Genomic DNA, 288,358 nt, shown 5'->3' on the forward strand with positions numbered 1-288,358 from the left:
AGTAATTCCCAAGCAGTCTGCTTACCATACCCTGAAAATATGAAATGTTCTTTAGAGGGTTTTGGGTGTGGATTGAGAGACACATTTTCATAATATTCAGTATGTCATCATCAAGTAATGTTTATAAACCCCAACACTCTGGGGATGTGTGCGGGCTTTAGCAAGCAGATGTTAGCAGTCAAGGAAAAATTATGACTGCTGCCTGAAAATATTCCCTCTTGCCTATCAGTTACATACAAGATTGTCAAAATCTCTTCTTATTGGTGTGGACAATGTGCCTGGTCTATAGGACAGCTAATCCACAAACAAATTTGAAAATTGTAGAAAGAAATCCTCTATAAATGATCATCCAAGAACCTCATTTATTTTTATGAGGTGAGTTTTTTTTTCCATTGAAAAAAGCATCTAACTGTAAGCACTCTGACAATGCTATTTAAAATGATTATCTTAAACTCAGTTTCCCAAAATGCTTTTTAAAAGTCCAAACTCTTTATCCTGCTCTCCCCTACCCAACCCCCCACTTCTCTGAGTGCTAAGTTACTGAAAACACTACTTGTATCACTTCACAACTCACTTTACCCTTAGGGTTAAGTCCAAGTGAGCGTGTGCTGAACTGTGCATCTCCTCCCTCTTTTATTCCCACTCTTATTTTTAACAGAGATCAATTTTCAGTTGGATTTAAACTCCTAAGAATAATTGTGTTAGTTCAGTTGATGAACTCAAAAGGCTTCCATAGCCTTGGCAGCTCATGACAAGAGCCTCAGGTGATTACTAACGTCATAAATAAGAGTGTCAATTGTTAGATCAACAATGGGAGTCACTGTGCGCCTGCTCCCCATGTAGGACCTCTGCCCTTAATGTGTTGTACTACGAGAATTAATGGTAAACCTACTACTCAAACAGTACTCTATACTTTGTGTGTCTTTGTGGGTGCAGTCTGTTGAAATCTTTAGTTAATATATACTAAGTTGATCTTCTGTATATAAAGAAAATTGAAAATCAATCATGATGAAGAATGGGATGGGAGAGGAAGTGGAAGATGGGATGGTTGTGGGTGGGAGGGAGGCTATGAGGGGGAAAGCTGCTATAATTCAAAAGTTGTACTTTGGAAATTTATATTTATTAAATAAAAGTTGAAAAAAAGAATAATTGTGTGTTAATTAAAGAGTCCAACCAATAGTATTAAGTAGAACAAAAAATAATAAAAGGAATAAAATGGTAAGCTGTTCCTCGACAGTCAGGTCAAGGGCTGATCAAGTCATTGTTTCTCATAGTGTCCATTTAACTTCTACAGGTTTCCTTTTAGGTGCTCAGTTAGTTGTCACAGATCAGGGAGAACACATGATATTTGTCCCTTTAGGACTGCTTATTTCACTCAGCCTGATGTTTTCCAGATTCTTCCATTTTGTTGAAAATGACCAGATCTCATTTTTTTTTAATCGCTGTATAGTATTCTATAGAGTATATATCTCAAAATTTCTTTATCCAGTCTTCTGTAGATGGGCATTTAGGTTGATTCCATGTCTTAGCTACTGTGAATTGAGCTACAATAAATATTGAGGTACAGACAGCTCTTTCATTTGCCAATTTAATTTCCTTTGGGTAAATTCTGAGGAGTGGGATGGCTGGGTCATGTGGTAGGGCTATATTCAGGTTTCTGAGGGACCTTCAAACTGTCTTCCATAGTGGCTTTACCATTTTCATTCCCACCAACAGTGGGTTAGTGTCCCTTTTTCCCCACATCCTCGCCAGCATCTGTTGTTGGTAGATTTCTTTATGTAAGACATTCTAACCGGGGTGAGGTGAAACCTCATTGTGATTTTGATTTGCATTTCCCTGATTGCTAGTGATCCTGAACATTTTTTTCATGTTTCTGTTGGCCGTTTGGATATCCTGTTTTGAAAAATGTCTATTTAGTGGGCTGGCGCTGTGGTGCAGTGGGTCAACGCCTTGGCCTGAAGTGCCGGCATCCCATATGGGTGCAGGTTCGAGACCTGGCTGCTGCACTTCCTGTCCAGCTCTCTGCTATGGCCCGGGAAAGCAGTAGAAGATGGCTCAAGTCCTTGGTCCCCTGTACCCACGTGGCAGACCGGGAAGAAGCTCCTGGCTCCTGGCTCCAGATCGGCACAGCTCTGGCCATTGCGGCCATCTTGGGAGTGAACCATTGGATGGAAGACCTCTCTCTCTCTCTCTCTGTGTAACTCTGACTTTCAAATAAATAAATAAATCTTTAAAAAAAAAATGTCTGTTTAGGTCCTTGGCCCATCTTAAGTGAGATGTTTGTTTTGTTGTAGAGTTTCTTGATCTCTTTGTAGATTCTGGTTATTAATCCTTTGTCAGTTGCATAATTTGCAAATATTTTCTCCCATTCTGTTGGTTACTTCTTCACTTTCCTGACTGCTTCTTTTGCAGTACAGAAACTTCTCAATTTAATGTAATCCCAACTGTTAATTTTGGCTTTGACTGCCTATGCCTTTGGGGTCTTTTGCAGGAAGTCTTTCCCTGTGCCTATATCTAAATTCACCATTTCTCTAAGGAATTCTGAACACTGGAGTGGAAAAGAGTACATGGAGATGCGAGAGGCATTCATTGCTATTGTATTATCACTCTTTAGGACTTTCAAGTGTCTGGAGTAAAGAAACACATATTTTTAAGAAAAAAAAAAACCCTACATATGTTCATAGAGGTATTTCAGATTCAAGTAGACATCACGAGGTTTATACTTCAAAAGGTTTTATTTTCTATTCATATTTATAATGAATGATGTTGACTTATTCACTCATTCACTTAACCATACATATCAATGTTATTACTGAAAATAGGACCACTAGATGCAGTTCTGTACTTTTTTTCAAAGGTTTATTTATAAGAAGAGGCAGAGAAAGGGAGAGGAAGAGGGAAAGGGAGAGGGAGAGGGAGAGGAAGAGGGAGAGGGAGAGGGAGAGAGAGAGAGAGGTCTTCCCCATTTGGCTGCAATGGCCAGAGCTGTGCCGATCTGAAGCTAGGAGTCAGGAGCTTCTTCTGAATCTCCCACGAAGGTGCAGGGTTCTAAGGACTTGAGCCATCTTCCACTGCTTTCCCAGTCCATAGCAGAAAGCTTGATTGGAAATAGAGCAGCTAGGACTTGAACTGGCACCCACATCGAATGCTGGAACTGCAGGCAGCGGCTTTATCTGCTATAATACAGCACCAGCCCCAAGATGCAATTCTTTTTGTCCATGAATATATCCTGTTGAAGATGGATGTAATTTAAAGGCACTTCAAATATTTATCTTTATGCTTATTTCACCAACTTGACATGGGAGTTGTTTGTTTCTTTTCTTTGTGTATTTATTGAAATTGCACTTTTCTTTTTGTTTAGTTTCACTAAGTATTTATGTAATTTCAAAGTGGAAACTCTAAGACCTTACATTTCATCATATTACTGTAAGACTACACATCCAGAGACATCCAAAACCCCAATTTATTCCTTCCCTTTAAATAACCATTTTTATTACTCTTTGGTTTATCCTTGAATTGTTTCTTTCTCAAAGCACATATATTTGTATGCCATTTGTCTTCAAAGTAAGAGAAATAGAAATGTGGGAGACCTGGAAGAAGATCCTGGCTCCTGACTTTGAATCGGCTCAGCTCCAGCTGTTGCGGCCATTTGGAGAGTGATCCAGTGGATGGAGGACCCTTTTCTCTCCATCTCTTCTTCTCTCCCTATGTAACTCTGCCTTTCAAATAAATAAAATATATCTGTTTAAAAAAATGAGTATGACTATCAGATATTCTGTACCTTCTGATGTAATACAATAGGAAATGAACAATACCAATAAAATTGGATGCACATCTGATTAAGTCACTGGATCTAATTACTAGTTTACAGGAGGTAGAGGAGATATGGGAACATATTAAATGACTCAAGGGCACAGTCAGATGGAATCCTACAAAATGTGGGAAATCCTAGAGGACCAACAGTCTTTCCCTTTAAAGGAGGAAAAGAAAAAAAAGAATTGCATTGTGAAAGTACATTTGAATAGAAACTAGGCCTGAAGGATCCCCAAGCAAATAAACCCAGTTAGGCCTCATAAATGGCCTTAATCTTGCTTGATATGCAGACATAAACTAAATATATCTTAAGCGATTTATTGCAAATATCTGAAGAAAAACAAAATTTAAGGCTAAGCAATCAGAAGCTACCAACTAAAGGATTACCAGCAGCTCCTAATCCAACATAATAGATCAAATAAGGCAACTGTGTAACAGTAACCAATCATTTTTTTTGCTTTACTCCTGGGGTTGCCCCTTAAAAGCCTTTCCATTGTGTCCTTTCCTAGGAACTCCCAAACCATGCCTGGATAGGAGCTGTCCAATTCACGAATTGCTGTTTGCTCAAATGTACTCTTTAACTTTTTTCTTGTGCCTCAGTTTATCCATTAATAGCATGGACAATGTAAAGGAAGGTAAAAATATGAGGTGACTTCAGTTTGTGGACTATGTCTAGGTGTTTAGTAGCATTGTTGATAATGGGGGGTGTGGAATATGCTTTTATTTTTTAAAAAGATTATTTATTTGAAAGTCAGAGTTACAGGGGAGGGGAGAGAGAGAGAGAGAGAGAGAGAGAGAGAGAATGAATATGAATATCTTCCATTCGCTGGTTCACTCCCTAGATGGCCACAAGGACCAAGGCTGGGTCAGGCCAAAGCCAGGAGCCAGGAGCTTCATTCGGGTCTCCATGTGGGTACAGGGGCCCACGTTCTTGGACCACCCTCTGCTGCCTTTCCAGACTATTATCAGGTAGTTGAATTGGAAGTAGAGCAGCTAAGACTCGAAGCAGCGCCCATATGGGATGCCGGTGTTGCAGGTGGCAGCTTCACCTGCTACACCAAAACACCAGCTCCTGTTATGTAGTCTTACTGATAATAATAATAACACTGTTCATTGAACCAAGAAAAGAAATTGTCACTGAAATATTGATACTCTTGTTTGTTCTCCAAGGGTCCATGAGTTGCAGGCTTGGTCTTGAGTTGGCATTAAACTGGTGTGGACCCATAGGAGGTGAGGCCTAGTGGGAGACCCAGGGATCATTGGGAAGGAACTAAGGCAGTTATTGTGCCATGCCTTGGTAATTCTCATGAAAGAATGGTTGTAAAAGCCTGAGTCTAGTTGCACTGAATCTCTCTCTGGTTTCCTGCTTGAGATGTGCTCCCTTGATTCCACATGTACCACGTAGCAATGGCATCTCTTCTTATACCCTCATTAGAAACAAAATCAGGGCTGAAACTGTGGTATAGCAGGTAAAGCTGCTGCCTGCAGCACCAGCATCCCATACTGCTCCACTTTGGATCTAGCTCCCTGTCCCTGAGAGGGCAGCAGATGATGACCCAAGTGCTTAGACCCCTGAACCCATGTGGGAGACCCAGAGGAAGCTCCTGGCTCCTGGATTCAGATTAGTCCAGCTCCAACCATTTTGGCCATTTGAGGAGTGAACCAGCAGATGGAGAATCTCTGTCTCTCCCCACTCCGTTCCTGTAACTCTGTGTTTCAAATAAATAAATAAATCTTAAACATAAAAAAGAAAAGAAACGAAACAAATGAGACTGTCCAATCTTGGATTTGACCACCCATAATCTATAAGCTAAATAAATCTTTCTTAATGAGTTATCTTGGAATAAATATTTCATTATAATGATGAAAAGTTGCCCAATACAATGAGGTGTTACTTCCTTCTAAAATACAGATTTTTTATTTATGTATTTATTTATTTATATATTTTGTTCAAGAAATGCAACTTCAAGGGCCAGCGCCGTGGCTCACTTGGATAATCCTCCGCCTGCAGTGCCAGCATCCCATATGGGTGCCGGATTCTAGTCCTGGCTGCTCCTCTTCCAGTCCAGCTTTCTGCTGTGGCCCGGGAAGGCAGTGGAGGATGGCCTAAGTGCTTGGGCTCCTACACCCACATGGGAGACCAGGAAGAAGCACCTGGCCCTTGGCTTTGGATTGGCCCAGCGCCGGCCTTAACAGCCATTTGGGGAGTGAACCAATGGAAGGAGGACCTTCTCTCTGTCTCTCTTTCTCACTGTCTCTAACTCTACCCGTCAAATAAATAATTAAAAAAAAGAAATACAACTTCATGCATTTAATCTATAGATTTGGAAACATGATGCTTCTTCCCCTCTACCTCCCTCCCATCCATACTCCCACCTTCCTTCCTCCTCTCTCTTCCTTTCTCATTCTTAATTTTTACAGAGATCAATTTTCAGTTAATTTTTATACTCATAAGATTAACCCTACTAATTGATGAGAGTTCATCAATTAGTATGAAGAAAAAAAGGAACAAAAACAAATAAAGAAACAAGAAAAACATTGTTTCATGACAGTCAAGGCAAGGGCTGTTCAAAATAATCAATCTCAAAGTGTCAGTTTCACTTCTATAGATTACATTTTGAGTACTCTACATTTTGACCATTTTGTTGCAAATGACAATATTTCATGTTTTTTTTTCACCACTGTGTAGTATTCCATTGTGTATGCATACCATAATTTCTTTATCCAGTTTTCAGTTGATGGACATCTGGGTTAATTCCATATCTTAGTTATTGTAAATTGAGCTGAAAGAGACATGGGGATACAGATAACTCTTTCATATGCTGATTTCATTTCCTTTGGATAAATTCCCAGGAGTTGGATGGCTATGTCATATGGCTAATATTTTCAAATTTTTAAAAGATTTATTTATTTATTTGGGAGGCAGAGTTACAGAGAGTGAGATGGATAGATAGAGGTCTTCCATCCTCTGGTTTACTCCCCAAATGGTCACAGTGGCTGGAGCTGGGACAGGTGCCAAAGTCAGGAGCCACAAGCTTCTCCTGGGTCTCCCTCGTGGATACAAGGGCCCAAGCACTTGGACTACCTACCACTGCCATGTGAGTGCAGGGGCCCAAGCATGTGGGCCATCTTCCACTGCTTTCCCAGGCCATTTGCAGGGAGCTGGATAGGAAGTAGGGCAGCTGCTACTTGAACCGGCACCCATATGGGATGCCAGCACTTCAGGAAGAAGTTTGACTTACCATGCCGTGGCGCTGGCCCCTAAAATACAGCTTTAAGAGTTCAATATATCTTACCTTTGGTAACAACTTAATTTAAGCCTAAATTTTTTATAAGTGTGTTTCTTTGACCGTATGACTCCCACCAGATTCTATTTTGATGCATTGAGAGTAATGGATTTAATTGAATGCAAAGTAGTAGATGGAAGTGCCCATTAAATACATTCTTTGCAAGTAAAGAACCAATGGTTAGATAGAATGTTTTCCCTTTCAGGTTCTTGGAGAAACATGATATGCATGAAGGTAAATAATCACATTTTGTGGGAGAGTATTTGGAATTTGAAACCTTTTCAGAATTGAAATTGGTAAAGAAGACAAATATTTTCCTTTGAGATCCAAAATAACTGGATTTCAAAAGTAAAATGATTCTGATGGGCAGGGTAAATATCAAAAAATATGATCATGTGTCCATTGATGCCCAAGCTCTGATGTCGAATTCATCCTGATATGGAGATACATCAGCCAGGAGACCGTTCCTGTCTGTGGCTTGTGAAAGAATCGTGCATCTCTGATTTGTGTAAAGACGTCATGTATCTATGCATTGCCTGCCCTCAGAGTGGGCCAGTCACTGCTCTTTGATCACCAACAATTCTCAGCAGCTTGCTGGACTGACAGCAGGCAGAGGACATCGTTACCTTTCAGCAGAACACCTGGGAACCTTGACCGTTTTGCTATGCTGTGCGAATAGGAGGCACAATTCAGGCTTTACGGGGCTATGAAGGGCTGCTGTGTGACAAATTTTCTTTATATATGTTAGCTTATGTTCATCTGCTAAGAGGTGGGATAAATAAATTGGCCTGGCCTATATTTTCAGCTAACTAATGTAAAAGAAGCTTTCATTAGAAAATAGGAGTGGGATGGGGTCAAAGGCAAAGTACTGCTGGATGTGAACAAGTTCTGAGATTCCACACACATGCTTTTTACATCAATGCGAGTTCCAGATAGCCAGGTGGAAACTCGTTTGAATGGCATTGTGGTGGGCACAGAAGTCTTACAGCCATAACCCTTGTTTATCTGATTTTGGCCTTTTTTTCCTTCCCCTTTGCTGTAACTGGTGGGGGACTTTTTTACCTGTGCTCAATCCTACATTTCCCTCTGCTTGGCATGCAGGTGGAAATCCAATTAAAAATTCGTTTGTTGGAACAAATGGCTTTATAGCTGAAAATGGAAAAGAACCGTAAATGGAAGGCAAGTAGGCTTCTAGGGAGTTAGTTTAGCCCTGCTTAAATGTACATTGGAAAATAGAACATCCAGGATTATTCCAGGAAAAACCTTTAAGACAGTTTTTAAAGTGGACTGTGGGTGAGAGGATTGATTTCTGGTTAATCATTTTACAGGTTATTCCTAGGTCCCATGGACACACTGAACATTATCTTCAAAAATAATTTAAATGCCAGACTGGCACAATAGGAATCTTGATGGCTAACCTAAACTTCCTCTGTCTTTGAGAGAACAGTTAATGTAATCGTCATGACTTAGGAGTAGCTGAGGCCTCAAATATTTCCATTCAATATGGCAACCTTGTTTTAAAAGTTATCTTGAGTTATTTCAATAAGAAAGTTCACCAAGACCAGTCTCAGGAATACACACAATCAACCAGTAACTAATAATGCCATCTAATTCTAGAGTTGTCCAAAAGGAATTTAATTGATTGCTGCTGCTTTCTGATCATTTTCTGATTCCTAAAGACTCATCATCTAAGCTTCACCCTCTGCACTTGCAACTTTTCAAATAACCATGGAAACGCCAACACGTATAGCATGCCTACTCCTGTCTCTCAAATGAAGGGCCACAGAGTCATGGAACTTCCCATGAGTGCAAGGGATCTTCAAAAAGTTCATGGAAATGTGTATTATAAAAATTGTGCATGGATTTCAAATTTTTTTGCATTAAAACTTTTTTATCCCATTTCCCGTGAGCTTTTTGATGTATCCTCATATTTATCATATAACTTCATATTCTTTTCTCCACAATAGTGCAATAGTATATTATTTTATCGATTATAAAGAAAAACTTTGCATTGATAATTTGCAATTTCTTGGGCAATGAGTGAGACCTTTTAAAGAGCATTCTTCTGTGTTTCAGGCTTAGAAACACGGAACTGCTTGCCAGTTTAAATGGATGGTCTGCTGGAAGGTTTTATTAGGAGGAAAATGAAGGTCCCAGAGAGAAGACCAATGGTGCAAAGAAGGTGAGGACAGTGTAGACAAATGTCCATTCTCTGAGTGTTGCACACGGGAAAGCTTGCTGAGATAGTACAAGGCTCTGTGTTTGCTGCTGATGCTAACAACAAATGGAAAGTTAAGCTAAGAGTGAAACTAGGAATAAGGTAGTACAAAGGGTGGGGATGAAGCTAGGAGTGGAGCCATCATTGGAGGCTTGGAATCAGATCCTCAGCCTTGTCTTTCAGCAAGCGTTTCTCTTGGGATTTCTACTTAGCCAGCTGAGGGAACACAGAGCCAAGAAAATGTGAAAGTAAATCATGAGAGGTTGTATCACTTGTCCAAGATCACACAAGAAAGGACAGTAATAGCAGAACCAACACAGAGTTTTCCTGGCTTCCTCTTTGCAAGTTTGGCCTCAGATGCTTCATTGTCCCCAGTTCTGTCTCAGGAATGCACTCCCTGACCCAGGCTCATGTGGTCAGTCCTAAAAGGAAAGGTTTCACACCTTTCAAGGTCTTTCTATCTGCCTTCCTCTTCCTTGGGGAATTAGATGGCTCTTGTTTTCATTTATTTTTCTTTTATTTATTTATTTTTATTTTTTTAACATTTATTTAATGAATATAAATTTCCAAAGTACAGCTTATGGGTTACAATGGCTTCCCCCTCCCATAACTTCCCTCCCACCCACAACCCTCCCCTCTCCCGCTCCCTCTCCCCTTCCATTCACATCAAGATTCATTTTCAATTCTCTTTATATACAGAAGATCAATTTAGTATATATTAAGTAAAGATTTCAACAGTTTGCACCCACATAGGAACACAAAGTGAAACATACTGTTTGAGTACTAGTTATAGCATTAAATCAAAATGGACAGCACATTAAGGACAGAGATCCCACATGAGGAGCAAGTGCACAGTGGCTCCTGTTGTTGACCCAACAAATTGACACTCTAGTTTATGGCGCCAGGAACCACCCTAGGCTCTCGTCATGAGTTGCCAAGGCTATGGAAGCCTTCCAAGTTTGCCGACTCTGATCATATTTAGACAAGGTCATAAAAGACAGAGTGAGGATAGTAACCAATGATCCTAAGAGTGGCATTTACCAGGTTTGAACAATTATACAGCATTAAGTGGGGAAGAGGACCATCAGTACACACAGGTTGGGAGTAGAGCCATTGGAGGTAGAGTAGAGGTTATGATTACAAAGGAATGAGGCCCAAGTGCGCTAGACAGGGTCTAGAACAAAGGACAGAGTCATTATTAGAGGAGCTAAGAAAGGTGCTGTCTAAGCTACAATTAAGTTTTCTGATTGAGAGGCAAACAGAACCTGACAAAAGGGCTTGATGATAATCTGTTGGGCTTTAGGCCTTGTAAGTTAAGAGGCCCAGACCTATCTATCTCTTCACATGGGGTACATGCTAAGGGAGGTGTGAACCTCCTAGGGGAAGGCACTCTGTTGACTTTCATTACTTAGCTGGTCTGGGAGGAGAGCTGGCCAGGTAAAGGCAGGTGGCATCTCTAACAAGAAATTTACAGTTCTGCCTGCAATGTTGCTGACCCTGCTTGGCCGTCCCCTCAGCTGCAGTGGTCACTTTGGAAGTTGGGCTGAGTGAAGGGCTTTTCAGCTTAGAGCCAATAAGATCTGTGGCTCTGACCTGGGCATCCTTCGACTCCAGGGCAGGTCCATTTCCAATGATCCAACTCTTGGCAGAGCTGCCAGGGCTCTTCACAAGCTGACTTCTGCTGAAGCCCAGGCTTACCACATTGAAAGCCACTGCAGTGGACTGGCCTGTTGGGTCTCCTTGAGGGCAGATCACTGTACAGATCAGCCATTAATAGGCCTGCCACCCATTGCTTCTGATGTCTAGCTTTCTTTTCCTCCTGGTTTGTGTTAAAGCAGACCAGGGGATGCAAGTCAAGGGAGTCCCAAGTCCCATCTCTAATCTGCGGTGGCCTGAACTACAAGTCTATAGTCACAGGCATGTTCTGTAGTAGTTTTTCTAAGGTAGACAATGCCCATGAGGAAAATTATATTCTCACTTAAAAACTTTCTTTCCCTTTGGTCTGAAAGGGAGGATTTTCTGCTTACTGTTTACTTCGCTGATGGCAATGTAAATCTAGCTATGAGATTATAATTTAAGCTCTTATTTTGGCTATGCTATTACAGAAAAATGTTAGCCATCTCTTTTATAAGGTCTAAAGATTAAATTGTGCGTCCTACAGTTTCCTTCATAATAGAATTAGTTTCCTACCTTGGGGAGAATAGAGAAATGAAAGAACAAGTTGGGCTTAGAATAGAGAAATGAGGGAGCAAGTCCTAGATCGCTTGCTGACAATAGCAATATTACATGGATACTTAGCAAACCGTTTCAACCATTAGATAACAACTTAAGTAAACATTTACCAGAAGATCCGATGCCTTTTATAAATTTTAAGAATCATGTATTTGGAAACACTTCTTAAATATCTAACATGGTGTAGTTTGTTTAACCAGTAAACTTAAGCACAACCATATAAAATGTTTTTAGTTTCTTTCTACCAACAAGTATAAAACATATGATGCAGAGATTCAGGTCACACGAATTAAAATGTATCTTTGATTAATTTTAGCAGCTTAAATTTATGGACAATCTTATTTATAAGCCAATCAAAATAAATTCTTAATAAAATTTTCCCATGTGAGCCGGCGCCGCGGCTCACTAGGCTAATCCTCCACCTTGCGGCACCGGCACACCGGGTTCTAGTCCCGGTTGGGGCACCGGATTCTGTCCCGGTTGCCCCTCTTCCAGGCCAGCTCTCTGCTGTGGCCAGGGAGTGCAGTGGAGGATGGCCCAAATGCTTGGGTCCTGCACCCCATGGGAGACCAGGACAAGCCCCTGGCTCCTGCCATCGGATCAGCGTTGTGCGCCGGCCGCCGCGCGCCAGCCGCGGCGGCCATTGGAGGGTGAACCAATGGCAAAAGGAAGACCTTTCTCTCTGTCTCTCTCTCTCACTGTCCACTCTGCCTGTCAAAAAAAAAAAATTTTCCCATGTGGACATACAATATGTACACACATATAACATAACATAATAGACCAATATATCAAATTTAATAACACCTTTTACAATCTTTAACTCTTTTTGTAGATTGCCAATTGATTTGAATTGCTTTTTGTTTTTAGTAACCTCAGTTAACCATATTTTCTCTCAGTTGGTACTGTTAATACATTATTGGCTTCATCTGTTTACAGAGCCATCCCAAAGTACTGAATACAATAGAAGTGGCTGGAAAAAGTCCATAGGAACCTATAGGAGGTATATCATTTGCCTGCTAACTACCTCCAATTCTGTTCAGCTGTGAGGAATTACTTCCCTTTTGAATTAAAAAGAAAGAAAGAAAGAGAGATTTACCACGCCTAACCTCGGAGTGTCACCTTTGGCACACCCTCAACCCTGAGGAACCAAACACAGCTCTCAGGCCACACTCATCTCAAGCCTCTAAGGCTCCATCAAAAGCCTTAATCTAGAGTCATAGTATAACAAGAAAAAACACCACAGTGAAGAAACCAAATATCTCCAACATGCCAAGCAATAATCGCAAAAACCGAGGTAACAAGAACAAGGAAGACATTATGACACCCCCAAATGAAAAAGACACCCCAATTCAAGATTATGAAGATGATGAGATCGAAGAAATGCAAGAAGTGGATCTCAAAAAATTGATAAGAACATTAAGAAGTTCTCAAAAACAAATTCTTGAACTACAGAAATCCTTAATGGACAAGATAGACAATCTCTCTCATGAAAATGAAATGCTAAGGAGGAATCAAAATGAAATGAAACAACTAGTAGAACAAGAAACTGTGATAGTGATGAGAAATCATAATGAAATAAAGAATTCAATAGATCAAATGACAAACACATTAGAGAGCCTTAAAAACAGAATGGGTGAAGCAAAGAGAGAATATCGGACTTAGAAGACAGAGAACAGGAAAGGAAACAGTCAAACCAAAGAAAAGAAGAGGAAATTAGAAACCTAAAAAATATTGTCAGGAATCTACAGGACACTATTAAAAAACCTAACATTCGGATTCTAGGAGTTCCTGAAGGCATGGAGAGAGAGAAAGGATTAGAAGGCATTTTCAGTGAGATACTAGCAGAAAATTTCCTAGGTTGGGAGGACAGAGACACCTTAATACAGGAAGCTTATAGAACCCCTAATAAACATGACCAAAAGAGATCCTCACCACGACACATCGTAATCAAACTCACCACAGTGAAACATAAAGAAAAGATTCTAAAAGGTGCAAGAGAGAAATGTCAGATTACTCTTAGAGGATCTCCAATTAGACTCACAGCAGACTTCTCATCAGCAACCCTACAAGCTAGAAGGGAATGGCGAGACATAGCCCAGGGACTAAGAGAGAAAAACTGCCAGCCCAGAATATTATATCCTGCAAAGCTCTCATTTGTGAATGAAGGTGAAATTAAGACTTTTCATAGCAAACAGAAATTGAAAGAATTTGTTGCCACTCGTCCTGCCCTGCAAAAGATGCTTAAAGATGTGTTACACACAGAAACACAGAAACATGGTCATCAATATGAAAGAAGGTAAAGGAAGGAAACCTCACAGCAAAAGATCACAGGAAGCTCAATTTCTCTTTGACATAGAATTAAACTCTGATGCTCTGTTAAAGCAATGTGTTAAAGTAATCTATTATGTTCTCTTGATGTCTGTTAAATTCTAATTGTTCAAAAACAGCTGCATTTTTATTAAGAGCTATGGGTTATTTAAATATGTGCTTATTTTCAAAGATTTGAATAATCACCTTGTAACAATGATCAAATTTGGTCTATGTTATGTCATGATTTTAAGGAATCTTATTTCAACCAGGTATTTTGGATTTTGAGCCTTCTTGGCATTCTTGACAGGCATTCAAAAAATCAAAGTTTCAAACAATCTGGACTCTAAAATTTCCAGTAAATCTTGAACTTTGGTTTTTCCTGTTTGGGCCCAACTGAAAAAATCGAAGGACCTATGTCTCTCATCTTATAGAGACACCAACTAATCAGGCTATTTGGATTATATTAGAAGTACTGTCAAGATGTGATGTGGTAGTAAATTTTAAGTTTCTATATGAAAAATGCTATTAATACAAATGTTTGAGAATTAAAAAGTCTAATGATCTTGTGTTACTAGACATGATAGTTATCTTAATGAGAAAGCCCCAGAGGCCTAAAGGGTTAAATACTTGTAAAATCCTACAGGTGCTTTCAAAAATACTGTGAAGTAAGCAAGTGCCTCTTGTTGGTTGATGAGTTTATAATTTTAAACATGGCAACTTAAAGTCTTTTGTCATCCACAGTCATATATGATTTGCTGCTCATAAAACTAAATCGTTGTTGGTTCTGTGTTTGGCTGTCCTCCTATAGGTTCATTTATTTTTCTTACTAAGGGTAGTTGTGTTGGATAGGACGCCTTTGTCTTCAGCCTGTCCATGAGAATATAAATTAACTTGGATGTGGCAGGATTCACCCATTCCCTCTTCTTCCATCATCTGGGGGAAGCCAGCCATCAGGGAAGACCTATTCCCCATGTCCTTCTTTCCTGTCTACAGCAGTTTTTGCTTCCTATGTGCAGATGATACCTTTGCTCATCTAATGGAACACTTCTCACAATAACGTTTTTAAAGCTTAAAATAAAATATGCAGGATACATAAATCACAGAAAAACCAATTGTATTGAAATACAGTTTTAAAAACATTATGGGGCCGGCGCTGTGGCACAGTGGGTTAAAGCCCTGGCCTGAAGTGCTGTCATCCCCTATGGGCGCCGGTTCCAGTCCCGGCTGCTCCACTTCCTATCCAGCTCTCTGCTGTGGCCTGGGAAAGTGGTAGAAGATGGACCAAGCACTTAGGCCCCTGCACCCACATGGGAGACCTGGAGGAAGCTCCTGGCTCCTGGCTTAAGATCAGAAGCAGCTCCAGCCGTTGTGGCCAATTGGGGAGTGAACCAGTGGATAGAAGACCTCTCTCTCTGTCTCTACCTCTCTCTGTAACTCTGTCTTTCAAATAAATAAATCTAAAAAAAATAAAATTTCCATCAATTTTTAAATGTAGTGATAGATCCCCCTGTACTTATTTATTAATACTTATATAATAAGGCATAATGACAAGTTTAGTAACTATTATAGTTTCAAAATAGTAATGAATGTAAATGATATTTGATTCATCTGCAATTACTACCATGTAATATAAAATATCTGTGATTTCTATTACTTATGAATCTTAGCAATAGTCTCCATGATTTGCTGCTTACTTTCCTCATGAAGAAAGCGATAATTTCAGTGTGAGGTTACTGGAAATAAAGATATGTTCTTTTGGAATCCAAGTTCATAGAGCCTCTGAATTTTATCCAACAACCTTAGATTGAGAACCCCTGAGTTAAAAGATTTGTTGCTGTATTGGACCTGATAAACTTTCTTACTATCTGGTCTTAAGGACAGATGTTTACATGGAAGATTAGTTGAACTTTCAAATTCTTTCTCCTGAATTTCTCCAAATTTAAAATGTTTATATGCAAAGGTACAACTAAGCAACCTTTGATATTATGCCAGGAAACTGGCAAGATTAATTCCAGCCAGAACCTTGTTTCCTTCCATTTTCTTGATGTGTTAAACATCAGAGAGGCTGGAACTGGTGGTGTTGCTCCAGCCAAGGTAACTGAATGGCCTCTGTCTTGGGGCTGAGTCCTGCTTCCCTTAGAAACTCTTTAGGCAGGGCAGTGAATAGACCGTGCCATTGCCACAGATTTTTATATGTTCTCTTCAAAGGGCTTCTAAAACAGATGTCACTTTCCATGAGAGGAGCTTCTGAATGCTGATTGTCCACAAAGGGCAGAACATGGTGTTTTTGACTCTGTATCCAATTCTCTGATGTTGATTTTTCTGTTGGAATTGTTGGCCAGAATATACATAGGCATACTCATGTGTCTACCTAATTCCATTTTCAGTCTTCGCAAGAATGTATTTTTTGGTTGTTTTTAAAGATCTACCTTATATATTTGAAAGGGAGAGAGAGAGAGAGATTTTCCATCTGCTGATTCACTCCCCGAATGACTACAATGGCCAAGGCTGGGTCAGACTGAATTCAGGAGCCAGGAACTCCATCTGGGTCTCCCATGTGGGAGGTAGGGGTTCAAGTTCTTGGGCCATCCTCACTTCTTTCCTGAAAGTATTAATTAGGAACTAGATTGGAAGTGGAACAGCCAGTACTGAAACCTGTACTCAGATGGGATGTCAACATCACAAGCTGCACCATGACCCTGGCCCCATCAAGAATTTATTTTAAATGCATTTCCTTTATATTTCTATTCTAATGATTTCCATTAATCTAAACATTGTTTCACTTATTTACTCAGGATTTATAAAGAGAGTGCTCTTGTTAACTAGATATTGTTCTTCCTGCCACTGTGTGAGTCAGTGACAAAGGAGAAAACCTGAAGAATAGTGGCAACTGAATTCTTGAATGCAATGACTATGCAAAGTTGTTCCAAAGGAACCACAGACTTTAGAACATTTAACAAATGCAATGTATACAGTAATTATCTATCAAAAACCAAACCATCTCACCAAAATATATGTCTTGCACATAAACTGGTAGTCAATAGGGTTTAACTAAAGTACTGGTGCATTTTCAATTTAAACCTTGACCCTAACTCAGTGTTATTCTTCATGGATGTAAGTTGCTCATTGCTTACATTCAGAAATAATACGTTAACTGTTGTCCACATTACCTCAGTTGTCCAACTCTTGAGGGACTTGCCAGGGACCTGCTGGTAAACATTCAGGGGAAATAAAGACCAAATTTGTAGCATTTGCCAATTTCTGTAGTTTAAGTCCTCCTAACATGCATAACTTCAAGCTACCAAAATGACCACGCTAACAGAGAGTGGTGAAAAGATGGCAACTGGCTCCTACAAGCCAGATTCAACTCTTCCCTATGGCTAAGAGCTGTGGTTCTTTCTCTGCGTTTTTGTTTGTTTGTTTATTTGGCATTTATTTTGTTTTTGCTCTTTTTAAAAAACACTCACTCTGTATCATACCAGTGACAAGAGAGAATGAGAGGGATACATCCAGTGAAAACTATCCATGATACTCTTCACTTGAAGCTGATTTTGGTAGTGTGGCTTTGGGGACAGTCAGCATTATGTGGCCTTATTGTAGGCAAATATATGTTCTGTTATAGCAATGTCATCTCCTAAATGAGTTCATAAGCTAAATATGACATCTATTAGCAATTCAATTCTTAATACCTACATCAATACAAATTTTACTCTAGCTTTTTGTGGGCCTCATGTATTCCAGATAGCTAGGGAAGGCAAGAATATTTTCTCTTGGTGTAGGGACTATGAAATCTTTCCAGTATTCATGAAAATATTATCTCATAATTGATATCTTCAAGCAGGAAAATTTCATCTTTAAAATATTTTAATATACTAGGATCCTCTTTGCTTGAATCATCAAAATATATTATATCAACATAACTTCCCCAATCTACCAAATCTAGCAAAAAGGAAAAGGTGTTGATTTCACATGGATCCACGTTGGCTGTCATTGCTTCCACATCATTTCCAAACGTTTGTATAATCTGTGTAATTATAAAAAAATAAGTAACTAACAGCTTTTGGAATCTAATGTTTTTATCCTTTTTTTCAAAATTGGACTGTCAGGAGCCATACTGTTAAGAACCCCAATTATCCGTTTTTTTTCCCCTCAGAACCTAAGACATAAATGAAAGCTGCATATGAAGATACAATATAAATATTATACAGTTTACCTGTTTAAAGTATGAAATTCAATGATTTTTGCTATATTCACAGAATTGTGTAACCATGGGGCCAGTCCTGCAGTGTGGTAGGTTAAGCCTCCGCCTGCAGTGCTGGCATCCCATAAGGGCTCCAGTTCATGTCCTGGCTGCTCCATTTCTGATTCAGCTCCCTACTAATGGACTGGGAAAGCAGTGGAAGAAAGCTGAAGTGCTTGGGCCCCTGCACCCACATGGGAGACCCAAAAGAAGTTCCTGATTCCTGGCTTCAGATCAGCCCAGCTCCAGCCACTGTGGTCATTTCGGGGGTGAACCGGTAGATGGAAGACCTCTCTCTCTCTCTCCCTTGCTCTCTCTGTAACTCTGCCTCTGAAATAAATGAATAAATAAATAAATCTTTAAAAAATACTGAATTTGTAAAAAAGAATTGAAAATTTAAAAAAAAAGGAGTTGAAAAAATTGTGCATGGGCTGTTGTTGTGGCATACCAGGTAAAGCAGCTGCCTGCAGTGCCAGCATCCCATATGAGCATGGATTCAAGACCTGTCTGCCCCATTTCCGATCCAGCTCTCTGCTATGGCCTGGAAAAGCAGTAGAAGATGGTACAAGTCCTTGGGTCCCTGCACCGAAGTGGGAGACCTGGAAGAAGCTCCTGGCTCCTAGCTCTTGGCTTTGGATCAGTGCAGCTCTGGCCATTGTAGTCATCTGGGATGTGAACCAGTAGATGAAAGACTTCACTCTCTCTCTCTGCCTCTGCCTCTCTGTAACTCTGCCTTTCAAATAAATAAATAAATCTTTTAAAAAACTGTGTAACGGGCCGGCGCCATGGCTCACTGGCTAATCCTCCGCCTGCAGTGCCGACACCCCATATGGGCGCCGGGTTCTAGTCCCAGTTGCTCCTCTTCCAGTCCAGCTATCTCCTGTGGCCTGGGAGGGCAGTGGAGGATGGCCCAAGTGCTTGGGCCCTGCACCTGCATGGGAGACCAGGAAGAAGCACCTGGCTCCTGGCTTTGGATTGTCATAGCTCCAGCCGTAGCGGCCATTTGGGGGGTGAACCAACAGAAGGAAGACCTTTCTCTCTGTCTCTCTCTCTCTCTCTCTCACTGTCTGTAACTCTGTCAAAATTAAAACAAAACAAAACTGTGCAACCATTACCACCAGAATGTTATTCATTTTGAAAAGTTATTTATTATATTTATTTATTTATAATAATGATAGGAGACAACTCCCACCCTACCCCCCCCCCAACACACACCTACGCAGATTTTCTGTTCATTGGCTCACTCTCCAAATACCTGCAACAACAAGGGCTGGGCTATGCCAAAGCCAGGAGGCTGGAACTTTTTTTTTTTTTAGATTTATTTGAAAGTCAGTTACAGAGTTGGAGAGAGAAAGAGGTCTTCCATCTGCTTGTTCACTCCACAAAAGGCTGCAACATCTGAGGCTGGACCAGGTGGAATCCAGGAGCTTCTCCCAGGTTTCCTACATGGGTACCAGGGGCCCAAGGACTCAGGCCATCTTTCACTGCTTTCCTATCCACTTTAGCAGGGAGCTGGATTGGAATTTTTGGAGCAGCCTTGGCTTGAACTGGTGGCTATATGGGATCCCAATATCGCATGTAGCAGCTTTACTTGCTATGCTACAGCATTGGTCCCTCGAGCTTGGAACTTAATACAGACCTCTCATTTAGTTAGCAGGAACCCAAGTACCTGAGCCATCACATGCTGTCTCCATGGGTGTGCATTAGCAGGAGGTTGGTTTAGAAACAGAGCAGAATCTTGAACCCAGGCACTCTAACGTGGAATGCAGACATCCTAAGTGGCATCCTAACTGCTGAGCCAAACACCTGCCCATACTACCACAATTTTAAAGCATTTTTATCATCCATAAGAGAAGCCCTGTATCTATTCATTAGTAGTTATTTCCTATTCTTCCATGTCCATGAGTCCAAGAAACCACAAATTTACTTTCTGTCTCTCTATATTGGCCTATTCTGGATATTTCATGTAATGGAATTACACAAGATGCGATCTTCTTGTGACTGGATTCTTTCACTGAGGATTATATTTTCTTTTCTTTTCTTTTCTTTTCTTTCTTTTTTTTTTTTTTTTTGACAGGCAGAGTTAGACAGTGAGAGAGAGAGAGACAGAGAGGAAGGCCTTCCTTCCGTTAGTTCAACCCCCAAAATGATCACTACGGCCGGCGCGTTGCGCCAATCCAAAGCCAGGAGCCAGGTGCTTCCTCCTGGTCTCTCATGTGGGTGCAGGGCCCAAGCACTTGGGCCATCCTCCACTGCCTTCCCGGGCCACAGCAGTGAGCTGGACTGGAAGAGGGGCAACCGGGACAGAATCCGGCACCCCGACTGGGACTAGAACCTGGGTTGCTGGTGCCACAGGTGGAGGATTAGCCAAGTGAGCCGCAGTGCCGGCCCGAGAATTATATTTTCAACGTTCATCCATATAGGACCATGTTTCAGTACTTTTTTCTTTTATATACTTGTATGATTTGCAAAAGACTTTTCCCATTCTGAGAGCTGTCTTTTCACTTCCTTGTTTGTGTTCTTTGCAACACAAATTTTATGTAATGTTGATGATGTTTAATTTTTTAAAAAAATGTTTTCTTTCTGTGCTTGTATTTTGTATGTAAGAACTCATTGTCAAATTCAAGGCCATATTTTCTTGGAAGACTTTTATAGATTTAGCTCTTACACGTAAGCCTGTAATCCATTCTTGGCTAATTCCTTTACTTTGGTTGAGAATGAAAGCCAATGTTAATCTTTGCCATGTAGATAATCCAGTTGTCCCAACACCATTACTTGACAGAATTACTCTTCCCTAATGAATTCTCTTGGCCCTTTTGTTGAAAACAATGTGATCACAGAGATAATTCTAGGTGTCAGTAAGTGGAATACTTAAGGAACTTCAGGTCAGAGTTAGTGACTCAGCAAGAAGTCACTTTCTTGCCAGTTCTCCAGGCATCATTGAAGTTCATTGTAATTTGTACACCACAAAGCAAGGAGTTGTGCACCTGAAACAAAGTTCTTCAGGACGTTGTCCATGACCTTGTTAAGCTTGATGGTTTGAGTGGTAATGCATGCGCATTAAACTCTGATAGAATTCAAAACTTAAGAGATGTACATAAAATTAAAATTCTAAATTCTCTTCATAGGCCAGAAATCTAGATTGAAATAACCAAATGAAGGAAATCTGGGATAAATAGGAACACTTAGCTTCAAAAATTAATTATGTAAGTATTGAGTATTAGAGACTTAACTGGAGGTTTAGTTAATAGAAGTATAGTTTCTATATTTGGTGGTTGATACTCCCATGGTACTGTGCATTAGTTGCTCTGTATGTTTTGGGAGGCCTTCATGTAGGTCCTGCACTCCCCTTGATAACACTACAAAATAACTTGGCAAGAACCTTATATAGCTAATAAGTTTTTGAGTATTACTTCTGGGCAAGGTATTCTAAGGCCTAAGTTTTCCTAACAAGAAATAGGACACACAGACACACAGACATACAGACACACGCACACATACACACACACACAGAATGCATGCACACACACAGAGATTAACATAACAGAGATTTATGAGTCACATGATTTCTGAAGACAATTTGTTTAAAGATTTTTTTAAAAAGTTATGTATGTATGTAAGTATGTATTTGTAAGGTAGAAAGACATACACACCTTAGATAAAGAGAGAGACAGAGATCATTTGTCTGCTGGTTTGCTTCCCAAATGCCTGCAAAATCCAGTATTGAGCAAGGCCAAATCCAGAGGACTACAACTCAATCTGGATCTCCTATGAGGGCACCAGGGATCCAAGTGATGCCATCACTTGCTGGCTCCCAAGATGTCATTAGCAGGAATTTGGATTGGAAACAAAGCCAAGACTTGAACCTGGGCAATGTGACACAGGATGCAGGTGTCCCAAGTATAGCTGCTGAACCAAACACTTTCCACTCAAAGTTTTGCTTTTGATGGATAATTATATACCTAAAATTGTTGGTGAAGAGAATAGTTCCCCTCTATATATTTTGTTTGCTTATTCTTTTGATAAATATGTTTATTTTCTATATAGAAATTATAAATTTTAATCTATATAAGGTTGAAAAATGTTAAATAAAAGGCTATTACTATAATTTTTTATAAGCCCAAAATTTCCATTCTAGTCTCATTTTTTTTCTCTTTATTTTATTTTATTTATTTATTTATTTATTTTTTATTTTTGACAGGCAGAGTGGACAGTGAGAGAGAGAGAGACAGAGAGAAAGGTCTTCCTTTTGCCGTTGGTTCACCCTCCAATGGCCGCCGCGGTAGCGCGCTGCGGCCGGCGCACTGCGCTGTTCCGATGGCAGGAGCCAGGTGCTTATTCTGGTCTCCCATGGGGTGCAGAGCCCAAACACTTGGGCTATCCTCCACTGCACTCCCTGGCCACAGCAGAGAGCTGGCCTGGAAGAGGGGCAACCGGGACAGGATCGGTGCCCCGACCGGGACTAGAACCCGGTGTGCCGGCGCCGCAAGGCAGAGGATTAGCCTGTTGAGCCACGGTGCCGGCCCAAAATTTCCATTCTAAATAAGACTATAAAAGTAGCTAGAGCATTTTTTTAAAAATCTCTATCTAATACCTTCATCATGCCAGCATAATTGCCTTGTATCTCTTGAAGAGTCTTGGAATGAGATTTTGGTATTTCCTTTTGTCTTACAGCCTTATCACTAATCTTAAAGATCTGAAGCTATTTGAATTGTTGAAGACTATATACCTACAGACAGAAGTTACAGATTCAATGTGCTTAATTCTAATATTTTTTAAAAAGATTTTTGTTTATTTATTTGAGAGGTAGAGTGACAGACAGTGAGAGGGAGAGACAAAGAGAAAAGTTTTCCATCCGTTGGTTCACTCTCCAAATGGCCGCAATGGCCAGAGCTGCACCAATCCAGAGCCAGGAGCCAGGAGCTTTTTCCAGGTTTCCCACAAGGGTGCGGGGGCCCAAAGACTTGAACTTTTACTGCTTTCTCAAGCCATAGCTGAGAGCAGGATTGGAAGAGGAGCAGTCAAGACTAGAACCAGCACCCATATGAGATGCCGACACTGCAGGGGGAGGATTAACCTACTGCACCACAGCACCGGCCCCAACTCTAATATTAATTCTAACAGGACATGAAAGGAGAATACAACCCTGAGAAGCTCCTGCCTCTTGTGCCTTTTGGCTTAACTGGAATATAGGGTTCAGTCCCGAGTGTGGAGATGTCAGAATAATCCTAAAAATGAAGGAAAATCCAGTGAAAGGCAAAAGATACTGTGAAAGATATGAAGCACTTTAGATAAATAATGTTTGGAAAAACAGTGAGTTAGTTCAGCCTGAAGAAAAGCATAAAGAAGATGTGTAATATACACAAACATTAGAGGAATTATCATGCTTTATAGAGGAATATGTAAACTTTTGCTTCCTAGTTCTAGACATGAATACTAAGAATAAAGGACATACTGTATTTTACTCAAGCTAATGAATAACATTCTAACAGCTGCAACTATTTGAGCAAGAAAGGTCTGCCTTGTGAGGGAAGAACATGTTCTCTGATTCCTCCAAGGGAAAAATGGAATGTTTACTATTGGGGATGCTATGAAAAAGAGGAGGCAGATGAAGGACAACACCGGTTTCAAGTCTAAATGTCTGTTTTCCTCTGTACCCATTATTGCCATAAAACTATAGGCACTAGGCTGGCATCGTGGCTCACTAGGCTAATCCTCCACCTGCAGTGCTAGCACCCCAGGTTCTAGTCCCGGTTGGGGCCCTGGATTCTGTCCCGGTTGGTCCTCTTCCAGTCCAGCTCTCTGCTGTGGCCCGGGAAAGCAGTGGAGGATGGCCCAAGTGCTTGGGCCCTGCACCTGCATGGGAGACCAGGAGGAAACACCTGCCTCCTGGCTTTGGATTGGCTCAGCACGCCAGCCATAGTGGCCATTTGGGGGGTGGACCAATGGAAGAAAGACTTTTCTCTCTGTCCCCCTCTCTCTCACTGTCTAACTCTGCCTGTCCAAAAAACCAAACAAACAAAACTATAGGCACTTGTCTCTAAACATAGATTTTCTTCTTCCAAATACTTCAAGAGACACAGTGACATCATTATACTCTGATCTACCCCATGATATATGTTGAGTATTCTTTTTTTTTTAAATCCAGCCATAATTCATATTATATGTGGCCTCTCTTTACACTGGTATCAAAACTTACTCAGCCTCACCCAACTGCATTTTTAAAATTAGCAGAGCATCTTGTCTTTGGTTTTGCATTATATTTATTGGAGAAGGGCTTTCCATTTTATTCAAAAAACTGAGCATCCTTGATTTGGATTTGCATTTAGTGAAACTTGTCTCCTTTTTTTCCTTCTATGCATTTTTCCTTTTCTGTAACCACTTCCTAGAAACTCATGATCAGTTACAAGTATTAGTTTTGCCTTTGAGTCATGTGGTTAGATTCTTCACCCTTTTACCCTATAGTGGTGCAGCTGAGTGTATCTTGCGAATATAGGTCCCTACAAGGATCTGACTGCTGGCAGTTGGATACAAGTTGAGTGAGCTAAGTATGCAATTCTTCCCAGATTGTATTAATGAGTGAGAGTAAAATGTAACAGTAGACACTTATTGTTAAATTGCATCCCAATTCATCTAGACCAGCACTGCTACATCATATTTTGATATGATTAGTCTAATGAATATCTCGATTGTGAGCAGAATATAAAGAGAACACCTATACATGCTTTATTCCTGGCCCTCTGGCATCATTTAATCTTAAATAAGGAAACCCATGATCTTAGTGTTCAATTGGTTGTAACCACACAGAAACTTGTACACACCCAAATGCTTCTGACAATTCAGTAACCTCATACATTTTTTAAATATGAACATTTTATTGAAATACAGTGCATATACCAAGAAATGCATGCAAGAGTACAGATAAATGAATTTTTTTGTCCTTTGAACACACTCATAACCAATACCCAAATTAAGAACAAAACATTATCAGTACCCTCAAGAGTCCTCACAATCCCCACCCACTCCCCTGCCCATCACGTCTTTCTTCCTTCTTCTTTTTAACATGGAGAAAGAAGAGTATATTGTCATTTACATGGTATGATTCAATGAAGCAATATTTATAACCACCAAATGAGCTGACATCCACAATTTTTATATTCTCTGTAGATACTAACTACCAAAAATAAGGTAAAACATGATATTTGTCTTTCTGGGTCTGTCTTATTTCATTTAGCATAACAATCTCCAGTTGCATCCATTTTGTTGCAAATGTCATGATTTCATTTTTTTTGTGACTAATATCCCATCATGTATACCACATTTTTTCTTCATCCAATTATCCATTAGTGGACATCTATATTGATTCCATCTTTACTATTGTGAATTGAGATTCTATAAACATGTTGTGATTATTAAATTTGATATCAGATTTTACATACTGATAAATTATAACTCTTCTCATCTTTTTTCCTTCTTATACATGCTTCTCTATGTAAACGTGCTACACGAAATACTAGTTACAGATTAACAGCAGGAAAAAAGAAAACTCTATTTTTCCGTACTAGTCATCATGAAAATATAATGAAATGCACTGCATTTCTGACAACACATCAAAGCCACATATTTGTACAATTCCTTCCAATGCTTTGGTTAAAAAGGGGAATGTTAGCATTCTGCCTTCATCCTCTTTTTGACAAAAAATAAGGGAGGAAAAGGTATTTTTACATCTTTCAGCTGATACAGGAAGGAAAGTAGGCATGTCATAGGCAATTAATCTCAAGGGGCCAGTGAAAGTTTAGATAAAAGACCCAAATGATTTCCTCTTTTAATCTGAAAACAGCCTTTACAGAAATATTTATAATTCATAACACGTCAGCCTGAGAGGAGATAATACTTAAAATATGGGAGTGGAAATGCACATCATCAGTTTAATGATTCTCCTAAAAGAGGAAAATATTTTTTTATAGCTCTTGGGTAAAGCAGCAGGGTGAGGTGTAAAAGACACCTGAATTTTCATTCCATCCTGACTCTGTGATTTGGAACAGGTAACCTAAGTGCAGGGAGTCTTCAGTTTTTCATCTATAAAAACAGGCATCCTAAATGTTCCCACACTGGATAATTGAGTTTGATAAATTAATATCTGTAAAATGGTTGGCATAGTATAAAGATGCTCTAGCTATTCTCCCTTCACCTAACAAATAGATTTCTTTCATTAAAAAAGATTTATTTACTTATTTATAATTCAGACTTACAGAGATAGTGGGAGAGACAAAGAGAGAGAGAGAAGGAGAGAGAAGTCTTCCATCCACTAGTTCACTCCCTAAATGGCCGCAGTGGCTGGAGCTGGGCCAGGCTGAAGCCAGGAGCCAAGAGTATCTTCCAGGTCTCCCACATGGGTGCAGGGTTCCAAACACTTGGCCATCTTCCACTGCTTTCAAAGGCACGTTAGCAGGGAGCTGGATCAGAAGTGGAGCAGCTGGGACTAGAACAAGCTCCCATATGGGATGCCAGTGCTGCAGATGGAGGCTTAACCCACTGTGCCACAGTGCTAGCACCAGAAATAATTTCTAATAATAAAAATAAATTGTAATTCAATCTTTTGCATTTAAAATTTTTATTATTTCAATGTACCATTTTAAAAAATAGCACATGCATTTATGGTTCAAGCCAAAAATAATATTGTTTGGTTTGTGTGCATATATACTTACAAACATATTCACATACTCACACAGGCTCATACAATTCATATAAAACAGCAAACTGTTGTCACTCAGTAATTATTCAAGTCCTACCCGTGAATGTCTAATTTTCCCAAATTATCACGTCACAAATTCAGTAAGATTGGATTGTGAAGTGCAAAATTTCCTACCATAAAACCTTCTGTCCCACCGCAAGCATGGAAGGCTCACATCCTACTTCATATGGTAGACAGCTTTCTGAGGCAGCTCACTCAAAGAGGGAGCTGTTGGCACTCCCACTAAGTAGCTTGGCTTTGCTTATGGGGATCACATCTGGATGGGCTTCATTTTGTGGTGACCCCAAATGATCTCAAATCTAAAGAACTGCAGTATGAAAAAGCTGTGACTGTCGATTCGTAGAGAGAATGCTGCCACGAGGCAGAGCTGTTTTAGAAGCCGAGCAGATATGACTAGTTGTTCAGTCTTGAGGGTATTGCTTAACTTCCTTGAACTCACATTCCCTACTGTGATGACTAATTAGAGGTGTAACCTTGACTGGTGAAGGGATAGCCAGGTAGCTGCTAAAGCACTCATTCTGAGTGTGTGTGTGGTGTTGAAGAAAGACACTGGCATCTGAGCCAGTGATTTAATAAGGAATCTCTCACCCAGGGTGGATAAACCCCATCCAATTGGTTAAGGACCCAGGGAGAATACAAGGGCTGAGGAGAGATGAATTTACTTTCTCTGTGGGAGTTGGGACACCCATCTTTTGCCCTTGGACATCAGAATTTCAGATTCTTCAACCTCAGTCTTTGGGACTTGTAGTAGCAGTTCATTAAGAGCCTCCAGTCCCAGACTGTTATATCATCAGCTCCTCTGGTTCTGCAGCTTACGGATAGCTTATTACATACATCTCAATCAACATAATTGTGTGTGCTAATTCTCATAATAAATTTCTACTATCTATCTATCTAATCTAATTGGTTTTGTTTCTATAGGGAATGCTAATACTACATTAAGAAATTCCAGATTATTAGCCAAAAATAAAAATAATGCTCCATTGCTTAACATTTTTCCTTTGCAGTCTCTGCTACAATTGCACAGGTCTTCTTTAAACTTATTAAATATGCTTAGATGTTTCTAGCTCGGGACCTTTGCACATGCTTTACCATCAAGCAAGGAGGGCCTCCTACCATGTTTTATGACTAGTTCCTTGCTTTTGTATCAGCGGAAATATTACCCCTTGAAAGGGACCCTTGTTTCCTGATCTCCCCTAATGTTTTCTGTCTCATTATACTTGTCATAATTTATGATACTTTCATTTGCTTGGCTTAAGGGTAATTTGTAAGTCTATCTCCCTGAAATATGGGTTCATTGAAAGCTATCTTAGTAAATAAGACATCACCAGGGCCTGCACTGTGGCGCAGTAGGTTAATCCTCTGCCTGCGGCACCGGTATACCATGTGGGAGCCGATTCTAGTCCCGGATGCTTCTCTTCCAATCCAGCTCTCTGCTATGGCCTGGGAAAACAGCAGAAGATTACTCAAGTCCTTGGGCCCCTGTACGCATGTGGGAGACCTGGAAGAAGCTCCTGGCTCCTGGTTTTGGATCTGCACAGCTCCGACTGTTGCAGCCAACTGGGGAGTGAACCAGTAGAAGGAAGACTTTTCTCTCTGTCTCTTCCTCTCACTGTCTGTAACTCTACCTCTCAAATAAATAAATAAAATCTAAAAAAAGGACACCATTATATGCTGAATGTTCAGTACAGTGCTGGATAAGGCCCAGAAGAGAATGCTGAATGGGCAAATTCACATTTTCAGTGTTGATGTACATCTTAGATAATCTATGACAGATTATAAGTATTCAATAAAGTAAATCTTTGTAAAGATTATTTTTAGTGGGAGAATTGTAGATCAATATGCTAAAAAAAGTTGTATTTGGGTTTTTCAAGAGTATTTCAAATAGTTTATGGAAACATGGAACTAACAGATAAGTTTAAAGGTAGACATTTGGTACAGTGGTTAAGACACCACTTGGGACATATGTATCCCATATTTGATTCAAGTACTGGCTTTACATCCAATTTCAGCTTCTTACTAACGAACCCCAGAAAGCATCAGGCAATGGTTCAAGTTGTTGGCTCCCTGCCACTCGTGTGGGAAAGCTGTCTCAAATTCCTAGCCCCTGGCTTCAGGTTGGCCCAGCCCTGGCTATGGTGGACATTTAGGGAGTACACTAATGCATAGGGGATCCATGTCTTCCCTCTCTTTCACTGCTTTTCTACCTTTCACATAAATAAAAATTAAAAATAGATAGAACGTAAGTTTACTTTGGTGCAATTTACGAAATATGTGTGATTTTTCACAATACGCATTTTTCTTGAAGTTTTTGAAAACCATGGACTTCAAAACGTTTCTGCACCAAAATTTCACTTTACATAGACATTTTGAAGTATCTTGCAAAAGCAAAGTAGAGCAGGTTCATCATTTATATGGGGTCAGAAATATTCTTGGCCCACTGACAGGACAACTTACACAGGAAAATCCCCTAAATCAGAAAGCACGTCTCCCACTGGAAGATATCCACCAATTTATTTTTTTATTTATTTTTTTTATTAAACTTTTATTTAATGAATATAAATTTCCAAAATATAGCTTATGGGTTACAATGGCTTCCCCCCTCCCATAACTTCCCTCCCGCCCGCAACCCTCCCCTTTCCCACTCCCTTTCCCCTTCCATTCATGTAAAGATTCATTTTCAATTCTCTTTGTATACAGAAGATCAGTTTAGTGTATATTAGGTAAAGATTTCAACATTTTGCCCATAAAGCAACATCGAGTGAAAAAACTACCATTGGATTACTAATTATAGCATTAAATAGCAATGTACAGCACATTAAAGACAGAGATCCTACATAATTTTTTTTCAAATTAATTAATTTTCTATGCCATTTCCATTTTAACACCAGGTTTTTTTTTTTTTCATTTCCAATTCTCTTTATATACAGTAGATCAATTCAGTATATAATTAGCAAAGACCTCATCAGTCTGCGCCCTCACAGAAACGCAAAGTATAAAAATACTGTTTCAGTACCAGTCATAACATCACTTGGCTTTAGATGACATATTAGGGACAGATCCCACATGGGGTGTAAGTACACAGTGACTCCTGTTGCTGACTTAACAATTTGACACTCCTGTTCATGGCGTCAGTAATCTCCCTAGGCTCTAGTCATGAGTTGCCAGGGCTATGGAAGCCTTTAGAGTTCGCTGAATTTGATCTTATTCCGATAGGGTCATACTCAAAGTGGAGGTTCTCTCCCCCCTTCGGAGAAGGGTACCTCCTTCCTTGACGGCCCCGTTCTTTCCACTGGGATCTCACTCACAGAGATCATTCATTTAGGTCTTTTTTTTTTTTCCATGATATCTTGGCTTTCCATGCCTGCTATACTCTCATGGGCTCTTCAGCCAGATTTGAATGCCTTGAGGGCTGATTCTGAGGCCAGAGTGTTGTTTAGGACATCTGCCATCCTATGAGTCTGCTGTGTATCCCACTTCCCATGTTGGATCTTTCTCTCCCTTTTTGATTCTATCAGTTAGTATTAGCAGACACTTGTCCCGTTTGTGTGATCTCTTTGACTCTTAGACCTATCAGAGCTATCAATTGTGAGCTGAAATTGATCACTTGGACTAGTGCGATGGAATTGGTACATGCCATCTTGATGGAATTGTGTTGGAATCCCCTGGCACATTTCTAACTCCACCATTTGCGGCCAGACCGATTGAGCATGTTCCAAATTGTTCATCTCCTCCCTCTCTTTTTCCACTCTTAGATTTAACAGGGATCACTTTTCAGTTAAAATTTAAACACCCAAGAATAATTGTGTGTTAATTACTGAGTTCAACCAATAGTACTAGAACAACAACAACAACAACAAATACTAAAAAGGATAAAGTATTACATTGTACATCTAAAGTCAGGACAGGAGCTGATCAGTTCATTGTTGCTTATAGTGTCCATTTCACTTAGCAGGTTTCCCCTTTGGCGCTCAGTTGTCACCGATCAGGGAAAACAAATGATATTTTTCTCTTTGGGACTGGCTTAATTCACTCAGCATGATGTTTTCCAGATTGCTCCATCTTGTTGCAAATGACTGGGTTTCGTTGTTTCTTACTGCTGTATAGTATTCTATGGAGTACATGTCCCATAATTTCTTTATCCAGTCTACTGTTGATGGGCATTTGGGTTGGTTCCAGGTCTTAGCTATTGTGAATTGAACTGCAATAAACATTAATGTGCAGATGGCTTTTTTACTTGCCAAATTAATTTCCTTTGGGTAAATTCCAAGGAGTGGGATGGCTGGGTTGTATGGTAGGGTTATGTTCAGGTTTCTGAGGAATCTCCAGACAGACTTCCATAGTGGCTGAACCAGTTTGCATTCCCACCAACAGTGGGTTAGTGTCCCTTTTTCCCCACATCCTCTCCAGCATCTGTTGTTGGTAGATTTCTGAATGTGAGCCATTCTCACCGGGGTGAGATGGAACCTCATTGTGGTTTTAATTTGCATTTCTCTGATTGCTAGTGATCTTGAACATTTTTTCATGTGTCTGTTGGCCATTTGGATTTCCTCTTTAGAAAAATGTCTATTGAGGTCCTTGGCCCATCTCTTAAGTGGGTTGTTTGTTTTGTTGTTGTGGATTTTCTTGATTTCTTTGTAGATTCTGGTTATCAATCCTTTATCTGTAGTATAGTTTGCGAATATTTTTTCCCATTCTGTTGGTTGCCTCTTCACTTGCCTGACTGTTTCTTTTGAAGTGCAGAAACTTCTCAATTTGATGCAATCCCAAATGTTAATTTTGGTTTTGACTGCCTGTGCTGTTGGAGTATTTTCCAGGAAGTCTTTGCCTGTGCCTATATCTTGCAGGGTTTCTCCAATGCTCTCTAATAATTTGATGGTTTCAGTTCGTAGATTTAAGTTTTTAATCCATGTTGAGTGAATTTTTGTGTAAGGTGATAGGTATGGGTCTTGCTTCAAGCTTCTGCACGTGGAAATCCAATTTTCCCAGCACCATTTATTGAATAGACTGTCCTTATTCCAGGGATTAGATTTGGATCTTTGGTCAAATATAAGTTGGCTGTAGATGTTTGGATTGATTTCTGGTGTTTCTATTCTGTTCCATTGGTCTATCCATCTGTTTCTGTACCAGTACCATGCTGTTTTGATAACAACTGCCCTGTAGTATGTCCTAAAATCAGGTATTGTGATGCCTCCGGCTTTGTTTTTGTTGTACAGGATTGCTTTGGCTATTCGAGGTCTTCTGTGTCTCCATATGAATTTCAGCATCATTTTTTCTATATCTGAGAAGAAGGTCTTCGGGATCTTGATTGGTATTGCATTGAATGTATAAATTGCTTTTGGGAGAATAGACATTTTGATGATATTGATTCTTCCAATCCATGAGCATGGAAGATTTCTCCATTTTTTGGTATCCTCTTCTATTTCTTTCTGTAAGGTTTTGTAGTTTTCATCGTAGAGATCTTTAACGTCTTTGGTTAAGTTTATTCCAAGGTATTTGATTGTTTTTGTGGCTATTGTGAATGGGATTGATTTTAGAAGTTCTTCCTCCGCCGTGGCATTGCCTGTGTATACAAAGGCTGTTGATTTTTGTGCATTGATTTTATATCCTGCTACTTTGCCAAACTCTTCGATGAGTTCCAGCAGTCTCTTAGTAGAGTTCTTTGGGTCCCCTAAATAAAGAATCATATCATCTGCAAAGAGGGGATATCCACCAATTTAGAGTCACAAATATCCTATTTCCAAAGTTCCCATTTCCCAAATAGCAGCCAGGATGAGGGCCTAAGGACTTGAGTGTTCATTCAAAGGTAATGTTTTCTTTGCCCTACTCAGGTTCGGTTGTGCATCCATTACACAGATCTGTGTTTTCCTCCCATTTGTTCTTGGAGCAAAGGATATTAAATGTTTAAATGGACCTTGTCTGAATTTTAAATTAAAACTACCATAGTTTTACACCCATTGGAAAAGGGTAGTTAAGCATTGAGAGATGCTTCTACTGTATTTTTCCAGTTGATGACTCAAATTTAGGTCTATTAAGATGAACCCAAACACGCTCTAAGAGAGTAGAGAGTTCTGCAGATGCCTTATTAAAATCGGAAAAAGTCCAATGAAAACCAATGATCTAACTACAAACAACTGCCAATTCTGTGTCACTGAGTCATCTTCCGCGGGGCCGTGTTTGGATTTCATTATGCTTTTAAGAACCGCAAGCTGATTTATTTCCATTTTTATTTTCTTAGGAGGTTGTTCTGAAACTTCACATCAGTAATATGAAGAATAAAGTACCAAATAAGCTATAATTTCCTGAATGAGTGTGGTAATGATGATAATAATAATCACTGAAGGCTCTCACATTTATTTATATCAACCAAACTCCACGATAGCACAAAAATCACCCTGCAGAATACTTAATCACCTTCTCCCCACTTTGTCTTTTGATCTCCGCTTGTATTCTGATCTCTTGCAGCCTTTTTCCCTTATGATATTCAAACTGCATCCAATATCTGAGCTTATTCTCTTTCCTAACATAGTTAAAATCCTTACATACCTTTTCAGGTTTTTTTGATAAGATTTTTCTGATCATTTCTTTATTGTACAATCTCTAAGTAAATAAATATAAAAATCACAAACAGTTTTTGAAAATGGATTTGAAAAAGGTACATTGAGAAAATAAAACAAGACTGCTTCTTTCAGGACTCTGATCAAAATTTTTTAAGTACACTTGAGTTTTTGTATGTTTTTCCTAATTAGGAAAGCCATTCTTTCTCATAGGTCTTCAACTAACATGTGCTACTAATATGTGGGGCTCTAAATGCCATGCATTGATCTCAGTTCACGTCTGCTTCTCCAGTGATGAAAGATGCAAAATTAAACCATTAGATAAGTTTGTGGAGATCTCCTGTCAAGTCCTTTTACTCAATGTATAGAGACCCCAAAGGGAAGTCTGCTGTACCCAGTAATCTAAAGCCTAATTAATTACATCCTCATGTATCAATAATTGAATAATTTATATTGCTATTTTGTTTTTGTTACGCACAGCAATATTACTACAGAAGTATTCAATATGTAAATTTATGGGGCTTTCAATTAATTATCAAAAAGAGCAATCTTACTCAGATGAATGTCCAAGCAAATGTTTTCAAATATTTTAGGAAACCTATGGCACAAAGTAAGAAATACATTTTATTTAGACTCCAACACACACAAGCATACACAGCAATGTTTTGTGAAATGCTGAAACCAATGATTCATGAAACGATATGCTCACTAGATGAAAGATGTGAGTGTCCTTGTTGTGTTCAAGGTATCAAAAGGGCCAGTGTCGCTGAGGCATTGTGAAGGAAGGTGGTAGGAGATGAAGTCAGAGGTATGGATGCCCAGGCCAGGGAAGGGCTTGTAGCTCACTATAACATTTTCAGTTTCTATTATAATGTGGGTGTGATTGGAAACTTCTGAGTGGATTTTTGCTGAGGAGTGACACAGTATGACACGGTTTTCACAGGACCTTCCTGGTTTCTGTGTAATAAACATATTGTAGGGAGCCAATATGAAAGCCAGAGGACCAGTTCAGAGGCTATTATAATTAATATTTCAGGTGAGGGATGATGGAGATGGGACCAGGGTGGTAGTGAGTAGTGTGGTTAAAGCAGTCAATTTCTTGAAATACAGGGAAAGTAGAAACACCTAGAGAGACTGGATATATGATGTGAGAGAAACACATTGATGTCAAGGACTACTCTTATATCCTATATGAGCAACTTGAAAGATGAGGTGCTATTTACTGAGGTTAGGAGGATAATAAAGGAGCATATTTAGAGGAAAAGAAGAGTTTAGTAAGTTTGAACTATCCATTGGATATCCGTGCAAAGATATCTAGTTGGAAGCTGGAAATACTGGTCTGAGATTCGTTAGATAGGAGTTGGCTGGGGGTATGTATTTGACAGTTGTCAAAATATGACATTCTTTAAAGAATTTGGACTAGAAATTTCCAAATCATCAAAGGAGTAAACACTGACTAAAATAAAAAGGTTTTGCTTCCTTTCAATTCTCCTGAAAACAATTCTAAGACAAGAGCTTGAGTGAATTTAACTGTAAGGTGAAACCCCAGAAGGTACTGGTGAAGAAGGATGGAAAGTGAATCAGGGAATGAAGACCAATCAATAAAAAGAATAAAAAAGGCACTGGTAATCCTCTTATCATTGCGACTGACTGGTGTTCAATTCTACTGGGACCCTCTGAGCAACTTCAGAATTGTAGTGCCAAGAGATAAGAAACTTCAATATTTATTCTCCAACACCTGGCTTCATTACAGAAGGAATTCTCCTGAGGGCAAATCAAGGGTCCCCAGAAGCTGGAAAAAGCTCTTAGGCCAGGAAGCAGAGTGATAGACCTGGGGAAACCGGACAGGGCATCAAAAGCCTTGGCTCAAAAAATGTATTAAATTATTCTTAGAGATTCAGAACAAAGCTGAGAAGTTGCCAGTATAGTAAGAGGAACACCAGACTACTGTGGTGGACAGAATTTAAGAAAACTAATTCTAGAGAATGATGGCACTGAGACCTGGTCATTGAATTTTATATCAAGAATTTGAGAACTGCTTCATTGGAGTGGGCTGGAATGAAAGCACAGTTGGAATGGGTGTAACAAGAGACAAATCAGAAAGCAAACTCACTGGAGAAGGGTTGATGTAAAAAAGGAGCACACAATGGGAAGGAAGCTGAAGGGAGTAAGAGATATTCTTAATGTAAAATCCATAGTAGGGTGGAAAGAAAAAGAAAGTTTTGATAGATAGATGCTGGCATAATTTCAGGGGCAAATATCTATGGGCTTGGTTGTGTCATAATGAGCTTTAGAGCCTATGGCTGTCAGTTTTGCAAGCATCTCACTAATCATCTTGTGTCCTCCTAAACTTGAACATTCCCTCCTCCTAAACCCAGACATTGAATAGGACCAAAATCATATTTAACACCACTATTAGAAGATCTCTTTTCCAAAAAATTGCTATTTTAACCTGTAGCAATTCAAGAATTTGGATAACAGTGATTGTGCTTATAATAGACTTTGCACAGATTTTTTTTTGAAAACGCTAAAAGAATGCAGAGCATTTCAGCATTTCATATGGACATAAAAATAAAGAGCGTGATGTGGGCACATGTTTATATATATGTGCACATGTGAATGAATGAAATGAAAATAGCAAAAATTGTTACATAAATCCTGAAAGGTATTTGATATTAACCTTTTATTTTCTCCATCTTATGCATTGTCTCCATTTTATTCTTTATTCATGTCAGTTCATTAGTTTTACAAATTTACCCTCTCTGATGACTTTAAAGTTGTTTAATAACAATTGACATATCAGAAAGAAATTCTGCACAGATAAAGCAGCATTGACACACAGGTGCTTATGTTGCAGGAAAACTCAAAATAGTGACATTACAATCTAGCAGACTGCAACAAAAATCATTATGAGTTCCTGTAGGACTTCAAAGGAGAAAAGTTATTCATAAGAAAAGTAAAGCAAAGCTATCTTATACAAAACTTGGATTCCATGTAGTTTTTCTTTAAAATAGCAGTTCTCTTTTATAATATATTTGAATGAGGAACTTTCAAAATAAAACTTAGAAACACCCAGGTTTTTATTAAAAGCAATAGTTATAACTTAATTTCAAATAATATTCATAGTGGATTTTTGTATAAGTATAGTGATAATGTTCAACACCAACCATAATATTGCTCTGAAAAGATGATTCAGGTTCACCTTTGGAATATAAAAGGTGACAAAAGAGTTAATTTACTCCTTAGTTTGAAATATAATGCAACTAGATTTTATTGCAGAAAGATAAAACACCAGGCAGGCTCTGTGGCAAAGTGGGTTAATGCCCTGGCCTGAAGCGTCGACATCCCATATGAGCACCGGTTCTAGTCCCGGCTGCTCCTCTTCCAATCCAGCGCTCTGCTATGTCCTGGGAAAGCAGTAGAAGATGGCCCAAGTCCTTGGGCCCCTGCACCTGTGTGGGAGACCCGGAAGAAGCTCCTGGCTTCTGGCTTCAGATCAGTGCAGCTCTGGCTGTTGCGGCCATCTGGGGAGTGAACCATCAGACGGAAGACTTCTCTCTCTCTGCCTCTCCTCTCTCTGTGTAATTCTAACTTTCAAATAAATAAATAAATAAATCTTAAAAAAAGAAATATAAAACACTAAATTTCAAGTTTCGTCATATCACCAAAGAGTGCCTTCTGGCACATGTTTATATTAGAAAGTAAAACATTAGCCATTACCCAAATGCCAGACATCAATACTCTGTATGCACACACACATGTGTCTCTGTAAAACTGCTTGCACTAATAAATGATAAATAACAGCCATTTCTAGAAAATCCCTGTGAAGTGTTATAAGAAATAATGTATTAATTTAAAATTCAATTCCATGTTCTACTTCCCTTTAAAAATATTTTGGGAGCATTGAAAGTAATTTATTCCCTTGGGGAGAAGAAAAATCATTCTTTTGTTGAAAATCTGTCTGACATTTACAATCTTGTCTAGCTGTAGCTGGCTCCAGGAACAAGCTGGCAGTGCACATGTGTGAGATCAGCAGGTGCAAATGCATAAGCAGACATTAGGGAAGTAGAGCTCCTTGCTTCACACGAATGTCAAAGGTGGCAGCCACTCTAACTCCAAGTGATTTATTCCCAAGTGAATAAGGGTGTGATTTTTGCATTTTTGAGGAGAAGCACCTCTTCCCCTCTCTAGAGTTGGGTTCTCAAATGAAGTATCCTAATTTAAAATTTTTGGTTTGATATTTAAGACATTCTATAGTCTACAAAAGTCATGGGTGTAGAACAGATTTCACTCACAGGCATTCAGTTTGCAAATGCTGATCCCTTCAAGTAATACAAAAACAACACTACTTTGGGCCAGAGTTTACGTTTTACATTGCTTATGAACTGCCATAGATTCTTTGGACAGACAACATTCTTTGTCAACAGGGTTAGGAGAAAGGAGCTAGAGGCTAATATGGTAGATGCCAAAGCCTGGGGAAGGACATGAGGGAATCTTCTGGGGTTCTGGAATTTTTCCAGATTCCAGTGGTCTGGGCCATGACACAAGTACATCCACTTGTAAAAAGCCATTAAGAGGCAGTCTTAAGATTTAGCTTCTCCACACAGTTGACTGTGCACGTTATGTACTTCAAAACACATATAATCAACAAACTGTACTGACTGTAAATCATTAAAATAATTAATTGGCAGCTCCAGTGTAGGAGTGGTTAGGACAATGGGAAGCACAGCCGAAACAAAGCCAATATAAGCAAGTTTTGTGTTATATTTAGTGGAAAGAAAAACTTCATACAATCAAAAAGTAAAAACTATTCCTAACTAGTTTTTCCCAGATATTCCTGGGCCTTTCATTGCTGGTCTGCTTCTCCGTGAATCAAAGTGGAAGCTTCCCCAAGGCAGGTTTTATTCACTTTTTCTCATGAGTCACAGAGGACTACAGATATGATTGAGTTGCACCCAGGGTAAATTCCTTTAGTGCACATAAGGGAGATGTATGACCCCACACACACTTGTCTTTAAGAACTGGAGAAGAGGAGCAAGATCAAGGGAGTGGAACTTCCCAGGTCTGAGGATCTTTGGGAAGCACTGATGTTTCTGCCCTATCCAGCCATCCAGGATTCCATATGATGCATCAGGACACTTTGTCATCTTCCTTCAGGGTGCGGGTGAGAAATGGATTCTGTAACCACATGTTTGTCGCTTACCAAGGACAAGCAAGTGGCTCCAATTCTAGCACATTCTCAAATAGAGGTCTATGTTTGCAACTTCAATTTGATCAACATTCAACAGTCTTGGTAGAGCATATGAAAAGTGAGTGATCTTTACTGCTTGATGTATTAGTTTTCTAGGGTTACAATAACAAAGTAGTCCAGAAGCCCAAAATCAGGATGTTGGCAAGGCCATGTTCCCCTGAAGGTGGTAGGAAAGATCTGTTCGTGATTTCTCTTAGCTACATCTGGTTCTCCTTTGCCAGCTTAATTCCAATCTTATCTATACCCAAGTTACATTCTCTTATCTTAAGGATACCACTCACACTGGATTAGGCCCTACCCTATTCCAGTATGACATCATCTTAACCAAACTAATTGCATCTGCAATGAGCTTATTTCCAAATAAGATCATATTCTAAGGTGCTGGAGATCAAGACATTAACACACAGATTTTTTTGGAGCCACATTCAACCCATAACACTTTCCCTCCATGGCTTTATAAGACATTTATGCAGACATGCATATATAGCACTGCCGTCTGTTAAAAGTTACTAGAATGAAATCATACTAGAGTTTCTTCCCATAGCAAGAATCTTTTTTGTGTTATCTACCTACCAAACTTTAGTTTCACTTTTTGTCAGCATAATAGTAAATAAAACTGGTTTATAAAAGCTTCAATATTGTCCAAATATTTCAACTATGACAAAAAGTTGAATAACTACACTATTATAAAGAACTTTGATTTTTGTACAAGGCAAAAAATAAAAAGGCTTAATAATGTATCCCATTCAAGTAAAGAAGAGGAAAATAAACGTGATATTGATGAAAGCATTGCATTTCAATTTATCACAGTCAAAACCGCAAAATTTGTAGCTATTTCACGTAAACGGTGTTTACTTGATACAGTGGACTGGGACTCTGGTGATTATCTAACTAATTTAATCAGCTTGGCCTTCCATTCAGACAATACAAATAGCAAGTAAACAAGCCAATCATTTGAAAGAATTTTCCAGAACATTTGCCAAAATATGGGTTTCAAAGAAAGGGACCTAGGAATTAAAGAGGTCAGTGAAATTGGCCCTAAGACTCTTTTTCTTGGATTTTTCAGGCTAATAATGATTATTACAAAAATACAGGCATGAGGAAATGATTTAGAAAAAAATCTAACCTTTACAATTTTAAAATCCAGATGTGGTAGAGAGGTCTTACCACAGGGATGTCAAAGGCAGGTGCCAAGCACTGAGTGTATTACTAACTTGCTCCTGTTATTGATGGCTCTCTGCTAAGATGGGGTTCAGGTCACGCATCATGTAAACATCATAGCTTTGTGTTTTTAGACCAAGGGTATTTCCTGAGGATATTGGTTGTAAATTTTCTTGTCACTTGTGCTCAAATAATAAAATGTCATACAAATGTCTGATGGGGAATGGGTGTTTAAGCTAGAAGTTAAGATCCCTGTATTCCACAACAGGGTACATGGGTTTGAATCCTAGCTCTGGATCTTCACTCCATGTTCCTGCAAAGGAAAATCCTGGGAGGATGCAGTGATAGCATAAGCCACCAGCGTGGAAGGCCTGGACTGTAATCCAGCCCAACCTCAGGTGTAGTGAGCATCTGGGGGAGTGGACCAACTGATGAGTGCTCTGTCAAATAACTAAATTTTAAAAAACAAATGTTGGGAGGGGTACTATCTCAGAGTTTGCATCCTACACAAAAGTATCAAAGGAAAGATCATTTTTAAAAAAAATTCTTTGTCAATATCAGTATTTCCCCTTAAATGTATACTTTAAAACACATGCCTGTCTGATGATGACAAGCACATGCTAAAAGCAATGACTCCCCATTGCCCTTAAAGTCAAGTGCAAACTCTGAAATATGATCTGCAGATACTTCAAGATCTCACCCCTGTTCACTTGTCGATTCATACGGTATTCTATTTTCAGTTCCTCAAATATTCAAAGTTCACTTTTGCCTCTGATTATTTGGACTTACTATTCTCTCCATTTCTGTATGTCCTCTTCTCTCTCTCTCTCTCTCTTTTTTTTTTTTTTTTTTTTTTTTGACAGGCAGAGTGGATAGTGAGAGAGAGAGAGAGAGAGAAAGGTCTTCCTTTTTTTGCCGTTGGTTCACCCTCCAATGGCCACTGCGGCCAGCGCATCTCGCTGATCTGAAGCCAGGAGCCAGGTGCTTCTCCTGGTCTCCCATGCGGGTGCAGGGCCCAAGGACTTGGGCCATCCTCCACTGCCTTCCCGGGCCATAGCAGAGAGCTGGCCTGGAAGAGGGGCAACCGGGATAGAATCCGGCACCCCAACCAGGACTAGAACCCGGTGTGCCGGCACCGCAAGGCGGAGGATTAGCCAGTTAAGCCACGGTGCCAGCCGTATGTCCTCTTCTTGTTGTGGCTAGCCCTTATTTAAATCCTCCCAGTCTCAGTCTAGATGTCACTTGTTCTGGAAGCTACCAGTGGCCCCAAGTCCATGATGTGCACCCTTTCCTCTTGACACCCAGTACTTCCTCATTTTGTACCATTTACTACACTATTCCATAAATGCCTGCTTACTTGGGTGCATTTTTCATGGACTCTAATTTTTCTTGAGGGAAGGCACTGATTCTTTCTTGCTCAGTAGCACATTCTTAATGCCTGGTGCACCACATGGGCGCAAGATAGTGCTTTGAACAAGCAAATAAATGAACGGGAAAAATACTAAATATATCATCTGTGGTATCTCTGGAAGATAAATAATTACCAATATTTCTATTTAACACTTCAAATACTCTCTTCTGTTCAAAACCAAGTATCATAACTAAGCTATCTAGTAGAGGTCAGAATAGGTATTATCTTTGGGGTAATGAAATATCCAGGGAAATAGACAAAGCTCCCTGTCTTGATTTGGCCATCAGTTTCATGAGTTTTTCATACATAAAAATTTATTGAGCTATACATTTACAATCTGTACCCTTCATTACGCTAGTTAATCTAAAAGAAAGAAAGAAAGAACAAAAACAATTTCAACTGCTTTCATCTCACTCTAATACCAGGGATTATTTTATCATTCAAGAAAGTATTTTATTCACTTAAAAAAGTCTGGGTTCTGGTTTTTAAAAATGTTGTCTTTCTGTTCAAATTGTGCATCATTTAGTAAAACTGCCCCAATCCTCCTAGCACAAGTAGAGATGGCCCATGTAAGCTCTTTCCTTCTACTCTTGCAACCTGGAGCAGAGCTGCATCAGTAATGGGGATGGGGCTAGTTTTGTCTGGGCATCCTATGGGAAGCAGTTCTTTCCAGGTCTTCAATTACTTGACATTCCTTTTACCTTGGACCTATAAGCACCAACCAGACTATACCTTCAATATCTGCTTTTAAATAAGTCTTAACAAATCCAAGAATCATGTTGATCATTAATTACCCCAATCTGCCGCCACCCTCAATACTGATGGAAGAGCTTCTCCCACCAATGATGGGATTTCTCTGTTCTCAGACTGAGCTCTTCAAGGGGAATTCCCATGAATTAAGCAGAATTCTTATGCAATGAAGCCATCTTTTCAGCATGTTGGCATTTACAATTACTTCACAAACTCCATGCTTATAGGGAAAATGTTAACTTTGACTTGTAAAACGAATTTGTGTGTTTGTTTACAGAATCCTTCTTCATGATATATCATCTAGGATTGCTTTTATTCTCACCTTCTTATTTTAATTTTATGAAAGAGAGAAAGGTTGATTTGACAGAGACAGAGACAGAGACAGAGACAGAGACAGAGGCAGACAAAGAGAGATCTTCTATCTACTGGTTCACTACCCCAATGCATTCAACAGCCAGGGTTGAGCCAGGCAGAAGCCAGGAGCTCGGAACTCAATCCAGGACTCCAAGTGGGTGGCAGGGCCTCAACTATTTGCACCATCATCACAGTCTCCCGGGGCTTGAATTAGCAGAAAGGAAGAATAGGAAGCAGAGTTGGTTCTTGAACACAGGCACTCCAATATGAGCATCCCAAGTAGCACCTTAACCATGCTCCAAAAATCCATTCTGCTTATAGAATTCTTGAGAACCTGTCATTTATAGTTGCATTTACCCCTCATACAAGGATAAATTTTTTAAAATATATACTGTACATTCTGCTAGCCTGTTTGAGATCACTTGTAATATTTCTAAATTAACTTTATTCTAACCTGTCTTTGCCATCAAGTCTATTTCTATTTGCTATATTTCAGCCTTGGAGTACCTAAAATGCTGTTTTTGCAACCATGTAGAGGGTGAAGTAGGCTATTCAAATTGACTGCAAATTGTCTTTGCATATTGAGCTAGATCATCATTCTGGCTTTGTTGCACCCTGCAGTTATTCAATATGGAATAATGGTCAAAATCAATCATACATTCATAGTTGTCTTTGAGCAATATTTATTATTGTTATTAGATGATTCACAAGTGAGTGGTCCAGTATTTATGGAGGCAGGGACAGGCTTCTGTCTACATTTTATTGTTTAGAGGGCACATAAAGTTTCAGACTTGCTTTTCAGCTTCATAAATATACATATAGATGCATAGAGTTAACACGGCTCATTCATCCTAAGTTTCTTCTGGTTCAGGCAACCATAGAACTAAATCCCATATAACCTGTATAAGTCTGTACATTTAAATCAACCGTAATGGAGAAAAAAACTGAAATGCTTGATAATTCAAAAAAGGAGAAAACTTGAATTTAACAGTACATTCAAGAAAGTTATACATACTCTGAAAGATGAGCTACAAATTTTTTAGCTTTATATATGCTAAATATGTGAAATGCTTTTTGGAAATCTCTCGTCTAATCTGAAGTCACATTAGTGAAGATTCTTACTTCCAACCTTGGAAAACCAAATCATAACAGAATACTGCACATTATTTTTGTACTATTTATTTTTATTTATTTTCATCCTCTTGAAAGGCAGAGTAACAGTGGTGAGTGGAAAGAGAGAGAGAGAGAGAGAGAGAATCTTTTTTTTTTTTTAATTTGACAGAGTTATAGACGATGAGAGAGACACTGAAAGGTCTTCCTTCTGTTGGTTCACTCCCCAAATGGCCGCCACGGCTGGCGCTGCACCCATCCGAAGCCAGGAGCCAGGTGCTACTTCCTGGTCTCCCATGTGGGTGCAGGAGCCCAAGCACTTGGGCCATCCTCTACTTCCCTCCCGGGCCACAGCAGAGAGCTGGAGTGGAAGAGGAGCAACTGGGACTAGAACCCGGGACCCAAATGGGATGCCGGCGCAGGAGGCGGAGGATTAACCAAGTGAGCCACGGCACCGGCCCCGAGAGAGAAAATCTTCCATGCACAGGTTCACTCTCTAGATGGCCAAAGAAGCCAGGGCTGGACAAGGCAGAAACCAGCAGCCCAGAACTCCATGCAGATCTCCCACATGGGGCGCAGGGACTCGAATACTAGAGCCATTATTTGTTGCTTCTCAAGGGCACTAACAGGAAGCTGTTGTAAACAAAGGTGCTTAGGACTAAAACCAGCACTGTGATATGCAATATGGGTGGCCCAAGTGGCAGCTTAACTCACTGTGCCACGATGCCTACCCCTGAACATTGTGTATTTTTATAAATACACACACACACACACACAATACAGAGTCAGTACTGAACAATGTAGATGTGTAAGGTGTGAACAAAACTTCTTCAAAGCTCAATAGCTTAAGATGACAGTGTTTATGTTGCTCATGCATCTGCAATTTGGGCAGAGCTTAGCACAAAAAAGGATAGATGGATGCTTGTGGAAACAGAAAAGATATATTATTTATATAAAATACCATGGTTACATAGCACTTTTGCAATAGTAACTGTTTCTCCTTTTTCCACCTCTGACTCCTCTTCCCCACCCAAGCATGTAGCCCAGTTCCATGTAGATAATGCCAGGGGAAGAGCAAGTGCATGACCCAGCAGGAAACAGAGATGTCCGGGGGGTCTCCTGGCTGTTGAATTTCTGACCGCTTGAACCCTTTAAGAAGCAGTGCCAGATGTTTAGACTGCAAACCTCACCAAGACAGGGATTCCTTCCAGGGGAAAACAACAAGGTTAACAGAAGTAGAATCCCTCCCCCAGGTACCAGTCTGATCCCATGAGGGAAAGTTAATCTCACTGCTATTCCAGCAGAGGGGGTTTAAGTTTGGAAATGGCCATTCCAGACTGAGAGGGCTAAAACAGCAGAAGGGTGCTATGAGGGAACTGGAGGTAGTAACAGTACGTTCCGAAGGAATCTGCTCACGGGGAGGAAAACAGAGGGAGAAGCCAGAGTTAGCAGAAGCTAGAAGCTCCAGGGCCGAGCCTCAGGGTAGAGGTGCTCAGATTTGACGTATAACCCAGCTATTGCAACCTCTTTTAAGGGAATTAGATGTGGCAGATTTTGAGAGGGTTGAAAATTGCTGGGCAGAAGCCGGATGCCAACAAGTCCTGGTAGAACACATGGCCGATGCTGGATAACACGGGTGGAGCTGGCAATGAGCAGCAAAGAAGCCATTCTCCCCACTGCTTTGCATCCTCTTCTTCCAGTAAGGACAAGCCAGAATTTCAGTCCTGAAATTGAGCTGCTAAACTGTGCCTTGGATGCCAACACTAGATACCATGAGGCAACATTCTAGCTTCCCTCCCTTAGCTTAAAGTGTCCTTGCCCTGCCTTTTAATAGCTAGTCAACCAGTTAACGAAAATTAACTCACTGGGGGCTGGTGTTATGGCATAGTGGGTGAAGCTGCCACCTGCAATGCCAGCATCCTGGTTCGATTTCTGGCTGCCTGGGAAAGTAGCAGAAGATGGCCCAAGAATTTGGGCACCTGTGCCCACGTGGGAAACCCGAATGAAGCTCCTGGCTCCTGGCTTCTGGCTTTGGCCTGACCTAGCCCTGGCCATTACGGCCAATCGGGGAGTGAACAAGTGGATGGAAGATCTCTCTGTCTCTCCCTTTCTCTCTCTAACTCTGCCTTTCATATAAATAAATACATCTTAAAAAGAAAGAAAATTAAGTTGGTGAATTGAGGGAGTGGTACAGTCAGTCCTACGTGGTTCTGAATGCCACACTGTGAGACCATTTGTTCTCCAATAGACAGCATCTTGATGTTCAGTCTTGACTCAAGGAGGTTTTTTTTTTGTTTGTTTTGTTTTTTTTCTAGGAGCCCCATTCCCTGAGCAGAATACAATTGCCACTTGGATGTAGCCTTCAGACTGACAGAAGCCCACTTTTCTATCATAAAAATTCCCTGAGGAGCACAGAATTACCAACCAATCAAAAGAAGGCCATGAGTACCACCAACCAACCAGAATCTGGGATGTATGCTGAATACTCACCTCTCAGCCTCAACTTGAATCTATAAGAACCATTATTCCTAACCCCTAAGGGCATTCAAGTATTAGCTGCCTGGCTCCTTGCTTTGTGCTTTGCAATAACAGCCTCCTTTTTAATACCACCCTGGTGCCAATGATTGGTTGGTTGTGCATCGGGCAAGTAGACCCAGGTTTGACGGTTCAATAGCAACTCTTCCTACCACTTTTGGGGGTGTTCTCTATGAGTCCCAATATCACAGAGCAGAGTGTAAAAGGGTGGATTTGGGGCTGAGAGGTAGTAGGTGGATAATTTACATGTTCTTTTACCTGGCAAGAAGGTAGCCCTGGAGTTAAGATAGAAGAAACTTGGAAGAAACTTCCAAGAGGTAGAATTAAGTAGGTCCAGGAATTTTGTCTCCTAGGCAGAGGCATAGAAACTGAAAAGAAAAAAAAATGCAAACTGGGACAAAAAGCTTCTCAGTGTATACAATTGTAAGCAATTGTACAAGGTCAGAGCGTAACCTTTCTGGGCCTATGACTACCATGATCCCAGCCCTTGTCAACTTAGACACCCAGAGGGAAGTTGTCTCAAATTGACCAAGGTTAAATTTGAGTTCCCCAGCAGAGTGTTGAGACATTTAAGACAAATTCCCCTGAGAGCTGGCATGGTCAGACTAAGAGGCACTTTGAGTTTTGGACTCTTCACCCTCTGGCTCTAAGTCTGAAGGAAGCTCAAGAACCCAAAGTCAAGCTTCTGAAAAGTTAAATAATTTGTCTTTTCTCTCTTTTAATAAGAAAGATCTTCTACGTTGTGGTGTTATGGGCTACACTGGATATAAAATACCTAACCTTTCTTTTCTGTTTCTTTCCTTTAATCATCTTTTTCTTGCAGGCCCTGTCCTCTGTGAAAGTGAGTAATGTCAAGATGGAATCAGATCAAACCAAAGGGGAGCTGGGAGGTCAGGTGGGAGGGGATCTCGTGCTTGTATGTCTGAGATAAGAACTATTACAAAGAGTCTTTGCAGGTCCTTATGCACCCAGGCCTGAGGATAAAACTATTACAAGAGCTCTGGTAGCACAAAAACTTCCCCTCCTTCTTGATTCTAGCACAAACAAGGACTTCGGAATGTAAAACTTGCATCTTTCTTTATGTTTTGTGCCTTGAAATCTATTGTAAATACCTTTTGTTTTTAGTCCAAGAGATAATCCAGAGATAGCAAGATGCTTGGAATTCCAAGTGGAAGAAGTCACATTTAAAGATGAATTCTATCAGCATCTATAAACAGGCCAACACCTGAAAGCTTATTAGGCCATCAAAGCCACAGGTGAGAAAGAATCATCACAAACTGTGATCCTGAGCACAACTGGACACCAGAGTGGAATGAATGCTGGACTGGATGCCCCTACTTGCTCTGAAGTTAGCTTGGTCATGTTTCCTGTGTTGGCCAATGGGGTATGAGTGGAGCTGTCTGTGTCTGTCTCACTGCTGGCTTATGGGAAGGTCATGACCCACTGTACAATTCCCCAGTTCTCTCCTCCTGACCTGAAACTGACATCAGCCTGTGTTCTTAAAGCTTGATGAACAAGGTAGCTACACTGACCCTTGATGGACATACAATAGGAGCAAAAGGTAACTTTGTGGTTTTTCAAATAAATAATTAATTAATTACCTTTATTATGTAATGTACTTGATTAATTAATTTATTGGTTCACTTCCCAAATGCCCAAGAGTGGGAACAAATTCTAGTCTCCCATATGAATGACGGTGACCCAAGTACTTGAGTCATCACCTGCTACCTGCTAGACTGTGCGTTAACAGGAAGTTGGATGAGAAGTGGAGCCAAGCATTCTGATATGGGACATGGATGTCTTAACACTCACCTCAATCTTTGTGCTTTAAGTTACTAAGATTTCAAGGCTGGTTGTTATTGTGACATAGCCTAGCCCACCCAAATGTTACAATATAATCCTCATCAAAGCATTTTACAATCAGTGTTTAAGTGTTCTCTACTGAGTGAGAGAGAATTGATAGACAGTATCATTTCAGTGATTCAAGACAGGGATTTAGCTATTTTGATAACTTCTCCTACAAAAATTCATAATATTGTATTATGCTTCCTTTTAGAAGGAATACTTAAGCTATGCTGAGCTTTTTAAAAAAACACTTTTACATTTTGTATTCTTACATTTTTCCCTTGCTCTCATAGTTAGTTCTTAAAATCTTTTTGATGAATGCTTAATGTTCATTCCCATGAATATAAATGATATATTTTTCATTTTCAACCATTACACTGTAAAATTTAGGTGTCTGTGTCCATGTAATAAATCTAAGCAAATTTTTCATTTTGATGGTTAGATGCTTTATCTGGCAACCAGACAATATGTAGAAAATTATACTCTTCTTCCCTTTAATAAATTCCACAATGAACAGAAGTAGTAACAGGAAATTAGTGTCTGAGAAACCAGCTATTGCATAGATATGAAAAGAAAGCCCTCTAAGGATAGGACTATTGTGGCTATGAACCAATGAGAAAATATTCATTCAGCTATTTTCTTTAAGTGAATCTTTCCTCAAAATCTTGTTAACACATTCTCTTAAGATGCTAATGACCAGCTTTATTCAAACTTGATATGTAGACTTTTTTTTTCTAAATCATTTCATGTTTCCAGGTGCTCTCACTCTCAGGGTGAATTAGAGAATTGTTCTTACTGGGTGTGGATCTTATTGAGAGAACTGGCAAACCAGGCGCCCTTGAAGCTGCTGTTTTTTCATCAGCTGGGAGCAGTAACCTAATCCCCCCACCCTGACCAGTTTGACCCATGTGAACACAGCCTTTCTCTAGCACAGGATAAGATCAGATAAGATGAAGGGGGAGAGATGGTCTGCATGCCCCCAGCTGAGAAAAGGGGAAGGATGAGAAGATAAGAGCTTTGGTTTCAAATATCCTTAATGGGAATTCACTGCAGTCATTTTTCATCTGGGCTGGGTGTTGTCAGAGCTTTGATTACTGTCTCCTATTCCCAGGAAGCCTTTTGTTTGGTCATCCTAGTGTTTAGACTTTGGCCAGGCCATTTTTTTTGGTATTCTCCAGGTATCTCTGGGTCTGTCTCAATACAGCCCTGGGGATGACTCATGGGTTTAAAACCCATAGACACTGTCTGGTTTTTTGCCATCTAACTTTTCCTTGTGTGTTCACGTCCTAAGAAGCAAGGGTAAAGTGTTTTTCTTTTCTGCTTTCCTAGCTGTTGTCCTGCTGGCTTAGAAAGTGTAAAATGCATTTAAGCCATGGCACCAGTCTTTTCATCAGGATTTTATTGGTTTGCTTGTTTTTGCTTCATTATTTGGTTATGCATACTGAAAGTCAATCAACATGTTACAAAGAGAGAGAAAGAGATCAGAAGGAAGGACACTGTTAGCGGTTTCTGATTTATGAGTCTGAAGAGCCCATCGCATTGAGCCTCGGAATGATTTTAATTAGCTGCATGACTGAAATGCCTTGTCAGTGTGGCACATTAGAGACGTAGCCCCTGATGAGTGAGCGGGCAGAAAAGAGAGAGGCTGAAGATGCAGGGAGGGGCCAGCTACACACACAAACCACACTGCTCATTTCTGCCTGCATCTCCACACTGCCAACCAACCCAAAGTAATTCACTGACACACATTTTCCAATCCTTGGTTTCTAAAACCTGCAGAGAATACAGATGCTCCTTGACCCACCGTGGGATTATATCCTGATAAACCCACTGCAAGCTGAAAATAGTGAAAGTAGAAAATGCATTCATTACACCTAACCTACTGAACACCACAGCTCAGCAACAGAGCACAGTGGAGAGCTGGGGCTGTTCCTCGTGAGCGTGATCTCAGGGCCGAGTGGGAGCCGGGCTTGCTGTGCTGTGAGGAAGGATCACACCACACACCACTAACCCAGGAAAAGACCTAAAGTCCAAATTCAAAGTCCCAAATGTGCAGCATTTCAAAGCACTGTGTAGGTGAAAAATTGCGAGTTGCACCTTGTTAATCAGGGGTCATCTGTATGAATGTTGTCCCACCCAGTTTTCACTTGTTAATAACCCAGCTCCTGAAAGGGAGAATAATGAAAAAAAAAAAAAAAGAGCCAGCTTTACAATCAACAAGGAAGAAGATTCCCTTAGGAGTTTAAAGTCATATGCTACTGGGCCTGTCACGGCAGAGCCTCAGACCAATGCACAGCATGTATTCCATTTACAGTGGCTGGGCACACTGGCCTGTGCAATGGACTGGGCAGCAGCACCGTGAGAAGTGTCTGGAACCGTTATGGAATGCGCAGAAACAAAATCTGCACAGGGGCCAAGAGTTGACTCCATTTTCAGTCCCTGCATGTCTTCAATGACAGCAAACCTCCCTGTTGGAGACTCCAATGTAACCTTGTACTATCGCCAAAAAGGCTAAGCTGTTATCAGGAAGACTACTGCAAACACTACCCAGAAGGAGCTTAGTCCTGTTCCAAATCAAGAGGTCGCGCCCTAGAAGTGCCTGGCTCCAAGGAGGGAGACATTTCAGGAATGGCCTGGAAGTGACGTATGCCCTGGGAAGCAAATCAGAAGACCAGAACTTTTCAATCTAAGGAAATGAAAGCTGAACCAGACCATGCTGCAGGACCCTAGGTGATGTCGTCTAGCACTACTGCAAGATTAGTGACTTTGCACTAGCAATTGCCAGGTGATTTTATAGGCTGTGTCTTCCACTCTTTCCAACACAAAAACATTGTCCTCAAGCCATCAGTACTGCCTTTGGGGTCAGAAAAAAGCCTTGCCTTTTCTGCGTGCAACACTCCCACTCCTGTCTTTTTTCCCCTCACTTTTATGTTTCTATTCTCTGCCTGCAAAGTGACTCTCCCACTTGCCAGAAAAGGTCCACCTTAGCCAAAGGTAGAATTCCCAGAGCCTTAAGCATCTGCCTGATGTTTGACAATCATTGACAGCCAGGAGATGTCTCTTACATCACTATTTTGATTTATTATCTAAACATTTATTACTTATTTATGTATATCCACATATATAAATAATGTTTTTTTAACTTTTATTTAATGAATATAAATTTCCAAAGTATAGCTTATGGATTACAATAGCTCTATTCAACCACTTAATTTATGCAAACCATATGCCCTGACTTTGTTTTGGATGGCTTATATCTGCTCGATATTTTAGTTAAAAAACCAGATATAAGCCAAAAACCTCAAGCAGCAGTGTTAAGAAAGAAGATTTTCTTTCCTAAGCAATAGCTGTTTGGAGGTTGGGAGGGAATGTGGGTTGATCTGAGGGCTTCATGGCCATTAAAGATAGACTCCCATGTTTCTGTTCCACTCTCCTGATGCAGAGCTTTTGCCATAATGGGGCCTTGATGAGTGTGGCAAGAAGGCTGCTCAAGGCTCTACCACCTTGTCTGCAGTCACAGCCTCAGGAAAGAGAAAGAGAGAACAGCCAGCCTCCCAGTGGAGCAGGAATCTGTTACAATTCCTTCTTGGGGGCCAACAGGATCCCTTCCCTATTTATATCTGATTGACATACTGTTGCCTTGGCAATAATGGGGTTTAGGATATCTTAGTCTTTTAGCTGGAGCCAGTGCCACCCAAATGAAACACTGATTTTGATACAACGCGAGAAAAGAAGAAAAGGTATTGGACATGGGCTAGCAGCCCCTAACACATAGTCTGGGAAGTAATTTTGGGTACTTCCAGGATACATCTGAGTAGTTTAAAATATCAAAGCACTGGAATTCTAGGATGTTGTAGTGAATTGTGAAGACGTCATGAACTGATGGTTAACAGATCACGTTTTACTTGCAGACATGTTTCATTCAGCAAACAAGATGTGTAAAGTTTTATAAAGACAGCACGTGAAGCTGGGAAAATGTATGTAAATCCCAAAGTGAAAGAAATAGATTAAACAGTCCTTCTAAGCGACCATGGTTATTCCACATAATCTTCCAAACCAGTCCGTCAATTTCTTCCTTCATCTAGGGTCCAGTTCCACAGATCCTGTGCCCAATAACCCTCTGGGAATCCACCAGGAAGCACCAGTATAGCAAGATCAGTCAGTTCTTGGGGTGCTAGAGAGATTCTTTGAGTTATTCCTCAGTGTGGAGAGAACTGTGGTCTCCAAACACCTATATCCCCCACTTCATCACCTACACCCCTGAGTAGCACTGCCCATGGCTCTGGAAGTCTTGCCTGTGTTTGTGACTTCACCCAGCCCCACATTTACAATTATCCAATTAAATTCATCAACTTTTGATCCCCATATATCCTAGCAACAAGGTAGCAGTTCAGTATAAGTTGCCAAAAAGAGCACAATGCTGTGCCCTCTTCCCAACTTTTGCTTCCCTCTCTCATCGAGACTCTGCCTCCAAACCAGTTCTTCTTTCCTTCAGGTAAAAATGAACCAGGCCCAGAAAGATCATGGAAACATGTGATCTGGGAGAGGCCACATAGGACCACTTCAGAATTCCACCTTAGCAAGCTCAGATGTCCTGTAACTCAGTAAATCCTCACCAAGTCTCTAGGAAGTATGGACAGGAGGATCTACTCTAGTAGAGAAGAATCAGAACCAGGTTGCAGTGCTTCTTAGACAGAAAGGCAGCAACAGAGATTCTGAAAGGCGGAGAGGGCTCCTCAATACTCTGCTCAGTGTGGTCTCCACTGAACCACACAGCCCTAAGTGTGTGCAAGGCATTCTCTAAAAACTCAGAAGTCAAGCATATAGAACACCTACCATGGCCATGGGGCCAAATGTGGGACACAAGATTTCTTATTTCACAAAATTGCATGTAAGCCCAAAGGGTGTTTAATTTAGTCACGCAGAAAAGATATTCTGATTTGCTGCCTCTGCTTCTTCCGACATCTGATAAGCCAGAGCTCACTTTTATGTTCAGCTCTGATAGACCAAGGCAACATCTCATGGTTGCCGTGGGATACCTTCTTAATATGTGGTCTGATGGGATTTTTCCAAATTGTTATGCAATGAAAATGTCATAGATCCTAAGTATGGAGTTCTTTCAATGACATATCCAGAAAAACATATTTCCCCCTAGGATTGTATTATATTGGGTTTGGCTATGTGTCAGTGGATTCTAGTAATAGAGAATTAAAGTCTTTATGGCTGCAGGGCATCAACAACTACAGACTGAATAATTTTGGGTTAAGAATTGGAATGATGCCAGCTTATTTTTCTTAACAGTATAAATTTGTTTTTCACTGTAAATATAAGATGTTGTCACTGCCTACAAGATAGACACAGCAGATGTGTTCATCACACTTTATACAGCCTTTGAAGGTTAAACTCCCACAACAGTGACTGTTCAGTGGTTGCCTTTTCTTCTAAACATGAGCCCCTTAGCCACACAGAGTGTGCTGTTTGTCTCAATATCCTCAACGTTGAGCACAGTGCCTGATGCACTGGAGGTCTCCTAAAAGTAGTGTTTAATGAATTAATGTACGAAACAAAGCAGTGGTCTACACAGGTCAGTGATATTTTGGGAAAGAAGTCTTGGAAGGAAGACAGTGTCCAGCAATAAAATTTGTTCCAAATAAGTCTTTGCCTTACCAATAATTTTTGCTCCAGGGAGAGAGTAACAAAGATTTCACTGAAACTCCATTTCCCCACAAACATATAGAAACCCAGAAAGTAAACAGGATTTGGAACAGCAAGGCAATATCCCAGTAATCTATTGAAGTGACTGGGCTCTCTTTTCCCCTTGAAGGTAATTGTATTTATGGTTTATAAGCTATCCTCACCACATTGTGTTTCCCCTGTAACTCCTTGTATCTATCACTTTCCTATGCTAGTCTCTTGCATTGTACAGGGTCACTCCACTGATAGTGACTTTCGTGATTATGCTACCATGAGGGAGAAATTGATTTTTAAAACAGGACATTAAGCACTGCCCATGTGAAATTTTAGGTATATACTTTAAAAATATGTTCATCATTTCTCATCTTTCTTTTACATGTCAGAGTATGTTTCCTTTGAATTCTTCTCGGCCTAGAGACGGTAAAAACTTCCTTGCACATAGATTGCTCCTTCTTATGTTCCTTTATATACTCAAATATTCTTTCCCATCTGGAGGGAAGTATACATTTCTAAACCTGTTGGTTTGATGCAATTACAGTAGAAAAGTCTGTGTAGAGTTCAAGTTTGCTTTGCTATTGTAGGGAGGAGGTTGGAAAAGTTCTGCCAAACCTTGGATCCCAGATAGGGGAATCATCTACTCTTCATTGGCTCTGTCTGAATCCATTTAGGTACTTCCTGGGCCTGGTATTCGGAACTGTGGTTGCCACAGGTTACAATTTCAGCTTTCAGAAAGTTGTGCCTCCTTACTGAGTGCCTGTGATTATGACCTACAGCCATAGCCAAAATTCCCAGCTTACCTAACAGAGGGTCACTCCAGCTATAGGCAAAAATAACTCAACCAGAGGCAGATACAGAATAAGCTAATGAACTCTATGCAATCAGGGACACCCAGGCTCAAATACTGACTATAGCTCTGTGGCTTTGAACAAGTTGCTTTCTCTCTTGGCCGTTTGGTTTCCTGCCTGAAAAATGAGAATAATATTAACTATATTAACTATATTATTATATAATATTACTATTATTATGGAATTCAGTAACATGTTATGCGCAGATGAATATGCTCTATCAACAGTGCAAATGAATTCCACTTTTGTTAACGTCCTTCTTCTCTCATGACTTACAGAAACTAAAAGATGAAAACAGTGGGGACAGTATTATTGTGGGATTACCCTATTTACTCTTTCTGTTTCACTTCTCCTGTTTGTTATTTTTCAATAAATTTTATGGTGTATATTTGAGGTTTAAACATGATGTTATGAGATACAAACAGATAGTAAAATGGTACTATAGTGGAGCAGATTAACATATCTGTCATCTCATGTGACTTTTTTTATTACAAAAACAGATAAAAATCTACTTATTTAACATTGCCCAAGTCTTTGGTCTTGATACAGGAGGTCTGAAAGTCTCAGAGCAAATGAGGGAAAATGAAGATGAAAATGTGTTCTTAAGTGAAAATGTTTAGGAGTAACAACAATACCTGGCTGAGAAACTTCTTTTTAAATACAAACTTTAAAATTATATGGGCCGGTGTTGTGGCACAGTGAGTTAAGCTCCCACTTGAGATGTCAGCATTCCATTGCAAAATGCCTGGGTTTGAGTCTCACTTCTGATTCTGGTGCAGCTTCCTACTAATTCATATGCTAGGAGGCATGAAATAATGGCTGAAGTACGTGGGTTGTTGCTCGCCTCACGTGAGACATGAATGGAGATTTTGGTTCCTGACTTTAGCCTGGCACATCCCCAGCTATTGCAGGCATTTGTGTGTGAACATTGGATGGAAGGTCTCTTTCTGTCTCTGCCTTTCAAGTAAATAAATATTAAAAGTAAGATTATAAATAATATTCGTATATTCTTATCAGTTAAATTTGATTGATGTCCAAAAAATTCTAGATAAAAGTACTAATTCCAAACTTGGAAAGTGAGTTCCTATGACCACATATGCTAAAGAAAACAGTGGTGGGGCAGAGTAGGGGAAAGGGGAGAAGTGAGTACTCTGGGTCCAAAAGTTGAGGTCCATTTTCACCTTCAAGTTGTTAACACTCACTAACCAGGTCACAGCACTTGCTCCCTCTTACCAGCCATTTGTTTGAATTCATGACATTGCATGGAAGGTGGCAGGATTTCTACAGATATGACATGATCCTTGTATCTATCATATGGTGAAAGAGAAACACAAGTAAAGTCAAATGAAATGCTTTTCAATTAGCAAATATCCAAAATTGTGTGGAGTGAGGTGCTGTGTTAGGATCTTTATTTCAGTTCCACATAAGTGGGTAAAATGTGCAGAGGAATTGTGTTTGGCTGCAGAGTCGGTTCGGTCATATACATTTTCTGGATCCAGCTGCAACTCTTAATGCTGAACTCATCTTCCTAGCTATTTATATTCTTGGCACCCAGCACTGCTGTGCATTCCCAAGCGCCAAGAGCATGAAGCACACCAGTAGCTTTCCCTAAAAGGCCTGTAAAGCCATGACTAGTTTATTCTCCAAAGATCTAGGGCAGTTGTTTAAGCACAGATCTGTTGCAAATGTCAAGGCTCTGAGTTCAATGTGCCACAATACATTCTTAGGGAGACAGAGTTCCTTTGACTGCCTCTGTACTTGTCAAAAACTACTGTAGGCTAAAGGTTAGCAGCAGTACCTGGTAGCACAAAACCAAAACTATAAAACTAAAACAAGTGAAAGGCCAATGATCCCAGCTCTTGCTACTGCTTCTTTTTCTACTCAGTCTGGGTAAATGTCACTCCAGGGTTGAAGCTGATGGATTACACTGGATGCGTGAAAACAGAGTAGTTCTTTCACTCCTGAATGGAGATGCACAAGCCTGTTTTGTAACATCTCTCAAAGAATGTTTTAGCCTTTTAAAAAACATTTGTTTCCATTTTCTATATTTTAAAAATATGGAAATAATATATGGTAGATGGCTCAGCTTAAGATATCCAAAATTTCAAGGTAAGAATTTAGCCCAGCAGTTAAGATCTCCATGTCCCATATTGGAGTGACCTAGCTCCAGATTCCTGTTAATGAGAACCCCAAGAGGCAGTGGTAATTCCTCAAGTAATGGGGTTCCTGAAATGCATGTGGAAGACCAGGGTTGAATTTCAAATTCCTGGCTTCAGCCTAGCCCAGTCCTGATCATTGTGGACATTTGAAGAGTAGACCAACAAATGAGAATTCCCTATCTGTCCTTTCTACATCTCCTTACTCCTCATAAGTAAAAACTACTTAAAAGGACACTCAAAATCTCATAGAAAGTCACAAACAAAAAATTAAGTCTAAGATTTATTGTCACTAAGAGTGCAATGGAGGGACATTAGCCAAGTTAAGAAAGGAAACAGGCCGTGGTGGCACACGGAGGCCTCTTTTGGTCCCCCAGACGTCCTAAATCATTCTATAATCTAAGTAACCAGACCAACACCATCCACATTGCCTCATAAATATTTACATTTTGAGGAGTTTATGTTGTTCCACAGTGGGTTAAGTTGCCATTTGGAACATTCACATCCCATGTAAGAGTGCCTAAGGTCAAGTCCTATCTCTGCTTCCAATCCAGCTTTCTGTTAATTTGCACCCTGGGAACTGGGAGGTGATGACTCAGGTACTTGGGTTCCTGCCACCCGAGTAGGAGACCCAGATGGAGCTCCTGACTCAAGATTGTGGCCTGGCCCAGCCCTGGCGGTTGTGGGCATTTTGGGAGTGAACTCCACTTTTACAAAAATAAATAATACATCCATTTAAAATGCATTATTTTCATTATTAGATACAGCGGACAAGGCCATGAAAAATAACTTTAAGATGAAAATCTATCTTTTAAAATGTAACACCTTTACTTTAAATCACTTCAGAGATGGATTGACTAGCAGAAAGATTTCCTGGAAGACCTAAGGCCTAAATTAAGGTTTAGAATGCAAATTGAAACACATGGGAGGATATCACTGTTATAAAGACCAGAATTCAGCTTTGATGTGAAGTGGAATGCTTCTGAGGTCCTAGCCTCTATGTGTGTTTAACACATGAGCTATCAAAGCATATAATATGGCAGAGGGCACTTGTGACATCCCTCTGACTCAGAACTAAAAAGATAAGGAAATGATTTAAAAACCAAGGCAGATCAAATGCAAGAAGAATTTGTCCTGGCCAAAAAAAAAAAAAATCTTTAAAAGATTGATAGCTTTAGGTATAGAATTTTAACTTGAAGAAATTTATCCTAAGTAAATGGTTAAGAGAACACTTATTGCAAGAATGTCCATGTCTATTTTGCTTTGTTTTTGAAACTGGAAGTCATCCATTTGTCAAATAATAACACATTATATGGAACATTCACATATGGAATACTCTACAGTCCTTAAAAGTGATTTTATAGAAGAATGATATGGAAAAATGTCAATAATACATTGTTGAGTGAAAACAAGCAGATTAAAAGAGCAATGTTCAAAGGATAAAAACCCAAAACATTTACAAATCCATAGTTGATAAAGAACTTGTACCTAAAATACATGGAAAAACTCATAAAACTCAATAAGAAAAGAACAAGTGAAAATGAATAAAAGTTATGAACAGATAGAGTGCAAAAGAAGATACACAGGAAACAAGCTTATGAAAAGATGTTCAACATCATTTGTTATTAGGAAAATACAAGTTCAAACAAGATGCTATTACACACCTATTAGAATAGCTAAAATCCAAGAAATTGATGATAGCAATTGCTCATAAATACGTTGTATGACAGGAATTCTCATTCATTGCTATGGGAATGCAAAATTATATAGTTACTTTGAAATAGAGTTTATTAGTTTACTATGAAACTAAATATAGTCCAATTCTATGATTTCATAACCAGGCTCCTTAGAATTTGCTCAGTTGATCTGAAAATATATATCCACACAAAGCCCACATGCAAATATTTGTAGCAGCTATATTAATAATTGTCTGAACTAAAATTAATCAATGTCCTCTTCAATAAGTGAATAGATCAATAAATCATGGTGTATGCCTTTAGTAGAATACTATTTAGCCATAAAAAGGACCGAGATATCAAGCCATAAAAGAACATAAATAAATTTTAATTGCATTTTGTTTAGTAAAATAACAGCCTTAAATGTCTATATCATACCATTTTTGTGACCTTCTGTAATAAAGATATAGAGACATCAAACAGATCAGCAATCGTTAGGGGCTTGAAGAATGGAGAAGCTAAATTAGTGAAACATGAGAGGTACTTTTTATGGTTGGAAAACTATTCTGATGGTAATATAATGATGGTTACAGGATACCATTCATTTGTTAAAATTTGTAGAATGCTACTGTACAAATTGTGAAGCTTAATGTATGAAAATTCTAAAAGTTATTGAGTAGATCAGCTGATCCCAGGTGAAATGCAGACAGTGACAAACAAATCTGTCTTCATTAGAAATGTATCAAATGACCTCACTCAAGAGGGTGGGGTTAAAAGTGCTGAAGAAAATAACTTTGGAAATGAGTAGAAACTAAAACTAACACTAGGTTTGTATATAAGCACATAAGTATTGGTAATGTAGTTTCCCACAAGGATAGAGGGTTAGGCATTCTGAAATCACTGCAGATTTGAGCAACTCAGTAAATGGATGACAGATGGTAGAAGCCAGGTTTCTAAGTATTAGAGTGGAAGTTTATAAACAAGCTAGGGAAGAAGTCTAGGATGATTCATGTAGTACTCACTGGATTAGAGTTGGAGACACCAGTATGAACTCATGTGTAGTTAATATAGATACAGAAGAATATACAGGGAGAAATAATCATAGATACGTGTGCATACACCAATTCTTATCCACTTGTATTTCCTTGCTCTGTTAGCTGACAGAGCCCAACAGGAATAGCATTCAAGGACCAATGAGCATGACCATCATGTGAATCTTGACTTCTAATTCGATTCTCTAACAAAAGGAACAAAAGATTTTGAAGAAATGACTGACTTTGAGGCTGGGGTGGAGAAAACACAAGATAAGCCTGAAGCATCTTAAGATACCAAAAAGTATAGAAAAGAAAATGCACAGGAAAACCCACAACAATTGGGGCAATGAATAATTGTTAAACAGGTATTTATTCAACAAACTAGAGAGATCCCCATGGCCAAAATTGCAGCTATCTGAATAGCAAGGTTAATGGTATAGCATTATATTAGAACTCAAAACATTAAATACTTATGAATCCATACTGATATAAATAAATGATTATATGAGAAAGAGAGACAGAACAGACAAATTATTCATGAAGAATATCCTAAATAATTTATGTAAATATTCCTTCTTTCAAGGAGTGGTGTACATTTCCTTACCCCGTAAGTGTGGGCTCCTGTAGGGACTTGCTTCCCAAGAGCACAGAGTGGAAACAAGGCAAGAATAGTAATCTCATTGTAGAGAAAACTTGGACATTCCCAGCCAGGTGATCAAGGTTGATGTTAACAATGGTAAGTTGTATTGACAGTAGGTATCCTTGTAATGATGTGCTCAGATGCCACTTTACATCTGTGGTTCCCTTCACCCAAATGTATAACACAAGAATGAATATGAAATAAACATCAGTCTAATCCAATTTGAGGGACATTCTACAAAACATCCAACCAATACTTCAAATTGTCAAGGTCATGCAGAACAGAAAGATCTGAAAACTTTTAGTCTGAGGAATCTATGGATGCATAACAATGAAACGGAATGGCAACCAGGACGGGATCCAAAAACATTAAATGAATATTAGGAAAAACTAAACCAATCTGATTAAAACATGACTTCAGTTAGTAATATATATCAACATTGGTTCATTAGATCTAAGTTAGTATATTTCGCATAAGAAATTATATACTATAACTTTCCTAATTTGTATATAGATACAAACACAAAAATAGGATAAAGATTATATATTAAAACATTAACATTGATTATTGATGGTGATGAGATTAGAGAGTATTGTTTTCTTATTTTGCTCATCTGTATACAGACTTTGGTATACAAAAAGAATCAAAGTATAAACTTTCATTTTGACCAGAATACTTCCATGGCATAAATACAATAACACTTATATCTAATATTGAAAGATTCTATAGATATTTACAGGCCCACAATTTGAAACAATTCTCTCAGAGGAAAAATAGAAAAAATATTTTCTCATTCACAGTTGTCCTCCCAGTATTTATTTTTTTATAGTAGTTAAGGGTAAAAATGAAGAATAATTATTTCTTGAACTAGGAATTTAACAAAATGAAGTTAAGAAAAAGACTCAAATTAACTATCAAGTGGAATTCCAATCCCCCATTTTAATCCATTCATTTCCTTCATTTTAATCGCTTATGTGGTTTCTGGAGAGATGAGTCTTAGACTCTGAAAAGGTGCTGTCAGATGTCCTTTGATTTCAATTCTAAGTACACGTGTTGGAACGGCTCTCACATAAACTAGAATATGATGGTTGTGGACAATGTCAGAGTGCTGGTGATGTTGCTACCACTTTCTCCAGTGAGAAGCAACTGGCTCCCTGAAACAGAAAAGTATTCTTTCACTCCCATGATGGCTTGCTTATTCTAGTCTAATAATATAGTGAGACCACTGTTTGCTGAGACTTCTTTGGGACATGTCACTCACATTTTTTTTACATGAGTTATTTCTTTTTTAAATTTTTTTAAAACTTTTATCTAGTAAATATAATTATCCAAAGTACAGTTTATGGATTACAATGCCTTTTCCCACTCATAACTTCTCCCCCACCCTCACCCCTCCCATCTCCCGCTCCCTCTCCCATTCCATTCACATCAAGATTCATTCTCAATTATCTTTATATACAGAAGATCGATTTAGTGTATATTAAGTAAAGATTCCATCAGTTTGCACCCACACAGAACATAAAGTGTAAAATACTGTTTCAGTACTAGTTATAGCATTAATTCAATTGGACAACACATTAAGGACAGAGATCCCACATGAGGAGTAAGTACACAGTGATTCCTGTTGTTGACTTAACAATCTGGTACCAGACAGGGATGCCCACTCTCACTACTGCTATTCAATATAGTTCTGGAAGTCTTAGCCAGAGCCATTCGGCAAGAAAAAGAAATTAAAGGGATACAAATTGGGAAGGAAGAAGTCAAACTATTCCTCTTTGCAGACGATATGATTATTTAGGGGATCCAAAGAACTCTACTAAGAGACTATTGGAACTCATAGAAGAGTTTGGCAAAGCAGCAGGATATAAAATCAATGCACAAAAATCAACAGCCTTTGTATACACAGGCAATGCCACGACTGAGAAAGAACTGCTAAGATCAATCCCATTCACAATAGCTACAAAAACAGTCAAATACCTTGGAATAAACTTAACTAAGGACGTTAAAGATCTCTACGATGAGAATTACAAAATCTTAAATAAAGAAATAGAAGAAGATACTAAAAAATGGAGAAATCTTCCATGCTCATGGATTGGAAGAATCAACATCATCAAAATGTCCATTCTCCCAAAAGCAATTTATAAATTCAATGCGATACAAATCAAGATACCAAAGACATTCTTCACAGATCTAGAAAAAATGATGCCGAAATTCATATGGAGATGCAAGAGACCTCGAATAGCTACATGAGTTACTTCATTTGCTCACATTTTATTCTATAAATATTCATTGAGACCTTATCATCTGTCAGTTACCAGGTAAATAGTTGAGAAATATGAAAGTTTAAATAATCATAAATAGCTCCTAATTTTAAGGAGACCCTGGGAGAGAGGAAGGGAGTATTTTTCTTTCTTTTCTTACATTTGCTAAAAAATCAATTTAGTGTTTAAGGGAAAAATCACAACAATATATCTGGGAACTTACATTTTTAGAAGTACAGCAATAAAATCATGTAAAGATAAGGAGGGATGTATAAATGAACTAAGAGTTGGCAAAAATTCTTTGCAAATTTTTAAAAAATAGTCTTGTTTGATAGTGTTTCCATTTTGGTGGCTGGGGTAATAACCAAGTTGATGGTATCATTCAAGAAACAGGTAACTTTGTGGCCAGGATTGTTATGGGAATAAAATGATGAGTTTACTTATGGTCTTGCCAAGTCTGAAGCAGAGTGAGACCAGAGAGGAGATTGTGTGGAGATTGATGACACAAAATTCAAAATGTAGATCTCTCCTCATAAAAATTCTAGTGCTTGTCCTCAAAAATTTATAGTCTTCATGTGACTTGTTTTCACCATATGCTGCACAATTTATTAGAAGCTTTTTAATATATCTGAGCTGTTAGCAAAAAACATATATGTAAACCATGGCAAAATGGGGGATTTGTAGACAAATGTGTCAGAGGTCATTTGTCCAGTCTCTCATCTCTGAGTAGAAGTCCAAGGCCAAAGGTTAGCAGCCTTTGAACTTCAGCCCAAAGGTCATAGCTTTGCTCTGCAGACAGGCATCCTAATTTCTACTGCTCTTCAGTTGCTACTCAAAGTTATCACTTATCCTTCCTTCTCTACATTTCTTGATGCTTTGGTGCTCTAATTCTATCATTGTGAACCCAGAAAAATGATGAGATTCCTAGCAAAAACCAAGAGTGAACTTTTCTGGTTTACCACTTCCTCTCTCTTCATCTCCTCACCCCCTGCCCCAGTCAGTTATCCAGGTGAAAGATGACCTGTGCATTTCTATGTGACAGATGTGAGTGGAGTACTTTGTCTTACGTATACCTCATCAAGTTTTTATCCCTTTAATCCTTCTTCTAACTATCTTAGATTTAGTCCCACCTTCAGCAAACGTGTAGAGCAGAGGAAGACTTTTTTGCTCTGTCCCATGCCTCACTCTTCAATACTTTCCCACATTTTGGAATCTAGCACCAAGGTGAACAGGGCCATTTCACTGCCATCTGAATGCCCGGTGTCCTCTCTCTTGCCATTCAGTTTCCACTCTCTTTTTTCTCCCTCCTTTATCTGCTCATTTATAAAACTCTGTTCCTTCCTATTCCTAACCTCAGGGTGAAGTTGGAAGAAAAATAGTCTGATGGACCTAATTCCAATAATAATGTAATTATTGGACTCAGTCTCAGACAGAACAGTTGCCTTTAAAAAAAAAAAAAAAAAAAAAGCTCTAGGCTACTCCAACAAATTTCTAAGCCCTGGGACAAAGAGAGGAAAAATTCTAGCTTTTATTTTGGTCAGTAATATGATGTGACAAAAAAGAGTTAGCACTGACTCATGTTCTTTATTTTAGTGTAGTCTCCTTTGTGAAATATTTTTTTAACATTTCAGGGTAAAATTCAAACATAAAACAAAGAAATTGTGGCCTTGCTATTTTACATATGGAGAAACTACCCAGACTAGTTTACTTATTTTCATCCTTCTCGTGTACGGCTGATTTTCTCTCTTGGGTGAAATATTGTTGATAAGCTTATGTAGGTCCACATTTTCCCCATCTGCTTCACATATTTATGCTATTTTAACAACTTGGCAGCCTTACTCCCTTTTTTCTCTGTTTGGGGCTGTTTTCACCCTATTTTCACCACTAACAAGAAATAAATAAAGCAAGTCAAAATGACTTAGTCTTTCTTCCCTATTCTGGTCTAGTATAAGATTTAAATATACATAATTGTGCAAGAGTCAAACAGAAGTAAGAGAGGTAACTTCTTATCATTGCCTTACCCTGAGAATAATTCTCCATTATCTAGATCATTTCTGATCATTAAAAATAGTCTCTACTGTTCTCAGTGTTCACTAAAATCTCTTCCACCCTGCAAAACCCAATTTCATCTTCACCCACTCCTCCCAAAATTCCAACACCAATACCCACCTTCTTTTTTTAAAAGTTAGATATATTTATAAGAATGACAGTGAGAGGGGGAGAGAGAGAGAGAGAGAGAGAATCTTCCATGCACTGTTTCACTCCCCAAATGGCTATAACCTCTAGGGCTGGGGCTGGTCCAAGCCAAAGCCAGGAGCTGGGAACTCCATGCTAGTCTTCCATGTGGGTAGCAGGGGCCCAAGCATTTGAGCTATCATCTGCTGCTTTCTCAGGCACGTTAGTAGGGAGCTGCCAATGTCCTCTTTCTAATCTCTCACAGAACTTATTTTCAATTATCTCACAGTTTATTCTCTACATCTGAGCATTCTCAACTTGCTCTGCATGTGTAAATACTGCTTCTCCAATGAGATCATGAGCTCTCAGAGATGAGAACATTATTCTATAAATTGTAACACATCATGTAGCTCAAAGCACATGATAAAAACCAAGTGGCCTGCAGGATTGAATTCTTCATCCCATCAGTAAGATCCCATGGAGAGGACTGAACACTTCTGGAGGAGCTTATAGGCTCATCTCTTTGCTTGCAGTTTCCCAGGTAGTTTTCCAAAATAGAAACCAAAAAATATCCATTGAGTACAGAGCAGGAAAAAAAATGAATGTAATATTTAAAGTGCCAAGTCCCTGGGCATAAAGACACCAATGGGATATCACTTCCCATATTGGAATCCCTGGGTTCAAGTCATAGTTCCACTCTGTAATCCAGCTTCTTGCTAATGTACACCATGGAAGGCAGCAAATGATGATTCAGGTACTTGGGCCCCTGGCATCCACCTGTGAAACCCAGGTTGAATTACAGGATTCTCGCTTCAGCCTGGCCCTGTCCTAGCTATTGCAGGCATTTAAGGAGTAAAATAGCAGGTAAGAGCTTTAAGAGCTTTCTTTCAGCCCATCTGTCCTGTCCTTGTTTCTCTCTCTCTCTCTCTCTCTCTCTCTCTCTCTCTCTCTCTCCCCCTCTCCCTCTCCCTCTCCCTCTCCCTCTCCCTCTCCCTCTCCCTCTCTCTCTCTTTCTCAGGCTGCAAACCTAGGCAATGAAGGCATTCTACATTCTTTCATTCAGCTGCTGCTTGCTTCACTTCCTGTACTAATATACACTGTGCTGGGGAAAAAAGTTGGTAGAACACATGGTTCCTGCGATCCCAGAATGTGAATAAAACATTAAAAATATAGAACCAAGTAATGACTAGACTCAAACATCTTCAAGAATGAAGGAAATGGTAAATAATAGAAAAAGAACACTAAAAGGAGCCACCTGTTTTATCTTAATCATTATGATCATCAGTTCATGTTTAATTTGGTGGCTGAAGTATGCAGAAAGATTGAATTTATCACAGTGACTTGCAGTATACACAACAGAACATAGAAAGTGCATACTTTTGTGTGTTTAAATGAAACAAGTGACAATTTAAATTATTAAACACTGAATAGCCGCATGGCACTGATGGATAAGGAAATAGAGTACTTATCCGTAGTATCATTCAAACGTCAGTATGACATGTTGAGAGGAAAAGAAATTGCATACAGCCAAGACAGTCTTCATGTCTGAAAAACACATTAAGTTGTCTTTATCTTTGAACTGATTTACTTTTCGTGTTTCTCTAAAACAGAGTCATAACAGGCCAATGGAAACAAAATAAAGCAGAGCGTGTTCTTCTGCCTCTTCTCCTCCGGGAATAAGCTCATTTCTGAACACACCGAGGAAAGCTGTCTGCCCTTGTTACTGCTGAGAATCAACCGAATGTGTTGACAGATTCAGTGATATCTGATCCCGGGCTGATGTTAGAGGTGAAGTAGGTAGCACCTATCACAAAATGTTAGGTGGAGACCCAAGGTTAGCGAGACAAATGACTGCATATTCCTTCACTTCGGTATGTCTGGTTTAATACACTCTAGCAGAGAAGAGGAAAATCCGAAAGGTACTGTCTGCATGATTTTTTAAGTCTGCATGATAAAAACATATACGGTTCTACATCGTTCCCTCCCCCAGAGGGTCTTCTTCTCCCAAATCCATCAGTTCCCATACTTCCATCACGGGTCCTCTCAATGCCATCTCTTCCAGTGGACCTCCCAAACCACCCTATCCACAAAGTCTGCTCCCATTCCTGTCACTCCTTCTTCTTACTCTGCTTCCTGTCAGAAGATCTGTGTCATGGTGCTGTACCAGCCGATCCCCAGGTCTCAGGGGTTTAAAGCAAAGCTTGTCACTGTGAAAATGCTACTGAGAGTCTGGGCTACTCTCCATGGTGGTCCTCCTTCATATGTTCCTTATTAATATAATATCATACTTTCCACAGCAAGCTCAGGTGAGGTGGAGAATCAAGGCCAGGAGATGAGTGTTACGCAGAGGTGACACAGATCTCTGCCACTGACATCTCACTGGCCAAAGCCATGCTATCCCAGAAGTGAGCAGGGAAGTGTCACCCTCTGATGTGCCTAGGTAGACAGAGAGGAATAGCTGACACATCATGTTTTATTTTTCCTTAGAATACTTTCACCTATTTTCAGATTTTTTTGGCTATTATTTGCCAATTTTCACTACAATATAAGCATGTTAGGGCAGGCATCTTGTTGATTGACTTCCTGTTGAACTGTTGGATGTTAGAACAGAGATTCTTGATGAGAATGTGTTGAATGAACAAATAAGAATGCAAGAAATGGTCTGTTTTGCACAAGCGATTACAGGTGCAGTTGTCATTAGGTAAGGAAGGAAGCAAGCCTGGTTCAGACCACAGCTGAGTGGAGAACTTTTGCCACTACCTACAGCTGCCAATGGTTACCCTGGTGAACTTTGGACCCTGGGAAGTCAGAACTTGTGATTTGCACAAGAAGTTAAAAATCTGGATTTTTAAAATAAAATTCTGATTTTTTTCATGGAGTTCAAAAGTTTTCAAGGTCAAATGCAGTTGACAGTCTAACAAGCATGGTATCTGTCTGTGATTTCTGTTTTAGGTGGAAAACAGAAAGTATATGTTTTGAGACTTGCAAAAGTCTGGTTAAGTGGAGAAAGAGAAAAGAGAAGAAAAATAGTATCTCCACCACCGCCTCTCCACCACCTCAGCTGTGATGTGCATCCCTGCCCTGCCTGTCTTCTCTTCCCTTACCTCTCTCTCTCCGGAACCTAGAAAACTCTTTTTATGTTTATAGAATTGCTTTCCCCTATTTATTTTTAATTTCGGTGACAAGTAAGGAGTCATCCTGCCTTTACTGATGCCATTGTGACTCTTACGTAACAGCATCTATCAGGGTAGGGAACAGCTGGCCCTTGGGCCATACAAGGCCCACAAAATCATTGCTTATGGTCCTGCCAAGGCAACCGCAGGCAGGACTCAAAATTCTAGAAATCATAGTAGACTACTTTTTAAGTTGATAATTTTGTATGGCCTATGAATGATGTTACAAATATCCAAATGGCCCTTAGCAGAAAAAAGATTCCCCACCCCGAATGAGAAACCATGAGGAAAGGTTTCCAAAGAGGAAATATTTACAATAAAGAATTTCTGTGAATAAAATGGCATTGGCAGTACAAAAGATCTAATATCTATTCCATATAACAGATGAAGTCCAGTCAGAAATTCTTCTCCGTAACTGATAATTTGATCTGATTACATAATGAGTGTTTCTGTTTCTTTGCCCTACAGTTGAACTTTGTATAGAGAGGGGCTGCCAAACACATTTTAGTTGTAAAGAAACGTTGTTTTTTGATTGTATCACCCAAGAGGGTTTAATTCAGATGAAAATGCTCAAAAATCAAATTTATGTATTTCTTTGGACTTAGCTTTGGATGATTTAGCAAGCAGTGTTCAGTCTACTTTTTCCTCCAGGGGGATTATCACTGAGCAAGTCAGTCAAACTTTAAGCACCATTGTTCATTTCAGTGGCCTCAAGCCCATCCTTGGGAGTTTCCCAGCTGTGGAATCAATGAAGAATGCCTTGGACTCCACCACCAGGCACGCAGAACTGGATTCTGGGCAAACCACTTTTCTAAGGAAGCACTTGAGTTAAAACAAACCCACCTCTCCTCTCTTGCTGAGAATTGTACCACCAATCACCAGGTACCCAAATAGCCCCACATGCTGGTCCCCTTACTGATTTCTGTTGGGGATGTCTATAGCACAAGAGCATTTGTTCTAGGATAATTGGGAAAGTAAGAATCTCCAGCAGACTTTTCTCTAGCCAGCCTTATTCTGGTCAAAATCCTTACAACAAATAGATGTCTGGTGAGCTTCGGACACACTTGTCATTGGCCTTCTCCCTGGTCAAGCCTGAACATCACTAAAACCAGGAGTTTGAGTATTGCCTTGAAATAAATAAGGCTGCTAACCCATGAACTTTAAAAGAAAATTACCCAGACTGCAATTGGAGATCTTTATTCTTTCAAAAGTAAATGAAAATATGAAAATCTCTGCAGATACCTTATGAGCAGAATAAAATTAGTTTCATAGAATTCTAAAAATTGTATACTTTAGAAATTCTAATATTGACTTTGTTTTGAAAAAAATCACAGTATTATCTCTCCAAAATAGTTCTTTTCAAAGTGATAACCTATTTTACAAAATAAATGTTTTAATCAATATGACATTTTAAGGTTGTAATTTATTATTCCCATTTGTATGCACAGAAATACAGCCTCCTAAGCAGAAATTGAGGCAAGTTACCCGTTACTTGGATAACTGAATCTTCAACATCTCCTAAGCTGGCTCAGGAGTAAAAGGTCCTGGATGACCACATGACAGCAAAGCACGAAATTCCTAAATAAGGAGAGGATCTTGGGTGTGGAATGAAGTGAGAGAGAATTGGAATATGAGAAAAACTCCTAAAGCAAAGTGCTCAAATACATAAAAAATTAAATAATGAGAAATACACTAAAATATCAACCTTAGGGGGTCCGCTCTGTAGCATAACGGGTAAAGCCGTCGCCTGTAGTGCCAGCATCCCATATAGGTGTTGGTTCAAGCCCCCAGCTGCTCCACTTCCCATCCAGCTCTCTGCTGTGACCTGGGAAGGCAGTGGAGGATGGCACAAGTCCTTGGGCCCCTGCACCTACATGGGAGACCTGGAAGAGGCTCCTGGCTCCTGCCTTTGGATTGGCGCAGCTCCGGCCATTGCGGCCAGTTGGGGAGTAAACCAGCGGATGGAAGACCTCTCTCTCTCTCTCTCTCTCTCTCTCTCTCCCCTTCTCCCTCTCCTTCTCCTTCTCCCTCTCCCTCTCCCTCTCCTTCTCTCTCTATCTAACTGACTTTCAAATAAAATAAATAATTCTTTAAAAAAATCAACCTCAGGGAAATTAAGTCAATCCAAGTAAGTTAGAAAAAATATAGTGAAGAGGGGTCAGTTAAGGGAAGGTGACTTAGGCCACCACTCCAGACACCTGCATCCCCTATTGGAGGGTTAGTTTCAGATTTCATCTACTCCACTTCCAATCAGTTTCCTGCTAACGTGCTCACTTGGAGGCAGTACATAAATGTCCAAATATCTAGGTTCCTGTCATATGTGTGGGAGATGGAGATGGAATTCGTGGAACCTGGTTTCAGCCTGATCCAGCTTTGGCTATTGTGAGCATTTGGGAAGTGAACCTGCAGATGGAAGATTTCTTTCTTTCTCCTTCTCTATCATTCTGCTTTTCAAATAAATAAATAACTAAATATTTTTAAACATAGTGGTTAAATGATTAAAAAAAAGACCTTCAAATGTATGTGCTTAGAGTCTTCAAAGTGAAAAATTATGGAAAAATTTTTAAAATAACAAGAAATAATGAAATTAAAACGTAAGAAATAAAATAACAGCAGGTGGGCAAGAGAAAGATCCAATTGGAAATGTTGGAAACAAGAAACATAACTTTTAAGATTTAAAGAAATTCAGCAGACTGGAAAAATCAGCCCATACACAGAAGACTTTGTGAGTTGTAAGCTTATCCTGAGGAAATCACCAGGAGTGAAACACAGGAAGAAATAAGCAGATTGTAGAAATGAAAGAGAAGTTAAACTCGTGAAGAGTCAACATGGCGATCCTTAAAATATCTGTGCTGGTTGAAATCTGCAAGACAAAGAGAACATGTTTTATGATTCCATTTATGTAATATTCCAATATGATGGGAAGCAGATCAGTGTGCATGGGATGGTAGCATAGGGTGGGGCAGGAAGGAAAGATTACAAAAGAACATGAAGCGACTTTTGAGAGGGGTGGATAGATTCAGTTGTTGAATATGTTGACAGCCTTGCAGACCAACAGATACCTAGCAAATTGTGCACTTTGGAAGTATGTAGATAATTGTATGTCAATTCTACCACTAGAAAGCCATTTTAACAGATTTCTTTCCTTAAAAAAAGGAAAGAACTACTAAAGGAAATCAACAATATATATGCAAAGGTGAGTCTTTGAGAAGTCAAATTGACTGCATACAATTCTGGCAAAGGCAATCAAGAAAAAAAACAAAGAATAAACAAGGTCAAATATTTGAATTCAAGATTTAAAAAAATCACTCTCACTGTCCACTCCGCCCGTCAAAAAAAAAAAAAGATTAAAAAAAATCACAATTATAAGACAATCATAGGAGAACATAAGTGAAAGAGCCAATTCCAAAAAAGTATAAACTATCAAATTGAGTAGAGATAAAACAGAAAGTAGGAAGAAGCTAGGATACATTTTTTATGGAATGAATTGTGTCCTCCACAAAAGATACATGGAAATCCTAATTTCCAGTATCTGAAAATGAAAATAGGGTCTTTATAGAAATAATCAAATTGAAATGAGATTATCAGAATCATCCCTAATTCTATGACTGTTGTGCTTATAAAAAGGAGAAATTTGTACACCAAGGGCAAATGTCCACAGAGTGAAGACAATGTGATGAACCAAAAGGGAGTGATGCATTTGCACACCCAGGAACAGCAAAGACTGTGGACAACTGGACTACTATCAAGGCTAGAAAGGCAAAGCAGGAGTCTCCCTCAGAGCCCTCAGGATGGGCAGGGCTCTGCTGACACCTGAGTCCAGACTCATGGCCTTGAAACTCTGAGAAAATAGATTTCTGTTGCGCTCAGGCACCAGGTTTGTTGTGCTGTATTTCGGCAGCCCTGAGAGTCTAATACACCATGAAATGAAATTAGACCAGTAATCAAAACCCTTTCCCTCAACCATATCAAAGCAAACAGGCCTAGACGGTTTTGGAGGCAAGTTTTACAAGACCTTTAATTAAGAAACAGATAATTCCTACTTTACACAAACTATTTCAGGAAATAAAAAATGAAGAAAGCAACCCAATTCATTTTATGTCTGGGTAGTCTTCATATAAAAACTCATCACAAGGGGCTGGACAAGTTAAGTCACTGTTTATGATACCAGCATCCCATATCAGACTGTTGGTTTGAGTTCCAGCTGCCCTACTTCTGATTTATCTCCCTGCAAAGGCCCCTGGGAAAGCAGTGGAGGATGGCTCAAACACTTGGGTTGCTGCCATGCACATGGAAGACCCAGATGGAGTTCCTGATTCCTGGCTTTGGCCTGGCCCAAACCTGGCTTCTGTAGCCATGTGGGAAGTGAACGAGCAGATGGAAGATCTTTCAGTCTCTGTCTTTTGTCTGTCACTCTGCTTTTCAAATAAATAAATAAATCTTTTCAAAAAACTGGTCACAAGTAGCACACACACACAACATAATTATAACAATCTCATGTATGAATATAGAACTTTTTTTGTTATATAGTTATTATTTTTTTAATTTAATAAATGTGAATTTACAAAGTGCAACTTTTGTATTGTTGTGGCTTCCCCCACGCCAACATCCCTCCCACCCGTGGCCCTCCCCTCTCCCACTCCCTTTCCCATACTGCTCTTCATCGAGTTTCATTTTCAATTACCTTCATATACTGAAGATCAACTTAGTATATACTAAGCAAGGATTTCAACAGGCTGAACTCACACAATGCACACGGTATAGGGTATTGTTCGACTAGTAGTGTTATCTTTAAGTTTCATAGTAAAATACATTAAGGACAGAGATCCTACGTGGGTAGCATGTACCCAGTGACTCCCATTGTTGATTTAACAATTGGCACTCTTATTTATGACATCAGCAATCACCAGAGACTCTTGCTATGAGCTGTCTAGGCTATGGAAGCCCCTTGAGTTCACCGACTCTGAACTTGTTTAGTCAAGGCTGTGTCACAGTGGAGGTTCCTTCCTCCCTTCAGAGAAAGACGCCTCTCTCCTTGATGGCCTGTTCCTTCTGCTGGGGTCTTGTTCACTAGGATCTTTCATTTAGATTGTTTTTTTGCCACCGTGTCATGGCTTTCCATGCCTGTGAGACTCTCATGGATCTTTTAGCCAGATCTGAATGTCCCAAGGGTTGATTCTGAGGCCGGAGTGCTGTTTTGGGGGTTTGCCATTCTATGAGTCTGCTGTGTGTCCTGCTTCCCCTGCAGGATCATTCTCTCCCTTTTAATTCTATCCTTCATTATTTGCTTACACTGGTCTTATTTGTGAAATCTCTTCGACACATACCCTATCTTTTTGATCGGTTGTGTATTTATACTTACCACTTTACCAAGTGCGCTGGCATTGAACATAGAACTTTTAAAACTGTAACTATCATGTTTGCAAAATAGTCATCAGTAAAATCTAAAACATCATGATGACAATGAGGATTTAGTTCAGAAGCAGAAAATTAATATAATATCAGGGAATTCTAGATATGAACCAACCACACTAACAGATCAGAGAGAAAAAATTCTTGAACTTGTTTGCTGATCTCTAAAATTATCATGAGAACTTCTTTAAAACCAAAATTATTTAAGGAATTTATAATTGTAATTGAATGTACCCATCTTCTTTTATAAATGTTCTTTATAACATTTGTCAAGGTTATATTTCATTAACATAGTTTTTTTAAAAAAAATGTTTTCATTTATTTGAAAGGCAGAGAGTGAGAGAAAAAGAGATCTTCCATCCACTAGTTCACTCATCAAATACTGGCAACAACCAGAGCTGGGCCAGGGAGAAGCCAAGAGCCAGAAACTCCATCAGGAGTTGAGCCATCATGTGCTGCCTCCCATGGTGTGTTAACAGAAAGCTGGATCAGAAGCACAGCAGCCAGTACTCAAAACAACACTCCAATATGGGATGTGCCACAATGTCTTCCCCAATATTTAGTTTTATTATGAGAATACACAAGTTTTAATTTTGCTTTCATCAAAATTGTCTTTCTGGGTCAATATGTCTCATTAACTTAAAGAATCTCATCTATATTTCATTGTTTCTTCAAAAGAAAAGCATTAAGGCGACCACTTAGGAGGTCTGGTCCACTCACTGAGCAATTCATTTTTTTGAGCAACTAGGTTTTGCTTTTTTCTTTTAATGTAGTCAACCTGGGAACAAAAAGAACTGTTAACTATTTATGTAGCACTTAGAATTTCTTTCAGTCCTTTGCTGAGGGAGAAAAAAAGCAATAAATTAGAATCTTTTTTGTGATATTTTCCTTCTTCTCCTGCATTACTTTATTTTCTATTACTGTATAAAATACCTGAGACAGGATAACTTTGTCAGGAAGAGACTTACTCAGCCCACAGTTTGGGAGGTTCAAGGGCATGGTGCCAGCATCAATTTGGCTCTGGTGAGGCCCTAATTGTGGATGGAGCCACAGTGATGGGAATATAAGCAAGTGAGAGAGGCACAAGGCTGATGGCCATACAGGAAGCCACATAGCCATTAAGGGCTCGGGTTCGGGCTATTCTACTATCAAGAGAATGATCTCAAGGTCTCTTCAGACTGTCTTAATCCCTTCCAAGGGTGGGCGGTCCCTATGTTCTAAGGACCTCCCATGAAGCACATCCTAAGGTTTCCACCACCTTTTATGTCATCACACTGAGAACCCATCTTTCAACATATGAATTACTGAGGGACAGACCACATCCCAACCAGAAAGCTCCTGTTGACGACCTCGTGAACAATCTTTAAAATCTGACTGCTGAATAGGAAAAAGTTATCATTCTGTCAACAACTGGGGAGGTTAGGGTTATCCTTTCTAATGGCTTTCACATTAATTGCATTTCCCAAACTGATGACATCCAGGTGATCTAAATGAGAATAAAAAAAAGTTTTAAATTCACTTCGAATTTTAATATTTCTTTGTTCATCAAAACCAAGAAAGCAAACCATCTTTGATATTATCCAATTTTCAGAAATAATTCTTTCCAATTTTCATCTTCAGTCTCAAGATTTGCTGACCTAAAAATTTCTCTCCAACCACAAAAGCATCATCTCAGGTTCTCTTGTCTGTGTCTTTCTGCTATTTCTTTTGTCTTTAGCAGAAGGTGAAAACCCAGAAAATCTTCAGGAATTGCATTGGTCTCGCAAGATTTCCTTTATTTGCTCTCCCACCATCATGTAGGTCGAGTCTTCTTTGATATCCCCATACCAATGTTTCTCTGCCATATCCTCTTTGGTTTAAATGTCTCTTTAGCAACCAGGTTAACTTTTTTTTTGTTATCCTGGCCATCATTTTAGACTAAGGAATGCCATCATGAACCAACATCAAGTCCCTTCTGTAGCTCACATGTGGTACATACTCTCCCTCTGAACCCAGTATACTGAATAGCTCTTACTTTGTTCTTTCAAATAATAGACTAAGTGGAGTAAGAGCTCTCTTGTGAGGACCAACAAATGGAGCAGAGAGTCCTTACCTTGCTACAAGTTAATTTTTTTGTTATAAAGTCAAAACATAAAATCAGAAATCTTACATTTGTACTTATGGAATTTTTAAAATACAAAGGTACTAATGTACCCATGAAATCTAAAGAAATTTAAAGTGCATGAATATGAAAGAGTCTTCAAAATGTGCATGGGAAATAAATACTAGGAAAAATTGGATGTGAACTTTTTTGCGCCAAAATACATGTTTTAATTCAATTTGCATGAACTTTTCAAGTGCCCTCATATATGTATGTAGAAAACATGAAAGCATGTGTTGTTACCAAAGACACCAATTTGCAATCTGAAATATTGTTCACAAATGGCTGATTGCTTCACATGTTTGCAATCTAAAAACATAACAAGGAAGTACTGAGTAGCACACAGCATGGGGCAGAGGAAACTATCTCTGGGTATCAGCTGCATGACCTGACCATGATTCATGTTGATTCTTCTTGAATTCTCCTATGGGCCTTCTGGGCTATGTAAAGAGCTCTGTCTGAACAGTGCTGCAGAGAATGAGAAACGCCAACTGCATGCCTCATATGATCTGTCTGTTGTGTTATCTGATAAGTTACTTGGAAACTATAAGCATTCCATAATATTAACAAGGGAATGGAACTGACCTGTGTTGAGTTCAGTGTAAACTCCACTTGACAATCCACGAAGATGATGTAATCAAAGGCAGCTCATTAATCTCATCCTAAGTCTTCAATTCCAAGTCATAGTAAATCAGAATTAAATGAGGCTCCACTGAACAAAGCTAGAGAATGATTTTTATTTTGTATAGAACATTTTGTTAGTTTGAATTTTTTGTGAAGAGCTACAATAAACTCACCCTGTATAAAAATTAATAATTCCATAAATCTTTGATTGTTATTCCATATATCACGTTTGAGTTTCAAACATAGTAAAAAGGAATTGGAACTCCCTCTAAGGAAGGTACAGGCAGCTAGTGAGCAAAAGATATTTGAAGATACTGCAGTATTCAAGAAAAAAGAAAGTCCACCTCTTAAAACTTTAGACCGATGCTGTTCAGTAGAATGTTCTGCAATAATGGGAATATTCTAATATTTATGCTCTCTAATGCAATAGTCACTAGACACATGCAGTCATTAAACTTGAAATGTATCTAGTATAACTGAGGAAATTAGTTTTTTATTTTATTTAATTTTAATGTATCATAATTCTACTTTTAATAGCTACATTGGCTCTTGGCTACCATGCAGGACAGAACTACTTGGGATCATACATTGCATGCTAACAAATAAAGTATTTCTGTTATTATTTTCTTATTAATACTAGTAATATAACGGAGAATATAAATATCATAGTAGCATTTAGAGACAATTTCACTATTACCATTAGCCTCGCCAGGATATACTCTGAGGTCAGTGGGATAAGTATCTTACTGTCTCTGTTTCATGGGAAGAAACTGATGCTTCAAGACATATGAGATGACTCAAATGACCTGTGATTCAAAGCACTTGTTCTTTCCAGCAAACTACAAGAGAAACCATGAAACAATGTCATGAACTTCATGGATTATTAGTAGAAATGGCCTGTGCTGAAATGGACGTTAACAAACTTGCAAGGAAGAGATGAGGATAGAGAAACTTGTAGGGGATAGATGAAAGAGAGAGAGAGAGAGAGTGACAGAGAGAGAGAGGCAACTATAAGCTGACACTGGACATCGTTGCAAACCAAGAACTAGGTCCAATTTTGCATAAGGATGTTCTACTGCTGCCAAAGTCAACTCAGTGAGTTTCTAACATGAATGTTGCCCAACATAATATTTTTTTCAGGGCTCTGCAAACCATAGGTTTTTGTCCCTTTTTTTTCCTGATTTTCCTTTCTCTTGCTTCCTCTGCTTTCCAAAGTTTTTATCCCTCTCTTTCTCATTATCATGTGATCACAAGTCAGAAATTTTCCTGTATTAAAATGGTAATTCTTATATAACAATCTAATAAAGCATTTGTAACAGTTACAGGTTTTCTTTGTCTTTGAAAAATGCACTAGAATTCATAATAAAAAAATCTTTTTAAAATTAGCATAATGAAATATATTAAATTGGATATGTATGTGGGTAATAGCTTAGAGGAAAATGAATTGCACATCCTTGAGTCTAGTCAGTTTGCAGACATATTAATGAAAACCCTATAAACCTACTTTTATGATAAGCTTATGCAGCAGGCACTCTGCTAGAGAGATGGGACCCATGTCACCGAGAAAGACCCTGAGCAACTTATATTTTATACATTTACATTGGAAAGGCAAACGTTTAAATTGGCCCATCTAAAACTGAAGCCCATGGTTTCACGGATTCTAGATAATTGAAAACAGAGCTTCATTGCACTAAATCCACCTCCTCTGGGCTCTTTGCCATAACAGGCTCGAATCTGAAAACACTTGTCTGAAAAGAAGGCTCTTGTACAAAGGCAGAAGGAAAAGAGAGGAAGAAAAATGATCATCAATATATTATAGACAACATTCTTGTCATTTGCCAAAATACAGTTTGGTCAAGTTGCTCCTCTGCTAAGAACATTACAGCTATCTAAATAGTAATTGAGGACCCTAATCTACCCAGCCTGCCTTTGCGAACAGTAGAGGAAGAAAACCCCCTGAGTGTGTAGGTCTGGGTCCAGTAATTGCCAATTCCCCTCCGTGAACTTCAGTTTGCAGAGGAGCCAGCTAAAGGAACTTTCCACTGCACTTCTGAAGTGACATCATCAGGCATTGTTTCTGACTTAGATGGCTGGCGTGCACCACCACTATAAAGGTTGGTAAATCTAGGGGACAGTAGTACAGCAAGTAACAGGCAGAAAGATTTTGGAAAAGAATACTTAACAGTTGTATGGGCAGAGAGTTATAACACCTTTCCTCACCAGTCATAGGGTCATGGTCTGACACTCATGTAGCAAAAGCCTGGTTAACAAGAGAAAAGTATTACAAATGTATGAATCAAAGTTTTATGTGACATAGGAGCCTTCAGAAATGAAGACCCAAAGGCTCAGGGAAAATTATTTTTATGCTTAGCTTCAATAAAGGACAGAGATTCATGCAGAAATGTGATTGGACCAAGGAGTGTGATCTGGTGGTGATAGACTGAGTGGGGAACTCTAAAAAGGTCTGGCTGTACAGATTCTTCTTGAGCTCTCCGTGTGGCAGTAATTACTCCTGGGCATGGGGCCTGGACCTCTGACATGAAGGAAAGGAATAGGGAGATTGTGACATTTCTAGATTTGGTGGCTTGCTTTGGGGAAGAGAAGTTCAAGTTTCTGTGACTCACCTTAGGGAGGAAGAATTCTACTAGCTGTGACTCACTCTGGAGGTGAGGATGGCAGAATATCAGAGAGAACTTGCGTTTGAGGCCTTTCCAAAGTACCCGGATTGTCAAAGCACCACACCTTGGGGTATCACGTTCTGAGGCTTAATACATGGAATTTACCATTTGATTGGAAATGCAGTAAAACTAAACTATATGGAATATATAAATATTATGCCTGCTGTTTTGGAAGTGAAGATAGAAACTGACTTAGAAATTGGCCAAATATTTATTTCCTTTCAATTAAAAATATTACAGCCTTTAAAATTTTAACATTCTGCAAAGTTTAATTTGGGTCTTTTTAGGAGAGAGAGAGAAAGATAAACAGAGTGCAGGTACAGTGGGAATTCTTTGCCAAACCCCTTTCCCTCTCTCCCTCCCCAGATATAATTGTTGTCATGAGCTGGTTAATATTCATTTGATATTTTTTTAAAACTAAACAAGTACATAACCACAACATAAATCAAATTATTGTGGTGTTTTAAACTTGACATCAGTTTGTAAATATCCTGCAACTTTATTTTTATTGCTTCATTTTTATGTTTGAGAAATAAATCCACCTTGATAATGTAATTTTAATTCATTTCTTCTAATTGCTGGGTAGTGTTTTATTGTACGAATGGGCCATAACTTTATGATTTATTCTCTCACTGGTAGATGTAGACTATTTTGGTTTTTGTTACTGCTACAAGTACCACAGTAAACATTCCTGCACATACACCCTTGTACACATTGAGATGATTTATCTCCTAGTGCCAAGAATAGCTGGGTTCTAGGGTTTGCACATCTACAGCTTTATTGGGTTTAGATACTGCCAATGCTATCCAAAATATTTTCTAACATTCTCTTTATTTGTCCCCTTACAGTTTTTTCTTAACAAAGTAGACATATTTACCCTATAAAAACATGTCACATATTGCTTTAGAATCTTTTAGTGCCTCCCCATAGCACTGCAAATAGCATACAAAGCCTCAACTGATCCCAGCCTACCTCTGTCCTTGTCACCTCTTTGGCCTTTCTCTTTCCTTTCTTCTCTTCCTCCTCCTCCTCCTCCAATACACCAGGCATACCAGCCCATCCCCATTTGCTCTGCCTAACAAGTGTTCTCTCAGACTCTACCTGGTAAGATCTTTCACCTTCTTCAAGTCTTTGAGGGAAATCTTACCTTAGCAATGAGACTTCCTCATGACTACCCTACTCATCCAATCACTGTTTTGTTGCTTGAATTCTTCTCATTCACAGTGCCAAAATCCTTATGATGCATTACCTTATTACTACATTTATTATCTAAATATCTCATCTTCCTTAGAACATCAGCTCCATGAGGGCAGAGATCTTTGCCTGATGTGTTCACTGATGTATCCAAAGCACCTACAAGAGAATTTGATGTATGGTAGACATTTAACTAATATGTAGGAAGATGAATGGTATGCATTTGTGATAACATATTATGCCTCACAAAATAATTTCTGAAAGAGCATATGATATTTTAATTGGTAATATGTGAGGACTATAATTTGTAAAATGACTAATGTTCTATATTTTACTCAGAATATGAGCTGCCCTGTGGGCAGGGAGTAGGTCTGTCTTTTCACTTCTCCATCCTTAGTGCCAAGACCAATGTCTGGAGCATCCAAATGCTCAATATGCACTAGTTGAGTAAATGAATGAAGATGAATGAATGAACAGAGATTTACTGAGATGTTTATTTTCTAATCTGGAAGTTAATTATATTCATAGCTAAGCTGCTTTGAAGATGTATGACTCAAACATGCTCATCAGACAAGCTGTTGGTACAACTCACTTCTAAATTTACCCTCTAGACCATAAATTGCCCTGTGGAAAGGTTTTTCTCTTAACAATTTCCCTGTAAAATCTTACTGGGGAGTGAAAGGGTAGAAATTTGTTCAATTGAGCATTCTCTAGTACAGAGTGTCTCACACTTGCTATGATAAGAATCTCTCAGGGAATCTGTTAAAAGTACAGATCTCTGGACCTACTGGATCTACTCCTTCCATCAGAATCTCTGGGAGACAATCCTAAGAATAGACCCCAGAGATTTTTATAATCAGATGAGTTGGGGAAACACAGCTTTTAGTATATAGAATGCAATAATAGAGCAAAGAACAACAGGGTACCAGAAACGGCAGCAGGAGGAAGCAGTGCCTGTTGTAAGCTGTTGTAAAATAATGTCAGAATCACTGCTAGATGGCAGAACCACTTTCTGTATTTGATTTGGGTCTCAGAGTCTCTTCTCTTGCCTATCTAACATGGTCATCAGGTGTTCAAGGAATCTGGAGGTGACTCATAACAATGTGTGAATTAGTCACTGACAACACACCCGGAAGAAGGCGGTCAACCTGTCCTCAGCTGTTCCCCAGGCACCTCTTCCTCCATCTCATGGACTGATGAAACAAAGAAAAGGTCTGGGCCACCCAATAAAAGGAGAAACAGGAGACACAAGGAGAAAAGATGGAGCTATTTGGGTTTGTGAGGAAGGATGGCCTGAGATTATTTTCTCATCTTCCCTCCTAGAAGACTATCTGTATGTGGGGATTATCTGGTAAAGGTGGCTATTTAATGTATTCTAGAAGACAGTGACATGTAGATAGCCTTGTAAGTGGTAGCTGTCACCTTTACAATGGAATCTATCTTCCAGGGGAAGAGAACCTGCGTGGTCATAGCTCACTGAAGTTGCTGGTAAAGTTGGTTAGTGGCTGCAATTTTTGTACTTCAATTTTCAAACATTTACAATCCATGTCCTCTTTCCAGAATCTTTCCAGCAGAACACATTTAATTAAAACTTAGAGTAAAGCACAAAAAGGGAATTTGGTGGGAAGAGACCTATAATTTGATCAAATGAAAACTCCATTTTTAAATTTGGCATCCATTTTACACACTCACATGTTTTGGGATCATTTTTAGTTGTTTCATGTTTTTTCTCATTTTGGCAACCAAGTTGAATTTGGTTGCTGGAATGAGAGGGAAAGCGTACATTAGAGACCCTGTGGGATTTCACAACTCTTTGCTGAAATCAGCACATATTTATTAAGGGGTGGAAATAAAGCTTCCCATCTGTCAGTTTTTACAAAGTGCAGACAAGAATATTTTGATTTCCAACTAGATGAATTTTTTTTTTAATTCTTTTCTCCATTTACTCTGACCAAAGGGCTGTCTTAGTGTTCAAAGACAGATGGAAAATGATACTTGAGTTTTCTAATTTGGTATTGTGATAGAACCGCCCAAAACTCCAGGTTTATACATATTTTCACCAGCTTGCAAAATATGTGTAAAAGCTACCCAGTACTACCTCCTTCCAGCACTGACCTTGACCTTTTGCTGTTCCTCATAGATCCCTTACGGGAGAGAAATCAGACCTCACTATTAGCAGATACTGAATTCTCTGGTAAAGGAAGAGGCATGGGAGGAATCTGTGCCCCCTTTCACATGGAAAATGCTCATCTGTACTATCAGACACGAAATATTTGAGAATTATAGAGTGGTCCAAAAAGTGATTTCATTTTTTTCCTTTTTAGGGCAACAATAGTTAGCCTTTATTATGTTTCCTCAATTTGACTCTGCTCCCCTGGACTAAGCAGACTAACCTTTTAAAAGAAGGTGCGAAACCAGGAGGAAAAGAAAGCTAGGCATCAGAAGCAATGGGTGGCAGGCCTATTAATGGCTGATCTGTACAGTGATCTGCCCTCAAGGAGACCCAACAGGCCAGTCCACTGCAGTGGCTTTCAAAGTGGTAAGCCTGGGCTTCAGCAGAAGTCAGCTTGTGAAGAGCCCTGGCAGCTCTGCCAAGAGTTGGATCATTGGAAATGGACCTGCCCTGGAATCGAAGGATGCCCAGGTCAGAGCCACAGATCTTATTGGCTCGAAGCTGAAAAGCCCTTCACTCAGCCCAACTTCCAAAGTGACCACTGCAGTTGAGGGGACAGCCAAGTAGGGTCAGCAACATTGCAGGCAGAACTGTAAATTTCTTGTTAGAGATGCCCCCTGCCTTTACCTGGCCAGCCCTCCTCCCAGGCCAGCCAAGTAATGAAAGTCAACAGAGTGCCTTCCCCTAGGAGGTTCACACCTCCCTTAGGATATACCCCATGTGAAGAGATAGATAGGTCTGGGCCTCTTAACTTACAAGGCCTAAAACCCAACAGATTATTATCAAGCCCCTTCTATCAGGTTCTATTTGCCTCTCAATCAGAAAAATTACTTGTAGCTTAGACAGCACCTTTCTTAGCTCCTCTAATAATGACTCTGTCCTTTGTTCTAGACCCTGTCTAGTCCACTTGGGCCTCATTCCTTTGTAATCATAACCTCTACTCTACCACCAATGGCTCTACTCCCAACATGTGTGTACTGATGGTCCTCTTCCCCACTTAATGCTGTATAATTGTTCAGACCTGGTTAAGGCCACTCTTAGGATCATTGATTACTATCCTCACCCTGTCTTTTATGACCTTGTCTAAATATGATCAGAGTCGGGGAACTTGGAAGGCTTCCATAGCCTTGGCAACTCATGACGACAGCCTAGGGTGGTTACTGGCGCCATAAACTAGAGTGTCAATTTGTTGGGTCAACAACAGGAGCCACTGTGCGCTTGCTCCTGATGTGGGATCTCTGTCCTTAATGTACTGTACATTTTGATTTAATGCTATAACTAGTACTCAAACAGTATGTTTCACTTTGTGTTTCTATGTGGGTGCAAACTGTTGAAGTATTTATACTAAATTGATCTTCTGTATATAAATAGAATTGAAAATGAATCTTGATGTGAATGGAAAGGGAAAGGGAGCGGGAGAGGGGAGGGTTGCGGGTGGGAGGGAAATTATGGGAAGGGGAAGCCATTGTAATCCATAAGCTGTATACTGGAAATTTATATTCATTAAATAAAAGTTAAAAAAAAAAAGAAGGTGTGAATACAACAAAGAAATCTTGAATATTTGAAGTGATGGATGCCAGTTATCCTAATTTGATCATTAAAATGTATGCATGTATCTAAATGTTATGTTGTACCCCATAAATATGTACAATTATTGTGTGTCAATAAAAAATATTCTAATAAAAAATAAATAAAGAGGGTGTGGATATTCCCTGAAGCTGGAGACACTCTACTACTAACCTGGAAGAAGCAAGCTGACATGAGTTTTAGAGCTTCAAAGAAATGCTTTCTGCCAACAACCAGGGGCTCTGCAGGAGGATCCAAAGCCTCCAATGAGACAGCAGTGCTGGCCAATGCTTTAATTGAAACCCCCTGAGGCCCTGACCAGAGGGCCCTGCTAAGCCATGCCTAGACTTCTCATCCACAGAACTCTAAGATATTAAATGGGTGTTGACTTAAGCCACTGAATTAGTGATAATTTGTGATGCAGCAACAGAAAACGAAAACAGCAGGGTCTGTGTCTCTTGCTCACTGTGCGTCCAAGGCCTACCACATCATCTGCCACTGAAAAGCACACTGAGTATTAACCAAAGAGCGAACTGGCTGACCAGAATTAATGGGCAGCTTGGAGGGATTGTGGGTTGCCAGGTGCACATCAGATTTTGAAGAGAAAATTTCATGAGAATTATATACTATGATGCTAGCTGCATGAGCCCAGCTGGTCACTTTCCAAGTTACTCCCTAGGGGTTTCCCGGCTAGAGGCCTGATGAAAGGATCAGATGTACACAGAGCTAAAGGGCCTTTAATAAACCTCCCTTGATTGTTATCTGCTCCTACAGTCTGATGGGCTTCAAATTCTTTCTCAAAGCCTTCCTGTGTTGATACAGATTTTTGAATAGCAACTTACCCCTCCCCACCACTACCACCACCACCACCCACCTGGGAGATCAGCCCTAGCAGATCACCTGTTCTGCCTCATTGGATTGAGCTGCCTGCTGCGCAAGGCCTGGGCCATGAATGCTGGGCGAGTTATCCAAGCAAAGCTCAGCAAAGTTCCAAGATGGGCTCGTGACTCAATGAGAGACAGTGTTTCTCCCTGAATCAGCCCCAGTCTGGCCACATCTGAAGGAAGGCATGGCCACAGACTCAGCCACTGCCCAGCTGCCTGTAGACACATGGATCCTTCACTGTCTCAGAGGAGAGAACACTGTCTACTGATTCACTTGCACCTGGGGTTTCCTGGCTGGACATCTAGAAAGTGGGCCTCTCTTGCTAGCTCAAGCTTTATTTACCTAAAGTGATCTTTGAAAAATCATCTTACATTTCTTCAGAGTGTCTGGACATGGCTGGGACGTGGTTTATTTTGTCCACATGCAGCAGACCCTACATTGTAAATTACTGAGAGTTTAGGTCGGCCTGAGCAGACTGGCACAAGCTTCCGCTGAGCAGCAGTGCAGTGTTGTTAGGGAAATGGGAGAAATGAAAGGGCCACGGGCACACTGCCTCGCCAGATAAAGCTCTCACTTATATGTGCACCTATCTGGAGCTATAAGTCAACACATCTGAAGGACCAACTGGAGATCCAAGTAACGGTTTAAATAGATGGTTTGACACTGATTTGCTTGAGATGATAAGAAATAAATGTGTCTGCTATGTTTAGCAGTTTATAAAAAGTTTCCTATGCAATAGGGCATCTATCCTCACAACACACTGTTGGGGGTGGGGTGACATAGGTTCATAGCCCAGTTTTGTGTATGAGAGATGAGAACCCCACCATGGTGTGGAAAGAGAACTGGGCCAGGTTTGAATGCCAGCTCTACCATGTGTTGGGAAAATTAGCCTTAATGAACTGCTACCTACTGACCTGTAAAATGCAATTAACAACTCCTTCCTAAAGATAGTAAGAATATGACAATAAAGCACTTTGGATCTTACCCATAATAAACTGCTCAATTAATTTTCTTAGAAGGCTCAGAGATGTTTAGGAATTGGTCAGGGGCACTCAACTTTTAAGGGAAGGAGCTGGGACTTGAACCAGGTCTTTGGTTCTGAATTCTTTCACTGGCTTCTAGAATTTGACTTTATAAAGAATATGGCCTAGGGGCTGGCGCCATGGTGCAGTGGGTTAAAGCCCTGGCCTGAAGCGCCGGCATCCCATATGGGCACTAGTTCTAGTCCTGGCTGCTCCTCTTCTAATCCAGCTCTCTGCTATGGCCTGGGAAAGCAGTAGAAGATGGCCCAAGTCCTTGGGCCCTTGCACCCACATGGGAGACCTGAAAGAAGCTCCTGGCTCCTGGCTTCGGATCGGTGCAGCTCCGGCCGTTGCGGCCAATTGGAGAGTGAACCAGTGGAAGGAAGACCTCTCTCTCTGTCTCTACCTCTCTCTGTAACTCTTTCAAATAAATAAAAAAAAATTTTTTTAAAGAATATGGTGTAGCCATATTCCCACTGGACTGAAGACTCTAAAGAAGCCTTTGGGTTACTATTTCTTTGTCACAGGCTTCCATTTTGCCAGTCCCTTCTCTACTGCAGCTGATCTGAAATCCCTTTTTACCAGAGACCCCTTTCCAAATGTTCAGGGTATATTGTTAAATGAAAAAAGCAGCTTCAGAAAGCCCATTTAATAGAAATTATACCATTACTATTACACACAGAAAAAAGACATGGGATATATCTGAACATATTAATAATAGTTGTGTTTGAGTGGTAGGATTAGAAGCAACTTTTATCCTACTTTTATCTTTTGAGTTTCCAAGCTATGTATGATAAACATCAATAATATGAATTGCTTTAGAAATAAGAAAAAAAATCTCCAGTCTCTCTAAATGCTTCTAAACCCTGCTTTGAACAAAGCAAACTCTTTTGTTTATGGGTTGGTATAAGTTATCAACTGATGTGTATTCTTGGATCCTGTGCTATGGCTTAGTGTGTAAAGCCCCCACCTGCAGTGCTGGCATCTCATTTGGGTGCCAGTTTAGGTCCCGGCTGCTCCACTTCTGATTCAGCTTTCTGCTATGGCCTGGGAAAGTAGTAGAAGATGGCCCAAGTGCTTGGGCCCATGCACCCACAGGGGAGACCCGGAAGAAGCTCCTGGCTCCTGGCTTCGGATCATTGGCCCAGCTCCGGTCATTGCAGCTATTTGGGGAGTGAACCAGTGGGTGGAAGACTTCTCTCTCTGCCTCTACCTCTCTGTAATTTTCCCTTTCAAATAAATAAATAAATAAATCCTTTAAAAAAATTCTATGTTTTCTCCCCCTCATAAAACCTGCTTCAGGCCAGCGCCATGGCTCAACAGGCTAATCCTCCGCCTAGCAGCGCCGGCACACCAGGTTCTAGTTCTGGTCGGGGCGTTGGATTCTGTCCCGGTTGCCCCTTTTCCAGGCCAGCTCTCTGCTGTGGCCCGGGAGTGCAGTGGAGGATGGCCCAAGTGCTTGGGCCCTGCACCCCATGGGAGACCAGGAGAAGCACCTGGCTCCTGCCTTCGGGTCAGCGCAGTGTGCCGGCCGCAGCGCGCCAGCCACGGCAGCCATTGGAGGGTGAACCAACGGCAAAAGGAAGACCTTTCTCTCTGTCTCTCTCTCTCACTGTCCACTCTGCCTGTCAAAAAAAAAAAAAAAAAAAAAAAAAAAAACCAACCTGCTTCAGTTTCATTCATGCACATTAATACATTGGCTATAAGAAACTAAAGCTTTCTAAAGATCTCAAGTTACAGAAATAGTTGCCAGTCCTTCCACTAAAATTGCTGACTCCTACTCAGAGTTGAAGCACTAATTCTGATGCTCTCCTCTGAACGCAAGAAGCCACAACATGTAGGGTACCATTCCTAACTAAGCCCCTCAGTACTTGCCAGCTGTCTTTCACAAATGTTCCACTAAAATTATCCATCATGATCCTTTCTCAGACTAGACTGAAAACTCCTTGAAGGAAGGAAAAGATATTTCTATCTTCTATAAATTTATTTCTGAGCATTTAAATGTGTTTATGAACTGTGAGTAAATTATGCTTTGGCAAATTAACAGATTAAAGTGTTGAATTTTCACATGCCTAGACTTGTAAAATTTAACCACTATTAACTTTTAATAAATGTTTTAACATTTTGCCTTTTCAAATCTTGGGGTGGTATTTCTCACTGAGAACTTTTTTTTAAGCTAAATTTAACATTTATAGCTTCAACTGGGAAGTCAGACAGCCAGACAGTCAAATGCGTTAGAAAGAAGAATTTCCCAGTTTTTTTCCCCCTCTGTGTCACGTTTATTCCCCTAAAAAGCAGTTGAAAGATGTTTCTAAGATTTTAAAAGATCATCTATCCTGCATGTAGAAACTTCACATTCTGAAAGGCGTCTACGTTAAAGAAGGAAAAGTGGAAGTTTAACATGCCTGGTTAATCCTGTATCTATCGCCTTCGCTGCTTCTGGTGATGCCTTCACTGTGAAACAATGCAGAAGGAAGAGTAAGGCTGCTGAGACATGAGGAGGGGAAAACCAGATACCCTAAGTGTCTGCAGATTTCAGTCAGCAATGGCCTCTTACCTGACTTAGCATTCGCTCATGCTTTTTGGGAAGTCTCCAAACTGTGCTCCTATCTCAGAGATCCAGTGGGCTATCCACCTACCTGCACTAAAAACACACTCAAAATCTTGTACTAGGGTCCTAGGTGAGCCAAGTGGGAGGAGGGATTGGTCTGCTTGAAGGAAAGTAGAGTAGGCAAGATTTAAGGTAACCAAGTCTCATCCACTTAGAGATCTCTGCTATGGCCTTGGCAATTTTCAACATTAATACAAATCTCTCTGATTTAAAAAACAAATAAGGGCTCAACTGGCTTTTTAGATTAGGGGCATGGAAACACACAAAGACATAATTGTCTTTGCAATCTTAGCACTGTTTATCAAATGTGTCTGTTATTCCATCACCCAGCAAGACTCTGAAACAATGCACAGAACAAATAATCTTGGATGGAAGCTGGGAGGATAGACTGCTGCCTGAGATGGAAGTGTTGGGCTCCAAAGGAGGCAGCAAACCATGAGGCGGTCTCATCAGCAGAGACAGCAAGAAAGCCTGGAAAATATGGAGCCAAGCAGACGGAAAACATTCCTGCTCAAGGGGACAGGAATGGGGCCACCAAAGACAAACCTTACCTGACCATCAGTTTTGTCTGGGTCAGCACCAGAGACAGGACACTAAAAAGAGACAACTGTGGAATGGAAGAGGAGTTGGGGTTCTTGAAAGGAATCCTAGCCCTGTGGAAAAAGTAAACTCTCCTACTCTGATCCAATTTAATCCATTCTGGGGATAGGGGGACTGTTTGTGTGTGGAGGTGAGGATGTGGCATGTCAAATGTCTATGTGACCACAGTTGGAAGCCATCCCTCTGTTTCCTCACCATGGATTCCATGTGATTATCATTTTCCCCTGGGATAGGAGGATCCTCTGCTTCCATATTTGCATTCTTAACTTTCTTCTGTATCTCTAAATTCTATGACAACGTTTGCCCTAGCATAGTCATGGGTAGATGGTCTCACGAACCGATGACCTAACCATAGTTCCAGTAAGGTACCCTTAAGCTTAGTATGATAATCTAGATAATCTAGATCTTCCAGATTATATCAGAGAGTCATCTCTGCATTACAGAGAACACTGATTTTATACAGAATTTTAATGATGTCATTTTTAAAAAATGAGTTACTGGAGCAAACATGTTGGGAAACCATTATGAAAACAGTAGATCTGAAAGCTCCATTTTGCTCACTTTTATTCAAGTGTCAGACTCCTGAAGGCATTAAGATTTGCCATCACCAATTAGCTGTGTAAACTTTGCTGACAAAATCCCCCTTAGAACAGCTTCTTTCACCAGCACCTTGCTTCAGAGACTCACAAAATGACTCATCTGAGTCTGGGTCCTCCAGCCCGAAGGGAAACGCTAAGTGAGTGACTAATATTTCACACTTGAGAGAGAACAGGAAATTACCTTCATGTTTATTATTGGAAGGAGACACTGAAGAATTGTGACAAACTACAGGAAATACTTAAGTCCCAGGAAATCTCTCCGACCTATTTTACCCAAGTATTACTATTAAGTTTGGAAGTGCCTCAGTTTCTAATTGGGGGGCTGATGATGTTATACAAAATTAACTGATTTAAGTCATTTTCATTTCAAGATTGAAATCCCTACAGTCACAAGATACTGAGTGAAAGAAGTCCAGCCTGGCTTTCATGTTGACTTACATTTTCTTTTGTATGGCTGGTCAGATAGTCAATTAACATGATTCGTTTTTTGAGTTGAACATGTAAGTCTGCCGTTGCAAACCAAGATGACAATGAAACTCCAATTTTTGTAAATTTCACTGATTTTTTTTGTGAAAAAGATTGGATGCTTTCCCTGAGGTTTATAATTCATGACACAAATAGTATTCTAGACTTTGCTGCCTTCTATAAAATTCTCATGGTAAACACTGTAGCACAGTGTTTCCAACACTCCTAACCAAAACAAACAAGTAAACAAAACTTCTCAGGGTATGGATTTCCCTTAACTCCAGCTTTTAACCAGATGATCTAGACAAAGTAGAAAGTCAAATATTATGTAGTTAAGTTTTACAGATTTTAGTAAGAAGATTGCTCTTACCAATTTCTTTTGTTCATTGGATTGTGCTAGTCTTTTCATCAAAGGACATTCATTTCCTTCTGCCTATTTGGTCTTTCCCCAGGAAACTCTTTAATGCATATTAAATAGTCTATTGACTAATGCCAACCAACCAACCCTTCATTATCTTTGCTGTCAGGGGACAGAAAACATGGTTACAGCAAATCTGCTAATCATCCCAAATTATGCTTTTGCTGAGATTTTTGGCATTTTTTCCCACCAGTTATGAAAACTTCTGAAAATGTTTTTTTAATCTTTCCTCTCTTCTTTTTCTTTCAGATTTGCTGTAGATAAGCAATGAAATGGAAAAGCTGTAATCTTTTATATTTGACCAGCAAATAAACAATGGCAGACATCATCACATTTGCATTATGTCATTAACATAATTCTATTAAACAATAACTAAGGGTTAATGTTGCTTCAGGAGGATGCTTATAAGCTAAATAATTTTCTCACTTCAGAACAAGAATTCTCTCTAGTACTGCTTTCAGTTGTAAACAGGTTTTGATCTTTCAGTGTATAGGCAAATATAGTGGTGAGAAAGTGATCACTAGTGTCTGTAGATTGAGTAAGGAGTCAAGGTGGCCTTTTCTGCCTGTTCATAATTTAGAATAAAATTGCAACCAATTTAGCAAAAACGAAATGGGTTTTTGTTTTGCTCCTTTTTTTTTTTTAAGATTCCAGATAAACTGAATTATTTAAAATTTCCATCCAGGAATTTAGTCCTGAGTGATAACAAAGTCAAGAGTGGGCTCCCAGCAGAAACTTGAGTAAATAATTATCTCTCACATATTCTACTTTCCTTCTTTCTTCTCCTTTAACCTTTTCTATCTTTCCAAAATAACAGTCAGCAAAGTGGGCCCATTGTGAGCTAACAGCTAACCCCTAAACATTCTTCAAAGCTGACCTTTCCTTCATCCCATTCTACTGGAATTCTGTTCACCAAGTCATGCAATCTGACTCACTACTCTTTCCTAGGGTCATTTGGCTTAATAAATTACTCTTCATACAGGATGTATTTACATTCCAACAGAATGCTCATTACCTTCACCAACAGTTTGCATGCTGTATTTCTGAAGAGAAAGGAAAGCATCCTGAAGTGTAAATAGGGAGTTTCTAACACATTAGCAGACTGATAATGGAAAAATGCCGAGGCTAGGAGAGTCTTGACAAAATTGGCAAAAATGTCAAACTAGCCATTTTCCTTTTACTTAAATAAGGTGTCAAAAGTCACTCAGTGAATGGGGACACATAATTGGATGTAATTCAAGACATTTCCCATTTTCACTCTTATCAAGGCTTCCTCCTCCTTAATCTTTTAATTTCTCTTTGCCTAAAGTCACTTCTATTGTCTCTTTCTCACTTTATTAACATAAGTTTCCAGAAGAAAATGAAACACTGGGAATTGGGCTTTCTTTGATGAGTTGTAGAGAAGAAGATAACCCACTGTTCCTATTGATTTAAAAGACACTGTAATTTCCAAGATTACTGTATATTTCAACTTAAGTAGTCATGCAAAGGGAGGCAAAATAAGTAACTGAAGAAGATTATAAAAGAGAAGAGCATCTCAAAGACTTCTAAAAGCTAATTTTAAAAATTCTCTCAATTAATAACATAGTTCCTAAGGGCAGTCTGACCTACTAGCAGTGGAAAGAAATGCTGATCCCACAAGACTTAAATGATAAGCAGACAAAAGCTTCTGTGAACGTGTGAAGTCATGATGGTGATATGTCTCAGTTTGCATGTAGTCCGTTTGCCAGGGATTCAAGATTTGCTGGCTCCTTTGGGAGCCGTCCTTCTAATCAACCTCAATGGCTCAGACAGGGAGATTTGGTCCAGCTTTCATAGGTGACTGTACCGTTGAGTCCCGGAAGGGAAACAGAAAGGCATTTAGTGCTACAGCAGCGGCCAGCATTCACACACAAGTGACATTATTGCAGAAGTCAGTTTTAGAAATTACAGGTGAAACTGAGAAATCCTACACTGAACAGGAAATCACTGCCAATTTCAGTAACCAGTTACTGAGAAACACATTAAAAGAGAGCGTTGCAAATGTGCTGTTCTCTCTGATAGCATTCTTGTCATAGACCTAATGGTGATGTCAGCTTATTTTATATTTTCCTTTAAAATCACATCTGGTAACTTAATCTCTGGGAATATGCAAACCCCTCTCTGATAAGTGACTTTGCAAGTTGCAGCTTTAAAAGGACATGGGAACCAAGGAAACACTCTTGTTTGCATGCCCTTAAAGTGTTTTTCCCTGAGTGTTTTTTCCTCACGCAGTTACTTCAAAGCACCAGATGCAGAGTGGTGTAAAAGAAGACCTGTTGATGTTGAAGAACTTAAACAGATCTGTGCTCCAGGCTATGAAAACTATCTTCCTTATGGTCACACCCCCAGGGAATGAAAATGTGTTCAGCACTGCTTTGGGGACTGTACGGGCACTTGATGAGACAACTGATAGATGTCCAGTGTACACCCACAGTAGGACAGCTCAATCTACTGCCTCCTAGGCTCTCTGCTTGGCATACAAATTGTCCTTATAGGAGGAAAACCAGCTGTTTTTACACACAATTGGAATCCCAGGGAGGCTTTGACTTTGGAAGAGAATGCTTGAGATGAGTCAACGACATCCTGCTGAGGACACCAAGATTTCCCGGAGGGCTCCTTTTATTTAACGATAATAAAATCTGGTCTCTGTACAATTTTTGCTTTGCAGTCAGATTATGGGCTTATGGCATAGCTGTTTTAGCACTGGTAATACACACACAAAAATAGTTTTTGGGGAAAACTACTAAAGACAATGTCTTTTTTCCTAGATTCCTCTCTAAGCAGTGGCAGTTGCTAACATAAGCAGATGACACTTCAGATTAATGCCTTAACAGGGGCAACAAAATCTGAAAGAGCATTTGTCAGAAAATGTAGAAGGGCCTACAACAAATTATTTATTGTTCCAGAACCCTGTACTAGTCAGTTACAAAAGAATAATAGGGTTCAGCCAGGAAGATGGCAGGAGTGAAAAATTAGGTAGAATTTTCTCCCCACAATTTTATACTAGCTGTTTAACATAAGGCATGAAATGATAAACTTCCTTTTCTAGGGTAGAACTGCATACGAGGTAAAGGCAAAGGTGTAGATTAGTACATCACTGAGACTTCCTGGCCTTGTATGTCTCTCTTGGTTCATCTGCTGCTCTTGCTTCTAGGGTTTGCAGAGAGGGTAGCAAGGCAAGGAGCATTCAGACAGGAGAGAAAATAGCTGTCCAAGCTGTGCACGGACACTGGATCACCATACCAGCAGTGCCTGAGAGGAGACCTGAATGAGAAGACACAGGAAGAGCTTAAAAACCATCCTTCTGAAGGAATGAGCCTCAGCATGGTTCTATTCTCTCAAGCCAGGGAAAAGTCTCTCTCTCTCACACACACACACACACACACATAAAGGGGGAGAGAGAAAGAGAGAGTGAAAGGGAGAGAGAAAGAAGAAAACATGGGTGGTTGATTTGACACAAAAGGGAGTCTCTACATGTGGATTTCCCACCTGTGTTAGCTTTTTGTTACTACAACTAAAATACCTGAGAGAAACTTCTTAGTAGGGAAAAAGTAGATGCATTTAGCTACGGTTTTGAATATTCACAGTCCAAGGTCAGATGGCCTGATGAGAGCAGAAGGCATGTGGAGGGAAGCTCACAGGGTGGCCCAGGAAACATATACAGATGGGGAGCACATTCTTCTTCTATGCAATCTTTCCTTAAAAAAATGCCATCAGGACATGGGTTCCACCCTAGTGAAAGGATGCAATCCAATCGTTTCTAACTTCCCAATTTTAGATACCATAGTTGGAATAAGATTCACCCTTAGTCTACTAATTATTACATTAATCTATTAACCTAACACTTTGGGTACAAAGCCCCCAGTACATGGGCCTGTGGGAACACACTATTATCCAAACCATAATACCAACTGAATATAGTCAGAATCTGATGGTCCCTGACTGATCTTTATAGAATGATGCTTCACTTCCAAGCCCTGGTCATTGTCACCAAAATGCAGAATTCTCACTGCCCTGTCAACAATCGAGTATTTTACTCAAATCTCCATCTCTCATTTCTGACCATCTACCCTACCCAGGAATTCTGAAGACAGGAAGCCTATCTAGATCCCTAGAAGGGCCAACTATTTCTTTAGGTCTGGGTGTTGATTTATGCGTTGGCTACGATCTGGAATGAATGGAGAATATCCCATTAACATGTTTCATGGAGCTGATGGGATACTCTATTATTTACTCTTTCTGTTCTTAGATAAAAGACTACTCTGCTTTAGTCACAAAACCTATCAAAGTCATCTTCCCCAAACCTTACTCTCTTGGTCCTTCCCCATCTCCTATTGCAAGAGGAGTTATCTCATTTCTGACATCTAGGATGGTAACCGGGTTGCATGTAAATAGCTTGAGAGAGTCTGTGCTTCAAGACCTTCAAAATCCCTCTGTTTTCTTTGTTTATTTTTATTTATTTATTTGAAAGACAGAATTACACAGAGAGAGGAGAGGCAGAGAGAGAGAGAAGTCTTCCATCCAATGGTTCACTCCCCAATTGGCTGCAACAGCTGGAGCTGCACCGATCTGAAGCCAGGAACCAGGAGCTTCTTCCATGTCTCCCACGTGGGCGCAGGGGCCCAAGGACTTGGGCCATCTTCTACTGCTTTCCCAGGCCATGGCAGAGAGCTGGATCAGAAGTGGAGCAGCCGGGACTAGAACCAGCACCCATATGGGATGCCGGCGCTCAGGCCAGGGCCTGAGCACTGTGCCACAGCACTGGCCCCAATCCCTCTGTTTTAGTTTTTTCACTTTTAGACCTTCTATGCTTGCATATCACAGCAAACCATGATGAGAAAACCAGATGGAAAATGCTTTCCAGAGCAAAATAAACGGAGCTATTACAATAAGATAAATGAGGCCAAACTCAATGGCAAAATTTGGCTTTACAGACGCTGTTATCTCTACCTTAACACTACCTATCAACACTGAAGCTCAAATCCTGGATTTAATTATTGTATAAACATGGCTACATCCAAGCACCATGGGTCAACATCTATTCTGTCTGTTGGTCCTGTGAAGGGATAACAAATCACTCTGAATTCACTCCAAGATTTCTACAGGGACTTGGGATTGATTAGCAACTGCATTTTCAATTTTACTGTGAGCTAACTTCTGCAAACAGTAAAACTTTTGTTTCCAGAAAATAGGCACTTTTGAAAGTGCTGGAAACATAAGGGGAGATTTTGAAGACTTGCCTCCCTGAGGACTCACATCGTCTGAACAAGGAATCAGTCTCTGCAACAATCGTCTGCTCAGCCATCACTTCTGAGAGCTTGGTGACAAGGGAGATATTACCAGATGAATACAGCAATATTCCACTACCCACCTTTTTGAATTATTAGCATTGAGGATGAACTGCTCACGGTAGGCCTTGCTAGGCTCTACTCTAAACTGCTGAAATCACAGAAGAGACGAATAGTCCTGACCCTAACCTCTGCCGACAACCTGACACTTTGGTCAGATCACTTAAGAGATTTTACTTATTCATTAATAAGAGGCAGAAAAAATACCCCCCATTTTCTTACTCTGTAAAAACAATAGATTTATGTAACTGCCTAAAATAATCCATTCACAAAGATGTTCCATTTAAAGATCTCAGACACTGTCAGCCCACGTTTTCCCCTTTCCATTGACTTTTCAATGCCCAACACCATGCAGTCATTCCTTGTAGTTTGAGAGTTGCCTAGTCTGACCCCTTCCCTCTCTGTCAATTGACATCAACTCTGCCCTCTTCTTCTACTTGCTAAATTCTACTTCCTCTTCACTAATCCTTCAACCATTCAAATGAGATTACTGAATTAGTCACCTAACTGAGAGCTTTTCATACTTTCATACACCAAAGAGTGATGGGAAATCTTGTTCAAGGTGATTCCTGAGCCCTACCCTTCTGAGTTTCTGATTCATAGGCATAAGTAGGGGCCTGAGAATTTGCATTTCTGACAAGCTTCCAAGCTACGCTGATGCTCCTATTCATTATGAAAAGCACTGACCCAAATCAAGAATCCACTACTATTCACAAAACTACTGGGGAAGTAGAAGGTGGAGAGAAGGGGTAATTATAAGCAAGTAGTAAATATTCAGAGCCAGGAGCTGAACAGTAGGGAAAAAAGAGGAAGTATGTTGCTCGGCTCATGGTGATGGTGATGTTCTGTGATTTTCCTGTATGAGAATACCCTTAGCATACATGTCTAAGTGTATAATTTGGGAACTACATAGCAATCTCAATCATTATTCTGTCTTTGTACCACACAGTACTGACTCCAGAATGTCCAGGAATGTCACAACTGAGTAATTTTTCCAAGCACTAGCTCCCTGAAAAAGAAATGGCCCAGAGAAGTAAAAAGAGATTCAGGAATAACAGATTGTTCTTTCAAGATGTGATTGAATTCATGATTCAGAAACAGATTTAAACAAAGGCTTTGAGTGACTGTCATACAAATACAGCAGAAGGTGAAAGACACTCATGGAAAAATGTTAAGTTCACAACAGAAAAGCAGAAACTTTAAAAAAGAAACAAGTGAAAATTTTAGCACTAACACAAAACCTCACTGGACAGGCATAATAATATTAAGAATATAATGGGGTAGTCAGTGAAATAACAGATAGATCTATATACATGATCCAATCTACTCAAATTATTCAAGAACACAGAGCATAAAAGCTTAAAAATAAACAAAGCCTAAGGAATAATTAGAAAAATATCTAACATTTGTGTCACTAGGGTATTATTCAGAAAAAAGGAAGGTATTGGAACTTAAAAAATATTCAATAATTAATTGCTAAAAACCTTCCACATGTAGTGAAAGACATACATTCACAGATTCAGGAAGCCCAGCAAACCCCAAACAAGGTAAATTCACAGAAAACTAGCACAGACACATCAAATTCAAACTTTTGAAAGCTAAAGATAAAGGAAAAAATCTGAAGGTAGCCAGAGGGAGGAAAAATGACACATTTCATATGGGGGACAAACTGGAAAAGGCAACTGATCTCTCAACAGATACCCAGGAGGTGAGAGGAGTGCAAATGCATCTCTAGAGTGCTGATAGAAAAGAAGTGTCAATGCTGAAAATATCCTCCAGGAGGGAAGGCAAAGCAGAGCTTTCTCAGATGAAGGACTATTCAGATATTTTGTAGCTGAAAGATGCTAAAGGAAGTATTTCGGGCTGGAAGGAAGTGATAACAGAGGGAAATTCCCACTTCAGGAATAGCACAAAAGCAGCAGAAATGCTAAATATCTTGGGAAATATAATCAGCTACTTTTTCTGCTCTAAGTTTCTGAAATGTGTGATTATAAAAAAAACAAAGGTTTTTAATAATTACTTGGTGGAGTTGCCGATGTATCATAGAAGTAATACATATAGAAACCATAAGAGAGTGAAGAGTTTAAAGGATGCCATGGACTTCCAGGTTTTCTACACTTTACATAAAGAGGTAAAATATTAATTCTAAGCAGATCTTGGAAAGTTAGGTATGTATGTTGTAATTTTTTGGACAGCCACTAAAATGCAATACAAAGTGATACAGTCAAAAGCCAGTTAGCAGCCGGCACTGCTGCTCAATAGGCTAATCTTCTGCCTGCAGCGCCGGCACCCCCAGGGTCCTAGTCCTGGTTGGGGGGCCGGATTCTGTCCCTGTTGCCCCTCTTCCAGGCCAGCTCTCTGCTGTGGCCCAGGAGTGCAGTGGAGGATGGCCGAGGTGCTTGGGCCCTGCACCCACATGGGAGACCAGGAGAAGCACCTGGCTCCTGGCTTTGGATCAGTGCGGTGCACCGGCTGCAGCGTGCCAGCCGCAGCGGCCATTGGAGGATAACCAAAGGCAAAAGGAAGACCTTTCTCTCTGTCTCTCTCTCACTGTCCACTCTACCTGTCAAAAAATAAAATAAAATAAAATAAAATAAATAATAAATTAAAAAAAAGCCAATTAGCAGGGGTGGGCATTTATTCTAGTTAATAGGCCACCCAAAGCCAAAATTGACAAATGGGTTTACATCAAGCTTCTGCACAGCAAATAAAACATTCAACAAAGTTAAGAGGTAACTGAGAGAACATGAGTAAATATTTACAAACCATGCAATTGATAAGGGATTAATATCCATAATCTATAAAGAAATCAAGAAACTCAACAAAAACAAAGCAAATAATCCATCCAGTTAAGAAGTGATCAAAGGACTTGAACAAGCATTTTGCAAAATAGGAAATTCAAATGACCAACAGACCATGAAAAAGTGCCCAGGATCACTAGATATCAGGGAAACTCACTAGATTTTGGTATTTTTTTAATTTTTTGATAATAGCCATTCTGATAGATGAGATGGTATTTCATTGTGGTTTAATTTACATTTACTTGATGATTAGCAGTGTTGTACATTCTTCATATTTTTGTTTTAACTCTTTTGATATATGTCGATTCATTATTTGCCAATTTTAAAATCAGATTCTATATTTTCTGTTGCCCTCAAGTTGTTTTACGATCCACACTTATTTTTTATATTAATCCCTTGTCCAATAATAGTTTACCTATATTTTCTCTTGTTCTTCTAGTTGTCCTTTCTTCTATTTGACTGTGCAGAAGCTTCTTAATTTGTTTACTTTTACTTTTGTTGTCTATGCTTTTCAGGTGTTATGCAAAAAATTTTTTCCTATGCTAATGTCTTGAATTGTTCCCCTTTATTCCTTCCAGTATTTTCATAGTTTCAAATTCTACACTTAGGTCTTTGATCCATTTTGAGTTTATTTTTTTAATGTGGTGAGATGCAAAAATTTAATTTATTCTCTTGTACATGTATATCTAAATCATGAAAATGTAATTTAAAATTTAACAGTTACAATAGTTACAAATCCTTAAACAATATTAGAAACAAGCAACAGTATTTGGGCTAGAACTATGTTAATAAGCTTACAAAACTCTATTTTAAAAACAAAAGATTTGTTAATTTGGTGATTTGAAAGAGTGACAAAGAGAAATATTTTTCATGTGCTGATTCACCCTCTCCACTGCTTACCAATACACACACACACAAAATGGCATTCTCTCTAGCCCTAAAAACTACCTTTGTGTCAAAATGGGTAAACCTGGAGGACTAAGTGAAATAAGTGAGGCACAGAAAAACAAAATGTTGAATGATGCTACTTATATAAGGAATCTATAGAAGAGGAGTACACAGAGGCAGAGAGTAGATTATAAATATAAGGAGTGGAGAGCTGGTTGGAGGGAGAATAGATGTTAGTTAAATCAGACAACAGGAACAGTTCTGGTGATCTGTTGCACAACCTTGTGACTAGGCTTGATAACTGTATTCTATACTCGAAAATTGCTCAGAGAGTATTTTTTATATATTATTACCACAAACATGATTAGTATGTGGTGTGATGAACATACTGCTTAGCTTAGATTTACTCAGTATGCAACGTACATGTTATCAAAACATCATGCTGTACACTATAAATATATGTCATTTTTATTTGTCAATTAAAATGTATTGTTAAAAAATAAAATCTATCTTTCTGGCTATTTCCACAAGTTGGTTTAAAAACATAATCAAACCTTGCTGCCAGTGTTGTGTCGTAGTGGGCTAAACCTCCACATTCAGCACCAGCATCCCATATGGGCACCAGTTCAAGTCCTGGATTCTCCTATTCTGATCCAGCTCTCTGCTATGGCCTGGGAAAGCAGTAGGATATGGGGAATGCCTCAGTGATGGAAGATCTTTCTCTCTGTCTCTCCCTCTCTGTCTGTAACTCTCTCTCTCATATAAATCATAAAATCTTAAAAAATGTAATCCTTTTTATACAGACATCACAAAAAATGAAATGATGTCAACAGTGTTTCGAGTCTGATTACTTTGATTTTGCAAAGCCCAGATAACTCAGATAGCATTTCCAGAAGCAGAAGAGACTCCCATCTTCAGCAAATCAGCCTCTCTCTCTCTCTCTCTCTCTCTCTCTCTCAATTGCATTATGCACTTAAGAGTAAGTCTTTAAAATATTGCATAATGTAACTATTATTTCTGTCGTGAGTTGTCACAATGTGGGCAATTGATTATTTTGTCATTATTAGAAATTCAGAGCAATCTAAATTTCCGAATTCACTTTCATAAAATAAAAATATTAAATATCTGGGATTATAGCATCTGGAAAATGAAAAATGCACTTCAAACTCATTAATTGAAATTCAGACCCTTTGCATTTTATGGATTGTAAATATTCAGAAAAACACTTAGAGGTTGCAATTTCTGAGAGAAGTGGCTAATGATATCTTTTAAAATACATTTCAACATAATTAAGTATATATTTTTAAATTTGACTGTTATCTTTTTTTTAAGATTTATCTATTTATTTGAAAGTCAGAGTTACACAGAGAGAGAAGCAGAGGCAGAGAAAGAGAGAGAGTTCTTCTAACTGCTGGTTCACTTCCCATTTGGCTGCAATGGCCAGAGTTGCACTGATCTGAAGCCAGGAACCAGGAGTCCGGAGCTTCTTCCAGGTCTCCCACATGGGCGCAGGGGACCAAGGACTTGGCCACCTTCCACTGCTTTCCCAGGCCATAACAGAGAACTGGATTGGAAATGGAGCAGCCAGGACTTGAACCAGTGCCCACGTGGGATGCTGGCACTGCAGGTGGTGGCTTTATCTGCTATGCCACAGTGCCGGCCCCAATTAAGTATATTTTAAGTCGGTCAAACAATTCTGTAGTAAAATAGTGCTGAAGCAAAGTAAAGATCACATCTGAATTCAGTCTAAGCAAATGTTAGTCATTCCAACAGGAACAAATCATAAAGAAAGCATAATGAGTATATCAAATTGTTTAAATGCATTCTACATTCATGGTTTACTCTCAGAAATACTGTTCACAGTTTTCTTAGAGTCTACATATTTCTTTTTAATTCTTTCTTTTTATGTTTCCCAAGTTCATAATTCACATAAAGTCTCCATTGAAGCAGACAGAAAAGTGAAACAAATTTTTCAGAGCTCTATGGGGACTCACATAGGTTTTTACACTAAAACTTTGAATGCTCAAAGAGCATGAGAATGCTAGAAACTGAACGCAGGAGTAGGGGAGCAGACTGATCCTAAAGGCATTGAGGGACACCAAACCTTGCAGAACTGATGCAGAGGATGTCTAGTTTTGGAACCTAGGCCAAACACCAAGCCAGGAAAAGGCCCAATGGCACTGGACATGGCTAGAACAGCCAGAAGAAAAATAGAAAAAAAAAACCCGTCACTTGGAAAAGATGTGCAAGGTTGTGGTTTCCTGATAAGATGACATAAGCAGTACCATAGGGCTGGCTTCATTATATTATTGTGAAATTTGGACTTAAGTAGAAGTCCAAACCCACAGTTAAAGCGTTTTTTAAGTGGCTTAATAATTGCTTTGAAAACAGAAGAGAACACCCTTTTGGTCAGCATGACTGGAACTTTGGTCATCCAACAACCAAGAAACCCAACCAGTCCAGTGTGGATGAGAAGTTGCCCGGGTTGGGGAAGCTCCGGAGTACACTGCCCCAAGAAAGACACTTTTCTTCCTTACTTATGAAACTTGGAGAATGTGTAACTTGATAGAATGCTTTTCAAAGAATCTAAAGGGAACTTGCCCCCAGCGAAGGATTTATAAAGATTATAGGAGATAACACAAAATCTTTTGGTCTCTTTCTTTAAAAAATCAAATGTATTAGTTCTTTTTTTCTACTTCCTCTTTTAGTTTCTTCATTTAAGAATCAGCTGCCAAAAAAAAAAATAACAAAACAAAACAAAAAAACCCCACCAAATCCCACCTGGGCATTCAGCCAATTGGAAGTGATTTTTCTTCTCAATTTTCATCTTGTGATTTTCTTTATAACCTGATTTCACATCAATGTACATTGCAGAGACAAGGTCGGTTGGCTACAAATCAGTATCTCTCAGAGTAGGGATGGGTGACCAAGGAAGAAGAGGATGGGAAGAGGAAGAGGAGGGAGACCACAAATAATCTTGTCTTTTCAAAAATATAGCTGGTGAATTTCCGGTGTTTAACAGCTTTTCCTTGTGTCCTTTGTACATTTTGCTCAGATGTGAGCTGATCCTATGCTTGTCCTGTGGGCCATTCCATGGACACCTTTCATATAGGTTGCAGGCCATAGGTTGAGAGCTATACTGCAGTGTCACATCACTTCAAGCGACTCCTCCGAGAGCACCTGCTGTGCTAGGTACCAGCTGTTGCTCCAAATTTCCAATCCATTTCTTCTTCCACCTTTCTAACAATTATTTACGCCACGTTTAAGTTCTTATGCCACTAACAATTTAGTATTGAAAAGGACAAAATTCCTGATTTCCTGGTGTTTACATTGTAGGAGAGACTATTCATTTTTAGAGTAGAAGAGCATCTTGTGAAATTGTCACACAGTGGGTGGAAGTGTTTCCTACCCCAAACTGGGGCCCATTTCTTGTCAAGTTCTAATAAATGCACCACAAGAAGCTGTCTTGCAAAGTAATTTATTTGCATCAAATAAGGAGATCACTGGGAATTGTTTCCAAAGCTGTGTCTCTCAAGCTGTGACTCCCCAAGTAGGGAAAATGAGTATTTTTTAATTTAGGAGAAAAAGAACACAGAAGAGGGTCATTTTGTGATCATATGTAAGGGTGGGTACAATTCCATACCGATGTAGTTTAGAAGTGTGTGCCAACATGTGGCATCTTTTGGTAATGAGACTTAAGTTCTTTCTGGGGTAGAGATCTTAGTATTAAAATGAAGCAGTGGGTGACTTTGGATACTTTAAGATCCATTTGTTCAGGTGTTGCCCTTCTAGTGGAGCCAGGGTCAGTTTAGGGGGGCTAGGTTTTGCATCTCTGGCTAAAAACCTGAAAAACAACTTTGAAGAACACCATATATCTGGGGAGCTTTAGGATCTATAAATGGGTCATGATAAAACCTTTTGAGCTTTGTTATTTTTTCTCGATAATAATTGTTATGGCAAAATTGTTCTGGCAAAGGCTGAGACCACAGAACCTATGAGTCTCTTATATTGTGAAGAGTTAATATTTATTAAGCATTTACTGTCAGCCAGGCACTGTGCAGAGTAATATATATTTGCTTCCTCATTGGGTTGGAAGCTGAGCAAGATATGTTCTAAAGGTCCTAGATTATCTGGTTGGCCACTTGAGCACATGGCAGACTCTACAAGTTTTTGCCCAGAGATCACTTAAGCTGTGACAAGGAATGGTTGCAGACTTAAGGAATCTCTTGAAATGACTCAAATTTTGGGTGGACAGGATTTCTCAAAACTCATATAGTATAATAGGAAGATCTAGCCCTGAGATCTAATCCCAATTCTTCCACTAAATATTGTGGGAGAATCTACTTAGTAAAGTAGATTAAGGTAGATTATGTCTCCCTGTGTTATTGTAAGGGTTAGATTTATTGTTTTTAACAAACATTTATGATTATGTGTAGTAGACACTGTCTTTACTGCCGAGGATGTGATAGTTACCAAGGCCTTCAAAACCACTGTCCCTGTGAGGTGCCATGGCTGCTAGCTGTTGTCTTTGCCTCCTGTTTTTGGAAAGAAGGGAGGTTATTTGAGAAAGAGTTGAATCATTTGTGGGTGAAAAACAAGACATAATTTTGTGTGAAACACTCTGGCCTTCTTTAGGTACTCCCTGACAATCTCAGAACCAACTAAGTGGACCCAGCCCTCTCTGGACTCTCTGTGGCCTGGCAGGTGGGGAACAGAGAGGATTGTTCAAAATCAAGCCAAGCCTGTTTCCTGGATTGGCAGTCATGGGAAGTTTCCAGAACCTGGTTGACCAAAACATCACATTATGTTCTAAGGACAGCCTTGAAAAATACATCCCAAATCTGTTTACAAACCTTAAATAATGTGCCTTTAGTTTAAAAATAATATTTTACAGTCAGTAGATACCCCTCTACAACTTCCCCATTCTTCTCTTTCTCAGTACAATCACAATATTGTTGTAAACACTCAAAGTTCAATATCCTAACTACCTGTAATAGAGGCTAAAGCACAGGAAACAAGTTGATGCACAAGGTGAGTTAATAAAAAAAGTTGGAGCATATAGAAAACTTGAAAAATATTAATGAATAAAACAGGTATAGCGCAGTTGCCTTTTTATATAAGAAATTTTTTCATATCGTAGTCTCTGACACCTAGATAGGAATTAATATTGTATAACATGGATTCACAATATTCAAAAGCTTCTTTAACTAGTGAATATGAGATAAGTTACTATGTGTGTATACCTATTTGTGTGTGTACACACATATTTCTCTTTCAAATTCCTTACTTACCACTCCACCCTCTCAAAGTTAGCTGTGTTTGGTGCCAAGGAATAATGACTTACTGAATCCTCCCCAAATTTTAAATATGTCTGGAAATATAACTATGTTGGCCAGCGCCACAGCTCAATAGGCTAATCCTCCGCCTTGCGGCGTCAGCACACTGGGTTCTAGTCCCGGTCGGGGCGCCGGATTCTGTCCCAGTTGCCCCTCTTCCAGGCCAGTTCTCTGCAATGGCCCAGGATTGCAGTGGAGGATGGCCCAAGTGCTTGGGCCCTGCACCCCATGGGAGACCAGGAGAAGCACCTGGCTCCTGCCTTCAGATCAGCGTGGTGCGTCGGCCGCAGCGCGCCAGCCACGGCAGCCATTGGAGGGTGAACCAATGGCAAAAGGAAGACCTTTCTCTCTGTCTCTCTCTCTCACTGTCCACTCTGCCTGTCAAAAAAAAGAAAGAAAGAAAGAAAGAAAGAAAGAAAGAAAGAAAGAAAGAAAGAAAGAAAGAAAGAAAGAAAGAAAGAAAGAAATATAACTATGTTAACAAATAAAGGGGAAAGAGAAGAGAACAGAGAGAGAGAATGGACTGGGTGACATCCTTTGTAATCCTTCAAGAAGTTAAGCTGGTGTTAACCAACTCTGAGAAAAGCGATTGCCTTCATCCTGGTATCAAGGAAATGAAAACATCTTCCTTGCTCTCCCTAAGGGAACCTACAGATGCTGTGGCAGGGAAGTGAACCAGCAATGGATAACAGACAAAGTGACTCTGTTGTGAAATGCCTGATTTGAATATAATCAAGTTGAACAGTTGTAGACAGTTTCCTGGTTTAGGCTTTTATCAGTTTTTAAAACCACACTGAAGGTAGGTGTCAGCTGGAAATCTGATGAACTTTAAATCCTATTTTTCACCTTTCAGTTTAAGAACCTAATATGACAGCTTTGGGAAGAGGACATTAGCTAGTTTCCTTTTTGATTTTATTTATTTATTTTTTTTGCTGTTGCTTTTTCTTAACGTAACTGGGAGAAAGTGAATCAACTGTGCTTTGTATTTTTCCAGTTTTCAAAATGCTGTTTCAGGAACAAGTGTCTTTATTTTACATCAAATTCTAGATTTGGGGGCTGGCACCATTGTGTAGTAGACTAAGCCTCTGTCTGCAGTGCTAATGTCCCTGGGCAGTAGTTCATGTCCTGGCTCCTCCACTTCCCATCCAGTTCTCTGCTAATGGCCTGAGAAGGCAATGGAAGGTGGCCCAAGTGCTTGGCCCCTGCTCCTGGGTGGGAGACCCAGAGGAAGCTCCTGGCTCCTAGCATTGGATAGGCCCAGCTCCAGCCTTTGTGGCCATTTGGAGAATGAACCAGCAAACAGAAGATCTTTCCCTCTGTCGCTCCCTCTCTTTGTCTCTCTGTCTATAACTCTACTCTTCTCAAATAAATAAATAATTTTTCTAAAAAATTATCGGTATTTTTCATCAGAAATGAATGACAGGGAATAGGAGAAAAGGGAGTTGGCTTTTTCAAAAGAAACAGATGAGAATGTGGTGTCAGATGCTTTTGTCCTGAGTCCCATGGTGATAATCGGAGCTGCTTTCTAGAACTCTCATGAAGTAATTACAAGATTCATTTTTGTGATGTTCAATCCCAAATCATTTCCCCACTACTCACCCACTTTTCCAACTTCTCCATCTCCATAGACATGGTTATTTGCCTCTCCCCAGCCCTGGGACCAACTATAACCACATAGAGAAACAATGGACTTAACTCAAACATCAAGTAGTCACAGCAGTGTTTCTGAAGAAGCCTACATTCCTCTGCCTCACTGTTGAATGAAGATTAGACATCGAGCCATAACCAACGGGCTTGCCTTTCCTTGTGTGGGACTTGTCCCTATGAACTAAGCTTCCCACACCACTGCTGAGTCATAATCCTGTTGGCCTCTTAGAGAGACATGATGAAAATAAAGAACTGTCCTTTCAACTTCAGGGTCTTTATTTTTCCCTATGCGTCTGAAGTTAGTAAGATCAATATGAAAATGCATTTTGATTTTATTGTAAATATCAAAAGTATTACATGTAACAATAGAAAGGAATAGTCATTTCCATATTTCATGTAGGGTTTAAGAAAAATATTTGCATTGCTTTTTAGCCTGTAGTCTAAACTATCCTTTGAACAAGTATGACTTAAATATCACCATACTAACAGCAGTCAGAAGAAGTGTAGGCTTAGGAGAAACATCAGAATATATGGCTTTGAATATTTCCACAAACTACAGTGGTTCAAAAGGCAATTTTGTCCAGCTGAGTCAATGAGTTTCAGACTTGGAAGTACAATTCAGACAAACTCTACTCTTTAAAACATCCATTTGTTTTTGAACACTTCTCAAAAACAAGGCAACAGTTCTTAATAGCCATCTATAGCAAGTTACCTAATTTCTTGTTTCTTCATTTTCCACATGTATAAAATGGTGCTAATTAAAGATGTGTTATCGGCTCACTAGGCTAATCCTCCGCCTTGTGGCGCCGGCACACCAGGTTCTAGTCCCGGTCGGGGCACCGATCCTGTCCCGGTTGCCCCTCTTCCAGGCCAGCTCTTTGCTGTGACCAGAGAGTGCAGTGGAGGATGGCCCAAGTGCTTGGGCCCTGCACCCCATGGGAGACCAGGAGAAGCACCTGGCTCCTGGCTTCGGATCAGCGCGGTGCGCCGGCCGTAGCGGCCATTGGAGGGTGAACCAACGGCAAAGGAAGACCTTTCTCTCTATCTCTCTCTCTCACTGTCCACTCTGCCTGTCAAAAAAAAAAAAAAAAAGATGTGTTATGAGAATTAAAAATATATAAAATAATTCTTTCTACACAGATACATAGCAAATAATCTATGTTAGCTATGTTATGTAACCTCTACAACCTAAAATAAAGATCCAGAGATAGTTGAAGTCCCTAAAACAGAATTCCTTTCTTTTTTTTTTTTTTTTGGTAAGTTAGTTTTTAACAGATTCAATGTGCTTTGAAGAAACAATTCTAAGAACATAATGATATCCCCTCCCCTTCCCTCCCACTCTCCTTTCTTCTCCCTTTCTTTCTTTAGTAAAACAATTTCTTAACCTCAACACCGTTGACATTTGGGGCTGAGTAACACTGAGTTGTGGGGCTGCCCGCCGCATGGTGGTATGCTTAGCAGCAGCCCTTGCCTCTGCCCACTTGAACTCCACTCCTGTTCCTGACTAGCTTAAATGTCTTCAGAAACAGCTACATGTTTTCTGGGGATCTGGGCAAAGGGATAGAGAAAAAATTTCTTCTGATGATAAAACCACTCTAGAACATAAGCACAAATCTTTAGCAGATTCTCTGTATTGACGACATTGTCCCAAACATTGCCCCAAGGTTAAAATAGCATATATTTCCTTTTTAAAGTATAATTTTAAAAAAATATTTATTTATTTGACAATGATGAGGTAGAGAAAGAATGAGAACATGCATGATCCCACTTGCTGGTTCAGCCCCTAAATGCCCACAATAAACAGGGCCAGGGCAGGCTGAAGGTGGGAGCCAGGAACTCCCAGGACTCGCACATGGGAGATAGGAACCCAATTAATTTGAGCCATCACCTGCAGAAAGCTGGAATCAGGAGCTGGTAGTTGAACCCAGGCGTTCTGACAAGGGAATGCGTATTAACTTCCAAAATACACACTTGCCCCTTAAATCTAACTTAAGCATAATTTAGTTATAATTGGGGGGGAGGTGAAGCAAGGAAACAAGAAAGTAAGAAGGGAGAGAGAGAGGAAAGGAAAGAAGGAAGGGAAGGAGGGAGGGAGGGAGGGAGGGAGGAAGTGGGGGAAGAAGGAAGACACTATTGTGGAGGAACAATTCTCTAACACTAAACTGATGATCAACACTACTCTTTCTGTAGGCTACAATAATTTCAGTCTCTTTAGTTAAAGCATAGTAGCTGAAACACAGAACCTTTCTCTTAAAATTATTTTGTTTTTTTAAAAGACAGCTAAATTTTTCACATTTTAAAACAAGATTTATTTTAAAGACAGAGCTACAGAGAGAGGTTTCCAACTGCTGGTTCACTCTGGATATGGCTACTGGAGCTGGGTTGATCTGAAGCCAAGAACCAAGAGTTTCTTCCAGGTCTCCCATGTGGGTGCAGGGGCTCAAGAACCTGGGCCATCCTCCGCTGGTTTCCCAGGCACATTAGCAGGGAGCTGGATCGAAAGTGGAGCAGCTGGGACTCGAATGGGCACATGTATAGGATGTTGGCATTGCAAGCCTGGGCTTTAACCTACTGTGCCACAGTGCTGGCCCCGAAATTATTTTTTCTTTAAAAAAGGGAAAAGGATCCCTTTAGGAGGTTAGTTGCCTGTGATATTTTGTTAGAGAGTACAGTGGGTGAACTTAAAGATCAACTGCTCTGTTGAATACTCACTGCTAAAACGGATTGTGTTGGAAGGAAAAAAAAAGGATAAGAAAGACAGGGATTTAGAATATTCATTCAGTTTATGAAGACTGATTTTAGTATTTATCTATAGGTCTTCACTAGGACATTCATTATTATAATATTCATGTATTTTTGGTGCTTTGACAAAACTCACACTTACTTCTAGTCACAACAAAATAATTTAAACCAACCTCATTAGTGTTTTGGATTGGTGTTAATATAGTAACTCAGCATTTTGTTTTTTTTTTAATTTTTTATTTATTTATATGACAGGTAGAGTTATAGACAGTGAGAGAGAGAGACAGAAAGAAAAGTCTTCCTTCCATTGATTCACTCCCCAAATGGCCACTACAGCTGGCGCTGTGCCGATCCGAAGCCAGGAGCCAGGTGCTTCTTCATGGTCTCCCATGTGGGTACAGGGGCCCAAGTACTTAGACCATCCTCCACTGCCCTTCCGGGCCACAGCAGAGAGCTGGACTGGAAGAGGAGCAATTGGGATTAGAACCCGGTGCCCATATGGCATGCCAGCACTGCAGGCAGAGGATTAACCAAGTGAGCCATAGCTCCAGCCCAGCATTTTGGTTTTTAAAGACTGATGAAGAGGCCAGTGCCACAGCTCACTAGGCTAATCCTCCGCCTGCGGGGCCGGCATCCCCGGGGTTCTAGTCCTGGCTGGGGGACCAGATTCTGTCCCGGTTGCTCCCCTTCCAGTCCAGCTCTCTGCTGTGGCCCAGGAGTGCAGTGGAGGATGGCCCAGGTGCTTGGGCCCTGCACCTGCATGGGAGACCAGGAGAAGCACCTGGCTCCTGGCTTTGGATCTTGCGGGGTGAACCAACAGGAAAAGGAAGACCTTTCTCTCTATCTCTCTCCCTCTCACTGTCTAACTCTGCCTGTCAAAAAAAAAAAAAAAAGACTGATGAAGACGAAAGAGAGTTCAAGTTTATTCTAACCAGCAAAATGTAGCTCTGGTCACCAAATATCATCAATAAGTTATTGAGGAGGCAAATATAAAACATCTGTATACATGAAAATGTATGAAATGGTCCAGACCAAACCAAGTGCCTAGCACCCAGGAGTAACTGAAAATAATATACAACTTTCCATCATTTTTCTTAAAAATGCCTGAGGGAATGCACTATACTATGCAGTAAATATTGGGTTCACAATGCACACCTTTTGTCCATTTACCCTCTTGTACCAGTACCCACATGTACTCACACTGCCCCCCAACTTCCGTCCTCTGAAAATCCTCTAGAACCCCGCCTCCAACTCAACCCTTGTACCTTTTATTGCTTTCATCCTCTCCACCTTCAAATATATTTATTTTCTTCTCATAGCTCTCTGTCTTTTCAATGTCCATTCACTATGATTCCCTAACCTCACAGCATACACTTCAGAGCCCAGCAAGTTGGAAAACACAGAATCTCTAAGATCTAGGAATGTTAGAAGCTAGGAATATTCATGTACATTAATATGTGTGTATATGTGATGGTATATTTATAATCCTTTCTGTCACAAAACAAACTGAGGGAGTGGATGAATTTATAGGAGAATGAAATATGGGACAATTCCAAGTCTTTAATACTTTGGTTAAAAATGGAAATAATTATTGCCTATGGAGCAAGTGGCTTGCCTAAAATACTTTGCTTCTAAGATTTTGAGTATCTGCACCACGATGAAGCAAGGTGGAAATATGTACCAATGCAACTGCTCTTCCTTTCAATTCAACCATTCCATTCAGTTCCAACCATCTCTGCCTTCTGTTTGCTTTGAGAGCATCAGAACGATTCTAACCTCTATTTGATTCAATTGTTGTCATAATGGCTTTCAAAAATCACTACAATGGTTAAAATAGGGAACTCAGATCAGTGTTTGATAACCATCTACCTTTAAAAATATTGTCCCATACATGTCTTGTGCTTTGAACTATCTGTCTTAAGAATGATTGCATTATATATATATATAAATAATGTTTTCTTCTTTCCAGAGTTTTGCTCATTATGAGATATCAGTCAGTAGTAGAAGCAAATTGCCTCTAGCTTTAACAATTCTGTGAATGATTTTGATGTCACTAATAAAACAGGTGGAAGAATTAAACAATACTAGTTCCATGACTTTTGTTTGCTATCAAAGTTTCAGGATTCCAGATTGACAACTAGATTCAATGACTTCTAAGTAATTTTTGAAATTGTATGATTCTTTTCTCCAGGATTCTACTCCTAGAAAATAATATCATCAATAATAACAGTAACGATAATGACAAAAACAAAAATGAAATAAAAATATTTGTAATGGGAGGAAAGCTATCTTCTTCAAAGGAGAGATCAACACTGTGTGCACTGTAGGACAACATTCTAAGATCCTTCCCTCTGAGAATGGAATAAGTTGAGATAGGTTGAGGGAAATCCTTAAGGGTTTGATGGAATATGCCAATAGTATTGACAGTTTTATTAGTGAAGATTAGATTTTGGTATATGTGATAAGAAACCTAGACTGGTGTTGTGGCGTAGCTGGTAAAGCCACTGCCTGCAATGCCAGCATTCAACATGGGCTCTGGTTCATGTCCTAGTCATTCCATTTCTGATTCAGCTCCCTGGTAATGGTCTGGGAAAGTGCTTAGGCCCCTGCCACCCACATGGGAGACCTGGAATAAGCTCACCGTTCCAGGCTTCAGCCTGGCTACGCCATGGCCACTGCAGCCACTTGGAGAGTGAACCAGCAGATGGAAGACCTCTGTGTGTATGTGCATGTGTGTGTGTATGTGTGTTGCTCTGTAACTCTTTCAAATAAATAATTTTTAAAAAAAATCAAAATGTCACTTTTATGCAGGATTCAAATTTATCTTATATGAAAGGATAGAATTGTATGTAACTCTGAGTGTAACAAACAAAGGCTTCTAACATGGGACCCTACTCTACTTCCCATTCCAAAGATCACCTCATATTCAAAATGACTGCTGGAGCTCCAGGATTAGTGCCCGCCTTCTGGCCAGAAAAGCAAACAAGAGCAAACAAGGAGCATGGTCTCCCCTTTATTATTATTATTATTATTATTGTTTTGATTTGTAATAAACTTTTTAAGATTAATCTCTTTTCAAAACTATTTTAAGGTAAACAAATTTTATTATTTCAAGACATTGGCATAGGCAAAGACTTCTTGAAAAAGACCACAGAAGCACAAGCAAATAAAGCCAAAATTGACAAATGGGATTACATCAAGCTGAGAAGCTTTTGCATTGCAAAAGAATCACTCAGCAAAGTGAAGAGGTAACCCACAAAATAGAAGAAAATATTTGCAAACTATTCAACTGATAAATGATTAATATCCAGAACCTATGAAGAGTTCAAGAAACTCAACATTTAAAAAAAAAATCCAGTAAAGAAATTGGCAAAGGACTTGTTCAGGCATCTTTCAAGAGAGGAAATTCAAATGGCCAAAATGAAATCCTGTCATTTGCAACAAAATAGAAGCAACTGGAAACCATTAAACTTATTGAAATAAGCCAGTCCCTGAAAGATAGATACCAAAGGCTTTCCCTGATCTGCAGTAACAAATGGGGTACCTAAAAGGTAATCTATAGGAGTGAAATTGATACTTTGAGATGCAATGATTTTTAACAATCCCTTGTCTAGATTACTGAGGAACAGTGTTTTTTTTTTCTTTGTATTATTTGTTGAACTCTTTAGATAGTGTATGGTTAATCTTATGACTATAAAATTAACTAAAAATAGATCTTTATAAAAACTAAGAATGAGATTAGGAGAGGGAGGAGGAAGTGTAGGGGCATGGGTGGGAGGGAGGCTAGGGTGGAAAGTAACACTGTGTTCCCAAATCTGTATATTTGAAATTAGTATACCTTAAATAAAATTTAAAATAAAATAAAAGGGGAGAAGGGCAAGTGTTTGGTCTGGCAGTTGAAGACCAGTTAGAACAACTACATCTCATATCAGAGTTCCTAGTTTCAAGTTCTGGCTCCAGCTCTCTGCTAAAATGCACATCCTGGGAGGCAGCAGATGATGGCTCAAGAAGTTGGGTCCCTGTCATTCATATGGGAGACCTGGATTGAGTTCCTGACTCCTTGCTTCAGTCTGGTTTAGCCTAGGCTGTTGTGGGCATTTGGAAAATGAATTGGAGGATTCTCATCTCTCTCTCTCTCTCCCTTTCTCTCTCTCTTTCCATCTCCCCTATTTAAATAAAAAATAATTTAAAATTTTTAAGAAATAAAAGGGGAGTGAATATGGTTTAACAACTGCAGTGCTTGCCTACTACCATTGAATGGAAATAAATGTGTCCTAATTCATAGATTCACTTGGTCTTAGGTAGAGGCTTAAAGGGTCAGCCTTCTCGACTTAAAGTCTTTTGTCATCCACAGTTATATATGATGTGCTGCTCATAAAACTAAAGCGTTGTTGGTTCTGTGTTTAGCTGTCCTCCTATAGGTTCCTATGGATTTTTTCCAGCCACTTTTATTGTATTCAGTACTTTGGGATGGCTCTGTAAACAGATGAAGCCAATAATATATTAACAGTACCAACTGAGAGAAAGTATGGTTAACTGAGGTTACTAAAAAGAAAAAGCAATTCAAATCAATTGGTAATCTACAAAAAGAGTTAAAGATTTTAAAAGCTATTATTAAAATTGCTATATTGGTCTATTGTGTTATGTTCTATGTGTGTACATATTGTATGTCCACATGGGGAAATTTTATTAAGAGTTTTATTTTAAATGGCTTATAGATAAGATTGTCCATAAATTTAAGCTGCTAAAATCAATCAAAGATACATTTTAATTTGAGTGACCTGAATCTGTGTATCATATGTTTTAAACGTGTTGGTAGAAAGAAACTAAAAACATTTTAGATGGTTGTGCTTAAGTTTACTGGCTAAACAAACTACACCATGTTAGATATTGAAGAGGTGTTTTCAAATACATGATTCTTAAAATTTATAGAAGGCATTGGACCTTCTGGTAAATGTTTTCTTAAGTTGTTATCTAGTGGTTGAAACGGTTTGCTAAGTATTCATGTGATATTGCTATTGTCAACAAGCGATCTAGGACTTGCTCCCTCATTTCTCTATTCTTTTTTTTTTTTTTTATTTTTGACAGGCAGAGTGGACAGTAAGAGAGAGACAGAGAGAAAGGTCTTCCTTTTGCCGTTGGTTCACCCTCCAATGGCTGCCGCGGTACCGCGCTGCAGCCGGCGCACCGCGTTGATCCGATGGCAGGAGCCAGGTGCTTATCCTGGTCTCCCATGGGGTGCAGGGCCCAAGTACTTGGGCCATCCTCCACTGCACTCCCTGACCACAGCAGAGAGCTGGCCTGGAAGAGGGGCAACCGGGACAGGATCGGTGCCCCGACCGGGACTAGAACCCGGTGTGCCGGCGCCGCAAGGCGGAGGATTAGCCTAGTGAGCCGCAGCGCCGGCCCATTTCTCTATTCTAAGCCCAACTTGTTCTTTCATTTCTCTATTCTCTTCAAGATAGGAAACTAATTCTGTTATGAAGGAATCTGTAGGATGCACAATTTAATCTTTAGACCTTATAAAAGAGATGGCTAACATTTTTCTGTAATAGCAGAGCCAAAATAAGAACTTAAATAATAATCTCATAGCTAGATTCACTTTGCCATCAGCGAAGTATACAGTAAGTAGAAAAAACCTCCCTTTCAGACCAAAGGGAAAGAAAGTTTTCAAGTGAGAATATAATTTTCCTCATGGGCATTGTCTACCTTAGAAAAACTACTACAGAACATGCCAGTGACTATAGACTTGTAGTTCAGGCCACCGAAGATTAGAGATGGGACACGGGCACTCCCTTGACTTGCATCCTCTGGTCTGCTTTAACACAAACCAGGAGGAAAAGAAAGCTCGGCATCAGAAGCAATGGGTGGCAGGCCTATTAATGGCTGATCTGTACAGTGATCTGCCCTCAAGGAGACCCAACAGGCCAGTCCACTGCAGTGGCTTGCAATGTGGTAAGCCTGGGCTTCAGCAGAAGTCAGCTTGTGAAGAGCCCTGGCAGCTCTGCCAAGAGTTGGATCACTGGAAATGGACCTGCCCTGGAGTCGAAGGATGCCCAGGTCAGAGCCACAGATCTTATTGGCTCTAAGCTGAAAAGCCCTTCACTCAGCCCAACTTCCAAAGTGACCACTGCAGCTGAGGGGATGGTCAAGTAGGGTCAGCAACATTGCAGGCAGAACTGTAAATTTCTTGTTAGAGATGCCCCTTGCCTTTACCTGGCCAGCTCTCCTCCCAGGCCAGCCAAGTAATGAAAGTCAACAGAGTGCCTTCCCCTAGGAGGTTCACACCTCCCTTAGGATATACCCCATGTGAAGAGATAGATAGGTCTGGGCCTCTTAACTTACAAGGCCTAAAGCCCACCAGATTATTATCAAGCCCCTTCTATCAGGTTCTATTTGCCTCTCAATCAGAAAACTTAATTGTAGCTTAGACAGCACCTTTCTTAGCTCCTCTAATAATGACTCTGTCCTTTGTTCTAGGCCCTGTCTAGTGCATTTGGGCCTCATTCCTTTGTAATCATAACCTCTCCTCTACCACCAATGGCTCTACTCCCAACCTGTGTGTACTGATGGTCCTCTTCCCCACTTAATGCTGTATAATTGTTCAAACCTGGTAAATGCCACTCTTAGGATCATTGGTTACTATCCTCACTCTGTCTTTTATGACCTTGTCTAAATATGATCAGAGTCGGCAAACTTGGAAGGCTTCCATAGCCTTGGCAACTCATGACGACAGCCTAGGATGGTTACTGGCGCCATAAACTAGAGTGTCAATTTGTTGGGTCAACAACAGGAGCCACTGTGCAGTTGCTCCTCATGCGGGATCTCTGTCCTTAATGTGCTGTACATTGTGATTTAATGCTATAACTAGTACTCAAACAGTATGTTTCACTTTGTGTTTCTATGTGGGTGCAAACTGTTGAAATCTTTATACTAAATTGATCTTCTGTATATAAATAGAATTGAAAATGAATCTTGATGCAAATGGAAGGGGAGAGGGAGCGGGAGAGGGGAGGGTTGCGGGTGGGAGGAAAGTTATGGGAGGGGGAAGCCATTGTAATCCATAAGCTGTACACTGGAAATTTATATTCATTAAATAAAAGTTTAAAAAAAAAAAGAAAAAAAAAAGGTCAGCCTTCTTTGGTAGAGTAAAGAATCAAAATCAACATATTCCATCTACACACAGGGCTGGAAATTCTTTGGACTAAATGTTGAGTGAAACTGCACAGATGCCTTCTTGCCATCTTCTGAATCATCAAATAGCTGTTGAACACAACAACGATCAGAGAGATGCACAAGTTAACCTAATTAATCAACTGAATGCTTGGACATCTATTTTTGTAGATGTGTAAATAATATTTTTTTAAAAATCTAGTTTTTAACCAAGATAATAAAATCTGAACTCACCTTTCTAATAAAGAAATAGAATATGAATTTATCTAACAACAATATCTCAATACTTCATAAAAATGAGATGATACACATGAATATTCTAAAAATCTGCATAGCACAAACTGAAATTAAGTTATTACTGTTCCTTGGCATGATAAGTAACCTTAGAGCAACATGAAATATCCAGAAGAGGTAAGCTCATACAGTTAGAAGGTAGATTAGATGTTTTCATGAGTTGAAGACAGAGGAGAATGGGGCAGGAATGGTTAATGGGTCTTGGATTTCCTTTCAAGGTGAGGAAAATATTTTGGAACTAGATGGAGGTGATGATTATACAACATTGTGAATATACAGAATGTTATTCATTGTACACTTTAATATGGTAAATTCTGTTGCATGAATTTAAATTTTTATCTAATTATTTATGTTTGTTTATTTTTATTTGTAGGGCAAAGAGGCAGACATTTAGAGAAACAAAGAGAGATCTTCCACCTGCTGATTCATTTCTCAAATGCCCACAACCACGACTGGGCCAAACTGAAGTCAGGAGCCCAAAATTCAGTCTGGATCCCCCATTTGGGTGACAGTAACCCAATAATTTGAACCATCACCTACTGCCTACTGGGGTGTGCATTAGCAGGAAGCTGGAATCTGAAGAGCAGCTGAGATTCCAACCTAGGCAGTCCAATATGGTTTGCAGCATGCTACATGGTATCTTAATGAATGCACCAAACATCTGCCCCCATTATAAAATTTAGTCTTTATTAAAAAATGAAATAGGGAACAGATATTTGAGCATAAGTAGGACTCATCCTGGATGCCTGAGTTGGAGATCTGTCTGCACTACAAATTCCAGCTTCCTGCCAATGTGCACCCTGAAAGGCAATAGGAAATGGCTCAAGTACCTGGGTTCTTCCACCCATGTAGCAGACCCGGATTGACTTCTGTATTCCCAGCTTTGGTTTGGCCCCATCATGGTTGTGGCCAGCACGGAATGAAACATTTATATCTGTTTCTCTGCTTTTAAACAAAATGAAAATTAATTAATTAATTAAAAAACAATCTAGGGCAGCATGTACCTCCTGCATTTTAGAATGCCTCTTATGTAAAATGTTTGATACAAATACACAAATATAGAAAGATAGATGCTAAAGGGCCACTTACCAAAACCACTCATTACTAAACACTTCAATTTGCCATGGTTTAACATGGCACCTTCAGACTTAAAACAAGAGAGTTTGTGAATGAGCATACAGTGTGATAGAAGTGCTCTAAGACTCAAGAGCTCAACTATCATTGAAAATTAAATCAGTACAATGTGACCTAGAGAAGGGTGATGAAGCTGACCAAACAAAACAATTAAGTATCAGGAGATGTTGCCTAATGATGAAGTCAACTGTATTCTGAAAAAAGCAGCCAAAGGAAGTTATCCAAGTCCCATAACTGGGGTCATTAAAAACAAATTTGTACAAACAAAGAAAAGATCTGGAGTGACCGATGGAAAATATTCTCTGTACACTTGCTTTCCCTGACAAGTGTGGGATGCAACGACAGAACAGGGATTTTAGTGTCTGGACCCACTCACCAATACCTCTGACTTTCTTATGGCATGTACATAAAACCTCAGATTTGTTTCAGTACTTTCTGCTAAGAAATTTATTTGGGGGAGGATTTGAAACATGGAAGATGAAAGGTGCTTTCAAAAAAAAATTCCTTGAACTCAACTGCTAAAACAAATCAAATTTATATAGCTGTCACATAGATTTTTTTAAGTCTTCGGTCTGAACATAAATAGATTCTATGCTGTACCTGTTCCTCTTGTCATTTTTAATAAAAGTCTAAATAATGATGTTGTATAGTTTGAATGACATTTCAGGTCACATAAACATATGAAGTCACCAGCTTTCTCCCCTAGAGAAGAGCAAGAAATCCTGCCTAGATAAGCACACTGAAGGCAAAGAAAGCAAAAAGCATGGAAGAATGAGTTCCCTCACCCACCTCCCACCAGCCCTCAGAAAACTTAGTGAAGAAGGTGGTTGCAAGAATGATGAAAGAGGAATTCGTATTGCTTCTTCATACAGACACTTCTTTGCTGGTTTTTGCAAATAGTCATCAATGCAGAACTGCAAAGTCCTTCTGAAATCGTCTCAAGAGATTCCTGGCACAGGAGGTAAGCTTTGCATTGACTCTGGAGAGGAAGACTGTTGCTAACAGTTGCAGCAGTAGCCAACATTTGTTGAGTACACTCTGAGACAGAAAGACATTGGTTAAATAACTCACCCAAAGTTGAATAGCTGGTAATCTGTGCCTCAGCCACTTCAGCTGAGCATCAGCCACTTAGATATGCTGCCTCCTGGAACACAATAAACACAGCGCCCAGACAAACCTAGAGCATCAGAGAAGGCTTCCTGGTAGAGGTGATGTCACCTACACACCTTGAAGGATAGGATCATATTCAATTCAATGAATGATAAAAAGGTAGAATTTTGATTCAGAATAGAGAATGATATGAACAAATAATTCCAAGCAACAGAATGCCCTTGTAAATTCAGATCTTCACAAGATGTTCTGTACTATTGGAGACAGGAAACATATGACTTTGGATTTATGAAGAGTCAGATCATAGATGATTTTGGTGTCTTTTCTGAAAGATTTATTTATTTATTTGAAAGGCAGAGCTACAGAGAGGCAGAGGTAGAGAAAAAGAGGTCTTCTGTCCACTGGTTCACTCCCCAGATGGTGGCAATGGCCGGAGATGCACCAATCTGAAGCCAGGAGCCTGGAGCTTCCTCCAGGTCTCCCACGCAAGTGCCCAAGGAGCTGGGCAATCCTCTACTGTTTTCCCAGGCCATAGCAGAGAGCTGGATCAGAAGTGAAGCTACCGGCGCCCATATGGGATGCTGGCACTGCAGGTAGTGGCTTTAACCTGCTGCGCCACAGTGCCGGCCCAGATCATAGATGATTTTCTGTCAGGCAGCAAAGCTTACATTTTATCCTAGACAGTAAGAAGTCAATGAAAAATTGTTGAGCAGAGGCAATTTGAAAGTTTTTATATGGATACTTTGATGACAGTGTGGAGCTTGAGAAGCTGGAGGGAGGCAAGATTGGAAGTAAGGTCACCTGTGGGGGACTACTGTGACAGTGCAGGTGAAAGAACACAGGAGGTGAATTATGGCACCAGAGAGTTCAGAACACATTCAAGAAACATTTGGCAAATGAATCACTGTGACTCAGTAGTAGAAGGAATGAGCAAATATAAACAATGACTGTTCAGGTTTCTGATGAGGACATGGATAATACAGTGAGAAAAGCAGCAGCTAAGGCTGATGAGTGCTGTTCAGGTAGTATGGGTTTGAGGGGTCTGTGAAATATCCAACTGCAGCTGTTCAGCAAGTTCCAAGTCTATAAGCTTACAACTCAAAGAAAAGTTTAGGATTAGAAACATGGATTTATGAGTCACCAATTCGCTCCTTGAACAAATAAGTGTTCATTGAAAAAGAAAAGAAACCATCTTAATACTTTAAGAGCAAAGAAGACCTTATAAATCATGATGGAGGAATTTCAGCTTTGCCTGAAGTTAGCAAGGAATGCACAATGAGATTAAGCAGGCAAGAATTAGCTCACAAGCATATTTTTAAAAGATCACTTTTGGGTGGTGCAGTGAGTTAAGTCACTTCTTGAGGCACCCGCATCCCATACCATAGAACAGAATTCAAGTCCTGACTACTCTGAGCTTCCATCCAACTTCCTGCTAATGCACCTGGGAAGCAGCAGAGGACAGACCAAGCAGTTGGGTTCCTGCCATCTTTATGGGAGACCTGCATGGAGTTCCTGAATTCTGGCTTTGCCTAGCCATTGCAAGTGAACAAGCAAATGGAAGATCTTTCTCTCTCTTTTTCTGTCTTCTCTCTCTCTCTCTCTCTCTCCCTCTCTCTCTCTGTCATTCTGCCTTCCAAATCAATCAATAAATATTTTTAAAAAGACAACTTTGACAAATATATATGAAAGGTAGACCACCTATGGGGAATATAGACCAGAGATTATATGTAGAATAATATGAGAAGCAACTCTGCAAGAGAACTTTAGAAATCGTCAACATCAGGTTAAAGATTGGTTAAAGGAAGGAGAGTCTACAGAAGAGTCCAAAGCCAGAAAGGCTGAGAGAAGTGATAATATCATGGACATTAAGAATAGGTACCCAGAGAAAGATGGAAGATGGTCCAATTGCTTGGGCCCCTGCTTCCATGTGGGAGACCTGGATGAAACAAGCTCCTGGCTCCTGGAGTCAGACCCAACTCTGGCCTTTGTGGCCATTTAGTGAGTGAACCAGAAGATAGAAGATTCATTCTCTCTCTCTCTCTCTCTCTCTCTCTGTTTCTTCTTCTCCTCCTTCTCCTTCTCCTCATCCTCCTTCTCTTCCTCCTCTCCCTGGAACTCTGACTTTCAAATAAATAAATCTTAATAAATAAGAATAAGTACTACAAGGATAATGCAGTTAACATACTACCTAAATGCTAGTTAGGAGTCTGGTAAGAAATTCTGAGATTTGTTCATGATGCCTAATGATGAAGATTTCCTTGGTGACTTTTCCCAAACTGCAAGGGATCAAGAAAGATAACAAGTGTTGGGGAAGATGTGAAGAAAGTGGAATTCTTGTACATTGTTGTTGGGAAGATAAATCAGTATAGCCATTGTAGAAAAAAAGTATGGAGGATCCTCAAAAAACTAAAAATAGATCAAGAAATCTATTGATCCAGTAATTCCACTTCTGGGCAGGGCATACATCTGAAGGAACTGAAATTGGTATACTGAAGAGACATCTGTATTCCCATGCTCACTGCTGCACTAATCATAATAGCCAAGATGTGTAATCAACCCAAGTGTCCATCAGTGGATAAATGGAAAAGAAAATATGATATATATATATATATATATATATACACACACACACACACACACACGCAATGGAATACTATTCTCCATTAAAAATGAAGGAAATCAAATTATTTGAAACAAAATATATAACCCTGGAGAGCACTCTGCTAAGTGAAACAAGTCAGAGAAATACTGCATGATTTCACTTACATGTGATATTTTACAAACTTGAGCTCATGAAAGTAGAGAACAAAATGATAGTTACTATAGACTGCAGTTCAGAGGTGTAATGAAGAGTTGATCAAAGGGTACAAAGTTTCAGCTCGACAGGAAGAATAAATTTTGGGATCTATTGCATGGTTGGGTAACCAAAGTCAACAGTAATATATACATTTCAAAATAAGCACAAGAATAAATTTCAAATCTCTCACTACAAAAAAATGGTAAGTATGCACTATAACAGATATGTTTTTATTAGCTTGATTTAATTATTTCACAATGTGTATATTTCAAAATATCATAGTGTATCACACTAATGTATGTGAAATATTAATAGAAATAATATTCATTAAAAATAAAAGGACGGGAGCTCTGCTGTGGCTTAGTAGGCTAAATCTTTGCGGTGCCAGCATCTCATATAGGCACCAATTCGTGTCCTGACTGGTCCTCTTCTGATCCAGCTCTCTACCTATGGCCTGGGAAAGTAGTGGAAGATGGCCCAAATGCTTGGACCCCTGCACTCATGTGGGATCTGGAAGAAGCTCCTGGCTCCTGGCTTTGGATCAGCTCAGCTCTGGCCATTGTGGTCATTTGGGGAGTGAACCAGCAAATGGAAGACCTTGCTTTCTCTCTCTCTCACTCTCTCTCTCCTTCTCTCTGTAACTCTACCTCTCAAATAAATAAGTAAAATCTTTTTTTTTAAAAAAAAGAAGAAAATTAATATAAACTACTCTTTAAAGAACTTTAATTTTGACAAAAAGAGAGAATTAAAAATGTTTTCCTTAGGATGGGAGACATTTGATCATTTTTATGGACTGAGAAGGATGCATGAAAAAATGATTAAAGGTAAAGATTAGAAGAGTGAAAGGGAAGTTGGGGAAGGGATTGACATTAATCGGGTTGATTTCTTGTCCTGAATCTTTTTTTGGCCTAAATTACACATTATCTTTCCAATATGAAAAAATGTGGATCTTTGGGGGACTGTTTGAGCTATATGGTTTTAGAATGGATATCTCCATATGATCATATCTAAGACTAGTCCTTATTTTTGACTATCAATTTTAGATATCCCTATTTATAGGTCTCCTCTGTGCTTGATAAGTAGTTGTCGGCTGCCTCCCTGGAGGACCATTTGTGGGTTGGACGTTGCACTGTTCATTTTCTGTCTCCAAATCACCCCAAATCCCAGACCTTTGCCTTGTACCGCCTGCTTCCCACGACTTGAAGCATTGTTGTTTTACATTAGTTTTTGCCGTGGTTACTCATTTATGACAAATGTGAAAAAATGCTAGTCCTTGCTGCCAGGATCATGGAAGAATTTTTATAAGAAAAGCAGTGAAGAGGGGGGACTATGGTCCCCCACATGCCACACAGCTTTCTTTGTGTGAATATTGAGTACTAAGGCCATTAGATTGGTCTCCTGCAGGTTTCACATAACTGGATGTGGTATTGGTGGAGAGATTAGAAATGGAATCTGGACAGTCACTCTTTTTTTTTTTTTGACAGGCAGAGTGGACAGTGAGAGAGAGACAGAGAGAAAGGTCTTCCTTTTGCCGTTGGTTCACCCTCCAATGGCCGCCGCGGTAGCGCGCTGCGGCCGGCGCACCGTGCTGATCCGAAGCCAGGAGCCAGGTGCTTATCCTGGTCTCCCATGGGGTGCAGAGCCCAAACACTTGGGCCATCCTCCACTGCACTCCCGGGCCACAGCAGAGAGCTGGCCTGGAAGAGGGGCAACCGGGACAGGATCGGTGCCCCGACCGGGACTAGAACCCGGTGTGCCGGCGCCGCAAGGCAGAGGATTAGCCTGTTGAGCCACGGCGCTGGCCATGGACAGTCACTCTTATTAGTGAAGTAGAAAGTCATTTTATTCATGAAGGAGAATGGAAAATGTGGGACTTAAAAGAAAAGGGATGTAGAGAAGTTGAAGGATCTTCTGAAGAGTCATTGTAGGATGTGAACTCTTAGTGGTCTTGAAGAGATGCAATTTTTCCAATATTATTTTTTTCTCTTTGCTTGCTTGACAGTATTATTATTATTTACTCATTTATTTAAGAAACAGAAAGACAAAGAACTCCCAATCCACTGGTTTGCTTAACAAATGCCTGCAATGGCCAGGGCAGGATTAGAGCCAGAAACTAGAAACTCACTCCAGTTCTTCTACATGGGTGGTAGAAACCCAATTACTTGAGCTATCACCAATACCTCCCAGAGTCTGCAGAAGCAGGAAGGTGGAGTCAGGAGCTAGAGCCAAATAGCAAACCCTAGATACCCCAGATGGCTGCTACAGCCAGAGCACTGTGCCGATCCGAAGCCAGGAGCCAGGTGCTTCCTCCTGATCTTCCATGCAAGTGCAGGGCCCAAGCACTTGGGCCATCCTCCACTGCACTCCCTGGCCATAGCAGAGAGCTGGACTAGAAAAGGAGCAACCGGGACAGAACCAGCACCCCAACAGGGACTAGAACCCGAAGTACTGGCACCGCAGGGGAAGGATTAGCCTAGTGAGCCGCAGTGCCAGCTGATGTTCATGTTTTAAACTCTGGGCTAAACATCTGTCCCAACATTATTTTGATTGTTATGTTGATCTTAATTTGACCAGGAGGAGCCTTGTGATTATTTGGATTTTACCAGGCAAAATGTATCATTTCCTTCTCTTTCAAAAAAGTATTTTAAAGGTAAATAAGCTGCACGGTGTGATGAAGTCTCAACATTAGCCATCATGGAATTTGGAACAGTAAGAAAGAAATCTCCATGCCAAGCACGATGGTCACCCCACTACAGTGTCCTGGAAATCATGGATCAATGAAAGACAATGCCAATTTTGACACAACACTTGAATTTTCCAAAGTGGTTCCATGAAGTCCATCTGGGCTAGTGCTAATCCTCAGCCAATGCATGGAGAAGATGCAACAATTTATAGCTCCAAGGTCCTGGTGAGAGTACAGAAATGAAAGGATAACCAAAAAAAAAATATAATAATCATTCAGGGAAGAGTTTTGTTTTAATAAGAGCAGAAGGAAAAGATGCAGATAAATCCATTCCCAGAGACTGGGCAGACATGCTGGTGTTTAAAAGAGAATCTTGCCATTCTGGCAGTCTGTCTCTTTATATGTATGGGTGAGAATACTTCTATATTACCAGACCTAGTTCAGATTGGCTTAGCAAATAAATGAGGACATATAAACACCAAAATGCTTATAGACCATTTCCCTCATCATCTCTGTACCCTCCTATCCATGAGTCTTGTGTCTTCATTGCCATTCAGAGTCCTATTTTGCAAACTGCACTCTGATTTGGCAACTTTCCATGCTCTGAACCTCTGCCAATGATCTCTTCTTTGCCCCAGTCAAAACACACTCTTTTTTTTTTTTTTCAAACAAAGGCCACAGCACAAAATTTGAGATTATTTACTAAATAATTTTTACACATCCAACATTACTGAAAGGAAATAATGTTATTTTTTTCAAATTAGCAAGAATCAAATTAGGGTCTTTCAAGAAACTCAGAAACTTCTTTGTGACTGTATCTTTAACAAATGGAATGATCAAACTAGCAAAGTCGGATGTATCTCAACCAACTCCAACATTCAATATTGCCAACATGTTTTTCTCCTTAAAAGCAAACAAAAAGCAAAGCCTCATAATTTAGTAATCACCATGTTTCTTGGCTTCTGGTCTCAATGCCAAAGAAAGATATCTGTTGAAAGCACCTTTACCAACAGTCTTCTTCAAAACATTAAGGTTGTTCTCACATCAGTATAAATATTTAGCCTTCCATCTGATGGATTTCCTTACTTGTGTGAATAGAAATGCTCTCAAAACCTTAGTCTTTACTCTTGTTTCATGCTATAGCTGTGTGAGCCACCAGTAAAGCCGCTCTGTATTGGGTGGACAGAAACACTGCATTAAAGAATGCAGTATTTAAAAAATTATTTTTAAAATTTTAAAAATTATTAATAATTATAATTAATTTAAACTAATAATTACTTATTAATATTAATAATTTAAAAATTATGTTAAAACTCATTATTTAAAAAGACTCATTATTGTTTCTTCCAAGAACACAAGATGACCTCAACACAAATTTTGGTAGTCAAATGCTACCAAAAGGTACTCAGGAATATTTTGCTTTCTCATGGAAAGTATGTTGAAAAAGTTATCATTAATAAGCAAATTCCCTAACACACAGATATAAATGGCCATTACAATATAAGAACATCCATTAATTTGTCCTTATTATTTCCAATGACTTCAAATGTAAACTCTAATAGGGTAAGGGAGTTTTTTCCTTGTATAAAACACGCTGGGTTTTTTTGCCCAATTACATTCTCTCAAGGTCTCACCAGAAGCCTGGCTAAGAAAAAAAGTTAAAGACTGAGCTCTCTGTGGGTTAGTCCTACCAGATATCATTGACATTTTAACAAATTCTTTGGGTGCTAAACAAAGAATATGGTGGGAACGTTTTTAGACAATGGCGATGTAAATACAATAGGTCTGAACATTTGTTTATGAAGCGTTTGTTCTCAAATGGAGCCAGGCCATCTGGTTTGCTTAAGTGTAGATTTGTTCTTCATTCCCTGGCTCTCTCTGTGTGTCTGTCTCTCTCTCTCTCCCTCTCATCCTCCCTACTTTCTCTTTTCCTCTTCCTTTCTGTTTTTTTTTCTTTCTTTCTTTCTTTTTTTTTTTGGTGAGATACATTCCCACTCAGCTATATAGAATACTGATTACTGCATATTCTTCTTTATTCCCATATAGATGATATGATCACAATTATTTGAAATGTGTAGGTCAATTCTTAATGAAGGTTTATGATATATGTTTGCTTCTTCAGGTACTAACAATTTAAGATAACTTAAAAACTTGAAATTTTAAAATCATGCATATAGTATGAATGCAAATCTAAATAAGGACTGACTATTGATTTGAATTTTCAGAAGAGACTGTTTTCATCTGTGCTTGCTACAAGTTTCATTTATTTGCCTGTTTTGTGCTTTATTGTATTATCATTATTTTCCTTTGTGTTTATTCATCCTTAAACTAAAGGTACTATTTGGGGTGAATGGTCTTATATGATCTTGTGAGGAGTTTAATTTCCAATCTGACTTCTCTCCTAATATTGTTATCGTGACTACATTCCCCACCACCAAAAACAAAACTAAAAAAACTCTGACTCATTAAAACCTGTAGAATACAAGAGATTGTCATTGCTTGACACTCAGGACTCATTACTTGTTTTGTTATTTTTTCTTAATTCTGAGAGTTCCCTGAGATGCTTGTCACCTGAGTTACATAGTTAAATTGGTTTTCAAAAGTATATAATTAGGGAGATTTTAACAAGCTTTGGAAACAGAACTAATGTTGAAGCTATAACACAGAGAAACTGGGAGAAACAAAATCGGGACCTTCTTTACAGTATTTAGATAAGACTCAGAACATAGTAACATAAAATTTAGATGCTCATGATAAAATTCAAAATTTCAAGGTCTATGGAAAATCCGTAGATCTCAATTCATGTGAAAAAAAAGCCATCAACTAACACTGATGTCAAGATGACATTGCCACTGAAATTATCTGAAAAGGCAGCTGTTATAAAAAGTTCCAATAAGTAAGGGCCAATACTCTTGAAACAAATGGAAAGATAGGAACTATCAGCAAAGAAATAGAACTGCAAAAATGAAATAACTCAGAATTCAAAAGCTGAGATTGACATTAATTTAACAACAAGACTCATGGGGCTGGCATTGTAGCATAACTGATGAAGCCACCACCTTTAATGCCTTAATCCCATATGGGTGCCCTTTCAAGTACCTGCTGTTCAACTTCAGATGCAGTTTCCTGCTAATATGCCTGAGAAAGCAGCAGAGGGCAGCACAAATGGTTGGGCCCTTGCACCCATGTGGGAGACCCAGATGAAGCTACTGGCTCCTGGCTGTAGCCTGGCCTAGTCCCCGCTGTTGCAGCCATTTGGGAAGTACACCAAAGGATGGAAGATCTCCATCTCCATCTCTGCCTCTCCCTTTCTCTTTGTAACTCTGCCTTTTGAATAAATAAAATAAATCTTTTAAAAAATAAAATAAATAAAACTCAAGAGATGGAATCTATAGCATGTTAACTTACGTTAACCAACAATAGGCATTTTGAACAAGAAATAATTTTCCAGATATCAAAATTGTAATATTATTGTAAATAATTTACAATTTGCTTGTAGATTATATGAAGTCATCATTTCCTAGATACACAATTTTGTCTATGCACATGGCTCTAAAATTATTTGGAGTGCTAAAACTACTATATATAGAAGAGGAACCATATTTCTCAAACTCTTCTCAAATACCTCAACCATAACATAGTAATAAAATGAGTAAACAGGGCCAGCATTGTGGGACAGTGGGTAGCCCCACTGCTTGCAATGCTAGTACCCAATCTTGGAGTGCCTGTTTGAGTCCCCTGTGCTCTTCTTCTGATCCAGCTTCCTGCTAATGTACTTGGGAAGTCAATGGAAGATGGCCCAACTATGTAAGCCTCTGCCACTCACATGTGAGAATAGGATAGAGTTCCCGGCTTCTGGCTTCAGCCAGGCCCAGACTTGGTAATTGCAGCCATTTGAGGATTGAATTTACAGAAAAATATGTTTCTCTCTGTCTCTCTCTCTCTTTCTCTTTCCCTCTCCATTCTCTACTTCTCTTTCAAATAAATAATTTTTTAAATAAAAGAATATCTACCTCCTAGGATTGTTGTGAAAATTAAATGAGGCAATGATTATAAAATGTGAGAACATCTGTTGTAGTAGGTGATACTATGTAATTCTTATTATTTTGTATTGAAATGGGCTTCCTATATATCTATTTTGCCAGTTAGACTGTTTTCCTTGTATTCCTAGTATTCAGCATAATACTGGACAAACAGTAAATATTCAGTAGCACTTGATTAAACTGAAATGGTGATTAGAAAAAGAAATAAGTCTCATAACTTTCTAATGATTGAAAAAATGCTTGATGCCCAGGACAAAAACAAGATCTAACTATAGAGCAATGGGAATGGAATGAGACTGGACGTAAGAAGACTCCAATTATGGTTTCCAAAATATCATTTTGATGTTTCATTCAGATCTACTTTTGGTAAGGAAAATCCTTTGTGCAAATCAAATCTTCCCCAGAAGCTTAAACAAATGAAGGTAGTTTTTAAAAGCCACATACACACACTTCTTTACCTGAAGAGACACATTGGGCCTATCCCTCTGCCACTGGAGTGGGCAACTGAGATGACTCTTGGGAATTCAGTTTGAAAAATCAAGGACAAGTCTTGCTCTACATCCTTTCCAAGTTGCAAATTTCCACAAACTAAGTCTCACAGCCTGAGAGTGCATGGGATCACGCACTTCTTTCATGACACAAAGCAAAGGCATTCCTGGAGAAGGAAAAAAAAGAGACCTCATTCAACTGAGCCACAGTCACTATATAAAATAGTCTGTGTACCACAGAAGGAAAGAAGACAACAGAAAATAAATACATTGGAATGTATATTAGAATATTTTCTACTGAAGGTAACAAGACTGAAGTAGAAGTAGGTATAGAATTGACAATTTATTATTTCATAAAATTACCAAAGATAGGGCAATGCCGAGATGATTCAGCAGCTAACTGACCTTGTCAAGAACCCAGGTTCTTTTTTTTTCTTTCTTGCTCTGCCTTCCTCATCAGGCTGGCAAGGTCTCACAGTGTTGTTGCAAAATAATCTAGTAAGTCCACATGCAAAAATGCTTACATCCAATGAAGAAGGGAAGTATTGCTTCCCATGTGACCTTTCTGGATAGGGGTAACTTCACGGAATGGGGAAGAAGGTCTATGACTTCTACCGTCTGTCATAAAAATAAAGAACCAAAGTCCAACTAAACTCTCAACCAACAATTAAATAGGGAAGTATGAATATTAAGGATACCATGAGGGGGCCGGCACCATGGCTCATTTGGCTAATCCTCAACCTGCGGCATCGGTATCCCATATAGGCACCGGGTTCTAATCCCGTTTGCCCCTCTTCAGGCCAGCTCTCTGCTGTGGCCCAGGAGTGCAGTGGAGGATGGCCCAGGTGCTTGGGCCCTGCACCCCATGGGAGACCAGGAGAAGGCACTTGGCTCCTGGCTTCAGATCGGCTCAGTGCTGGCTGTAGCTGCCATTTGGGGGGTGAACCGACGGAGGGAAGACCTTTCTGTCTGTCTCTGTCTCTCTCTCTCTCACTGTCTATAACTCTACCTGTCAAATAAAAAAAAAGCAAAAAAAAAAAAAAAAGGATACCATGATTTCTGTCTTTTAAGGTTTTGCGTTTATATGGGTTATCCATCAGGATCTCAGCAGCAAACAGATGGCATGCTCAAATTAGAATGATTTGGAAACAGTTTATTTATTAAAGGGACTATTTTAAAAGATATAGACACAGTGTTGTAAACAGAATTCAATACCCCAGGGCTTCCACAGTCCCCCCCCCCCCCGGCCCCGCAACATTAACATGCACACATTTGACTAGATGAGAGAGGAAAGGAGGTAATATTATTACAATCTGAAAAGAGAGGATCATGTAGAGCAAGGGTCAGCAAACTTTTCTGTAAAGGACCAGATAGTAAATATTATAGCTTTTGCAGACTTCATCTCTGTCCCTCTCAACAGTTCTACTTTGTCAGCACAAAAGCTGTCATAGATAATTTGGAAATTAGTGGATGTGGCTGACTTCCAGTAATACTTTATTTATAGGCACTGAAATCTGAATTTCATGTAATTTCTGTGTATCATGAAATAATATTTATTTTAAAACTTTCCAACTATTCAAAAATATACTTGGTTTACAGGCTGTAGGAAAGATGGTGGACTGGATTTGGTTCATGAGCCATGGCTTTCGCGTCCCTCATGTCAAGAGATGCTCTGGATTTTAGCCAAGGAAAGCACCTTAGTGACGCCATAGGGAAGAAACCACAGGAATAGATATCCTGTCATCATTCTCTTCTCCCCACCCTGAATTCATTACAAAATCCAACCAGAAGCCAAAGGGTAAGTAAGCCCATCAGTGTGGTCCATATAAGTTGTCCTCCTAAGGCACAGAGCTGGGTAGATAAAGCTAGAGAAATGCATCTGGAGGGATGCATAGGAGACATCTGGAACAGAAACTTTCCCAAATTGTCAGTTTACTATTCTCTGTTTTATTCCTTTGGCAGTTAACATAAGCTCATATAAGAAAACTCGGAAAATAAAATTGTTTACTGCTCTTTCCCTTCATGGGGAAACAAGGAAGAGCAATAAGAATAAGACTGTGGCCTACTCAAGTCTAGGCATGAAAATTCTAAGGGACAGATACTTATGTCAACTCTAAAGAGACGTGGAAACAAAGTAGAACCCTTGGCACCTTGAACAAAATAGAGAGATGGGAGGGGTGGCGCCGTGGCATAGCAGGTAAAGCCTCTTCCTGTAGTGCTGGCATCCCATATGGGCACCAGTTCAAGACCTGGCTGCTCCACTTCCAATCCAGGTCTCTGTTATGGCCTGAGGAAAGCAGTAGAAGATGGCCCAAGTCCTTGGGCCTCTGCACCCACGTGGGAGACCTGGAAGAAGCTCCTGGCTCCCGACTTCAGATCGACAGCTCCACCCATTGTGAATAATTGGGGAGTGAACCAGCAGATGGAAGAACTTTCATTATCTTTCTCTCTCTCTCTGCCTCTCCTTCTCTGTGTAATTCTTAATTTCAAATATATAAATAAATCTTTAAAAAAAAGAGAGAGAGTGAGATGGATCACTAGATGAGGATTGCAGATGGCTGTGGTTTTGAACAGAGGGGAAATCTGCATTTGGCTCCTGGAGAGAAGCGTCCTCAGTCATCCTCAATACCCAGGAGCCATCAACCTTTTTTTTTGGAGCTCCACAGAACTGTGAACTTACAGCAAATTTAACTATGGTTATCTGAGTACATATTTTATTTCACTATATTTGTTAGGAGGCTCTTGTTTCACCATAAAATTGACTGTGTGCTATGATTTGAATTTGATTTGCCCTTGATGTCATGTGACATTTTAACCCCAAAGTCTTAAGTTGATAGTACTAAGTGGGTTGAGGCTTGATCTAGTTATGGTGTTTAGCAGGTAGACCAGTTGGGAGGGCCATAGGTCAACTGGGTTGTGCTCCAGGAAGGTAGTTCTTGCAGGAGGGTTGGTTATAAAAGCATGAGTTGGGTCCAGCCTTTCTGTGTGCTTCCTGACTCACTGTGTGATCGTTTTCTACAAGGCACTTCTGCCCTCGTTGGAGGCCAGCTAATGGGATCTTCCTGAATTTGGATGGCAAATCTCCAAAGTCATCAGCCAAAATAAAACTACTTCCTTCATAAGTAACTTGCCTCAGGTACTTCATTGAAATAAAAAAAAAAGTGATTAATATGCTATCTCATCTGTGTTTCTATCCAAGGTTTAAAACCTGATCACGAACTTTTATACCATGTAGCCAAAATTCCCAAGCAAAGGAATCATGGCTCTAATTTGTATCAAATGTCAATTTCTGGACCAATAAATTGTGGTTGGGAGTTAGCCAAGGCCTTATTGGAGCATTCTTTATCCTAATATTATAAAAGACATGGTGAAAACAGTTACCTGTCTCGTAGGTATCCATCTGCTCCTTATCTTTCTGCATATGAGAGTTTGCGGGTAAGAGCTTTCTTATTTTATCTCCATAGGGCCTTGCACAGCGTCTTGCACATGGCACTCCATTAGTGCATTTGGAATGAAAGAATGAATTTTGGCTGTGGCTTCTTCCTTGGATCACTTGAACTTTATATGCTCTGAATAATATTTCAGAAATTCATCTTAGTTAAGATGATCTCATCATAACTGTTTCTTGTTTTTAAAACTTATAAAAAAAACTTGTTTTATGAATGCAGTTGACTATAATCATTAAAGCATAGTTTTTAAAATAAAGTAAATCTGGATAGTAAATTCTAGATAGAGCCAAGGAGCATAATGTAGACATGAAATTCAGATTACCTTCCCTGATTTTATTGCTCATGATTTCATTATCAGATGAGTCCCAATATATTTGATTGGGTTTATACCTTTCCAAATCACTTCATTTAACACAAGTAGAAATGAAATTAAGGTGATATTAAAAAATTTCAGCAAAATTTTAAATCCAAAATATTCCCTTTCTAACCATAGGCTCCCTGTTGTCTGCTTTCCTTTTTTTTTTTTTTTTTTTTTTTTTTTTTTGGCATTGGAATTGGCAAAAATTCCTCTTTGGCTTCCTCATGACTTTCAGTACCTCAATTCTGAGTTTATCTCTTCCACTGTTAGCCACAGCTGGGCCTTGATTGCTTCCTGCCAAATGGAAGCTAGGGTCCATTCTTCTGATGGAGATGTCTCATGTACAAGAATCTTTTACATCCCTTGACCTCTCATCCATAACAATTTCTCCAATACTGTTCTAAAATACTTTACCCAAGCAGCTGAGCCTCATTCGAGAAAATTATACAATTCTTGTGTACAAATGCACATGAAAGAATTTGTATTTTTTCTTTGTTAAATTTTATTTCAGTTTAGTTTTTATGCTACACGAACTTGCATACTCCGATTTTCAATCTTGTGGCTCTCCACCTCACCAAATAATCAGATTAAGAAGATTTAAGCCATTGAGTATTAACCCCTTTTCTTCCTTATTCTTAATATTAAAAGTACATTCTCAAAGAACTAAGTGTTTTATGAAAGGCTATTCTTCTATTCCCTTTCTCCTATTCTAAGTCCTTGTGTATTTGTCAGTTCACCTCAGGCTGCCACAATAAATGCATAGAATGACTTGAACAGCAGAAAGCATCTTGTACCCTGTACAGAAATCCATTATACATGCACACACATTCAAGCTTCCCCTCCCTCCCTCTTCTTTTCATCTTTCTTTGGTAATTACTAATGGATTTGTCCTAAAAACAAACTTTCTTTTGTTACTTCCCTTTGTTCACAGTATCTCCCAGCATTGAATCCCCTCCTCTTGGGTAATTTAAGGTCAGTCCTCATTTCAAATAATGATAAAATTTTACCTCCTAAACTATCCTTTTCCAATCATCTTAAATGTCAGCCATAATTCCTCTAAATTTCCATGATCTTTGCCTCTTTCGTCCCTTAAACTTTGATGATTCTTCATAATGGAGCAAGAATTTGGAATTCTTGAAACCTACTTAGGATGGAAGGAATAAGGAAGATAAAAAGGAAATGATGTGAGGTGGGAAAGTATTGCCATGCTAACAGTGCTGGCAATAAGAGTAAAGTTCCTCATGGTGGAATGGCCAAAAGGTCTTTACTAACAGTGGCTTTGATTTTAAATTGATTACACTCCTGAAAAGTAAGTGATTCTACCTCTGCAAACTTTAGTTAAGATTGCTGCATTTGGGGGTTCATCATGAATGTAAATCAAGAAAAGGGACTGAATATCATGTCTGCATTAAATCGTTTCATAGCAGAAGGAGGCAACACAATCAGCATGGTGGAATAATTTCCTAAAGAGAATACAGGCAGCCGAAGCAGAGCATTGCAACCAGGTAAGCATAAAAGCATTAGACATTCAAAGATTCACCAAAAAATGGGGAGAGCATTGTGGCACAGGCGGTTAAGCCCCACTTGGGATGCCTCCATCCTAGATCAGAGTGCCAGTTCAGGTCCTGCACCTTCTGTTTCCAATCCAGTTTCCTTCAAGCACATCCTGGGAGGCAGCAGATATTGGCTCAAGTTCTTGGGTCATTGCCACCCATGTGTGAGTCCTGGATGGAGTTCCTGGCTCCTGGCTTAGACCAGCCCTAGCTGCTGCAGGGGAGAGTGAACTAGCAGATGAAACATTCTTTCTCTCTCTGTCTCTGTTGCTCTGCCTTTCAAGTAGATGAAAATAAATAAATAAACATTTTTAAAAGAATTAACAAAAATTATGAAGAAGGGATTGGCATTTTTAAACTTTTATTATACATTTTTTTTGCAAAAACAAAAATACAGAAATGAATGCAGTGAATACCCATGTGCATGCCAGTCAGCTTAAGAAACAATTGTCAGAATACTTGAAGATCCCTGTATATATTCTGTAACATCCCCCTCCCACTCCACTCCAAAGAAAAACCCAATCTTCAGTCTGAGGTCTATTGTCCCCAAAGGCCTTGGATGTTCCACAACTAATAAAATGAAGTTCAGTTCAATTTTGTCTACATCTAAAGAGGAAAGGGTTTTCTGACATGTAGGTCATAAATATACAATCTCTTTGTGTCTCTGCCATGTAAAACAGATATGTACAAATTGGATAAATACATATGAAATTGTACACACACAGACATATATACATTTCATAAAGTATTTGTACATAAAACATCATAGTTACAAATATATTGTACATATATATCTTGATTATTTGTTCTATCTTTGGCTTATTTAACTTTATTTCATTTTAACAAATAAGCACTAATCAATATATTCATAAAAGCAGTCCTCTTATGGCTTAAAAATATTAAATATGTAATATGCCTTGCAATTTCCCTGAAAGTCATCAAAATCAATTTTCCTTTTGGCACTGGCCACCCCATTACAGCATTTAAAATGAAAAGTTCAAATTGTTTTGGGTTTTCTGCTCAGTTGCAATTAATTTTGAAACTCATGCTCCCAAGGACATGTTTTTCTCAAATATCTCAAGTATCAACTAAGCATATAAGTACCCTTAACCATTGTTTAGGGTCAACTAAGGTATAACATTTTTCTTTGAGGATGCTGAACATTTTTGTTAGCAGACATCACGTTTAGAATATTGAACTGAAGAACAGGAAACACCAACCATTCATGTTTTCCAGTGTATTAGAAGAAAAACACTCAGTTCTCTTTATTTTAAAATATGATACCACCAACCAATGAAATATAGGTTTAAATGCCAACACAGGAAATAAGGTATGTCTTATCTAAGGAAATTGTATTGCATGTATGTTGATAATCACAGTGTAGTTTCTGAAGGTAATTTTCAGAGTCAGAATTGTGCTTCCAGGCCAGCGCCGTGGCTCACTAGGCTAATCCTCCGCCTTGCGGCGCCGGCACACCGGGTTCTAGTCCTGGTGGGGGCACCGATCCTGTCCCGGTTGCCCCTCTTCCAGGCCAGCTCTCTGCTGTGGCCAGGGAGTACAGTGGAGGATGGCCCAAGTGCTTGGGCCCTGCACCCCATGGGCGACCAGGAGAAGCACCTGGCTCCTGGCTTCGGATCAGCGCGGTGCGCCAGCCGCAGCGCGCCTACCGCGGCGGCCATTGGAGGGTGAACCAACGGCAAAGGAAGACCTTTCTCTCTGTCTCTCTCTCACTGTCCACTCTGCCTGTCAAAAATTAAAAAAAAAAAAAAAAGAATTGTGCTTCCATAAGGTATCCATGCATCAAGAGGAGTCAGAGCAGCTAAGTTCCTAAAGAAAATGGAGCTTCACTCACGCTGTCTCAGCTGTAGCATGGTGGTCTTCAGAATTTAGCCCAGCTAGTAAACCACTGCATATTTGAGGAACAGTGAAATGTTCAACAGTTGTGCTAGGAATTCTTAGAGACAAAGATGTGTTAGGTAGACAGCACCTTTCCCTAAGACGCTTTCATGGCCTTTGGTGGAAACAAAACAGCTAAAGAAGAAAACCATATCAGCATTGGAATGGTCTAACAAGGCTTTGGATTTGGGGTCTGTCTTAGCCCATTCTTGCTGCTATAACAAAATATGTTAGATGTGATTATTTTAAAAGCAACAGAAATGTATTCCCCATAGTTCTGGAGGCTGGAGTGTCCAAGGTCAAGTTACCAACTCATGTGGCGTCTGGTGAGGGCTTGTTCTCTGCTTCATAGATGTTGCCTTCCTGCTCTGTCCTCATGTGGTGAAGGGATCAACAGTTTCCCTTCAGCCTCTTTCACAAAGGCACTAGCCCCATTCATGACAAAGTCATCTCCTAACGGCCTCACCTCTTAGTATTATTACACTGAGGGTTAGATTTCAGTGAATGAATTTTGGGTAAACACCGACTTCTAGACCACAGCAGGTGGCAGGTATTAAAGGAGAAAAGGAGACTCACCTGGGACTTCAGCGTGGATCACTTTTAGGTGAAGGGAGGAATCACTAAATATAAAAAGCCAAAGTTTGTTTCAGGAAGACAGTCCTGGCCTGATCGGAAAGCAGGATACTAGTGCTGTAGAGGAAAAATAGGTAAGATAAGGAGAGTAGGTTGGAGCCAAAGCATGGGGCCTTGAGGACCAACACAACAGTAAGCAGCTGGAAATCCCTTTTTCCTTCTGGTTTTGTGAGAAGACCATGATTAAAAATGAAGGCACCGTGTACAGAAAAGCTATAGTGAAATGAGAAGATGTGTCATATTTCTTTCCTTTTTATACTTTTAAAAATGTTATTTATTGGGAGGCTGACTGATTTGAAAGGTATAAAAGCAGACAGAGAGAGAACATCAATTCCCTGATTCATTTCCTACAATCATGTCACTGCCTAGTCAGAAAACAAACACTGAAACACAAAAGGTACATGGGATCTCACAGGAGGAAAGAAATATAGATTATTTAACAGTAGATGTTTTTCTGAAATTTGACCCCCTGTTTCTAGCTTTGCTTCTTTTTCATTTTAAGGTTTTGAAGGTAAGAATCTTTTGTTAAAATGTATGCTTATTTATTTTCATCTACTTGAAAGGGAGAGAGAGAGAAAGAGAGGTCATGCATCCTCCAGTCACTTCCAAATCCCACAAGAGCCAGGCTGGGCCAGGTCAAAGCCAGGAGCCTAGAACTCTATTTGGGTCTTCCACATGGGTGGCAGAGGCCCAAACACTTGAGCCATCATCTACTTTCTCTCAGGATGCATTAGTAGGATGCTAGATCAGAAGTGAAGTATCCAGAACTCAAGCTAACACTTTGATATGGGATCCTGGTGTCTCAAGTGGCTGTTTAACCTCTGCACCACAATGCCCACCCTTAACTCCATTTCTTAATACTTTTTTCTGCTTCTCTTGATATGTTCAATGCAATAGTGCCTTTCCCTACTACACTTAATGTTTTGCCATTATTTGTCATGAGCATTACATAAGGCGAAACATACAAATTGCTTATAGCTGTCCCTAGCACATACTAAGTTCTCAATAAGTATACATTTGTGCTGCTGTTATTAGTGTCTCTGGGAATTCCCCTTCCTGGTGTACCATGTGTTCTCAACTCTGCCAATTATGTGCTACTTCCCCTCATTCTGAGAAAATTCTACCTCTTCAGTAAGGCCTAGTTTCAGTATTGCCTAGTTAGACTCTCTCTTTAGTCCACCTGTTATTATTTCATGTAGCACTAAAAACATTCTACTAAATTTTGGCACCATACACACACATACACATCTGCATATACACAAACTTTCTGTGGGGCAAAATTTAGGGATCATTATGTATCTATAGGAATCTGATGCCACTATGCTTCGAATAGACAATGGGCTCATCTTTACCATGTGAGTGAGCAAGGTCCAGGTGAGAATTAGAAAAACCATACCAGAAATATTATTTCACAAGGATTAGGTTTGAAGTCAAGAAAAGAGAGCATTGCTCACTTGTAAATAGCATATAATATCCTCAGAAGGAAGCAAGCACTCTGCGGGAAAGCGTGCTTGGTGTTGCGTAATTTGTCAGGAAATTCGACGAGTCCTAATAGTCTATCTTGGTGGTGGAAAGAGTGAACAGTTTTCCTCCCCAGGAGACCTCAGTTGGAGCCAGCAAAACTGAAGTAGAGTCATCTACGCCTTAAGCCAAAACTGAAGCTTGAAGTTTTATTTATTCCTCCCTGGTGAGGAATGGGAGGGAAGGTGAAGGAAAGGATGTGGCACACAGAATCCCCATAGAAAGGCTAAGAGGGAAGAATCAGAAGCAGGGTGCATTCTAAACTTTTTGGACTGTGAGGCCCTTCTTGTGTGTGGTGCAAGGGGGCGAGTTATTCAGATAAAAATTACAATTCCCAAGCTTGATCTGCATTGCTGCACAGTATCTATTCAAACTGCGGTAAAAGAATCAGTCCTCATTTTCATTTATTTTGTGTCTGGACTGTGGAGGGACACAAGAGGACAGAACCCAGTCCCAAACCAACATACAGGGCATCTGAAAATTTGGACTGAGGTGGCCCCATGCCCATTGCATTGTGAATTTCTAAGTGTATCTATGTGCTGCTCTGGAAGAAAACCAGCTGACTTTCTGGGCTTCATCCTCTGAGAACCTTCCCTGGAAAGGGTAGGAGGAAAGGACCACTAGAGCTGGACCTTGTTATTACAATATTTGCCGTCCCTACAACCACATAGACCATGAGTTTCAGGGTCTCAGTGAATGTTCTTTGATTTGAACTGACTTTCAGAAGGCCCACTAGGAGATGAAGAGCCGTGCTGAGGTGGGATTGGCAAAGCTGGAGTTTGTTATGCACAGATTCTCTGGCATTTCCATGTACGGTGAGACCACACCAAGCCAGTATGATGAATCAGCCTTTGCCTGTAAAAGCATAGCTTTGAGCGCTGCAGTGTGACTGTTTCAGCCTTCCAGCTCATTTTCTAACTCCAGAAGGAAAAGGAATGGTCTATGGGGTTTCCTGCTAGATGAATTATAATGCCACATTCCTTTGGAATTGCCTCACTCTCTGGACACAGAGAGAATAGGAAATTCATCCAGGGGAGCAAAAACACACATCTCCTAAAACTATCATCAGGAAGTCCAAAATCCCCTTAGAATTCACTTCCAGAGTTCCCTCACACAGTGGCTAAGAGCATACACTCCCCAAATAGCCACAGTTGTCAGAGCTGAGCCGATCTGAAGCCAGGAGCCAGCAGCTTCTTCTGGGTCTCTCATGTGTATGCAGGGGCCCAAGCACTTGGGCCATCTTCCACTGCTTTCCCAGGCCATTAGCAGAGAGCTGGATCAGAAGAGGAGCAGCCGGGACACAAACTGGTGCCCATATGGGACACCAGTGCTGCAGGTAGAGCTTCAGCTTACTGCGCCACAACGCCGGCCCCGAAAGATCCTTTTTCTATCAGATTGCACCTTCTCTGAAAGCAGGAGTCACATTTCTGCCTAAGCCAGGAAAGTCTTCTGTTCTTAGCAAATACTTGATCATTTGGTTGGTGCTGCTGCGGATATTTTAAGATACTTGTCAAGCAGAGAGAGCTGTTCATGCAGTCAGGTACTTGTTTATGGGGTCTGATTTCAAAGGCCAAAGGAAAGGAAAAAAATATATTATATAATCATTCAATAATTCTCAGTTGATACAAGAGAAACTCCTTAGCCCCAAATTACCCTCCCTTTGATTCAGCCATAGGACTTAAAATACAAGCACTTTTTATTCTTTCCGTATCTGTTAAATGTAAAATGTTGGCCCTGGAAAGTTCAGACTTCCTTAAACCTCATGGAGAATAATTTCATTCCATTTTGCAAAGAAACATTTATCCCTTCTGTTCGCAAGTTTGGGAGTCAGAGGATCGGCTCCATAACTTGAGTTTTAGTCTGAAAGCTTAAGGCTTGGTGGCACAGATCCCAGCTTAGCTGCTTCGAAGCTGTGTGATTCGAGGTAGGTAGTGAGCCTCTCGGAGTCTGTCTCCTCACCTTGTGAAATGACAATGTCTAGCCCATGCACAGAACTTCCCCACACTCAGACCTTGATCGTGCTATTATTACTGTTTCTATTGTTCTGTTGCTTTTTAAACTTGTTCCCGTTAGTGCAACGACTATTGGAAAACTTTCCTGATGATGGGCGGCAAGTAACCCCTGGGTCAGATTACTTTAGCAGAGTGGCGACTCTATCACTTGTCAGGACTCTAAAGGTCAAGAGACAATTTTCAGCACTGAGGTGTGAACTAAGGAGTATGAGGGAGACTCTGGTGTTCGGGTGAAGCGTTTGCAGCCAGAAGTGTTAGAGGTCACTGAGGCAAGATCACTGTTGAGCCAGTATTGTCACCCACAGTCACTTTTCCTCCTTCACTGAGCTCCGGAGGTTTAGGGAAAGTGGTAAGAGTGGTTTTTGTCATTTCTGCCACTGTCTCCTTCTTTTTTCTTAAAGGGAATTATGTAGAAGTGCAATTTGAGGTCAGAATACATAAGCATTTAAGACATTGCTTTTCTTCAAATCCTTGAACAAATATTAACTCATTCGTCATCTCATTACCCCTGAGAGTTGGGAAAGCAGAACCCAAATAGAGGTTGGAATGTTATAATCCCATCTATAAATCACAGTGCTTGCCATATTTATTAACTGAAGGGTTTTAAGATTTTAGGAAGCTTTTCTAAATGTGATCTCTCAATTCTTATCACTGGATTTGCTCAGAATGCATTTTCTAAGGGGAAAAAAAATTTAATGTCATACTGCTGTAATAAGCCAACAGGCCATCTCCCAGATCAAAGGAGAAAGGCAAGGGTAGATGGGTGGGGAGGAAGAGGGGGAAAGAAGGGAGGAGAGAGGGGAGGGGAGGAGGAGGATGAAGGGAGAACCAAGAGGAAGAGAAGCTCCTTCTTACTTCAAAATGATATTAAACAATTAATTTACCACATTTTAAGTGGGAAAATGTCAGTTGAAGAGGTTCTTGGCCACCACAAACAGTTGAAAGTAAAGCAATCAAAAGATTCTCTCTGTGTGTGTTCAAATTGCAGCATATGCAGAAAGTTGTGCAATTGAAAGTTCTTTCAAACAACAACAAATGAGATGGGTCAGTGAGAACAGGACAAAAGTGGAAGTTCAGAAGGCTGGCTAATCCCTGTGTATGATCACAGGGATGGACCTGTACAAAGTGGTTGCTCTGCAGATTTGAGAGGAGAGGGCAACCGTTGGGAAGGCCACTGTGGGCCCCCAGGTAGGAAGCTCTTAAACAGATTCTCTGCCCCCAGAGGCTACTGCTTCCTCTCTTCCCATAGGAAAGCTGCACCTCCACATCCTTCTGCCAAATAGACGTGTGTCATGATTTCTTCATCGTCCTAGACAGCCTGGAAACAGATCAGGCCTCCAGACTTGCTACTTGCCCTTCTTGTTTTCCTTTCACAGTCCACACTCATGCTCAAAGCTTGTTCCTTTTTATTTTACTGATAATAACAGAAAAACAGGCTTATAATGACAAACATGAACAATTTGGTAGTTAACAAGAATTTTTCTTAGTGTCACTTAGGCATTGCCCTGAGTATGCAGAGAACTCTTCCTTAGGGTCCATCCCAAGCCTCCAACCTCTGCTAGAAACCACTTATGCACCTGCCCTCTGTCCTGGGGAGGCCAAAGTCTATGAGTAGTAACAGAATGAGTGATGAGAAGTTCTAATGTCTCCAACCATGTCAGTTATCCTCAGGAGCATAATTGACACATCAAGGGAACTCAAGACATATGATCTCCACATCAGTGTGCCCCTTTGGCTATTGGAGAAGTCAATTTAGTTTGAAAATGATAATGATAACAATGACTATGATAACAATGATAATGATTAAATCTAAACAAGTCCTTTCTCACTATCCCTCATTATCTGTTCTAACATCAGAAAAATCCACCCAGTTTTGTACTATTTCTCCAGGTGAGTAGGTGGACTCAAACTGAGACTTCAGCTCCTGATGACCCACAGTGATGGAGATTTCCAAAGTCCATTGGATGACCAAGGAAAAGGTTTTCCCAATACTATTTCTGAGTAGCACCTCCCCATCTGCAGTGAACAGATGACACACCAGAGTCTGTAAAGTTTTAAGCAATCAGAGAATTGTGACAAAGCCATAAATGAATCCCAATGCCACTTATGTTCTCAATGTCACAAGGAAAGAGGTCTCTGAGAGGGACCACACAATCTCCCCAAGCATCCTAACATTCCTCTCTCTGTCTCATCATATATTCTTCATCTTTAGAACCCTACTCATACAATATTCCTGATACAACCTCTTTCCTCTGGGTTCCCAGTGGCCCATGTAGCTTCCTATCTACTCCATCATGGAGAGAAATAGGATTCAAACTCAAAGGAAAGACAAGCTTTGGTTCTCTAAGTAGGAAAGAAGACACTGGGCAAGGCCCCAGGGTGGGGATGGATTCCTTCCACCAGACTTAGAAGTATCTACAGATCACCACAATGAATGCTGCCATTAACTCCATCTAAGAGATGCACATCCTTCTATCCACATGACCTTGGCTCTGTTTGGGGGACATGATCATCTTTGCCTAATTATGCTGAATCTGAATTGAATCTCACTGTGACCTGTGCTTCTCAAAAAGTCTCCTCACTCTCATGAAAAGTACAAATGGTACAAGCCCAAATATATTTCTCTAATTCAAAAAGCTTTCTCACTTGACACTAATTACCTAACACTAGTCTTAATTATGCAAACTAGTATAAAAGCACATGTGAATTATCTTGCTTCTTCCTCACAAAAACTCTACAAGGAAAGTATCCCCAAAATAACAAGGACATTATTTTTTTTATTTTTTATTTTTTTTAATTAATTAATTTATTTTTTTAGACAGGCAGAGTGGACAGTGAGAGAGAGAGAGACAGACTGAAAGGTCTTCCTTTGCCGTTGGTTCACCCTCCAATGGCCGCCGCGGCTAGCGCGCTGCGGCCAGCGCACTGCGCTGATCCGATGGCAGGAGCCAGGTGCTTCTCCTGGTCTCCCATGGGGTGCAGGACCCAAGTACTTGGGCCATCCTCCTCTGCACTCCCTGGCCACAGCAGAGAGCTGGCCTGGAAGAGGGGCAACCGGGACAGAATCCGGAGCCCCGACCGGGACTAGAACCCGGTGTGCCGGTGCCGCAAGGCGGAGGATTAGCCTGTTGAGCCACGGCGCCGGCCAGGACATTCTTAGATACAGGAAAAATGATGCTGAAATTCATATTTATTTATTTATTTATTTAGAAAATTTTTATTTGATAAATATAAATTTTAAAAGTACAACTTTTGGATTATGGTGGTTTCCCCTCATAATCACCAACCCACCCACAAACCATCCCATCTCCTACTCCCTCTCTCATCCCATTCTTCATCAAGATTCATTTTTAATTATTTTTATATGCAGAAGGTCAACTTAGTATATACTAAGTAAAAATTTCAACAGATTGCACCCACACAGACACACAAAGTATAAAGTGCTGCTTGAAGACTAGCTTTACCATTAATTCACATAGTGCAACACATTAAGGACAGAGATCCTACATGGGGAGTAAGTGCACAGTGACTCCCGTTTTTTATTTAACAATTGATAGTCTTATTTATGACATCAGTAATACCCAAGGCTCTTGTCAGGAGCTGCCAAGGCTATGGAAGCCTCTTGAGTTCACCATCTCTGATCTTATTTAGACAAGGCCATAATCAAAGTGAAGGCTCTCTCCTCCCTTCAAAGAAAGGTACCTCCTTCTTTGATGGCCTGTTCTGAAATTCATATTTAAACACAGGAGACCCCAGTAGCTAAAGCAATCTTATACAACAAAAACAAAGCCTGAAGCATCACAATACCAGATTTCAAGACATACTACAGGGCAGTGATAATCAGAACAGCTTGTTACTGGCCAAAAACAGATGGATAGACCAAGGGAACAGAATAGAAATGCCTGAAATCAATCCAAGCATCTACAACCAACTTATCTTTGACAAAGGAACTAAAATCAATCCCTGGACCAAGAACAGTCTCTTCAACAAATGGTGCTGGCAAAACTGGATTTCTACATGTAAAAGTATGAAGCAAGACCCCTACCTTATACCTTACACAAAAATTCGCTTGAGGCCGGCGCCGTGGCTCAGTAGGCTAATCCTCCGCCTTGCGGCGCCGGCACGCCGGGTTCTAGTCCCGGTCGGGGCACCGATCCTGTCCCGGTTGCCCCTCTTCCAGGCCAGCTCTCTGCTGTGGCCAGGGAGTGCAGTGGAGGATGGCCCAGGTGCTTGGGCCCTGCACCCCACGGGAGACCAGGAGAAGCACCTGGCTCCTGCCATCGGATCAGCGCGGTGCGCAGGCTGCAGCGCACTTACCGCGGCGGCCATTGGAGGGTGAACCAACGGCAAAAGGAAGACCTTTCTCTCTGTCTCTCTCTCTCACCGTCCACTCTGCCTGTCAAAAATTAAAAAAAAAAATTTGCTTGAAATGGATCAAAGACCTCAATCTACAACCTGATTCCATCAAATTATTAGAAAACATTGGGAGGACCATGCAAGACATTGGCATAGGCAAAGAGTTCTTGGACAATACCCCAGAGGCACTGGCAATCAAAGCCAAAATTGACAAATGGGATTATATCAAATTGAGAAACTTCTTCACTGCAAAAGAAATCCTCAGCAAAATGAAGAGGCAACTGGCAGGGTGGGAGAACTTATTTGCAAACTATATAACTAGTAAAGAATTAATATCCAGAATACATAAAGAGCTCAAGAAACTCAACAGCAACAAAACAAACAACCCAGTTAGAAAATGTATAAGGGGTTGGCACTGTGGCACAGCAGGTTAACGCCCGGCCTAAAGCACCAGCATCCTATGTGGGTGCCAGTTCGAGTCCCAGCTGCTCCACTTCCAATCCAGCTTTCTGTTATAGCCTGAGGAAAGCAGTAGAAGATGGCCCAAGTCCTTGGGCCCCTGCACCCACGTGGGAAACGTGGAAGAAGCTCCTGGCTCCTGGCTTTGGATAGGTGCATCTCGGGCTGTTGCAGCCAATTGGGGAGTGAACCATTGGATGGAAAGATCTCTCTCTTTCTCTCTCTCTCTCTCTCTGCTTCTCATCTCTCTGTGTAACTCTGACTTTCAAATAAATAAATAAATCTTTAAAAAAAGAGAAAATCCATAAAGGGCTTAAACAGGCATGAGAGGAAACTCAAATGATCAACAGACACAAGAAAAAATGCTCATCATCACTAGCCATCAGGGAAATGCAAATAAAAACCACAATGATGCTTCATCTCACCCCAGTTAGAATGGCTTTCATACAGAAATCAACAAATGCTGGCAAGGATGAGGGGAGAAAGGTACCCGAATCCACTGTTGGTGGGAATGTAAACTAGTAAAGCCACTATGGAAGACAGTATGACGATAACTCAGAAATCTTAATATAGACCTACCATATGACCCAGCCATCCCACTCCTGGAAATTTACCCAAGGGAGATGAAATCAGTATACAAAGAGTTATTCATACCACCATGTTTATTGTAGATCAATTCACAATAGCTAAGATATGGAATCAACCCAAATATGTGTCAACTGAAGACTGGGTAAAGAAATTATAGGATATGTATGCCATGGAATACTACACAGCCGTAAAAAATGAAACCCTGTCATTTGCAACAAAATGGATTCAACTGGAAAGCATCATACTTAGTGAAATAAGCCAATTCCAAATGGACAAATATCCTATGTTCTCCCTCATCTGTGGTAATTAATAGAGTACCTAAAAGGTAATCTATAGAAGTAAAATTGACACTTTGAGATGTGATGACTTTGAACAGCCCTTGTCTTGACTGTTGAATATCAGTTTTTTTCTTCATGCTATATGTTGAACTCTTTGCATAGTCTAGAGCTGATCTTGTGGGTATAAAGTTAATTGAAAATAGATCTTAGTAAAAAATAAGAATGGGAATAGGAGAGGGAGGAGGAAGAAAGGTAGGAGTATGGATGGAAGAGTGGTTAGGGTTGGAAGAATCAATATGTTCCTAAAGTTGTATTTATGAAATACATGAAATTTGTATACCTTAAATAAAAAGGTTTCTGGGGAAAAAAGGAAACCTCTTGTCCCAAGAGACTATGAGATTTTCAAAGAAAGAGAGAGAGAGAGAGAAAAGAAAGAAAAAGAAAGGAAGGAAGGAAGGAAGGAAGGAAGGAAGGAAGGAAGGAAGGAAGGAAGGAAAAAAGAAAGAAAAAGGAATAAAGAGAGAAAAAGATAAAGAGAGAGAGAAAGAAAGAGAGAAAGAGAAAGAGAGGAAGGAAGGAAGGAAGGAAGGAAGGAAGGAAGGAAGGAAGGAAGGAAGGAAGGAAGGAAGGAAAAGAAAAGAAAGAGAGATAAATCTCTATTTCTAGGGAAGGATGCTAAACTTGGAGAGAACAAGTTACTTGCTCAAAGTCACTTAACTTTCCAAGAGAGGATCTGATTAGAAGCCACATCGCTCTGTTCATGTTGTCTCTGTAATGTTGCACAATGACAACAGTATAGCACAAGGGCACACCTGGAACAGACATCACCAGTTGTTCATGACATTGTCTACAGAGCTAGTCTGTGTTCACCTGTAGAATCCTTCCAAACAGCTCCCCAACTGCAACTGCAGGTGGTGCAAGGTTGTTATAATGAGTTGTTAGATAGTTTGCCATCCTTGCCTTGGACCATTCCTTCACCAAATCATTTCAGCATCAGCACCACTTCTTATCTTCCAACTCAGACAGACCATTCCATCTTCCCATGAGAGTTGAAAAGGTCATAGAGCCTGAACTACCACCTCCCAGATTCGGCAGCAGAAAGTTTCTGATAAAGAGAAAGAGACAAAATTTGTAGCAGCTAGACTGTTCTTGGCCACCTTCAGCTACACACACACACACACACACACACGCACACACACTCAGTATCGCACCAACACTCATGCACACACACACTGCAATACTCGCACTTCTGCTCACATTTTGCTTATGACATTTAGAGTGGGAAGATCATGTTCCTCTTGTTAAAATCCACTCCATGCCATGCCCATCACACTTTATTAGACCTCAGTGAAGGCAGTAAATGTCAAACTTCATCATTCCCTCCTTTACTTCCCTCGTCCTGAGAGAAGGAGACTCAGAGGAGGTGTTCAATGGCACACCTCCAAATACAGAGACCACCGCAACACAGAAGGCTCCCGTTACTTGACCTGCTTCATCTGACAAAAAAAATATTATCCTAGACCATCAAGAGAAATGATTTATCTTGTTTTTTTAAGAAAATACAAAATCTTGACATTCTCTTTGCTAATTCTAGGAAACATATAAAAACTTTCCTCTTATGAATTATGAGATATCACAGAAAAGCAAATGCCAAAGTTCTAAGATTTTGCTCCTTGATTTTTAAAGTTCACGCATGATGCTAGAAAAATCAATTATATATAGTTCTGATTCGCATGCTTATTTATCTTCATTTGAAAGGCAGAGAAACAAACAAACATAGAGAGACAGAGGTTTTCCATCTGCTGTTTCACTCCCCAAATACCTACAACAGCCTGTACTGACCCAGACCAGAGCCAGGAGCCTAGAACTCAATCATGATCTCCTACGTGGTTAACAAAGACCTCACTACTTGAGCTATCACCTGCTGCCTCTCATGATGCATTATCTGGAAGCTAGAATTAGAAGTAGATCCAGGCCTTAAGCCTAAGCATTCCAATATGGGATGCAGCCATTCCAGTGTCTTAATTGTTGCACAAATGCCTGCCCAATTCATGTATTTTAATGTTTCATTTTGTGTTGTTTAACAACTACTTGATGCCCAAGGAAATTTTTTTTCTCAAGTTGCTTTTCTTTTTTGTATCATTTTTTATTATTAATTAGTATTTAACAGATTCTATGTGCTTTGTAGATACAATTTTAAGAGCATAATGATATCCCCTTCCTCCCTTCCTCCCTCTTTTCCTCCCTCCCTCTCCCTCTCTGCCTCCCACCCTCTTTCTTGGCCATTTCTTTTTTTCATTTTTGTGATAACATATTTTAAATTTACATTACAGTAAAAAGGGTTAATACTTCACTGAGTAAGACATTTAAGAAGTAAAAAGCAAAAAGACCCTAGCTTAGTGGGAATATATACAACCACTACATATAAATGCTAATTAAATGGAAAAATGACTGTTTCACCCATATACACTAAATTTTAAAGTAATTACAGAGCATTAAAACTATAGTAGCATAATATTTTTAACCATTGATTTCACAGAGCTATAAACAAAGTTTTACAAAATTATATTTGCAGTAATACTGATACAGATATTTCTTTTTTCTTTCTTTTTTTAAATTTTAGCTTCCACATAAGAGAGAACATGCAGTATTTGTCTTTCTGGCTTATTTTACTCAACATGATGTCTTCCAGTTGTGTCCACTTCGCTGCAAATGGTAGAATTGCACTCTTTTTAATAGCTGAATAATATTCTATTGTGTATATTTACCACATATTTTTTATCCATTCACCCACTGATGGACACCTTGATTGATTCCACATTTTGGTTATTGTGAACAGCGCTGCTATGAACATGGTGGTCCAGGTATCTCTTTGATACACTGTGTTCAAATCTTTTGGGTATATACTCCAGCAGTGGGATTGCTAGACCATATGGCACGCCTATTTCTATTTTTTTAAAGAAATCTCCACACTGTTTTCCACAGTGGCTGCACCAAGTTACATTCCCAACAGTGTATAAGTGCTCCCCTTTGTCCACATCCTTGCTAGCATTTATTACTCCCTGTGTTTTGAATTGTAGCCATTCTGACAAGGGTGAGATGATACCTCATTGTGGTTTTGATTTCCATTTCCCAGATGGCTAGTGATGTTGAGCATTTTTCATATATTTTTTGGCCATTTGTATTTCTTCTTTCAAGTATTGTCTATTAAAGTCCTTTGTCCATTTCTCAACTGGTTTGGTTGTTTTTTGTTGTTGAGTTTTTTAAGTTGCTGATATATTTGAGATAGTAATCCTTTGTCAGATAGGTGGCTGTAGCAGTGTCAGTGTTTCTCCTATTGTCCCATGGAATCTGCAAGTTTGTGTTGTTGTTTTTTTTCTCTCCCTGCTTCTTTGCTGAAAATTTCTGTCAGTCCAACTACTGAAAATGTAATCTTTCCTTTATTCTGTTCAAATCTCGCAGCAGCTTAAGTTAGTATGGCTGAGCTCTATTCAGCCACCTTGGATCCTCCTTAAGTAAGTTTCTGAAATAAGTTCCTCTTACAAATAGGAAGGTGGGACCAGCATTGTGGCATAGTGGATAAAGCCACAGCCTGAAGTATCTCTTTTGGACACAAGGTCAAGTCCCAACTGCTTCACTTACAATCCAGCTTTTGACTAATGGCCTGAGAAAAGCAGTGGAAGATGGCGCAAGTGATTGGGCCCCTGCTACCTACATGGGAGACTCAGAAGAAGCTCTTGGCTCCTGGCTTTGGCCTGGCCCAGCCGCGACAGTTGCGGCCATTTGGGGAATGAAGATCTCTCTGTGTGTCTCACCCTCTCCCCACTCTGTAACTCTGACTTTCAAATAAATAAATAAATCTTTACCAAAAAAAGGTGGGGGACAGCCAAGTGTGGCCAGGACTAAATCCCCTTGGATACCAAACACTGAAATAGCCTCAACCATAGATGGCGAGTAGGGTTTCAGCAGGACCAAGTTGACTCTTCCTGCTTGTGTGCCCTCTGTCATGCCACACCACCTCACCTCTGTCCATCCGCCTCCAGCTCTGAAGTGGTGCCGGACCTGGGGAGAGGCTGAGCTCGTGTGTCCACCAGGAACATTACTCATAAACACCATCGTCATTCCCAGATGCTCTCATCCTTTCTGAGGACTAATGCGCCATGTCTCTTTTGAGCCAATGTGCTAATGCTACAAAGGATACCAACTGATGCAGTGGCAAAACACTCCACAAAATGCCCTCATAAGACCAAGATGTTGGGGTCGGCACTGTAGCATAGCAGGTAAAGCCGCCGCCTGCAGTGCCAGCATCCCATATGGGCGCCGGTTCTAGTCCCAGCTGCTCCACTTCTGATCCACCTCTCCGCTATGGCCTAGGAAAGCAGTAGAGGATGGCCCAAGTCCTTGGGACCCCGCACCCACATGGGAGACCCTGAAGAAGCTCCTGGCTCCTGGCTTCGGATCAGCGCAGATCCGGCTGTTGTGGCCAATTGGGGAGTGAACAGTGGAAGGAAGACCTCTCTCTCTCTCCCTGCCTCTCCTCCCTCTCTGTGTAGCTCTGATCTTCAAACGAAATAAATAAATCTTAAAAAAAATCAAGATGTTAGGTCTAGGGGAAGTAAACAAGCCCTTGCAATGGGACACTCAACCCATCTCACACTCAGAGTCCATTCTTAGCAGAGCTCTTGGCTGACTCAGGTAGAAGACCCTTTCCTTGTCAAAAAAGCAAATTAACAAGAAGCCTTCATAACCATTGTTAATATATTAGTCAAGATCATTATCAGATGAATGGGGAAAGAACTGGCCTACATTGCCAAATCTATTCTAAAACTGGGATTCCTTTCAGTTCTGGGGCAGATAGAGTTGCACTGGAAGAGAATTTGGCTCATTGAAAATAACAGTTTTATGATGCTTTCCTGTAAGTCTAGACTAGCACATGGAGATGTTTTTTAAAAAGTCTTTGTGTTTCTACCCTGAGAGATATTCATCTACACCGTAGGATCTTTGGGACAAAGAAAGCGGTTTCCTTTTTCTACAGTTTGGCATCATCATTATTTTAAAAGATAACCACATTCTCACATTGCCAGATGACTGTTAAGTTTTGCTTTATATATTTTTAAAAGAATTTGCTTTTTGAAAAGAAAGCTAAGGGGGTTGGAATGGCAGGGTAATCCAAGTTCTCTCACCCACTCCTTTCCTGGCTGTGAGAAAGTTGCACACCAAGCTTAGTTTGTTTTCTATAATTCCCTCTAGCTTGAAACCAAAAAGGGTGTATTTCGGGAGAACAAACCGCAATGTGAGAGGGAAGGACTGAGTGGGCGGGGTATAAGAATTGGATAGGTCAGCATTTGGCTCCAGAGGAGAGGAGTTGCAGGCTGGAGGATTCCACTGCCTGTATGTTTCCTCTTTCAAGTCTCCCTTTTATTCCCTGCCATCAGGAAATGCAGTAGACATTTGTCACCAGCAGCTCTTTGGAGACCTCAGTGTTCCTTCCTCCCAGGGTCCAAAAGGGGACTTCAGACACATCAGAGTTGGATTTTGCAAACCAGCAGAATTTTTGTGCTGTGTTTATCAGACAGGCGAGAGGCTGTGTAGGCAGACTTTGGGAAATAGTTTAAACAGTTCATAAATCAGATGTAATTGAAAAGGATAGGATCTCCATTCTGAAAGCCCTGGCAACTTTTATCATCTCTTTACTAGGGCAAAATTATAATGTGTGTAGGGACCAGGGGCTTGATGAAGTCAGGTTGCCTCAGGTCATTCAATATAATTTGTTTTTTCTGGCCAAATCATGAAACAGAATCGCCTTCTGCTCCCTCTTACATTTATATGATACCATCTCTTTTGATATTGTCAAGTGTGTTGTGCCAGGGTGCATAGCATTACTGATAACAGAATTCTTTGGAAAAAATCTTTATTTATTTATTTTTTTAATACACTCTAAATAACAGCAGCTGAAATCAGCTGGAGTTCTTGGCTGGCCAGAAAGTAAAAACTCCTTTTAATATGAAATTTCTAATAAGCCCTAAAAACATACAAACATACAAAGCAGTTTCATACCCTTTGCTTTTAAACTGGTAGAATTTATTTGGCTTTTAAAATTATATTGGGTGTACTATCACAATGCAGTTTCGTATGAAGACCCTGAAAGGTTGCCTGAGAGTTTCCTTTGAACTTGATATATTATCAGTTGTCAGAGGAAAAGGAGCAGGTTGGGAGATTGATAGTATCCCTAACTGCAGAGAGAGGCTAAGAAGCCAGGAGCTCAAAGGAACAAGAGCGCAGTCCCAGGAGTTACGATCAGGCAAACACCAAAGAAAAGATCAGAGCCAAATTCTGAAGAGTAGCCATTTCCCAAATGCCAATCAGGAGAGAAACCAAGAGATTTGCTATTTCCTAGCTGCACAATCACAGGAAAAGCTGATCAAAGCTGGCATACAAGTTAAAGTGGTGTGGTAAGGTGCTCATGTTCTAGGGCCTGTGCTAAAGTTCAAACTGATTATGGCCAGTGTGTGGTCTTTTTTTTTTTTTTTTTCTCAGAAACCTTGTATTTAACTTGTATACAAAGTTGTATACAAACTTGTATACAAAGTTCATGCATTTCATAAGTACAACTTTAGGAACATAGTGATTCTTCCCACCATACTCACTCTCCCACCTTCCTTCCTCCTCCCTCTCTTACTGTCCACATTTATTCTGCAACCACATCTCTTCCCTAATGTAGCAAATTTAGGTAACTGAACCTGCTATATTCTCCAGGGAAAACGCAGGCTACGTACTATCTGACATTACCCAAGAAAGATTGAAAATGGCTCACACAGATCACAACTGTATCACAAATACATGTAAACAGGGACTCCTGGGCCATGGAGATTCGTATTCTGGTGCATTCCAGGGCAGCACACAATCATTGCTGATACAACCTGGGTTCTTCGACAACTGGTTGCTTTGGGTTTGTCTGAATAATCAAAGATGAGAGCCCATGCTTAGTACTTTTTTACAGCAACTTTGCTTCCTGGTAGGATTCAGGCGGGAAATAGGTCCTTCCTTTGTTTTGTTTTTTTTTTTTTTTTGAGTTTTTTTTAACTTTTATTTAATAAATATAAATTTCCAAAGTACAACTTTTGGATTATAGTGGCTTTTTCCCCCCATAACCTCCCTCCCACCCACAACCATCCCATCTCCCGCTCTCTCTCACATTCCATTCACATAAGATTCATTTTCAATTATCTTTACATACAGAAGACCAATTTAGTGTATACTAAGTAATGATTTCAACAGTTTTCACCCACACAGAAACACAAAGTATAAAGTACTGGTTGAGTACTAGTTATACTGTTAATTCACATAGCACAACACATTAAGGACAGAGATCCTACATGGGGAGTAAGTGCACAGTGACTCCTGTTGTTAACAATTGACACTCTTGTTTATGACGTCAGTAATCACCCGAGGCTCTTGTCATGAGCTGCAATAGCCATTCTAAGTGGACTAAGGAGATACAATGACTTCCAAAATAGTTCTCTCAAGCTTTACTCTTCCAGAGCCCACTCTCATCTTGGCTATGGCTACTTCACAATGACTTTGACCTCTGGTGTGACAAAGCGGAATTGTCTGCTCAGATTCTGTTTCAAGCCAAATTCCATGTCTCATAGCCTTGTGGTGTGATTTATTTGGCCCTTAGGGGCTCCTACTGAAAGTGCTGAAATGCCATACTGACATTTCACTTCAAACTTAAAACCACCTACCCTACAAGCAGGATTTATTTCTGACCAGAGGGTTTCTCCTATTAAAAAATCAAAACACGTGCAACACCTTCACCTGCTGAATGATTTTCTATGTCCTAACAGGGAGAATGGGAGTAGCAGAGTAGTGAGTGTTAAGAGAGAACAAAAACCTGTGTTCATACCCTTGGGGAAAGAGAAATGGCACCAGACAAGTTCAGTAGAAACTTTCTAATGAAACTATCAACTTCAGTTTAAACGTATACCCAGAGTCGTAGTTAGAAGAATGACTGCAATAGGAGAACCACACACAGGGGGGCTCAATGGTGATTTCTCTGAGACAGCAGCTGGAAGCATTTAGTAACAATTCTGGTTCTATGCCCATAGATGCTGCCACATCTACTCTTGCTTCTGATGGCAATTATTGAATGCCACAGGATTCCTATTTCTGAATGCTTCCAAGCCACGTGGAAGACCAAAAATGCTAATAAATTCAAGGCTAACCTTTGTTCTATTCACATATTTGGTGAGAGAGCAAAAGTTTACATTCCTGTCATCCCAGGAATATGAGGTTTTCACCAAGAATATACCAGTGTTAACATGGTATGAATGCACCAGAAAGACTATCACACATCCCGACACCATACCAGGCTCAAAGTTCTATTGAATCTGCAAAAGTCTCCTCTCTCTCTCTCTCTCTCTCTCTCTCTCTCTCTCTCTCTCCCTTCCTCCTCCCTCCATTTGTTGTTTTTTACTACTTTCAGCCCACACTCGAAGGGCAGGGAAGATGTCTTCCTCCTCTTCAGAACACGGTTATTCTCAAGGATTGGAAGACATTGATAAACAGACCGTGAGAGCAAGTATACATTGAAGGCATATTTCTGTTGCTTTTCCTCTAGTTTTGATTATAAATAATGAAATTGTAATAGGAAATTAATAGGTATTTTCTCTGATAGTTGTTACCTATACCTACAAAAAATGTAATGGTATCAGAGTGCAACTAACATGTTATTTGATTATTGTTTGTAGCCCTTGTCTTTGTTCCAGTGGAACAGTGGTCTTTTCACTTTTTACTTGCTAATCATTTTGGTTAGTGGTGCATTAATTCTGTAATTATAAAGTAAATTCAAAATATGTTATTGCAAAAATTAAAGGAGAAAAAGAAAGAGAAAGAAAGGAAACAAGAAAGAAAGAAAGGAAGAAGAAAAGGAAAGGAAAGAAAGGGAGAAGCATGGCCATCTTCTTAGACTTGTATCTATGCAATGCAAGAAATCTGCTCTTTTATATTAATAAAAAATTTAAAAAATTTTTAAAAAACATAACAAAGATAGTAACATCCATTCATTTTTAAAGACCTAGTAACAGACATTCTCCATTTGTAATTTTAATTGCTAAAGAAAATGATTGAACATTTTAATAGCAAAATAAATTAGCTATTAGACTTCAGCTACTAAGATAAGTGATTGATATGAAAGGAGAACTGCTAGCATTGTAAATAATGCTTCCTATAGGGATGCTAAAAACAATGATTGTTGATTTACAACTAGCTTCTTCAAATCTATAATATTTGAATGAGCTTTTTTCCTACACGATGCATTCTTGGTCAATAATAACCCAGCCTCTATCATACTTTAAAAGGAAACCCATGGAGAAACACTCTCAGAGTTCTCCTTATGCCTTACATGGCATGGTGAGTCAGAGCTGGTGCTTTCCTCCCAAAGCCTTAGAGCAGAGTCTGAGGGAAACCGTCTGTAACTTCTCACAGCATCCATGTCATCTTCTGCCAAGTCCCGAGTCGCCAGCTGGCAAGGCCTGGTCCCCCTTAGTCCAGTAAGGAACACGCAGGTGTCACTGAAGATAGACACAAGTTACTCTGTTCTCTCCTGAATCATCTGCATGAATAAACAGTGCAGTGCATCACCCTTGTGAGGGTGGCTGGTGGTATGAGCTACAAGGCAAATTACAAAGAAGGAGAAGTTTCCTTTTTGCCCATCCTCCAAGCACATGTCATCCAATGCTGCTTCCAAAGCTTGTCAGTCGTCCCACGTGTGGCCCTCACCGATTCTCCAAAGTACCTGCCACCAGCTGTCAATTTAGATCTGCTTTTTTTTTGGGACAACAACTCATGTTTCAAACCAGGAATTCAAAAATTTGATTCATTTGATTTCAGCCTTCACCATTTGTGCCCATAACATCTCTACTGTAATTTTCCAGTATCTTTCTATCATATCATAATTAAGACTCCAATGTGATGTCTCAACATTAGAAGGGAGCCATACAAATAAACCTAGTAAAATAGCATTAAAATTTAATTAGCTCTTACTACCAGCCAAAGCTCTGAGTGCAAGGCCTGTTTTGTCTTTGTTAAAAGGGAGGTTAATATTTGTTAGGAAATTGTTATAGAGGCACTAATTCCAAACCGAGACTCATTCTGATATATCAGAGAGACTGAAAGAGGATAGCAAAGGAAAATCTCTCATCTTATATGAATTTATTTTATTTTATGAAACATTGATTTTATTTAACCCAACCAAGACAGTCTTGGATACCATTTAGAATCATTTTGTAAACCCTACTCTATGGGAAACAAGATAGAGCAGCATTTCTCAAAGTGTGGTTCTTGATCAGGCTGTGTGATACCCTAGCACCAAATTCACAGGCAACTTTCCTGGCTCAGTTCATGAAGGTTTCTGGGATCCATCTTAGGAATCTGCACTTTTTACAAGCTCCCCAGGTGATGCTTACATACACAAATGCTGTGTTTGAAAACCATTAGTTGGGATTTATTTTTAAATATTTATTAACCAAGGGATCCTTTCTCCCAGTAAAATTCTTTCTAGAAACCAAGATATAAAATTGCACAACACAGTAATTGTAGTTAATGCTACTGAATTTTGTAATAGTTACAATGGTAAGCTTTATGCCATGCATTTTGCCAAAGTACAATAAAAGATATATAGACAAAATGTTCATTTCACTATTGTTTACAATAATGAGAGTGCAGAATTACTGGCCATCCAATACCAGAATCATTGTTACAGTGTGGTGTCTTTGAAAAATGCTTCTGATACACATTTAGGTGAAAAACAATCCAGGAGGTGAAACTATATAGAGTTTACCCCTAATATCCACATACCCCACATCTGCAGTTCAACCAACCATCATACCTCTGAGACCTATGAGAGCTGCATCAGTACTAAACAAGCACACTTTTTTTCCTTGTCATTATTCCCTAAACACCACAGTATAGCAACTATTCACTTAGCATTTTTATTGTATTAAGTATTTTAAGTAATCCAGAGTTGACTTAAAATGTACAGGCAGATGTGCATTGGTTATGTGCAAACACTACCTGGTTTTGTATAAGGGAATTCAACATCCATGGATTTTGGTATTCCAGGGGAATCCTGAACCAACAAGTACTGAAACTGAGGGGTGACTGTATGTAATGTTACCCAAGACTTTTCTTCAAACCTAGAATAATTTTTATGAAATGTGTCTAAATACTACCAGTAGTGGAGTCTAGAAGAGTAGTAGGACCATTAACACTGTCTCCTTTCTCTTACAGTTTATTTATTTATTTATTTATTTATTTATTTATTTTGACAGGCAGGGTTAGACAGTGAGAGAGAGAGACAGAGAGAAAGGTCTTCCTTTACCGTTGGTTCACCCCCCAAATGGCCACTACGACTGGCGCAATGTGCAGATCCGAAGCCAGGAGCCAGGTGCTTCCTCCCGGTCTCCCATGCGGGTGTAGGGCCCAAGCACTTGGGCCATCCTCCACTGTTCTCCCGGGCCACAGCAGAGAGCTGGACTGGAAGAGGAGCAACTGGGACAGAACCCGGCGCCCCAACCGGGACTAGAACCCGGGGTACCAGCGCCGCAGGCGGAGATTAGCCAAGTGAGCCGTGGCGCCAGCCTCTCTTACACTTTAGACAGTTCTTCAAAATCCTCCAAGGTTAACATACAATATTTTAATAAACAGAAAAATAGACAATTGTTAGAGAAAATAAATGACAGCCCATCTGCTAATCTCCATTAAGGTGCTACAAATTAATAAAATAGATGTTCACTTCGAATTATAGATCATCTTTTAATTACTAAATTGGCATTTATGAAAACACAAAATAATAATATATGTATGTATACTGCAAGCATTGTTTTTAGTATTCAGCATGTATTAAGTGATCATCCTCTGAGATGAGTCTATTATTTCATTTATACCTGACTTAAAGGAGGCACAGAATAGTTGAATGTTTACCCAAGATAAGACAGCAGCCTAGAAATTTATCATCCTAGTCACTACACATTAATACTCTTGAAAAAATATAGAAGGAAAAAAGGAGAGAAAGGAAAATGTGTATTAGTTTCCTATTACTGCATTAACTAACAAATTACCACAAATTTAGTGGCTAATATGAATTCATTATCTTTTAGAGCCTGAGGTCAGAGTCTGAAATGTATCGATAAGGTCACATTCTTTCCTTTTGGAGACTATTAGTGGTAAATCCGTTTCTTTGCCTTTTCAAGCTCATACAAGGGATCTTCAAAAACATCCATAGGAAATCCATATTATGAAAATACTATGCATGGATTTCAAATTTTTCTGCACCAAAATAAGCTTATCTTTTAGTTCTATTTTCTATAGCCTTTTTTAAGTATCCTCGTAGAGCCTGGCTGAAACTGTAACTCATGGCTTCTTCTGTCTTCAGAACCAGCAGCATAGCCATCTTTTCTTTTTTTCTGAGTTCAACTGGTTTCCTTACCTCCTCTATCTTAAGATTCCCCTGTCTGCTCTTAGAAGAATCTTGTGATTATCTCAAGTCTGGTGGATTATCCAGAATAATCTCCCTATCTTAAGGTCTTTGATATAATAGCATCAGCAAATTACCTTTATCCTATAAGGTAACATATTCATGGGTTCCAGGCATTAGGGCACAAGTGTGTTCAGGGCCATTTTCGTCTTACCAAAGGAAAGGAGGAAGGGATTGGAGGAGAATATGCCTCTTCCAGTTTCTATTCATGTATTACCACTGAGTTCACCTCTCAGAGAGAGGCATGGGAAAGAGGCTGAAATATCTTTAATCCATATTCTCAAAGTGTATAATTTCATCTAAGAGTGCATGATGAAAACTTCCTAAACTGGAAATGCATGGAAAGCTTCCTAAACTGTCAAATACTCAGGGCATATTCTCATGTGTTTATCTCACACTGGGTAACTACTTTGAAATCCCTCTAGAGTTCATTTTTTTTTTAAGATTTATTTATTTACTTGAAAGAAAGAGTTACAGAGTTCACTCCCCAGATGGCTACAACAGCCAGGCTGAAGCAAGGAGCCAGGAGCTTATTCTCAGTCTCTCATGTGGATGCAGGAGCCTAAGCACTTGGGCTGTCCTCCACTGCTTTCCCAGGCACATTAGTAGGGAGTTGGATCATAATTGGAGGAGCCAGCACTTGAACTGACCCCGATATTGGATATCAGTGTTGCAGGCAGTGGCTTTACCCACCACACCACAATGCAGGCCCCATTCCTCTGGTTTTACACATTATGAATCTTTCTTGGATATGTATTCCTGTAAGATTTTCCTCACCATCCTTCAACGTCAAAGTCTATGGAAATAACCATGAAGCTAAAGATTAAGTAAAACCCAGTGGTTTTTCATCTGTTCTACATAGTAGATTCTGTCCTAGATTTTACACAAATCATATTAAGGGATACCAGAGAATAAGGTCATACCCCCCTTTTCACATTGAGATACAACGAAGTTAAATTCAATTATGTTTTTACTCATCAGATATAAAATATAACCTTGGATTTCTTTATCTTCATCTAACATAAATATAGAATGTCCAAATTTTTCTTTTCTAACATGTTATTTTCTTTAATAGTCATATGTGGTACAATTTTCCTTTTTTTTCTTTTTAATTGATTCAAAGCTTTTGATTTATAAGAATCAATATTGTATGATATGCTCATGCCTTTATAAATATTTTCACCACTGCATTTTAAGAACACATACAATGATTATATAGCTCTTAATCCCATTCCTGTGATGTTTGGAGTCCAGAGTTGGTCATACTAACACCAAAGATAATGATTTAGGTTGAGAAGGTACACATACATGGGTAAATTAATTATTGGATAAATATTTATTATCTGCCTTGAATGGTAAACAGGCTGGTGCATGAGACAGACACAGTGATACACTGGCTGTCCAGAGCTGAGTCCTTCTATCCCTTCCCAACTCCAACTCAGCTACATCAAGTTAGTAGCTTGCAATTAGCCATTGTAACAGCACTTACACCATGAAAATTGGCAGGCGCTGCACATCCAAACTTAAGTGATTTCTAGTGTACCACTGAACATGAGGTGCTAAAGGTACACCTAAGAGGTGAACCCCAGAAAGTGGTTGAGCCTGGTTGGAAAAGTCAATGAAGGCTCCTGTGGATGCCACGTGCCAATTCTGTGCCCTCTGAGAGGCCTTCCAATGCAACCCAGAAGCAACCATGCTCCCAGACATGCCCCACCACGCCGTACCACTCATTTGTTTTAGAGGCATCTTCTTAGTTGATAATGATCTTACTGATTTTTGTTTGTTTGCCAGGCTCCTTGACTAGATTGCAAAGCTTTCAATGACATGGATCTCACATCTTGTAGCCATGACTGATAATAAGCTCTTGGAAAATGCTTTCTGAAAACCAAGGGTAGAATAGCAGTGGAGTCATTATGGATGAGTAGGATTTGGCTTGCTGAAGAACTGAAGGTAGAATATTCTGAGCAGAGAGGTGGGAATAGGAAGATGAGGGTAGGAGGGCTGTGGGACTTGAAGTCCAAACCAGGGAGGGGTCAGAGGCTATGGAAAGACATTTGGGCCACATGGAGTTTATAGGATATATATTGTGAACCCTAGGGACACATGAAACCCACTCACCAACAGATGAACAATGGCTTTGTTCATTCCACACTGGGACAGATTTGCTTTTAAATCAGGAACAAAGAGAAAAACCCAAATACCAAACTAGAAAGAAACTAACTAAATACCTTTCTCCTCAAGCCCTCTATATTATTGATCAGTTATTCCTTTGCCTCAAAAAAAAGAGGGATTCATCTTTTTAAAAAATTGATTTATTTATTTTTATCTGAAAGGCAAAGTTACAGAGAGGCAGAGGCAGAGAGAGTGAGTGAGGTCTTCAATCCGCTGCTTCACTCCCCAAATGGCCACAATAGCCGGATGCTGATCTGAAGCCAGGATCCAGGAGCTTCCTCCAGGTCTCCCACGAGGGTACAGGGGCCCAAGCACTTGGGCCATCCTCCACTGTTTTCCCAGGCCATAGCAGAGAGCTGCATTTGAAGTGGTGAAGCCAGGACTAGAACCAGTGCCCATATGGTATGCTGGCACTGCAGGCTGCAGCTTCACCCACTATGCCACAGTGCCAGCCCCAGGATTCATCTTTAAAAGCATCATAGGATCTGCAAATTTAGAATATTAAAAGTGTGAAACATTTGGCAATATTTAACTTGAAAGGAAAAAAAGGCAAATAAGATATGTTGGGTTCCACAACATGCATTATTAAAATCCCGCAGGTAATTCTGGTCTCTTGATGAAGCTACGTGTATTAGATATTCTGAAAAATGCATTAAAGGGGTTTTCTATTAGATGTGGAAGTAGAGGATTCACTTCCTGGGGAGATAAACTAAGTTGATTACAGATATTGAGTAGTTATTCTGCAGAGTCCACAGAGTTTTGAGCCAATGCTTCCCTTCCTCCCAGCTAGCTCAAAATCTTCACAATGGGTTGAAGGAAGCATTAGAGAGACCACATAATGGGATGGTTACTTCTGCTGGGTGAAATTTAGGATGGTCCAGGGGAAGGTAATGTTTGATTTGATCTTCGAGATGAACAGGACTACAACAGGCAGCAATGCAGGGAGGGGACAACCTCAGACAGGAAGAATACCCCGAGCCAAGCCAGAGGCCTGAAATCATGGTGTAGATGTTTAAAGGCTCGTGGGACAGTCACACATAGAGCCATTTACACAACCGAGTGGACCAACTGCCAACATGCTTTTGCAAAACATTCTAATTTTACTTGGGTTTGCATAATGACAAAGTGATTCATTAGTTCCTATTATACACTGCAATTTCAAAACAATTGAACACTGAGAGCCCTTTCTTAATTATGAAAGTTCATAAAAAGGGGAACTTAACCCAAATCCACTCTTTCTATTCAGCAAGTATGTGACCACAATAGATACTTGACCACCCTGTACAAACTCCCATTTAGTCTTGCTTGTACACGATTAATAGTAAGATAAGAACATCTCTGCCTTATACTTACAGGGGCTGCTCATATGCACAGTGACTTATTATACAGATTTACATAGATCTCAAGGCAAATTATGCCTGACGGGGCATAAACACATACTATTGTCAAGAGCAAAATTCAGGTGAAATTCAGTTGAAGAAAATGAAAAATGCAAAAATAACTGACTTTCAAAACGGTTATGTTTGAAGACAATTGTTTTGCATTGATTGCACCTGCCTTCACTCACACATTGAGTTTTAAAGTGGAACTTCGCTTACCAAATGTATTTTCACATAGGAAAACTCTTCATGTGTAAATCAGAGCAACCCAAGTGTTGCTTGGTGGCCAGAAACAGAGTTGAAAAGGGAATTCTTGTAAGAATATTGTACAGGTCACCAAAATAGAAGAGAATGTTGGAAACAGGGATCAAAAACTTCATCCCCCTTTCTCCCAAAGAGGAGTTTATTTCCTGGATATCAGGAACTGATGGAAACTACGTCTGCTGACCATTCTTCTCATGCTTCACTTGGCTTAGCTTCAGAGTTCCAGGGTGGAAGGGTTCGTTTGGGAAAGTTGCCCAGAGAAAATCAAGCACCTTGAAATACAGTCCCGTGGAGGATACACAGACTCATCTCTTATCAAAGAGGGTGGAGCAGGTGTTGAATGTCTGGGAACATCCACCAGGCCCCAGGTGGGCCTGTTAGATTCACATTTGTTGGTTAGTTGATGTTTCAATGTGATGCATTTACACACTGAACAATATACTTGCCCTATCCACACCTACCAATGTAAGTTTTATCTGGACATGAAATGTAAGTAAATAAAATAAGAGTTTTTATAACTACATTTTTCCTATATTTAATCAATAGTCATGTTATACTAATTTAAATATGTCCACAAAACACAGAAATATTTTTAGGTTGTTAAAAGTTTAAAACAGAAAACGTTAATAAAGACTTTCAGTCTTTGGTGACAAACTTTCCATTAAACATATTTTTTCATACAAATTATTCAATTACATAGTTGAGCCCTGTGAAAATATATCTCAACTCCCCTGTGAAATTTGGTAGCATCTTTATAAGGAATCTATAATACACACAATATATTGTCTTTTTCTTTAGAAAAAGTTGCACATGCAACTGGTCCAAATTAGAATGAGTTCAACTACAAATATCTAAAAATGATTCTCTCTCTCTCTCTGCTTCAGTAATAATAATAATAATATTAAAGCAAGTGAGCATTTAGTCTAACAGCTAAGACACTTGTGTCTCACACTGGAATGCCTGAGTTTGAATTCCAGCTCTGGCTCCCAGCTCCAGTTTCTGTGCCAGTGCAGACCCTGGGAGGCAGTGACAATGGCTCAAATAATTGGGTTTCTGTCACTCACATGGAAGATGTGGATTACCTTACTGGCAACTGGCTTCATCCTGGCCCCGGCCCAGTCCTGTTCATTGTAGGCATTTGGGGAGTGGACCAGCAAAGGGAAGTCTGTGTGTGTGTGTGTTTCTCTCTTTCTCTCTTTTCTCCCTTTGTTTCTCTTTCTATTCCTCCCTTCCTCTTTCTCTCCCTCCCTCTTCCCTTCCTGCCTCTCATATACAACAAAGAAATGAATAAACAAATAAATATGTTGGATAAAAAAATAAAAATAAAATTTTTTAAACTATTCAGCGGAGCACATAAGAAACAAAGAGTTATTCTGAGAATACAGAAATAAAGAGGTGCCAAAGGCATGGGGTTTAAAATCCAAGGCAGCAATGTTGCTGGGAGGGAGGTGCAGGGGCCTAGATCAGGTTGGGAATGGGCCCTACACATGTATTCAAGGACAAGACATGAGAGTTGGAGCTGTGCAAAGAGGACAGTTGCAGCTGAGACCTCTGCATAAAACTGAGACCCCCAAGGACAGGACCCCACACACTAGGGAAAGTCTACTTCCCAGCCCAGGGAAACAGCAGTGAGGCTTGTCTCAGGCCCAAGAGCAAGGCAGGGAAAGGACAGTTTCCCAGGAGAAAATGAAGCTCCAATGCCAGGCCAAACCCAGGCTTGGAGACTGAATTTATGTTTTCCTGGTGGTAGGGGATTTCCCCAGCTTGACCCTCACATGGACACTGTGCCTGGGCTCCTTTCCCAGGAGTCCTTGAAGAAGCACACGCCAAACTTCTCCAGAAGGATACTCTCCACTGGGAATGGCACAAGGATTCTCCCAGAAGAAAATATATCTGCTAAATAGCAAGTTTCAACTCAAAGTTATCTATAATATATGAAATGAGAATCTGAAAGTTCGCTCAGAATGTTTAAGAAGTAAAGCAAGTATTGCTTCCAAATAATTTTACACTATCTAAAAGATAAGAAAAGTATTTTATGTGCCTAAATAGAGATTAAAACCCATGACAGAAGAATAAAACAGTATGTCAAGAGAGCATGCACAATTTTTAAAAGAACCAAATAGAAGTCTGTAAATAAAAAAAAAAAAACCTAAAAATTCAGTGGGTTAGTAAAGCAACAGACTGGATGTTGATGAAGGGAAAATTAACTAACTGGAAGAAAAACGTAAGGAGATAATTATGAATATAGTATCTGGAATTGAAAAAAATTACACAAATCCTTACATTGAAGGAGGTACACAAAGAGGCCAGAAGAGGAAAAATACAAATAAATCAATGATTAGCTGCATAAAAAAAAAATCCTGTGAAACATCAAAAAGAGAAAAGCTTAAAATCCATGAAAAAGACATACATCCTAAAGAGGAACAATTGGACTTAAAACAGAGTTTTCAACACAACAAAAACCACAGAAGAAAATTAACCATCTTCTGGGTGAAGATAACTAAGTTTCAGTCTAGAATGCTTTACTATGCCAAACTGTCATTACCAACAAAAAATGAGAAATACCCCACACAGGTCTTTGTGGAAGGAAAGGAAACTGAATGGAAGAGAATGGCAGCAAGAGGGCTGTTAAGCAGAAAGTTGGGAAATTGTGTGTAAATCTAAATAGACATGGAGCATGAAAAGAACCCCACTTCATTTTGAGGACTTTAAAATAAGGTAAACCTAAAATGGCAGATGTGGAAATATTATTTGCATTCAAAATGTAGTAACTTTTTTTCTGGCTCCTGGGGCTTAGCTCTATAAGATATAACACAAGTTAGGTGTTAACAGTGCACTGGCAAAACAGCAAAGAGTAGAACCAGAATATAAAAGAACATGAAATTCTTAAATCAGCATAAAGGAAAAGTACAAATTTTAAAAATTAGTTAATTCAAACAAAAACAGGGAAGACAATAAAAATCTAAGATCCTTTTTTAAATCAAAGGTATAATATATCCTAGCTATATTATCCTAGTCATATCTGTACATTAGGAAATGTATTCCAGAGAAAATAAAGAGATTATAAAGTGTTGTATAGGGGCCGGTGCTATGGCACAGCGGGTTAGTGCCTTGGCCTGAAGCGCCGGCATCCCATATGGGTGCTGGGTTCTAGTCCTGGCTGCTGCTCTTCCAATCCAGCTCTCTCCTATGGCCTGGGAAAGCAGTGGAAGACGGCCCAGGTCCTTGGACCCCTACACCCACATGGGAGGCCCGGAGGAAGCTCCTTTCTCCTGGCTTCAGATCTGCACAGTCCGGCCGTTGTGACTGGTTGGGGAGTGAACCATCAGATGGAAGACCTCTCTCTCTCTGCCTCTCCTCTCTCTGTGTGTAATTCTGACTTTCAAATAAATAAATAAATCTTTAAAAATAATTGTGTAAAAATGGAGTGCACTTTGACTATGACCTTGTCTAAATAAGATCAAAGTCGGCAAACTCAAAAGGCTTCCATAGCCTTGGAAACTCATGACTAGAGCCTAAGGAGATTTGTGACACCATAAACAAGAGTGTCAAGTTGTTAAGTCAACAACAGGAGTCACTGTGTACTTACTCCTCATGTGGGATCTCTGTCCTTAATGTGTTGTCCAATGTGAATTAATGCTATAACTAGTACTGAAACAGTATTTTACACTTTATGTTCTGTGTGGGTGAAAACTGATGGAATCTTTACTTAATATATACTAAATCGATCTGTATATAAAGATAGATAATTGAAATTGAATCTTGATGTGGATGGAAGGGGAGAGGGAGCAGGAGATGGGAGGGGTGCAGGTGGGAGAGAAGTTAATGGGGCGGGGGAAGCCATTGTAATCCATAAGCTGTACTTTGGAAACTTATACTTACTAAATAAAAGTTTTTTAAAAAAATGGAGTGCAAGTAATCACCTATTTAAACAGACCCTCTATGATTGAATCAAAAATACACAGATGAAATAATCAGGTTGAGTGCTTCTGACAGGAGACACACTCAGAACATAATAAAAACAACAGGCAGAAAATAAGGAACAATAAATATCAGGCAAATGCTATAAAAGATATAGTAGAATATTGATATTCACAGTAGACAAAACATATTCCAAATGCTTTGAAGGATAACAAAGTCTTTCCTAATGTGAAAAAGAATAATTTTCCAGTAAAATAGCAATCCTAAAAAACGCACGCTTTTGCCCATCAGTATGCCTCTAAAAGATACAAACCAAAAGTTAAAATACAAGGAGCAATTGATCAAAATGACAAACATTAATGGGAGGTGGGCATTGTGGTCCAGTGGATTAATGTGCCTCTTGGGATGCTCCTGTTCCACATTGCAGGGCCTACTTCGAGTCCTGCCTCTGCTTCTGATCCAGCTTCCTGCTAGTGTGCACTGTGGGAGGCAGCAGATGGTGGCTCAAGTACTTGGGTCCCTGCCACCCATGTGAGAGCCCCAGGAACAAGCTCCTGGCTCCTGGCTTCAGTCTGGCCCCACCCATGCTGCTGCAGGTTTTTGGGGAGTGAACCAGTACCATTTATCTTCCTCAACATTAGTTTTTGTTTGTTTGTTTGTTTGTTTTGACAGGCAGAGTGGACAGTGAGAGAGACAGAGACAGAGAGAAAGGTCTTCCTTTTACCGCTGGTTCACCCTATAATGGCTGCCGAGGCTGGCACCGCTGCAGCCATCGCGCTGATCCGAAACCAGGAGCCAGGTGGTTCTCCTGGTCTCCCATGGGGTGCAGGGCCCAAGCACTTAGGCCATCCTCCACTGCCTTCCTGGGCCATAGCAGAGAGCTGGCCTGGAAGAGGGGCAACTGGGACAGAATCCGGCGCCCCAACCGGGACTAGAACCCCGGGGGTGCCGGCGCCGCAGGCAGAGGATTAGCCTGTTGAGCTGCAGCGCCAGCCTGTACTTGCTTCTACACGTTTTTTTCCCTGGGTGCTATAGACAGCAACCTAAACAAAATGCTTCTAATGTTGAAATCCCAATTCCATCTCACTAGAGGCTCCATCCTGGTCTCTGAGGTCACCTTCAGGTCTGTCAAAACTACTTATGCAGAGCTCATCATTTGAAAAGAAAGCAGAGTACAAAAATCTTCCACATGGAAGTTCATCCTGAGGGCTAGCCTTGTGGTTGGCCATATTTCTATTAAGCCCATTTAAAAATATTTTATTAAACATTTCTAGTATTAAAGCTAAATCTAAGTCCAGCTCTCTGCTGTGGCCCAGGAAGGCAGTGGAGGATGGCCCAAGTGCTTGGGCCCTGCACCCGCATTGGAGACCAGGAGGAAGCACCTGGCTCCCGGCTTCGGATCGCCGCAGCGTGCTGGCCACAGCGGCCATTTGGGTGGTGAACCAACAGAAGGAAGACCTTTCTCTCTCTCTATCTCTCTCTCACTAACTCTGCCTGTCAAAAAAATAAATTAATTAAATTTAAAAAAAGCAAAATCTACCTTTGAAACATCCTCTCTTTTAAAGTGTATATTTAAAACAGTTGTTCTGAGCTGCAGCAGTTAAGACACTGCTTGAGATACCACAAAGCATACTGAGATACCCAGATGCCTGGGTTTGAGACTCCGGCTTCCGTCTTCCTGCTAGTGTGCATTCTGGGAAGCAGCAGGTGATGGCTCAGAGTTCAGTCCCTGTTTTCCACATGGGTGATCTGGATTGAGTTCTGGGCTCCTGACTTCAGGCTGGCCCCACCCTGTTTGTTGGAGGCATTTGAGGAGTGAACAAGTAGACAGACGATATTCTCTCTCTCTCTCTCTCTCTCCCCCCCCCCTTTCAAAGGAAGGAAGGAAGGAAGGAAGGAAGGAAGGAAGGAAGGGAATAGTCATCCTAAGAAAAATTGGTAACTCCCAATTCTCTGCTAACCAAATCTTGGGAAATCCTCTGACTGTCTTTTTCACTTTTACCAGTTAAATCCTCAGTGTTTCTTCCTATCAAAATTTTACACCATCCTGTCAAATTTAAGTAATATGTGCCCTCTTCTTGGAGAAAAAAAGTATTCTCACAAGCCCCATCATGTTGACTAATTACTTTTACTAAAATATTACTTAAATACATATACATATGTAAAACTATGTATAAAGTCATTATGTCAAACAACTGTTACACCAAAACAAATTTGCCGATTATAAACAAAACTATCAAACCAACATAGTTCAAATTAACAAGTTTAATTTAATATGAGGATGTGGGTTGCTGTGTTAAAATTGTATTGCAGTTAAAAACAAGTAGCTTTCTGGGGAGTTCAGCCAGTGGAAAGCACATATTAGAGAGCTGTGAGAGAGGAGAAGTGAATGTGTATGTTACCCCCCTTTCCCGGTTCTAGCCTGGTGGTTGATTAATGTACCTAGCAGCTAGGTTAGTATACTGGCTCCTGCTGGCAGCTTCCACTGTGGTTACTGATCACATCCAGTGGACCTGGTTTCCTAATTCAGCTAACATTATCTCCTTCTTCAATTCGTCTTCGTAGTGGTTTGCTGCTTCCACTAATGCCTGCACTGCCTCTCCATCCAACATATCTTTCAAAATCATTATTTTATTAGTTACTTATATTAAATCCCATTTATTAAACTATCTGGTACAAGATCTCTGCTCCTGACTACAGTGGATACAGAGAAAGCATAAATTGGTTGAGAGAGTTAAAAATCAATGGGCAGTACTCAGATTTCTTGCTTTGCCCTCTTGTTTTGATGCCAATTAGTGTATTAATTTCCCTCTTTTGATCTACTTCAGAGTACACAAAATAAACCCAAAGAAAGAATTCCCAAAAAGGGTATGCTTCTAGTTTATATAAAAACCATTTCTCTTTCCCCCCAAACCCTGTGGCTACATCCATAATCAGAAAAGAGTCAACAGCACAAAGTTTATACCACAAACAGGAAGCACTAACATGAAGAATTTCTGTCTGCAGATTCCAGTTTGAGGAAAGTGGCCAAGAAATCCCAGATATCTCATCCCCCTAACTCCCAAAGCAACCAATAACTTAAAAGAGAAATCCAGACATTTTCTCCCTTTGGAAAATGGTGAATGAATTGAGGTAACCATATGATTCATTGGCGTTTTCCTTTTCTGAGTGTACTCCCCAGACAGAGAGAGGAGGAATTTTAGGATAGAAGATACGTCGTCAAGGAATCAAGAAGAGAGTGATTTCTGATAGAAGGACCAGTATTTCTCCTTTCTGACGCCAAGCTCCTTGCTTTCTCAACTGTAGCTTTAAAGTTATATCAGTACCACCTGCTACTTTCGTCAGTTCCAAGGGCATAGATACTCAATGTGTTGGGAGAAGAATGCTTTCTCCAAATAGACAGAAAAATAACTGGCTTATTTAATGTCTAATGTTTGGCACAGAAATGAACAGATACAGGGCATTCCTTGACCACAATCCCTTCAGCAAAATATGGAAAGTGTCAGTTTTGAGGGCACTTTTGAAAAATGCTGCTGTTGGGCAGCACTGCAGCTCAGTAGGCTAACCCTCCGCCTGTGGCGCCAGTTCTCCAGGTTCTAGTCCTGCTTAGGATGCCGGTTCTGTCCTGGTTGCTCCTCTTCCAGTCCAGCTCTCTGCTGTGGCCCAGGAGTGCAGTGGAGGATGGCCCAAGTGCTTGGCCATGTACCCGCATGGGAGACCAGGGGGAAGCACCTGGCTCTTGGCTTTGGATCGGCGCAGCGTGCCGCCCAGAGCAGCCATTTGGGGGGGGTGAACCAACGGAAGGAAGACCTTTCTCTCTGTTTCTCTCTCTCACTGTCTAACTCTGTCAAAAAAAAAAAAAAATGCTGCTGCCACACAACAATTAAACCAGAATCTCTAGTGGGAATCTCTGGGGATGAGTCTCAGGCACTAATGCTTTTAAAAATTTCTCTTTGTTGGGCCGGCGCCGTGGCTCAACAGGCTAATCCTCCGCCTAGTGGCGCCAGCACACCGGGTTCTAGTCCCAGTCGGGGCGTCGGATTCTGTCCCGGTTGCCCCTCTTCCAGGCCAGCTCTCTGCTGTGGCCCGGGAGTACAGTGGAGGATGGCCCAAGTGCTTGGGCCCTGCACCTGCATGGGAGACCAGAATAAGCACCTGGCTCCTGCCTTTGGATCAGCGCGGTGCACTGGCCGCGGAGGCCATTGGAGGGTGAACCAACAGCAAAGGAAGACCTTTCTCTCTGTCTCTCTCTCTCTCACTGTCCACTCTGCCTGTCCAAAAAAAAAAAATTCTGTTTGTTCCAACAAGTATCAAAGCCCGAGAGCCGGTGGCCTCAGCCAAGGATTAGGAATCAACAGTGTGTGACCTGCCTATCTCTGAAAATAAGCTTCCATTTACATATTTATACAAGGAAAATCAGTTATAGGTTTATTGATCTGATTTGTTAAATTCAGTTGTTCTCTCAAGTGTTTGTCCATTTTCCTCCCTTTTTTTTTTCTTAAATTACATTATTGACGTAATACTAGAGCTGAAATGAACTTGGGATATTGTTTTGCTTGCCGTTTGATGAGAGAAGTAATAGAGAAAAAGAAGTGCAATATCTTTTAGGAGCAGAAGGGATACTGATTGTGGTGACATTTGCCAGAATCCCCTAATGTGTGCCCTGTGTAACTTTCACCTCAAATGTGACTTTCACAAGACCATGTATCAGATTCACTGTCCATTGGCCATCCATGTTAGAGCTCCCCTTTCTCAATATCTGCAGACTGTTCTGACGTGATATTAAACACAACCTGTGTATCCTTGTCACATTAGGAAAAGCCTGCTGCACATTCTCCAGAGCTCAAGGCTTTTACAGGCCTGAAATCTTATCACCCGTGATAGCACAGCACATTGTATATATGCATTTTCCCATGACACTTCTGTTCTTTCCATTGCAAAGAATAGACAATGGCTTAGCCCAGGGGTGCTCTAAACATTCTTGACAGCACACCTAATAGAAGTTTAAATAGGAGTTTAATATTTTCTCCATGACCCGATGGATCATCTTGCATCCCTCCTGAGGGGCTTAACCAAACCCCAGAGACCATTGACCTCGTCTACAGTCTAACAGGCCTGGCAAAGAATTACTGCTCTTGTGATTTGCATTGCCCCTGAATACAAACACCATATCTGAATTTCTTACTGAGGGTTATTCAACATAGCACAGCAGTGAGTAGCTAATTCTTCACTATCATCCATGAGTTACTTCATGAATGATTCTAATGAAATTTGAGCTAGAACCAAATGTTTCCTATTATCAGGGTAGGCCTCAGACTTTCCTTGGTTTCAGTCTGATCTCCTGAACAATTTTGTATTGTTTTTTGATCTGCACACAAGCATTGCCATAATTGTCCCAGCGGCTACTCCGAACCAAAAAAGTCACACTCAGGCTATCTTACTCAAGTGATTCATTCTTAAGAAGAAAGCTCCAGGACAACCCTGGCCATGGTTTTAAGGCATGATTTCTCTCTATAAGCAGGTATAAAATACGACATGTTATCAGTGAGGTGTAATTTATAAAACAGACGTAAGTATAGCAAGGCCTTTGGCAAGTGTACTGATACTGACAAAAGAGACACAGAAAGATTTCATCAGGGTCATTAGGAGGGGAAATGAGCCAAAATGAGCAAGTGCAGGGATTGGAATCCTGGCAGTTAAAGACCAGGTGGGTCCATGTTGGTTTTGCAGCTGCAGAAGCTGTTCCACCCAAAGTCATGTGCCAGTTCAATGGCAGAGCTGAAAATCGGTGTGTAGACTCTTAGATCACTGTCCTGTATAGTCTATAATGCAATCGCTCCCATAATTGCTTACCTCCCATCCTCTTTTCTATTGGTCTTAGACAAGAGTCCAAGACACTTCTTCAGTTGCCTTTTGAATCATCCTTACTTCACAAAGACCCATGCCTCCCACTGGGGTGTCTCTTTTTTCCCTTCCTGTTTTCTCCCCAAAGGAGAAGGCTCTGTATTCCCAACTGCAGGGTTCCCATCTGTCTCCTTGGAGAGTCCTTTTATCATTGAAATGTGTGGGCTGCCTGTCTCTAAAAATAAAATTCCATTTATTTGTTTGGGACAAGGAAAATCAATTAGGACACAGTTCTCACTGTGGAGGTTTTCTCAGACAATATTTTAACTGATTCCCAAGTTCTATTTTGAAAGCCTCTTAACCACAAAAGCACAGAATTGTGGAGATTCATAGGACCGCTGAACTCATCCAGTGTGCTTCTTCACCATTTTACAGTCGTGAAATGCTTTGACAATCTGATGACAGCTGTCAAAACTCTCTCAAGAATAAAAGTACTCATACTAGAACATATACATACAAAATTTATGCCCTCAAAAAAATTGCATGTAATATTGTTCACTGACCAGGGGGGAGTCCCTGGATCCCTGGGTTTGATCCTCCTTTTAATTGAGTGAGGAAGAAACTAAATCCCTAAGTAAAAATAATTTTCTGGGCACAGAGTTGGTTAGTAGAAGAAATGCTACTAGAATACAGGTCTCTTTTTCTGAGACTGCAGGTTTACTATTTCATGAGAAAGGTGACCACATGATACATCACCTAACCCTGGACTTAACTGAAAGTGAAAAGGCAGGCTCTTTATAATTAAGCTAAGACTACAGGTATAAACAGGAACATCTTGGGGCAAAACAGAACATATTGTTTCTCCAGTCGTACCAACAGCAGAAAATCTTTGAATCTCCATACTTTTTCTGTACCTGAAAGCCAAAACCTCCCCAAGAAAAAAGAAAATGTGAGTTTGTTGAGGTGGACATTTGGCCAGCGCCGTGGCTCAACAGGCTAATCCTCCGCCTAGTGGCGCCAGCACACCGGGTTCTAGCCCCGGTCGGGGCGCCGGATTCTGTCCCAGTTGCCCCTCTTCCAGGCCAGCTCTCTGCAGTGGCCAGGGAGTGCAGTGGAGGATGGCCCAAGTGCTTGGGCCCTGCACCCGCATGGGAGACCAGGATAAGCACCTGGCTCCTGCCTTCGGATCAGCGCAGTGCACCGGCCGCAGTGCGCCGGCTGCAGCGGCCATTGGAGGGTGAACCAATGGCAAAGGAAGACCTTTCTGTCTGTCTCTGTCTCTCACTGTCCACTCTGTCAAAAAAAAAAAAAAAGAGGTGGACATTTGACCTGGCATTTAAGGCACTGCTTGAAACAGCCACATCCCATATCAGAGTGCCTGGGTTCAAGTCCCACTGCACCAAGGGTGATGTGTAGTTGAGTTCCTGGCTCCTGGCTTTGGCCTGGCCCAGCCACAACTATTGCAGATGTTTGGGGAGTGAATCAGCAAGTGGATTCTCTCTATATATACTTGTCCAATAAATAAAAATAATAATTTTTTAAACATCAACTTGTAATAGAGCTCCTGAATCTTTATTCTGCAGCATTTTGAAAAGACCAAGTTTCTACCCTTTTATCTGAATTTTCATTAAATGCATATCATATATCTCATGAATATGACATATAAAGAGAATTATTATAACACTTTATAGCATCAAGATTTAAGTTGAGACTTCCCAAAGGGCATCTCAATCAATTTTAGTTTTTATCAGCAACACAGTAGAGGACGTCAGAACTTTCTCTTTGTATTCTTTGTAAAGTCAGCTTTACTCCAGAGGTTTGGCCACTTCAGCCTGACTGTGAAGAAAAAGGATAAGAAAAATTGATTCCATTGCAAAGAGCCTCCCAAATCGTCTAAATATTCATACCAGCATCAACAGGCATTATCACTAGCAGTAAGTATTTTCCAAAAGACCCCAAGCTTCCAGGACTTCCTCTGCTCAAACAACGCCCATTAGTTGGTTTTCTTCTGAAGTGTCAAGCACCTGTGTACACTGGTCTCCTTATTCTTGGAATGTTAATGTCAACACTTTAGTAAAGAATCTGTTTCTCAACTTATTAACGCTTTAGTTCCCCTGGCAGGGCATCCAGTTACATTACTACAGTCTATCTTGGAGCCCCAGAGCAGTGGCCCTTACTGGCCAAATGTTAAAACAATATACAGGGCTGGCGCCGTGGCTCACTAGGCTAATCCTCCGCCTGCAGCGCTGGCACCCTGGGTCCTAGTCCCGGTTGGGGCGCCAGTTCTGTCTCGGTTGCTCCTCTTCCAGTCTAGCTCTCTGCTGTCACCCAGGAAGGCAGTGGAGGATGGCCCAAGTGCTTGGGCCCTGTACCTGCATGGGAGACCAGGAGGAAGCACCTGGTTCCTGGCTTCGGATCAGCGCAGCACACTGGCCCTGGCAGCCATTTGGTGGGGGGGGGGAGTGAACCAACGGAAAAAGGAAGACCTTTCTCTCTGTCTCTCTCTCTCTCACTGTCTAACTCTGCCCATAAAAAAAAACACACACACACACAAACAAAAAACCCAATATACAAAACATTTCAGAGGTTCCCATCCTTGAATTCCTCCCCTGGAGATTCTGATTCATGGTTGGAACTAGACATGATTGCTTTTTCCAAATCTTTTCAGGTATTTCTAATGTAAGGATTGAGAAATACAGTCTTAAAGAAAAGTGGGTGGACATTTCAGGGGCAGTGCCTAGTGGCTTCCTCCCTTTCCCTTAAAACTGGGGAAGTGCATTGGGACTTAATGCTGGCTTAAAGAGGGGATGAGCTACTAGAATGGGGAAGATGGCTTAAAAAGCTAACATGCACTCTTAGTAGCCTAGTTGTCCAGGAGGTAGGCACGCCTAGCTCATTTGTTTTGTTGTTGTTGAGTTTCTTGATCTCTTTATATATCCTGGTTTTTGATCCTTTGTCAGTTGTACACCTTGAAAATAATTTCTCCCATTCTGTCAGTTGCCTCTTCACTTTGTTGAGGATTTCTTTTGCAGTGAAGAAGCTTCTCAATTTGATGTAATCCCGTTTACCAATTGTGACTTTGCCTGTGCTTCTGGGGTCTTTTCCAAGAACTCTTTGCCTATGCTAATATCTTTCAGGGTTTCCCCAATGTTTTCTAATAATTTGATGGTGTTGGGTCATAGATTTAGGTCTCTAGTCCATTTTCAGTGGATTTTTGTGTAATGTGTAAGGTAGGGGTCTTGCTTCATACTCTTACATGTAGAAATCCAGTTTTGCCAGTACCATTTGTTGAAGAGACTGTCCTTGGTCCAGGGATTGATTTTAGTTCCTTTGTCAAAGATAAGTTGGTTATAGATGGTTGGATTGATTTCTGTCATTTCTATTTTGTTCCCCTGGTCTATCCATTAGTTTTTATACCAGTACCAGGCTATTTTGATTATAACTGCCCTGCGGTGTATGTCTTAAAATTTGGTACTGTGATGACTCCAGCTTTGTTTTTGTTGTATAAGATTGCTTTAGCTTTGGGGTCTCCTGTGCTTACACATAAATTTCAACATCATTTTTTCTATACCTGAGAAGAATGTCCTTGGTGTTTTGATTGGCATCCCATTGAACGTGTAAATTGCTTTTGGTAGTATGGACATTTTGATTATACTGATTCTTCCAATCTATGAACATGGAAATTTTTCCTTTTTTTGTATCTTCTTCTATTTCCTTCTTTAATGTTTTGTAATTCTCTCTCTCTCTCTCTCTTTCTTTTTTTTGACAGGAAGAGTGGACAGTGAGAGAGAGAGACAGAGAGAAAGGTCTTCCTTTTGCTGTTGGTTCACCTTCCAATGGCCACCGTGGCCGGCACGCTGCGGCTGGCGCATCACACTGATCCGAAGCCAGGAGCCAGGTGCTTCTCCTGGTCTCCCATGCAGGTGCAGGACCCAAGGACCTGAGCCATCCTCCACTGCACACCCGGGCCACAGCAGAGAGCTGGCCTGGAAGAGGGGCAACCGGGACAGAATCTGGTGCTCCAACCGGGACTAGAACCTGGTGTGCAGGCACCGCTAGGCTATTGAGGCATGGCGCTGGCCAATATTTTGTAATTCTCTTTGAAGAGACATTTGACATCCCTGGTTAGATTTATTCCAAGGTATTTTTTTTTTAGTAACTAAGTGAATGGGATTGATCTTAGAAGTCATTTCTCAGCCATGGCATTGTCAGTGTATAAAAAGGCTATTGATTTTTGTGTGTTGATTTTATATAATGATACTTTACCAAACTCTTCTATGAGTTGCAATAGTCTCTTAGCCCTTTGTAGCCCATATTTAGAATCATGTCATCTGCAAATAGTAATAGTTTGACTTCCTCCTTCCCAATTTGCATCCCTTTGATTTCTTTTTCTTGCCTAATGGCTCTGACTAAAACTTGCAGGACTATGTTGAATAGCAATGGTGAGAGTGGACATCCTTGACTGGTTCTGTATCTTAGTAGGAATGCTTCCAACTTTTCCACACTCAATATGATGATGGCCGTGGATTTGTCATAAATTGCCTTGATTATGTTGAGGAATGTTCCTTGCATACCCAATTTGCTTAGCGTTTTCATCATGAAAGGGTGTTGTATTTTATGAAATGCTTTCTCTGCCTCTGAGAACTTGTCCTGTGAGGCTGGCACTGTTGGGTAGAGTGGGGTGATGGTGTTCTTCAACAAGAAGCACCAGGGACAGGCTTTGGTGAAAATGTCCATTTTATTAATGACCATGTCCAGTTTTTAAAGGGCAGGAAGGGGGTGTAATTAATTCAGGGCAACACTAACAGACAGAACTGATACTGGAGCCAATATGCCTCTCCAATCAGCTTGAAGGTCACTTAGCTAGGGTAGCTTGCCAGGTGGGCCTGGGCCACAGCCAGGAGCAGTTTACTTGATTGGCAGAAGGCAGGGGTGGGGAGAAATGTGCCTGGGGCTTCTGCCACCTGCCAGAAACCAAGCTGTGGGATGACCTCCTGGAAGGCATGGTGCGCCATACCCTCTCAAGGTCCTGAATGAGCAGGGCAGTCAACCTCTAGGGATTACCCACATGCTGCTATTGAGAAAATCATGATTTTTTTCTTCAGTGTTAATGTCATGTATCATATTGATTGACTTGCAATTGTTGAACCTTTCCTGCATACCAGGGATAAATCCCACTTGGTCTGAGTGAATGATCATTCTGATGTTGTTGGATTCAATTGGCTAGTATTTTGGTGAGGATTTTTACATCTATGCTCATCACGGAAATTGGTCTGTAGTTCTCTTTCTCTGTTGTATCTTTTTCAGGTTTAAGAATTAAGGTGATGCTGGCTTCATAGAAAGAATTTGGGAGGGTTCCCTCCCTTTCAATTATTTTGAATAGCTTGAGAAGAATTGGAGTTAGTTCTTCTTTAACTATCTGGTAGAATTTAGTGGCAAAGCTGTCCAATCCTGGGCATTTCTTTGTTGAGAGGGTCTTTATTACTGATTCAATTTCAGTCTTGGTTATAGGCATGTTTAGATTTTCTATGTCTTCATGGCTCAATTTATGTAGGTTGTATATGGCCATTTCTTGTAGGTTTTTTGGCTTGTCGGCATACAACTCTTTGAAGTAATTTCTGATGATTCTTTTTATTTCTGTGGTGTCTGTTGTTACATTCCTTTTTGTCTCTAATTTTATTAATTTGGTCTTCTCTCTTTTTTTGGTTAGTTGGGCCAATGATGTTTCAATTTTGTTTATTTTTTAATAAACCAGCTTTTTGCTTTGCTGATCTTTTATAATTTTTGTTTGTTTAGATTTTGTTTATTTCTTCTCTAATTATAACTTTTTCTTTTCTCCTACTAGTTTTGGGTTTGGTTTGCTGTTGTTTTTCTAGGTCCTTGAGATGTATTGATAGCTCATTTATTTGGTGCCTTTCTAATTTATTTATGTAGGGCTCAATAGCTATAAACTTTCCTCTTAACGCTGCTTTTATTGTATCCCATAAGTTTTGATATATTTTATTGTCATCTTCATTTCTTTCCAGAAATTTTTAATTTCTCTTTTGAGTCCTTCAATGGCCCACTGTTAATTCAGGAGCATGTTGTTAAGTTTCCATGTGTTTGCCTATGTTTCAGAGATTTCTGAGTTGTTGATTTCCAACTTCATTCCATTGTGATCTAGGAGGATGCATAGTATGATTTTGATTTTTTTGAATTTGTTGAGACTTCCTTTATTGTCTAGCATATGGTCAATTCTAGAGAAAGTTCCATGCACTAGTGAGAAGAAAGTGTGTTCTACAACTGTAGGATGGCAAGTTCTGTAGATATCTGTTAGGTCCATTTGATCTATAGTGTCGATTAACTGTTGTTTCTTTGCTTATTTTCTGTCTAGTTGATCTGCTCATTGCTGAAAGTGGGGTATTGAAATCTCCCATTACTATTGTATTTCAGTGTATGTCTCCCTTTAGATCTATTAGCATTTCTATTAAATAGCTAGGTGCCCTGTAATTAGGTGCATATATGTTTATAATACTCACATCTTCTTGTTGTATTGATCCCTTAATCATTACATAGTGCACTTCTTTGTCTCTCTTTTTTTTTTTTTTTTTTTTGACAGGCAGAGTGGACAGTGAGAGAGAGAGAGAGAGAGAAAGGTCTTCCTTTTGCCGTTGGTTCACCCTCCAATGGCCGCCGTGGTAGGCGCGCTGCGGCTGACGCACCGCGCTGATCCGATGTCTCTTTTAACAATTTTTGTGTTAAAGTCTATTTTTTATGATATTGGGATGGCTGCAACAGCTCTTTTTTGGTTTCTGTTAGCATGGAATATCTTTTCACATCCTTCCACTTTCAGTCTGCGAGTATCTTTCTTGGTGAGATGTGTTTCTTGCAGGCAGCAAATAGATGAGTTTTGTTTTTCAATCCATTCAGCCAGTCTGTGTCTTTTAACTGGAGAGTAGAGGCCATTTGCAAAAGATGACTATTGCTAAGTAATGACTTTGCCTTGCCATTTTCCATAAATATCCCTATTTTTTTTACCTTAGATTTCCTTTGTTCTTTTACTTGGAAATTGTCTTCACCTTCTTTCATAGTGATGACCATATTTCTGTGTTTCTGTATATAGCACATCCTTAAGCATCTTTTGTCAGGCAGTATGGGTGGTGACAAATTTTTTTCAATTTCTGTTTGTTATGGAAGGTATTTATTTCACCTTCATTCATAAATGAGGCCTTTGCAGGGTAAAGTATTCTGGGTTGACTGTTTTTTCTCTTAAGACTTGGAATATATTTCACCATTTTCTCCTAATCTGTAGGTTTCTGATGAGATGTCCATTATGAATCTAACTGGAGATCCTTTGAAAGTAATCTGGTGTTTTTCTCTCATGCACATTTTAGAATCTTTTCTTTATGTTTTACTGTGGAGAGTTTGACTACAACGTGTCATGGCAAAGATCTTTCCTGGTCATGTCTATTAGATGTTCTATGTGATTCCTGTACTTGGATGTCCCTCTCTTTCTCCAAATTGGGGAAATTTTCTGTTGTTATTTCACTAGAAAGTCCTTCTAATCCTTTTTCTCTTTCCACACCTTCAGAAACTCCTAGGACTACTGTGTTGTGTTGTTTGATAGTATCCTGTGTTCTCCAACAGTGTTATTTAGTTATCTAATTTATTCTTCTTGTTTTTGGTCTGATGTAAAATTTTCTGTGATTTGTCTTCTAAGTTGGATTTCTTTCTCCTGCTTCACTATTTTTATGTCTTTCCACTGCATTTTTTATTTGTTCTATTGAATTCTTCATTTCCAAGATTTAATTTTTTATTTCTGTGCACGCATCTCATAAATACAACATTAGGAACACAAAGAAGAACCCAAGAATGATTCATGTTTTGTGAGCACTTAGATTTATTTATTACTTATGAGACATAAAAATATCCCACACTTAATATGCTAAAATGAAGTTATTCTTTGATATCAAGTTTTACTACAAAGTCTCATATTAAAACTGAGGACTGAGGTCCTGCATGGGAAGTTAGTTTACAGTGACTTCTGTTGTTAATTTAACAACTAACACTCTTGTGTATGATGTCAGTGATCACCCAAGGCTCTTAAGATGAGTTGCAGTACAGTGACTTCCCTAAGTCCCAGCCACACCCTGAGCCCTCCCACACATCCACAATGTTTTCCCTGTCCCAGCACACAAGCCTCCCACAGTCATGAGCACCCATCCCCCTGTCAGTTCTCCCCACTCAGACTCAAACATCTGCTCATCTGATTGCTGGGCGCAAGGACACGAGCTGGTACAGCTGTTACATATGTCCAAAATGGTGCCCATTCTCTATCAGCTTGTTACAGGATACCGGTTATAGGGTGGTCAGGGAGAGAGAAATCAGCATACCCCCTACATTTTCCTCCTCTAGTTTGACAAGCACACTGTCCTCCACAGGGCTTAAGCCAGATTCCCACCGGTCTCTTCCCACCGCTTTATCTCCAGTGACTTGGGCTGCTGCAGATTGGTCTCACTTCACTCCAGAGCAGGTGCTGAGGTTCTTGGCCCCTGGGGTCCTAAGTTGTGTGTGTTCACACCCTACAAAGTGTAGGTCCACAGTGGCCCTCTAATTTGTGTGGAGTTTCTTCTGCTGTTTTTTCCCTAACTCTTCCCTGAGAAAGCACTCTCTCCACTTTTTTAAAACTATCTTCTCTTAGACTAGAGCAGTAAGCTCCCTCCCTATTCCATCATCTTAATCAAATCCTCTTCATTTTCTAATATGCAGTTGGCTCACCCCACATTTTCCAGAATTGTTGGAGAATCCTACTTCAATCATTTCTTGCACATACATTTCTCTGCCTATACTCTTTGAACAGTATCTATATATCATAAACTTCAGGATTATGTAGCCCAAGAAAACTGAGAAAAAGCCTCTTTTCTTCCCCACCCCCCATGTTCATTCACAATGGCAAGAGCTGCCTCTTTCTGTTGCTCAGGCACTGCTATTGCAGCTGAATGGCAGGCATGCTCTTCATTGCCATCTTTGCTGATGTCTTCTGCACCAACATGAGTTGTCATTCTTTCTGCTTGGATCTTGCAAATTGTGGGGCATTGCCTTAGAAGATCCTAGTTTCAGCTTCATAACAATAAAGCCTCCTTCTTGTCTTCCTGTTTCCAACAGTAAGTACTTCACCAGAAAACTGCATCTTTTTTCCTTTCTTTCCAACCATTGCCAAAAATCTGGTGTGATTTAGCTTGACTCCTTTCCCTGGACCATCTTGGAGTTAAACTAAGTAAATCATTACATATAGACTAGACACCACTATTGATAATCTACCTAAAGAAAGAACGTGTTGACAGAAGGACAATGTCAATATAGAAGACCCCAGTGCCATCAAACTAACTTTGTAACATATGTATGTCTAGCTATGTCCAGGGAATAGATGGAGATTCTGAATCAAGGAACTGAGATATGCTTGTCTTTAAAGAGGTATGCTCAGCTCAGAAGCAGGGGTAGTCCATCCCTGCGTCACATGTTCTTGTTGAAATCTTACTCAAATGGTTTCATCATCAAGGAAGTTAATGTTTGCTCATTCAGCTTCCTAGGTACCTTGATGTGGAGAAAGTGATGATGGTGGTGGGAAGACGTGTCAGAGACTAAGATATGAATATTCTGATCTCTTAGAATGCATTTTCCCCTGTGAGTTAATAAACCAGTGTTCTGGGTTTCCATGAACTTTATGCTATGGTTTGAATATGATTTCATTTCCAAATTTATGCAAGACTTCAAGCCCCTGAATCATAAGCTAATGGTACTAACAGAGTAGAAATATAATCCAATTGTTGTGTTTAAGAGGTGAGGCCTAGAGGAAGCTACTAGGTCATTGGGGGCAAGTCTTTGAAAGGTATTTCCTTTGAAATGATTGGTTATTATAGCCAGAGTTCGGACCCTACCCCCTCCCCATGCTTTTTGGCTCATTATGGTATCCTTGCTCCATATGTGTTCCAGTCTTCCATGGGCTTCTCACCAGGGCCAAAGCCTGCAGCATTCAATTTGGACTTTGAACTGCAAAATAAGCTTTTTCTCTTTCTAAGTTATCTGCCTCAGGCATTTCACTGCAGTAATGAAAAGACTGATTAATATATCAAATGAAACCTGAATTATGCAAATCCATCCACAAGTATGATATTTTCTAATGTTTTGTTTCTGTACTTGCAATAATCAAACTAAACAATCTTATGAGAGCTTTTCATAGTGAGCCAATTTGGCATTCCCCTGGAGGTACTTCCTACCATCTTCCATGTCTTCAGGATTCAAGTTAAAACACTCTAAGCTCTGTCCACTTCTTGGAACTTATGAGCAGATGAAGAGGACATCTTGTATACCAGTAACTACCTGGAGGTGGAGCACACAGAAAACCTGTTTTCTACAGCATGGTCACTCAGAAGTCAAGACCTACCTGGCTGACTTACGTTGCAACCCAAGGACATCTCAAAATTTTGTGCATATCTTCTAGTGCCTGGGAGATGGCAGATACCAAACTGGCTGGGTGTTGTGCATGTTCTTTCCCTAATGGACATCCCAGTAGCTCAGATTTAGAAACAGCTCAGAAATATCAATGTACTATTGCAGTATCAACGGACAAACGGGCCCAAATAAAATATTCATTCACACAGATAGTGCCCTAGGCTTCCTGGCCTTTGCACTATACCAGTTGGGGCCTGAATTTACTGGCAAAGGAAATTTGGCTACAAAGCAGTATTTGGCCCATTGATAAAGAGTGCCCCAATCTTAAAGAACTGACTAAAACTCTCAGGTCTGTGACCCCTAAGTTTAGCCAAGCTCCATGAGTGACTGACTCACTGTTCTCTATCATATCTAGTTCTTCATTTTGGACTTAACTTTTACAAACAATAAAATCCTCCCAACCTGAATAACATAGAGCAAGCCATTGACTTTTTTTTTTAATATTTATTTATTTATTTGAAAGTCAGAGTTACAGAGAGAGAGAGAGAGAGAGAGAGAGAGAGGTCTTCCATCTGATGGTTCACTCCGCAACTGGCTGCAACAACTGGAGCTGGAAGCCAGGATCCAGGAGCTTCTTCCAGGTCTCCCATGTGGGTGCAGGAGCCCAAGGACTTGGGACATCTTCTACTGCTTTCCCAGGCCATAGCAGAGAGCTGGATCAGAAGTGGAACAGCTGGGTCTTGAATGGGTGCCCATACGGGATGCTGGCGCTTCAGTCCAGGGCATTAACCAACCGCACCACAGTGCTGGCCTCGGTTATTGGTTTTTCATAAGCAAATTTTCAAATCACAAAATCTTTACTTCTGGACCTGAAGGACACAATAGACGTACCGTCTGTTACTATGCTGTTGAGAAGAGCAATTCTACACATGGAAGATGAGGAAGCTTTTTAAAATTTTTCTTAATTGGTGCCTAAAAATTGTACGTATTTATGGGGTAGCACGTGATGTTTTGATGGGGATTGCGAGTGAGAAATAAAAGGGAACATTGCAAGATGGCAGATACAGAACATGCAAAAAAGTCATGCATATTTCTCTGAACTTGCCTCATTCTTTTTATAAGCATTCTTCTTTAAATGACACTGTCTAAATGCCCCAGGAAGAATTTGTTCAGCTCTGTGGACACCTCTTCCAGTAAAAGGTGGGAGATGGTAATTATAAAGCCTGTCTGGGTCTTCTCTTAAACAGAGAAAGTAGATGAAGAATCAGAAAATTCAGATATCCTCAGGCTTTTTGAGGGGAAAGAGTCACTGAATGAGGTGTGCTATTTCTCTATGGTTGAGGGAAAAATTCCCAAAACTAAACGCTTTAAGATAACATTGATTATTGCACACTTTCTGATGATCAGGAATTAACAGTTTCTCTAGGTTTGCTGCTCCAGGACCTCCCACCACTTCCAGATGAGGTATAGTCCAGGGCTGTGGTCATCTCAAGACACCACAAACAGGGGAAGGACACACCTCCCAAGTCATTCACTTGACTAAAAGCCAAATGAAGCTCCTCACAGGCTACCACATGCTGGCCATTGGCTGTAGGCTACCACAGTTCCTTGCTACCTGGGACTCTCTAAAAGGAAGCTTGCTTCACCAGAGCAAACAAGCAGGCCAGAATCAGGGAGAGGAAGAAGAAGGGTGGAAGCAACACAGAAGTCACAGAAGCCCTTAGTTGTCTGCGATGGCTAATTTTGAGGGCCAACTTACTTAGCCACTGGGTACCCAGACATTTGTTCATTTTCCTGGGTGTTTCCATGAGATTGTTTTTGGATGAGATTCACATTTAAATTGGTAGAGAGAACTAAACAGAGAAGGCCTTCTTTATGCAGATGGGCCCAGTCCTTTCTGCTAGAGGCCTGAGTAGAACAAAATGTCTGACCCTCCTGTGTGGAAGATGGGACACCCCCAGCCTGGCTGCCTTTGAACTGGTACATTGCCCTTCTCTTACTTTTGGTCTCAGACTGAAACATTGGCTCTTCATGAATCTAAGATTGTCATTTTTTTGGGTGGGAGCAACACCATTGGCTCTCCTACGTCTCCAGTTTCCAAACTCACCCTGCAGATCTAGGACTTCCCACCTCTATAATTATATGAACTAGTTACTTATAATAAATCTTTATGTACACACACCCAGAGTATATTACCCGGAAGCTGGAGCTATAAATATATATATTTGAAATTTCTTTACATACATTCTTTGGAATATACATTTTTTAGTTACAAAGATCTTTGAAATATATGCATAATTTTTTCAAAATATACATTTCCCATGAACTTATTAAAAAGATTTACTCTTTTATTTGAAATGCAGAGTGACAGAAAAGGAGAGAAAAGGAGAGGGAATGAGAGAAGGAAGAAAGAGAGAGAGATCTTTTATACACTGGTTCATGCCCCAAACGTCCACGACAGCCAGGATTTGGTCAGACTGAAGCTAGGATCCAGGAACTCCATCTGGGTTTCATATATGGGTGGCAGAAAACCAATTACTTGGGCCTTTATCTGCTGCCTCCCAGGTGCATTAACGGAAACCTGGATTGTAAGTGGAGAAACTGGAACTCAAACCAGGCACTCCAACTTGTAATGCAAGCATCACAAGCAGTGGCTTAACCTGTTGTGCCACAACACCCACCTGTCTGTGAACTTTTTTTAAAACTCTTGTATATACACCTATCCTATGGATAAATGTTAGACTTACTATGCAAGGCCTCTGTTAGACTACATTATTAAGGCCATCATAGCAGACCATATCCTTGTAGACAGGGAAGAAGATCACATCTTAAAAGAGAAGTTAGTCTAAAGATTACTCATTAGAGAAGGAGTCAGGAAAATGACATTACAAAAGCAGGCATTAGTCAAATAGGAAAGAGAATTTCAAGCGTTTCTTTGGATGTCCCTCTGAACTTTGAGTAGGCTTATTCAGCTTAGGGGCAATCCTTATCTAGGCTCACAGGGCTTGCAACACACAGACCCAGCCCTGAGCAAGACAAGAAGGCATCTAGCAAGATAACTCCAATTGAAGAACCAGCCTTAATTTCCAAAGTAGATTTCTAGCTTTGTGTTTCTCTTTCACTTGGTGTTTCTGTTAAAATTCTAGCCTTCAGTGATAATGTTTAAGGACATTTCTGTTGTGCTGGAGGGAACCAAGGCACACTCTGAGCTGATGTGGGAGAAAAGACATGTCACATGAGGCCAGCATGATCCTGCCTGCAAGATGCTTGAGATAAGTTCTTGGTCCACACCCTTGGCTTTTCCTGGGGGACTGACTCCATTCCCTGATGTGAGTCCCAGTGGCCATGTCTATTTGATGATGAGAACTAGAGCTGATTGACTCAGGGGTGAATGCCCAGATGAAGTCTGGTTAATCAGATTGTTTCCTCTGGCAGGATAGAGATTGAAACAACCACTGAGGCTCATAGTGCTGAGTCACAGAATATCCTTAGGAAAGGCTAGATACTTCTGCAGTTAAGGTTCTTACAGACTTTACTTCTTACTCTCCTGGGTCTTCATTTTAAAACTAAGCACCTTCCTTGGGCGGGTGCTCAGTGCAGAGGTTAAGACACCATTGCCATGACCATATCCCACATTGGAGTGGCTGAGTTCAAGTCCTAGCTCTGCTCCTGATTCCAGCTCCTTGTTATTGCACACCCTGGCAGGCGGCAGATGGTGACTGAAGCACTTGAGTCGTTGCCACCCACGTGGGAGATCCGGGTTGGGTTCAGGCTCCTGGCTTCAGTTTGGCCCTACCTCAGCTGTTGCTGGAACAGGGGGAGTGAATCAGCAGATGGAAGCTGTCTCTCTCAGTCTGTATATTTGTCTTCGTCTATCTCTGCCTTTCAAATAAAACGAAAAGAAGCAAACAAAAAATTTTTAAACACAATAAAACTAGCACTTTCCCAGTAAATAAATAAATATTTTTTTTAAACTGGACAAAGTCTGCTTCTCACCCTTTATGAAATGAGCCTTAATATATGGTGTCAGCACTCATTCCTTTTTGAGAGATTTCTCAAGAGCAAAGCAAATATAAAAATATGGAGTATGAGAATTAGAGCCAGTAAGCTTGAAATCTCTCCTGATACATAACTTGACCGCATAGTGATAGGTAAGAGCAATAGTAGTGTGCTTACCATGTGGACAGAGCAGGTATCACAGGTCAGAGTGTGAGGGGTTAGCCTCAGGGAGGAGAGCCATGCTGAACAAGCAGATGAGCACCAACAAGAAAACAAAACACAAAGCATTAAACAGGGCAGCTCTGACAGCTATGAACAGAGTTTATCCAAGGAGTTAAAGTTCAGAGGAATGACCTCAAGCTTAGACAAACTGAAACTCTGGCCAGGGACACAAATCCAGGATTGAAAGATAACAGCCCAGTTTGGTCACTGGTTGAAACAGAAGCTCGGTTGTCAGGACTGGAGCACCAAGGTCAGAACAGGGTAATTCATCAGTACGTGACTTGCACTGTTGGGTTCTTCCATATCCCAACAAAGGATAGGTTCAGTCTTAGAGTTTGGAGTAGGGCTGAGGTTACAAGCAGGGTTCAAGCATAAGCTCATGGGAATCTGGAGACAGGGAGTCTGGTGCTCACACGGCACCCTCCCAGCCTTCTTTTCCACAATGACACAGTCCTGGAGCTTTTGCTCTGGCCCTGATCTGCCAGGAAAGGATGAAGGAGAGGGAAGAGGGTTGCTGTGGTCAGCCTGAAACACTCATCCTACACAAAGTTCCCTGGAGGGGTGGAGAAGAAGGAGAGCTGCGTTTGTTTGTTTATTTCTTCATGGCAACTCACAAACTTAGCCAAATACAGATTTTTTTTTTAACAAATGAAATGCATGAAAAATTTCCTAACTTTGACTCATAAGTATTACTGACTATGTAGATCACACGTAGGCAAAATCCCAAGTCCCATCTAACAGTTCTCAAACACTGCTTTCCCTGTGCCCTTCCACATAGAAAGGTCTCCCAAAGATCAGCAAGATGTACTCTTTGCTCACTATTTTCTACAATGAAACAAATGTAAAACCAATATTCACTTGTTTCATGTCTACCAAGCTCAAAGGAACCAAGCACATCTGGAGATGTTTGGTCAAGATTTCTAATAGATTGATTGAACAATTATCCCTCTTGTATTTCTTTGTTACCCTCTTCCATCCCCTCCTCATTTATTCCCACGACAAATCATGAGTAGGGTTCCCAGGACCGAGGATGTTACAGTTCCTATGGGATGCACTTGTCCCATGTGATTAGGCCAAGTTTCAGCAAAGAGGGCATACCCTCCATTGTGATAGGAGGGTAGGACTGTTCATACCTTCTGAACTAGCTTTGCAAGTGTCTTCACAAGTTATCTAATTCCAGTGTACATCATCTAATGATGCTGGCTGACTTAGTAAAGAGTAAGGTAATTCTTAATTAACCCTTCTATGAAGGCCCAGGATTATATTTTTCAACATAAGTATGCCTAGATTTCAGCTATACTTGAAAAAATGCACTGGGAAGAGACATAGAGGGGATCAAGGCAGCTGTAGAACAGAAGAGATTCATATCATTCCATGGAAAGTTCAATGTAAGGCTCAAAAGAATTAGTCTACTAACTTCACAATGGATATAAAAACTTGTCCCTTATTTTAAAAAAAATAAGAAGCATTGTGGCACAGTGAAATAAGCTGTGACTTGCAACTTTTCAATCCCATATCAGAGAGCCAGTTATAGCTGGCTGCTCTACTTCCAATTCAGCTCCCTGATAATGCACCTGGGAAAGCAACAAAATATGGCCCAGGTACCTGGGTCTTTGCCACCAAGGTAGAAGACCAGGGTGTGGCTTTTGACTCCTGGCTTTGGCCTGGCCCAGATCTGACTGTTGAGGACATGTGAGGAGTAAACCAGCAGATAGAAGATGTCTCTCTCTCTCTCTTTTTCTCTATCTCTCCCTGTCTGTTCTGTGTTTCAAATAAATTAATCTTTTTTTTTTTTTTTTAATTTGGGGCTGGTGTTGTGGCATAGCAGGTAAAGCCACCACCTGCAATACTGGCATCCCATTTGGATGCTGGTTCAAGTCTTATCTGCTCCACTTCTGATCCAGCTCCCTGCTAATGTGCCTGGGAAAGAAGTAGAGGATGGCTCAAGTGTTTGGGCCCCTGCACCTATGTGGGAGACACAGAAGAAGCTCCTGTCTTCAGCCTAGCCCGGCCTCTACTGTTATGTGGCCATTTTGGGAGTGAACTCATGGATGGAATACCTCTTTGTCTCTCCCTCATTCTCTGTAACTCTGCCTTTCAAGTAAATAAATATTAAAACATTATTCATTTTGAGAGACATAAGAAGAGAACGAGAGAGAGAGAGAGAGAGAGAGAGAGAGAGAGAGAGAGAAACTCCTGTCCACTGATTCACTCCTCAAATGCCCACAATGGTCAGCACTGGTGCAGGGCCAGGACTGGGAACCAAGAACTCAATCCAGTGACTACATCTCTCTTTTTTAATCTGCCACTACTGAATGTGGACTTAATAAACTTATTTTTGGAAATATAATATGTAATGGTAAACTTGTGAGTTGCCAGAAGAAGCAGGAAAGAGAATGAAAATAAATCATGTTCCTCCATCCCTTTATCCGCTGCCTAATTGCATTTTTATCCTGAGGGACAGGTGGGAGTAGAGACAGTGAACTATCAGAGAACTTGCCCTTCCGGGAACTTCGAAGCTGCATGTGTATGGCATTCACCCTAGGCTTCTTCATTTGAAGCCCTGAGACCAGCGTCTGCCCACAGCAAATGCTGAAGAAGCATTTACTACTCGCAGTTGCATTTGTTTCTGCATTTGTACTTTTATTATTGAATTCCCTGGCCATTCATCCAGCGAACTTCAACTTTTCTCAAACTCTTGCTTTCATCACTATCCAGAGGCTCACGGACTACAGAAATTTATTCTGAATATTTTTATGAAAATAATTGTTTTTGTGGTAATGAAAGCTGTTGGAGAGAGAATTGAAGATTAAACTACTCTCAATTATTAATACCAAGAAAAAGAAAAACATGCAAGCAATTTTCACTACTGTCCCCTCCTGAATTCACGCATCTGCTGTCTTGATGGTGTTGATAAGCCCCTATATTTCACTTTTTACCTCATAGATTCACTCATTCAACAGTTTCCCTGTTGATTCATTGGTCTCAAAGTCAAGTTGTCAACATTTTGTCTTATAGATTCAGGAACACCATCAAGTAGAAAAATAAGATAAGTGCTCACTATATTGTAGGAAGAGATTTTAAAAAATGATTCATTCCTTACTGTCCTTCTGAGTGCAAGGACATGCCCAGGAATGCCATGCAGCAAGAGCAGAGGCAGCCTACGTGCAGAAAAGACACGTGTTGTGCTGTGTTGACTCGTGAGACCACAGGACTCGACTAGAGGGGCTCTATCCCATACAGGATTGTATGCTCTCAATAATCGTGGATTAAGTACAGACAACTGTGAAAGGCAGCTGTTAACAATGATGCAAATACAAAGCCAAGTGCAGTGGTATTCAGCAACAGATTTTGCACCTGAACTATCGAACTTGATTCATTCTCTATAAGTCTAGGTTTCCCTAGACTGTGAACATAAATAAGGAAGGTCATTTTCCTATTATTTACAATAACTCTAAGACTCCATTTATCAAAAGAACTGGGCTTCACTCCCCCTCCCAGGGAATCCTCAAAGGTGGTGGTATTTTATGTGCTTTCCTGAGTCGGTTGATCTCTGCTTCCACGGGCTCAGGCCATCAATCTCTACTCTGTCCACAGGCCACTTAGGCCAACTGCCAGTTGCTATTTAACTCTTATAGAACTACTGACCTGCCTCAGGCAAATGCTGCCATTTCCACATCACTCTTGGTTGGGGTGAGAAGGAAGGAGAGGAACAAGCTCTCTCCCTGCTCCTTGAATATCTGGTGTGCAAGAGATATTTTCTTTACATGACTGAGAACAGGTGGCAAATTCTGACAAGACTTAGTTTACGGTCCTGAGATAACAGGCAGGAATTGTAACCTTGCTACCCTAAACCTGACCATGTACCAGCAACTTGAGCATCACCTGAGAGTTTGAAAGCAGCTCAGAATCTCAGGCCCCATTCCATCAGTCCTCCTAAAATGTACGTCTTCAGTCTGTGTCTTAACAAGACCCTCTGATCATCTGTATTCATATGAAAGTTCAAGAAACATGAATTTCTGCACAGAGAAACTTAGATCCACATGCCAGAGATCTACCACTCTCCTCTCCAGATTCACTCTGCACCTTTATCCACCTTACTCTTTGCCCAGGGTGCTAACCTTTATTTAACCCTCTGCCTTCAGAGGATGGGGATGGGGTGGGAAATAGGGCAACACTGGCCTCAGCCTGACCATGATCCTATTGGTCACTACCTCAATGCTCAGAGCACACTCACTCCCTCGATCTAAAACTTGCTTTTTGGGATCCTATTTCCTTTTCCAGGAACTGCCTCCTTTGATGTATGAATAGTAGCACGAATGTATACTGTTTTTACCCACTTTTATGGTTTCCTTTTTAAACTCAAAAGAGCTATAACATTAAAGCACTAGTCCTACAGTAGTACATTTCCCAATATCCGGAATTTAGTCTTAGATATTCTTTAAGTCCATATAAGACATCCAAAGTCCTGCCTGGACTGATCAGTGAAAACCATTATCTTCTGCTTTTGAGTGGTCTTCCTTCCAGGGTGAGGGCTGGGCGTACATGTTCTTTCAGCCAACATAATTCAGCTTAGCCATCAACATCCTGAGTGAGAAACAGTTCAAATGAGAATAGACACTTCTCCCCTTGAACATATTATAATTTTTTAATGTTATGAAAGGACCTCCACTTTTCCCCACTTACAGTTCTTCTGTTCTTCATTCAGAACTAGTGTGCTCTTTCTAAACCGTAAATAAGATCTTATCAGTCTTCTGTGTAAAAGATTTACATGAATTCAGTTTGTATTTAAAACAAGCCGTGATATTGCCAGTCAGTTTTCCCAGGAATTAGACCCTGACTTGCGGGCTAGTACACATAAAACGTATTAGATTGTACTCTTAGGATCAACTCATCTGGAAGACATGAAGCAGGATGAGCCAGAGAGAAATTGGGCTACAACACAGTCACAACAAAAGCTGCCCCTGATCCCACAAAGCACTGGAGCTGGCCTGATTGTGCTGAGTTATTCCTAATTAAAACAAAGGGAGCCAGGCTTTTGTATCTCAAACATGGCCAGTCACTTCCTATGGGCTGCCTTGAAGATGAAGGTATGACCTTGGATTATTGGGTTATCTCCAGCTAAGGATGATCCCCAGGGGATCCCCAGTTGACATTGCTCTCAATCTTGACATCAGGGAGTATCAATGTTCCATTCCCTAAAGCAGTGGACTGGCTGTTGGATCAGAATTGCATAGCTCAGTCTAGTAACCTAGTCTGTAAAGCCCTTGGGATCAGGTCCTGCCTTTCTCTATTACTTCATCTTACGCCCTCATCACCCATTGTCTTGCAGTCACATCAACCTCCTTCCTGATTCCTCAGGGACTTTACACTTACTGTCCCCTGCCCACTCTTCTTGGATCTTTGTGTGGCCGACTCCCTTTCCTTTAGGTCTTAGGTCAGAGATCTTTCCCACAAAGACATTTTCTTTGACCACTTGTTTGGAGTAGCTCTGATACCTCTCTTGCCCCTGGCCATCATTGCTTTTTTTTTTTTTTTTTCATAGAGCTTAGTACAAAATGGCATTATTTAGGTGTTTATTTGTTCAACTACCATTCAAATATCTCTGTGGGCAGAGACTTTGTTTTTCTTCCTTCCTTTTTTCCATGTCTAGAACAATGAAACACACCAGATACTATGAATGAATGACTAAACAGTGCATTCTACATTGCAGTTGTTTTTAGACTTTCGTGCTTAACTAGGGGGCACTGTTTTTCCTCTGAACAAATTCTTATGTGGCTCAAAAGACTGTGTATGAATCATTTTCATCTGCTCCTATGACCCTCTTCCCATTCTTATCCTGTCACTCTGAGTTCTCGTGACTAGAACAATGCCTAGCACAAAGGAGGTAGCAACACCAGTATAGACACTTATTTAAGGCCAGCTATGTGACCACCTTCGCCATGTACGAGGGACACACTGTGAACAGGACAGACAACATCCTCACCTTCAGGAAATTTATATTCTGGTTGGGGGAGACATATACAAACAAAATAAATAATTAACGTGAAGCTACAATAGCAGGAAAAGGAGATTGGAACACTAGGTGGTACTGCAAACATTAAACAACATAGTCAGAAAAGAGCTCATCGAAACCTGAGGAAAGGGACTCCATGAGTATCTGGGTGAAAGGTACTCTAAGCAGAAAGGTCAGCAAGACTAGAAAGTTTGGAGTTGGAATGGCCTGGCTTCTTTGAGGAGCAGCAAGAGAGCTAATGGAATATGAGCAAAGTTGGTAAGGGAAAGAGCAGGAGACTGGAGAGGTTACAGAGAGCAGTTCTTAGGTGATCTTAAAACTCATTGCCACTGAGATGGGCAACCCTGGAGGTTCTTTTTGAGCAGAGAGTGATACAGTAAGACTTGGATTTTGACAACAGATTGTGTAGAGGCAAATGCAGGAAGAAGGAGACCTACTGGGACCACCACCTTGATTCAGATGAGAGATAACCATATCTGGGTCTTGGATGCTGACAGTGGATGTGATGAGAAGTGGTCAGTTCTAGATGTATTTTAAAGACAAAACTATCAAGATCTATTCCTTGATGGGATTCAAGATGGGCAAGAAGAGTTATATACAACTTGGTCTTTTCATCTAAGTACAGAGTCATCATTCACTGAGCTGGGTAAGATGATGGACAAACAGGTAGATGAAGGGCGGAGTAGAAATCAGGCATTTGGCATGATACATTTGTGATGACTAAAAGACATCCAAAAGAAGATGATGTGTTATTCGTAAAGCAGAAAGGTAGTCTGTTGCAGAAAAGACTTCTGTAAGAATGAGCATTCATAGCAAATAACATGGACAATCAGAGGTTTTACAAAAAGTGATAAAAGTAAAAAGGAGTCAACCACAATATTCAAATATGGATTTCATATCAACAAATTCCATGAAATACGGTTAAGTTCTAGATAATGCATGGACTTTACAAAAATTTGTCAAAATATTCATGGAAAATTAAAAGTATTTATTTTGGTTCAAAAAATTTTTGAAATTCAAGCATAGTGCTTCATAATACACATTTTTTAAAACTTCTTGAAGACCCCTGAAATGTGTGGATTTCAAAAAATACTTGCATACAAATAAACAGCTTTTAATTTCATTTCCACATATATATATATATATATATTTTTTTTTTTTGACAGGCAGAGTGGACAGTTGAGAGAGACAGAGAGAAAGGTCTTCCTTTTGCCGTTGGTTCACCCTCCAATGGCCACCGCGGCCGGAGTACTGCGGCCGGCGCATTGCGCTGATCTGAAGCCAGGAGCCAGTTGCTTATCCTGGTCTCCCATGGGGTGCAGAGCCCAAACACTTGGGCCATCCTCCACTGCACTCCCTGGCCACAGCAGAGAGCTGGCCTCGAAGAGGGGCAACCGGGACAGAATCCGGCGCCCCGACTGGGACTAGAACCCGGTGTGCCAGCGCCGCAAGGCGGAGGATTAGCCTAGTGAGCCGGCCCATTTCCATATATTTTAAAAATTTAGTTTAATTTAATTAAGAAGCAGAGAGACAGAGAGTTTCCATTTGCTGCTTTCCTCTTGAATGGCTACAATGGCTAGGGTTGGGGCTAGGCCAACACTGAAGCTGGGAACTCAATCCAAGTCTCCCACATGAGTGGCAGGAATCCAATTACTTTTTTTTTTTTTAATGTCTTTTTTTGCTTTTTGACAGGTAGAGTTAGACGGTGAGAGAAAGAGAGACAGAGAGAAAGGTCTTCCTTCCGTTGGTTCACTCCCTAAATGGCTGCCACAGCCGGTGCTGCACCGATCCGAAGCCAGGAGCCAGGTGCTTCCTCTTGGTTTCCCAGGCGGGAGCAGGGCCCAAGCACTTGGGCCATCCTCCACTGCCTTCCCAAGCCACAGCAGAAAGCTGAACTGGAAGAGGAGCAACTGGGACAGAACCTGGCGCCCCAACGGGGACTAGAACCCGGGGTACCAGCGCCGCAGGTGGAAGATTAGCCAAGTGAGCTGCGGCACCAGCTAGGAATCCAATTACGTAAGCCCTTATCACTGCCTCCCAGAGTTTGCCCTGGAAGGAAGTTGAAGTCAGGAATCAAGCTAGTAACTGAACTCAGGCCCTCCTATGTGGGAGATGAGTGTCTTATCATTTTAACTGCTGAGCTAAATGCACACTCCTCTATGAACTTTTTGAAATACTCTCCCACATTACATGATGGTTGCATTGGAAATATCTTTGTGTAGGAAAAATAAAAGAAGCCCACACTTTACAGTTTTTATTTTTTGTTCTCATCCTCTCTTTTTCTGTTTTCCTCTCTTCTTTTCCCACTTCCTTTCTGCTTTCATTTCTTTGCGTCAATTCCGTAAGTTTGCCAACTGCCACCAGAGACACTGTCTCATAAACTATTAGTCCACTAGAGACTGCTGACCTCCAATAATGTAACTTCATTAGATGCAAAACATATCTGTCCTACACATTTTTCTTCTTCCAAATTACTTATTAAATTTAGTTGCTAAGTGATAAAGTATTTATATGTTTATTGCAACTTATTTAGTGACACTTTCCATTTGCTCTGGGGAAGACCAAGAAACTGAAGAGAACCTAATGTATAAATAATATGAAGAGTTATTTTGAATGTTTGAAAGACCAGAGGCTAATGTATTTTCCTTTTTGATTTTTTTCAAAATTATTAAAGGCAGAGTTACCATCTACTGGTTCACTCCCCAAATGGCCAAAATGGCTGGAGCTAGGCCAAGCCAAAACCAGGAGCCAGAAGCTTCATCTAAGTCTCATATATGGGTAAAAGGGACCCAAATACTTGGGCTGTCTTCTGCTGCTTTCCCAGGAACACAGGCAGGGATCTGGATCAGAAGTGGAGCTGTTGGGACTCAGATAGGTTCTCATATTGGATGCCAGCCTTGCAAGCGGCTGCTTAACCCACTGTGCCACGATGCTGGCCTCAACGTTACTGCTCTTTGACAGAATTAAGAAAATGGAAATATTTGAAAGACTGTGTTATTCCTGTTTATGTTAACTGAGAAGGTAAAAATGCATTATAACTTCTAAAACTCAATGTCAATAAAATGATTTCTTTATATGTCTCTTTAATTGATAATGAATACATAGCAATTTAAGAGCATCTGGGCTTGACTTTTTTAGATTACCTCATCACTCATCAGTATCAATATCAGCTATAATCTTCTGCATTTGTACCATTTAATCCTCTGCATTTATACCATAGACTTAATGTAATTTAAGTGGAAAGTTCTGACTTCAATGAATTATAATTTGTTACTATCCTTTCTCAGGTGTTTTTTTTTTATACAAAATAGGAAAGCATTGGGTCACATTGCAATTGGCAGAATCTTTTTCTTTCTTAGTGTTACAGAAGAATTGCTGTACAATTGATACTATATTAAATTGATGAGTTACAGTATTATTTTAGGTGTATATGAAAATACACATGCACAAGGCTAAGTATGTAAGTGTGCATATAAATATGTAAATAAAATGCCATTTATATTAATATCACAAATTCTTATATTGTAGATTTTCCAAATTTGGTAGATATCTACCAAAATTATAGATATATTTATAAATGGAGCTGATATATTAACTTATTATTTCAACAAGTAGTCTTCTGGAATATGTTTGTTGAATGCATGTTAGTCGTGTGAAGTGCTAAGAATACTATGGCAAGAAAAATACACATAGTGCCTGTTCTGGGAAATTTCAGTTTGTCCAGGGATACAGGTGATAAAGAAGTAATTCAAATAAAATATTGTAAATATTGTAAAGGAGAAATTCAGGCTGCAATAAGTATACAGAATAGAGAGAGTTGAACCATTGAGTCCCTGTTGGAGGAAGTGATATTTAGACAGAATGTAAGAGATAACTAAGGTTAGCCAGGGAATGAATGTATGATGTGTATATGTGTGTGTTGGTACTGAAATTTTTTTAGAACTTTAAAAAAAATGTTTTACTGATTTGTTTTCATCTCCTTGAAAGGCAGAGCAACAGAGAAGGAGAGAGGAAGATAGAGAAATAAAGATCTCCTATCTGCTGGTTCACTCTACAAATGCTGACAACAGAGACCAAAGCCAGGAGACAGGATCTCCATATGGGTCTCCCATGAAGATGGTAGGAGCCCAAGTGCTTGAACCACCATCTGCTGCCTCTGAGGATGCATCAGTAGGAAGCTGGATTGGAAGCAGAAGTTCGGGAAACTTGAAATCAGGCACTCTGTTACGAGATGTGGGCATTCCAAGCAGCTGCTTAAACTGCTACGCCACAACGTCTGCCCCAGGATGTTTTTTAATACCATATTTACTTTGTGATTCACTGTGTCCCTTTTGGAAAATGTAAATTGTGATATATTTTTAGAAGAAGTAGGAGAAATGAAGAGTAGGAATTAATACTACCAACACCAATTTCGGTCATCTGGGGTATCCATACATTTTCCTGGAAATGAAAAGACAGAGTCTGTTCTGAGAAACCGACATCCCTCTTAGTGAGGTTAACCAAAACAGAAAAAATGAGCAGCTACCAAGTAGAATAAGCTGAATGTTAGGTGCTGCCTGATCCTTATTAGAGACAATGTAATCTAGGAGATGAGGATTTAGGTGTACTCTGTAGTTTGACAATAACGTTGATGGCCACGGTCAGTTTCATCTGAAATTATTTGGCCCAGCAAATCTAAGTGAAAGGAAACACTTTAGAGCATTACATAATGAGCACTACCTCTTCAGCAGCGAGTTGGTCCACCCATGCAGTTTGCTGGCCAACTCTACCCGCTTTTAGCCATAATAATTACATAAAGGCTCCCGAGAGGCCAGCGCTGATGAGCCCAGAGAAAATGGACAGAGAAGAGCTAGTGTGTCCATGACAGGCACGGGTGGGCCATTGGCTCAGACAGGTCCACTGGGCTTTCACATCTCAGGACCACCTGCTGTGCTTCTAAATTTCATCATTTTATCCTAATTTGCTGAGCTGCCTTGTAAAATTCATGGAAAAGTCTCAGAAGCAAATGAAAAGGTAAGAAAAAAAGAATCACAGAACATGTGTTTAATGTAGTTGAGGAATAGGTTCAATTTTTTACCATTTGTTATGAATTCTTTCCTTCAAATGCAGAGAAAATTAGTTAATATAAGCACTAATATAGACAAAAACTAATGAGAAGGAAAGTCATCTTTGAGAGTTCTAGATATACATGTCATAATGCATATAACAAAAAAAGATGAGTCTTGGCTGGCGCCGCGGCTCACTAGGCTAATCCTCCACCTTGCGGCGCTGGCACACAGGGTTCTAGTCCCGGTCGGGGCACCGATCCTGTCCCGGTTGCCCCTCTTCCAGGCCAGCTCTCTGCTGTGGCCAGGGAGTGCAGTGGAGGATGGCCCAAGTTCTTGGGCCCTGCACCCCATGGGAGACCAGGAGAAGCACCTGGCTCCTACCATCGGATCAGCGCGGAGCGGCGGCCGCAGCGCGCCAGCCGCAGCGGCCATTGGAGGGTGAACCAACGGCAAAAAGGAAGACCTTTCTCTCTGTCTCTCTCTCACTGTCCACTCTGCCTGTCAAAAAAAAAAAAAAAAAAAAAAGATGAGTCTTAACAATGTAATGATAATAAAACTGCTAATCCAAAAGGCCAAAAATCTAGGTAAAGCCACCAAAAAAATTAACCTGCTAGCAATGCTGGGCAAGATATATATGATTGGATATATAACTAGAAATATTTAAAGAGGGAAAAAATTTAGAAGAACTAATTAAGATACAGTGCCTCAAGTTTCTCTAGAACACAATTCCCTGGGTTTAATTTTCTAAATAAAGAAGACAAAGAGAAGATAATGGGAGATGGGAACTCTGTGTAAGACTTGAACTATCATGAAAGTTAAGAAACATTTATAGCAAGTAACTTATATTGAGTGACGGAGAGAAACATGAGCTATAAATGCAAAGTTGAATACAACAGACCAGTAGCAATAAAGCAGGAACAGATGGGACAATGCTTCATCCTCATGGACCAGGTAGCATTAGGCTCAGTGAAATAACGAAGATGATTGAATAAGGTAGAAGTGAGGAGCAAAGAGTCTACAGGGAAGGAAAGTCTAAGAAAATCACACAGTGGGGTAAGGTTCACATCAGAAAAAAATACTACTCAGTAATTATCACCAAGTGACAATGTGCCAAGGCATAGAAAAGAAAAAAAAAAATCTGCTTAAGAAGCCTCAGAAACAGACTTCAAATGTAAAATGGTGAGGTTTTTCCACTGTTCACAAGTGTGAGTCTGCATTCAAGTAGCGGATTTAAATCATCGGTGGCAAATGATAAACTGCAGGCGAATACTCTCTGCTAGTTTGTGCCCTATTTGTCCCACAGAGTGATTTTGCATTTGTTTTTTGTTTTGTTTTGTTTTGTTTTTGGCCTATATTGCCTTTTTTTCTTTTTTTAAATAATGGATTTCTAGACTTGAAAAATCAAAAGATCTGACAACACTGGCATCATTTGTCCAAGATGGCCCCATCAGCACTAGCACACTTAATTGATTTTCCTGATCTGCCCCGGTAGACTTTTCATCTGTGATGTCCTCATCTACACTTGTCACCAGCATCAGACGTTTTTAGATACCTAATCGAGACAGAGAGGGAAATAATACACATATAATTGAGCCTTTGACTTAATTCTCACTTGCACTGACTTACTATAACCATTTTCTAACTTTGAAAGTGTATTTAGAGAGAGAAGGCACTCATGCACTGGTTCACGCACCAAATGTCTGCAATGTCCCTGGTGGAGATGGGAGACAGTAAATCTGGGAGATAGGAACTCAATCCAGGTCTCCCACCCCGTAGGTGGAAGGAACCCAACTCCTTGGGTCATCGCAGCTACCTCCCATGGTGAGCATTAGTGGGAAACTGAAATCAGGAGCTGAAGCTGGGGGGGTGGGGAGTGGAATGTGAGCACCTTAACCATTAGGCTAAACATCTGCTCCCTTTTTAATAACTTAAAACTTGTGCCAGGTTTATTTATTTTCCTGTCTTCCTACTAAATTCAAAACTCAACCAAGTAAATAAAATAAAATAAAAAAAAACACTACCAAGTTATTACCTGTCTTATCTTTTTCAATATCTAATATAACCAGTGAATGATTGAGTGAACCGTGTAAGCCATAGACAATCCCACAATAACCAAGCACTGGGCAGGGGCTCAAATTACAAACTGGGCCAACACCCACGGAAACTGATGAGTCACTGGAACATGGTCCATCTGCTCAGTGGAAACCACTGATTCTGTCTCAGCCCACCTGCTGCATAATTTGACAACTAAGGAGCAAAATATGGGTCTGTCCACGTGGCAAGATAGTTTTAAACCAATACAGAAACTCCAGGAGAAGATAAAGAAGGTTAAAATAAGCCATACAAAGTGGAGTCAAATTTTAGTGACAGTAACACAAATGTTTGGAGGTAATGCAGGGAGTTAGGGTGGAGAAAAGACAGCTTCCTTTAATTTCTGTATTGATCTACTGCTTTCAAGTGCCCAGGCCCTTTGATTCAGAGGTACAAACTTGTTAAGAAAAAAATGTGGCAGAATTTTTTAAAACTTGAAGTTTCTTCCAATTGAAAGCAGATAAGTTTGCAACTGATCCAAACACCTTAGCAGAGCTGGTTCTCCCTCTAAGAACTCTGTCTTTCCCCTCCACCCTATCAATATGGCATCCAGATGTGACAGCAGTAATGATAGACCCTGGGCTCAGGGCTTTCTTCTGAAATACCTGGGGATGGTGTTGATGACTTCATTTAAGCGAGCTGGGCTGTTCTGGTCCTGGGTGTTCAGCATTGCCTTGAATCTATACCAGTTGCTAATCCTACAGTTCCTTTTGGTAATGAGATCATTGTGTACTACAGTCCAATTCTGATGTTAACTGGTGTTAGAGTCAGAATCCACAGATGTAAGCACACAATTCCCAGCAAGACTGCCCTCACTTTATTTTTTTTTAATTTTTTAAAGATTTTATTTATTTATTTGAAAGGCAAAGTTAGAGAGAGGAAGAGGCAGCGAGAGAGAGAGAGAGGTCTTTCATCTGCTGATTCACTCCCCAGATGGCTGCAATGGCCAGAGCTGTGTCCATCTGAAGTCAGGAACCAGAAGCTTTCTCCAGGTCTCCCATGTGGGTGTAGGGGCCCAAGGACTTGGGCCATCTTCTACTGATTTCTCAGGCCATAACAGAGAGCTGGATCAGAAATGGAGCAGCCAGGACTCGAACCAGTGCCCATATGGGATGCTGGTGCTGCAGGTGGCAGCTTTGCCTGCTATGCCACAGCAGCAACCCCAAGTGCCCTCATTTTAGATGCCAAAGTTTGGAGCTTCTCAAGTCACCAGCTCTTCTGACCAACTGGATACAAATCCAGGGAGTTCCCATGACCTCCCCCAAGCCTGATAATTTTCTAGAATCACTAACAGAATTCAGGAAAGCACTTCACTTATAATTACAGTTTCATTGTAAAGGAGACCAATCATGACAAGCCAAGTGAAGAGACAAGAAAGGGGAAATCTCGGAGGATCCCAACTATTGAGCCCCTCTACTCCTTCCAGAAAATCAATGTGCTTACCAACCAGGAAGCTGTACGGAGCTTTAGTGTCCAAAGTTTATACTGTCATAATATATGGATTTGTGTGACAAATAAAATCATAGCCACCTGATTGAACTCCCCTCTTTTCTACCCAGATATTGAGACGGCCGCTCGAAGCACCAAACTTCCTTCCCCATTCTGGGTCACCTCATCAGCACAAACTGTCTGGACCTACTGTGAATATCAGAGACATTCCCATCACTTAAGACATTCTAGGGGTTTAGAGGCTCACTCCCAGGAACCAGAGACAGAGGTCAATTTCTTCACTACACAGCACCAGGCAACCACTAAAGTCCAGGTCAATGTCCCTGCATTCTGTGTCTTCCAAGTTGAGACCTCAGGCCTCTTGCAGTCCAGCAATTCCATCCTGACTTCTATAGTGGCTCCCACTTGGGGACATGTAGTTTGCAGTTGCTATTCCATATACATCCTGCTGTGCCTGGCACGCACTGAGCCTGCCTCCAGGCACCTTCCTCCATTTTGAAATGGACACTTGATTGCCGGCACCGCGGCTCACTAGGCTAATCCTCCGCCTGTGGCGCCAGTACTCAGGGTTCTAGTCCCAGTTGGGGCACCGGAATCTGTCCCGGTTGCTCCTCTTCCAGTCCAGCTCTCTGCTGTGGCCCAAGAAGGCAGTGGAGGATGGTCCAAGTGCTTGGGCTCTGCACCCGCATGGGAGACCAGGAGGAAGCACCTGGCTCCTGGCTTCAGATTGGCGCAGTGCCAGCCATAGCGGCCATTTGAGGGGTGAACCAACGGAAAAGAAGACCTTTCTCTCTATCTCTCTCACTCACTGTCTAACTCTGCCTGTCAAAAAAAAAAAAAAAAAAAAGAAGAAGAAGAAAAAATGGAAACTTGAATTGGGGGGTTGGAGGGAGTAAAGACTGCTGGAAAGGGTACATCTGTAGGTAAATGGAAATTACTAATCACTTAAGTTTTTCAAAAGATAGATGAGTATTTAAAGCAAAAAAAAAGGACTGCAATTTTTATGTTTAAAATATAAGTGTTTGAAAACACCTAGAAAAACAGGAAATGAAACTAGTCTTATAAAGGTTTTATATAAAGTGGTCTAATATTACTTTAAAATAGGTCATGAGAAGTTAAACCATACAGAAGTTAGCTATTATATGCTTCAGAAGCAATGGTTTTTTTGTCTTAGTTAGTTCAGGCCACTGTAATAAAATACCACTGAGCACGCAGCCTATAAACAAGAAAAATCTATTTCTCACAGTTCTGGAGGCTGGCAGTTTCATGTCAGGGCGCCCACAGGGTCAGCTCTGGGTCGCAGACTTCAGGCTTCTCCTAGGCTTACAGGGTGGAAGGAGTGAGAGAACTCTCTGTAGCTCCTTTGAGGAGAGCACTAGTTTCATCATGAGGGCTCTAGTCTCATGGCTTAATTACTTCCCAAAGGGCCTGCCACTTAATAGCATCACTTTGGAGATTAAGATTTTAATATATGAATTTGAGGAGGACACAAACATTCAGCTCATCTCAAGAAAATATTTTTATTAGACAACAGAGAGTTTTTCAAACTACACTGAGCCCATGGATTCTGCTTCCCTCCCTTCCCCAACACCCACAGCCTACAATAACACCAGGTTGGAAAAGAAAGGGCTTTCAACTTTTTTTACATTTTCCCTTCTAAAATGGTCTAATTTTGGTGAAACTGGAAGATGCAACTCATTTCCTCACTAAGAAATTATTTTATAAAATCAATATACCCTAGTGACTTTCTCTGTTGAGGGAATGGGATTGGAGAGGGTAGGAGAGGGGGAACTAGAATCTTTCCTTTTTATACTCTATATAAGACATTTTCTGAGTCTGGCCAGTGGGGCTGGGAGTCTGTGGGCTCCTTCAGACATAGGTAGAATGTCCTTCACAAGCAAGCTGTCCACTGTGGCTGGAAAGCCTGTCTCCAGGCCAACCGGCATCTCCCACACTAATAGCTTCTTGTGTTGCATGTGTGACCTTGCAGCCTTAAATCACACCTTCGGGGTGGCTGCAATCTTTCATCTAGAGCTGGCAGGGGAAGGGGCTGAGCCCCTAAGGAGACATTCAGTCTCCAGGAGACCCTCCCTATCTCTTTAAGTCCCAAGCCAATCAACATACCTATGTGAAACCCTATCCAATGGACACCCCCACAGAATGACCCAATGCAAAAAACAGTAATGCCTTAAAAACCCAGGACACTTCCTCAAAGCCAGTGTCTCACTCGGGTACTCCACCTGGTCTCCTCTCTGACTAGACGCTTTCTCTATCACTTGCCAATCAAATAAAAGTTTCTGCCTCTTTGCAAATTTTTCCTGGCTTTTTATTTATACACTAAACTGAAGAGAAGAACCCACGAGACTTGCTCAGGCAACCGCCCTCCCCTCCATGACCGGTAACTTTTATTGTGTTTAAGATGTTTGGAACAAAGCAGAAAATGTACTCTTGGTCAAGGTGTATTCCTCTTCTTGTTTTCAAGCAAGATGAAGTTTCCAGAGGGGAATTCTTGGAGCAATGACAAAGCACAGAGACACCATTCTGTCGGTCCCAGACAAGTCAGCTATACTGAGACATATGACCAGGTCACCCTCATATCATAAGGTGATGTATGAAGAATGTAAGTCGGATTTTGGTGCCATAAAGAGATTGATGGGGTGATACGGTTTGATATTATCATGTTATCTATCCCTTCCCCAAATCCCCAGAACTCTCCTTTCTCTGAATAGTTTTAGTCTTTCAAAATTCTGCTACACAATTTAGCAGTCAATCGTAGTTATATAACCTCAGTTAATGTTTCAAGAGTTTGTCTACTGGCTTGAGTTCTCGGTTTCTCAGCATACATTTTCTCATAGACACTGTATTATAAATTATGGTAAAATCCTCGAAACTACCCACAAAGGGCTCTTTAAAGTTAATGTATTTGAAATATATTCTATAAATGGTACCTTATTAACTCTGCTTAACCAGCATTTATAATTCTATTTATCTGGGAAATGTATTCCATTTTGCAACTAGAGATGCCACAATTGCTTGAGAGAGGGGACAGTGGAGAGTAGCAGGGAGGGCTTTGAGTCACAGGGACACTGGGGACCTCCACACTCTGTGGATGTCAGAAGAAGCACCTGAGGTGGACATCTGTTGCCCATCATCCATTCACTCCTCATCTGGAAACAATACTGTGCATCCACTTTGGAGAATTACTCCTTCCTATCTTGGTCTATGTGGTTAGAATGGGCTTCCGTTCCCCACCCACCAACACACACCCATGACTCCAGGGTGGATGCATGACTCAGGCAGCCACAGTGAGGAGTTCAGAAATGGCTATGCTCTGCCATCCATAGATAGCAAGCAGGCAGCTCGCCTACCCTCAGAACGCCAGAGGACCCAACGCAGGGCTGAGCACTAATGGCACAGGCAGGCCAAGTAGGAAGACAGTGGGTGTGCAGCAAGCAGCAACTACATGCTAGAGCTTCTATGTGGCTTTAACTGTAAAAACAGCTTTCCCCATAATACGTGTTTCCAACAGGGGGGGAGTGGTTTCCCAGAGCTGTGGGTTAAGTTCTGGTAATAGAATCCTAGTCATTTTATTAGTTTAAAAGTGGGTTTTGAATTTTTGAGTTTTTAAATAAAGCTATAATTAGAAAAATACTCAATTTTCATGAACTCTCCTGTGAGAGTACATAGGTCATTTCTCATAAGAAATAACAATAATAGTACTTACATTTATGCTGACTCACAGGGCAAAAACTCTCTCTTAATAGTGTTAAGGATTAAAAGAGATAAATTTTGTGAATTAATCTTGCATAGCGCTATAAAAATATTTTATTATAATTTCTGTTAGGTTGTTCTTATCTTTGTCACCTCTTCTCTTTTTTAAAATATTTACTTATTTATTCATTTGAAACACAGAGTGACAGGAATAGAGGGAGAGACAGAGAAACACAGAGAGAGAGAGAGCTTTTTCATCTACTGTTTCACTCCTCAAATGCCCACAAAGCCCAGAGCGGCATCAGGCCAAAGCTAGGAGGCAGGAACTCCATCTAAATCTTCTACCTGTGTTGCAGGAACCCAAGTACTTGGGTTATCACTCGCTGCACTTGACAGGAAGTTGCGTTAGAAGCTGAGTAGCCTGGACTCAAAGCGGCTCGCCAAAAAGGGGAGTGGGCATCACAAGAGCAGCAGCCTAACCAGCTGTGCCAGGACATCCACCCAGCTACATCTTCTCTTATTCTTTCAAAAAAGTAACATGTTTGAAAAGCAGATCAGTACTGATTGAAACTGTGTCCCAACTTAAGCCTTCTCTACAATTTGAGATGAAAAGATAAATTAAACCATAATATGTATGTATACACACATGCTGCTTTCATCTGCAAAAGAACCTTAAATATAACTATTTTTAGGTATAAATAATTGTTAATTTTCCCTCTAGGGAAGTCCTGAATTCACTATAACTTGGCAACAGAACTCTACAATAGGAATTTGCATTATTGTTATTAGTTAATAGCTTTGCATTATCCCGTCAAATCAGTCACCTCTATTTCAAGCATCGCCTTCTTGCTAAAATAATCTTTCTATTCTCTTGAGTTGTACCCTGAATATTGTTTTTTTAAAATGGCTGTGATTAGTTCAGCCTTGAGTTTGTTGGACAGGAGCCTCAGTTGCAATCCATGAAAAAGCTCACTTCCCTAGCAGAATGCTATGTCTCATTATCCCTACCTAGAAACCACAGCTTGTAGTGTTTCAGACAGACACAATTCATCCTGATGCAATTGCAGGAATGCTCCCCATCTCAAAGCACAGTAAGAGCCAGCAGCAGAAAGGGAAAATAATCCAATGTCTTCTTGCCCCTACCTAGTGCCTTGGGCCATCTGGTCTAATTATCTGGGAAAGAGGGCAAGGAATTGTCCTTCCCATGGACTACACAGCAGCAGACAAAAACCTGATGGCCTGAGCCTGGCTTTGGGTGAGACTGTTTCCCTGAGATGTGTATGTGGCATTTGGGCACCTGCAAAATGAGAATGGTCAAACCATGAAGAATGTTTTCAAATCTAACACCTTGCTCCTATTTCCACTTGCCCAACAAGTAAATCAATGAATAAATAGTAAAAAATCTCTAGGTCCAGTACTCTATAGTAGGCATTTTCTAAAGTAGCTAAAGAAACCTTGCTATCATCTATCACACTGGGAATGTACATTACAATGCAGGATTAGGGCTATGCCCAGCAAAAGGTTATAAGGCTAGTGCAAAAATCCAGGAGGGAAAGTCAGAAAGGAATAAATTGCATTATAAATTCAACAGCAAATCTGGCTATAACAGATCTTAGCTTAGTTCTCACCTCTGGGAAAAGGAATATCTTATAAAGTATCTTCATTTGGAGCCAATACATCAATTCAAATTCCAGATGCACCCTTAATTAATCAAAGACCTTGAGCAAATCACTCCACCAAGTGTTGAAGACAGTATCTGCACACAGCAGACAGCTGATAAATATTGACTAAGTTTATATCCACTTCTCTGTTCCAAGGCATTCTCATGTGGAAAATGTCTAATTAATGGAATAAATAAAGTTTCTGCAATTGCAATGTATATCATTACATCATAGTTCATGGCTTAAAATTATTTTCATATTTAAAATTATTTTCATATATATTCTTTCATAACACCCACAATAGCTGTTGGATAGGGTGGGGCAAGTATTATTATTGCTTTGTTACAGATGAGTTAAGTATGTCTCAGGTCTATTAACTAGACAACAATACAGACAGTAAGTTATGTAGCTTTTTGAATCCTGGTAAGAGTTGTTAGCTAACTTTCAAGAGAATGTATCTAAAATTTCCTGGCACATAGTAAGCAGCTCATAAATAGCAGTTATATGAGTAGGCAAGAGAGAATACTAATGAAATATGGGCTTTGGGTTTGTATCCAGTCTCTATCTCTTATTGTGATGCGTCATTTCATGTGTCAACTCGACTGGGTCACATAATGACTATATATTTGACTAAATATTATTTCTGAGTATGTCCGTGAGAGTATTTTCAGATGAGATTAATTTTTAATTTGTTTATTTACTCAAAAGTCCGGATGACAGAAAAAGAGGGAAAGAGGGAGAGGTCTTTCTTTCACTGATTCACTCTCAAAATGCCCTCAACATTCAGGCTGGGCCAGACTGAGGCCAGAACCCCAGAAATCCCTGTGGGTTTCCCACACAGGTGGTAGAAACACAAATATTCCGGCCATTATTTGCTGCCCCCAACATGCATTAGCAGGAAAGCTGATCAGAAGCAGGGTAATCAGGATTCAAAGCAGAGGAGGTTGGCATCACAAGCAGCAGCTTAACCTGTTGCGCCACAATGCCTGCTCCGATTAACTTTTTTCTTTCTTTCTTTTTTAACTTTTATTTAATGAATATAAATTTCCAAAGTACAGCTTATGGATTACAATGGCTTCCCCCCCCTCCATAACTTCCCTCCCACCCGCAACCCTCCCCTTTCCCACTCCCTCTCCCCTTCCATTCACATCAAGATGCATTTTCAATTCTCTTTATATACAGAAGATCAGTTTAGTATATATTAGGTAACGATTTCAACAGTTCGCCCCCACATGGCAACACAAAGTGAAAAAATACTGTTGGAGTACTAGTTATAGCATTAAATCACAGTGTACAGCACATTAAAGACAGATCCTACATGATATTTTTTAAAATTAATTTTCTATGCAATTTCCAATTTAACACCAGGTTTTTTTTTTTTCATTTTCAATTATCTTTATATACAGAAGATCGATTCAGTATATACTAAGTAAAGATTTCATCAGTTTGCACTCACACAGAAACACAAAGTGTAAAAATACTGTTTTAGTACTAGTTATAGCATCACTTCACATTAGACAACACATTAAGGACAGATCCCACATGAGATGTAAGTACACAGTGACTCCTGTTGTTGACTTGACAATTTGACACTCAACAAGATGGAGGAATCTGGAAAACATCATGCTGAGTGAATTAAGCCAGTCCCAAAGAGACAAATATTATTTGTTTTCCCTGATCGGTGACAACTAACTGAGAACCAAAGGGGAAACCTGTTGAAGTGAAATGGACACTATGAGAAACAGTGACCTGATCAGCTCTTGTCCTGACTGTTGATGTACAATGTAATACTTTATCCTTTTTAGTATTTGTTGTTGTTGTTGTTCTAGAACTAGTGGTTGAACTCTGTAATTAACACACAATTATTCTTAGGTGTTTAAATTTTAACTGAAAAGTGATCCCTGTTAAATATAAGAGTGGGATAAAGAGAGGGAGGAGATGTACAATTTGGGACATGCTCAAGCTGACTTGCCCCAAATGGTGGAGTTAGAAATGTGCCAGGGGATTCCTACAATCCCATCAAGGTGGCATGTACCAATGCCATCTCACTAGTCCAAGTGATCAACTGCAGTTCATAATTGATCACACTGATAGGTCTAAGAGTCAAAGGGATCACACAAACAAGACTAGTGTCTGCTAATACTAACTGATAGAATCAAAAAGGGAGAGAACGATCCAACATGGGAAGTGGGATACACAGCAGACTCATAGAATGGCAGATGTCCTAAATAGCACTCTAGCCTCAGAATCAGCCATTAAGGCATTCAGATCTGACTGAAGAGCCCATGAGAGTATTGTAGGCATGGAAAGCCAAGACACCCTGGGCGGGGGGGGGGAGAAGACCTAAATGAAAGATCTCTGTGAGTGAGATCCCAGTGGAAAGAAAGGGGCCATCAAAGAAGGAGGTACCTTTCTCTGAAGGGAGGAGAGAACTTCCACTTTGACAATGACCCTATCGGAATAAGATCAAAGTTGGCGAACCCTAAAGGCTTCCATAGCCTTGGCAACTCATGACTAGAGCCTAGGGAGATTACTGACGCCATAAACAAGAGTGTCAAATTTTTTTCTTTTCTTACTTATATAAGGTGAACAAATTTCATGCATTTCATATATACAGATTTAAAGCATAGTGATACTTCCCACTTACCCTCCTCCCCTCTGCCCCAAGCTTCCACCATCCCTCCTCCTCCCTATGAGATTCATGTTTGTATCAGTAGGCTGAGTGAAAAATATTGCCCTCCCCAAATTATTGCCCTCATCCTATTATCAAAAAGCTGAAAAAGAATAAAAGGCTTAATATCTCTGTCTGCCTATCACTGAGCTGGAACATAGTTCTTGGATCTCTCCTCCCTACACAATCTCTTGAGCCAATTATACACACACACACACATATCTATATGTGTATGTGTATACATATATATACACATGCACACAAGATTTCTATATATATATATATGTATATATATATATACATATTCTGCTAGTTCTGTTCCTCTAGAGAACTGAAACAAATACGGATCTTGGTACCAAGAAGTACTGCTACTGTAACAAGGATCTAAAAATGTGGCAGTGGTTTTGGAATTGGATAACGGATAGAGGAGACTGGGAAAGTTTTGAGACATGATACAAAAAAAACCCCAAGATTTCTATGAATGGATTGGTAAAAGTAATTCTGGTGAAGACACAGAAGGTTCAGAGATCATGAGAACTTTCTCCTAGGTTTCAATGGGAGAAAAGCCATTGCCTGTGTTTTAACAGACCAGATGGTGGCCATCTGAAGGCTCGGACAGGGTCAGCCTGAGTCACAGTGGCACAGGCTCCACCTGCCAGAACTTTGGGAAGCACAACCCCAACCCAGCAAAGCTGTATAGGTGAGCCTATCACTTTAGTGAGTCCTGAAATGAGACGGTTGTTCCATTGGGTGCAGAAGGCAAAGCATCAAACCAAACAATTATTCTTGAAACTTACGACATAATGCTATTTGCCTTGCTAGATGTCAGACTTGCTAGGAATTCATGACTGCTTTCTTCCTTCCAATTTCTTTCTTTTGATATGTGAATGTCTATCATATGACATATGTCTATCTTACCATCATGGTTTGGAAACAGCTAACTTATCTGGTTTTACTGATTTACAATTGGAGAGAAATTTTGTATCATGATAAATCATTTTTGAAATCTCAGTCATACTTTATTTAGACGATGTTCAGATGACCATTTGGACTTGAGAGTTTAGAGGTCATGCTAGGATGCGTTAATATTTTGGGGGCCTGTTGGGACGGAATGAATGTATTTTATATCAAAGAAAGACATGAGTTTTAGAGGGTCAAGGGTGAAATATTATGGATTAAATATTTGTATTTCCAAAATTCATATATCGAAACTTTAGCTCTCAAAGTGGTGGAATTTGGAAGTAGAACTTTTGGGAGGTAATTAGGTTTAGATGACAAGATAAGGATGTGGAACTCATGATGGGATTATTGTCCTTAGAAGAAGAGAGACCAGTCTTCTTGTGCTTACTTGCTCTCCCTCTCTCTCTCTCCTCCTGTCCCATCAAATAAATAAAAATAAATTTGAAAACTAAAAATAAAAGAATACAATGGGGAAACAATGGCACTAGGTGTGAATGGGGAGAAAAGAAAGTTGAACACACACACACATACACACAAAAAAAAGCTTAGTTTCATAAAATGCCTTAGTCTTAGAATTTTTGTCAAAGTAATTAGAACATATATTAGGAAACTTAGCTGGAGACAAAGCCAGTAACAGAGAAATTAAAAACACAGGTAAAGAAAGGAGCAGTTTGAAAGGAACAGTGGGGGAAGGAGAAAGGTGATAAGACCTTAAAGTGTTAAGGGAAAATGATTCAGAGTAGCTAATGGCAAAGGGTCAGAAGCATGGAATTCTACCCACCATCTCCTCTTACTTTCCCAGTCACGTTCATGTTTTAAAAGTAACCTCTCATTAGCCCCAGTGTCCCATCAAGCATCTTCTACCATGAGATCCTCCTCAATGAAATCCTCTTCTCTCTCTTCCTGACAAATTTGGGGTATGTCTCATTAATTTCTGTCTAAAAGACCCTGAGCAGTCCCACCTCCCTCTCTGGCTGCAAAGTGGCAGTTGATTTTTAAGGCCTCTACCTACTTTTAGGCAAAATGACTTTGAGTGGTCATGACCGTTTTAAGAACTCACAGTTTTCCTAGTAGCATAATTAGGTTTGTTTTTCCCCAAGGCCTTTCTGACACCTTCAGAGAATATGTCATATTAATTTAATAATGATCCATCATCCGGGGAGAAACAGCAGGCTTTCTTTTTTGTGCTGTTTCAAGAATGTAAGACATATTTCTTGTACTAGCATATCAATAAAATCAGTCACTTTTTGTTAACAAATGGATTAAAAATGGCATAAATACATGTGTGTTTTCATATGCATTTTCAGAAAAAAAGAACTTGAAACAAAAATATGAAAAGTAAGACAGAGTTAATTAGTTGTGCCTCCCTGATCCAAATGTGGGTAAGGTAGCTATTTGAGCTGCACCACATCTCCTATTAGACACCACCTGATCTCAGTACTTATTAAAAGGGTCCTTACCAAATCTCCCCAGGAAGGAAGGTGCCTTAAAAGTTGCTGCCTTACAAATTTCTCTTTTTAAATTTTTTTTTATTCATTTGTTTGAAAGGCAGATAAACAGAGACCTCTCATCCGCCAGCTTACTCCTCAAATGCCCAAAACAGCCAGGGCTAAGTCAGTCCAAAATCAGAAGCCCAGAACTCAATCCAGTTCTCCCACATGCATGAATAGGATCCAACTACTCGAGCCACCACCTACTGCCTTCCAGGGTGCACATTAGCAGGGAGCTGGAATTTGGAGCAGAGCTGGGATTCAAACCGAGGCACCCTAACCTGGGATGTGAGTATCTCGAGCAGCATCTTAATCACTAAGCTAAAAATTCACCATTGACATTAATTTCGTGCCTGTGCACTGATAATCTGCTCACTTGACCATAACTACCTGAGCTAGAGTGGACCTTTCACCGAGACCAGTCCATCTCCTAAATTACTAGCAGCCTGTGAATGTAAACTACAGACACAATGGGCGATCAGTGGATCAACCAAAAGGGTAAACACCACAAGACTGAGTCACTTTAAGGATGAGCCCTAGAAACATCATGAACCACGGCTGCTGGCAAAGCCTTACGCAACCATCCTTTGAGCTCCCTTTCCATGGTTTCCATTTCTCCCATTAAGCCTAGTCATTTAATTTCTTCTGCCTACAAATGGCCTTGACACGTGGCTAAGATTCCCCATTCCTATATGTATCCTCTAACTGCCTAGGCCTATTTTCACACGGAGAAAAACCTGGTTAGGACAAGGATCCCCATGAAGAATTCTTTTCATAGTTTTTACCAGAAGGGCTCTGCAGACTGTTTCAAACCTCTGGTAAACTTCTAACAGTGAGTATCTCTGCTACTCCCTAGATGTTTACCATCAACTAGTATTGAGAGTCAGCTGTTTCATTTGCCTATGTCTCACGTCTCAAATCAGTGGTGAGTTTTTTAGAGGAGAAAGAACTCTGACATCTTCAAGAGAATTTGTGCTGAAACTCGAAGTTCATCTCTCCTTCCTCTGTGGATAAACAAATACTCTCTTCCTCCAGAGATTAAAGGACCCAAGAATGTTACTGCTCCTTCTTATTGCTAACTCCCCCTTCTAGCTTTTAAAAACCTACATTCAGAAACCATTTGTACTATCTTTGCATGTTCAATATTTTCAGAGGATGAGAAAGCTTTCTAGTTATCCTAAGGGTGTATTGAACCAGGCCTGTTACCCCATGCCTCTTAGTTATCTTACCTTATGATGTTACTGAAGATCTATATTATCTTATAGGTCTTAAATCTTAAAGAGCTATTGGGGTTTCTATATTTGAGAATCTTGGTGCAACCAGTTTTTCCCATACTCTGTGATACTCCTCAGTTTCACAGCCTCAGGACTCTGTGAAATCTTTCCGTTTCCCAGGAAAGTAGGATAAATGGAAGGAGCAGGATTGATGAGACTCCAAGCCACATCACTCCTTTTTGATCTATTTTCCATATTGGCCACAGCAAGATTTATTCTATAGCCCTACCTAAGCAAAAATGGAAACTCGCTTATATAGCACAACTTCAGGAGTCTGATTTAGCCTCCTGACCAGAAACGGTCTCTGCCCCCACTCCACCTTCCTTGGATTGAGGATTTGTGTCCAGGATTTTAAAAAGCCAGTACACTTGCATCAGCTATAAAACAGCATCTAAAAGAACTCGCATATCAAGGTCGATTTGCCTGAATGGGACAAATGAGAAAGGAAAGTTTTGATGCTGGGAGGAGAGATAGATAAAAGCCCTGGAAGTTTCGTCCTAAGAAAGTCTGACCAGCCCTCCCCAGTAGGGCAGGCAGGAACCAGTCTAAGGAACAAGGTAATAACAGGGATTCAGCAGGGTACAGTGAGATAGGTTTCATACAGTTGTCCCTAGACTTGAGAGATAAATAATAAAATTACCCTGTAAAAATCCAGTGCTTAGGGGCTGGTGCCATGGCGCAGTAAGTTAATCCTCTGCCTGCAGTGCCGGCATCCCATATGGATGCCAGTGCGGCGTCCCATATGGGTGCCAGTTCTAGTCCAGGCTGCTCCTCTTCCCATCCAGCTCTCTGCTAATGGCCTGGGAAAGCAGTAGAATATGGCCCAAGTCCTGGGGCCTCTGCACCCACATGAGAGACCCGGAAGAAGCTCCTGGCTCCTGGCTTCGGATAGGCACAGCTCTGGCCATTGTGGCCACCTGGGGAGTGAACCAGCGGATGGAAGACCTTTCTCTGTCTCTCTCTCTCACTGTCTGTAACTCTAGCTCTCAAATAAATAAATAAAATCTAAAAAGAAAATCCAGTGCTTACCAGAATTCAATATTCACATGATTGCTGACTATATCCTATTTTGAATTTTATAGGGAAAACAATTCCATTACAGATTTACTATCATTCATAGTACTTCTCCATTCCGCGATTAGTCTGTGTCAGGTTCTTTATAGTAACAGTATGCCTCCATGGAAACTATTCAGTAGATATGAGACTTTTAAAACCTATAACAATAGATTTATAAAATAAGTTGTGGGAAAGTATAGTCCAGAAATAAGGTAGTATCTACTTTTTTCTTAGAAATCACTTTAACCTTTGAACAAAATGTCCTGTTTATAGTCAGTACTGAAAATTGATTGACAGTTAAGGAAAACTAAGCCCTGATTAAAGGAAATGTAGGTATATGTAGATAGATTGTTGATTTGGGGGCAAGATTGTACATTGGTTATGAATTGAATTTTGAGATGGGTTAATTTGTTAGATACCACAAAATATTTTTTCTGCTCAATGTCACCCAGTTTCTTACCTTTGGTAGGCCTAGGGTTTGATTAGAGTCTTCACTGAATTTGGAGGATCTGTGGAAACATCAGGAGTTCCTCAAGTTATTCTTATCTCCTGGCATAGCCACTAGTATTGTCCAAGAACACATTGACCTTCTATGATGCTGAATTCCTTGGCAATTTTCCTCACTCCTTTCTTATTTTAACCTTTTTTTTCTTTCTTATCCCCACATTCAAACCTCCAACTCCATCAATTCATTCAGCAAAAATAATTTCACTTACATCTATACCATAAGAATCCTTGTGTTCTTCTTATATTTTCATTCTTTTAATGTTTAACAGGTCAAGGGTAGCTGGCCTCATTAAAAACAAAAGCCATATGTCAAAATGGTTTAACAAAGTGTCAGATCCTGACCTGAGTTTAGCTTTAGCTCCATAAACCTATCCTCAATACTAAATGTCATGCTTGATGTAGAAGCAGTGGCTGTCTTGTTTAGATGTTCCTGACAGCATTTAAATTCATTATTTCATTGGGATATTTTGCTCAATTTCTTCTTCCTTCTATGGATGAATCAACTGTGCCCAACACTGACCATTCTCACTTGACTGTAAGCCAACTATGATGACCCAGTCAACAACCCTAACGCTAAGTCCTCCTCCCTCCTGATTTATAGTTGGAAATTCAAGGATATGCACCAGCAAAATAAGAAAGGTACACTAAGGGAAAGAAGATGAGTATATTTTGCACATCACTTATACTATATGAACCATATGAAGTTGCTTCTTTACATCTGTAGTGATCAAACATCAGAGATTTTTTGTGATTCAGCCCAAAACATGAAACTGTCTCTTCACAGTTCTGCAAACTCCCTCACACACAATGATCATGCAAATGAAACACACCTTAAAAAATGGAGCACTGCTACTTATAAAGATGTGCACTTTTAGGGTTTATATCCTTGAAGGCTTATACCCTCAATGCCTTCTATTTTGAAATATTGAACAGAGTGATAGAGTTCCTGCTCCTCATCAGAGGAAATGAGAGCACCACACCCAGGCAAGCAAGACTGATGGAAAAACATGTGAATGAAGGACATTATATTATTTTGCCCATGATCCAGAGAACTGATTCAAGAGAGTGCTTCATTGCGGTTGATAATTCATCCAAACATGAACCTCAATGAGGGCACCACCCTCCCGTGGGGTACGAGATGAGGTACTGGCCCAGAGAGACATGACTAATACAAAGGTCATCATGGGGTCCACAGGCTGAACAAGTCGTGAACCTCAACCCTACCAACGTCTGGCCTTTGCTGCACTAGGAGCTGCACTTCCTCCTTCAAAGGCAACACCAAGGAATGCAAAACCGAAGACCTGCCTCACCCCAGCCAAGCCACCTTAGGAACACAGAGCCTCCTTTCAAAAGATTCAACTTTCCTCCAGAAATTCTGGCATTTGGTGAGTAATGTTAAGTCTCTCAATTTCTTTTCCTCCAAAGATTATCTTCTCCTTTGTACCCCCTCAGTGTTTTAAATGAGAGGCCTCCCTATAACATAACATACACACAAAAGCATGCACATAAGACATTTGGGCTCCATCTCAAGTATGAGAACCAAGCGTAATTTAAGGGCCAAATGTCTGCAGTGAATTAGGAGTCTGGTTAAAAAGTCATTCCAATGAATCAACCTTTATTTAGCACACCCAGAAAAAACACCACTCTATGCTTATAACTTTATGGCATAATATCAGTTTGGTCTCAATATTTCTAGACTTTTTCACCCAAAGTATGTTTTTTAAATCATAATAATATTCAAGTTCTTTGAAAAAGAAACTCAGCTTAAAAATGTTACTTATATAAACAGATACTCCACATGCATATCTGAAAGATATATACACAAGCTTTCTCCCTTAGCTGAGTACCATTCTCATAAACTTTTGAAACCATTTTCAAAAGCTTTTTCCAGGGCCATATAAAAAGAAAAAACAATGGGAATATGTGGATATAATCTAACAAAATCTCTCACCTCTAAGAAAGTGGAACAAAAAGGACAGCATCCTTAATTGAAATCCACAGGCTCCCAAACTTCAACTTGAACACGACTTTGCATACTCATTTTTGCCTTACCTTGACTAAAGCCCTTTGATAATTCTCAGGAAAGTAACACCCTATACAGAGAGAAATTACCAAACCATATGTCACCCTCCCTGTACTCTTTGATCATGAACCTCTCTTAATGTGCATCATCTTCCACCTATCACATTTAGAGAGTGAGTGATTGACAACTTGTTGTCTATTCTACTCACTTGGGAAGTTTAGAAGACAGAGACAGGGTAGAATGTGAGAAGAACATCCGGAGATGTCTGAATATAAACTGAATCCTGGGCTGTACTCTAATACAAGAATAGAATTTGGATAGGCCCAGAAAAAAAAAGGAAAAATTTTTATGCAAGAAGACATAAAATGCATCACAACTTAGAGTCACAAGTGAACATGACACATTTAGAAGTCAATGAAGAGAACAGTTTTGGTAGAGAAAAGGGATCCTATCAAGACATGGTAACTGGCCGGTGCCGTGGCTCAATAGGCTAATCCTCCACCTGCAGTGCCAGCACACCAGGTTCTAGTCCCTGTCAGGGTGCCGGATTCTGTCCTGGTTGCCCCTTTTCCAGTCCAGCTCTCTGCTGTGGCCCGGGAGTGCAGTGGAGGATGGCCCAAGCGCTTGGGCCCTGTACCCGCATGGGAGACCAGGAGAAGCACCTGGCTCCTGGCTTCGGATCAGCGCAGCACGCTGGCCGTGGCAGGTGAACCAATGGCAAAAGGAAGACCTTTCTCTCTGTTTCTCTCTCTCACTGTCCACTCTGCCTGTCAAAAAAAAAAAAAAAAGACATGGGAACTTAAAGTTATAAAGGTGGAAAGTACTATGCTAAATATTTTTTATAATTCTTGTAGCAACTCTGAAAGAGGTGTTGCTGAGATTACTTTGTAGATAAGGAAACAGAGACACGCAGAGATTAATAAATTTACCCAAAGTATCATGAATAGTCAAGTTGGGGTGTGAATCCAAATTTGTGCAATTACAATATTATTCATGACAAGGAGTCTCCATGAGATCAAATGAAAAAATGTTTTCGTAAAGACATCAAGTAAGAGTAAACTAGACCAACTTTTACAGAAGAATGAAAATCAATTGGGTAGGACTTAAAAAGCTAACATGGGTTTTTTTTTGGTTTTGCTTTTTTTAATATTAGCAAAAGTAGAGGCTTGTGAGTACAGAAGTTTCTCAGGAGGAGATTGACTGGTGTTTTAGGAAGATAACATTAACAATGGTGCTCTGAAGGGATTAAAGGCGGAAGGAAGCACACGGAGTGTGAGATGCCATCTGGAGGTTGTTTCAGTAATTCCAGCACCAGGAGATGACAAGCAGGAAGAGCATGCAGGCTGTGAAAATGAAATGGGAGGAGCCGATGGCATGAGAACAGAATCCATTCTCAAAGGGAGGATTAGTGGCACTTGGTGACTGATTGGAGATAGGTGTCAAAGGAGAGGGAACAGTCCAAAGTGATTTTCTGCTCCTTTCTTGTCCCTCTCCCCCGCAACACACATACACCCAGTGAAGGTGCAAACACTGGGCTATTGAAAGGACCCCTGAACAGAGAGCAAGCTGATCCTGGCATTTGATGGAGTCCATGATGTACCACGGAGCTGGGTAACCACAAAGGAGCCACATATGAGAGCTTTCTCAAGCAGCGACCGCCACTGTTATCTTTCAGAGGCTGAACACTTCGCTTTTATGTTAGAAGGGGGTCCTTATCTCAGACACATTTGAGATCTGCTTCTATCAGGGTCAAACACATACTGTCTAGGGTTGTAGTCTTCAGCTGAATGGCTTGAGCAAATTCCTCCAACTTTCTTTGCTCCAGTCTCTCATCTATGAAATGGAAAAGATGACTTAAGCAGTTCATTCGAGGCAATAAATTCTATAATTCTCATAATCAGCACCAAATGACAGATCTTTGGCTAAAGGTACATGTCTTGGGAATCGGTTGTTTTCTGGCCCTTCCCACCTCCCTTTTTGAGCAGAGCAGAGTTACGCATATGTGAAAACTCTTATAGTCCTTAGGCAAAAATTTGATCTTTATTCCAGGTTCCAGACCTCTAAGCCAGGTCTCAACAGCCAGGCCCCACGGAGCAACTGGGGACAATTTGACTGTGACCAACAGCTACATTTCCTTATAACACAAAGGGAGCTTTGCAAGGTTTGTCAGACATTTACTAAATGAACCAGTCTTAACAGAGAAGCCATAGCACTTTCTTCTCAAATGAATATGTGAAGGAATTGAGACCCATCTCAAGTATGCCTCTATCCCTATTATCCGTGAACATGTAGTGATAATAGTATAGGGGTACAAATTTCCTTGGAATGGTCAAATAAACATGGAAAAGCTCTGATCCAATCACCTTGAGTTATTTTTTTCTGTACTCCCTCTTTTCCTCCCTATACAACTCACAAAACCATGCTTTTTGGTTGGCTACAGACAGAACTCTCTGAGAGCTCCAATATGGAGTTAATTTCTGTGTTCAAAATCTTGCCAGCATTTTCAAACTTCCTCACCAATTTATGCTTTCAAAAGCCCATCAAATAAAAGGTGAAATGCCTGTGATCAAGAAAATTATAAAATGACTACAAAAGAGCAGAGACCTTGGCTGAGAACCCGCATGATGTGCATGGAATGAGTATTGCCAGAACTGAACATATCACTCTTGTTTCCTCACATGAGCCCAGCAAGGTGCTGCTTTGTGTCAACTGCATGAGCCAACTCCCACGGGAGTCTGCACAAATGGAAAACAGACAGTGCATGGGCCACAGTCAGCCCTGAAGTGCAGTGTTCTCTCCTTGGAAATGAGAATGGGAATTTGGCCAGGCTGGAGGTGGGCGTGAGAATCAAAGAGAGCCAATAGATTCTGCAAAAGTCAATACTATGGGGCTCCATCTGTCACAATGGAATTCATCACTAGAACTGAGTGATTCATTACTACTCAATGATGGCATTTTCTTTTCTTTTTCTTTTGACTGGAATTAGGAAAAACAGGGAAGGATCCTGGTATCTACAATTGGTTTCACCAAGAAACAGATCCCGAGATATGACTTCAATGCAAGTAGTTCAATGAAAGGAAATCCTAGGAAATACCAGGAAAAGGTAGAAAAGTAAGCAAGGGAAAAAGTCACTGCAAAGCACTTTGAAATGTGATGATTTTTTTTGACTTTTTTTTTTATTTAGTAAATATAAATTTCCGAAGTACAGTTAATGGATTAAAATGGCTCCCCCCCCCACATAATTTCCCTCCCACTCGCACCCCTCCCATCTCCCGCTCCCTCTCCCATTCCATTCACATCAAGATTCATTTTCAATTCTCTTTATATACAGAAGATCAGTTTAGTATATATTAAGTAAAGATTTCATCAGTTTGCACCCACACAGAAACACAAAGTGTAAAATACTGTTTCAGTACTAGTTATAGCATTACTTCACATTGGACAACACATTAAGGACAGATCCCACATGAGAAGTAAGTACACAGTGACTCCTGTTGTTGACTTAACAATTTGACACTCTTGCTTATGGCGTCAGTAATCTCCCTAGGCTCTTGTCATGAGTTGCCAAGGCTATGGAAGCCTTTAGGGTTCACCGACTTTGATCTTATTCCGACAGGGTCATAGTCAAAGTGGAAGTTCTCTCCTCCCTTCAGAGAAAGGTACCTCCTTCTTTGATGGCCCCATTCTTTCCACTGGGATCTCACTCACAGAGATCTTTCATTTAGGTTTGGTTTTGTTTTGTTTTGTTTTTGTTTTTGTTTTTGTTTTTTTTTGCCAGAGTATCTTGGCTTTCCATGCCTACAATAATCTCATGGGCTCTTCAGCCAGATCTGAATGCCTTAAGGGCTAATTCTGAGGTCAGAGTACTATTTAGGACATCTGCCATTCTATGAGTCTGCTGTGTATCCCACTTCCCATGTTGGATCGTTCTCTCCCTTTTTGATTCTATCAGTTAGTATTAGCAGACACTAGTCTTGTTTGTGTGATCCCTTTGACTCTTAGACCTATCAGTGTGATCAATTATGAACTGCAATTGATCACTTGGACTAGTGAGATGGCATTGGTACATGCCACCTTGATGGGATTGTATTGGAATCCCCTGGCACATTTCTAACTCCACCATTTGGGGCAAGTCAGCTTGAGCATGTCCCAAATTGTACATCTCTTCCCTCTCTTTTTCCCACTCTTATATTTAACAGGGATCACTTTTCAGTTAAAATTTAAACACCTAAGAATAATTGTGTGTTAATTACAGAGTTCAACCAATAGTACTAGAACAAAACAAAACAAAAATACTAAAATGGATATAGTACTACATTGTACATCAACAGTCAGGACAAGAGCTGATCAGGTCATTGTTTCTTATAGTGTCCATTTCACTTCAACAGGTTTCCCCTTTGGTGCTCAGGTAGTTGTTGCCAATCAGGGAGAACATATGATATTTGTCCCTTTGGGACTGGCTTAATTCACACAGCATAATGTTTTCCAGATTCCTCCATCTTGTTGCAAATGACCAGATTTCATTGCTTTTGACTGCTGTATAGTATTCTATAGGGTACATGTCCCATAATTTCTTTATCCAGTCTACTGTTGATGGGCATTTGGGTTGGTTCCAGGTCTTAGCTATTGTGAATTGAGCTGCAATAAACATTAATGTGCAGACAGCTTTTTTGTTTGCCAATTTAATTTCCTTTGGGTAAATTCCAAGGAGTGGGATGGCTGGGTTGTATGGTAGGGTTTATATTCAGGTTTCTGAGGAATCTCCAGACTGACTTCCCAGTTTGCATTCCCACCAACAGTGGGTTAGTATGCCTTTTTCCCTACATCCTCTCCAGCATCTATTGTTGGTATATTTCTGATTGTGAGCCATTCTAACCGGGGTGAGGTGAAACCTCATTGCAGTTTTGATTTGCATTTCCCTGATTGCTAGTGGAGATGTGATGATTTTTAACAGCCCTGTCTCTGCTGTTGAGAAACAGTGTGTTTTTTTCTTCAGATTTTTTGTTGAGCGCTTTACTTAGTGTAGGGTTAATCTTATGAGTATAAAGTTAACTGAAAATAGATCTTTGTAAAAAATAGGAATGGGAATAGGAGAGGAAGGAGGAAGAAGCATGGGAGTGTGGGCAGGAAGGAGAGTAGTGGGGGGGGTAGTATTGCTGTGTTCCTGAATCTGTGTATGAGAAATACATGAAATTTACATATGTTAAATAAAATTTTTAAAAATACACAGCACATATAGTATTAGGGGTCTTTAAAAAGTTAATGGAAAATGAGTAATATGAAAAAACTATTCATGGATTTCAAACATTTTTGCACCGAAATAATCTTAACTTCTTAAATTCTATTTTTTTCATGAACTTTTCGAAAGACCCTGTTACAGAGTGTAGAGACTGCAAGTGTCTGAGACTCCATCCTCTGGGCCCACCTAAGATGCAGGTTGGATCATGTACCTCAGAACCTCAGAGTTGTTCCATTAAAAGATGAGGAAAGGGGCTGAGTTGTGGCTAGTAGGTTAAGTCTCTGTCTATGGCACCAGCATCCTATATGGGCACCAGTTAGTGTACTGGCTGCTCTCTTCTGACACAGCTCTCTGCTGATGGACTGGGAAAGCAGTGGAAGATGGCCCATGTGCTTGAGTGCTTGCATCCATGTGGGAGTCGCAGAAGAAATTCCTGGCTCCTGTCTTCAGATGGACCCAGTTCCAGCCATTGTGGTCATTTAGGGAGTCAACCAGTGACTGGAAGACCTCTCTCTGTTTCTCCTTCTCTCTGTCTGTAACTCTGCCTCTAAATAAATAAAACAAATTTTAAAAAGGCAAGGAAAGCAGAGTATTTAATGTCCTACTTCCTTTCATCATTGGTGAAGCCTTCTCTAGGTATATTAACTTGCTGGCAATGCCCACTTGCCTACATGTACGCAGTGGGACACTGCTAAAAGAGCCAAGGAGATTTGAGTGTGGCTTCAACAGTATCTTCTAAAGTCTACTGAAGAAGTTATGGGCATAACTGAAAATCAAAGATAATGAGATGTTTGTAGTTTATTCAAACATCATCCAGCTCCAGTTGATAACACCTAATGAAGTGGAAGTCTTTAAAGTCTGAGGGTTGGGGACAGGACTAAAACCAATTTTTATTATGTGAAGCTATCTTCCATTCCCTCCACCACCACCACACCTGGATTACAGATGTAGCCACTCACATGCACCTGCCAGGCTGATCTTGGGGAATATTATGTTAATACAGACCATTAATACATTCAGTTAAGGACTTAATGAAATGCAATACCACCATTTTAATTCTGTAAGTCTTTTCTAAAAATTATCTACTAATCATAAAGAATCTGTTGTCACACCTTACATCATAATTTTGGTCTGAGAACCTATTGTCACAATTTTAAACAACATCCAGAATACGTTGATTAGGTTAGAGGAAAAAGATGCAGTCCAGTGTGTAATATAAGCTGTCAACTGTATAAGAAAAGTACTAGAAATTAAGAGAAGGATGGACAGGAAAATAAGTAGGCAAGTAGATACATAGAAATACACAGGACATAGACATACATCTGCCTAGGCATATTCTGTGGAAGGAGACAATGGAAAATAGATCCAGTGATTGCCTTTGGGGAAGAAAAAAGGAAAAGCAAGGTGGGAAGGAGAATTTTCACCACTTTTTATTGTACATTATTTGATCTATCATAAGCATGCTTTTATTTTTTCTTAAAATTATGTGAGATAGTCAAAATGAAAGGTAAAGGAAAAACAAATACGGCCTTATTTTCTAGTCTACCTTGTCTGCTGCAGCCAAACATTCTCCTACCTGCGCTCTATTATTCCCAGACTGTCTCCCACGCAGAGCTTTCCTTACTGCTGCTGCCTCTTCATCGCCTGCCATCTCAAGTCCCACTTACTCCAAGAAATCTCCTTCATGTAATTCTAGGCCAAGTTGACCACTAATTATCACCCCCAAATTCTACAACCTGCTTTTATTTCACAGCAAGAACGCTGGACCTGACAATATGGTCAAGGCAACTATTTGTGTCCTTGCATCACACATCTCAAGTGGGGGTGTGGAGGAGAACCAAGGCTCACTTTTGTGTGACAAGGTCTAGTGGACTTTGCCAGGAAGCTGGAGCGTTTCTTCTGTAGAGTACAAATTGTCTTACCAAAGCCTAGCAACCTCCCACTAAACTAGGGAATTAGAGAGCAGTAAGTACCCTGCTGGTGTCTTCAAAATATCAAAAGCTAACTATGGAGAGTATGCATTGCAAAGATAGGCTTGTCTTAGAAAAAGAGAGGAGTAAAATCTGGAAAGACCTGTGCAGTCTATGCAGGAAATAATCAGTGACTCAGAGAAGTGGCCCACAAGTCCTGCTCTACTGAACTTTGAAAATGGAAAGGAGGAGTGTTTTTCCATAATTGAAGGGTCTTCTGTCTCCTCTACACAGTCAAAGATGTGTACATGCCCATTTGGAATGGGATTCAATGGTTCTGGAAAAACATGAAGGCAGCCAGGAAGGGCTGGATCTGGGAGGGGGCCAGCTGCCACTCCAGGTAGAAAGCAAAAGATGCCATCAAGGCAGGAGGGGAAAAGAAACATCCCCTTGAATAGCATGACAGGAAAATGTAAACTTTTGAAAATAGGTAAGAAAAATAAAAAGTTTGTAAGCAATTTGCTCGGTGTATGTGAACTGGCAAAATCTTCAGGGAGACCTATATGACTAATCAGCACCTCTCAGGTCCCCACCTGGCTGGCCCTCTTCATTTAGGCTTTTTCCTCATCCTTCGCCTATTTCAGAGATGATGAGATTCTACTCCATTAAAAGTCTGGCTCTCAGGGATCTCAAATGCTTTGTCCCTTGTTTCACTATTAGTGAAATTATTCACTTCATTCTATAAGTAAGTTTCCTCTGTCGTGAAAATATTTGATTATTTTCCCTCTTTCATTAGGAAATGTTCTTTTTTTCCCAGCTGTTTTTACAGAATAAAACTGAAATAAACTTGACAGGGCATCTAAGTCACAAATACAAGTTTATTTCTATCAAGGTTAATACTATCCAAACGTGGCTATTTTTTTTTTCTCTTTACTTTTATAGTCTTCATTTTATCAACATGAAGTAAGTCAGTGGCTCTGAAGCTGTTTCATGCTTAATATAAAGTTTATTTTTCTCCAAGTCTAATTTTCTGGCCCTAGGACTGCATTCACAGCTCCCTTACAAAGAAAGCTATCCAACTATTTTTGGAAGAACAATGCATTCTGGTGATCTACCAGAAAAATTCCATGTTGAAGTTACTGCAGCTTTTCAGATATCCAACTGCTTACACATGATCAATTAGAGCTGAAAAGAAGGTATGCCAAACACACCTGATACACTGTCAGTGTTATAGAAATACAACACTTATTGAATGCATGTCACCCACCGATCCGTAAAATTTCTTTTGTTTTCAGTCATCTGGTAAAATTTCTTTTGTTTTCAGTCATTGTCTATCATTTTAGAACAATACCTATTGTTTTCAAAAATTGAAGCTTGATGCATGTTAGATTAAAATAAATGACTTTTGGAATCTGAACAAGAAAGATTTTTAGGGTAAAACAATAGTAAGATCACTTTTTAGTAATTTTATTCTTTGATCTGTCAGCAACATTCCCTATGATGTTGTCTTCCTTTGCTCTGTTAATTGAATAACTAGAGATCTAAGACATTTTCCCAAGTAATAAAAATAAGAGAATTATAACTTAGAGAAACAAGGAGGGGAGAAGGGTATAATTGCACATAAAATCACAGCATTTGGCCCAGCGTAAACCATCAATAGTGTTTATTGAATCTAGCAGAACAAGAAGAAGGTTGAAAAGAGCAATATGAGAAATTGAGTTGGAAAATTAAGAAATAACCACTTCTGAGCAAGAACCTAACTAAGCATGAAAGAACATCGCTTTCCTGTTATTGTGGCTCCAAAAGTCTTTTCAGCAGAAGCAAAGGTCCCAGTGCTATCCTGATGATGCCTGAACCCACTGCCCTCATAGCTGTCTGTCTTCTCTGCTGGCCAATATTGTGAGCTGGGTGCAAGGCAGAGGAAAACAGACTGGGCAAGGAAAGTCAATAACGTAGCTGTAAACAACACAGACAAAATAGGGCATGAAGAAGCTCAGAAGAAAATACTTTTGTTTTCCCTTTAAAATATACTCTAGAACCCATGGTCCCACTGGATACAGATGTCCAGTTCTCATAAGAAAAAGCAAAAATGAAATAAACACAGGGTGCCCAAATCTTTTCTTCAGATTCAGGAGGGCTCTAGATAGTCTTAAAATACCCTTGGCACCCTCCTTTCTCATCATAACAACAAAAATGCAAAAATGAAAACACATTCATTAAACACTTATTATGTGCCAGACACTATGGCAATTCCTTCCCTGGCAGGAGCTAATTGAATTCTCTACTCTGCCAAGTGTTATACATACCAGGACCTAATTTTACAGGTGGAAGGATTAAGGTTCAGAGAAGTTATTTATTTAACTTTAAATTCATATAGCTAAGAAACGGGGAAGGTGCCGGCACCGTGGCTCACTTGGTTAATCCTCCACCTGAGGCGCTGGCATTCCATATGGGCGCCGAGTTCTAGTCCCGGTTGTTCCTCTTTCAGTCCAGCTCTCTGCTGTGGCCTGGGAGGGCGGTGGAGGATGGCCCTGGTGTTTGGGCTCCTGCACCTGCATTGGAGACCAGGAGGAAGCACCTGGCTCCTGGCTTTGGATTGGCACAGCGCCAGCCGTGGCAGCCATTTAGGGAGTGAACCAACAGAAGGAAGACCTTTCTCTCTGTCTCTCTCACTGTCTATAACTCTACTTTTCAAATTAAAAAAGAAAGAAAGAAAGAAAAAGAAACGGTGAAGGCAAGATTCAAATGCAAGCTTTGGAACCTCATGATGTACTTTCCTTGTAATGGAAGTGGCCTCCCTACTATCCCAGATAGGAGTCACTTGGATTGCTCCATTTGGTCCTCTTAGGTTTCCAAGTGTACTGGGCATTGCAGGAAGGTATCCTCAGGGGCTCCCAGATAGTTTGGCTTGAGGCAGGGCTGGCATTGAAACCACCCTGACATTAAGTGGGCAGACAATGTGAGATCACTCTGATGCAGGCTCCGGAAGTTCTCAAACAGATGATGAGCAGGTCAGCTGGGGAGGATTTAGGTAATCAGTCAGTGCCCATTACTGCAGAATCTCCCCAAGGACCAAAGCACCAGTGAAGCAATCCCAGTTTGGATAACTTTCGGAAATCAGGCCTCAGTCTTGGGCAATAGGTCCTTTGATTCAGTGTCTTTTCTGCTTCTCTTGGGGTCTCTTTCCATATGCTCTTTATCCCTTAGGACTAAGTTCTCAGTGGGATCCTTTACTGGAGAGAGTTTAAGATCCTACTAGCCTATAGCCAAACCAGTGGCAATCCTTCCTCTGACACATCTAGGATGTACAGAGAGCTTAGTGTTCAGAAACACACTATCTTATCTCCCCTTTGAGGATAGTAAGGAAAAACCTTTCATCCCCAAGAGAGGGTGTGGGGAGGAGTTGTTGAAAAAGAAGAACATAAAGAAATGAGTATTCCTACTAAAAACATAACCACTGGTATCCTACCTCTGGGATACACTTCATTAAGCTGTAAATAAGCAAGATGAAAGCAAAACACCGTGTACCAAAGTCTGCACACATTTCCGTGCTCTCATAGCCTACCTGGCTGCCTCCCTCATGATGTTTTATGAGCCTGCATAGTGACTGGAGCAAAGAAGACACTCAGGAAATGTTGCAAAGTAACCAAATTAATGTGCAAATTCACTTCACAAGACATCACCCCTCAAGACATCGTAACATCGTAAAGGAAGAGCGACAAAATCTCACTTAAACTCTGACCTGTTGTCTGGAGTCATTCATTTGATTGCCATACTGCACTGTGGTATGAATCTGTGCTTTCATATGAATATTTAATCAACAAGCTATCCATCATCCATTCACACTGAATGAATTTCTTAATAGCCTATCATATGCAAGGCACTGTTTTAGGTACCAGAAAACTAAGGGCAAGTAAAAAGACGACATTCTGAGGGTATTGTAGCAAGCCTTCCCCCTATATTTTTCACAAAATTGGAAGGGAAAAGGAGAACAAAATACAGAAAGAAGTCAAATAATGAGTAGTAGCTGTCAGAGGGAGGACTAGCAAGATGCTCAAGGGAGAAAGAAATGTCTTTCAAAAGTGATTAGAAAATAAGGGCCCTGCCAATGAGGGGAAAAAAAAAAAAAAAAGCCCAAGGAAAGACATTCTGGAAGTCAGGGAGTTGTAAAATGGACCCTTAGCAGCGAGGAAAAACAAGTCTGCCAACTCATTCCTACATTGCTGAGGGCAAAGTAAAAGGGTGCCTGACTAGTCCACATCCTCCGAAGACGTCCAGCTGTTCTCTGGAAAGCAAGTGCCTGCCTCCAGAGTGGAGCTGAGCCTTGCAGACTGATTAAAAAAACATGTGCAGTCAGAGAGTAAACACAAAGCTCAGGAATGTCTTGCTGTGTGCTTCGTGGTCAGCAGAGCTCAGCTGCTTTCTCAATATAAAGCTATTATCTGTTGTTGCTGACTCACGTTCCTAAACTCTGCAAATGTCTTCCACTTTGTAACACTCCTCCAGCAGGCTCTCTATCCTTCCTAAGGGTATCAGATCTGGGGTTTGGCTGGGGGGAAACCCAAGGGGAAGACTCCCAAGAAGGGTGTCTGGAGAGTAAGTGTTCTAAGAGAACCAGCCAGAAACTGCTTGATATCTTGTGATTTAGCCTTGGAAGAAACACAGTCACTTCTGTCAGACTCTAGAGGTTGAGGTGGAGGGGTAAGTGCAGAGACCCCCAGCTCTTGAAAGTTTTGCCAATGAATGTGAGGTCATGTGTGGAAACTAGCACAATCAGCTTTTGCTTTAATAGGGGATCTGATGCCTAGAGTTGCAGCAGCCACCACGTGATTATAAAGGAAAAGTTACGAGACTCACAGAGACCCCAGCTCTGGCAATACTGAGCTATTGAACCAATTAGAAAACAGTTAACCCCAGAATGTTGCTAACAGGAGAAAAATTAGCTCCTATTTATTAAGGACATTTTTAGATTCTTTTGTTACTTTAGGTAAAAGTGTCCCTAGTCAATTTACTACCTCCAGAGATAAGTTGTGTAGACTCAGAATGTCATTAATACACCTGAACCTGTAGGAAGCATAGAAATGTAGAATTAATTAAGAATGCTATATGAAGGTGTTTTGGTCTTTCCTTTTTGCTTTTGAATTTTAACCAGCCCTGATTAAACTTCAGAAAATTTGAAAATGAGGCATATTTATAACTAACTGATGTAAATGTGGGGTATAAAACTGACATGAAAAATGCATTATCCTTAAAAATTGGTGGAGCACTTCATGACTACAAAGGATGTCCTGGTCTTCGGACCCATAACCGTAATATGTGATTTACACCCTCATTCTCATTGTTGGCAATGCTCAACAGTATATGAAATGAAGATATTTGTCTCTTCAAAGAGTCAGACCCTTAGAAATAAAATCTTGTGGAAGTATCCGGGATTGTAGAACAATGAAGAAAAGTTAAATACTTTTTTGAAATGGAGACTTGAGGAAATGCTCAAAGGCAATGGGTACCTACTTCTTCTTACAGAAAGACTTGTCCTGGTATGTAGATGAGGAAACGGAGGAATTGGGAGCCCGCATACATACTCAGTCTACTCCAAGAGTCCTTTCCAGAGATCACCAAGCTGGGTTTGCTGTAGCACCTATTTAACTCAGGGTGCTGAGTACTTTGCCTCTTCCAACATGTGCTCATTTTTTAAATAAAAGTTCAGGAGGTAAATGAGCTCACCTTTCAGAGCCAGCTATCCAGGGTCAGTCCCTCCCTGTGAATTCTGAGCTTGAGTGTCCTCACTCCAGAAGTTTCATAAAGCTCCAAGACATGCCATCTGCCTCTGGACATAGAGAACGCTTTGAACTTACTTGTCACCACCAAAGAAAATGCAGAAAAAGCTCCTGCTCCCCATCGGACAATGTGATTCATTATATCCACGGATATTGCAGCATGTGCTCAGATCTCACACCACAGGACCCTGCTGCTGAGGGTGTTCCCCAGTATTCTCTTAGAGAAAGCCAGCTTGTGGGTTGTGCCAGATCAAGGGTGAGACACAGCTCAAAGCATCTGGACTCCATTCTGCCAGCCCTCCCTTCCAATATGTAGCGCAACAGGCAGCCTGTACCTAAGAGTATTGATCTGGGGAAACCCTACTCCCTAAACCTGTAAGAGAAGGAACTCCATTCTACAACCATTATCAGCTCAAAGATACCAGCTAGGACCTTGCATTCCTCAGACTCATTGTAGGCCTTTAAAGTCTGTGGCTCAGGCTCCCAACCCTCTTCCTGTATGCAACAAAGCTTTGTAATACACTGAGGTCTATAAATCCTAGGGCTACTACCCTGAGCATTCTCAAATAAACATAGTGACGTTAATACAAAGCAAAGGTTTGTTTTTGAAAGTAAACAGGGAAACACAATTGCAGTTCTTCTAAAGCATCCAATTTTCTCAAATTTTCCATTTGGATGATATGTGTTGAGCCCATCCTTAGTGACCCCAGTAGTCATTATCATTACTAACAACAAAATACAGCAGATGTTTATTTGGATCATGGTGCTGACTCAGTAGTCTAGAGGGAAAACTCTTATGGAAAGAGGAGTGGCAGTCAACAACGTGCATGTGATCATCTACCAACCCTGCAGGAGGCAAAACTGGGATTCACTAGAAAAATTCTACCAGCTCGGAGCCAGCTTTTTGGCATAGCAGGTGAAGCCACCACCTGTGACACTGACATCCCATTTGGACACTGGCTTTTGTCTCTGTTGCTCCACTTCTGATCCAGTTCCCTGCTAATGGCCTGGGAAAAGCAGTAGAAGATGCCCCAAGTGTCTGGGCTCCTGCCACCCGTGTGGTAGACCCAGATGAAGCTCCTGGTTCCTGGCTTCAGCCTAGCCCAGCCCTGGCTGATGCAGCCATTTTGAAAGTGAACCAGCAGATGGAAGATATCTCTTTGTCTCTCTCTCTCCTTCTCTCTCTGTAACTCTAACTTTCAAATAAATAAATAAATCTTTTTCTTAAAAAATTATACCAGCTCTATCGTTGGGTGATGATAGATGTATAAGTGCATGTGTTTGTGTGTGAGTGCACATTTGCAATTTGTCTCCTTACAAGAAATAGAATCTCTCATTTTGTGAGGCATTCTATTTTGCTATTTTTTTCTAGTGATACATAAACTGTCTCATTCTAAGAAGGTCGAAGTATCTGACAGACATTACCTCAGCAGGCCATCCAAGTCTCTTACAGTCTGCATGATCAGGCATTATTGTTTCCAGAATCAATGTCTTCCTGCAATCCCTACCAGAATTTCTGAATGCTAACCAAAGCAGTCTTACCACTTCAAAGCCCACAGGTGCTTACATTAGACTCAAAGGTGAAAGTTTAAGGAAGGAGTTTCTTCATTTCTAATTTCTGCCATCTGGTCTGAATCTGACTCCAGGGAGAAGCAGGCTGGCAGGTGACAGCTTAGAGTATGGCTGGTCTTTACAAATGCCACCCAATCCTTTTCTGTGTAATTGGTACCTAGATTTGCATAAATTTACATATATTATGCATCCATCAAGATCCTTTTAGTGCCTATTTAGGATTAAAGTCATTTTGCTATTTTTAAGATGTCAGTTAGTTCTGGGCAGGTATTTTTTTTCCTGTTTTGTATGAGACTCTTACCTGCCTTTATCAAGCCATTGCTCCATTCAGATCTCACAATGATGTCTGCTGTGTCAGAAGCAGAGGTATTCACTTAATGAGTATGTGTTGAATTAATAAGTGAAGCCAAGATCTTGACTTGTTATCCAAGGGTTTCTGTGGGCTGGAGGGCAACTGAAAACTTGTCTGTGTGTGAGGAGTGGGACAAAGATAGCCACAGAGAAGTCAGAGACTCCTGTGAGATTCCATCACATGTCTGATGCCCATAGTCCAGTAGAAGGGAAACTGGCTTGAGGCTACTTGTTCATCCCCTTCTACAGTGCCCTGCATACGTTGGAGTTACTCAACAGTTTCTGTGATTGTCTCTGTCCCTCTTTCAGGACTGGGGTGGAAGAGAACAGGAAGGACAAGGGTGATAAAGACAAAGCAGAATTTGCCCCTTGGTGACAGGCTCACCCTCCCTCTGGTCCTCAGAGGGTCTTGCTGACAGTATTTCATGTTGGCTCCCTCCACTCCAACCTCTGAGAGCATGCTTGCTTCTCAGATGTCTAAAAGCTTCTAGACAAAAAGTAGTCACATATCTTCAATCCACTCCCCAACACTAAGATGCTTTTGCATTGGAAATCAGGTCTTCCTTGCTCCTTTACTAGTGTTGAGTTTGTTCACAGATCCCAGGCTTGAAGTTTTCCTGTTGTGTAATTCTCTAGTGAATGTCCATCAGCACCTCCTTGGAGAATGAGATCCACACCTGAGTCAGATGAAATAGGGATGGAGTGGATTCCAGGGATCTAATGCTAGGAGTTTAAAAGCACCTCTAGGTAATATTCGGGGGCAGTAGAACTCAAAGCCCTAGAAACTCATTGGGTTTCCAAGGAAGGACCCTTGATTCTGAGAGTTGTGAAGTAGTGGAAAGCCAAGCCTTGGGACAAGACCTCACCCCTGTTTTTCAACACATCTACATGATCTCTTTTTTCTCCGTAATAAGTTATCATCAGTATTTTCAGGGAACAAGAACAAAAAGGGGTATAACCAGGCTAGAGATTAGGAGAAATGTATGTGTGTCTTTAAGCTGGTGGCATCTGGAGTTACATAGAAAACGAGAGTTTTTTAAGGATGAGAATACTGTTGTATCACGTTTTGCTTCTACAGAATCTGAAACTAGAAACTCCTAGATGCCTGTTAAAGGATTAAACCAATTTAGTAACACATGGCCCTCTCCAACATTCATACCTTGCCCTGGCCTCCCAGCTCAGGTTTCTTATAAGTCAGAAGTGATTTTCTAGAATAGGAAATGGAAACTCCTTAATCTTAAACTTCCAATGAATTCAAATTCTGATCTTCCCAGAATTCCTCAGGGCTCTTCAGACACTTTGCTAGGGGTCATAGATTCTGAGTCCAAAAGCCATCTGGCATTGATGTCAGCCAGATAGTTCTTAGGCCCTTCTTTTGGCACCTTCTGGGATCCTGAGGCCATATTTCATTTTCCTATGACAGAGCATTAGAGCCTTTTTCTGAGACTTTTGAAATTCCCCAGAATCCAAGAAATTGTTAAAATGCAAGATTGCAATAAGAGACTCCCCATGGTTGTCCTTAACTCTGCATTTCCCAAACTGGACTTTATATCAAAGGTGCCATTCCAAAGCCCGTGCTAAACTGGAAAGGTACATCGTATTTAACAATAACCAGGGAGTCCTGACGGTACCGTGCTCTGACACACTGTCCCACACTAAGGCAAATGATGGGGGACCGTACAAACCCTTATGAATATCCACACATGACACAACACGTGGTCTCTTGTGAGCTTCCAAAGCCACTTCCCCAAAAATAGGCACTGAGCACCTATTTTTGTGGATGATGCTGCACATATATTGCTGCATTTCATCCTCTCAGAAATTTCATAAAGGAGATATCATTATCCTTTTATGAATGAAAAATTTCCCAGGTCGATCAGAAAGCAGCAGTGCCAGAATTTGAGCTCATGTTTGTCCAGCTCTGAAGCACATGCTTTTTTCACTAACTATGCAAACTTCCTCTAAAAAAGCAAGAATAGGGCCAGTTAAACATGCTCACTCTCCCCTATCTAACAGGAGTCTGCCCCAGCCTGTTATTTGAGAATAGAAGTTGAGCCTACTACCTGTGCGGATCCCCCTCCCACAATGGAACAAAAGCAGACTGTATTTCATTGATTCTGCAGAGACTTCCTGGGTTGCCCTGGGGCTAGAGGCAGCTCTGCAGAAGCAGCTTAAATGTACACATTTCCAGGAAGAACGTCCCTTAGTTAAAATCTGCTGTTTTGAATTTCCATAGCTATGTGTTTGCCTAACTTCCTGCAGCTGATGGATTTAAAGCATTCAGTGTTGCAAGGCATAGTAGCTGGAAGCAGATCTGCCTCCTGAGGAGGCTGGGCCTGCTTTTGTTGTTTTTAGGGTGTTTGGTTGTTGTGGTTGTTTCTCTGATTCAGAGAACCATGGTGAGAAAATTCACGGTCTCCCAAATAATGATTTCACCATGGTTTTGAAACATGTTCATTGTAACCAAATAATCGTGTGTCTAAGTGTTAGAAAGCATGTCTTTCAACTTTCTATAAAGGTATTTTTACTTAATACCAGCCACATGCCAGATAGATTGTGAGGCACTTGTTTTCTACTGAGTTTTCTTCTAGCCAGTTCAAAACTTCACAACCCAGTGGAGAGCTTAGAAAAGATGAAGATGAGCTCCACAAGGGTGTTGCATCAATAGGTGCCTACAAATCATCTCTTTATTTAAGAAATTATTTAGTTATTTTTGTTTGAAATGTAAAACACCCCCAGAAATAGTTGGAGGACTTACTTCAGAACCCCCAAAACTTTGTCTGTTTACCCATTGTGCAGCAAGCCAATTACTGACTCCAGGGTGGTGAAAGAAAGAGGTATTTATTGCAAATCACAAAGCAAAGAGTCAGACAGCTGTTGGTTCATTCTTAGGGTCTTCGATCGAAGTTGGGGCAAACAGTTTATTGCAAGTTCCTTGTTGGTCTGTAGGCTTTCCTTCAACTGGCTGATGATACCATGTTCTCTAGTTAATTTTCATGATGGTAAAGAGGCAATCTAGGGGCTACATGTTGGTGGGAATTACTATTTGCTTGGGGAGGAAGGAGGGAAGGAAGGAAGGAGAGAGGGAAAGAAGAAAGGAGAGAAGGAAGGAGGAGAGAGGGAATATATTCCATCCCCTGGATCACACCCCAAATGCCTGCCATAACCACTGCTGGGCCAGGCTGAAGCCAAGAGTCTGAACTCAGTATGGGTTTCCCACAGAAGTAGTGGAGATCCAAGTTATTGAATCATCATCTGCTGTCTCCCAGGGTGTGTATTGGCAGGAAGCTGGAATCAGAAGCAGAGCTGAGACTCAAACCCAGGTACTCCAATATGGGATGGCAGTGTCCCAAGCAGTGGCTTAACCACTGCATCAAACATCTGCCCCCACAACATCTGTTTCATGGAGGGCACATGGTCTGACCATCTAGGCATTGAATGATCAACATCAGCTTGCATTGCTGCACTGAGCACTTTACATGCTCCGGGTCAGTTAACCATGTATAAGAGTGTTAATTGTTAAATTAACAACAGAAGTCATTGTGCACTAACTCCCCATGCAGGGCCTCTGTCCTCAATGAGTTGTATTATGAGAGTTAAGTGTAAAACCAGTTCTCAAACAGTTTTGTGTGTGTGCATGTGTGTGTGCAAATTGTTGAAATCTTTACTTAGTATAGAGTTGGTCTTCTGTGTACAAAGTTAATTGAAAATGAATCTTAATGGAGAATGGGACTGGCAAGGGGAGAGGAAGGAGGAGGAGGGGTAGGAATGTGGGTAGGAGGGTGGGTATGGCGGGAAGAATCACTATATTCTTAAAGTTGTACATATGAAATTTGTATTCCTTAAAAAATAAATTTAAAAAATCCTATAAGCTAATGATATTTTTATTACAAATGAGGAAGTTGCTGATGAATGAGGTTAAGCCACTTGTCCCATTTTCACAGCTAGAAAGAGGTGGCATCAAACCCATGCAGTCATTCAGAGTCTTCCCATTGGTTTTTTGGACCCAGTGGCTGGGAGTGGGGGGCAGAGAGAAACTGAACCCGTGTGAATGGAATTTTGTCTTCTGGCTCATGGTCAGATTAACTGCATTACAGACCCACCCAGAAAGTCTCAGAGAAGAGAGAGATAACCCCTGAATCCTGGCTGACCTTGGGGCCTTGTGAGAACACACATCTCTGAGATCAGCAACAGAAAATCCTCAGCATTAGGCCGGCCCAAACTCTGGTCTAAGAGCTCTGCGTGGCTGATGGGTGTGAAACCAAGGTCTAATTGGCTCCTAGCCTCCCAAACCTTCCTGCTTTCTTTGGTGTTTTATCATGTCTGCTGCTCCCCTTGCAGTTAAGTTCATATTTCCTAAGGAACAAAGCTGGACAATTAACAGAAAGACCATAACAATTTTCTCTCTTCTCACAATTTGAAGCAAGACTTTACAGTAAAGTCTCTCCTTCTGGTTTAGGGAAATGGATGCTAAGACAGATTCAAATTTGAGGCTAATGCTCTCTAGGGCACAGAAGTCCCATAATAATGTCATAAATCCTTCAGTAAAACAAACCAAAATGTCAGAGCTGGCATGGTGGTGCAGCACGTTAAGCTACTACATGAGAAGCAAGCATCCCCTTTCAGAGTTCTGGTTCCAGTCCTGGCTCCTCTGCTTCTAATCCAGCTCCTTGTCAATTCACCTGGGAGGTGGTAAATGATGGTCCCAGCACTTGGGTTCCTGGCTCCTGGCTCCTAGCTCCAGCCTGGTCCATACCTGGCTGTTGTAGGGATTTAGGGAGTGAACCAATGTGTAGAACATCTCTCTCTCTCTCTCTCTCTCTCTCTCTCTCTCTCTTTCTCTATCCCCCTCCCCTCAAATTTTGTCACTCTGTACTTCAAATAAATAAATGTTTTTTAATGATCAAAATGTCACATTTCCACAAGGAATAACCTATCCTCATAACGTTCACCCTGTCCTGGACGCCATTCATCTTAAACAGAAATCATTTATTTGTTAATGCGCTGGGAGAGATTTGGGATGAAAGTGGATGGTTTACTACCCCTTATTGCTTATGAGGGCTGTTTTTATAATTAAATTCAAACATTCAGAAATGTGAGATGATTCTTGATGAAATTCCTTGTTTGGGCCGGCGCCACGGCTCACTAGGCTAATCCTCTGCCTGCAGTACCGGTACCCCGGGTTCTAGTCCCGGTTGGGGCGCTGGATTCTTTCCCTGTTGTTCCTCTTTCAGTCCAGCTCTCTGTTGTGGACCAGGAAGGCAGTGGAGGATGGCCCAAGTGCTTGGGCCCTGCACCCGCATGGGAGACCAGGAGAAGCACCTGGCTCCTGGCTTCGGATCAGCGCAGCGCGCCAGCCTTAGCAGCCATTTGGGAAGTGAACCAACAGAAGGAAGACCTTTCTCTCTGTCTCTCTCTCTCTCACTGTCTAACTCTGCCTGTCAAAAAAAAAAAAAAGAAATTCCTTGTTTGAACCCCAATTTCAAGTTTCCTGGAATACACCTTTTTCTGCACTGCTTTCCTCGTTTTTTGCACCAAAAATAGGCATTTTTCTTAGGCTAAAACCCTTTTCAGTCAAATAAGAATCACTGTTATACTGAATATATACATATATGCATACAATATATAAATATAACACATATATAGCTATACTGAATATTGATATCGATATTGATATTGGCATCAGAATTTACAGGGCAAAAAATATCTCACTGGCTGTTTCTTCTTACTCATTTAGAATTTTCTCTTATTTAAAATTCTTCATTAACATGTAACACTTGTACATTTTTACAGGGTACAGTGCAACATGTCACTGCATCAACTGATCAAGCCAGGCAACTAGCCTTTAATTTTCTCACATAGCACATGACTGTGACTAGAACCCCTGGGGCTCTGGCACACTAGATCTTGCTACTTCTTTCTGTGTTTTGGTCCCTATTACCCCATCTTTCTCAATTCCTCCCCTCTTCCAGTCTCTCAATTCCTGGAACCTTTTCCTTATCTTTCCATTTGTTCATCTGAAAATAGAGGAGTTGGGCTAGATGATGATATTTTAAAATCTGATAATTTATGAATCTATGATGTCTATATTCTCTAAAATTACAATCTTAAGTAATTTTTAATGACAGGATAAATATTTCTATAGCTGTATTAAAATAATAGAATTCATTTTTCTGTTTGTTGAAATAATGATTCAAGTAGTATTAATGATTTTCTATTTTAAAATTTACTTTATATAGTGAAGTTGAATATCTTTGCATTTAATTATTACTTATAACCCTTGCCTATTTTCCTTTTTGACTCTGGTCATTTTACTTTTTAATTATTGCACTCTTTATTTAGTAGAATGATTAAGCTTTTGACCATAATATATATGAAATATGTTATATCAAAAAATTTTAAACATAGTGAGTTAAATCTGTTGAAATTAATTTATCTTATAGGGGGAAAGTACTATGTTTTCTCACATACCACAAAATTGGTGGTTGACATTCCTGAAATGACAGATGGGTTCACAAGAAAAAAGCATTTCATATTTATTTAACCAGAATTTTATGTGATATGGGAGCCTTCAAAAATGGAGATTTGATCTCAAAAGCCAGACAAGAGGCCAACATTGTGGTACAGTGGATTAAACAGCTGCATGTAGTGCTGGCATCCCATATGAGTGCCTGTTTGAGTCTCATCTGCTCCATTCCCAATCCAACTCCCTGCTAATGTATCTGAGAAAGCAGTAGAAGATGGTCCAAGTACTTGGACACATGCCACCTGATTGGGAGACCTTGATGGAGTTCCTGCTTTCAACCTGGTCCAGTCCTGGCTGTTGTGGCCATTTGGGTAGTGAACCAGGGAATGGAAGATTCTCTCTCTCTCTCTCTCTCTCTCTCTCTCTCTCTCTCTCTCTCATCTTCTCACTCTGTAACTCTAGTTTTGAATAAATAAATATTTTTTTTTGACTGGCAGAGTTAGACAGTGAGAGAGAGAGAGAGAGACAGAGACAGAGAGAAAAGTCTTCCTTCCGTTGCTTCACCCCCTAAATGGCTGCTGCGGCCGGAACTGCGCCGATCCAAAGCCAGGAGCCAGGTGCTTCCTCCTGGTCTCCCACGCAGGTGCAGGGGCCCAAGCACTTGGGCCATCCTCCACTGCCTTCCTGGGCCACCTCAGAGAGCTGGACTGAAAGAGAAGCAGCCGAGACTAAAACTGGTGCCCAAATGGGATGCTGTAGCCGCAGGTGGAGGATTAACCAAGTGAGCCACGGCACAGGCCCTTAAGTTATTTTCTTTATGGCTTCAGAAAAGACGAGGGAAAACCATCCCACATACATATGTGCACAGTTATTCTTTGGTATCCACTGAGGATTGGTTCTGTACCCTCTACTCCCACAAAGTATATCAGCAGCTGAGTATCTCAAGTCCCTTATATAAAATGGCATGGTGTTTACCAATCACCTATGTACAACCTCCTGTATATTAAAATTATCTCTAGGTTACCTATAATACCTAATGCAATGTAAATGTTACATCAATGTCATTATCGTGTTTTGTTTAGGAAGTAATAACAATAAAAAGTCTGCATGTATGCAGTACAGATACAATTTTGGTTTTGCCCAAATAATTTCAGTCCGCCAAGCATTGTATCCACGGAGGCAGAACCCCAGACATGGAAGGCAAACTGTGCATGCTCATCTGTTCCTGCTGAACTCAAGGCTTCTCTGATTAGTAGAAATTATTACTTGGGTTTTAATTGGGCAGTAAACGAGTTCAGGGATGAGAGTTTCCCTTCACAGTGATGGTTTGACTTAGTCATAATATACCACAGAGTGTGTGTTTGCAGGAAAATCTCTACTTTCTATGTCACCAAGCAAGCCTTTGCACAGATTCTACTATAGGCCTTAAGACCCTAGAATACGTATTGTTCTGATATCACTCATTACACACCAGAGTACCCCACAGCTTATAATGCAACAGTGCAATTCCAGCAGAGCAAGGGGGACCGGGAGGTAAACAGAGCTTGTTAAAACTATAAGTTCCTGTCAGTTAGCTTGCTTAATCTATACGAAATGAGTTTATGTTTTTTTTCAATGTTTGTTTTTTTTTTAAATGAAGACTATATGTAATTGTGTATGGAGGTCAGTGTAGTCACTGACATAAGCATAGGGCTGCAAAGCCCAAGTTCAGCTTGGCTGGTTAGCATCATAGTGGATCACAACAGAGACCCTCTGTGACTAAGCTTCAAAGAACCTCCTCTAAGCCCTCTTTCCAACTAGACCTCATCCCTGAGCTTTGTCTTTCATCTGGCTAGCCCAGTTTCAGCGAAAATTCAATTTAGTGAGAGTCCTCCACTCTTGATAACTGCTTACCCTGACTTGCCTTCCGCAAGAATTCTGGTAAATTCTATTTAACAAGAACCTCCCTATCCTTGATATCTGCTCTCAGTAATTTCCCCCTACACTGACCCTCTCAGTCTAGCTATAAATCCACAGCAATCTTTGCTGTATTCACAGTTGATCCTGATCTTTCTCTTATTGCAATAGTCTTGACACCTACTACAGGAGTCTTGAACAAAGTCTTCTTTACTTTCTTAACAAATATCAAAATAATCTTTTAAACTATGGTTAAGGCATGTTATTTACACATTGTAAAACAAAGCATTTATAATTTTCTATAAATTTTATAATTTTATTTCAGCCATGAGTATTAAAATATGACCTGCTCTCTGGAGCCCCAAAACTCTGAAGTCTTTATTGCAATTATACTTAACAAACCACCCTTCCTTATTCCCATCTTTCTGAAAAAAAGCTGTGCCTTATTTAAAACTACTACTAGCATGAGAACCTTCCAGAGGAATGAAGGCGAAGGTATTGGGACATCCACTCAGGGCTTTAAGGAGGTAAGAAAGGATTCCATTTGCCAAGAAGGGGTACCTTAGGAGTGAGGTGGCATGGGCTCATTGGAATGACAAAAGAGTTAACATAAATTTTGCTGGAGGCAGGAAACAGAAGAAAGTCTGAGGAAGAATAAAGAGAAAAAGTAGTAATCAAAGAAATGAAAAGTTAGACATTGTGAATTGTGAATTGAGCTGCAATAAACATTGAGGTGCAGACAACTCTTTTATTTGCCAATTTAATTTCCTTTAGGTAAATTCCAAGGAGTGGGATGGCTGGGTTGTATGGTAGCGTTATATTCAGGTTTCTGAGGAATCTCCAAACTGAATTCCATAGTGGCTTTATCAGTTTGCATTCCCACCAACAGTGGGTTACTATCCCTTTTTCCCCACATCCTCTCCAGCATCTGTTGTTGGTAGATTTCTGTATGTAAGCTATTCTAACCGGGATGAGGTGAAACCTCATTGTGGTTTTGATTTGCATTTCCCTGATGGCTTGTGATCCTGAACATTTTTTCATGTGTCTGTTGGCCATTTGGATTTCCTTTTTGAAAAATGTCTGTTGAGGTCCTTGGCCCATCTCTTAAGTGGGTTGCTTGTTTTGTTGTTGTGGAGTTTCTTGATCTCTTTGTAGATTCTGGTTATTAATCCTTTAACAGTTGCATAGTTTACAAATATTTTTCCCATTCTGTTGGTTGCCTCTTCACTTTCCTGACTGTTTCTTTTGAAGTACAGAAACTTCTCAATTTGATGTAATGCCAATAGTTAATTTTGGCTTTGACTGTCTGTGCCTCTGGAGTCTTTTCCAAGAAGTCTTTGCCTCTGCCTATATCTTACAGGGTTTTTCTGATGTTCTCTAATAATTTGATGGTGTCAGGTCATAGATTTAGATCAACCTAAATGTCCATCAACAGAAGACTGGATAAAGAAATTATGGGACATGTACTCTATAGAATACTATACAGCAGTAAAAAAAAAAAAATGAAATCTGGTCATTTGCAACAAAATGGAGGAATCTGGAAAACATCATGCTGAGTGAAATAAGCCAGTCCCAAAGGGACAAATATCATATGTTCTCCCTGATTGGTGATGACTAACTAAGCACCTAAAAGGAAATTTGTTGACGTGAAATGGACACTATGAGAAACAATGACTTGATCAGCCCTTGTCCTGTCAAGGAACAACTTAATACTTTATTCCTTTTAGTACCTTTTTGTTCTACTTAATACCATTGGTTGAACTCTTTAATTAACACACAATTATTCTTAGGTGTTTAAATTTAACTGATAAGTGATCCCTGTTAAATATAAGAGTGGGAATAAGAGAGGGAAGAGATGTACAGTTCGGCACATGCTCACTCGGACTTACCCCTAAGGGAAGAGTTAGAAACGTGCCAGGGGGATTCCAATTCAATCCCATCAAGGTAGCATGTACCAATGCCATCTCACTAGTCAAAGTGATCAGTTTCAGTTCATAATTGATCATAATGATAGGATTAAGTGTCAAAGGGATCACATAAACAAGACTAGTGTCTGCTAATACCAAATGATAGAATTAAAAAGGAGAGAATGATCCAACATGGGAAGCAGGATACATAGCAGACTCATAGAAGGGCAGATGTCCTAAACAGCACTCTGGCCTCAGAATCAGCCCTTAAGGCATTCAGATCTGGTTAAAAAGCCCGTGGGAGTATTTCAGGCATGGAAAGCCAAGACACTGTGGCAAGAAACAAAAAAATGACCTAAATGAAGGATCTCTGTGAGATCCCAGTGGAAAGAATGGGCCATCAAAGAAGGAGGTACCTTTCTCTGAAGGGAGGAGAGAACTTCCACTTTAACTATGGCCTTGTCTAAATAAGATCGGAGTTGGCGAACTCAAAAGGCTTCCATAGCCTTGGCAGTTCATGACAAGAGCCTCAGGTGATTACTGACGTCATATATAAGAGTGTCAATTATTAAATCAACAACAGGAGTCACTGTGCATTTAACTCCTCATGTAGGATCTCTGTCCTTAATGTGTTGTACTATGTGAATTAATGCTATAACTAGTACTCAAACAGTACTTTACACTTTGTGTTTCTGTGTGGGTGCAAGCTGTTGAAATCGTTACTTAGTATATACTAAATTGATCTTCTGTATATAAAAATAATTGAAAATGAATCTTGATGAAGAATGGGATGGGAGAGGGTGTGGAAGATGGGATGGTTGGGGGGGGTGGTTATGGGGGGAAGAAGCTGCTATAATCCAAAAGCTGTACATTGGAATTTTATATTTATTAAATAAAAGTTTAAAATAAAAGAAAAGTTAGACATAACAAGGAGGGTAAGTGGGAGCATACAGTTTCAGAATAACATGTGGCAGAACTCTAAGAAATGCAGGCATGAGATTACATCGATATAGTCCTTCCACATCCTCTCTTGAAACCAGTTTACAAACTTGGGTTGCTCTCCAAGTTTGTAAAAGAAGGAACCTTAGGCCAACCTATTCACCAGCTTATATACACAAAACAATAGCACGAGTTAGCTACTGCATCTTACTTTATAGGCTGTTAGGCATTTTTGTATCACCAGTGACAGGATATTAGGTAACTCACTGCAGAATACTATTGTGTTGTCAATAAATGTAGGGAAATCATGTGCAAATTTTCTCTTCGTTCTGCCATCTGAGGGTGTATAATCTACATATTTGACATATGTTAACCTACATATTTGACAGTTGATATGAACTGCAAAACAAAAATAGATTTTCTCTCATCATTCTATAGCTTAAACAAAAAGCTACATCCCCACCAGCTTCCCAGAGCTCTGTAAGCCTTGCTAATATCTTTGCGACTACTTTCTTGGCTTGAAATGACATTGGTAGTTGTCTTTGATCTTCTCAGTGTCCTGAAGATATGGTTCCAGAGAACATGAAGTTAAGCCTCATAGTTTATTGTGAAGATGCATGGTGGGAGATGTGAGAATATACGTAGATCAATGTCACTCAGTCAATCCCTTCTTCCCAATGTTCTCTGAAGGGATTTGTGCATCAAAGCACTGAAGATTGTAGCATTGCTTCTGCAGGGAAGTCCACTGGATGGGTTTTCCCATAAGTACTACAGACTTCTCTTCACTTTACCACATTCTGCTCCCTGAGGAGGACTGCCCTTTAAGGGCCACACCACTTCAACTCACTCACTTGCTGGCTTCAACTAGGTAGACTCAATGAGAGGCATATTGCTCAGAGAAAGAGGCAATCCATAAAAATAGAGGGCTCTAAACCTCTCCTCTAAAAATCTGACTTGATTGTAAACAGTACATGGGGAAGTTCAAGGCTGCTGTGTCCTTAACAAAATGGATATTTTGGTGGTAAATTATTAAAAGGAGACTGGTAATTCTCTAGGAGCAACAAACTTCATCACAGGCCAGCAAGTTAAACAAAGATGATTGGGAAAGACAGCTAAGAAGAACATCCTTGGTGTTACAAAAAAACCTCAAAAATAAGCCTCAGAAATGAGCATTTAGCCTGGCATTTTCAGATGCTGGTCATGACACCCACATCACATCTGGGAGTATATGGGTTCAATTCCTGGCTTTGGATCCTGACTTCAGCTTCATGTTTATGCAGATCATGACAGGCAGTAGTGATAACTCAAGTAGCTGGGTTCCTGCCACCCTTATTGGAGATGGATCAAGTTGCAAGCCCCTGGTTCCAGGCTGGCCCAGACTGAGCCAGTGCAGGCATTTGAAGGGTGAAGAAAATCCAGATGGAAACCCTATATCTGTCTTTATCTCTTTGTCTCTGCCTCTGCTATCTATTCCCACTCCCTCACAAATAAATAATGAAAAAAAAATGTTTTAAAAGATTTATTTATTTATTTGAAAGGTAGCGTTACAAAGAGAGAGAGATAAACAGACAGACAGACAGACAGAGAGAGATCTTCCATCTGCTGAGTCACTCCCCAATAGTCACAATGGATAGGGCCAGACCAGACCAAAGCCAGGGGTCAGGAGCTTCTTCTGAATCTCTCACGTGGGTACAGGAGGCCTAGAAAATTGGATCACCCTCTACTGCTTTTCCTAGGCCATTAGCAGGGAGCTGGATCATAAGTGGAAAAGACGGAACTCTAACTGGCACCCACGTGGGATGCTGGCATTGCAGGCTGTGGCTTTACTGATTATGCCACAATGCTGGCCCTAAAAAAATTATTTTAAATAACCTTCAAAAATTAGTCCTACACTGTGTCAAAAAAAATGTTCTACATGAAAGATCTCGTGAGTGAGACCCCGGTGGAAAGAAGTGGCCATTGAAGAAGGATGTACTTTTCTCTAAAGGGAGGAGAAAACTTCCACTTTGATTATAGCCTTGCCTAAATACTGATGGAGTTTGTGGATTCAAGAGACTTCCATAGCCATGGCAGCTCACCACCTCGGGTGGTCACTAACATCAAATGTGAGAGTGTAAATTGTTAGATTAATAACAGGAGTTACTGTGCAATAACTCCCCATGCAGGACCTCTGTTCAATGAGTTGTATTATGGGAGTTAACTGTAAAAGTTGTTCTAAGTTTTTGTTTTGTGTGTGTGTGCATGTGTGTATGTGCAAATTGTTGAACTTCTGTGTACAAGGTTCATTGAAAATGAATCTTAATGGAGAATGGGACTGGGAAGGGGAGAGGGAGGAGAAGAAGAGTTGGGAATGGGGGTAGGAGGGTGGGTATGGTGGGGAGAATAACCATATTCCTAAAGTTGTACTTATGAAATTTGTATTCCTTAAAAAAATTAGTCCTATCAGGATTTAACTGAGTCTAATTGTGGAACAATTTGTGCACCAGGCATTATCAAAACAAGAGAATAAGCAGCTGGCAATTGATGAAATTCAACTTAGAGTAAAACTAAACACAGCAGGCAGTTTAATAGAGAATGCAGGGGAAGAGAAAGTCAACAGTAAAATGGCAGACATCCAGAAATACTAATAATGACATTCAATATGAATGGATTAAATGATCAAATAAATAAGCAGAGATTGTCAAATGGTATGTGATGGCTCAAGTAGTTGGGTCCTTGCTGTCCATGTGGGAGAGCTGGATTGTGTTCTCAGCTGCTGGTCTTCACCTGGTCCAACACTGGCCATTGCAGGAGTGAATCAATGAACTGAAGATCTCACTATTTGTCTCTCTCAGTCTGTTTATGTCTCTCTCCTGCATGTGATCTCTCTCTCTCTCTCTCTCTCAAATAATTAAATAAATAAATAAATAAATAATATCCACTACATGCTATTGATAGGAAACATACTTTAGATCCAAACATACAAAAAGGTTAAACATGAAAATACAGAAAAATATATATCATGCAAATGACAACTATAAGAAAGCCAAATTAGCTATAGGCAACAATTAAATTTAGAACAAACAAATTATATTAAAGATAATGAAAGAAATCTTAAAATGATTAAAGTATCAATCCATTTGCCAAATTTTACAATTATAGACACATAGGCATCTAAAAACAACAAACAATACAAAACAGACAGAATTGAAGACAGAAATAGATGTTCTACAATAATAGTTGGAGACTTCACTATTCTACTTTCAATATGAATAGAATAACTAGAAAAAATAGAATAACTAGAAAAGAATGAATAGAATAACTAGAAAAAAAAACAAATAAGGAAATAGCAGTCTTAAATGGTGGTATAAATGATTAGATAAGACATCCATAGAGCAATCTACAACTTCAGAACATATTTTTCCTCAAGTACACAGTCATTCTGCAGGATAGACTACATGCAAGGTCATAAAACAAGCTCTAGTAAGTCTAAAAGAATTAAAATCATACAAAGTATGCTTACCAAACATGAGAGCATAAAATTAAAAATTAAGAACAAAAATTTGGAAAAATATACAATTGCTCATATGTGGAAATTAATAATTCAATACTAAATAACCAATGACTCAAAACTGAAAACATAAGTGAAATTAGAAAATGTTCTAAGATGAATGAAAATGAAGACACAACAAACCAAAACTTACGGGATACATCTAAAGCAGTGCTTGGAAACAATTTTATAGCTGTAAATAAATCTATAAATAAAGATATTATATCAATGAATATGAAATATTCATTGATATTTCTTGATATCAATAGATCTTCAGCAAAGGTGCCAATACTTTTCGATGGAGTAAAGAATAGTCTTGGCCGGTGCCACGGCTCAATAGGCTAATCCTCCGCCTTGTGGCACCGGCACACCAGGTTCTAGTCCCGGTCGGGGCACCGGATTCCGTCCCGGTTGCCCCTCTTCCAGGCCAGCTCTATGCTATGGCCAGGGAGTGCAGTGGAGGACGGCCAGTCACAGCACGCCGGCTGAGGCGGCCATTGGAGGGTGAACCAACGGCAAAAGGAAGACCTTTCTCTCTGTCTCTCTCTCTCTCACTGTCCACTCTGCCTGTCAAAATAATAATAATAATAATAATAATAATAATAGTCTTTTAATCAATGGCTGGCACAATCAGAGAGACATATTCAAAAGATTGAAATTGCACCACTACTTCATATTACATTTTAAAAGCTAACTTAAAAGGAATCTAATGCCTATATGAAGAGCTAAAACTACAAAGCTCTTGAAGAAAACAGATGTAAGTCTTCACAATCTTGGATTTAGCAATAGTTGCTCAGCTCTAAAAATACACAAGCAAAAATAGAAAAAAATTAAAAATCAACAAATTTTAATTCTCTTCTAGAAATCTAGAACATTTAAACAAAACAATACATAAGATGGGAGAAAATATTTGCAAAGCATATATTTGATGGGGTAGTTGTATTAGAATAGATGGAGAATGATTTTAATGTAATAATAAAATGAAAATAAATCAATTGAAAATGAACAAAGTATCTGAACAGTTCTTCAAAGTAAATATACAAATGGCCAGTAAGTGCATTAATGAATATTCAATTTTATTCACTTTAAGTGGGGTACAAATGAAAATAAGCACCATAACAATACACAATTTCATACCTACTAGGTTGATTATAATATATATATGTATGTATTTTAAAGACACTGATAAGTGTTGATGAATATATGGAGAAATTAGAATTCTTATCCATTTCTGATGGGACTGTAAAATGGTGAAACTACTATGGAAAACTATTTAGTAATTCCTCTAATTTACTGTTGACTCAGTGTATGCCTAAGGGAAATGAAAATATATATTCACAGAAACAATTAATAAGTGAATGTTCATAGTAACATTATTCACCAGTAGAAACAGTGTAACCTACCAACTGATAAACAGATAAGAAATGTGTCATATGCAAACAATGCCATATTATTAGGCCATACTAGGAATAAAGTGCTGATACATGCCATAACATGTGAGGGCTTTGAAAACACTAAACAAAAGAAACAAATCACAAAAGACTACATATGGTAAATGTGATTCCTCTTACATGAAATGACCAGAATAGTCCAATCTCTTTTTTTAAAATTGTATTTAAGTTATACTAGGCAAATCTCTTGAGACAGAAAGTAGAATAGTGATTGCCTAGAACTGGAAGAGGCTGGGGACAATGAGCAGCGACTGCGAATAGTTTCTTTAGAGGGGTGTGAAAATGCTGTAAAACTGATTGGAGTGGTGGTTGCACAACTCTGTGACTATACTAAAAACCATTGCCTTGTACCCTTTGGGGAGGGAATTATGTGGTATGTGAATTATCTCCCAGTAAAGCTGCTATTTTTTAATTGCTTTTCCTGATTTAGGAAAGTAAACCAACTATAAATATAGAGCAGCCTTTCTCACCACTCACCATCACACTCCTTGATTCACTCGGACAGAATTTCTGCTGCACGGGATGTCCAGGCAACACGGTGCAAAGGCTAGGAGCCAGTTGCTGTGTGGGAACTCTGGCTTAATCACTTCCCAGATGTGGGATCTTGGGAAAGTTCCTCAACCTCTCTGTGTTTCAATCCCCTTAACAGTAAAATGAGGATAATAAAAATTTACAGCTCAAAGGATTTTAGGGGAATTAAAAATATAATACATATAAAACTCTAAGGACATCGTCTAGCACATAATAAGTGCTATATAAATATTGAGTTACTGTTAACCCATTCCCCCACTTACCACTAACCCAAATTCCCCCACCACGAGGACAGATCAATCTTTGTATCCAATCCCCTGGCCACAATGATGGATTCAGAGATTGGGACTGAGTCAGGCCATTTCAAGAGAATGAGGCAATGGGTCGAGCTGTTGCTGTTGGTGTAGCACGCTCCCTCCTTTCAGCTGGTAACAATACAAGGAAGCATTGACCTCCAGAGGTTCTGGCATTCCCAAGAGGGCCTGAGGAGACAGTCACACAGCTAACAACCTTAACATGATTTCCTCCTGGAAACTTTCCTATCATCACCACACACAGACTGGATTCAGCCCTCCCGATACACAATCACGAAGCTATTTCCAAATCTTGTAACCCTGAGGTTAGACACATCCTGGTTTTTCCAAGGAATCTCAACTTCGTGAGTTGGCCCAGCATAATGCTTAAGAACTCCCCATGCAGCCTCACAACACAGCTGGGATTTTAACCTGGACAGATCATTATCATCCCCCTTATCATTCACAAGACTTCTGTATGTGACTTGTTGAATTATCTGAATTTGTTGGATAATAAACCTTATAAAAATCAGAGACTATGGCTACACTGGCCACTGTTTATCCCCAGCATTTGACGTAGTGCTGGGATAAAGTAGGTGTTTAATAAGTATCTGTGGGTTGGGGGGCCCGCGCCATGGCTCACTTGGTTAGTCCTCTGCTTGCGGCGCTGGCACCCCAGGTTCTAGTCCCAGTTGGGTCGCCGTGTTCTAGTCCTGGTGGCTCTTCTTCCAGTCCAGCTCTCTGCTGTGGCCCGGAAGGGCAGTGGAGGATGGCCCAAGTGTTTGGGCTCCTGCACCCGCATGGGAGACCAGGAAGAAGCCCCTGGCTCCTGGCTTCGGATCAGCGCAACACCGGCCATAGCGGCCATTTGGAGAATGAACCAATGGAAGGAAGACCTGTCTCTCTCTCTCACTCTCTCTCTCTCACTGTCTATGACTCTACCTGTCAAATAAATAAATTAAATTAAATAAAAACTTTTAAAAAATTAAGTATCTGCGGGGCTGGTGCTGTGGTAAAATCACTACCTGCAGTGCTGGCATCACATATGGGTACTGGTTCGAGTCCCGGCTGCTCCACTTCTGATCCAGCTCTCTGCTGTGGCCTGGGAAAGCAAAAGAAGATGGCCCAAGTCCTTGGGCCCCTGCACCCACGTGGGAGACCCGGAAGAAGCTCCTGGTTCCTTATTTCAGATCAGCCCAGCTCCAGCCATTGCGGCCACCTGGGGAGTGAACCAACAGATGGAAGACATTTCTCTCTCTGCCTCTGCCTCTGCCTCTCTGTAACTGTGCCTTTACCAGGAGAAGCACCTGGCTCCTGCCATCGGAACAGCACGGTGCGCCGGCCGCAGCGCGCTACCGCGGCGGCCATTAGAGGGTGAACCAACGGCAAAGGAAGACCTTTCTCTCTGTCTCTCTCTCACTGTCCACTCTGCCTGTCAAAAAAATAAATAAATAAATAAATAAATATCTGCATAACAAATGAGTGAATATAAAAGAATCTCTGGATGTTGTGAGACAGTGGGTTAAGCTGCTGCTTTGGATGCCCATATTCCCTATTGGAGTGCATGGGATCAAGTTCCACCTCTATGTCAATCTAACTTCCTGCTAACACACCTGGAAGACAATCAGAATTCCTGGTTCCTGGTTTTGGCCCAGTCCCAGCAGTTTCAGGCTTTTGGGGAGTGCAACAGTAGATAGGAGACCTCTCTGTCTCTCCATCTCTGTCTGTCACTCTGCCTTTCAAATGAATAAATAAACCTTTAAAAATCCATACTTGGGCTGGCACCGTGGCTGACTTGGTTAATCCTCCATCTGCGGTGCCAGCCTTCCTTATGAGCACCAAGTTCTAGTCCCGGTTGCTCTTCTTGCAGTCCAGCTTTCTGCTGTGGCCCAGGAGGCAGTGGAGGATGGCCCAAGTGCTTGGGCCCTGCACCCGCATGGGAGACCAGGAGGAAGCACCTGGTACCTGACTTCGGATCTGCGTAGCTCCAGCCGACTATAGCGGCCATTTTGGGGGTGAACCAATGGAAGGAAGACCTTTCTCTCTCTCTCTCTCTCTCTCTCTCTCTCTCTCTCTCTCTCTCGCTTTCTCTCTCACTATGTAACTCTATCTGTCAAATAAAAAAAAATTTAAATCCATATTTAACAAAAACAAATTGTTCAAAATCATCTCCACATCTGTCCCAGCCCCAGGGTTTTCTGCTTTCAAAATCATTACTTCTTAAAACTGTCTCTAGCATTTGGTTTTTAAGCTTATTTTACAGTGAATTAAAATGTATTGGAAGGGGAAGCAGATGACAGACTGGTCCAACATTTGCTCCTCTGAGAACTAGAGAATGGGAATATCCTAGTTTCTTGCCCTCAGAAAGACACGTTATCTGAAAATCCCAGGGTACCAAGTTGAGTAAAGGTTTTTCCAGCTGAGAACTGAAACTGAAGGTAAGATTCTCAGATCCAGAAAAGTCCCTACCCAAACACCTTTTCACAAAGCTATAGCAACTGAAGCTGTACATATTTCCTGTTTTTTTATTTTTTTTATTTTTGACAGGCAGAGTGGATAGTGAGAGAGAGAGACAGAGAAAGGTCTTCCTTTGGTTCACCCTCCGGCGCATCTCGCTAGTCCGAAGCCAGGAGCCAGGTACTTCTCCTGGTCTCCCATGCGGGTGCAGGGCCCAAGCACTTGGGCCATCCTCCACTGCCTTCCCGGGCCATAGCAGAGAGCTGGCCTGGAAGAGGGGCAACCGGGATAGAATCCGGTGTCCCAACCGGGACTAGAACCCGGTGTGCCGGCACCACAAGGTGAAGGATTAGCCTGTTGAGCCATGGCGCCAGCCTATTTCCTGTTTTCTTACCTGATTTGTCAGTCTCTGTTGTACTCCTTGACATGTATCTCAGCTTAGATTCAGCACAGAAAGCCTTATCATATCCATAGGTCTTTTATATTCCCATAGCTTTTATATTTCCCATAGCTATGAGAAATAATTTGCCAAGAAGTTGAAAGAGGGTTTCCATGTTCAAGAATGGGTCGCAGCTCAAACTGCAGGGAGAATCTGAGCAAATTTGGATGCTCCTCTAGAAATTTACATATATGTTTGAATAAAAGGATTAATAGCAGGGAAAAATGGTCTTCAGAATATTTTTTGGCATATATTTAATCATATTAGCAAAGCCTCAGAGGCAAATGTGGCCAAATCGAAAAGGCTTACTGTGTGCTCTATAGTTAAATCAAGTTACTTTGAAGTCCCCAGGGCAGGGAGCCAATGTGCCGAATCCAAGGGCTGCTTCAGGGGAAAACATGAGAAAAAGAGGGAAATTGTCCAATGAAGAGAGTAAATATATTGAGTAAGGGTGGTAAAACCACATGAATATTAATTGGTCCAATTCAAACCTTGGCCCGTCAATAAAATAAGAATATTTTTTAAGTTTTAAGAGAAAATAAGTAGGCTGCTCTTCCTGAGCTATTTTGCATCTTCCTGCTTGCTACTTTTCTTTCTGCTCATTCTCAAGATTGCGAGATTGTAAAAAGACAAACTACACTTCCCAAGCTTCTTGTTTAAACACCCCAGAGAAAGAAAAACCAGAGGTCAACTGCAAAGCTGCACCGTGTGAAGAGCCGTTCTCCTCCCTAAGCACTTACTTAGGACTGGCTTTGTCATTTCCTTCCACACACTCCAGCCGTGCCTGGAAAGAGAATTTTGAACCCTGAATCTTTAGCCAGATGGAGAAGTCTTTTCTCAATCTTGTCAATATTGCTTCTCACTTAATGCTTTTCCTTCCTTTCCTGTTCTTTAATTTCCCCGTGCAGCTCCTAAAGTGATTTATGCACAAAACTATCAACTAGCTTCCTTGGCAGTGCTACACGTGGAACTACAAGATACAATTAGGGGGTGGAGAGAGGGGATTGTTGAATTAGGTGTGAAAATGTTTCTAGAGTTAGGAAGACATCTTCAGAGTTCTGGATCTTTCGTCTACACTAGATTGTACATTAAGTAGTCTTTACGTTGAAGACTTCTGCACAATGATGTCTAGGAACTGTCTTTCTGGAATAATGAAAACTTGGATTAATTCTTTTTCTTATGCCATTGCTTTCACTCTCAGAATGAAAAATGAACACTGCTTCAGGTATAGTTTGCTTTCAAAACTTGTCAACGTGTCTCATTATAAGAACTCTTCCACACAAAATGTGAACTAAGAAACCATCTATTTTAAAGCACAATTCACAATCCAAAATGATTATTCTCTTCACAAAAGAATGCATTACTGCCTTTTTAAAATACAGTAGTAAGATTTTTTTCAACAAAACTAAAATTACATGATTATATTTTAAGATTTACCCGCAAGTTCTCGGAGTTTCACATTTTAAATGCATGACAAATGTGGTGTTTTTAAGTAGATAAATTAAAACAATGTGATTTTGGCAAACATTTGGTTTAGTGGTTAGATGCTGGCTGAGGTGTCTGTGTCCCATATCAGTTCCTGGCTCTGGCTCCTGATTCCAGCTTCTTGCTAATGCAAACCCTGAGAGAAAACTGGGAATGATTCGAGTAGTTGGGTCCCTACCACCTACATGGAAGACCTGGATTGAGTTCCTGGATCTCAACTGCAGTATGGCCCATTCCTAGCCTTTAACTTTCTCTATCTGCCTCTTCAATAAAAAGCAACCCAGGTTTTTTTTTTTAATAACACTATCCATTTTTCCCCCATTGTGCTAACTCCTACCAACACGTTGTTACTGATATTTCATAGAAATAATGTACTGCTTAAAATATGGATCTAAAATGTGCTTCCTTAATTATTTACTGATTTTTAATTGAGTAATTTATGCAACTAAATATTAATTCAGTGGCCAGTGCTATTGGATAGTAGGCTAAGCCTTCACCTGTGGCACCAGCAAGCCATAAGGGCTCCAACTCATGTCCAGGTTCCTCGTCTTCCAATCTAGTTCCCTGCTAATGGCCAGGGAAAGCAGTGGAAGATGACCCAAATGCTTAGGCTCCTCACCCACGAGAGAGACCTGAAGAAGCTCCTGGCTTCTAGCTTCTGATTGGCCCAGCTCCAGCCTTTGTGGCCACTGGGGAAGTGAACCAGCAGATGGAAGACCTTTCTCTTTCTCTCCCTCTCTCTATAACTCTTAAAAATATATTAAATTATATTAAATCTTTAAAAATATGTTAGTTCAACACTGTAATGTTTGCAGTCAGTGATTGGAACAATTTATACTTCTCCTCCTGAGCTCTGGGTGACACAGGACATGCTTATTCATTTGGCTAAACTCAAACACAAGCCACAACCCTTAGTATTTTCAACAGAATCGAAATGAATACAAACACATATGAAAGGTGAACATGATAAAGTCAACATCTCAAATTACTGGAGAAAACATGGACTTTTTTTTTTTTAAAGTTTATTTATTTATTTTCATCTACTTGAAAGGTAGACAGACTGACAGAAAGAATCTTCCATCCATTGGTTCACTCCCCAAATGCCTGCAATAGCTAAGGCTAGGCCAGGCCACATTCAAGAGCCAGGGATGCCATTCATGTCTCCCAGGTGAGCATCAGGGGCCCAAGCACTGGGGCCACCATTTGCTGCCTCTAGGATACGTGAGCAGAAAGATGGATTGGACGTGGAGCAGGCAGGACTTGAACTGGCACACAGTACCAATTCTGGCAGGTCAGAGTCCCAAGTCACAGCCTAATCCACTGCACCACAGTATCTGCCCCCAGATGGACTTTAAGTGGCATTGAGATACCTTTTTAAAATTATCATTATTATTGTTATTTTATTATTATTTGAAAGGCAGAGAAACAGAGGCCAACAGACAGAGAGACCTTCCATCTGCCTACAACAGCTAACATAAGCCTGCAAAAGCCAGGCCTGAGCCAAGCTGAAATTAGGAGTTAGAACTCAGTCTAAGTCTCCCATCTCCCACATGAGTGGCAGGGGTCCAATCACTTGAGCCATCACTGGCTACTTCCTAGAGCGCACATTAGCAAAAAACTGGAATTAGTAACAGAGCTGGGACTCGGACCCAGGCACTGTGATACGGGGTGAAGGCATCCTAAGTGACATCTTAACTGCTGCACCAAATGCCGCTCTGATAGCCAGCTAGTGTTTTTTTCTTCACACTACTTGTTGCATTCTTTACTTAGTGCAAGGTTAATCATGAATATAAAGTAAACTGAAAATAGATCCTTATAAAAATTAGTAGTGGGAATAGAAGGAGGAGGAGGAAGACGTGTCAGAACACTGGCAGGAGGGAGGGTGGGATGGGAGGTATCATTATGTTCCTAATCTGTATATATAAAATACATTAAATTTGTATACCTTAAATAAAATTATAGAAAAAGAGAGGGAGAGAGAGAGATACCTTCCATCTGCTGGTTCAGTCCCTGAATGCCCACAACAGCCAAGGTTAGGCCAGGCCAAAGCCAAGGACCCCAGTACTGGAGTTATGACCTGCTGCCTCCCAGAGCATGCATTGGCAGGTAGCTGGATCAGAAGTGGAGGCAGATCTTGAACCCAGGCACTCTGATATTGGATGTGGGCATCCCATGCAGTGGCTTAACTGCTGCCTCACAACACCCACCACAGCTATCTTTATAAAAAGGATCAATATTGGGACCAGCACTATGGCGTAGCAGGTAAAGCTACTGCCTTCAGTGCCGGTATCCCATAATCCCATAGGGTCACCGGTTGAGTCCCGGTTGCCCCACTTCCTATCCAACTCTTTGCTACGGCCTGGAAAAGCAGAAGAAAATGGCTCAAGTCCTTGGGCCTCTGCTACCACATGACAGAACTGGAAGAAGCTCCAGGCTTCTGGCTTCAGACCGGCCCAGCCCCGGCCATTGTGGCCATCTGGGGAGTGATCCAGCTGATCGAAGATCTCTCTCTCTCTCTCTCTCTCTCTCTCTCTCTGCCTCTCTATAACTCTTCCTTTCAAATAAATCATTAAATCTTAAAAAAAAAAAAAAAAAGTTCCTGCCACCCACACCCACATGGGAGACCCAGATGGAGTTCCAGGCTTTAGACCTTGCTCTGGCCCAGGCCTAGCTGTGGCAGGCATTTGAGACGTGAACCAGACAATAAGAGATTTCTGTCTCTTTCAATACAAGAAAATTGAATTTTAAAAAAATTAAAAAGAGAAAATGGATTCATCTCTCATGAAATACTATAAGTCCAGATGTATCAAAAACTGAATAAAATGAAGCCACACACATACTAGATGAAACATGAAGGAATTGCCTCATTACATGAGACTGGAAGAAATTTTCCTAACCATAACTCAAAATCCAGAAGCAAAAAAACAAAGAACTGATGATATAAAAAATTAAAATGACATAAAGAAACCTGCATGTGAAAAACACCATAAGTAATATAAAAGAGGACCAATAACATATTGGGGGAAATATGTGCGACTTACATCACAAATGGCAAATATTTTTAATATTAAAGAAGCTTTTAAAATTTGAGAATTCTATTGTCAAGAGACTGAAAACCAGTTGAGGATCTAGTGTTGCGATGTAGTGCTGTATAGAGTTAAGCTTCTGCTTGGGTTATCCACATCCATATCTGGCTGTTGGTTCAAGTGCTAGCTTTGCTTCCAATCCAGCTTCTTGCTAATGCCTCTTGGGAGGCAGCAGATGATGGATCGAGTGCTTGGACATGCAATTCCGAGTTGGAATTCCAGGCTCCTGGCTTTACCCTTGCCCATCCCCAGTATTCTGGGCATTTGCAAAGTGAACCAGCAAATGGGAGATTCTTCTCTCTTTTGCTCTGCTTTTCAAGTAGATGGGAAAAGTGAAAGAAATAAATATTTTTAAAAGAATCAATTGACAGGCAAATGTAAGCATTCCACAAGAGACTCAACACCATTAAAAATAACAGAAAATTTATTTTTTTTATTTTATTTTTTTATTTTTATTTGACAGATAGAGTTAGACAGTGAGGGAGAGAGACAGAGAGAAAGGTCTTCCTTCCACTGGTTCACCCCCCAAAATGGCCGCTACTGCCAGAGCTACGCTGATCCGAAGCCAGGAGCCAGGTGCTTCTTCCTGGTTTCCTATGTGGGTGCAGGGGCCCAAGCACTTGGGCCATCCTCCACTGCCCTCCCGGGCCACAGCAGAGAGCTGGACTGGAAGAGGAGCAACCGGGACTAGAACCCAGTGCCCATATGGGATGCCGGCACCACAGGCGGAAGATTAACTAAGTGAGCCACGGCGCCAGACCTCAAAAATAAAATTTTAAACTTCACTGAGGTACCTGTTCTGATTTAACAGATTGAGAAAGATGAAAGTTCGATCACATTCAAAGTTGGCAAGACTGTGGAGAAGCAAACACTCTTGCTGTTCTGGTAAGAATGCAAAATCGTGCCTCTCTTCTAGAGCAAAATTTGCTGATACCTTGCTAGATAATTTATTTGGCAACCTTGTTTCTAGTAATATAAATCACAGGTACCCAGGCAAAAATATAAGAATTCTCTGTACTACAATGGTGACATCTTTGGATGAATCATTAAATGTTAAAAACAATAGAAGTCTTTAATATCTATGTTTTTAAAATCAGCACCTGTGAGAAAAGAATAAATTATATAGAAGAGAGAGGGGCTAAAGCAATATTTCCTTGAATATAACTTGTTTTATACACTTGAGAACAAAATTAATCAAGTGAATAAAACCATATATCACATAGATGGCAAAACCACACAGAATTCTTCCAACAAGGAGACTATTTCAAATGACTTTGAACTATTGCAAACTGATTATAGATTCCTGTTGGGATACACCTGAGGACAAAAAGAGCTGAAAATAGATTTTAAAATTATCAAATCACTGAAGCAAGTAGTAGGTATTGTTTTTCTGGGGCTGTCATGTGTACTGCAAGACTGAACAAATGAGGAAATTGTTTGGGTGCCAACAAGAGCCAACAATTTTTGAAGAGGGCATTTGGCACAGTGGGGAAGATGCCACTTGGCACACCCACATCCAGTATCAGAGTGTCTAGGTTCGAGTCCTTGATCCAAATTCCAGCTTCCTGCTGACACTTACCCTGGGAAGCAGCAGGTGATAGACCAAGTACTTGAGTCCCTGCCACCCACAGGTAAGACTCAGACTGGGTTTCAAGTTTCTGGTTTCAGCCTGTCCTGGCCCTGGCTGTCATAGACATTTGGAGACTGAACCAGCAGACGGAAGATCTCTGTCTGTCTTTATTGCTGTCTCTTTGTCTCTCTGCCTTTTATATGAATAAAAATAAATATTTCATTTTTTAAAGAGTTAGGATTTTTAGCATAAGAGAAAGGAGATAGAAATGTGGGATCTGAGAGATTGAGTTAAATATTCTATTGTTCTATATTTGAGCCAGAAGTATTGGTATGAACTCATTGTATATTTTACTTTAAAAATTCCCTAGCTCTGTCTTTTTTTTTAATTAGAAAACTTTTATTTAATAAATACAAATTTTGAAAGTACAACTTTTGGATTATAGCAGTTCTTCCTCTCATAACCACCCTCCCATCAGCAAACCCTCCCATCTCCTACTCCTTTCCCCATCCTATTCTTCATCAAGATTCATTTTTAATTATCTTTATGTACAGCAGATCAACTTAGTATATACTAAGTAAACATTTCAACAGTTTGCACCCTAACAGACACATAAAGTATAAAGTCCTATTTGTTTTACCATTAATTCTCATAGTACAACACATTAAAGACAGAGATCCTACATGGAGAGCAAGTGCACAGTGACTCCTGTTGTTGATTTAACAATTAACAGCCTTATTTATGACATCAGTAATCACCCAAGGCTCATGTCATGAGCTGCCAAGGCTATGGAAGCCTCTCGAGTTCACAAACTCCAACCTTATTTAGACAAGGCCATAAGCAAAGTGGAAGTTCTCTCCTCCCTTCAGAGAAAGGTACCTCCTTCTTTGATGGCTAGTTCTTTCCACTGGGATCTCACTCACAGAGATCTTTCATGTAGATCATTTGTTGCCACAGTATCTTGTCTTTCCATGCCTAAAATACTCTCATGGGCTTTTTAGCCAGATCTGAATGCCTTAAGGGCTGATTCTGAGACCAGCCCAATTCTGTCTTTTAAAGCAGTCCAGAAATGACCAGTTCAAGAACAAGGAGCACTAAGTCTTACATTACTATTTCTATAAATCATTTTTTTAAGATTTATTTATTCATTTAATTGAAAGGCAGAGTTACAGAGAGAGATCGATCTTTTATCCAATGGTTCACTCGTCAAATGGCTGCAACAGACAGAGCTGTGCGATCCAAAGCCAGGAGCCAGGAGCTTCTTCCAGGTCTCCCATTTAGGTGCAGGGGTCCAAATGCCTTGGGTCATATTCTGATGTTTCCCCAGGCACATTAGCAGGGAGCTGGATTGGAAATGGAGCACCAAGGACTCCAACCCATGGCACCCAATATGGGATGATTTGCTGGCATTGCAGGCAGTAGCTTAGCCTACTATGCCACAATTTTGGTCCCATTTTCTTTCTTTTTTTTAAGCATTTGTCTATTCATTTTGAAAGTCAGAGTTACAGAAGGAGAGAGGGAGAGACAGAGAGATCTTTCATCCGCTGGGTCATTTCCCTAGATGGCTACAATGACCAGGACAGAGCCAGGCCTAAGCCAGAAACTTCCAGAATTCCCACACAGGTGACACGGGCCCAAGCACTTAGGCCATTTCTGCTGCTTTTCCCAGGCTATTAGCAGGAAGCTGGATCAGAAGTGGAGTAGTTAGGACAGGAACTGGCACCATATGAGATGTCAGCATCCAGGTGGCTGCTTAACCCACTACACCACAATACCACCACCCCTGCTCCCTCATAAAGCATTCCTAACTCAAGGGAATTATGGCCATTTAGGAAAATGGTCAAGTCCACATCTGAGAAAGGAATGTAAAGGATGGACTTTGAGCACCTTGTCATGCCCAAAAACAAGGCAGCTCGACATCTCCTGGTAGACAATACCACCTGTATACTGCATTTTTGTTAAAAAAAAAAAAAAAAACAAAAACAAACGCAAGATTTAAACTGTGATTTAATTCAGCCTCAGTACCTAACTCCAGTTTATAAGAAAGGACATGCATAAAGGAACATGTCAAGCAGTCAGCCGATGATACAATAACAAAATTCAGACTGTGGAGAAGCCTATGGGATGAATTACCCAATCTCTTCAATAAGAACATTATGGGAAAAAATAAAATGGAGATGAAGGGGAAAGCTGTAGATTGAATGAGGCAAGAGATATATCAACCAACTCCAATAAATGACTTATATTGGGCATTAAGTTTTTAAAAGTTATGTTTAAAAATGCTATAGACAACTGGGAAAATTTAAATATAAGCAAGGTACTTGAAGCTATGGAGGAAGATTGTCCAAATCTCTTAAGATGATATAGATCAAACAAACTGAGCCATTTGTTAACAACTATTGAAGTTGGATGCATGCTAGTGTAGGTCCCTACACTAGATACAAATTATATATGTACATATATAAATAAAATAAATATATATACAGTAAATTTTATATATGTATATAAGTTTTCCATAATAAAAAGAAACATTCTTCAGGAAGAATGGGTAGAGACTTAGAGTGAACAAAACAGTACACCACACCCATTATTAGACAAACTGATTTTTCCCTTTATGTAGTGCAGGACTATTTAAAATATGTTAAGTATAGGCTCAATTTTCCCGCAGGAAAATGGTTCAAAGAGATTGACCTAGGTTGATTATTAGAGAAGAAATTTCGATTCTGAACAGTGTAAAATAAAGCTGGCCAAGGAGAAATGGATTCAGAATATGAACGATCTGCAAGGTTCCTTGTGAGGAGTCTGGGGCAGGTGTGGTCTGCACAACTTTCAAGCAGCCTGGAGGCAGGAATTAGGCTTGGAGACCACAGTTTAATGAGGCAATGCATGTAAGAAGCTCAAAAGTAGGTGTGAGCCAATGTCTGCAGAGAGAGCCTAGAGCCAGGCCAGGAGAAGCAAATTCAGTGTTTTACTCCATAGGTCAGAATCAGGACTTGAAATCAAGCTGCAGATTCAGTCCAGAATTTGAAAAGAGATATCTGCTAATTGCCTCACATGGAATTTGTTTATATTTAAACTTTTATTTATTTATTTGAAGGCAGAGAGAGAGAGAGAGCTTCCATCTGCTGGCTCATTCCCCAAATGCCTTCTTCATCCAAGGATGGACCAGGGCCAAAACTGGGAGCCAGGATAAGTCTTCCACATGGGTAGCTGGAACCAATTACTTGAGCCATCACGTTTACATCCCAGAGTCTGCGTCGGCAGAAGCTGGAGTCGGGAGCCAGAGCTAGGCCTTGAGTCCAGGTTCTCTGATATGGGATGCAGCTGTCTTCACCAATGGCTTAATGCTCACTCCTGCACTTCCCCATTTTCTGTTCTCTCAAGCACAACACTTGTTATGTGGCATCATAATTGTTTCTTTACCAGTTCCTCTCCTACTGGGTGGTGGAAATCAAGAGCCACTGTCCTGTGCATTCTCCACCCCAGCACGTTGCTTAGCAGGTGACTGACCTGCCTGTGTTGGGTTAAGTGGGGGATTCACGAGAAAGTCAGCAGTTAGATTTGGTTATGTGATATTCAACTCCAATTTGAAAACTTCAATCACCGGAAGCATACTTAAATTCAAAAATATAACACGAATTCAGTTTCACCTGACAACCCAAGGGAGGTACTAAGGAAGACAAGGTGAAGGAAAGTAGAGAGCAAGGCAAGGAAGAACGGAGAGGAACTTGATAGAAAATAGTGGCAGTCACCCCTGTGGCTTTGTCTTCTCCCTTCAGCCACAGACCCCACCATAGGAGCACCATTCCCACCCTATTCCCCAGCTACATACAAGGTTCAGTCAACTCTGTGATAATATCAAAAACATGCATGGAGATGCACAAAGACAGGAAGGAAAATACAAAAGTCAGTTTGCTATGTGAGACTGGTACAATTATAAGATTACTATTTTTTCATTTCCTTTAACATAATTACAACACTCTTTGACTTGACAACACATATTAGCTGAAAATGGCAATTTCTGAAGAGTTAGCACTAAGGTTTAAGTGATTGATAAATGATTTTAAGGGCTTTCTTCCCAGAAGGTCTCTTAAACTGAAATAACAAATCCCTGCTAGTAGATTTCATGAAGTAACATGAATATAGGAAAACCACTTTGGGGCAAGTTATTTCCCAAAAAGCCCTTCTTATCTCCAGGGAAATGTTTATTCTTCAGTTTTGCAGGAAGATAAAATTTATTTTTTCTACCAACATCTCTGGCATAAGATGGTAAACACACTTCAATCAGTACTTACAGTAAGTTATTTTTTGAAAATAATATGTAAATGGAAATTCTCTTCAAAAGAAATGACTTTGTTATGTTCTGACTTGACCAGAAATTTGACCCCTGTTTAAAGAAAGCACATGAGCTATGAAATCATACAGGGACACAATGGACATTCAAGCAACAAAGTATGAATAATTTGTACTATTGTCCAAATCTACAATAATTCCTCTCCAGGGAATCCTCTACCCCACCCCCCCAAAAAAAAGAACCCTCATTAATTTTTCAGTTCCTCATTGCAATTCTTCCTTAAAGAATACAATTCATTATATAATAAAACAAATATGACTGCTTAAAGTTTTAATTTATCTTCATAGGTCCCTGAAAAGTCATTCTCTTGTTTAACATTAACTTGTCTAAAAGAAAATATTTCAACAACTTAATAGTATGTTTTATATAAAACAGCAACTAAGGGGTTTTATTTTAGCCTAAACTAAAAAAAAAAAAGAGTTTCTTGTCATCTTTATGCTGAATGTCATCACTCAGACCTCTAAGACACAAACAGACCCAAGCACAACTTCTTAGATTCAAAAAAGGTTCAGGTCTAAAAGACATGTTTCTTCCTCCTAGACTATGCCACTAAAATCCACCCCATGTTCTTCTATGAGAAGTGCTGAAAAGAAACAACAAAAGAAAATCCCTCTAACCTCTTCAAATGCCTAGAATTCTGACACTGAACATTCCTTTAACTGAGGCCACTGCTTATCAAGGTTTTCATCCATCAATTCCATAGTATCTAGAGACAGAAACCAGATTCGTTTACCAAAAGCAAATATTTATTATTTTCTTATGTTTTATCTTTTAATTAACTTATTTTATCTGAAAAGCGGAGACAGACAGTGAGAAACAGAGAGAGCTCCTAACCACTGGTTTATCCCTATCCACTTGTTCACTCCTTTGATTGCCTGAGCAAGGCCAGTGCAGGGAGTTGGGAACCCAATCCAGGTCTCTGATGTGAGTGATAGGAACCCAAATATTTGAGTCACCACTGCTACCTCCCACAGTCTGCATTAAAAGGAAGCTGAGGCCGGCGCCGCGGCTCACTAGGCTAATCCTCCGCCTTGCGGCGCCGGCACACCGGGTTCTAGTCCCGGTCGGGGCACTGATCCTGTCCCGGTTGCCCCTCTTCCAGGCCAGCTCTCTGCTGTGGCTAGGGAGTGCAGTGGAGGATGGCCCAAGTCCTTGGGTCCTGCACCCCATGGGAGACCAGGAGAAGCACCTGGCTCCTGCCATCGGAACAGCGCGGTGCGCCGGCCGCAGCGCACTACCGCGGCGGCCATTGGAGGGTGAACCAATGGCAAAAGGAAGACCTTTCTCTCTGTCTCTCTCTCACTATCCACTCTGCCTGTCAAAAAATAAAAATAAAAATAAATAAATAAATAAAAAAATAAAAGGAAGCTGAAGCCAGGAGCCAGAGCTAGGCATTGAATCCAAGTGTTCCAATGTGGGATGTGGGTGTCTTAGCCACCAAGCTAAACTTCGACTCCTTATTTTTAAGATATGAGGATTTTTTAATTCTACTGTTACATATATCTTTATTTGTTTTAATATGAAAATAATGGGGATTTTTTCCCCAAAAATCTTCAAGTAAATTTGAAGCTCCAGGAAAACATCATGTATTTATCTTACAAATTTTTCCATAGGTATGTGCTGGAAAACCAGAAATTAAGGCATTAAAGACCTTAGTTAAACTAAAACAGAAATGGGATCTTTATAGAGAATATGTATTTTGAGTTGATTTTTGTCAGCCACTAACAGCTTGGCACAAACTATTTATTGGAAAAACTAGGCAGTCTTCTAACAAGGAGCTAGGGTAATACAATGCAAACAACAGAAATTTAAGTAGCAAAGGTGTAGGAAAGCCGGGTAGAGAGACTGCCCCACTACCTATGGAGTGGTCCAGATGGAAAGATAAATAGCAAGTTATGGCACTAAGAAGTGGAAAAGCTGATCAAAGGGATCATCAAGAAGAAGATGGAATTCCTTCTGCTGGAGGAATGGAGGATGCAGACAGACCTTTCCCACATCTACTGTTTGTCAAGCACATCCCCACCCCTATCATCAAGAACGAAACATAAACATCTGCTCCAAGCATGATCCCTGCAGTGACCTGGGTGGTGGCTGGTGTGGGCTCCTCCTAATGGCTTTCTGGAGCCATGAAGCATGGAACAGTCATAAAGGGAAGTAACTCCTTCTCAGCCAATCACGTGTTCTCCTCACCATTCCTACCAAGCACTGATTTGCAAAGGAGGTCATTTCCAAGGCAGCACATATGCTGTTTGCTGGGTAATGAACATTAAGGAATAGTTAAAGAATACCAACTGCACAAGTGACGATTGTCTTCAAAACACAGAACAAAGAAGCATCAAGCATTTAAGCATTTCCTAAGTATAGACCAACCTGGATTCCAGAAAACATGCCCACCACTTGCAGGTAGACTAGCCTAAAAGATGAGTAAGGGACAAACCATATCCATAATCTGGGTGTCAGAATGCTTCTCAAGTATCTGAGATACACACTTTCCAAAGTACCACAGGACTGAATAAATGAGAAAGCAATACTGAGGTTCCCAGGTTCTATAAAACAGCGTGCTAACTCACTCTGGAGGGCACAGCTGTTATCCTTCTAGATGGAGACAGAGAGGTAAATCTGTTTGCTGCACTCTTTCCTTTATCTCCCCAGAGTGCTCTTCACCCTAAAGAGGAGGTTCTTCTGGAAGACAAAGTACTGCTTGGCGTCAGGAGTGACAGCACACTTAACAGTCTCTCTCAACACTGACTCGCAATCTCCTTGAAAATAAGGACCAGTGAATTTACTTCCGTCATGTCCCTAGTGGCCAGTCCTCTGTAGAAGAGCATCCAAATATCCCCAATCAGTCTGCAATCATACACAGGGTGTCTTAGGAAGTATCATAAAATCCTTAAAGCAAAGTTAATTTAAAATTAATAAATACAATTATTTCCACTTTGATGTAAAAAAAATATGTGTCAGGGTCAGCATTGTGGCCCAGCAAGTTAAGCCACCACCTGCCAACACTGGCATCCCATATGGGTGCTGGATCAAGTCCCAGCTGCTCCACTCCCAATTCAGCTCCCTGCTGATGCACCTGGGAAAGCAGCAGAACACCATCATGTGATACATGCATGAAATACCAGCCTCTTTCCCCAACTCCAGCAAGCTCTCCCCAGCACCAAACTGTGCCAGCAAGACAGGCTGAGCAGGGCATTCCCCTAGGCTGTGCCCTACTTTCCCCTTCATAGTTTGGTTAATTCACTCTCAGACCATCTTTCTTACTCCTTGGTATACACACATTTTCCTCTTCCCTTTCATTCTTGCTCAGATATCTGAGAAGAGAAGCATCTTCCCTAGTATGATTCCAGGACTGAGGATGAGCCCCTCAAAGACTGCGAGTGTCTTAGGTCCATGGCTCTTATGGCAGTGCTTCCCTGGGAAGTGCTTTCAGATGCCAGAGTTGCTTGTTCAAGATCCCCTATCTAGAAGTAGACCACAGGCAGTCATTTGTCCATGAAGAGATATAAATTTTGGCTCCTTATTGCGACTATACAATTCCTGGGGGAGGCATTTAGCCTATCCAGTTAGGACGCCTTCATCTCGTATCAGAGTGCATGGGTTCAATACTTGGCCCAGGCTCCTGACTCCAGTTTCCTTCCAGTGCAGACCCTGATAGGCAGCAGGTGTTGGCTCAAGTAAATGAGTTCCTGCCACCCACATGGGAGACCTGGATGAAAGTCCCAGGCTCCCCGCTTCAGCCTGGCCCCAGTGCTAGCCATTGTAGGCATTTGGGGAATGAACCAGCAAATGGGATCTCTCTCTCTCTCTTAGAAATAATATTTTTAAAATTAAATAAATTAAAAATTAAAAAAAAAGAACATTGAATCATTCTGAAGGGCCTTGCTTGCTCCATGGCCCCAGGTGGTATCAGCTGTGTTTACAGATCAGCCCAATTTCTCCCTTTCCTCAGTTCTACTTTCCTCACTCACCAATAAGAATGGACCCAGCATGTGTTCCCCAATGAATCTGAGTCTGAATTCCAGGAAATCCAACCTAAGACACCTTCCCTCTTTTTTCCCTGCATTCCTTCTTTATGATTAAATGAACCTTGTGGTGGTTGTAAAGCAGACATATCAAAGTCAAATTTTAAGGAAAAACTATTCCTTACCTTCTAAAGCCTGTTTCTCCTAGATAATCAATCCAAGTCGCTAAGTTTTTTCACATCTGTCTCTAGTTAGTCAAAGCTGTATCATATAAATAAGGAACGCTTTTATAAATTTGTTTATATTCAGTTATAATTAATGGATTTGCAGTCTTCATTTTCAAGCCAGAGCATATTACCTTCTCTGTTGCTTTATCATGGCAAAGGTGCATTATTTCTTTAGGTTTTAATTTAAATAGATTTCTCTGGGTTAGCCTTGCCTTTTCTTATTTTTTGTAGACAAGTTATTTTCAACTTCAGAACATGACTTTGAAGCAAACTATTGGAATCTAACTCATCTGTAAGTGGAAGCTCGCTGACGCTTCAAATCACCAACCTTAGAAATAGAGAGCTTTTCCCCCGTTTCAGGGGCTCAAAATAAGATGTGAGGCTTCCCCCAGAGATTCAGCTGCCCAGGAGCTCAACTGCACAAGGGTAAAAAGTCCCAGCTGGACTGCAGCATCGTGATTTTCCTGACTCCAGATCTCTGTTTGGGCCACACCCTCACTGACCATCTGAGCGATCTAGCCACTCACAGGGCTATGGGGACAGAGAGGCCACATGTGCAACAGGCAGCTGGCAGCCCTTCTTGCCTGCTCAGCAGGGCGTGTGAGGACACCTAATACATCAGTTCAAAAGTTTCTCCCCATCCCTTTTGTTGGGAGGTAAAACAGAGTTAAGCATTTCATCAGATCTTTGAGAGCTTTTAAAATTTTCATCAGTAGTTCTTTTCTGAGAGGCTAGAATTACAAATTAACAAGTCCAGAGTTTACCATGTGCATGAGAGCAAAGACTAAAAATAACTGCAGATCAGATCCAGAGCAGCTGACCTGAAGAGGGGTGAGGAAAGCAACATCTACAAAGACTGATGAAAGGAAAGTAAATTTTCAGTATTGATTGTTAAAGAAGTCAGATTAATGAATAATCAAAGCTACTATTAAAAATATTGACAGGAGAACCAAAGCAAACAAAAGAATTGGAAAATGAGGATCAAGAATTGGATGCAGTGATACGGGGACCCCTGCATCCCACATCAGACTTCTTGGTTTTGACTAGCGTCCAGTATGGTGGCGCCATGAGTTAACCTGTCGTCTGCAAGGCTGCCATCCAGTATCTGTGAGGGTTCAAGTCCCGGCTGCTCACTTCCCATCCAGCTCCCTGCTGATGTGCCTGGGAAAGCAGTGGAAGAGGGTCCAAGTCCTTATGCCTTTGCCACCCATGTGGGAGATCCACACAACCTCCTGGCTCCTGGCTTCGACCTGGCCTCCCAGGTTGTTGCTGCCATTTGAAGAATGCATCAGCGGATGGAAGATCTCTCTCTCTTCCTCTCTCCTTCCCTCTCTCCCCGTCTCTTCTTCTCTCTGTAGCTCTGACTTTCAAATAAATAAATACATCTTTTTAAAAAGAGAGATTGACAATGCCTGATGAAGAATTTAAATAATGATTTTAAGGAAAATTAATGAGATACAAGAGAAAACAGACAGTTTAATAAAGTTAGAAAAACAGAGCATGATATAAATGAGAAATTTGGCAAAGATCTTGAAAAAGAACCAATTAGAAATATTAGAAATGAAGAACTGAACCAGATAAATAAAAAATATAGCTGAAGAACTCAACAACAGATTAGATCAAGTAGAAACAAGAATATCAAAGCATGAAGAGAGGTCTTATGAAATTTCCCAGTCAATGATAATAATAATAAAAGAATGAAGACAGCTTCAGAGACCTTTAGGATACCGCTAAATTAACAAATAGTCACATTTCGAAGTTTTCTCAAATTGAAGAGATGGAGTAAGGCACAGAAAACCTATTCCATGAAAAAATACTTGACAATTTCCCCAATCCTGGGAAATACATGGATACTCAGGTACAGGAGGCTCAAAAGACCCCAAATACACATGACCAGAAAAGAGCCTTACCACAGGGCGTTGTAGTCTGCAAGTCCAAAGTACAACAGAATGGAACAATTCTGAAAGCTCTAAGAGACAAGCACCATGTTGCGTTTGGGGGGAATCCCCATTAAACTTGCAGCAGATTTCATGATAGTGCTCCAGCCCATCCCTCTCATCAAACAAGGGCAATTTTAAAGATATTTTAATATTAATAAATAAAAAGAAGTCGGAAGGAGCCAAATCTGTTCTGTAAAGTGGATGTCTAATGATTTCACACTGAATCTCTTCCAAAATTTTACAGGAGCTGTTTGAAGTTTTTGAACATAAATGTTTTGAAATATCACAGCATGTCCCATGAATATGTACAATTATCACATGCTAACTGAATGTATAAAACACTGGTGGACTGTAAAAAATGAATTAAAACCTATAAAAGCAAATTAAATTAGCATAGATCAGAGGATTTTTGTGAAGGCATTCCATTGCACCCACCATGCTGGCCCCTAGTCAATCTCCTCTTTTATAGGGTCTGTTCCTAGAGAAATGTATGCCCTTGGAGTTATCATGTCATCTTGCTTTTAAATCTTTTGTGTCCTTACATTGTGCTCTACCACTTTTATAGGGTGGTTTTCATAGTAAATGGCTTTTTTTTTTTAATTTGACAGGTAGAGTTATAGACAGTGAGAAAAAGAGACAGAGAGAAAGGTCTTCCTTCCGTTGGTTCACTCCCCAAATGACCGCAAGCCAGCACTGCGCCGATCCGAAGCCAGGAGCCAGGTGCTTCTTCCTGATTTCCCATGCGGGTGCAGGGGCCCAAGTACTTGGGCCATTCTCCACTGCCCTCCCTGGCCACAGCAGAGAGCTGGACTGGAAAAGGAGCAACCGGAACCAGACCCGGCACCCATGTGGGATGCTGGCACCACAGGTGGAGGATTAACCAAGTGAGCCAGAATGCCAGCCCCAGTAAATGGCTTTCTCTTGAAGTTGTATCTGTGTCTCTTCTCCAGAACAAGCTGCCAGTTTGGTAGCCTACCTTGACTCCAGTTCTAGTTGGATACCTTAGTGTGGTCTCCCTGTAGTTTCTTCAGCTTTAATCGACATCATTGGGAATGATGTATGTATTGGTGGGTTCAGGGAACACTTCTAACCCTGGGAGTCACTCAGGAGAGGGGATACTCTAAGGACCCAGGTAGCTGTATAGACCCAGGTAGCTGTGTGTATCAAGTGGTGGTGGTAGGGCACCCACTATGCAGCCATTTCAGTAATGGGTGTGGTGACAGTGGAGACACTCGGTGGATTTTTTTCCTTAGCAGTGATACTGGTGGACATAGTGTATGTGTATTCCAGCCAGGTAGAGGCATGGGCTGTGGGTGGGCGTGTGATGGTAATAGAGTGTGTGCAGTATACCCTCAGGCCTAGTGGCAGCTGTTGTGGACTGCAGACCATGCAGCATGGAACACAATCCCTAGGGCAACAATTCTTACATGGGGAATGTTTAGTGTAGAATGCATACCCTCTGTTGATGGCAGAGCCAGCAGCATAGCTCTGTTCTCCGCAGGCTGCTGTGCTGCTGCAGAAGCCTGGGCTCTGGGGTTTGGGAGGAGGCAATACTAGACCTTCTCTGAGGCACAGCTAGGGTACAGATTCCACTCATTCCCCTCACTGGGCTCCAGGCCTACCATGGCTGTGGAAACACCCTTTTGCTAGGATTGGCAACAGTGAGTCTCATAAGGACTCTTCTACTCACCCTTTTTCCTACAATGGGGATTCTCCCAAAATGAAGAACCAGGATCACAGTTGTCCAGTATGTTTCATTCTATTCTCTTTGCTGTTGTTTCAAGTCTTCATGTTGTATGGGGTTCTGAACTCTCCCTCACTGGATTCCAGTGTCAAACATCTTTTAATGCAGCCATTTATTTGTTTCTCTGGTCCTTCTTTGTAAAGCAGGATACTAGCTGTTGGCACCACTATCATTCTGTCCTGCCAGGTATCACCATGGTTTTAAGAGTTCTTCTATATTCATTGAAACATACGGATTTGCTACTAACTTGTAAATAGTAATTATTATTTCTGATAATGTACTAATGAGTCTGATGCCTTATGTAGGATATGAAATTTATTGAAGAGAGACATTTCTTGAAGACATTTATAATACTCTGATTTATAGCATGATCACACATTGACACAGAGACAAAAATATTCAGAAAAATATATTGCTATAGAAATTTTTAAAGACTCACATAAATTTTTAAGCACACAAATAAGCATACATGATATTGTACTTTTTCCAGATTCATCAATAGGAAGACAAATGGAGGAGGGGGCACGGAAAGGTTTAGAACAGTTTTACCCAAAGTGTGGTCTGTGGGCTGATTCAAATTCACAGACTATTTATTATTGTACACAAGACTTAAGGAACTTGTGTCGTGGGGTAAATCAAGTATATCATTGAGAATGTTGTTTAGATCAGCAAATATTTTCTTTCACGGTAAGACTTCTTCAAGGAAGGAAGCAGTGTATTGGCAAACATTCAAACATAGACTTTCTTATCTCATTCTAGATGAGTAACAAGCAATCCACATACTTGCTACTTTGAGGCACACTTTTTTAGAGAAATCAGAAGACACCCCACTTTCAGAGCCATTAAGTTTGAGATGCTGATGCAATGGTTTGATTCTTTTTAAAGAAAAGACAATTTCCTCTTTCCCTTTGGTATGGATGTCAAATGTTGCTTCGTGCTCCCAATAGCCCTTTGGTCTCAAGGACTAGCTATGGGACCTGGACTAGTGGAAAGTCTAGATGAAAGACACCGTGAGTTGTTCTTTACTTCTTCCACATTTCAGCACCAAGGCATTGTCTTGCTTCAATCCTTTTTGCCAGATTCTTGTGTCCCTTAGAATATCTTCCCCACTCAAAGGCCCAGGCTTCCCGAGGATCAAGAAAACCTCTCCCTTTTCCTCCACTATCTCATCTGCTCTTGGTACTATAATAAAATGCCTTAGACTTGATAATTCATAAAAGACAAAATTTTATTTCTCATACTTCTGGAGGCTGGGAGGCCTAAGACCAAGGTGCCAGCAGATTTAGTGTCTGATAAAGGCTGCAATCTGTTTCCAAAGTGACTTCTTGCTGTGTCCTCACTTGACAAAGGAGACTAGAGCCAGGAAGTTCTCTGAAGCCCCTGTTATAAGGACACTAATCGCCTCCAAAAGGCCTCATCTCTTAATACCACCACAACAGGAATGAAGTTGCAGCAGGTATTTGGATGGACCATACTTTTTACTGATACACTTTAAGGAACAAGATACCAAAAGTTTGGGACCCATTGGGGTTTCCAATTCATTTGCTTCTGATAAAGTACCTTTTTCAAACATTTATTTTTATTCATCTTAAAGAGAGAGGGAGAAACAGAGAGAGAGACAGGCCGAGACAGGCCCATCTGCCGGTTCACTCCTCACAAGCCTGCAATAGCCAGGACTGGACCAGGCTGAAGCCAGAAGCCTTGCACTCAATCTGGGTCTCCTCTGTGGGTGGAAGGGAACCAGCCTTCTACACTGTTACCTGCCACCTCCTAGAGACCACATCATCGGGAAACTGGAATTCTAAGTGGGACCTAGGCCCTCTGATATGGGATGGGCTGTCCCAAGTTCTGTTCTAACTGCTGTACCAAATGCTCATCCTTGAGTAATTATCCTTGAAGGTGCATTTTTTTGTTTGGTTTGGTTTGGTTTGGTTTTATTTTATTTTATTTTTAAAATGAGAATATTAAACTATGTAATTGTTTTCATAAATTAAACTTCATAATTATCTCTTTTTTAACTTTTATTTAATGAATATAAATTTCCAAAGTACAGCTTTTGGATTACAATGGCTTTTGTCCCCCCCATAACTTCCCTCCCACCTGCAACCCTCCCCTCTCACGCTCCCTCTCCCCTTCCATTCACATCAAGATTCATTTTCAATTCTCTTTATATACAGAAGATCAATTTAGTATATATTAAGTAAAGATTTCAACAGTCTGCACCCACATAGAAACACAAAGTGAAAAATACTGTTTGAGTACTAGTTATAGCATTAAATCACAATGTACAGCACATTAAGGACAGAGATCCTACATGAGGAGTTAAATGCACAGTGACTCCTGTTGTTGACTTAACAAATTGCCACTCTTGTTTATGGCATCAGTAATCACCCTAGGCTCTAGTCATGAGTTGCCAAGGCTATGGAAGCCTTTTGAGTTCTCCGATTCTGATCATATTTAGACAAGATCGTAGTCAAAGTGGAAGTTCTCTCCTCCATTCAGAGAAAGGTGCCTCCTTCTTTGATGACCTGTTCTTTCCACTGGGATCTCACTCACAGAGATCTTTCATTTAGGTTATTTTTTTTTTTTTTTGACAGAGTGTCTTGGCTTTCCATGCCTGAAACACAGCCTCTAAGGATCCATCAAAAGCAGACAGTCCACTTAATCTAGAGTCATAGTATAACAAGAAAAAGCACCACAGCGAAGAAACCAAAGGCATGAAGGTGCATTTTATAATGACAAAGAATTCATTGACAATGGCGAAGCCCATGCTATGAAATTAAATTGCATTGTTCGATAATAAATAGCACAATCATAAATTTGTAAACAAAATATTGTAAACAATATAGGACTAGCACCATCGTAGGACATTGATATTCTCTACCACTTTCTAATGGTATTGGTCAGATCCACACATATCTCATGGTTCTTTTTAAACTGTTCCACTGTAATCCTGCAGCTGTGTCACTCATTGACTCTTCATCTTCCTTATGAGTTCACATCCAGCTCTAAGACCATTATCTCTTCCCATAGGGGTTGATACTCATTTGTTCGTTCACTCAACAAATATTGTTGAGGGTATTCTGTGTGCTAGAGTACTGCTGCAGGTAGTAAAAGGACTTATATGAAGCACTCGCCATTTCTTCCAATTCTTCCAGGGTCAGGTAGCAGGAAAGACAAGAATGAAATGACTGTCGCATTGAGTTTTTAAAAACTACAACTTTAGGGGCCGGCACCATGGCTCACTTGGTTAATCCTCTGCCTGCGGCACCAGCATCCCATATGGGTGCTGGGTTCTAGTCCTGGTTGCTCTTCTTCCAGTCCAGCTCTCTGCTGTGGCCAGGGAGGGCAGTAGAGGATGGCCCGAGTGCTTGGGCCCCTGCACCTGCATGGGAGACCAGGAAGAGGCACCTGGCTCCTGGCTTCAGATGGGTGTAGCTCTGGCAGTAGTGGCCATTTGGGGGGTGAACCAATGGAAGGAAGACCTTTCTCTCTGTCTCTCTCTCTCACTGTCTAACACTATCTGTCAAAAAAAAAAAAACTACAACTTTATTTAATTGTCTCTGTGTTTGTGTTGCTTTGCTACCAATCAGTCTTTTAATTGACTTAGGCTAATGAGAAAAAGAAAACAGAAATAGATTTATGAAGTTAAAGATATGTTTAGGGCCGGTGCCACGGCTCAATAGGCTAATTCTCCACCTTGCGGCGCCGGCACAGTGGGTTCTAGTCCCGACTGGGGCACCGGATTCTGTCCTGGTTGCCCCTCTTCCAGGCCAGCTCTCTGCTATGGCCCGGAAGTGCAGTGGAGGATGGCCCAAGTGCTTGGGCCCTGCACCCGCATGGGAGACCAGGAGAAGCACCTGGCTCCTGCCTTCAGATCAGCGCAATGCGCCGGCCGAGGCGGCCATTGGAGGGTGAACCAACGGTAAAGGAAGACCTTTCTCTCTGTCTCTTTCTCACTGTCCACTCTGCCTGTCAAAAAATAAATATGTTTATACCAAACAAAAGCAGGTAGGCCCAGGTATGAAGCTGCACTGCAGTTCAAATGGAACTACAAATCCGTGGAGGAACTGCCTAGTGTAGTAACACAGGCAGGCCAAATCCAAAATTTGCACCATGACAACCAGTAACATATTCATACAGTGAGTAACAACAAAGCTTCATCTGTCACATCCAATTAACATTAAGCTGAGTTTTATTGGATTTTGAGCTTTCTTATTTAGTTTGTAAATTTGTTTCAGATTTATAATTAGAAGAGCTATAAGCATCTGAGTTTATACTTAGTTTTATGCTTTCATTTATGTAAGTAACATTGTCATTCAATTAATTTGAATTATTTAACAATGACATCGGGGAAAACTTTTTTCACATTCAGATAAGCTTTGGAAACCAATTGATGACATAAAAGACTCTCAAAGATGGAGTTATCTGCCAGCTTCTGCTGATGGAGCTACCCCAGTTTTCAGTAATGGCCCCAGAGGTGAAAGAACCAGTCTCTTTTTATTATCTACAGGCTTGAAGGGCCCTTCTGGTTTTCTGGGTGTGGAGACTATCGTTTCCTTCAAATTTATCAGTGAAAGAAAATGGTCAGTTGAAAGTTGGAAAACATCTGAAAACAATAAAGTGGAAAGGAAAACCCCATTCAATGCCTTGCCGCAGGGAGCAGAGGAAAGGCTGTGTTTTCTGATAATGCAGGGGAAGTTGGGGGAGACTGCAAGTGACTACAGTCCTGATGATAGGCACGGGTACATTACAGTACAGATCTAGAAGGAGATGTTGAAATCCGACACTACTGATCTGTCTCCCTATCTCAGAAACACAGATGAAGACAACTGTGTTTTGTTTTTCATGGTTCCCAGATGCTTGTCTTCAGACCTGTGCTGGTCCATGGAAAAATGTTCAGTCTTCAACAAAATGAGAAAAACAAGGTCCACGTGGTATTTACATAGTATGTTGGTGAAGTGTTACCTTTCCTAGGAAGAACTACTCTTTGTTCAAAGATGTGATCTTCTTGCCTTCTTTTTTTTTATTATTATTACAATGTCCTGGACTATGTTAGCCACACATATGCTCAAAATAAGCTTCATCTCTAGATTGGAATTCAGACATATGCACATCCTCTGATCTTCCAAAAACACAAAGTAATGTGAAATAATGTTACATAACTACATTAATTTTTTTTTTACTTATTTATCTGAAAAAGAGAGAGAGAGAACTTCCTTAAGTTCTCTCCCTAACTACCCAAAACAGTCAGGGCTGGGCTAGGCTAAAGCTGGGAACCAGGAGCTCGGTTCAAGTCTCCCACATGAGTGGCAGTGGTTCCACTGCTTGAGCCATCACTGTTGCTTCCTCGGGTCTGAATTAGCAGCAATCTAGGATCAGGAGCCAAAGCTGAGAATCAAATGGAGATACCAATGTGGGATGCAGGCATCTTAACCACCAGGCTAATTGCCCATTCCACATGATTATATTTTTAAATATAAAAATAACATTAAACACCGCTCTCTTCACAAAATTATTTTTGTGAGTAAAAATGATGCTAATTCATTTTTATTTTTATTATTTATTTTTAAATTATTTAGATGTAAAAATTGTCAACCTTGTTTATTATTTATTTTTGCTTTTTGAAATATTACTGGTTCATGAAATCTGGAAGTTCAAGGAGTGTGGAGTAATGGCAAAAGCTGTGACTTAGAGGTAGAGAAAATAAGCATTTCACCTTAGCTCCACCACTGGCTATACCACCTTAGAAAAATTTTTTAACCTTTTAAGGCATAGCACACTCATATACAAAATTGAGACAATAACATCTTTTTTCATAGAATCACTTATGAGGATTAATGAAAAAATATATACAGTATTTAAGTGCTCAATGAATGAAAGTTATCATCATTAGTGGCTGTCAGGCTTTGGTTTTCATACATTCAATATAAATTCAGTAATCAAGATGTTTAATTGGGAAGACTCAACATCCTTTAAAATTAGAGACAAAACACAAGACTTACCCACCTGAATGGTTGCTTTATTTGTCTTGGACTAGACCAAGTTCCACACAAGTTTCAAAAAAAATTAGAGAGTAAGAACTTAATACATCTAATCGTGCTTTTTTTGCCTGAAAAAATAATAGCTACATCAGTTAGGCTGATATTTTTGAACTTCACTTGACATCACTCACAGACAACAGTTCCCAACATCCTTTGATGAGAACTTATCTAATTAGGTATGTACACACTGAGACAGAACAATACACCATGTTTTAAAAAATCAATTTGCAACATGAGAAAATTTTAGAGGATCAAAGGAAATAGGAATTAGGATACTTGCCCAGAACAACAAGAAATGCATACTTAAAATCTAATTTATTTATGTCATTAAAATTTAATACATAAAGCTCATTCATTTATATGAGTAACTTGAAAATTCTATACAGACATTGTTAATAAGCAAGTAATCTTCATTGGTCTTATTTGCCTGGGATACTTTTAAATGACAAATATGTCTAACCACAAACTAACTTCTCAAGGAAATACAGATGTTAATAGATTTAAGTTGAAGAGACTACGTGTTCTTCCTTGTTTGAATAATGTTCAATAACTGGTTTTTTTTTTTTTTTGCCATTGGGGAAATAGCTCAATTTTATTCTAAACAGACTCCAACCGAGAAAATAACACAAGACACTCTTTTGTTTGCCTAGGGATTTGAGAGCTCTGGAAGTTCACGCAGATTTCATGAGTGAAAGAATCAGCACTCTTTCTTTGCATAGACAGATCAAATTGGCTGCTCCCTAAATCAAAACATGGCGTGGTACAAATTGGGGTCTTGATGTGGCACATTTCTGACATGCTCTTCATGAATACATGTTTTTTAATTCAGCAAGTTATTCATCTGGGCTGAACAATTCAGCCTTTCCCTGTTGCCTAACTCTCCACTGAGCAGGAGTTCCCTTTGCTTGCAGTTGTGCTGGTTTAGTTACTGGCTAGAACATCATTTGATTTGCCCATTATGTTCTGTCTAGGTAACAGTATTAGGTGACAACTAGGGGCCCTGCCCAGAGAAGTCTGGAATAGTCACAAAGGCCCCCAGATAACTTCAAAGCCAGGGCATTTGACCGGCAGAACTCTCTTCTCTCCTCTACATACACAACCCAACCTGGTCTGCTCAAAATTAACCCAAACCCATAGTGTTGTCATCCCATCACTCTCCTAGTCAGCTACAGGGAATGACTTTGATTCCTAGCTTCCCGCAACGGACATCCTGGAAGAATTTATTAATCTAGAAAAATAGACCCTTGCCTAATGAGCCTATTGTTTTTATTCCCCTTTGGAGACAGTCAAGTTAATTTCAGATATAATTTAGAAAATGAAGAGTTGAAATTATAATCTCTTTTCTTTTTCAACTTATTGGTCAAATTTAGAGACTAGACTTAGCTCTTGAAAATCTGACAGATTCTCTAGCTTCAACCAACCAATGCTTCAGTCTTCCCAAGGTGCAGAGGCAGAATGTACTACTGTGCACATTCTGTCATGTGAACAGGCAGTCCCTTGTTTCTGCAGCTAAGAAAGAAGATCTGTCTATATCCAGAGGGTTCCATTCTTAGAAACAACTCTATTCCCACACACTAAATGGACTTAAAATTTTAACCTTACAAAAATAAGTTTGAAAAGGTAAAAGACAATTAAAACCCAAAGCGATTCTTTTCTCCATTCCCTTAAGATGGATAGTTGTATCTTTTTATCTTGCAAAATCCCATGGGTCAATCCCTTTATATGCAGAGGGCAATAAATCACAGAGTTATTTCAAGAACTCATTTATTAAATTGCTTTGCTTTTAGTCATTCTATTCTTTGATAGTGCCACTAATTAAAATGCTACCTACACTAGTTTAGAAACCCGTAGACTTTTAAATGGGATTCCATCTTGGAAAAAAGTCAATACATTACAGAATCATAATTCATTAGTGGCAAACAGCCAAAGGTAAATTACAATGACATTATCCAAATCCTACTCATCCCCTAAGAACAAACTTAAATCCTAGCTTCTCCATGGACACTGGTGCAGACTTTCCAATCTGAAAGGATCTCTTTTGAACATCCATAGAACTTGCTATTTGTAATTTGCAGCAAGCAGTGTCGGAAGCTGGCTGTGTTGTTATCTTGAGGTCTTTTCATATATTGAATTCCATCTTATTTCTAATGTGTTTTTACTTCATACCATCATCTGACGACTTATTAAGAAAATCCTCTCATTTAGAGACTTCAAGCTACAATTCTTCGTTTTTCCTCTTCATATAATCTCTCATTGTTTTTGTTTTAAAATGTATTTATTGTCATTTCATTTGAAAGACAAAGAGATAGAGAGAGACAGACACAGAGAGAGCTGGATCTTCCGTCATCTGCAGCCTCCAAGGATGTTAGAGGACGCTGGATGGGAAGTGGAGGAGCCAGGACTTGACCCAGGCTCTCCTTTTGGGGATGCAGGCATCCCAACTTAACCACTGTATCCAAAGCCCACTCCAATGTAATCTTTTCATTGAAAAAATATATTTTCACTACAGTGTTACATGCTAGACAGTGTGCTAAGTAAGAAAAGCCCAAAGACACCGTAATTGATTATTTCACTTCCAAAAGCTTAAATTCTGATAAGGAAAGTAAACTCACAAATACAAAAGCAAGTCAAACAATATGTCTAAGAATCTCTGAAAATGAACATTCTTTGAGTGGCACAAAGATAAACGGGGCTCATTTTGTAGTAGGCTGCTACAGATATTTGTTGATAGGTATTGATATTTTAATTTAATGTAATGTTATGTATTTATATTTTATATATAACCTCTACATTTTTTTCATTACTCTGTAAGAAAAACATTTTCACTCCTTTGTCCTATATTTATTACATATTTGGAATGTTTCACCCACTGAGTTTAATTTTGGAATAAGAATATGTATATGCTCTCCACCCTCATAAAGTGCACATCCTTGGGAGATTAGATGAAATACAAATAAGCAAACGAAGCTATGTTAGCTATGTAGGCTATGATAACTACACTGAATGATACACACAGGAAGTTGAAATCAAATACAATAGGAAGCAAGCTGCTTTAGTCACAGGGTCCAAGGAGTGTCTCTCTGAGGAGAAGCCAGCCTACAAAGAGTGGACAGAGAGTAGGAGGAGCGAGTGCAAAAACGCTGGAGCAAGAATGCACCAAAGGAAAATTTTTAGATATGAGGAGGCAAATGGTTCAGATTAAGCGGCCCAAATGTAAAGACATGGACAGTTTCTATATGTGTGAGCAAAATAAGTTTACTCCTAGGGCTGCCTCCCTGTGCAGATAAATTATTCAAAGTTGTCCAGGCAAAGAGGTGAAAGGAGACCCAGCTTCGCATTAACGGTAACATTATACAGTGTCCTAGTGTAGAGACCACACAGTAGCCATGCAGAGACCACCTTGGATGCTTGTATTTGTGTTCCAAACTTCTTTTTTCAAGATTTATTTTATTTATTTGAAAGGCAAAGAAAGAGAGAGAGAGACAGAGGAAGAGAGAAAGAGAGAGAGAGGGAGAGAGAGAGATATCCTGCATTTGCTGGTACACTCCCCAAATGGCCACAAAGGCTGGGTCTGAGCCAGATGGAAGCCAGGAACTAGGAGCATCAACTGGGTCCCCCATGTGGGTGTAGGAGCCCAAGCTTGTGGACTATCCTCTGCTACTTTTCCAGGCTCACAAACCAGGGAGCTGGATGGGAAGTGGAGCATTGCCAGCATCACAGGTGGTGGCTTAACCTACTGTGCCACAATGCCATCCAAATGTGCCAACCTTTTACATGGCTATGTGTGATTTACTTTGATGATTCACTGACATTGTTTTTTGAAGTTTTAAAATCATCCCTGATCACAACTTCTTAATTATGTCAATTATATCCTACTTTGGTTAGTTTTTTACATTGAATTTGGCGGGGGGGACCTTTGGTAATGAAAGATGAAGAAGAAAATAAATGGAATATTTTGATAATTCATCGTTATTATTTTTATTCTTGTATACTAAGATAGCTGATAACAAATAAAACATATTTGGACTATTGACCTCAAGACTGCATTGTGCTTTTTTAGATTTAATTATTTATTTGAAAGAGTTACATGGAGAGAGAAGGAGAGGCAGAGAGAGAGAGAGAGGTCCTCCATCCACTGGTTCACTCCCCAGCTGGCCACAATGGCTGAAGCTGCGTTGATCGGAAGCCAGGAGCCAGAAGCTTCCTCCAGGTCTCCCATGTGGGTGCAGGAAACCAAGGACTTGGGTCATCTTCTACTGCCTTCCTAGGCCATAGCAGAGAGCTGGATCGGAAGTGGAGCAGCCAGTACTGGAACTAGCGCCCAGATGGGATGCCGGCACTGTAGGTGGCAGCTTTATCCGCTAAGCCACAGCAGCAGCCCCTGCACTGTGTTTTGAGATGAAACAATTCAAGTAAGATTTTTCTAAGATCAAAGGGGCACTCCCTTTTCCCTTTTCACTTTCTTGTTTTTGTCTTAGAAGCCTGAGACCTGGGTGGGCAAGACTTTGTTATCTGCAGGGAGTGAGGCCAGAGTGGGATGAGCAGGACCTGCCAGGGTTCAAAGACAGGTTGGGGAGACATCAAGAAGCTAGACAGAAGTTAATGGTCTGGTTGCCAACTACTGTGTGTAGTTCAGGAGCTTGGTGGCTGGTTGTGGCATCAACAATTAGTCCTAGGGGAGTCAGATATGGGCAGACTATAAAGTGAACACTTAATCACAAGAAATGAGACTTCAGAATTGGGACAGAATAGAACAAGGGTACTAGATGGAAGTTCTTTAAATCTTGACTGACACTCACCTGGAATGCTCTAGTTCATACATTCAAATACTAGCATACTGCTTGGTTATAAGCTACTTCCCATAGCCTTTCCTTCCCTCTCCTCCACCCTCAACCAGGGCTCTCTTCCCCTTCCTCTCCTACAGCCACATGCAAGCATCTCACCTCTCTCTGCACAGCTTCTGGTCCAGTAGCCAATTGGCCTCTTCCTCGTGCTCTGACCCTCTATATACAGTGGCACCAAAGTAAATGTCATAGCAACGGACTCCCAGTGGTCAGTGCCTACTCCCTATGGCACACCCCAAGTTTTGACTGCCCATTAGCCTTTCCCTGGGGAAAGCAAAGGTAGTTAAATACATTTAATATTATCCCAACTTAACACCTCCACAATTTAAGCCAGTGCTGGTCCTAGACAGACAGACAGATACACACACACACACACACACAAAACTAAACCTACAGCTAAAAGTGATAGACCTGAGAGGACAATAATATAATAATATCAGTAGAGGAGACAGAAAAAATGAAACAAGCTTACAGAGTAGTTATATGGAGAGGTTGTTAAAAAAAAATGTGCCCAGGCTCCAACATCCCAGGTTTTCTTAAGGAGAATCTCAAAAGTAGGCCCTAGGATCCATGGCCTGAACCAGCTTTTCGTGGGGTCTTTATGCATAGCAGATTTTGGGAGCTCCAGTCCAAGTTATTTCTAAAGTAATGCCAACCCTTTGTGGGTTTTTTGAGAACTATTCCCAGTGAATCCTACCTTTACCAGATTCTTTGTGAATTGTTAGAGCTGCCAAGAGTTGAGGAGAAACAGGGAAGGAGGAAGGTAAAAATAACCACGAAGACAACATTCAAAGAGATGATAAATGAATGAATACTGTGTTAAGAAAGGTGTAAGGCAGTCTCGCTGCCAGGTCATGTAAAGTACTATCTTTAAATTATATTTACTACTGAACAAGATTGTAGATTCAGGGATTTTCTTAGCAAAACTAAGAGAGGATGAAATACTATCTTTGAAATGTGTTCGCCTTGAGTCCGTGTGGTTATTTATTATTCAAGATAACATCACACAGAACAAATGAAAAAGCTCATTGTGAAAAATTATCTGTGAGAATCCCACTGGGAAGAAAAACCTGCATGAAGAAAAATTGTACAGGGTTTAGAGTTCATGAAGAACCAGCTAGAATGATGTTCAGTAGAAAATTCCTAATGAGGTAATAAAAACGTATAACCGTGTAATACTCAAATTAAATGGAAACAAGCGATGTAGGCGTATCTGCTTTCCTTCCTTTATAAGGAGAAGTCTGTACTCTGTTCTCATAATTCCACCACCTAAGCATGGACATAGCCTCCTGGGTACCACAGCAGTCATCTCCCTGCCCACACTCTCCTTCCTGTGTGGTCTGTCCATACATCTAGCATCTCTACTTTGCTCAGGTTAAGCAGAGGTCTGATTCTGTGACCAGTGCCAAGGGGTGGATTCCATGAAGTTAGAACTTGGATACTGGTGGAGTAAACTCACCCAGAAATGGAAGTTAGAGGGGTAGGGCATTCGGCACAGTGGTTAAGAAACGATTTGGATTCCTGAACCCGAGGATGGCCCAAGTCCTTGGGCCCTGCACTTGCATGGGAGACCAGGATAAGCACCTGGCTCCTTCCTTCAGATCAGCGCGATGCGCCGCCTGCAGCGCGCCGGCCACAGCAGCCATTGGGGGATGAACCAACAGAAAAGGAAGACCTTTCTCTCTGTCTCTCTCTCTCACTATCCACTCTGCCTGTCAGAAAAAAAAAGTACCTAAGGTTGAGTCTTGGATCAGTTCCCAATTCTAGCTCCTTCTACTATGTGCCCTGAGAGGCAACAAGTGATCATTCAGGTACTTGGGTCTCTGCAATTCCTGTGGGAGACCTGATTTCAGTTCTCAGCTCCTGGCTTTGGCCTGGCCAAACCCTGGCTAAGCCCTGGCTGTTGCAGGCATTTGGGGAGTGAATCATTAGATGGGAGATTCTCTCTCTCTCACTCTCGCTCTCGCTCTCACTCTTACTCTCTTGCTCTCCTTTTCAAATAAAACAACTAAATAGTTCAAAACACCAAGACTAAAAGGCCTTGGAACCATAAGCTTTTGGTCAGCATTCTGTCTTTCATGATAATAGAAAGTTCAGGAATGAAAGGAGCATCTTGGGAGAGCAAAGTTTCAGTGGTGGCAGAATCCGAAAGGGCCTGTAGGTAGGATGGGACATTTGGTAAATCAATCTTCCTAAATCCCAGCACTGACCATGCTTGCCTGTGTGCTGGAAAACCTTCAGTGTTTTCTTATTTCCCATCCTGTAGAGGTCCTCATTTTCCAGGGCTAAATTTCCTTTACTGTTTTATCTCCTACTGTTCATTCATTCAAATATTGAACAAATTTAAGTTCCTGCTACACAAAGGAGTCTACTAAATGCTAAAGTCAGAAACAATAAAGAGTGCTATTTCCATCTTCCCCAAATTTACAACTGAAGGACAGGCAGGCTAGAAACCAAAAAGTTCGGTGTCTAATAGGCATCTCAAAGCTACGTGTTCAAAATTGATTTGCTCTCCCTTCTCACAGCTACGCTTCCTACAGCCTTCTCCACTACAGTAAATGTCAAGCATTTTCCTTTCATTTCCTCAGACCAAAAATCTTGGCACCATCCTTGATTTCTCTCCTCTCACATCTGATATCAGAAAGTCCAGTTCGCTCCTTGCACAAAATACAACCAACAAAATGGGTGTTAAGCCTAGAAGTTAAGACACCCACATCCTACATCAGAGTGCCTGGGTTCTGCTTCTCTCTCTCACTCCTGGATCCAGCTTCTTACCAATGCAGACGCTGCATAATGGTTCAAATAATTGAGTACCTGCCACCCATATGGGATATCTGGATTGGGTTCCCAACTCTTGGCTCTGACCCCAACCTGGCCCCTGTCCTCTGTGCACATTTGAATAGTGAGCCAGCACATGGAAATAATCTCTCTCACATGCTCAATGTGTGTGTGTGTGTGTGTCCCCTTCTCTCTTCTTTCTCACTGCCTCTCAAATTAATATTAAAACTACAGCTAATATCCAATCACTTTTCACCACCATGACCCAAGCCACTATCCTCAGTTACTGCTCTCACCACCAGACCATCTCCCTGGCTCCTCTCCAACCCTTTCGTAGCAAACTCTCAACACAGAAGGCAAAGCCATCTTTCTACAGTGTTGTAATGTCAGTCAGAACATGGCTGTAGCCCACCTGCTCAAAATCTTCCCATCTCTTAAAGCGACAGCCAAGAATGTCAGAGACACCTCTAGGACTGTGCATTCCGTGGCTCCTACCACTCTCCCTGCCCACTCTGTTCCACAGGTGTGTTTCTCAAACACGCCTGAACATCCACTTGGGGATATCTGCACTATTTTCTCTGCTTGGAAATCTCTTCCCCGGGGAGCCTCATGGTTCACTCTCTCGTGGAGAGCTCCTCAAATATCAGCTTCTGAGAAACATGTGCCAACAACCTTACACAAAATAGCACCATCATCACTAAGCACACTCCTTACTGATCCTGCTTTATTTTTCAGCACACATTTTGCCATCTAACATGGTTTTTTTTGTGTGTGTGTTACTTGTTTATTGTCCGCCTCTCTCCCTTCTATATGAACCAGAGGAATTTTGGACTCTCTAGTTTCTTCACTGTTGCATTCCTTGCATGTAGAAGAATACCTAGGATGTTGTATGATCAGTAAGTATTTACTAACATAATCAATTAACTATTTTCAAATAGCATATTATTTTCCCTTTTCTTGTTTTCAGTACCTGGATTTGGTAAAGTCTTTTTCATCTTTAGTCTCAGTGTAAATGTTGCCTCTCCATAAAGGTTCGTGAGACTCACCCTAGAAAACCAGGATCCTCTGGCATATGATCACTGTACTTCACTTGCTGAATGAATAAATGAATGAGTGAATGGAATGGTGGTATTTCAGTAGGTCTACATCTACCTGTGTTTCATGTTTACAGCTGTGTTACTAATCTTGTTTGCCCTAGCAGCCAATGCTCAAGCCACATTACATAGCCTTTTTGTTTTAAGAACACAAAATTCCAAGCCAGTTCTAGTCTCATATTGAATCTTCCCCTCAGTCTATCCCAGCCTGTTTTACCCAGCACTCCTTCCAGCCCCAGGCATGTGGCCCTTCCTTCAGTTCATTACTCTTTCCCTTCATAGCCCCACAATTCCTTCCTCCATCTTCCATCACCCTTTTCCCATGGCTATCTTAAACAAAACATACTTAGGTATTTACTTTATTGGCTTCTTACATACATTAGTGAAAACTTAATATGGCAAATACTAAGGTATTCACTTAGGTATATACAAATATGTAATTTGAAGTCTTCCTATATAATACTGGACATCAAGTTCTCAACCTCTAATATGATTCACTGTGAAATCAAATGTAACAACACTGAACTCCAGTTGCTTTTCCAGAAGTATAAAATACAACAAGAACAAACAACTAACATTAAAACATGTCTTCTTGTAAGAAGAATACATAAATTAACCACTCACATCTATTATGTGTCCATTATTGAACTATGTGTCATGCAGTAACAACAACAACAACAAAGTAATCCATGTGAAATAATGGACCTTGTACTGGAAATCAGGTGTTTGTTCTGTTCAGAATCTATTTCTTTTCTATTTGTCCTTTGGGAAAGTATATCTCTCTTCTACTTTTGGCCCATGTGCTTCGGGTGAAATTGAACCTACCTTGAGTCCAAAAGGAGACAGTGATCAAAGCTTGATCAATCAGCGAATTTTAACCATGGTCAGAGTAAGCAGTGCAGGGATGGCACATTATCCAAGTCAACCCAACATGCGTCAATTCAAATACAGTGTAGTGGTTAACAGGTTCTGGAGCAGAAAACTTGGGTTCAAATCCTAGCTCCACTAATTACCTTTCAAAGATAAAAGAACTTGGCAAGTTACTCTCTGATGGCTCTGGTGCACTGTGTGGAAAATAATGAAAACAATTCACAGCCTTAGGACTGTAAGGCAATAAAGGAAGCTGATAAGTGTAAAGAGCTTTAAACCATGCCTGTTACATATTAAGTATTCAGTGACTATTAATCAATCCCATTTTTGAAACTTTTTAGAAAAAGATTTTTTTTAAGTTATTTACTTGTTTTTGTTGAAGCCATCTTGTTAACACTTAACAAGAGCCTGCCTGAACTAAGTCAAACCAGAAAGAACCAGAGCAGAGATTAGAAAAGATGGAAACCGGCCCCAGCTGTTGAGCCTCAGGATCTAGATGTGTCTGACATCAGCTGGCCCTTGCACTTTTTCACTATGTGAGGCAATAAATTCTCTGTCTCTCTCTCTGTCTCTCTCACTCTTATAACACAGATTGAGTTGGGTTTCTATCTTGCTTGAAAGAGTTCTGCCTGTTATAGACAGCAGCTCCAGGCAGTGTGTAATTAAATGCTAAATGAGTGTCACAGACATGAGAAGAGTGCAGAGTGAGGCAAGGAAGCAGAGCTGAGGGCGGGGGAGTTCACCCACTTCAAATTCTGCCGGCTCCAGCAGCGGTGTTAGAAAATGCTTGGCAGGTAAGAGAGATATCATTGCCCCAGAAGAAGTATATTTGTTAAGAAAAAAAAATAACCATTTCAAGTTTGTTCTTGTTTTTTGTTTTTTTGTGGGTTTTTTTTTTTTTTTTAAACTTTTATTTAATGAATATAAATTTCCAGTGTACAGCTTATGGATTACAGTGGCTTTCCCCTCCCATAACTTCCCTCCCACCCGCAACCCTCCCCTCTCCCGCTCCCTCTCCCCTTCCATTTGCATCAAGATTCATTTTCAATTCTCTTTATATAGAGAAGATCAATTTAGTATAAAGGTTTCAACAGTTTGCACCCACATAGAAACACAAAGTGAAACATACTGTTTGAGTACTAGTTATAGCATCAAATCAAAATGTACAGCACATTAAGGACAGAGATCCCACATGAGGAGCAAGTGCACAGTGGCTCCTGTTGTTGACCCAACAAATTGACACTCTAGTTTATGGCGCCAGTAACCACCCTAGGCTGTCGTCATGAGTTGCCAAGGCTATGGAAGCCTTCCAAGTTTGCCGACTCTGATCATATTTAGACAAGGTCATAAAAGACAGAGTGAGAATAGTAACCAATGATCCTAAGAGTGGCATTAACCAGGTTTGAACAATTATACAGCATTAAGTGGGGAAGAGGACCATCAGTACACACATGTTGGGAGTAGAGCCATTGGTGGTAGAGTAGAGGTTATGATTACAAAGGAATGAGGCCCAAGTACGCTAGACAGGGTCTAGAACAAAGGACAGAGTCATTCTTAGAGGAGCTAAGAAAGGTGCTGTCTAAGCTACAATTAAGTTTTCTGATTGAGAGGCAAATAGAACCTGATAGAAGGGGCTTGATAATAATCTGGTGGGCTTTAGGCCTTGTAAGTTAAGAGGCCCAGACCTATCTATCTCTTCACATGGGGTATATCCTAAGGGAGGTGTGAACCTCCTAGGGGAAGGCACTCTGTTGACTTTCATTACTTGGCTGGCCTGGGAGGAGAGCTGGCCAGGTAAAGGCAGGTGGCAACTCTAACAAGAAATTTACAGTTCTGCCTGCAATGTTGCTGACTCTACTTGACCTCACCCTCAGCTGCAGTGGTCACTTTGGAAGTTGGGCTGAGTGAAGGGCTTTTCAGCTTAGAGCCAATAAGATCTGTGGCTCTGACCTGGGCATCCTTCGACTCCAGGGCAGGTCCATTTCCAGTGATCCAACTCTTGGCAGAGCTGCCAGGGCTCTTCACAAGCTGACTTCTGCTGAAGCCCAGGCTTACCTCATTGAAAGCCACTGCAGTGGACTGGCCTGTTGGGTCTCCTTGAGGGCAGATCACTGTATAGATCAGCCATTAATAGGCCTGCCACCCATTGCTTCTGATGCCTAGCTTTCTTTTCCTCCTGGTTTGTGTTAAAGCAGACCAGAGGATGCAAGTCAAGGGAGTGCCCGTGTCCCATCTCTAATCTTCGGTGGCCTGAACTACAAGTCACAGGCATGTTCTGTAGTAGTTTTTCTAAGGTAGACAATGCCCATGAGGAAAATTATATTCTCACTTTAAAACTTTCTTTCCCTTTGGTCTGAAAGGGAGGTTTTTTCTACTTACTGTATACTTTGCCGATGGCGAAGTGAATCTAGCTATGAGATTATTATTTAAGTTCTTATTTTGGCTATGCTATTACAGAAAAATGTTAGCCATCTCTTTTATAAGGTCTAAAGATTAAATTGTGCGTCCTACAGATTCCTTCATAATAGATTTAGTTTCCTATCTTGAAGAGAATAGAGAAATGAAAGAACAACTTGGGCTTAGAATAGAGAAATGAGGGAGCAAGTCCTAGATCGCTTGCTGACAATAGCAATATCACATGAATACTTAGCAAACAGTTTCAACCATTAGATAACAACTTAAGAAAACATTTACCAGAGGTCCAATGCCTTCTATAAATTTTAAGAATCATGTATTTGAAAATACCTCTTAAATATCTAACATGGTGTAGTTTGTTTAACCAGCAAACTTAAGCACAACCATCTAAAATGTTTTTAGTTTCTTTCTACCTACAAGTTTAAAACATATGATACATAGATTCAGGTCACTCAAATTAAAATGTATCTTTGATTGATTTTAGCAGCTTAAATTTATGGACAATCTTATCTATAAGCCATTTAAAATAAGACTCTTAATAAAATTTCCCCATGTGGACATACAATATGTACACACATTTAACATAGCATAATAGACCAATATAGCGTTTTTAATAATAGCTTTTAAAATCTTTAACTCTTTTTGTAGATTGCCAATTGATTTGAATTGCTTTTTTAGTAACCTCAGTTAACCATACTTTCTCTCAGTTGGTACTGTTAATACATTATTGGCTTCATCTGTTTACAGAGCCATCCCAAAGTATTGAATACAATGGAAGTGGCAGGAAAAAGTCCATAGGAACCCATAGGAGGACAGCTACACACAGAACCAACAACGCTTTAGTTTTATGAGCAGCAAATCATATATAACTGTGGATGACAAAAGACTTTAAGTCGCCATGTTTAAAATTATAAACTCATAGACCAAATTTGATCTTGTTACAAGGTGATTATTCAAATCTTTGAAAATAAGCACATATTTAC

This window comes from Lepus europaeus, chromosome 1 (genome assembly GCF_033115175.1).
Source record: "Lepus europaeus isolate LE1 chromosome 1, mLepTim1.pri, whole genome shotgun sequence".
In the NCBI taxonomy this organism is placed as follows: domain Eukaryota; kingdom Metazoa; phylum Chordata; class Mammalia; order Lagomorpha; family Leporidae; genus Lepus; species Lepus europaeus.